The sequence below is a fragment of the Xiphophorus couchianus genome, chromosome 2 (genome assembly GCF_001444195.1).
Source record: "Xiphophorus couchianus chromosome 2, X_couchianus-1.0, whole genome shotgun sequence".
Classification (NCBI taxonomy): Eukaryota; Metazoa; Chordata; class Actinopteri; order Cyprinodontiformes; family Poeciliidae; genus Xiphophorus; species Xiphophorus couchianus.
Window position 1 is genome coordinate 19,615,919 of NC_040229.1, and position 206,204 is coordinate 19,822,122.

General features: G+C 38.3%; 9 protein-coding genes across 16 annotated transcripts; 4 read left to right on the top strand and 5 right to left on the bottom strand.

The window, feature by feature from the left end:
* Window positions 1-57,600: 57,600 nt before the first annotated feature.
* On the bottom strand, window positions 57,601-60,974 carry ascl1b (achaete-scute family bHLH transcription factor 1b). Its single transcript, XM_028003272.1, has one exon. The coding sequence runs from the start codon at window positions 58,942-58,944 to the stop codon at window positions 58,342-58,344; it is 603 nt and encodes a 200-aa protein (XP_027859073.1). The 5' UTR covers window positions 58,945-60,974; the 3' UTR covers window positions 57,601-58,341.
* A 6,958-nt stretch (window positions 60,975-67,932) lies between these two features.
* Window positions 67,933-71,491, top strand: irf7 (interferon regulatory factor 7). 2 transcript variants are annotated; one of them, XM_028003097.1, is made up of 10 exons: window positions 67,933-68,041; window positions 68,289-68,442; window positions 68,734-68,905; window positions 68,989-69,089; window positions 69,195-69,246; window positions 69,343-69,447; window positions 69,539-69,744; window positions 70,273-70,474; window positions 70,586-70,701; window positions 70,780-71,491. In XM_028003097.1, the coding sequence occupies exons 1-10, from the start codon at window positions 68,034-68,036 to the stop codon at window positions 70,984-70,986; spliced, it is 1,323 nt and encodes a 440-aa protein (XP_027858898.1). In that variant the 5' UTR covers window positions 67,933-68,033; the 3' UTR covers window positions 70,987-71,491. The 2 variants fall into 2 exon arrangements, with proteins under 2 accessions (XP_027858898.1, XP_027858907.1); XM_028003106.1 differs by having other exon boundaries at window positions 69,542-69,744.
* Window positions 71,492-72,872: 1,381 nt separating this feature from the next.
* On the bottom strand, window positions 72,873-89,180 carry phrf1 (PHD and ring finger domains 1). Of its 3 annotated transcripts, XM_028002988.1 has the most exons (20): window positions 89,069-89,135; window positions 87,818-88,001; window positions 87,622-87,743; window positions 87,400-87,519; window positions 87,022-87,218; window positions 86,849-86,932; window positions 86,619-86,752; window positions 86,424-86,515; window positions 85,395-85,573; window positions 85,010-85,142; window positions 84,755-84,876; window positions 84,435-84,628; window positions 84,136-84,258; window positions 83,342-83,499; window positions 79,897-81,778; window positions 78,207-79,378; window positions 78,011-78,087; window positions 76,088-76,228; window positions 74,729-74,857; window positions 72,873-74,613 (listed from the first exon to the last, which is right to left on the bottom strand). In XM_028002988.1, exons 3-20 carry the CDS (start codon window positions 87,707-87,709, stop codon window positions 74,449-74,451), a joined length of 5,190 nt encoding a protein of 1,729 aa, XP_027858789.1. In that variant the 5' UTR covers window positions 87,710-87,743; window positions 87,818-88,001; window positions 89,069-89,135; the 3' UTR covers window positions 72,873-74,448. The 3 variants fall into 3 exon arrangements, with proteins under 3 accessions (XP_027858789.1, XP_027858780.1, XP_027858799.1); XM_028002979.1 differs by lacking the exon at window positions 87,818-88,001 and having other exon boundaries at window positions 89,069-89,180; XM_028002998.1 differs by lacking the exon at window positions 87,818-88,001 and having other exon boundaries at window positions 87,622-87,711; window positions 89,069-89,153.
* Window positions 89,181-94,909: 5,729 nt separating this feature from the next.
* rassf7a (Ras association domain family member 7a) lies at window positions 94,910-130,010 on the bottom strand. Of its 4 annotated transcripts, XM_028003141.1 has the most exons (7): window positions 129,812-130,010; window positions 120,529-120,675; window positions 102,249-102,443; window positions 100,083-100,993; window positions 97,456-97,603; window positions 97,268-97,375; window positions 94,910-94,959 (listed from the first exon to the last, which is right to left on the bottom strand). In XM_028003141.1, exons 3-7 carry the CDS (start codon window positions 102,349-102,351, stop codon window positions 94,928-94,930), a joined length of 1,302 nt encoding a protein of 433 aa, XP_027858942.1. In that variant the 5' UTR covers window positions 102,352-102,443; window positions 120,529-120,675; window positions 129,812-130,010; the 3' UTR covers window positions 94,910-94,927. The 4 variants fall into 4 exon arrangements, with proteins under 4 accessions (XP_027858942.1, XP_027858952.1, XP_027858932.1 ...); XM_028003151.1 differs by lacking the exon at window positions 120,529-120,675; XM_028003131.1 differs by lacking the exon at window positions 129,812-130,010 and having other exon boundaries at window positions 120,529-120,877.
* Window positions 130,011-138,165: 8,155 nt separating this feature from the next.
* lrrc56 (leucine rich repeat containing 56) lies at window positions 138,166-147,861 on the bottom strand. Of its 2 annotated transcripts, none has more exons than XM_028003084.1 (13): window positions 147,782-147,861; window positions 147,480-147,657; window positions 146,785-146,872; window positions 146,314-146,374; window positions 145,214-145,310; window positions 144,229-144,426; window positions 142,402-142,570; window positions 142,109-142,300; window positions 141,839-141,906; window positions 141,540-141,682; window positions 140,298-140,509; window positions 139,875-140,187; window positions 138,166-139,083 (listed from the first exon to the last, which is right to left on the bottom strand). In XM_028003084.1, exons 2-13 carry the CDS (start codon window positions 147,642-147,644, stop codon window positions 138,918-138,920), a joined length of 1,872 nt encoding a protein of 623 aa, XP_027858885.1. In that variant the 5' UTR covers window positions 147,645-147,657; window positions 147,782-147,861; the 3' UTR covers window positions 138,166-138,917. The 2 variants fall into 2 exon arrangements, with proteins under 2 accessions (XP_027858885.1, XP_027858877.1); XM_028003076.1 differs by having other exon boundaries at window positions 146,314-146,386.
* Window positions 147,862-148,334: 473 nt separating this feature from the next.
* LOC114135737 (GTPase HRas) lies at window positions 148,335-169,002 on the top strand. The gene is made up of 6 exons (XM_028003284.1): window positions 148,335-148,642; window positions 160,249-160,387; window positions 163,197-163,375; window positions 164,750-164,909; window positions 165,544-165,668; window positions 166,356-169,002. Exons 2-5 carry the CDS (start codon window positions 160,277-160,279, stop codon window positions 165,661-165,663), a joined length of 570 nt encoding a protein of 189 aa, XP_027859085.1. The 5' UTR covers window positions 148,335-148,642; window positions 160,249-160,276; the 3' UTR covers window positions 165,664-165,668; window positions 166,356-169,002.
* A 2,380-nt stretch (window positions 169,003-171,382) lies between these two features.
* LOC114135746 (tumor susceptibility gene 101 protein) lies at window positions 171,383-173,300 on the top strand. The gene is made up of 6 exons (XM_028003296.1): window positions 171,383-171,550; window positions 171,643-171,727; window positions 171,838-171,903; window positions 172,043-172,206; window positions 172,343-172,445; window positions 172,600-173,300. The coding sequence occupies exons 1-6, from the start codon at window positions 171,509-171,511 to the stop codon at window positions 172,698-172,700; spliced, it is 561 nt and encodes a 186-aa protein (XP_027859097.1). The 5' UTR covers window positions 171,383-171,508; the 3' UTR covers window positions 172,701-173,300.
* Window positions 173,301-174,484: 1,184 nt separating this feature from the next.
* Window positions 174,485-181,556, top strand: tsg101a (tumor susceptibility 101a). The gene is made up of 10 exons (XM_028003170.1): window positions 174,485-174,886; window positions 175,680-175,767; window positions 175,864-175,929; window positions 176,125-176,288; window positions 176,944-177,070; window positions 177,644-177,701; window positions 178,730-178,824; window positions 179,687-179,889; window positions 179,967-180,206; window positions 180,295-181,556. The coding sequence occupies exons 1-10, from the start codon at window positions 174,845-174,847 to the stop codon at window positions 180,382-180,384; spliced, it is 1,173 nt and encodes a 390-aa protein (XP_027858971.1). The 5' UTR covers window positions 174,485-174,844; the 3' UTR covers window positions 180,385-181,556.
* Window positions 181,557-182,061: 505 nt separating this feature from the next.
* On the bottom strand, window positions 182,062-187,533 carry ldha (lactate dehydrogenase A4). The gene is made up of 8 exons (XM_028003248.1): window positions 187,383-187,533; window positions 186,004-186,129; window positions 185,250-185,367; window positions 184,997-185,170; window positions 184,737-184,910; window positions 183,775-183,892; window positions 183,085-183,208; window positions 182,062-182,997 (listed from the first exon to the last, which is right to left on the bottom strand). The coding sequence occupies exons 2-8, from the start codon at window positions 186,127-186,129 to the stop codon at window positions 182,833-182,835; spliced, it is 999 nt and encodes a 332-aa protein (XP_027859049.1). The 5' UTR covers window positions 187,383-187,533; the 3' UTR covers window positions 182,062-182,832.
* Window positions 187,534-206,204: the final 18,671 nt, after the last annotated feature.

Here is a 206,204-nt window from a genome sequence, read left to right on the forward strand (position 1 = left end):
CTCCTGCCTCTGACATTGAAGTGTGGCTAAATGAAATACCACTTGTGTGACTGAATCACATCATATTTACACAGTCAGAAAATAGGAGGTTTGGGATTTGTAAATAAAAACTCATGAGCAAGTGCGGTATGATGATATAGTTGCTGACATTATTGCTTGCAACTAAAAGATTCTGAGTGGACAAGCCTGCAGATCCATTCTGGTATAGATCTTTTTACGTCAGTTAAACAATTTAATTACTCAAAAACGTGTTAGATTTTAACTACTGAGTTGAAGTTTATTAACTTGTATTTTAATTATCAAATGAAATTTCAAAACATCTGCACAACCTACACTTCATGAGCAGATCAACAACATGTACATTTCACAGAATCAGATTGCCAAAATACATCTAACATCTACAAGCTCAAACTGAGCAAATTCAGATACACATTATTAATAGAGATGCAGTTTCAAAGCTTTCTATGTGCACAAGAAAAACTTTGTAGGTGCAATGAAACCCTCTTAGAACAGACTCCATATTCACCAGTACCATTATTGTTTCCTCCATGTCAGGGAGAGAGAAATGAAATGCTTTGTGACTAAAGCAGTTAAAACAGTACTGAAATGGTAGAAAACATGCTTTTATTCAGTGTAATTAGGGAGCATGTAAAATGGGATATCTGGTGAAACTAAATATCAATTTAATAGAAAGCAAATTAAGTCAAAAAGTGATTTATTTTTTTATTTTTTAACTATAGAGTGGTGTGGTTGGCTTAACCAAGGGCATGCAGTTCCAAAACTTTCCAATAGATGTCACTAGGTCACCATTCATGACAAAGTTCAGTAAAGCAGGATGTCAAAGGGAAGCCTGTCTTGGATGTTTTTGGATGTTTAGCACATGTGTTTTTGAACATTTTATCCATTGTTTGCTTTGCTTTTAAATTGACAGTATCTATTTAGCTGTTTTTTCAACCATTTGACTTCTGATGTATAACATTGAGGGTAAACATCTACTCCATGTGTCACATTCAGTTTAGAATCAAACAGCGCTTAGCAGCCGCCTCAAATTTGCATTGTAATGATCCCTTATAACCTTCCATCTCATTTTGTCATTCCCACCCTAATATCCGCATCACATTGTGACACATCAGATAACATGATACCATCTTTGACTTCCCTGCCTGTTCCCTTTGCTTGGGTTTCCCATCACTTTATCCGAACATCACTTTATTCAAACCCTTTATTTCAGCCTGCTCATCCTTCCCCCCCCCCTTCATCCAAGCACATAACTCATTTTCATCCCCTTAATACCCCCACCTCCATTTTCTAAAATTAATCAGTCTTCTCTGGACACTGCACTCTTCTTTACCTCATCTTAAACTCTGATGCTGGAGGCCCATGTTTGCTTAGCCTGAGCCCTTAACTACACAGACTTTAATTAAAAGCCTGCACACTTCTTGCTCTGCCTGTTGCACACTTTTTCTGTATGACAGCTGGTGCACAAGCAGGATGAGAATTGTGCTATAGTGCAAAGTATAGCCTATTGGTCAGCCATGCTTTATGAATGTCATGTTAAGTTACATTAGTGCAAAGAGCACTACGCAACAATAAACCAAGATAAGGTGAGAATCATCAAGATAAGAACTATTTCTATCCTTCAAACTGCAGTAGGTAATTTTCATTAAAAAAATGTTTTTTGTTTTTTTCCCATATTTGTTAAAACTGTCACTATGCCATTACAGAATAATATGAAACAGATGATCTGTAAAAACTCCTCTGCCTTTTCCCTTTGGTCCTACTGTCATCTGCAGAAATATACCACTTAGACAGACAACCAGTCAGAGCCTTGAGGGAGAAAAGGAAATAATATAAAAGGTACAATAACCTGGTTGCAAAAGTGTGCACATTGATAGTTAAATTGATCTCCTTTTGGGTCGCTTCCAGCATTCAGTCTTTTTGGCTTCCCACCTGCCATCAATTATAGTCCTGCCAATAAGGCTCAACTTTCCTAACTGGACTTTCCTGACATTAGCTCATTTTCACCTTTTATCTTAAAGCCACAGTTTTCAGATTGTCTAGAAAGGATTAAAATGATTTGGCTGTACAAATGGTATTAGATATCAGTTGGAAAAATTATTCCAAAAACCCACTCCACTATATGTGCACCATAAAGACAGTCATGCATAATTAAAGAAGCTAATGAGCAACAGTGGTGTTACAGTACGTTTATTGAAGTAGATGTATAATGTTGTCTTGAACTTCAACTCCATGGCCATAAATAAACTGCAGCAGGTCCTGAAAGGTATTTATTTGCTTACTCAGGTGGGTCAATACTAGTCTCTCCGAGACGGTCACAATGTAGTAAGTCTGGGGGACAGGTTTAAAGGAGTTGAAGACTGATGCACAAGCACTCCAAGGTACGGGATCAAGACAGCTCAAGATGTCTTCCACAGAACTGGAACCTTCTATTGGGTCAGGGTAAGGTTGAAAAGGTGGTGCAGAATGCCACATAGCTGGTTCACAGTTCTTCAGGACTCTGGGGCTGACACCATCCACATTTTATAGTCTAACCCTGACCTACTGACCATAATTCAAAGGTAAATTTGAAAACTATAGATCACCAAAACACCACCTTTCCCACATTAGATGAAAATACATCTTTAGGTATGACTGAGGTTTTTACCATGGTACATGAAGTTATGAATATTTCTAGATACTAGTTGGTTTTGATTCTAAACCATTTGGTGACTTCTAGAAGACTGAAGATCAAGACAAATTGTATTCAGTAGCATATACGTGCCTCCAAGAACACATTCAGATCAACAAACCAATGACTTCATGAGAGGAAGCTTAAAGTACAAGAACTGATGGCCAGAGTCCATAGTTAAATTCTGCAGAAAATGTTTGGGCCACCTGAAAAGGGACTGTGGACAAGAGATGACCTCACAACCTCATGGATGTGGAGAGCAAATATTACAGTCAAGATACTGGATGCTGAACAGTTCCCTTCCTAGACTGAAAGCTAAATCAGAAGGGGTTTCCACAAAGTGCTATAGTTTACGAGTCAGCAAACTTACTTCACTTATGTAACTGCACTTTTCTCTTTCATTTAACAGACTTGTTTGCTGCCAGATGAATTTTTACAGGATGAATGTCTCACTATATGTTGAAAACAAATTGAAATTATTTATTATGGTTCTGAAAACTTTTGAGAGCCACTTTATTAAATAAATTATTAATATGAATGTTGTTAATAGTCTGCATGGACATATTCCAAAAAGATACAGTAAGGAGACAAGTTTTTATCTCTTGAGAGGCTTCTGTTTTCTATCGTCAATGTCTTTAGCCTTCAGATGTGTTTCTAGTTTGATAAAGCTGTCCAATGTCCCATTAGGTTCTTGAAGTGACTGTGAAATTAATTTTTTCATGTGTTTTCTATTTAGAGTTTAGTTAGAAAAAGTAACTAAACTCAGCAAAGGCTGAAAATACATATAGTTCTGGGCACAGGACTGTTCTCCATTCACTTTCCTTATACTCACTCAGCTCTTTCAAGGCCCCTCTCTCATACATATACCAACACACACTCTAACTAGGCTGTCGAGCCATTGCTCCAGCGAGCTGGAGATAAGACCCAGGGTTTTCACATGTAAATTGTGTGAGGTTGGAGAGGAAGGAGGGTGCATTGTAAGCATGGAGCAGCTCTAAGCGGCTCCGAGGAGCTCTGCTGAGGGTTTGGCCAGTACGACCCTTATCAGATGAAGAGCAGGCCTCCGAGGGAAGGAGGGGGTCGGCGAGGGACGAGGGCCGGGTAGAGTTGAGGGGGCCAACTGGAGAATAGAACAGCTGGCGGAGTCACGCGTGCAACCCCAAAAACACACAGAACCCAGACATGCTGAGCACGGTGGGAATCTCCTCGACTAAGAGATTCATGAAATACGGCCTCTTGTGTTATTATCAGTCGCCAGCCAGCAGGGCTGAGCACATAATCACACACAGCAGTGGCAGGAAGAGATGGACGTTTCACACAATCACAGCTACACATGCTCACAACAACACAAATGAAATTTCAGGTTTCATGCATACTTTTCACATAATTGGGCTAACACATGGAAAAATAAGAACTATGGTTACCTTGGTAACTGATAACTTACATCACTGATAACTTACATCAACTTTCAGAAACACACTATAAGCATCTTCTTCCTCCATCTGCTTTCAAATTCTTTTTTTTAATCTTTAAGCAGAAATCCAAGAATGAAACATCAACTTTTAACATGTTAATCCGTTTTTGTTTCTACAAATATGTGTCCCTCTAAATTATCAGCATGCTATAGTTAACAAAAAAAATACTTTTAACCTGATATCTGGTGGTATATTTTTTTACACTATCAATGAAGCAAAGTTGGAGAATGAAGTATGGATTTCCACCATCAGTAAGCAAAAGCTAAGCTTTTTGTCAAACAGACTAAAGAAAGAAGTTAATTCTGCTACATGTGAGTAGATGACATCTCAAGAAGCAAGAATGGAGGTGTTCAGATGGCATGAAAATAGAGGATCAGTAAATTTTATTGTACTTCAACATAGGTTCTGAAGATTTACAGTTGCAAGAGATTTGACCTTTATTTGCATGAGTTTTGACTTTTTTCTCTCTCTGTATGCATACTATTTATATATTTATAGTTAGACAAACAGACAAATACAACAGCTAGTTGTACTGTATTTGTAACATTCCATCAAAATGATCATGTCAGTAGATCAAGGGAATTATAATTTCTTTATATACATGTATTTATGCATATATATGCATAAGTCAGAGAAGCATTAGCAGCTGTAACAGTAACACTTCCCTGGCTAAGAATAGGCCAGGGTGTTGGCTCTTGTCCTCTCCATTCAGGCCAGTGTTAAACACACAAACTAGAATGCTAATGGGTAATCCCTGAGGACCAGCCACCTTTGTTCCAGCCTTAAGAGGATGTCTCTCTCTGGGCACTGGGTGACAGCCACCAGCCTGCCTGCTTTGGACAAACAGCATGCTGCTAGACACTGATCCCCAGGCCTCCATAGGGATGCCAGCAGGTTGCCAGTTCATGATAGGGATGATGGGCTGAAGATTGACGTCTGGGCTGGTTTTCTCTTTATGTTTTCTAATTTTGATGGAACAGGAGGAGGTTTGGTATCTTTCTTAGAGGGAAAAAATGTGAAAGGCTGACATTGGAGAGTTTTGTCATGCCGCAGGTGGTTGGTATGGGTCAGCAAAGGGCTCCAGTTAATATAATGGACTAACGCAGGAATGGGCAGAGGTTTCTACATTTGCAGTTGGACCTGCAGTTTTTTCAGTGACCTTAACAATAAGCAAAAGAAAACCAAACAAGATTTTGAAATACTGGATTACAAAATAAAAGAGTTGCAAATGCTTATTTTGCTGGCAACAGAAAGGGGCACACTTGACACTAAAATATATTAGTGCAATAGCCTTTTAAGTAGCAAGACGTTCCCAAATAAAACCATGTCAGAAAACGGAGAAGGAGGCTTTTTCATGCAAATTGATGAAATGTCAGAGCAGCATTAGCTCTGACATTTCCTAGAGTTATGTGAACCTTTCTCTGTTTCTCTATGGATTAGGACATTCCACACTGCAAGGTGGACAGTGGGAGAAGGAAGTGACACGGGCTTTCATTGATTTCCTGAGATGACATTCCAGAGTGCAAGGTGCAGTAAAAAGACCAGTGAAGGAGTTGATTCTTCTGGGTATACTATTAAAACACAACAGCATATCTTTATATTTGTGATAAAAGAAACACCTCATATGACAAGAATACGGGAGACCATAGTTAGCTTTCAGAATTGATGACAACATCATCTGCCACATGTGTGGCATCACATGTTCTTGGGAAGAGAAAGCTGTGTGATAAATATTTTAAAGAATTTATCCAGCTCTGGTCCTATACTGTCCGTGATGAAATATTGTGACTTCCTCCCAACTCTGCACCCTCATCTGTCTTTCTCACCCCCAGAGAACTGGGCTCGCCATACAGCAACACCCACTTCTTTTACACACATCGTTTCATTAGTAGGGTAGCAGGCAATGTAACACGCAAGTATCCTTTCACTTCTATGATAAAACATCTCCCATATTACATATTTGGATGTAATTGCTAGATGTGTGCAGGTCTATATATCTATATTAAAGTGGAACTATGTGATCGACTACTTCATTGTTGTTTTCTTTTGTATCTTAAGCAGGTATGAGGATGTGGTAAATAATACCAACCAGCAGTAATTAATAATAAATCACCTCAGGCTCCTTCACTGCTACTTTTTTTTGTTGGACCCCTTTTACCTAATGTAACTGTCAGAAACAGAGCAGTATAAAAGCTATTGTAATTTAAAGGGGCAGTATTATTTGTTTTCAACTTGCATTGTGTCATTTTATTGCATAATCAAGTAACTGTGCTAACTGCAGTTAATATTAAAATGCTAGATATAGCAAATATGACTTAAAATAAATTTTACTTCCCAATTTAACGGCTTCATATTGGGCCTCTGTCTCTTTAAAAACCTCTCCTTTTTACTCTGTGTTGCACATTGGTCAAATATAACCAGAGTGAATACAATATACTATTTTCAAACAACCACATTTTAGCAACAAATATAACTTACCACTTTTTAGACCTGCACCACAAGGGCTATTAAGATATGATTATCTCATTTAGTGTAAAGGTGTTTTGGCCTTTTGGAAAGCTCCTTTTTCTGTTATATCACTAACTGCTTGCAAAAAAGTTGGCTTAAAAACTATTTATTCAAACAGAAACGCAAACCAACTTCAATGTGGCTCCCATCATTCTCTGAATGATTTACCCTTAACCTGAGCCTCGAGGCCCACCCCACGCCTCGCACGTTCCTCTCAAACAGGCAGCACGACACTGGGCCCCTCTATACGGATCTACCCTGTGGGTCCCTCCCCGCTCAGCTCATACATGCCCTCTAGTAACATCCATCATATTTGTCCCCCCCAACCGTTCATCATGCTTCCACAAAGACAGCTAAACCAAAGAATAGAGAAGGCAGAAAAAAAGGGGAGAAGAATACAGCCGCTACCATGCAGAACAGTGCTGGCCACAAGGATCGCCTTTTGTTTTCAGCCATGCCGGTCTTTGCCTGGTTTCTTTTGCTAACACACCCTTTTCTACAAGGGAACAACAGCCTTGAGGCTGGGAGGGTGGAACTGGGGTGTGGTACTATCCAAAGCAGTATAGTTAAGGCCCCCTAGATGGCCCCTTGGTCACCAGCAGACCTTGTGTGTTGAGCTGTCAAACGGGGCCACCCTGTCCCTCCCCTTACGTCCAGCGGAACTCCCTCTGCAGGGCAGTAAGAGCCCTGAACTGGTGACTTAGGGTCCAAGGCTCACAATGCTCTACTAACCTGACCACTGAGACTCTGTGAAGTGGAACCATGTAACTCAGGTGAAGCAGGACCGAGAGCACATCTGCATTGGAAAGATGAATAAAACATGGGATGTATATAAGCTGACTTTAAGGACAATTGAAGTTTGAATTTTGGCCTGGGTATTTCCAAATATACAGAAGGAAACAAAGGACCATTTTAGTAACGACAGAAGCTTTCTTTGCATTCATATCCCATGAACTTTTTCACATTTTCTGACATTACAACCATAAACATGTATTTTATTGGGATGTTAGTCAAACACAAAGTGGTGCATTATTGTGAAACTGAAGAAATATGAGACAGTGTCTTACATTGGGTTACCTTGTGTTTTTATTCAGCCCCTGCTAGGTTATAAAATTAATTCCAACCTTGGTATAACTTATGAAGCACTGTTAAATCTTTTATGAATGAAAAAATAGCACGGTACATCCACCTAATTTAGTAACCCAGGCAAAGAGAGAATTTACAAAACTAACAGAAAAGATGCTCATAGTAATTCTGGAAGTGTTGCAGCGAGCCATAGCTCAGGTGGGAGAATCTGTTAAAAATGCATCTAATTGTGATGGACTTTACTTTATGGAAGAAAATAAAAAGAAAGTAACTGTTGGGGGTGGGGAGAAACAAAACAAGTTCCACAAGCTTCCACAGTAAGCTTGTGGAAAAAGCTGCTCTGATCAATTCTTGCAAGACAACAAACAGAAAATTAGACATAGTTACCCAAACACAAACAAGAGCGGACCTCCAGCTAGCAGCATCCTAAAGGAACCGTGACTGACCATGCTTCAGCTCCTTTCACTCCTGGGACAATGGTGTGCTGAGGCTGCATAAAGCCAGTTCAGTGTGTGCTTTTACTTTTACTTTTGTGTGTGTGAGAGAGTGTGTCTGTTTCAGACCCGAGCCTCGTCATCAAGTGCACAGATTGTGATTTTCCCAGGTGATCTGCACCATACGGAGCGCTGCAACTTCAAGCTCATTAAAGGCGATTCTGAGCCATTAGAATGCATTCAGCAGGGGTGTGCATTCCCCCAGACTGCTCCGTCAGGGCACAGAGCCATACCCAAAGGCCCCAGGGTGGAGACCTACTCTTAATGGGCCAAGGGAACACACCAGAAGGAGCTGATCCCTTTTCTTCAGACATCACTGGTTGCTGCGTTGATGGATAGGAAGGTGGGGTGGGTGGTGCTGAGTTTAGCAATATTTGGGATAACAGCTTGTTGCGTTCCCTTACTGGAGGAATTCAAAACTGCTGAATACAAACAAATGTCTGAATTGATTATATAGTTTATGTAACTTCAGGCATGGAAGTTGAACATTATGAGAGCTGTACAAATGTCCTAAGGCGAAAATTAAAAACATAATCTTTTTTTATTATTATTATCTAAATCTAAAACTTTAGGACGAAATAAGACTGTGGTAAAGACAGAGAAATAATTTTGTGAACTTGCTAGACTTCAACTTTCTTGAAGTTTGGCAAGAAAAATGCAACTACTGAAGTATATGATATTAAAGTTGTCTACGTTCTTTCTAGTAAAATGAAATTTAATGTATACATGTTGGTTCATGTGTGCATACGAGAAAAAAGAAAAAAGAACCGACAGGACCAAGAAATAATGGGAGCCACCTCCACCCCTGATGGTTATAAATGATTCATGTCAGGAAAGGGACCTCAGGCCATCTGTGATACTCACACAATTTTAAATGTGTTGGACAACCAAAATTCCCTATGATTGAGACTTTTTCAAAAGCAAGGATTTTAAAGAAGTGTCTGTCAGTGAAATCAGCCACTTTGACAAATCAGATATACTCTGTAAATGCATTAAAAAAAACCCTGAAGATTAGATATCTAATTTTTGACCATCCTAGTAAAAATGTGAAAAACTTTAAGAGGTATTACTACATTTGTACGGGATTGTATTCCAAGTGAAACTATTGCATTATCTTGGTATTATTGGTTTAGTTATCATTATTATTTAACCAAAGCAGCCACACAAATTAAATCATGTGCAACTTAAAGCTCATGTAGGTTGTTAACATAAAAGAGAACTTTGAACATAAAAGAGGATTGAGCAAAAATTTACAGAGGAGAGAAAGTTTGAATTTAACCTTACCAGAATTAACTTTTGGTAAGGTTATATGAGTCTTGAATGATTTGGGACAAATCACATCATGAGACATTTTAAGAACTCATTTTGCCAGATAACCAAAATAGCAAGGTAGTTGTTGAATTAGCTTATTTATTTTGCTGATATCTTAAAAAACAAAACTCTTTGTACTTTATGCTTAAATAAGACCCACATTCAGTCTTATAGTGTTTGATAAGAATACTTAACTGACCACAGAGGAAGACACTATGAGAGAACAGATTTCAAGCATGTAGTGAGTGAAATACACAACTGCACAGGAATTCTGCAAGAAGCAGGGTCTGCAGTGCTGGTGCAATGCTTCAATGAAAAAAAAGGCACAGATTTACTGCTGAATAAGATGTTCTGCACGGTATGTAGGATGGGCCCAAACTTTTTCTAGGCCTCCTAAAAAACATGATGTATGTTCTCTTTAAGTCTATTAATCAGACGACTTGCCACCCTGTTCCCTCTGGTAAGGAGAGCAGGACTAGGCACAGCCTCCTCTCAGGGTGAGGACTAGAGGAAGGAGAGTCAAATATTTATAGAGCTGCACACCAGGATTCATTTCTCTTGCATGACATTCACCAATTTCTGTTTCATCATATAGCACCTTGGCAGCCATCTCCAGGTAGATAAATAGCTATGTGTCCGATCACATTTGAATTTATTTTAGCACTCTTAAAAGTCAAATGTAAACGTCAACAAGCTCCCACAGAAGATTGCATCATGAATCATGTTCATAGGAAGGAAATTAAAAGTCATAGTGACCTTTCGTGGAGCCACTAGAGACTACTTCAATGAGGAGAAGCTCTGCTATTCCTCCAATAGTTTAATGTAGAGTGGTAGGAGTAGCCAGGTTAACTTGTGGCACGATGATGTGGTGCAGACTGAGATAAAACACAGCATGACAGGCTTGCCACCCCAGGCTCTGAACCAGAAGAGGAACAGAAAGTACAAGAAAGAAGGAGATGAGCTGTGCTATAACTGGAGAAGATGAAATGGAGGATAAGAACACATCAAAGTGCAACACTGTGGAAAAATAAACCAACGTTTCTGAAACAGCAGCCCTCTCCGTCCTATTCATTGCTGCATCTTCACAACGGGCAAACAAAAGGGCTGTAAAATACCACAGAGTTGTAAAATACAAAGAAAATAAAAGAAAAAAGGCCTGTAAAGGTGAAGGGTCAAAGTTGCTGCAGTTTGAACTTTTAACCTGCTGACCGGGATCTGCTACCCAATTAAAACAATAGGCTCAGCACCTCCATAAGTGTAGCCCCGCGCACAGAGATACCTCCTGGTAGCTGTCTTTGAAAAACATCTCCTTCATCAATAATCATGTGTCTTATCCTCCCTCCTTCTGTATCTCTCCTCCCCCAAACCTCCTCCGTCGCGGGCGCTCTTTAGCTCAACTCAAGTGGGGCTGCCTCTTTGCCAACAAAAGACATCTTTCTCTCATCCTCCTTCTCCAAGGAGACACAGAGACGGATGAAGAGACAGAGGAGCAGCAGTTCATCTCTTTAATCCAGGGTAGACATGGACTCTTCAGCAGTGAGGTGGAGAAATCCACTGATTGGGAGCTTAAGATGCAAACCTTGCAAAACTTCTGTGGTCCCAGTTGGGCTTGTCTCATCAAGGTGGAACATCTTGCTTTATGAAACACACATACTAGCAAAGAAAAAAAAAACACAAACCTCACAAAATGCCACAAATGCCAAGTTAAAATTTATCAATATAATATTTGTGGAAATAACTTCTTGTAAAATGAGATCATCTAATTGTCCTGAGCAATAGTTAATGAGGTTTGCCCCATCACCCAGCTGAAAAAAGTTGACCAAATTTGTCCCTCTGTTATAAATATATGTTACAAAGATATAAAAATATTCATGTTGAAAATTATGCTGACAGTCGTGGTGTAGAAGCTAAAGTGGTGCTAATCATTAAAATTACAAACACTTCTGTTTGTCAATTTAGGGTAAGAAGATACTGTAGGTGTGAAGCTGCTTTGATACAACAGTTGAAAATAGAAAGTGTTGACTCTGTAAAGCATCAGACTGCAGGCTACCACAAAGTAGCCCCAGCCTCAGCAGATAGCCCAACAATTGCTGCATTTTTTGTCTGAATGCTATTTTACTGTGTAAGTCTTAATTAAGACTAACACAACAAAATAATATCATAAGTCAGTTACTTAAATACACTAAAATGATAGCACATCTTTCATAAACCTAAACCTTCGTTCATGTATATAAACATATTTTTGTGTACTTACAGATGAGCAAATGCATTAGTGTGTGAGTCATAATGTGTGTCTGTGTCATTGTTTTTTTTTTTTTCCGGTTTTTTTTTTTTGGCTTTCTTTTGCTGTGTGTGCCAAGTGCAGCGAGTGTGCGTCTGCATTCAGCCTCACCCTGTGGCTAATGAGTGGCGGACCACCTCTCCAGCAGGCCTCACGGTCCTTGGCTATGCCGCTAGAGCTGGCTGTTTTCTCATGGTAATCACACACTTTGTCCCAGGGTGGATAATCCTGCGCAGGCTTTGTCTGAGCCCCAGAGGAGAGCCCCACAAGGTCAACCTCGCCTCACAGACAGTCACAAAGACCCCGAAAGCAGCAGCAACAGCACCCTACTGCAGGCCTGTGCTCCTCAGCACACACCCCAACACGCGAACATGAACGGGACTGCATGCTTTCACACTAGCTGCTCATTAGTTAGCCTAGTTTCTGGTATCTTTGTAAGTACATTTTGATTGCCTATGCAAAACCAAAGGACTATATTTTACTGATTTATAGTAAAATAATTTTCAGTACTTTAGTTAAGAAAGTTAATTGCAAAGCAGCTAACATTCATTTTGCTTGTGATGTAACATCCAGGACAAAAAGGCATCAAATAAGATCAGCCTGTACATTATTACCTGTAATTTATGAGTTGTTTCCAGTTCAAAAAATGGATTATAAAATATATTGACTTTCTACATTAAAACTGACCCTTCAGCTATGACTGTTTTCCCACCTTTTCATAACATTTCACTTCAAAATGATTTGATCATGAATTTGTTGCTGGAGGCAACTTGGCGTGGCAGATATCGGCTCAGCTGAATATCTGGAGGGAGACAGTGAGATGATGGAGGATGTAGGGAAGGAGAGTAATAGACAGGCTCCCACAGGTATCCTTTACACTCTTCTCCCAGAATCACTAACCAGTGGACCTGGAAGAGTAGCAGCTACCCCTTCTGGAGCAATAAGATTGTTGATCCCTTTACACATAGTAAACATGCCTGTCATAGTCAACGCTCAGAACAAACAGGCCTCTTTTAAATTCTGCTTTCTGCAACTTTTTTTCTGGTTGCGAAACCAATGATTAACAAGGATGAGTGCAATGAGAATTAGAAAGAAGAGATTTCTGGGTTTTCTGGTAATCAGGGCCTGGTGTTTATTGTTCAGTACAGAGGAACTATCAGGGTCTGAGCCAAGATCTGATGTCTATTTGAAGGAATGAATGTGTCTCACTGGGTCATTAGCCAGGGGAATCGAGCACTGTGGAGCAGTGTGAAGAGGCAAAAGGAGGGTTTGTAATCCCCTACGACCAATGGGACACAGCCAAATGTCTGTCTGGGGACACACTAGGACATTTTTATTCCACAAACAAGTGAGATACACACATACACTCACGCACACACACCCCTGCATACATACATAAATACACAGACACAATTCTGGAGATCCAGTTCGGTAATCCTCATTGGGTATTCTGGCTGAGTTTTGCTGTGGACACCAAGTTGACAGACATAGCTGAGAAGTATAAGAGGAATGGAGGGAGAGGAGGAGGGAGAAAAGAGAGAGGAAAAGGCACAAAAAACATCCCTCTCTTTTCCTCCCCCAGCAGTCATTGGTTGATGGCACAGGTTCTTTATTTCCTTTTTGCTAATTGGCCACCCAGGCGTCGCCTCTAGCATGTGCATGCCTCCATCCCTTGGTGCCCCACTTCCCCCATCCACCTTCCCACAGCACCTATTCTTTGCTCACCTTGCCATTTAAATGGCACACAGGATGCAAGTGACCACAGCTGAAGGAAGTATTCCCTGGCGGTATGAATAAAATTGATAGTAAAATTGATGTCGATGTTGCAACTAAGGCTCATTTTGAATTCACAACCCTCCAACAATTGGTAAACTGAGTCATGAATGCATCAAAGAATAATTAAGCTTATGTTTAAATAAATACATTGCTTGAATATTTATCTCCAGTCTCTATCCCATAAATAAATATATTAAAATGTAACCTTGCTGTCATTTCTAAAGATTTATTTGACATAAACATTGTTTGACATACACCAATCAGCCTATTACTGGCCAATACCAATGACTTTTTGTTGTTATTGTCTTGTTTAGGATTAGGAATTTTCTACACATATAAAAATTAAATTAATGACATTTTAAAATAATAAATGCAAGAAACATCAACTGTAAAAGGAAAAGACTGTTCCTGGTCCCATAACAGAAACAGCCATTTTGAATCCAACAGAAATTGAAGGAAACAAGAAAGTTTTTTTGTTTTTAAAAGTAATTTGAAAAAACAATCATTCATTTAGTGATAGAAAAAGTGTGAGATTTTAGTACTGAAGGATGGAAAAATTAGATTGTGCCGTATTCAACTGACCAATCATGTGATTTGTGCATCACTAGTATTTTCTTTCTTAGAACTATTCAGTTCTTGATGGGCATTGAAAAATCTCATTATTTCATTAACCCATTAGGAGTGTTGGAATCTGTTCACATCAATGACATGGCCTCACTGCCCTGGGCTGGTAAATGCAAAGGTCCTCACTAATTTCTTTAAGAAAAAAAAAAGAAAAGACAAAGGGGGGAGAAGAAGATGACATGAGAGAAAAGTAATTTGATTGCTGCCAAGCTCCATATGGTTCAGTTGCTTTTAGGTTCACCCTTGCTGGCTGCTGGCAGACTGACCCCTTTCACTTTCAAAGCAATGACAAACTTCCCTATCCTCCCTTCATCCCACTTCTCAATATCATCCCTTCCCACCCCCCTCTAAAAACCACCCAAAATACCCTGAATCTGGTTAGAGGAATAATGGAAGAGGCAAACAATGAGGGCGAATGGGTGGGTGCTGGAAATAAGAAGGAGGGGGATGTCAAGTGACCCACAGAAAATATTATCAAACAAGACTGGAACTCTGAAGGGTTGACAATGAAGCGGCCTGCTCTTTTCTGTGCTACACCGCTGGTGAGGCAAGATAAGGGAATTCCTTAGTATAGCAGAAAGAGAAAAAAGGGGAGCCCTACGTTTGAAAGATTCAGTCCTCCAACCCAAACACTCCCCCCGTAGATTATAGCTTGCGTGTTTTAAAATAAAGCGGCACTTTGTTAGACAAGTTAGCCTTGTTGGTGTTGATCTGCACAGCCATTGTGAGCAACGGTTTTATGCAGTTCTGTGCAGATGACTGGAAGATTAGGAAAGCCTTGGTCTATGCAGGCCTTTAAAGTTGTGATACAGAGCTTTATCACAATTATTCAAACGGTAACACAATGGCCCCAACTGCTGCAGCTGTCTGAATTTATTGAGCTTTGAAATACAACAGAGTAAGCAACGGATTTAGCTGTTGGTCCCACATTTCTTATCAGAACCTCCGATGCACTCTGTTTGACTTACGCGCTCCAAACTAGGATGTCTGTGGTGTTTGAAAAGCCATTGCTATGGTAATCTGAAAGTCAAACAGTGGCCAAGATAGTAAAGTTGGCCTTGGGCCATATAAAGGGAAACTTTCAAGATGTGGAAAAGGCAGTATGTCAGAACCTTTCGATTTATTCTGACGTAGAGTAAAAACAGTCCACATGCAGCCCCAGGCTTTGCGGGAGCAGTTCTGCCCCGGTTTGAATAAGGTGAAACAGTTCAGGTCTGACTGTGCCAGTTTAATGTCAAACTCACAGTGTCACCATCACAACATTCAACGTGCCCTGAACACAGAAAACCTCAGTCTCTTCTTTTACATCACCAGGACTAAAAGTAAAAAAAGGCATAATTTCAACACCATAGCAAAAGGTTGTTCTCCTCTCCTCCAGAGATTGATTATGTGGACCTATCAAACCACCAGGAAACAACTAGCCAAATCTAAAGCATAAATGTGCTTTGATCTAAACCATTCCTCCAGTTGTGGGTTTAGGGTTATTGTCCTGATGAAAGGGAACCTCTCAAGTGTTTGTAGCTTGTAAGAGGGTTTCTTCCAGGATTGCTCTGTATTTACCTCCATCTATCTCCCCTTAAATACCCATCAGCTCTCTTGTCTCTGTTGTGAAGAAGCATCCCCACAGCATAACACTGCAACCAACATGTGGAAGGTTTGTTCAGGGCAAAGAGCACTATTGTTTGGCATATTGTTTTGCATGAAGCTAGTTTTTTTTGTTTGTTTGTTTTTGTCTTACCTTACAGGAGCATCATCTTCAATAAGCTTGGCACGTCACTAATATGGCGTATGGAAAATTGCAAAAGGGACAAGGGTTTTCTGCTCCACACTCCTTGATAAAGGCCAAAACTGTGAAGTGCATCATTATAAATTGTTCTGTCCACAGATAATCATATCTGAGTTGTGGGTTTCTAGAGCTCCTACAGAGTTGCCACCAGTGTCTGGTGGCAACCAGAAAAAAGTTGCAGAAAGCAGAATTTAAAAGAGGCCTGTTTGTTCTGAGCGTTGACAATTCTCATGGCCTGTCAGTTTGGGTAGCTAGCTGTGTCTTGGTAGGTTTGCAGTTGTACCATACACTTTCCTTTTTTTTTTATTTATTTTTTTTATTATGGCTCAGAAGTTCAAAGGTATTGGTAAAAAAACTAACCCAGCTTGAAAGTTCTCAACTTTATCCCTGACCTGTATGGTGTGATCCTTGGCCATGAAGATTATTAGGTGACGTCCAGGTAAAATATGTGGATTTTTCTTTTATAACGAGACAGTGTTAAAAAGTTCAAGGGACGTGAATACTTTATAAATAACTTCATAGAACATTTTAGCATCACTAATGACTGAACTTCTGCACCTTCATATTTAAATCTTTAAAACACTAAGGTCAAATTCAAAAAGGTAGAGGGGAAATATTGAGAAAAAGCAACAGGGGAAGTGGGATAAAAAAAAATAAAGAATTAAAATTTTTCTGATATTTTACATAATCTTTTACCTGCATCTCTACAGATACAAACTTATTAGCTGCACTGTCGCCAGATAAGAGTAACATAATCCATCCATCCATTTTCTTACACACTTATCCCATTGGGGTTGGGAGGGATGCTGGCACCTATCCCCAGCTGTCAACGGGCGAGAGGCAGGGTATACCCTGGACAGGTCGCCAGTCCATCACAGGAATAACATAATTCCCTAAAAGTATTAATCTATTATTATATCATTTTTTGTAGTTTTGCAGCAGCAATAAAACCTTTCATGCTCTTTACAACAGGCAGTTGAAACAGCACCTTATGAATAAAATCAGGCTTGCTTATCTCAGCGTTTGGGGCAGTAGGAGCTTTACATTGCCGTGGAGCTACTCAAACATGCACTATTTGCACAGTGTACAACTCCCCAGTTGCTGCGGATTAGGCAAACAATGCAGCTCCTCCATGGCAGCCCCCTCCACCAAAAAAAAGCCTCCACCCAAATTAGTCCTTCTTTGGCCAGTTATAAAGACCTGAGTATGAATGAGGGCCTGTGTTAGTCCAGGCAAGATAACAAACTCACAATCAGGGGGAGCTGCCAGAGTTGTATATTCCTCTCTGTCTTCTCTGATTTTCCTACAGAGAAAGTTTTTATGCCGATAAAAAATGAAGAGTCCTGATTGGTGGGTGAGCATAACTGATCCGGACAATTTGTACACCTGTCCAACAGTTAACGTTTATGATATGTGTCTATGTGTGCATGGAGCATGTCCAGACACAGTATATGTTTGAATACTTGAACATCTCTAACTGAGACAAACAGTCCTCTGGCCTCTTTAAGAAGCATCAGGGCTCAGAAGATTTTTAGATAATTTGTTTGTGTAGTTTATAAACATTGACTCTGACTAAGCTGTACAAATAACGGACAGTTGGAGGGGGGGTGGAGAGGGTGCTCTGTGGCATAACGCATGCACCGTTGGGGTGAGGTGCGGTTGAACCACAGTGACTTGATTTATGGAGTTCAGGTTGTATCTGCCATATGAGGGCGCAGATGCACCTGGAGCACATTCCTCACCGTCAAATAAAAGGCAAGACTGCCCTCCTTCAATCACTAAGTGGTGGAATAATATAACCATTTTACAACACCTGAATGTCAGAATGTTGTCACAAGAGAGCAACTTCAATGGCGTCAACTTTTAAAAACAGCACATAGCTAAATTAGGACTCTTTAACAATTTGGTTTTTCTGTTTTGGTCCTTGTATGTTAGAAGAACCTAAAACATTAAAGTTAAGCAGATGGATGCCAAAATGCATTAGTTTAGCAGACTTCTATTAGACTCTGACAGATTAGAAGATAAATAGAATATGCAATCATTTCACTGCAGTATACAATAAAGTCAGCAAATAGGATTTGATGTACATGCTTTGCAATAGTATTAATGTCCTTTAACTTTTTCATAATTTTGTCTTATAATAGATATAAACTTTATTTATTTTATTGAGATGTTATTTGATAGACCAAGATAAACTGACTGATTTATGATTTCCTGATTGTGTGTTGGATGAAAAATTATAAGTGGATACAAATCTGAAAACTGTGCTGTGAATTCACCCTGTGCCTCCTTTGCTTAGATATCCCTAAAACAAATCCAGTCCAGCCAACTGCCTTGAAATGTTACCTAATAACATAATGTCAGTAGGCTTAATAAGCAAAATAATTGTGAACAAACAGCATGATCAAGACCAGGAATATACATGATAGGTAAGATATAAAGATTTGAAGCAGTTAAAAGCAGTGTTAGATTCTAAAACAATATCTGATGATTTGCCATTTCACAGACCCCTGTTCAATTCATAGTGCAATTATGAAAAGAGTTTGGGACAGCAAACCCACCAAAACATGGCCTGGCAAGGAGTAAATTCACTCAGAACCAGTCAAGAGGTTCGTGCTAAATCTATAGGAGCTACGGGACAACCAACACACTGCACAACTTGTCTTTATGAAAAAGTGGAAAGGCTGCTGAATTGCTATTGCTAACCTTAAAGAAGGCCAGAAGAATTTGCCTCTGCAGTTTGCAACAAGCCACACAGGGGACCCAGCAAACTTAGAAGAAAGTGCTGAGATCAGATGAGACTACACTGGGACATTATGGCCTCAATGCAAAGTGGTATCTGTTGCATGAAGCCAGTCCTGAGCACACCATGCCCATCATGATAAATGGTGGTGGCAGCATCATGGTGTTACTTCAGCAGGACAAGCTGATTAGAGTTGACGAGATGGATAGAGAAGAAAGCTAGCAGTTCCTTGGAGAAACCCTGTAAAACACAGGGACATAGGCTCACATGACATGGTTTTTACTGAAGCAAAGTTTTGTGCTAGAACTTCTAAGACCTACATCTAACTGAGAATGTTTGGCAAAACTCTGATGCTCTCCAACCAGTCTGATGGAACGTAAGCTATTTTTCATTGCAGAATTAAAAAATGTCAGTGAGCTGGTAGAGCCATACTACAAGACCCACAGTAAAAGTTTGCAGCAAAAGGTCTTGGTATAAAATAACTTGCTTTCCAATTTAGTCTAGTACTTAAAACGCTCACTGAAATAACCTTAACGCTTCTGGTTGTAATGTGACGAAATGTGAAAATGTTCTAGGGATGTTTAAACTTTTGCAAAGGAATGTATGTGTTGATCACAATCTCTCACTGGTATGAGTATGGATATCCAAGCACATAAGTGTATATCTCCATTTAAAGGAAACAAAGTGCAAAGAAAGACAGCAATACAAAAAAATTTTAATTAAATTCTGGAACGGGCTCTGAGTGTTTGTGATCTAAACAGCCCTCGAGCTGAAAGGAAGGATTAACATAGAGCATGGACAGGCCTGCAGCAACTGCACGCTCATTACTGCAGAATGGAAAGATAAGTTAGAGAAAGAAGGAGGAGGGAGAGGAGAAAAAGAAGCTGACAGGTGAAATGCAAAAGGTTGGTTTCAATAAAAACTCACCATAGTGTAATGAAGATGTAGAAAACAAAAGTATGTGACAATACATTACATTAAACCAGAAATTGCAGTGATTTTTCAATAGCACTTAATTTTGATAAGAAAAAACAATATCTTAAAATGCAATATGATTCAAATATCACTTTATGTCTCAAGTTTGAAGTGCAAAAACATATGAGAAATAAAGCATTGCAAACTAAATTAAAATGAAAAAACAAAGCTAAATTGAGGCATTAGTAAAACTGCCATTTATATTCCTATTCACTTTCAGTCTCAAGTTAGAAGTACAAAAAAGCTTCTTTTTTTCAGGTCATTGATCACCCGGTACATGGAATGTTAGTTAAAATGTATTTTTGTGTAATGTATAATATGCCAGATTCTGTGCTAACAATCACAGTCTTTTGCAAAGGGAACAAACACCTCACCTGTTAGCAACCACACACGCGTTTTATGTACTGGTGAGGAAAGAAAAAAGTAAGATGAACAGGTTAATCCAACTGCAAAAGGCACAGCATGCTCTATGTCCACACAGCCACTTCCTGCTCCGCTTCTACCAATCACACATCCTAGAAGATTTGCAGAGTTTCAGTGACAATTATTGAAGAAAACTTCTGTACAAAAGGAATTTTACTCTCATTGCTGTTTGTGGCATAATGTCCTTTGGTGTAAAATAGGAGATTGAGAAGAAATGTTAAGTAAATCAAGTCGTTGCAGGGATGAAATGAAACTCAGGGAACATGATCAAAAATACATATATAAATATATATAAATAGACAAAAGTTTTTTATAAAGCAGGAAAGTCATTGGAGTAAAGTCATATCATACAAGCTAGTTTAAGGTCAAAGTTGTTCTGAGCAAATAATGGAAAACCCAAAGGTTTGGTTAGAATAACCTTTTATCTCCAAAAAGTTAATATTGACTCTCATTAGACAGACATGGTGGGCCAGAGACATCAATATGGCACGCCTCTTCCCAATCACTCCTGCTCAGTGATAGCTGTGAAGGCAAAGACATGCATGTGAAGCTCCTTATCTGTATTTATCTGGCGGCACATGAGCAGCTTCTGAATCCTACCACCGATAGTCTGGATGTGTGATTGTGAAAGCCCAGACAATCACCCTGACAGAGGAGACAGATTCCCAGAGAACCTGTGAATCCAATTCAAACATGTGTATATGTGTGCGCTCGTCTTTATGTCTGTGTGTGTGCCAAAGCCTGTAGGATTTGGACCCAAATGAGTGCAGTGTTGGTGCATTAATGAGTTACAAACAACCCTCAAGTACAACAATAAGCCCACACATATTCACACTCCTAAAAAAAACACCTCGGCCCTAATGCACATCGTGGCACTGTCGCACCTCCTCCCTCCCCTCTGACATTTCAAGGCTGTGTTGGGAGCCAGAGGAGGAACTTCTTCATTTGGACTGTGAGACAATGTGGCAGGCTGGTTGGCTTTGTGCTCCTGACATCCCGCCAAGGCACAATATGGTCCCGTCAAGGATCAGTAGGAACACACAATGCCCATTACCCACGGGGCCAAGCGGACGGCCTTAGGGGCAGGGCCGGGATGGGCCAGTTTCCAGACTACAGGGTGTCTAGGCCACACTGGAAGAGAGAGATTGAAGCTGGGAAAATGTCCAAAGAGAGATAGAGACAGAGAATTAAAGCTAAAAGACATGGGAAGAGATGAGATAAATGCAAAATATTTGTGATGAGAGACAAAAGAAAGGTTGAGGATGACGAATCCTGAAATGATAAGGTTATGAGAAAGAGTATCACTCAGAGTCTTGATAGCATATGAGGCTAAAAGATTAAGAATACCAAAGAGAGGGCGATGAAGGGAAATAAAATGGAAGCAGGTTTTCTGCCAGTGATGGAGCCAGTTAAAAAAAAGACATTGTGCCTAGGGGGGTTTTCCAGGAGCAATGGAGGGGTGGGGGTTGTTTGGTTTATCTTGGAGCTGAACTTGGTTTCTTAATCACGTCCAAAGTAATGACAGCCTTGAACAAACAGGCTTTGGGAATGGATGCGTTTTCTCCTTCACTGCTGCTCCTTTGACTGTTTGGCTCTTTGAGAGTATGGTGTGGGTGGACAGAAGCCAAAATAGGGGTGGACATCAGGGGGCAGAAGGCCAGAGGTGCTAACTAAGGGGGACAGAGGGCACCCACAAGGACAGACCGAAAGGGACGAGGAAGAGACATGGGTCAACGAGCCAGCTGAACTTAACCATCAGTCTCCCATGAGAATCTTTCCTGTCACTTTTTTCCACCTTTCAGAAACCACTAAACTGGTAAGCTGGACAAACAATCTGGAAGTCTAGAATCTTATCCTTAAATGTTCAGGAAGGGTGGGAAAGTGAAGCAAAAAGGCATGCCATGACCTTTGTGTTGAAACACTAGATTATCCTAAAGTCAACCAAACCTATTCAAATGCTACCTATGTTTTGCACATTGTTGCAATTCCACATAAAAGACCTGCAGGACACACAGGAGCTGAGCCATTCCTGCGGCTCCAGACCAAACGTTTGCTCTCACCTTAGTTAGGGGTCAGTACAAGTCTGATTAAATGGGTCAGTGCTCACCTATTTTCAGCCACTGCTGACAAGGAGATGCATTGGTAATCTGGGAGTACTTCCCTGGAAAGAAGTGGAGAAGATAAAACTGCTGTGCCTGTGAGTTTGCATGTACCCATAGGAACTCTCTCTGCATATCTCCCAAAGGTACGTACTTCAGGTGTTAAAGGTTCCCTTATCTATATTGCATTCTAGCAGAAATGATGGGAATTTTAGTCCTACTGTGGTTTGTATTCCTTTAGAATTACCCTGGGCATATTGGGGGACTGTGCACCGAATCCCTTTTTTGACTTGGCCTGCTAAAATTGACAGATGGTTCTTCATCTTTCTTTTGCTGACTTGGATTAATTGTCTCTCAGTCTGCTTCCTGAAATGCCAACCCTTTTCTTCCCGTGTCTCTCTCGCACACACATAAATCTGGAACAAATAATCTCATGAAATTGGGATAGACAAAAGGGAACAAGGGCTTAGTTCACTGAGGGTCAGAGGGGAAAGGCACTTATGGAGAATTACGGAAATGTGGCGGTGCAAAATGTACAAAATTTAACTAAGGATAAAATATTTTACAATACACACTGTGCAGGCAAAACAGCATCAGACTACTGTTGAATGTTTCCCATCAAACTCCCCTTGTTCCCAGGATGCTGCCACAGGTTTATTTAGATCTGGGGGACAAGTCCAAACTGCACAGCTTGCTTGAATGGAGGCTCACAACATGTGGCACACCCCACTCCCTCCTCACACACATAGACACACACATATTTACCATCTGGCCTGTTCCTCTCTGCAGTGTGAGTGTCCCACACAGCTCAAAGTGCACAGATGTGCAATCAAAATATTCCCATGGTCATGCACACATGGAGACTTTCCCTGTGTCATGGTAACAGTTCCAGTTTCTTCTGAGTAATTTGGATATGTAATTTCGTTACAATGTACTAAGGCTGTTACACACAAAAAATAAAAAATAAAATTGTTCAATACAGGCTATGGCTTGCATGAGATATCAACAGTATGACAACCTTGAGTAAAAATAATACTGTTTTGTGGCATCACATTTTACACACAATTATTTAAAACAAAACAAAAATTAGAGTATTTTAATTTTTCCAGTGTTTTTATTCAGTCTAAAATGTGAAAATTGTTATCAATGCAGTCATAATATGATACAGCTAGTCTGGGAGAGGTCAAAACCAAAGTAGACTTCTACAACTACTCAAGTTTAAAAAAAACCTTGAGTAGTTGTAGAACTACTCAACCCTAACCCTAACCCTAACCCCAGCGGTTTATTCCAACACGATTTATGAACGTATAAACTAGTGTCATGTTTGTTTTGAGTTGTTATTTGCACAGATTATTTACACAGGAAGTGGGTGGGCAACCAATAGGTTTCTGAAACATGTACTTAGAACAGAACATGTACAGCTTTTTGGACAAAAACATATCTGATGTGAAAATACAGTCGTATGAAAAACAGAGTATAGTCGTTTTTGTGTGCACTGTTTTATTTGTCTTTCTTTACACTGCCTTGCCTTTTATTTACCCTTTGCTTACTTCTTTACGTGTTTAGTTCTCAGTATATCTCTACTTTCTTGCTGTAACTATTCTCATCTGCTTCACTACTAATGCAAATACAGTATATTGAAAGTTTAAAAGTAAAAAAATAGCATTCCATATTTGCTAATGCCATTTGGGGGTTTGAGTTGTTTAAGATGTTAGAAGTCTGCTTTTGTCTTGACTGCTCTTGGACAAGCCATTAGCTTTGTCCTCAGATAGCAAACTAATCTGAATAATCATCAGATAATACCAAGAAACTTAGCTTCTGCAGGTTACTGATTGTCTTCTAAGAACTTTTTACAGAAAGTCTCTTCAAAATCTCAGAGCTTGCTATGTCAGTGTTTGTAATATTTTAAGCTCTTCAGTTCAGTTTGTACTGATGTTGACTTTATGTATTATATGTAAGAAATTACACAAAAGTTTCCCACAATATACAAAACTTTTTTCAACTACAGTGGGCAACAATTTTTACCATTACTCAGAGGTATGGTTGTGAATTTGTCTTGGTTTTGGCAGCAATAACCTCAGCTAAAATTTCCTCACATTTCACTGTTCTCCAACAGGCGCTCAATGCCCATAAGCATGTTGACCTTTTGGGGTCAAAAATCATTGTTTCCTCTCCTTCCACTGTGTGGTCTCTGGTGTATAATTGACATTTAATAAAGGCCTCCGTTAGCATGGGGCCATAATGGCACTGAATAAAAGAATAGAGAGAGTGGAAAAGAATAAAACAGGGGGGAACAGGACAGATTTTGGGACACATGTTGACAATGAATGTTTGCGTGAAGAGTAAAATAAAAAGAAGACAGGGCAAGTGAGAGGGGGAAAGGCAGGGCAATCTTCAGAGATGGAGGACGCTAGGGGGGAGAGTAAGGGAATGAAGCCCAGAGGATGAGGGACTGTTGTCTAGCTGCCAAGCCCATCTGTCTACTTTCACATCATTTCAATCAACCACAGAGAGTGAGAGTACTTCTGCAAGAGATAGAGAGAAAAACTGTATGGCCTTTCTTAGAAATAAAGGATGTGTTTAAAGGAGTGGCATTTTTTTTCATATGTTTTAGACCAACTGAACTTGGCCCAGTTTCAAAGTCTGCACAAGGGGAAAACCAAGTTGAATCATAATGGTTCACAAAATGTGAAAAGTAAACAACTGTGTGGGCACAGTGCGGTTTGTGACTTAATGATGCTGCAGTAAAAAGAGTTTTGCCTCAGGCCATGACTGAAGTCTCATTGAAAAGCAACTTTCAGAAGCCTGTTGTTTTCTGCAAGAGAACAACAAGCTTAAGACTACAACTTCAGAACAGAATTACAGTGTCCCTTATTCACCTATTATTTATTCACTATACAAAAAAGTTACAAAGAAGAAGGTTGGCAATAAAAGGAGACAAGAGGTAGCTCCACACTGTGTGCATGATGTTTTAAGGAATAAATGTAGACTTCTGATAATCTCTCACGGAAAGAGAAAACATTCCAATCTCATATGTGAACTACATGGTTTGACATCAGTAGAGCCAATTAATCTTTTTTAAATTCTTATTTTTAAATTGGCTTCACAACTCCCCTATGAACAAATTTATTTTGTAACATTGTTTAAATTGCTATGCAGAAAAGAAGAAAACAGTCTTGATAATAAACTGTTTAGCATAATTCCAACAAACACTTCCTGTAACGGCTTCTGGGTCTGTCCGAAGATCTGTTCCATTGAGACGTTTATAAAAACCATCTGAGAAAGAGGGCAAGAGAACGCACACTTCCTAAACAGGACCTATGCTAAATATTGCTCTTTAATTGAAGAAGAAACTTTTCTACTATAATTTAAAACAATCTTTAGAAGTCTGTGAAGTCATAGGCTCTAGGCTTTAAAAGCATCACATAACAATAGCATTATTTATTATATCTGCACCATATCACAACTGATTAAACCTCAAAGAAACAGCAGGAACGGGGCTGCCTTTGGGCAAAAGTAAATATAAGGGAGTCAACCTGGCATGTCATGAAATGCAACAAAACATAAATAAGAATGCATGACAGGCAGCATGTATCCCTGTGGTATAATTAGGCTACTTGATCACATCAGCCTGCAGGTTGGTTTCCCCTCACCGTAAAATATGCAAAGTGGTGCAGGAAGCCGCTTTCATAAAGAAAGCAGGTTCCCATATAATTAATTCAAGTCAGTTATTTCTTTTGTAATCTATAGCAATTAAAAAAGTCCCCCCTGAAGGAGGTTCCCAAAGTGGGTTCAGTAAACTACGGGAAGTCATAACTCAACAAGTGTGAGGTGCTGAGATCTTCTTCAGAAATGAAGTGGAGAAATAAAAAAAAAACGATGAAAAAACATAAAACATAAAAAGTTAAAATGATAATAACAGTAGTCACAAAAATAATGTTTTGGTTATTAAACCTGTGTGCGTTGCTAGTATATTCTTGTTTTGTTGACACCTACGTATTACGATTTTTAGTTTCAAATCTCTCTTTCATTTAATATTTGGGTTGAAAGACAAAAAATCAGAGTGCACTGACTGTAGTCTCACACCTGAAACTGATGAAAACTATTTTCAGCTTCTGCCATTTAATAGGTGCGTCTTCGTTTTTGCATTTTTGAAATTATGTTTATAGGCTTTGTTGAAATAACATATAAATGAAAATGTTGATGTTTCAAATACCTATTTAGATCATTCTCAGAGACATTCCCAGAATTACTAAACTAATATACTGGCTCTTTAACTGTTTTCAGCTTCTTGCATGTTTTTTTTTTCTTTTTCTTTTTTCTTGTTTTGCTAATCTGTTTACACAAAATCTTTGATGCTGTTACATACACAGTGCTGTACAAAAGTAGATTTCTAGTGGACAGCAGTTTGCATAAATTAAGCTAAGATGTCCAGATCAAGAAATGGGGAAAGCAGCCCAAGACCATCAACCTACCACCTCTGTGTCTGACTGTTGGTATGGTGATTTTTCTAATAAGATCCTGTGTTAGTCTATGCAAAGTTTATTTCAAGAAAAAAAATATGTAAAATGTTTGAGTCAGAACAGAAAAATATTTTCATAATTCAATTCAGCAATTGCATGATTGAGACTGAGCAGACATTTTACTGAAGGTTTAGTCAAAAGCTCTTTTATGATTTCAGGATTTGAGATGTTCATTTTGCTTTATACAACAGCTGGATAGGGGTTTTATTATATTTCCTATTCATATGGTCAAACGGACATCTTGTCATTATTTTTGCCTCTTTTTTCTCTTCCTCCTTTAGTACCTGTAACCAGAGACTTGAAGCTGTTAACGGTCACAGTGTATGCGTGCATGTGTGTGTGTAGGTGCGTGGGCGTGCGTGTGCATGTGTGAATGTTTGTTTGGAGACACGTGTTTCATATAAACAGACTTGGAGTGAAACGCCTGTCAACACCATCCCTTGTCCACAAAGAGAGGCAACCAGTGAATCATAACCACACATTTTTTTTCAATTTGTGGTGTGAGAAAGAGAGAGAATTTGCATAATTTCTTGAAGAGTAACAAGTACGATGTAAGGGTTTATTTCTGAGAATCAAGATTACAACAGCTACCAGCAGCTTTCACCTTTGCCTGTCCATCTGACAACATATTCTGCCTTTTCTGCTGTTTTTCTGTCTTTTGTGCTTCTCGGCGATTTGTTTCAAGAGAGATTTTTGGTGCTGCTGTGTTCATATTCTTTGCAGAGTTGCACGTTAGGGCTTTATGTATTCCTGACACAACTTTTAGGGTTTCATATGCGTAGTTAGAATGAAGGATGGCAAACAAACATCTCCTTAACTAGAGGTTATCTGTCAGTCAGCAAGTCAAGGTTCAAAGATGCTACACTTAATGCTGTTTCATAAAATAGGAATACGTTTTCAAAAGGTTTTAGTCAATATTAATATCAATATCAATGACTCTAATTCCTTGTAAAAGTAATCAGCATGCAGCATCATTCTTTAAAGAAGTACATTATTTTAGCACTTTTAGGCTTTAATCATCTGACTACTGCCTTTGTGTGGGTCAGTTTTTGCTTCCACATAATGAAAACAATGCTAAATCAACTTAAGTAAACAGCTCATTTGAATCATTACATTGACATTCAGTTTAGTAACACTGACAAAAATCCATGTTTTCAAAAGATATCAACATAAACCACATGATCACATGCATGAACACTGACTGCATATCAACTGTCTCCTTCCTGGGACTTTTAAACTTTTTAGCATACTTCTGAAATGACAGACAAAAATGCATCAACTCTATTAATAAGATGTTTTGATTTTTTGTTGTTTGGAATTTATTGTAACTAGTATTGTAATATAATATATTCTTCAAAACATGACAGACATCCTTGATGTGATAAACATCAATGACTTTAAGCAGACATACAAAGGCATGGAGCTGTTTGACTCCTACCTTTTACTTTATATTTTGCACTGAATTCACAAAGCAGACTGCCCAAAATACATGAAGCACTAACACAGCCTGTCATGTCTCACATTGGGAGCTTATTTGACCTGTCAGGTCACAGTAGTTCTGTCTAAACACTAATTATCTAAGATCTCCAAAGTCCTGACAGGATATTGTTTAACACTTTGAAGACATCTCAATGGAAGAATTACATTTCGAAATCATGGTTCTGAAAATGATAAAACTGAGTTATTAAAAGAATGAACAATACTTTTAACCGTTTTATTTGTGAATAATAAACATTGAAAGAATTCATGTTAATATTAATTACATATAGTGCACATGGATATACTAGTCTAATTTCTATTTGTCAATGTCAGTGTCATTTTATTCATAAAGGCATATTTAAAACTTAGAGTATTGGACTAAAGCGCCGTACTGTTCAAACTCAGAATTGACTTGCTTTAAAGCACACACCACTATTCCATCATGAAGCACTCAGGTTTTATTTTGAGCCTGTTTTTTTTTTCCTTTACATATCCCAAAAAGCTTTATTTCATGTTTTTGTTTCATACACGCTTTTAGTTGTCAGCGTTCTTTGCGTTTTAATTAGTCTTTACCTTCTTCTGCATTTTAACACCCTGATTTTCTACTCTCTTTGGTAGATCCTTCATATTCAGCAATGTAATTTGTTTGGTCACTCACAGAAATATTGTTTTTCTTGTCTAAATTTAGATTTGCTCAGAGTCTATTTGACTGAAAGCTTTGAATCTATTATGTTGCAATTGTATTTCAATACAAATACAACTTTCTAAGTGTAGCTAAGGAGTTATGGTTCCAACAATTTCTATTTTATTTGATATGATTCATATGATTCATATGACGTGTCACTCTAGTCAAAATATCCTCCTGACTACTTTCTGTTACACTTGGGTTGCGAGTCTTTGCATTTCAGTTAATGGCCTTAAGCTAAGAGGGAAGCGTTAGGTGTAGAAAGTTAAAAAGGTCAAAAATGTAAAAAAGACACCGTTGTTGCCAGTCACATTTTCACGCTGATACATGCTTCACCTTGGTGAAGGTTTAGTGAGATAATGGAGGAAAAAATGCCTGGGGGGCCAAAATATTTCCCTATAACTTCTCTTTTTCTTTTCCATATTTATCCTCCCACTCTTCTCATTTCACTTTTTAAGGTCAAGCTCAACCAAATTGCCATATTCTAATTAACTTGGAGAAAGTAAACTGAGTCCCATACCATCTTCACATGGTCTTCTGCTTCTGCTGAAAATGTCATACACACCTTTCACACAAACACAGAGCATGTCTCTTTCCTGAATGATTTGATGGGTCGACATTCCCATGGTATTTATATTTCCATTTTACTGTTTGAACAGATGAAAGTGACACCTTTTTTAAAATATTTCTTTCAGGGTGTTAAAGAAGGAAATGGCATCTTAAAATAGACTAACAAATGTACCTCACTTTAACTTAAACGGTAATAATAATCTTTTAGAAGCTTACTGCATGGATATATATCATATATACCATATATACAAATACAAATATCAATGCATATACAAAGATATATATACATATACTGTATATACATATATGGTATATATCTGCATTGATATATGCATTGATATGCAGTTTTATGTGAAAACTGCACAAACAGCTACACATTTCTAAGACTGTGAACAGGGTGGGGAGCCCAGTAGCATCAGAGTCAGCCAGCAGCCATTTCTTGTGCTTGGTGGAGCTGTCAGAATGCATTGCATTGTCCCCTTTCTTTTTGGTAGAGTGGGGCATGTAGTTGTCCGTCAAAGAGCGGAAGGATGAAGCAAAGTAGGTGTCTTCATCCTTGAGGACAAATTTTCTCACATGTAGAAAAGGTAGACTTGCAAACACACAAACCCTGACAGGGTGGATCAGCAGAGTGGAATGCAAAGTGAGGCCTGGTGATGTGACCCATCTGCTGGTCCTGCTGATTCTTTCAAGAACCTGACACAAATAGAACAGATTAAACCGAATGGTATATGTCATGTGACTTCACAGAGTAACTCCAGCCAAGGTAAAGTTATGAAGTTTGTTCTGAATTTAGTTTAGACACTGATAGTAAAAATTAAATGATTTTCCCAAGTTTGCCACCTTATTTTACTTTGACACTAATAAACATCCATACTTCCTTCGGGCTACTCTAACTCAGTGATGTGTGCAGAGACGAGAGCAGACCTGCCTGTCACATCCACAATTACAGCAGGAGAATGTAATTACTTGTCTATTTCAAATATTCAGAACTGTGCAAAAGCACGCCAACTGTTTTGAATGAAACTTTACAGGAAGAGGACTTTCATGTAAAAATTGTTTCCTCTGACTTTTTGAAAGTTTTCATTTTCTTTGCACTTCAGCATAATTTTCACAATCCAACTAGATTATGAACCAATGTTATATCTGCACAGAACCAATTTTAATGTGAGCCTTAAATCACTTTCGTAAGACTAGCTTGTCTTAAAGGCACAGTCCATTTCTTTAACTGAAGTTAAATAAAATACCAAAACTACCAGAATATGAGGAATAACAAGAAAGCCAAGTCCTGTATGCAATTTGACAAAAGCACAGACACTGTTGTTGATAGACAATGAGGGTACAAGCAACTCTTATAAATGTTTGAAAAACTGGATTGTGGTTTTCTCGTAATATAATTAAATCTAGAATATGTATCTACCGAGCCGTCCAGGAACAGCCAGAAGAAAAAGACATTCAGAAGAATTGAACTGTTAAACTGAAATAGTTTTCAAGACTACCTGGCATAAAAGCAAATATAACTTTTATTATATTCATCAAAATCAAATAATCAAAATCAGTTTTATTATTTCCTGGTTCTTTTTTGGGTTGTTTTGAAATAATGCCAAGAAAAATAAGACATCAGCCATAGGAAACTGATTTGAATTTCACTCTATTCGGTTTAGATTTTCTGATATGGAAACTGGAAATGTTAAAGTCGTTGCTGAACTCTTGTTTAGTCATCAGTCTTAAATCATCAGTTATTGCGTGTCACAACAAAACAGGCTAGTGTCTGGCTGCTTTTTCGTGGTTGGTGAAAACATAAAACAATGGATGGCTGGCTTTGCAGTTGCAGCGTTGTGAGTGTGCTTGTGAGCTTCATTGGAAGAGACCAGGCAGTTGGCCCATACTTTGATGGTCTTCTGCCAACACCATGTCTGTTTGTTTACTGTACAACAAGATAAGAAAAAACCAAAACATAGTAAATGCCACTCATGCTCGGGTACTCATAAGTTTCATTGGAATGCTGCTGTGGTTCTCAGAAGGCAACTGGATTTCCATGGAGGAGGTGGATGTTGTTTGCTGCCATTGTAAACCATTAAACACAACCATTAACTAAAGCCTGAAAAATTTGTGCCATTCTGTTGTGTATACTACTACTTTTTTTAAAAGACAAAAATACAAAACTGTGAAGCATCAACCACACAAGCCAGTGCTGCATTATAAACAAGATTAAGTCAGTTATTTGATGAAACAAATCTACTTCTGACTTTGATGATTTTTGTCTCAGGAAAACTGGTGAGTGAAGCACACATTTGTACACTTCACAAATAAAGGCCTCTGGGTACCTTTAAAAAAGATGTGCAAAAAGCCTGAAAATAAATCCAACTTTTCTTGAAACAGCATAATGTCACACTGAAAATTTTAGAAAAATTCAACGCCTAGTCTGCGTACATTTATTCAGACAGAGATATCGCTTAACTAAATGGTGTTACTATATTGCTTTGTTGTACTGTAAGTTGTATAATTTGCAACTTAGTTGAATAGTTTGAATGAGTTCACTAAAATATCTTAATGCCCTCTTAAATCATTTCTTCTATAATAATCAACAAGAAACATGTTGCTGATGTACAGAGCCTGAATGCAATGCACTTGCATAATTATCAAACATTCCTTGGGGTCAAACCAGTTTTCTGTGATACTGATACAGTTACATTCAAAAAATGAGAAGTCCCAATGTCAGATCAAATGTACCTTTTGGAAATAACCTATTTCATATACTTTTCTTTAAACTCACATTTCTGTAGTAAAAATTATTTTTGTCTGATGTAATAAGAAATAAAATTACATATTTCCACTAGCTGTAAAAAGAAATGCATCATAGTTAATAGAAACAAAAGGCTTTTAAAAATCAGTCTGTTTCAGTAATCTGTATGTGTGTTCACTTAGTCAATTGAGTTACTGAAATAAATTAACAATATTCTAATTTAATGAAAAGGACTGCCCAGTGATATTTTGTGCAAATTGAATTAGTTACAGACCAAGTACTGTGAAATGATCACACGTTTATGGCTGGAACCCTGGGTTTTGATCTCTGCTCCTTTCACCTGAATAGCAAAGTCACATCCAATTCTGCAATCGGCAGCCGCCTTTCACAATTTGTGTGAAGCCACAAAAGCAGTAAAGTGTAGTCACTGAAACACAATCTAGGCTGTAGTTTTACTGCTGAAAATCACAGTTTTTAATCGCATTGTGGAAGTGCTTCTCCAACTTTTAACCCTACGGCATTGTGAAGGGTTATCTGCTCAGCCCTGTTTTACACAACAGTGGCTAATAGTAGAAAAGGAGCCTTAACAGGTGCAAAAATTAAGAGATAATCTGTGTTAATTACACAGATTATTAAAGACAGGCTTAAACATAAATGTAAAGTACAAATTGCAAGAAAAAGTAATTTCTCACAACACACCCTTAGTTTTTATTTTTGATAGCATATTTCCTCATTTTCTCAGGTATATTTACAAAAAGTGTTGCAAGGCCACTGGAGCTTATATATATATATTAAATATATATTATATATATACATATATATATATATATATGTGGGGGGGCACGGGGGGTGCGTGTGGGCGTGTGCGCGTGGGCGTGTGTATAAAAACTTTGTCAAAGTGGAGGAATCACAGAAATATTTATCCTGTTTAAAAGTTTAAGGAGGAGAAAAAGGGCCTTGGCACTAAACCCCTTAGTGAAGCAAGAGGAATGAAAAACTGCAATGTAAAAGGACCTATTAGTCTCAGAACATGGGCATTAGCATGATAGTAGACTTATCCTCAGGGCTGAAGGGGAGGGACGCTGTCTCCGTGCTTTCAGCTTCCAGAGAAAGCGGGGGTTCCTTTACATAGACACACACATACACACAAGCTTGGGGAAATGCAAAGTGGGGGCCTACACAGGCACATGGGCAAACCCAGTAAACAAGGGGGAAAAGGAGGCGGGGAGGAGAAAGGGTGGGGCCCAGCAGTGAAGGAGAGCAATGTAGAGACTGAAGAATTAAACCTGTTCACAACAGACCAAGAAGGGGGAAACCATTAAAAGATGCAAGGAGCAATTTGTAATACTCCAAAGGATAACAATGCTCTGCAAGCTTACAAAAGAAATTCATATCTTTTTTTATATTTCTCTGTTTTCAGTCTTGTGAATTAACAAGTAAACAGTATGACTACTAAACTCTGTTTCAGCAAGAATTGGAAGCTTTGATTTTAAGAACTTTGAAAATGTGGAGGTTTTTTTTCATGAGGGCATTTGTTGATATAGTATAAAGATGGAAGTCACACAAGCAACTCATGCAGGGCGAGGGCAACAAATGTAGAGAATGAAGCTCATTGTATGGCGATTTGAAAGATGCTGAGCATGGTGCGGTGGTTGTGTAGGTGACGGGAGGGGGCTTCTAGAGCTGAACAACAGAGTTGAAAGTGCACACTGGCATTGAAGTCTGTGGTGACTAAAACAATCAGCAGGCAGAGGCAGGAGGTTGAAGGCGCTACACTGGGGAAGACACCTCCAACGAGCCTCTGGAAATATGATAAATGGGCTGTTTAATGACAGCATTGGGAGGTTTTCGACATGGCAAGACATTGAAGGATTAGGCTATGGGAGTCAATATTAGTGTTGGTGGCATTAGGGAAAGCCTGTCTGGTTTAAACAGAGCCAGGAATAAAGCGCTTCCATCTGATGTCAATGTTTGAACAATGATTCTAATCATTTGCAAAGACATGAGGTCTGTGTTGGTTTGCCTAAGATCAGCCAACGCAGCATGACACTAGAAAGAAAGGGCTGCAGAAAGTCGAGGCAGAAGAGTTTTATGAATAGTGCCGTGAGCTAAAAATTGCTGTAAATATTATAACTGAACTAGATTTGAATTTAAAAACTGATTTACAAAAGCCAAAGAAAAATAGAGTTTCTGGATTTCTTAAGCCTTTTATCATTTGTAATAAAAACACATTCTATTTTTTTTTTTTTTTGTTTGGAAGCTGGGCATCAGAAGTGACCCCTCCCAAACTGACCACTGTTCGCATGTTGAAAATCCAGCAGAGTTTCCACATTGACCAGACTTGATTGCACTGGGATGACCATCAGGTGACTAGTTACTGGGGAAAGGTCCTGCCAAGTGTTATCAATTAGATTAACACTTAATATCCAGACTTTAAATCTGCTATTCTATGACAGTAGTATACTTTGACATAAAATATTTCATTGTTTCTTTGATTGTATTTTAGTTTATGTATTTTCAGATAATGGATGGGACAGTGAAATATTCAAAGGTTGGCATATTATTCTAACAGTCTGCTTTGAACTTCTCTAACCTTATCCTGACCCTTGTGGTGTGTGCTTCTTGCTCTTTTTGATTCAGCCGGACATTAAATTACACACAGGTAAACTGTATTAGTAGACTGTAACCAACACGGGAAGTTGATTACACTGGAATTCATCTAGAGGTGTCAGAATAAACGGGACTGTATAAAAAGACTCAAAATAGAAAAGTGTTTTCTTTCTATTACACAGTTGTGCACAAGAATCTGTTAACCTGTCACAAAAAAATCCCATAAGGAATCCCTGAAGTTTGTGGTTGCAATGGGACAATATGTGAAAAGATTCAAATAAAGTTAAAACTTTGGCTTTGCATTGTTTGACATTATTGTATATGCATCACACAGAAACTTATTCAATGGAACAAGTCAGAAGATTTTTATCCAAAAGTTAACACAAAATTTATCATATACTTCTAAACATTCCTGACCATCGTTAGTGGGGGTTTTTTTGTTGTTATTTTATTTATTTATTTTTTACATATAACATGTTTTCTTATCCTACAATGATGTTATTTTTTCTGGAAATATCTGAGAAACATTGTTTATGTAACTGATGAGTCTACAAAGGCTGACATCAGCCATCAGAAGTAAATCAGAAACTAATAGAAAACAATAGAATCAAATTAAATAAAACACACGTGACTTAACACACACTGACAAGGACACGCAGTAACTTGTTTTGCAGGGGACTTTTCTTGCAAATAGTATATGATTCAAATGTTTGTTTTAATCCATATTATTTTCAGGTGAGCTTGCCCAATTTTGTCACAGGAAATTCAAAACTTCCCCACTTCCAACTGGCACTAAAGTTTCCACTGCAGCTTGGCAAGGAAATGAGGCTACATGGCACATTGTGACAGATAATAAGCAAATTTAAGTACAATCAAGATTTCACCAATACTAAATGGGAACTTCATGGAAAGTTCAACAGCTCTACAAGTGTTTGCATAAACTCAGACAATAGTGAGAAAGAACCATGGAACCTTACAGTTTTGTGAAGGGTTGTGGTATTGGTGTGTGTAGGCGTGTGTGTGGGGGTGTGTGGGGGCGTGCGCAGGGGGGTGGGTGTGTGTGCGTGTGTGTGTGTGTGCATGCATGTAGAGGTATCCCTATAAGACAGAGGGAATATGCTTGGCCCGCCTACAGCTGTGATGAATGGGTCTGAGGCTTTGTACCACAATGCCCCTCACTTCATTACTGTCACATGGAACAGATGGTGCCTTTCACCATAGCATCACATGTACGTGCACGCACGCACACACACGCACACACACACATAAATACATCTCCTTTTTGGGGATGCCGTAGTTGCAGTGTGTGAGCACACACATACGGATGAAGGGTGGGGAGGGTTTCAAGCGGGCTTAATGAATTCTACACCACATACAGCTTCTGTGCTCAGCTGAGGCCCAATTTACAGATCTGAAGAGCAACCAAATAAAAAATTAGATCACGGGAATGAAATGTTAAACAAACCAAAGAGGGGTAATTGAATGAAGCCGGGAATAAACAGAGACCCGCTTTCCATCTTCCAAATGGAAAATTGTTTTTGTTTTTTGGGAGGCTTAATTTGCCTGTGCCACAAGACAGAGACGCCTAATGTTTGAGGAAAAACAATGATGTGTTTCTGTGTGAAGATTTGCGTGTGTGGGGGTGTGGGTGCGTGGGGGTGTGTATTTGTGCCTCAGGGACATACAGGGAAGATAAAAACAGGATGAAATTCAACTGGTGTTCAGAGCAAGATAAACACTCCCACTAAGATGGAAGAGTTGTCTATTTGTTTTTCTAATGACTAAAAACACAAATACTTAAACAATCACATAAAAAAAACAGCAAGGGTATATTTTCTTTTCTCATTTTCAAAATCAAGGAGCTAAAATCTCTTTGGTTTGTTTTCCTCCTCCTCATTCAGACCCCAGTCTCCTGCTCATAGCCTCTGGTTGTGTGACATTTTTATGAAAGGGTATTGACTCTCTACCCACTATGGAGTTGCATGTTGTGTCAGAAAACTATTCATTCCTCTGGGACTTTTTCAAATGTATTCATGCTACAACTGAAAACTTCACTGGTATTTTATTTTTAGCACCAAATAGTAAATAATTTTAAAGCAAAAGAAAAATTACTTTCTCTCTTTGTATGCTTTCTTTTGCTAATTTAATTGTGAAAAGTATATTTTGTGCAGCATTCACAGAGATAATTTCTTTATATTAGTTTGTCCTTTTCAGAATTCTGCACAACTTTGTCTTCGTCTTTCCCAAAGGATGACACTAGATGCAGCATGATTACATGATTAAATGTGAACCAGTTTAAGAGGCATGAATGCATTTGCAAGCTACCATAAAAGATTTCTCTGTCACTTGTGACCGTTATTTTTCTTCCTCCACTCTGGTCACAAATTAACAAATCTCCACTCACTGAATTGCCCAGGAGTTTCCCGGGTAGAGATAATGGAGGCTGAGGCAAATCCCCTCAAGATCTTTTTTATCTTATTATCATGTCCGCTTTCCATTTTACTTCCAGTCTTCCTCGTGTGGCCTAAACAGTTCCACCTGTCTCAGAAAAAGAGATGTCTGTGTGCAGGGACAAAGTTCACAAAGAAACACACTAGGTTTTAAAAGTCACACCTGCCTATAAAATGGCCAATCCAAACACTATCTTAACTTTGTGATACACCCCCCTCTCCACACATACACACACACACACAAAAACTCAAACATTTTTATTCTGGTATCTAACTGAAAATCAGAACTGCTGATAGAGGAGCAGAGACCACACGCCATACACTGCCAGATCTGACCTCTATCTCCAAATAGAGTCCAGACAACATTGTATTATCTTGTTGGTTTAGCATTAAGCAAACTGTGGCAGCACACCGGGCCACTAGCTATCGGTTCCTCTTTTCCACTATCATATTTTTGTTTGCTATCTTGACCTTCTGCTATCTTTAAGGAGGCAATTAGGAAGGCATCTTTAAAATAAATGAATACATGAATATACTTAGATATATATATTTATGTATAGGTATAAATAAATGTATACTTATGTTAATAGGTATAAATATAAAGTAATATAGGAGGACAAGAGAGATAAATTGCTTTGGATTAATTATAGGAGAACGGGTGGAATCAAATGTTTATTCTTTTTCAGAAACTAAATTGAATTCATGTTATTCTTTGCCTCTTAAATTTTTCTGCTTTATTTTTTTTATTTGCATTATTATGACTACTTTTTTTTGTTTACAATGTTAAGAAAAAAACAATGCATAGTCAGACATTTACTACTGCTACAGAATATCCAAATAAAGTAAGACAAAGAATGTACATTGGGGTATTTTTGCAAGTTTCATAAGTTTCTGTACTCAAGTGAGGTCCATGAAAATAGGAGAGGAAGATAAAATTGGTTTTGAGAGAAGCTGAATTTTTGCATTAATGTTCTCCCCTCTGGGAAGCAAAAAAGAAGTCAATTTAGATGGCTAATTTAATTTGGATGAGCAACATGCAGCAGTGTGAATTACTCAAACAATAGTTGGTAGGACAAGCATGTGCTTTCTTTATAATTAATGTTTTGTCTGGGTCCAGTTGGCATCTTCCCACAAAATAACAAAAACCCCAAACCTGTGTTGTTCTTCCATCTGTAAGCAGTAAAGAATCTCTGCAAGAAAAGCAAACGCCATTCTTTTGTTGCCTATTGTGTTGAAATTGTCACAGGAACGGATCACCAGGAAGTTAATCAGACCTGATTTTCTGATGCCAAACCACAGAGACGCTCAGGATGGGAGTTTGATTGATCAGGAAACAAGTGGGGCAGATTCTCTCCTCCTGGCTTCCTCTGCAAAGACGAGCATTTGAATGGCAAACTTAGTTAATTTCCACACCCTGTGGCTTCATCCCTGTCAATCTTCGATAGAGTCTCTCTCTCCAATCTGTCAGAAAAGGGGGGGAGTAGGGTTGTGAGGATGCTACTGTTGTTATCGGTGTAGTTCTTATTGTCTTTCACATCAGTGAACGTGGACCCCCCAGTAGGGGTGAAAGCACATCACACATTCCTGCGTCTACAAGGAGATTAGTTATCAATGCAGTCACACTGGATACCTCCAGGTCAAACAGAGACACGTGTGTGGTTCCACCACAACAGCACAGCAGCTTTTTCGCCAACTGGATTTCCCAGCAGTCAAAACCAGGCAATGCATCGTCTCAGCACATTACGTAATCATACCTGAAGGATCTTTAATAATGTCTGAGTTGGAGCCTGTTACAGCTTGAAGAGCAGAGTGTGCTTCTGGGCTACACTAGGGTGCAGAACATTCCCACTGCATTTACCCTCTCTGCAGGTTTAATGAGCCAACACAAAACATGGCCTCATACATACAATGCAAATGTCCTCATACTCCCCAGTTTGTTAGTTTTTTTCTATCAATTTAGTAATGTGATAGCTGCAAAGCACAATGTGTTTCAAGGGGATTTTATGCAAAAGACTAATGCAAAGCAGTTTATAATATTGCAGATGAAAATAATTGCAGGGAAATTCTGGAAGAAACCCTGTTTTAGTTCTGCAGAAAACTTCAGACTGGAGCCTAGATTCACCTTCTACTAGTAGTTGGACATGCATGTCAGTTCACCAGGTAAAAACTAACTCCTTGTTTTATTCCTTGCTTTTCGGAGAGAGTCTGGACCTCAGCTATTGAAAAACAATTGCTTGTTGGAAGCATGGACTCAATTGGATGTGATTTTATCCAGTAACCAGTGTTTGACCATGACCTATGTAACGCACCAGTTCAAATGTGGAGGAAGCTACGTTATGAAGCTTACCAGAAATTGCCTGCACTATAAACAACTGTCCACCACTGGAAAGTCAAACAAGATGGCTGTTAGTAAGACCTGCCGGCTTTAGGGCACAAATTTAAAAATCAGTAGAGTCAAGGAAACAGTAAATTAATATGTGACATATTTCTTTACTTCTTGCTCTGCCATTGCCAAACTACAACCATAAGCGGACAACAATTCAAATACAGCGCAGAAACTCAATGTCATCATTCACAATTCCTCCCTATGATTGCTGATTGGCCCGGATGAAATGCATCCTGGGAAATTGAACTGAATGGGACAAATCCCAGAAGAAGCACTGAATAGATATGAGTGACCAGGATATGTGTCAGTACATGGCTGGTTCAGATAAAAGTAAATGTGCATGGTAGGATTAGGCCTGTCCCGATAAACAATAAATCAATTAATCACACGATAAATTGAAACTATCAACCTCATTTTAATGTTTGGCTTTATTGTTTCTTTGGGCCTTTTTCTCTTTCTGTTGATGACACTGAATGAAAAAAGGCTCAACTCCGGTGTTCTCCACTGACCTCTCCCTTCCTCATTTCCTTAGTGTAATGCCCAGCGCACACTAGTCAATCTTAGAGTTGTCGGCCCATTTTCAAAACCTGAGAGACCACACATTAGCCAACAGAAATCCTAGGTATAACAGTTCGATTGGGTTCGATCCTGCCATGTGGTGTCCAACAATGGGCACCAAATAATGGCTACAAGTCCAGTTAATTAATTTTAAAACCAGGCATTAATCAATGCTTTACTACAATCTACCTACAATGCATGTGGCTAGTGTCAGTCCTGACTGAATGAAAATCATTATAACCTGAAGAACAGCTGAAAAGTTACCAGGTTTATCAACTGCAGTAGCAATTTCGCTCCAACTCCTCCCCTTGTCATTTCTATGGATATTCCTCTCACAAAATGTTGAACAAACATTAATGTTGTTTCCACATATCATCTCCAATGTCCGCCGGACTTCAGGTTGCGCCTTGTCAGCTGTTTGGGATTCCTCTCCGTGCTTTTCCCTCTGAAAGGACGGAGAGAATCCGCGCTTTCTGATTGGCTACCTGTCACATTCAACAGGCTGCGTTAACGCTCCCTGTCGGGAAAAACCCCTGATTAAGATCGGAGCGGCCACGACGATCTACCGTAACACACCACACACTACAGGATGATCGGTTACGAAATCGCAAGCGACAATCTTAGAATAGCCAATGTTCTGAAAATCGGGGCAAAAAATCATGCAGTGTGAATTATTGCATCAGGTAGTCGGATGTGCCCATCTTCTCTATTTAAATCTAATTATTACTGAAGGGCAACATAATATACAGACTTCATAATCTGCCCTCTTGGTTGAATGCAGTATTTATTTCCACTTTGGCTTCACTTTGTTTAGTTTTTATTCAAGTACATTTTTTGTTAATGGAGACTGAGAATCCATTTTGTTTTTGTTTTTGGTTGTTTTGTTTAATTTGTTTATCAGTTCCAGTGTTAAGTGTTCTTTTGAAAATAAAGTGTATCTATCTTTGGCAGGAAATCGCATGCATTATTACGTCATTTCCATTAAATAAGTGTAAAAAAGTCTTCAAACAATATTATCATTTATCGCAATAATTTTTGAGACAATTAATCGCTGAGCAAAATTTGTTATCGTGACAGGCCTAGGTAGGATACCCCAGTCCTATCCAGGACATACAACTAATGGAAAATATGTGCCACAACTTCAAGGTTGCTAGTTAAACACATTCTCCATCCAACCTCCCTGAGTTTGAGCTATTTTGCAAAGAAGAATGATCGAAATGTTCAGTTTTTATAAGTTCAAAGTTGCTTTCGGCTCTCTCCCGGCGCACCTGCAACCCGTTAGCTCATCAGCCCAGGTATTCTGTTCCAGTGTTCACCCTCATAGTACTGAAACCCCTCTTCTGCTCACACTCCTTGCTGGTTCCATTTGATAAACCCTGTTATTTCCTCCATTCCCTCCCTGTTTTGCCTTCTGGCTTTTTCATTGTATTTATGGTTTTTGTTCTGCTCTGGCTCCCTGCTCTCCTTGTGGTTTTGTATTGATCATTTTCATTAAATATTTTCATCACCTACTCCATGCCTCCGATGTTCTGCATTTGGGTCCACAGTCAACCTACAACACATCATGCCACTGACCTAGAGAGTCAAATATATTAATCATGAAGAATTTTGAAAATCATGTACCTTTTCTTGTCTTCTGTATAGTTATGTTGTACTCTATGTTTGTATATCAGATAAAATCCCAGTAACATGAACTAACATTTATGGTTACACTATGACAAAATGAGAAAAAAAATGAAAGGCACTGCATTTTAGAGTCTTTACCTCCAGCTAAGTTCCTTATTTTACAAAAGGCTCCAGCATTAGCATATCAGTAAAAATTTCATTATCTGGGTCGATTTAAATATGTTGGCGTGCATGTGCTGTTAGGTAAATGCGTTGCCGTTCAGGCGTTGTTGGGTAGAGACACTGCCTGGCTTCTATCCAGGGAGCAGGAATGTGGGGTGATGGAGGAATAAAGAAAAATGCAGTTTCATTTTTTATTGCCCTGTGCAGACCCAGGAGTGGAATCACTTGTGTGCAGTAAAAACATGCTCGACACCTGCTGGCATGTTGACTTAAAATCTTTATCACTATCTGCTCTGTGAGCTTCTGCCTCTGATAAATGGGCTCATGTTGGAATTTCTCCCCTCCAACTAAAAGTCATGCAAAACGCAGGTGTGTTTGGGTGTGTGTTCTAGGTGGCAGGCATGCGTGTGTGTGTGTTTGACTTGTAGCAAGGATTGGGAAGAGCTTGTGCATTTAGTCACTCTGTGTTGACATGGTTAATGCTCCAGAAAGTGTAGGTGTTCAAAATTGATTCATGTGCATCGTCTACAACTGTGGAGACCATGAACCATGACAGGACATAAAGAGGTAAAGGCTGGAGTACAGTGGTTACCTAACAAGTAGTGATTAATGGTGAAAAAAGCAGACGTGTCGCCACATGTCTTGGAAAACGTACTGCATACGTACAAAACAGTTTATGCTTACCACGGAGAATTATTTTAACTGAATGAAAGCGGTGAGTCACGTCTTTGTGTTCCTCTCTGCCTTTGTGACTTTCCGAGCAAAGACGGGCCATCCCCTTGCAGAGTAAAAGCCAGAAAAGAAAGAGCAATGTTCAAAGCTAAAAGAAGGCGGCCAGATATCTTTAGATCGATAACAATTGTGGATTTTTTTTAAGGGGTTCCTGGATGGGATGCTAATCTCTTACACACTTCAAAGTGTTAGGATTAAACTTTTTCTCTAAAGTTAATCCCAGGAATCAAATTACAAGATCTGCCTACAACTGAAGACCCTGAAGACAGCAAAGACAGCAACATTTTCACGTGGTTCTGTCTCAGACTAAATGCTGATGATGAGGGCTACCAATAAAAACTACTTTGCTTCGCAGCTGTTTAATACAGATGTAACAGAAGAGAATTCATTTGATCATTGCTTTATAATACAGCACCCTCCACATGTACTGGGCCAAATACTATGGAAAAAATTCAAAGTTTATTCCCGTCGTTGCCTATAATCCTTCGCCAAAATTGTTGTACACAACTTTTAATTTGTGTACAATTGGAAGGTAAAAAAAAAAATTCACAGAAGAGGATACTACAATTATTGCTTATTAATTTAAGTAAAATATATATATACTGTATTTAATGGGTCATTTAACCATACTCAAATTATAGATTTTTTATTTTCAGCATGAGGTGGTACTACTGTACAAAATAAATATATTTTAAGAATGTTTACAATAAGTAAGTCAATAAGTGTGAAGACTGCTGTACATAAATATCTACTTGGCCTAATGTAAACACGTAAAGTGATTGTAAAGATGTACAACTGCAGATAACATTTCAACAACATTTGAGGAGTGAGTGTGGTGGAGATGGGTTTTGAAGAGGACCATGTGGTTCAAGGATGACTATGTGAAATCAGTTTGAATGAAAGCTATAAAGACAGAGAGCTAAAACAAAATCTAATCTATTTTTTCTTCCCATGTTGACAGAACTATTGGCAAAAAAGAATTGTCTCAGGAATTATGCTATTGCTGTCCTTTGAGATAACTAAAGTTTGTCCATGCAAAAATCTTCAGTGCATTGTATTGTAGTTTTGTGATTGAGCAACATAAAGTGGTGCATAGTTGTTAACTGGAATTAAGAGTTATTTATGTTATTTAAACAAATAAAAATTTAGAAGAGCTGTGTGTATTTGCCCCATTTCCCCAGCTTTCACTCATTTCTATTGTCTCGCTCTGCCTTCTCCACACGTTAGTCCTACACCTAACCCTTAACCCCAAAGCAACACTATCAAATACAAGGCCACACACACACATACACATATATATATAAAGTGGTCAGTAGATAGGAGCTGTCCCAGAACAATAGAGGTATGTCCCTTGTAGATGTTGCTGCTAGGATTTATAGAGGGGAGCAGCACAGCAGACCTACATGGACTGATAGTGATTGACCTGTTAGAAGATGTAAAATCAGATGAGGAGATACAGAGGATCATCTACAAACAAGGCCACACAGGATCAGACACATTTCGATCACGTTTGTGAGCCTGCGTTAACCTATGTGTCTGTTTTACCCTTCTAGCTCAGTTCAAAGATCATTTCTGTTATTTTGAACACTGAGGACACAAACTGTTGAGTCGCTTCGTGTCAGTTAATAAGGATGAAATGGGATTACACAGACTTGCCTTTTTTTCTACAAGTCCTGTGCTGGACCTGGTCTTTGGGTCTCAGGTCTTTAAAGCTGTGCTGATGAGCTTGACTGGTCCTGTCACTTTATGGGCAGCAATAATCGCTCTTTAGGAGGCTGAGAGGCTGAAGTGAGCCCTAAGAACCCTCTCTGTCAGCTTTAACCTGCCAGTAGAAAGAAAAAGTCATAATTATGGTACTCGCAGGATTTAAATAAGGCTTTCTGTTCGGGCCCTGATAGGCATACACACACACATACACACACACTTCCACTTCAATAAAAAGGCACTAATCAATCAGGGGTTCCCTCTTCCACGGCTTCATTGAAGCCCTCGTCTGAAAGAAGGACTGACAGCCCTCAACCTCCCAGCATTGTCAGACTAGACTGATTAGGCTTCTGACTGGCTACCTCAGCCACCAGCGAGCAAAGCACCAAGGTTAAAGGGTCTCCATTTGAAATCGGCAAGCTCTGAAAAGTTGGGGACACCTGCTTTTTTAAAGTGATCCTTGTCTCTGAGGTTCTCTCCTCTTTTTTGTTATCTGCAATTTAAGGGCAGCACAGGGGAAAAGGAGGGGGGCAGTTGTTTGGGAGAGTGAAAAAAGGAGTGAGAGGGGTGCTCTCTGTGCATGTGTGATTTAGTGTTGGGGTTGTCTGTGTGGTGTGTGTGGCTTAAGTTTTTGAAGGGGGAGCTTGGCTGTAGGCCCAAAACTGGAACAAAGAAGGGACACTCTTTACATGCATAGCCAGACAGGGTAAACTGGCCAGCAGAGTTGGTATCAAGGCAGGCAAAAAATAAATAAATAAATAAAAAGTACCAAAACAGACTTTGTGATTGTAAAAACAGGGAACTGAAAGCAGCACTAAGATCAGCTACATCCACTCTGGAAAACATTTTTAGCTTTCTTGTTTGGTTGTACTGAGAAACGCATTGGGTGGCATACTAGCACAAACTGCTAAGATTTTATTGTGCTTGCAATCAATATGGAGCTTGGAGGGGTGATGGGTAAACAGAAGCTATACCTTTGCAAACACTCCCAGGATGAACAAATATAGGCAATTTGAGCAGCAGTGGAGCAGGTGGACAAAAAGGAGATAAGACTTGCAATTTTCTTTTTATATCAATTGGCTGAAGTAAAAATATATCTAGATGTTACAGAAATCTAAAGGCAATGCACAAAAGCTTTTAATTACTCATTTCTAGATAATTTGCTTTCAGTGAACCCTATTTGATTAAATTTCTTGAACAGTTCTTTAAGATTCCTGAAGATCTTTCATAGTTTTCTTTTGGACTCTTTATGCTCATTTTCTCTGTTTCTTCTACCAGATCATTGCAGCATATTCAGCTGAATGTCTGTGCCCTAGGATAATTTACATATAACAACAAGACTTGGAAAATCGCCATCGTCATAGTAAATGTACAAATGAAAGTCTGTTGCAAAATGAGAACGTTTCCTTCACATTTGGAGTACACCAAGATTTGCAAATCCTTAAGAAGATTATTACAGCCGGCAGGCTACAACCATATAACTTTTAGTGAAGTTGCACGGACAGTTATCTCAGAAAATAGCAATAATAATAGCCCATCATTTCCTAATGATACAAATATATAACAACATATTCTGTCAGATTTTTTTAAATCTTTAAAACAACCACAGAGGAGATAAGAGGGTTTGTTAGCTGCCTCTAAGGATTTATTCAGTATTGTGCAAAGTTATTGGGATATGGAATACGTCTACTACAAGTTAGGTAAATGCTAATGAACGATGTCTCACAAAGCCTCATTTAAACAAAATTGAGCCATCCCTTTAAAGAGGACAATTGGAAGTCAAGGAACAGATCTGGTAAAACTATCAACAAGACATGAACAGAATGTAAAAGCAATGTAAAAACATCAATGATCTGACTCAGGACTTTAGAGATGCATTGTCCTACTGTGAATTTTCAAATAAATCACATTTTTCAGCAACTAGCTTGTTGGCAATCTTTGTCTACAGGTTCAGAAACTGAAGGTTCATCATTTCAACTTTAATAAATAAAAGTTGAGAAGTTTTTATATGAAAAAATCCTTCTAAAATAGTCACATGCAAGGCTGACAATTAGCAATAAAGAATTTCAAAGGAACGATTTCAAAGATTCCCTGGAAGTCTTAAGAAATGTTGCTGAAGACTACTTTGAAAGAGTTGGTGTTTTAAAAAATGAAAGGTGAGTGATTTTTCAATAGTTTTCAGTAACATTGTATGTTGGAATGTTAACATAAAAAATAACATTTAAGTTTGTTTCACTGAAGCTGGCCACTGCAGCCAGGTGGCAGCTTTAACTTCCATGTGGGATTTTATAAAACAAGGCATCCTATTTTTATTCAACTTTCACCTCTAAAATCAGTTTACAAAACAACTCCGCAATGGTATTCCCCTTTAAAGACGAGGGCCTCTCCATCAATGAGGAACAATAGCATATTCTGACAAAACCTCAGAGGGCATTAAGCCACCCTGCCATCACCAGGTTGCCTTCCACACAGCCTCTGCTGGTGACTGGTAAATGCCACTTTCAATCTTTCTTTCTTTCTTTTCTTGCCTCCTTCCTTTTCACCACTGCTATTCCTTGCCTTCAATGGGTGTGTTAAGTATTGTGCATCTTAATGGGGGCGGTGAGTCAGTCAGGATAATCAAAAGCAGGCCAAGCCTTTGGCCAGATCAAAATAATTAACTGGAGAGGTCACAAGCTAATGAAATGAAACGAAGGGGTGAAAGGAATCCCTAAATGGTGCTCACTAATCCTCCATCTACCTTGTTTCAGGGAGGGGGCAGGACTCTATAGGCCTGACCATAACTGCTGATAATAGTGCGTGGGGAGCTGGGAGGCCTGGGGGAACCATGGATTTGTATGTCAATTCATAGCATCTTTGTGTGTGAATGTGCGTGTGTTAGACAGACTAAATATAATGTTGATCTACAGAAGGGTTTTGTTGTTTTGTTTTGTTTTCAAAGGATATATTATAAATACTATGTGCTTATGTGTTCATCTTGATGTATCTTTATTGTCAGTGATTTAATTTAATACAGGTATGTGTGTTTTATTTTAAAATCTGTTTCTTTTTATTGTCTTTTTTTATTTTACTTTCAGTTTTCAGATTTTGGTCCACTAATATCAGATGTTCAGAAATGTAAACACAGAGCTGGGGAAACAGAGACACAAAGAAGAGCAGCTCATGTTCCTAGCACTTAAAAACATCTCCAAGGATACCATGGAAGAGTACAAATAACTCTTCAAATCAACAGCTCTCTTTCTTTTCTAATACATAAAATAAAGTTTGTATTTACGGAAAATTAAGTTATTTGTAATATTTTTATCTTGCTATGCTGTTTGACTGTCCTTTAAACTGTTTTATGGTCATAAGGAGCCATTGTCTGAAATGTAAGGATTTTGGGGGTGAAGGTTTTGGGGTTTAAGCTGGGGACACACATTGCACATTAGCTAAGGCTATAAATGTTATAGTGTTTGGGATTTTCTTCTCGTATTTCACACTTGCCGTTGAGAAATAAAAAGCGGAAGAAAGAAAGACAAAGAAATAGAGAGAAAGAAAGAATCATTAAACCTTTAAATATTTGCAAAACTATATGATGATGAAAAAGTGGCTGACATAATAACATTTGAGTGACATGGAGTCACACCTATAGATTAATTTTAGGGTAAAACTTCAAACATACTCCTTTGTGAGACATCATGGGGATATCATGTTACATCATTCCTTTGTTACATTTGTGGAAACATGGGAGCTTACAGAATACTGAAATAAACATATCTCAAAGGCAGACACTGAGCTAAAACACAAAATGGGCCATTCCTTTAATCTTGAATTGTATATACTGTATATGTATATATATATATATATATATATATATATATATATATATATATATATATATATATATAATTCTTTTATTTTTTTTGCTAAATTTATTCTGTAAGGAAATTAGGATGTCCAGACCTCTCTTAATATACAAATATTAAAGGTTACTGATGTTTATTATAGATAAAATTAATTTTACAGTGACAAAGTAGACTTTCGTTTATGCTACATTGTGATTAGGGTCCAGTGCAGCTGTTGTCACCACATCTCTGGAATCAAACTGACCCATCAAAAGCTTTACGTAACAAACTTTAAAGGCTTGCAGCTGCCTTACTTCCTCTGGTCCAATGCTATCAATTAACTGCTAGCGAATTGCACATGCAACAGTCTGCATACAGTTTCCAATTCACTATTTCAAGATATCATTCATTTTATTGATAGGGGTCCAAAATAATTTTTTTATATTAATGTTTACGATTTTTGGAAGCTGAGGGAGTGGTCAGAGGGCCTTGGAATTGTCCTAAACCTCTTGGCCCCTCAAATGGTGCCCCTGTAGTTAGATTAAAAAGAGTGCTAGAATATATCAAGGATTTAATAACAGCATAGTACATCTATTAATCCAATATGACGAAAATCAAACAGTCAAAACATAATTGCATTTAGCAACAACCAACCATCTGTTCTTCATTACTTTTATCATCTTAATCCTCTGTGTGCTTTCATGTTTGTACTTAACGTCGTCACACACACAAGTCATTCATATCCAGGGGCAAGTGTACACTGTGCTTTTACACCATACAGAAGGTGAATCCATTGTGTCATGCTGAGATATTCAGAAGATGCATAAAGGAAAATATCCAAGTGTCCTACTGTCTGTCTGAATCAGACAATAGCAGAGTGAGCCATGTGATCTAAAGCTGAGGGCAAGACGTGTCAGAGACTGATGAAGCCGTGTTTTGTCACTGCGAACAAGTTCTCCAGGGGCAGGCTGCAGCCTGTTGAGGACCCTGGGACATGACAGTGTTTGTCTGCACAGGGAGGGGACAGGACTTGTAAAGAAGAGAGTAAAAAAGTGTTTTACAAAAAAAGAGGTGCAACCTTTGACATCCAGACAATGATCGATTATGCACAGTAACCCACATGTACATAGAAACACTAAGACATGACCACAAATTGTTGAGTGAAGGAATGCACCTGATCTCAGGTGAGCCTATCGATGAAAGACTGTCCGGCATAAAGACAAAGATAGAACGTAAACGTTGTGACACTGTAAGCACCCACATTTTGTGCTTCTAGTAAACAGAGGGATGCTATTTTTCTTTGATTTTTTTCAACACCTTATGTTTTCAATGTGAACACAGAGCAGAACAGAGAGCTTATAGAAAAACTTCAAGGAGAAGATACTGACAGAGCTTCAGAAATCAACAAAATTACCACTAACTGGTGAAGTTTACATATCATAGTATTAATACACCAGGAACTTTTTCACATTTTGTAACATTACAATTGCAAACTTCAATGTCTTTTCCTTGAAATTTTTTCTTCAACCTTTACTTAACCAAGATAAAACTCCTTCATATCAAAGACCTCTTTTACAAAGCATCCTGATAAAACTTTTTGGGATATGCAATGCCAAGTCTCCTGGAAGGACAGCACATATCCACAGCTGAAGGGGGCAAATTTGCTGCCAGAAAAACCTTATGTTGCATAAATACATTTCTCACTAATAAGGACAATCAAGTGCAACCAACTGCCTTTATAGTCTACCTAAATAGTGGACTCTGAGCATAATCTAATCTCATCGTACAGTGAAGGCCTCAGGTGTTTGTTGGAAAAGACTTGTGAACAAATAGCATAAAGTCAGACATGAAGTTATGAAGAAGTTTATAGAAGATTTAGAGAATAAAATAAGTCCTCAAGCTTTGATTATCTCACAGACAATCCATTATGTGCAATGACACAACTGCATACCTTCCTAAACACGACTGTCCACTAAAACAAACAAGCCTGGATTAAGAGCATTAATCAGTGAAACACTAAAATGCTTTCCTACAAAGGTCTACAACCCGGGTACAAGAAACTGCATTCAGGAAAAAAAAAAACCTATATACTCCTCAAACCTGGCTTTCATGGAGGTGAGGCAACACTGCCGAACTATTAAGAGAAAGTTGTAATTTACAGAGTTGCATGTTACTGAATGCAAGGGACATAGCAAACATTCTTAGGAAGGTGATCTGGCCAGTTGAGAACAAATGTCAACTTTTTAGCCTACATGCAAAACTTTTTCTGTGGTCCAGAACTGATTTACATACACACTCCTTATCTGATCTTTCCCAGGTCGAGGTATGTTGCAAAAGAAGAAAAAGAAGAACGAGCAAAATGTTCACCGTCAAGATGAATAAAGGTAGTTGAGATATAGCGCAGCTCTAATTACCACAAAGATGGTCCTGCTGTTGACTCAGGGAGGCTGAAAGCAGAAACACACACACACTTCTTTGCAGATTTTTCTTTGGAAAAAAAATTGGGAAAACATTTGTGCATTTTCTTCCACTTTGTGATTATGCACTGCTTGCGCTATTGCATAAATTCCAATAAAATACATTATGTGACAAAATGTGGAAATGTTTATGGGGAGTGAAAATAAAAAGCATAACAATAAAAAGTGCTGAGGCAAAATCTAAGACTTTAACATGCAGTACCACTATCAACCACCAGAGGCCATAGACAACTTGCAGTACCAGGTCTTCTTTCCACAAATCTACACACTTGTCAGAACAAATTTGAATTTTATTCTTTTTGTGTTCTCTGTACAGAAAATGCTGCACAATTCTGATTACCTATTTGCCTCAGGTGTAAACTCGTACCTGCTTACAGGTGAAGTTTAATGACTTCAGAACATGTTTTACTCTTTCACAGAAGCTTGATGTTTGTCCTGCAGCGACAGAATTCAAATTGAGCCACTGTTAAATAATATTGCTTCTTTTATATGATGCACTATTCCTAACTAAATCCCCCCCATGAGGCCTTTCTTTGCTCTATGTTCACTAACAGCCTGCATGAGTCAAAAGGAGGGAAGGGGAAAAAAGCTCTACCTCTAAAAAGTTTTACACAAGTCACTGAGTCTGCAGGCTGCAGTCTCTCTGAACCATCATTACAGTCATTAGGCAAGAATAAGCTCTGTATCACAGGCGTCCACCAGCGTCCAGTTTAACCCAGCACAATTAGCACATCCGTTGGAGTAGAATTACCCTGTAAAATGAGAATGCTCTCGACAAAAGAGGCAGTGGAGTTGGAGCTGAAAAAAAGGGTAAGTGAGGAAAAGGGGGAGAGGAGAAATAAGGGAGCACAGGGAGAGATTAAAATTGTTTGAATTGAATCCACGCTCACCCCATTCATTTGGTATTCTGCTCAAATCAGGCCTTTTGTTCAGCCTGGCGTAAAGTAGTGTCAATCATCTCGACCCGGTTTTGTAGAATGGGGAAATTTATTATGAATTTGCTCCTGCAAATAATGAGGACTACCCCCTGCCTGCTCTCTCATTCTCCCCCAAGCTACCTCTCCTGACCCCCCTCCCAGCTCCTTGCCTCCACCCCCCATATCAATGCCACAGAATAGGCAATAGAAACTGAAGTTAGCAATCTCAGGGCCACTCGCACTCTGGACCCACATCAAAGTGACAGAGACGTCCAATCAGATTTGTCTTACAGGCATTACATGATGAATATGGTGCGGCCGTAGCACAAAAGCGCCTTTGTGTCTCCTCCAAGCAGAGACTATTCACAGCTCGCCACAGCCAGCCAGAGTGGAAGTAAATGGCCAAAAGGGCCCAAGCCAAAAAAAAGCACCCAAACTTGTGCAGCACAATAGGCCATGCAAATAACTGCCCCGCCACCTCCACCCAGCCACACATCCCCACCTCTTCCATCCTTCCATCCTTCAAGCCCAAGCTTGGTTCTTCTTCTACTGGGTCATCTGAAGTTTAAGGCCTATTCACTCACACAGAGAGGTGTCAGTTAAAAGTGCCTGGCTGCACGCATTTAGAATAGCTTTTTTTTTCTTTCTTTCTTTTTTTGGTCTTCTGTTAAAAAGGAAAAGATTTCTTCTTTATGACAGACAGAAGAAAATCTCGAGTTGACTTTTTGTCAGAATGTTAAAGTGACTTGGCGGCTGTGTGCCGTGTACTGGTTTGCTAAAAGTCAGAGTTGGTGGAACGTTTCAGACACACTGGTGTGTGACCTGATTGCTTGCATTGCGGGAATTTCTGAAATAAAATCTCATGGAATAAATTTTGCTATGGAAAATGTCTTTTGGAAAACAAATTCCACTTTTTCTTCTGACAGGTTGTGCACCAATTTAAATACCTATCCTAGAATTGTATAAAGGTACTCATATTTCATATTTGTGCAGTAGATGCAGTGGTTAGAAGAATACACATATTTATTTATTTCATTTTGTCGTGATAACCACAAGCTTCAGTTTATTTTACCGTTTTTTATGTGATAAATCAGCACAATGTATCACATAGTTATTAAATGGAAGGGAATGATGCATGGTTTTCAAATGTATTCATAAATGATAATCTGAAAAGTGCAGCATGCATTTATTTTCAGGCACCTCAGTCACACCTTGCTCAGAATTCAGGAAGAGCATCATTGTGGTAAACTGCTAATAGCACTCACATGGATTTATTTCAACAACAGCTCACATCTGGCCCACCATTTGGTGCTCAGTGATCAACATGACTTGGTAGAGTCTGAGTTGTGTCTCCAGATGTTGTTTTATTCAGCTAGTCTTGCTCCAAATTTCTCCACATTTTTATTGCTGGGGTCTGCTGTGTTCTTTCTTCTTCTGTTTGTTTCCCAAAGTTTCTAACAAGCCTCTGAGGCCTTTACAAAACAGCTTATTTATACTGAAAATACACAACATATAGAATTTCAATTTACTACTTCTAAAAACAACTGGTTGGACAGGAATATTTTAGGGGTGTTAGATTAGAGTGTGCTGAATACTTAAGCAAAGCACAGTTTACAATTTTTATTTGTAAAAATGATGTAAGACCATGTATCACTCTCCTTTGACTTCAGAATTATACTTGACCTTTGTTCAAGTAATATTGAATGCTTTTGAAAGGTATTCTATTTGCATCATCAAAATATATGAGTTTTGTTAGAAAAGCTTCAAACATCAAACATAATCTATGTTTTCAAAACCCAGAAAGACCTGCAGACTCAAGCATACAACTATTATAAATTTTAATCATAAAAAAATATCAGAGACAAATGAGGGAATGAGAGAGACAAGGCACAATCCTTGACTTCTGTATAAGAAGTTTCACGTAAGAGCAATTTACAGCGACCAGATAGTCTAGCAATTATGTTTTTGAACTTTGGGAGGAAGCCGGAGTGCCTGGAGAGAACCCACACTTGCAGGAGAACAAGGACATTCTAACTTGTCTCTTATCCAGAGTTGCTGTGTATGTATGTGTTTTGAGAGGGGGCTCGGTGTAGAAGGTAAATGGGTGGTGGTGGGATAAATGAGACAGTTACCTGACAGCATGCTCTCTGTCTGTGTTAAAGATAAACTCATGTGGAGACTCTGCTTAAACATTAACACTGCACTCAAGGCTGCACCGAACCTCATTTTTGCACAGAGTCTGGATCTGATTCACTTTCATGTTCCACCTTCAGTTTCTTTGTTTTAAAGTATAAACCAAAGACATTTATTATTTATCATATATGTTTGGATTGAAAATCTTTTTTTGCCCTGTCCTCCTAAAATAAAGACAATGTATTTGTTCAGTAGGATTCATTTCTTCTGACCGCTCCACCCCCAATATGACAAAAAAAGTGTTGTGTTGATATTTTTGTTCAATGCAGTTAAATTGGTTTGATCAAAAATCATATTTTCAGATTTTTTTCTAAAAGAAAGTATGTTATCATTTAACACTATAACAAGTAAATATACTGGATACTGGAAGATTTGTCTCTCTATAAACAGAAGTTTTAAAAGATATATTTTTAAGATGTCTAATCAAACTACGTACTGATTGAACATTACCAGTATATAGTTTTCTAAATTTATCACAAAGAAAAAATTCTGAAATGTGTGGCATGAGTTTGTTTTCTGCTTCAACTCCATTCTAAATGCTTTGTTTTGTGGAAATTGCAGTTGATTGTTTTCTGAGATATGCCAAAATCTTTTCTGTTTTTCATATTTCCAGAATCTAAACTTTAGAGCTTGGTCAGATTAGATAAAGTTTCTACAAACATCAATTTTCAAGCCTTGCCACAGATTCTCAGTTAAATTTATAGATCTGGACTTTGACTGTGTTAGTTTCTGATCCTCGGGATCCACAGTCATTCATGTTTTATGAGTTTTTCTACTGCTGAACACTTGCCTTAAATGAATGAGAGAATGGCCTTGTCAGTGCTTGGTGGCATTGCCCTTTATTTGACTCCCTCCATCCCCTTGTCACCTCTTAATGTATTGTATTTTGAATCTATAGATTCAAAATCATTGCTGAAGAAAAACCTCCCACAGCATGATGCTGTCACCTCCATGTTTAGCTCTGGGGATGATGTGTTCAAGGTAGTGTTCAGCTTTAGTTATCTTTTTTGTGTGTGTGTGTCTTTTTTTTTTGTCTGTGATGGTGCCTGTAAAAAATTGGCTTTGTTTAAAGAAGAGCACCTATTGCAGGACTTCATCTTTTAATAATGGCTTGCTGTGTTACTTTGTGTTGGTCTGGCTCATGACTTAAACTGAAGTTTGTGCTTTTAATTTTGACTAAAGGAGAAAAACTTAAAGAAAAGAACACATTTACTTAAAGAAGGATTATTAAGTGAAGCACAACTCAATAAAAATGATCCAATATTTCAGAATATTTCAGGTCTTGGCAGAGATAAACAAATTTTGATGAAAAGGATATTGAAGAGGTTTTGGTAAGTATTTGTCACATGATTTTGCCTCAAACATTACCCCAAAGAACTCACAATGAAACCCATGGAAACCCATCTCACCATTCTGATAGCTGCAACAGATGACCAATCAGGACTCCTGTTTACTCATGCATCAGCCCTATTGCGCAAGGAAACAGTCATGAGCAGCTAGTGATTGATGTTGAGCTAAAATTAAAACGGCCCTTATATATTGTGGAGGTGAAAATGACCCATGCACAAGCTGACATGGATAAATCATTTCCCCCCTCAGCTCCTCAAGGGAAGAATAGAATATCCATCCAAACGGGACGAGGGACAAGCTCTTATTTTCGCTTGGTGCGGTGGCCTCTGCCTCACACTGGACCGCGTAAGAAACCGCATTTCGAGCCAACAATAGTGGACTAGCGGGGGTTCTTCTGCGCCTCGCATTGATTCGTCTTTTTGAGCCTCTCTGGCGTTAAAGGTTATAATGGAGAGGGTAATTAATGTCATCTATCACTTGTTTGATTCTGTCGCTGCTTCCACCTGACAGGCCTCACATGCGCGAGCCGTTAGCCAATAGGAGTGCGAGAGGCGTTTTCACTTAACGCAGGGCACGTGTCTCACACCTGCAGGCTGGTGCGTTTGTCTTCCAGTCTGCTTTGGAGAAGGAGAAGAAGAACCAGAGGAAACTTTTTTTTGTTTAAGTTTATAAAAAGTTTAATTGGACCCAAAACAGACACGATGTCTGGTTCCATCTTTTCCCTCAAAAAGATCTATATGGAAGCCCATTTCCGCCCCTTAAATAAAAATACAACTGGACGTGACGTTAAAGGTAATAAATATAAGATACATCATTATGATCTGATTTTCTTAAGTTATGTTTCCGAAATACAAATTTATATTTATAAGATACCAATTATTTTAGATTTCAAACTCACAAGACTCAAATAAATAAATTTGACATTCAATGTTATAATTACGAGATGCAAAGTTACATTTAAAATTTGAACACATGATTTTGATTTTGAAATGAATCAGTATGAGTTGAAGTAAGAATTTTTAAATTAAAGGTCATAATTTTGACTTTTAAAATTATATGTATAAGACTGGAACTTGGAATTGGGAGATTTCAAGTCACAATTGTGACCCTTTACCTCACAAATATGAGGTTCAAAGTAAAATTTGTCACAATACGGGATTCAAAGTAACTATTCCGGGGTTGACTTGTGCACTCAATTACAACATTCAACTCATTTCAATTCCAAACTCATGTGTAAACTTTAGGAAACTTTGTACATTTAAAGTAACACTTTTGACTGCCACAATCATAATTATGACGTGCAAATTCCTAATTGTAGTTCCAGTCATATTTTGTCATTTCAAGCTCATAACAGATATCATCCATTATCATAACTCTGATTTTACAGTCTTCTGAGATTCTGAGTTAATGTTTTTTCATAATCATGAGATTCATTTTAACATTGAAAGTTATTCCATCAGTCCCATCGTAATTTCACCTTGAGACTGAGATATTCAGTCAGAATTATAAGTCACAAATATTACACTATCAAAATTATGAGAAAGTTCAATTTATCTCTATCGCTTTGAAAGTGGAGACTTGTCCATATCCAGGTGAAAGGAATCCTCTTTCATTCTATTTCTGCCTCCCTGAATTAAGCTTCGGGTGTTTGTTTACCACAGAAGATCTTCCATAATTCGCATAATGAGGCGCAAAAGATACGCACAATGGCGCTCACAATGGGGTGTTGTGCTCCCCATTTTGGTAGGAGACGGGCTTCTTGATTGGCTTGTGTGCTCCGTGAAAAACACAGTCGGGGATACAAGCAGCCTTACAACCCCAGGTTTTATTTAGATTGATCTCAATCGGGCAATAAGAATTTTGACCCGCCTTATTGTCTCGCTGACTTTCCCCGAGCTATATTTCAAAGTGTCTATATGCCCTTTGAGTGAAATGAATTGCAGCCCCCACCTTCGCCTCTCCATCCTCTCCCTCCGCCCCAGGCACTCTGAGCTATTATTGGTGTATGCAAAAGAAAACAATACGATGCATGAAACGTAATATTAATCTCCCCGCCTTGAATGCGGACAAAGCGCCGTGGAAGGTGCGCGTCAATAATGGTTATTGAGTGCTCACCCAGCTGCGCAATTTTCCCCGTGTGCACAACCAAGTCGGGAAAAGGTCACGCATGGGGCTTTGAATAGAGGAGAAGCTCCCTATAGTTTGCTCAATTACCGTCCAGCACACTTGTCTCCCCCTCTCTCTCCTTCACACACACACACACACACACACGCACACACACGCACACACACCCAAGATAAAGAGAATAACCAGCACAATGCAAAGACATAATATAAATAGGTTTAACTTTATTTTTTTTTAAAAACTTGTTTTACACAAAATATATCTGTTAAAATCGAATATTTACATTTTCGACTACGAGAAACAAGTGCACACATCAATAAAGGTTCTCTATCAAAAAGAAGAAAAACACTACAATCGGTCACAGGTAGTCATACGCGTCACACATGCCATACCTGACAGCTGCTTCTCAGGGCAACAACGCTGTCAGAAAAAGTGGCAGTAATAACATTTTTTTTTGTTTGGCTCATTGTACAAAAATAATGTCTCCCTGTTAAAACATTTTGTCCTATGTTACAGTGTTACGAAATGTAAGCTACTACGTCATAACTGAAAAAAGTCCGTTGACGCGTCATCTTCCAGGAGGGGGAAAAAAAGTGCAGCAGGTGAGGAAGGCAGTCCGTGTTTCCTGGAGGAATTTCAGCACCGTCTCTGCACTTATCCTGCTCCGTCGCAGCTTAATTGCACTTAATCAAACAGCGTCAACATTTTCACGCGTCAGTGTGAGTCCAGCTCCTCTCTTTCTTTCGGGGGAGGGAGAGAAGGGGAAGGTGGCCGCTATTTATCTGCGACAGGATGCTCCCTCTCTCACTTTCTCACTATTGCTTTGCCTCCTCAGAAGCTTCAAGGGATACAAATCACCTGCAAGCACAGCGCGCAGGCTGAAGAAAGCTGTGTCAGCACTTCTTGCGAGAAGTCCGATTCATGCCAAAAGAGTTTGATTGCGGCGCTGTCGGCGTCAGTATCTGTCAAACCAGGTTGTAAAGTCCAACAGTTCCTGCTCCTCTGAGCTCAGAGGCTCGTAGCCGCCTTCGTCTGACGAGTAGGTGGAGTGAGGCGACTCCGGGTCGGCGGAGTAGCTGTTGGAGAGCGTCGGGGACGGCAGCCCGCACTGGAACGCGGCTGAGACTGCGTCGTGCTCGTCGAGGAGCTGCTGCAGAGCCCTGATGTACTCCACCGCGGACCTGAGCGTCTCTACTTTGCTCATCTTCTTGTTAGCGGCGCCGTTCGGCACGTGCTGACGCAGCGTCTGGAAGCCCATGTTGACCTGCTTGACCCGGTTCCGCTCCCTCTCGTTCCGCCGGGCCACGGCCACGGGTTGCTGTTGTGGAATGGAGTAGCCGAGGCCGTTGAAGCTCAGGCGCCGCTTGCAGCGCAGAAGCTCCGGGGAGCTGGAGCGCTGTCTCTTCAGCACCTTGGTTTTGCTCTGGAAGGCGACTGTCGCGCTGGCGTTCGGGTGCTCTGCGGGTCCCGCTGCGTCCTGGGCCGGTGCGTGCAGACTGATGGTGGCGCGTCCGAAGGTGAATGCTGTCTGCGTAGTGGTGATGGTCGCAGTTTCCATCTCGCTGACAGAGCTTCTAACGTGATGAATTCAGAGAGTAAGTGAGTGGGTTGGCAGTGTTCAGCTCTCGTGTCCTTCGCGTGGGGACCGTGTGGCTAACTCTCGTCCAACTCTCTCTTGACTGCTTACACTCCACGAGCCGATCTGACCCAAACTTTGGCAGCACTCCTCTTTTTCAACACGCGCCCCAGCACGCACCCCACCCACACCCCTCTTTTTGGGGAGACGCACGCTTTTCGTGGCGATGCCCCGCCCCCGCTGTGTGATTCTCCAGCAAGCCCGACTCCCCCTCGGGCCAGGCGCGTGGCTCAGGGAGCTCAATAAACAATCCCGAGCTTTCACTGCGCCGGGAGCACGCGCTGGGCTCATTTACATTCCAATGTCTTCAACTTGAAGGCCCATTGGTCGATTCAAACGGCCTGCAACCGTGCGAAAAGAAAGAAAGGGAGAAAAATAATACAGACAGAAAGAAGAAAAAGAGTGGGGAATAAAAGGAAAAAGTGCATAGTTTGGTTCTTTGAAATGCCTTTTGAATCCAACATTGTAACTCTGGCACGTCTTCAAATTATCAGTGCCTCCACCCCCACCGCCGCCACCTCCTGAAGCTATTTACAATCGTAAATACCAAGGACGCTCACTGTCGTATCTAGGCGACAAATTTGCAAAGAGAAAATAAGTTGCAAGCGTGTCTCAAAAACGCAAAAAAAATAATAAGGTGACGAAGCTAGCATGAGGAGAAGCTCATCAAAACATCAAATTAACTGTATGTAGGTCAAATAAAGCTGTGACCTCTCTATTCAAAGCAAGTCCAGCTGAATTCAAAAAAGCTGTAAAAAGGTTTTCGAAAAAACCCAGTTCTGAAGTCCGGTGATGTGGAATTTCAGCACCACATATCACTGGACAGTGGAAGGGCAAAAAAAATCATCTGCAAGTTTTTCTCGCTTGACTTCAAAATGTGTCCATTCCCTAATTATTGTATGTTTTTGTTGTTGTTGTTGTTGTTGCTGTTGTTGGGTTTTTTTACTCTTCAAGTGTCGTCATACAACATCCAAGAAACCTGTTGTTTATGCTTAAAAGTCTCTGGCGCAAAAAATCACTGCAGGAAGTCAGCATGGAAGCGCAACAGCTCTACACTCAAAAAATAAAAATGTCTCTGACACCCTCTGGTGGATTGAAAGAGACATTACACATTATAACTCAATTCGAAGTGAAATGAATTCTAGACCCATGAATCTCAAAGGGTGGTGGTTTAACTGGACTAGAAACATATATACGAAATATTTATACCTGTTGCTCGTTGTTATTTCGTCTCCCCAGGTCTATTAATGTCAGGTGTAAAAGTGAAACCAAGACAACAGTCACTGTTCAACTTCACAATCAACCAGAATTTACTAAAACAACCAAATGGATAAAATCGGACCAACATCTCAATATGATCATCAGAACCCAAAGCCACAAAGAAGAAATTATCTTAGAAAAATGCAAAAATGCAAAGACGCGTCTACGGAGAGCGCTGTGGTGGACAAGAAAAACAGTCACACGCCAGCGATCTGACTAGCTGTTTTATCTCAATTATTTTTTTATCAAAGTACGTCAAGGCGGGTTTTTTGCTGCCTGATGCATTCTGACATACTGTGGTCTCTGCCTGTGTGCAAACAGCCCGTAATGACATGTTTGCACGCCAGAGACCATGCAGGTGCTACTAAGGTCAAGGGATGAATCTATCCACTGTCCAAGCCATCCTCCCCATGTGCTTTCCCATGGTCTGAACAATAGATGTGCTTATTTCACATCTATTGTGACAACATGGAACATTTAGAACATTTCCCATATCTGAAGTTGATCAACTATCCGTGTTTTTTCATCCTTTCAAACTGCTTCAAACTGGTTCCTGCGTCCACAACAAAGCTCCCCTGACCTCTCCTCTGACCCAGGACACTAAACAGCAGATTTTGATTGCAAAAATTACCACACGTTTCATATAAAATCTTCAAACTCATTTAAAACACACATGAGCAATTTCAATACTAAAACATTTATTACACTCAATATTTTCTGATTATTTTTTCTGCTTCTTTGGTTATAATGAACCAGAACGTTTTTCAGATGAATATATGACTTTTACACTCTTAAGAATATAATCTAATATTAAAAACTCTACTACATAGACTAATTTTAATCAAAACGTGAGATTTATATTTAAGAAAAAAATGTTCTACTGATTAAGTTATCTATTGATTAAACCATGAGTCTAAATCAAATTTAGGCCTATACTCAAAAAAATAATATTTCAATATGCGCTAAGTTAAATATCATTAAAACTAGCATAATTAAACTATTATTTCCAGCAACACACATATACATATACACACACATGTTTGCGTGGTTATCTTTGTGGGGACTTTCCATTGACTTCCATTCATTTCTACAGCCTAAACCTAGCCTTAGCCTTTCCCTAATCATTACATACCTATCCCTAACCAAAACTCAATTCACACCTTAGTCCTAAATCTAACCCCTGAATGAAAAACAGTATCTCCCCTTGTGGGGACTAGGCTTCGGTCCCCACAAGGAGCAGTGGGTCCCCACAACATAGTATGTGTCAGGAAAATGGTCCCCAGGAGGTATTACAAACAAACGCACATATACACAAAGGTATTAAAAAGCATTTTCAATGTTTCTTAAGAAAACATTAAGAAATCTCTGTGCTTTCAACTCTTTCAAAGCAATTGTAATAAAATGCTTGTTTGTCATATCTGTGGTATACCATGTATAAATCACGTGTTGAAGAAGTTTTCCCTCACCTTGTCACCACTAGGGGGCACTTAAGGAACTTTCTTGGTGTTGTTCTCTAAGATCATATCTCTTCTGACATTTATTTGAATATTCTGATCACAAGAGAGACAAATGAAACTGAATACTGATATTCCTTTGCAAGTTAAATTTTAAATGACTCTGACAAACCTTACAAATGTTATTAAGCTACCAGAAGGTGTGAATTTCTTAGTTAAAATGTTAGTTTTACTTGTAATTGAATGTTTGCTTTTCACACCTGTTCTTCGCTGTGTCTTCTTGGAGCAACATTCCAGTGTCTTAAGAAATGGTTGATCCTATCTGTTTAAACCGTAAACAGATTGGATCTGTGATGGTAAATATGTCACTATGTGACATATTTACAATAAGTACAGCTTAGTTTCACTTCTGTACAAAAATAGAATCATGAAGCCTGCCAGGCTTGAAGGTACAGGTAAAGGTGTGTCTGTTTACTGGAATTAAGCGGGTTCTATTAGGCAGTTATTGTTTTAGACTGAAGTCTTTAACGATTTGTGAAGAATGTGTTCACACACAGTTTCAGAGACTCACAGGCAGAGCGGAGATTGGCTGACTGAGAATGCGTGGCTCAGTGGGGAATCTGAACATGATAGATGAAGATAGAGCCAATATTAGAAGAGGAATGAATGAAGAATGAGTGTTTTAAAATTCCCTGCAAAAATCCCCTTAAAACTTACAACTGACTGCAGCTGCACAATGAAAGTTTGTCCTCTATGTACTAACTTCCGTGTTTGGTTTTGGCACCATGCAAGCCAGCTTATATCAACATACTTTTTAAAGGATTAGTTTATGTACATGGCACTAATTCAAATCAAATGTTATCTAAGGGTACAAGCAGTTTCAGTTCATATTCAGATACAAAATCAAATCCTGTCAATAAAATTCAAAATCATCAGCCCAATCCAAACATGGGCAGATTAAAATTGTGTTGCACAGATTACATTACACCCAAATTATAATATAATAAAGTTGGATTCAGTTGATCATTTAACACCAGCTGATATAAACTGTATAATGAAGCTCAGCTAACTGTACTGGATGAATCCATCATCCTGCACAAGCATGTGGCCAGAGTGAAACCAGTCTCACTGACTAGGAAGAGATGTCTAGGAAAATAAGGCTCAATATGAAGGACCATCTACCACGACTGGGATTACAGAAAGGGAGATAGAAAACCCCTCACAAAAGAACTGGTCCAATTGTACTTTCTATAGCAAAAGACAAACAAATGGTGCGGAGTATGTTGCAAAAATAGCCTCGACCATTAAATGCACTCTAAACTCACTAGTTTTAGAACAAATTTTAAAATAAATGGCACCATAAAGGCCAAGGAACACAGCAGGGTGGTTAGGAATAAGGTTGTGGAGATATTTGAAGCTAATCTGGATTACAAAACAACTTGTACAGTTTTGATTCTCTCTTGAAGCAATAGTCAATCATCATCTAAAAATGGAGAGGAAGGCAGTTTGCCACAAGCCACACAGAGGACACAGAAAACTTGTAAAAGAATGTGCTCTGGTCAGATGAGCACAAAGTTAAACTTTTTGACCTCCATCAGAAGGCAATGATGGTTTGATTGTACACACCATCATTGCCACAGTAAAACATAGTGGTGGTAGCATTATACTCTGGGATTCCTTTAATTCATCAGCACAAGAGAACCTGGTCAAACAGAATGGGACAATGGATGAAGTTAAAGAAAGAAAAACCCTGGAGGAAAACCTGTGAGAGTCTACAAAAGACTTGAGACTGGACAGACGTTAAACTTGAACATTAAAGTTCATGGTTTCCTTCCGAATGGAGCCAGAGCTCTCTTTAAATAAAGTAAAACAGATATAATTTTCACAATTATGCTCAATCTGGCATTGGCATTTTTGGTTATAATGTGACAAAATGTAGAAAAATTCTATACATTTGTATTCCACTGTGTTAACATTGTGTATGTAGGAAGAAATCTCCATGGGGAAATGCACAAACAGATCTGCAAGACAACTCTGCCGTAGGGTAGAACGAAAATGGCGTAAAACTCAACTTCACGTTCATTATGACGTCTATAAAGAAAGACTACGTAACTATCACTTAACACTAAAACATGCAAGGGAGGCTTTCTTTGCAGATGTCACAAACAAAAACATTAACAATGCTCGAGCTTTATTTGCAACAGTTGACAGGCTCATAAACCCTCCTGTGACGTTACCACCTGAATTTCAATCTAATGCCACCTACAACCAGTTTTCCAGCTTCTTTTCAGAGAAAATTCAAAAAAATCAGAGGATTAATCTGCACATCCACTGTAAAGCCAGTACCAATGCTGTGCCCTAACAAAACAAATACAGGAAAAATGACCCAATTTCAACTACTTAATTATAAAACCCTAGAGGAAATTATAAGTCAATTAAGCTCAAGTTCCTGCCGTCTGGATGTCCTACCCACACATTTCTTTAAGAAAGTCCTGCCTGTTATTGCTACTGATCTGATCCAAATAGTAAACTCATCGCTCTCGTCAGGAGTTTTCCCCCAGGCTTTGAAAACAGCAGTAATCAAACCACTGATAAAAAAGAACAATCTGGACAAATCACTACTGCAGAATTACAGGCCGATCTCCAACCTCCCATTCATCAGCAAAGTTATTGAAAAAGCCGTGTGTAAACAATTAAATAGCTTCCTAATGATAACCAACCGCTTTGACTTCTTCCCGTCTGGTTTTCGTGCTCACCACAGCACAGAGACCGCCCTCGTAAAAGTGTTCAATGATATTCATATAAATACGGACTGTGGGAGAACCACAGTGCTGGTTCTGTTGGACCTCAGTGCAGCTTTTGACACTGTGACCATGACATATTGCTGAATCGACTGGAGAGTTGGGTCGGACTCTCCGGTCCAGTGATTAACTGGTTTGAAACTTACATAAAGAACAGGGATTTCTTTGTTTCAATTTATAAACTTCTCATCAAAGAAGTCAAAGGTCACATGTGGGGTACCCCAAGGTTAAATCCTAGGTCCCCTCTTATTCAATATTTATATTCTCCCACTAGCTCAGGTTATAATGGGAAATAATATTAGCTACCATAACTATGCAGATGATACTCAGCTCTACTTTACGATGTCACCAGGTGACTCAGAGCCCATCCAATCACTGAACAGATGCTAAGAACAGATAAATGTGTGGATGTGCCAAAACTTTCTCCAGCTGAACAGAAACAAAACTGAAGTTATTATTTTTGGACCTAAAGAGGAACGATCTAGAGTCAATGCACAGCTTCAGTTATTAATTCAGTTAAAACTAAAAACCAGCGATCAGGCCCGAAACCTGGGAGTAGTGGTGGACTCTGATCTGAACCTCCAGAGCCACATAAAGACAGTTACAAAGTCGGCCTTCTATCACTTGAAGAACATTTCCAGGATTAAAGGACTAATGTCTCAGCCAGATCTAGAGAAACTCATCCATGCGTTCATCTTCAGTCGTATTGATTATTGCAACAGCGTCTTCACAGGTCTGTCCAACAAATCAATCAAACAGCTGCAGCTGATCCAGAATGCTGCTGCTCGCGTTCTCACTAAAACCAGGAAAATAGAGCACATAACACCAGTTTTAAAGTCCCTACACTGGCTCCCTGTAGCTCAAAGAATAGACTTTAAAATACTGTTGTTAGTTTACAAATCACTGAACGACTTAGCACCACAATACATTAAAGACCTGCTGCTGTTGTATCAACATTCCAGACCTCTCAGGTCTTCCGGTTCTGGTCTGCTCTGCATCCCCAGAACCAGAACCAAACGAGGACAAGCAGCATTCAGCATCTATGCACCACAAATTTGGAGCAAACTTCCAGAAAACTGTAAAATAACTAAAACACTGACTTCCTTTAAATCTCGACTAAAACCCCACCTGTTTAGGATTGTATTTGAAACGTAATCAATTACAAATTTATTGATGGAACCTGACGTAATGTCATGTTTTGACTGTTGATTCTATGTTGCATTGTGTTTCTGTGTTTGATATGATGTAATGCACTTTGAAACGCCTTGCTGCTGAAATGTGCTATGCAAATAAAATTTGATTTTTTTTTTAATGCATAATAAATTAGCATTATGTGGAAGCTGGATCTTATAACAATGCTCCACAACTCCACTGGGGGCTTTTCTCCGCTTGGAGGGGCTGTTTGAATATCGTGCATATTATTTCCAGTGACCAGAAAAATGGAAGTGTTCCTTTATAGAGTTTGTATCGCTTCCCTATTCCTGACACATTTCTAGGCTATTTGTACGTCTGAGAACTCTAGTTCTTACACAGTGAGGTGGAAGTATCTTCTCTTAACGCGACTTGTGGTCAGGACGCAGTGATACATGATACATAGAGGAAGGTGTTTCCCCTCGGATGCAAAATAATAAGATGAAGTGGAGTCGCAGTGGTGACTTTCAGGACATAGGAACCTGACGTCTGACCTTTTCCTCATTTTTGTGCTTGAGTTGTGGAATATAGAGCAAAAAAGAAGCAGTACTATGCTGTGATGAAATTCTAATTCTAGAAAGAGGAAGTGGTGTCCAATTTGAATGAAGGAGCAAAACCAGTTGGTTTTCATGCTGTTTGTCTAAAAACAACTCCCTCTCTCTGATTCAGTCCCATGACAAGTTCACACCTGCATGATTCAGATACTGAAAGTGTCAGGACCACATGAATGTTTAAATGTGTTGTCTGAATTCTGTAGAACTGGGTGGTTTTGTGGCACACCATTTTAGCGAGGATCTAAAGGTACACCTGGTCTATAAAGGTAAAGCTTCTCTTTAAAGCTTTCACCTGAAACTTAATTTTTTTTACTGAGGTGTCACAATCCAGCATCAAATCTGCCTTTAAATTAACATTACATAGTCCAGTTAAATGTTTTAACTTGGATTTTCACACGATTTTATTTGAGGAATCATGTCTTATAGTTGAAACTCAAAACAAATACAGAACTCGGACCTCCAATCTTAAAAATTAAAACCCTGTAAAATCCTACTGTAATTCGAGATAAAGTAAATTCCAGTGGCGCTTTAATGGTTGAAAAAGACAAAGGACAAAGAGCATACTCTGGGACGTGTGGTGATGAAAAAATAGATGACGCAAGGCAATCCCTTAACGTGATGAAACACGATCAGCAAGAAAACTTTCAGTTTCCTATGAAGCAGGGAGCTCGGGCTTTTCCGCATCCGGTGTGTACTGTCTCCACTTCTGAGCGGATGCCACGCCCTTAAAGGGGGGAGTTTATGACAGGCCGTTTTAACATAAAATCAATTTCACCGCACTCACGTTCAAGATATGTGAAGCTGGCTTATGAGTGACCATTAGTAAATTAAGTTATCTCTAACTACATTCTGACTATTATAATTGACGTCAGATTTACTGTTGATTTGTATGGAGGCTTCAATTTACTTTTAGCTTTTCAAAGCCTTTTTAAGTGCATTGTGTTTTGTCGCAAGTGACTAAACAAGAAAATCTTTGCAAATTTCTGAAGCAGTCTTCAAGTGCATGAAGGCATTTTCTGACAACTTTATATGTAGGGCACCCACAATTCTGCAGGCAACTGTTTGGACAGCTCAGTGGCAGCAGGAGGGGTCGACCTTGCAATTGTTAAAAAAAATTATGTTGGAGATAAATTGTAAATCAGTCCAATTTTGCACAACTGCACTGTGGCACACTTGCTGTACATATATTTACATATACATACTGTATCTGCATTTTTTGAATCTTTGCAAGGACTGCTCTAAGTTGCTTTTTATATTGACAGCATGTTATATTTTATTTTTATTTTGTCTACAATTGCTACTCAGTGGTGGTTGTTGTGTGTCTTGTCTCTATGCTGCTGTAACTGCGAAATAATTTCCCTGCTGGGATGAATAAAGTAATTCTATTCTAAATAAAGATGTGTGACCGTGAAATGAGCCATTTGAAATATCTCAAAAGGAATTTTGACTTGTCAAAATGTAGTTGAAAATATTAATCATTATACTCACTAGTCATAATATAAATGTAAATATCTTAACTTACTATTCAGGATAATCAAAATGTAGTTGCGTCAAGTCAAAATGCAGTTTTAGACATCTTGAATGTAATTATAGGCAGACGAAACCGATTTTATGTTAAAATGGCTTGCCATAGCCAAACCCCCTGGTCCACATCACGTCACAGATGTGGGTGTATAAAACTTGCAAAACTACCGAGACGAACTAGTACAGCTGGTAGTACCGTACAGCAATATTAATATCTCTGCGGCACAATGCAAAGGTATGGTGAAACATCTGCTTTTCTGCTCTGGGCATTTGCTATTTTATTTATTTTGAGCTGGTTTATTTATTGGGTATTTTGAACTTGTGATGTTTTCAGTGGAGTCGTTTTTTTTTTTTATGCACACAGTTCATAATAAATGTACCTGCATTATTGCTTTCTCTGCATATTCTCTCACGTCTATGTGTTGGCCCCTTTTGTTAAGTTGCTTCTCTGAACAATACAGATCTGTCGTGTTTCCTCACAGTCCACCCAAGCCTCAGTTTGCCAGTTGGCTGATCGAGCAAGTGGAGACGGGCCAGTACATGGGGCTGTGCTACGTGGATCAAAACAAATTCAGAGTGCCGTGGAAGCACAACTCCAGGAAAGACTGCAACGATGAGGACAGTAAAATATTCCGGGTATGTTTCAGCAGCTTAAGTATTTTTGACAGACAGACTGACGTGTCTGTCTGTCTATATATATATATATATATATATATATATATATATATATATATATATATATATATATATATATATATATATATATATATACAAACACACGGACAGATAGGTATATGCATATAATTAATGTGTGTAAATGAACATATTTAGCCCAGCCTTTTAAGTCCAGACTTAAAAACCTGTTTTTATCTACAATCAAGAGTATTCCTGCTCTGTGTCTGATGCTTTGGATGTGTGTGTCCACAGGCCTGGGCAGTGGCGAGTGGGAAAATCAACGAGTTCCCCAATGACAAGGCCAGATGGAAAACCAACTTCCGCTGTGCTCTTAACAACCTGTCTCAGCGCTTCAAGATGATCACAGATAATTCCAAGAATCAAGACGACCCTCATAAAATCTATGAGATTATGAACACTGACAGTGAGTAGCCATTTGACCTTAGCTGTGGAGAACCTTTGTTTAAGAGAAAATTCAGCAGGATTGTCTTTTTTCTTTAACTGCAGGCAACTATGAAGGTATGCCAATGCAAGAATCCCAGGAGGAATCTGACATGACTCCAGATATATTCAGCCCAATCACGGAGTATTTTCCCACAGGAAATGAGGTGCAGGATTAACTGAAGTGAACTTTCACTTCTGTTAACAAGTTAAATATTCGCAGACAGGCTGGTACTTAAATGGTAACCTTATATTTTGTTCTCCCCATCTAGCACAATCTGCATCAGGACTTCATGGCCCTGGATCTTGGCAACCAATCAGCAGGTAAAACTTATATGTAAAAGACAATACTACATTTGTCAGAGGTGTTTATGTTGAAGATTAAGTAAACAATCTTAAACGATCTTTCATTCTAAACAGAAGAGCAGTTGTGGACACGGCATAATAATCCTGTTCTCAGTTGTCTTACCGCAACTGAGAACCTTCCGCAATATTTACCAGCCGATCAGACGGCCTACAATCAAGGTATGCTTGATAAAAGAGACTAAAAAATGTTTATAATAGCATAAACATTTACAGTGTGACCTTTATTAATTTTATCTCTTCATATTCCAAGCAGTAAATGCTTCTCCGGTGATCAGTTCACCTCAGCCGTCCAGTCTGTACGACCTGGAGATCTCCATCCATTACAGGAAGAAGGAAATGCTGAAGACGACGCTACATACTAACCGTCTTCAGCTCCACTACCACAGCGAGGACCCCAAGTTCAACGCCTCTTATCTCTGCTTTCCTTCCACTGAGAGCCTACTGGACCATAAACAGGTACATCTTTACATTCACTGACACAGCAGTCAATTTGCCATGATTTTATATCCACACTTTACTCTTTTATACCTACAAAGAAATAAGATTAGTCCAATGTTCTTCAAACCATTGTATAAGAGTTTTGATTTCTTTTTGCTAAGCATTGGTTTGAAATGAAGGCAGACTTTTTTTTAAACAATCAAGACAAACTGAAAAGGAAATGTGTTCATTTGAAATTGGATGCCTCATTTGATGTGATTAGTTAAAAGAGAACATTTTCGTTGGCCAGCATCTGTAAATACTTTGTGTTGAGCTTATGTGTTTTAAAATGGAAATCAAGGAAATTTCAAATACAAAAAAGATTCCTGGATTTGAAAGAACTCACAAAGAGCTCCAACGGCTGAAAAACCGCAAGAGCCAGGGTTTCTTTTTATCTGTTATGTGCATGGTTTTCTCCATTATCCATGAGGGAAGGCTAGAACATGCAGTGAGGTCAAACGCAATATAAAGAATTTGTTGTTCTGATTACGTCTTTTTGTGCCTCAGATTGAGTACACCAACCGCATACTGAGCAGCATCCAGCGAGGCCTGCTCTTGGAGGTACATGAGACCGGTATCTATGCCAGGAGGCATGACAACTGCCACGTGTTTGCCAGCACCAGCGACCCCAACGTAGCTCATCCAAACCCCCAAAAATTGCCCAAAAACACAGTGGTGGAGCTCCTCAGTTTTGACAAATATGTTAATGGTTGGTCTGAACTTTCCATCCCTTTCGAATTTTGTAACGTTTCTCATTTCTGTTGGACTTCATTAAGTAAGCACTGACTTAAACCTATCTTCTTCCCATGTGTGTTTCCAGAGCTCAAACATTTCAAGGAGAACAATGGCCGCTCTCCTGAATACACCATCAACATGTGCTTTGGAGAGAAGTTTCCAGAGGGAAAACCGCTGGAAAAGAAGCTTGTCGTTGTGAAAGTAAGACTTTACTGCTTATTCTGTTCGATCCTTCTCCAGTCAGTAAAGTGATTTAACATGCATCCTCTATGCCTACAGGTGGTGCCTCTAATTTGTCGATATCTGCATGACATGGCCCAGATGGAGGGGGCTTCATCTCTTCACAGCGCCAACATCAGCCTGCAGATTTCACACAACAGCCTCTTTGACCTCATCAGCTCTGTGTTTTCTCTACCAGGAGCTGAAGAGCAACTAACCATTGGTGTGCCTTTCATCGATCAGACTGGAAACTTGATTTCTCACTGATCTCTAGTCAAAGTGATAACTGCTGAATAAGTTAAAATGCAGTAAGTTAACTAGCTATTTATAATTAAGGCACGATTAAACACAGCTCATCTCCTTTTCATTTTTTGTTTGCACTATTGAAACACTGACACTTAAACCACTACAAAAGCAGAAAGTCTCCTTAGCTAGTGAACTGTTACAAAATAAACCTATACACAATTACTGTACATCTAAGATTCTCTTTTTACATATATGCTTATTTGTTTTCCAGTGTCCAATTTCAGAAAAATGTTGTATTGGTTTATAGATAAGCTATAATCATGTCTGTTTTATTACCTCTGTAATAAATGTTTGTCTCTTAAGTGCTTGTAAATAGCAAATCATAAGCCTAACTCAATTACAATACAGTTCTACTCCAAAGAGCATATAAACTATGTAAAATGTAAATATATTAGATTATTTTCTATATTTAACAGAATATATTAATAGTTTTCAAATGGTAAAATAAAATAAACTGTCAAGAATCCGTGGTTTTCTTTGTTACTGTACATAAAGTTCAGTCAAACTTTACAATAATGATTTTCAACTCTAAATGTCAGTCTTGTCAATGCAACAAATTTTGAATCAAACATAAATGTGTGTATGTTTGCAATGATTAAATGTTGAAATGGGCAATCTTAAAATAATCATAGAAATAACTTTCATGCCCAGAAAAAAACTGGGCAATGAAATGTGTACTTCACAAGGTGAAGTATGTGCAAGTATGTTCACCTTGTGAAGTACACACCTTCACCTTGTGTGTGAAGTACACACAAGGTACTTCATAAGTCATAAATTAAAATAAAAAAACTAGTTGCATGCATTAAAAACTATAAAAACCTTAAAGCACAATGAGTTGAACAGCCTGACAGCAGAAATAAAAGTTGATTTTCAAACCGTTAGTTGTTGCTTTCACACTTCTGTAATGCCTGCCAGAAGGCAGAAGTGAGAGCAAGTACTGTGAGTTCTGGTTCTGACTTTGTTTTTAGCTCTCTTTGTCTTTGTGACCCAGGTGACATAGACGTTCTGAAGTGAGGAGAGAGAAGTTCCAGAGAGTAATTGTTCAGTTAACTAATCAAGAATCATTCATCTTTGGGTGTCAAACATAATATCCCAGAAGGAGTCTTTTACAAGGAGGCGAGATTGTGGACATAAAAAAAAGTTTATAGAAACTCTCAAAAAAACGATGTGGCCATCATAGGCCAAGAAATGACGTTCAAACTTTCAAAATTCAGTTAAGTGTTTTTTGTTTGTATCTACAATCTAATGTTAATCTATTGTAGTGTAAGGTTCCTGCAGGATTTTATGCCTCTGCTCCTGCATTTGGCAGGTCAAACACTTTTGTCTAGAGACTTGACCATCTCTGAAGTTGAGAGAGACTGAGGTGAGGAAAGCAACAGAGCAACAGGAAGACCTGTATCTGACCTAGTGAGGTCACTTTATTTTGTTCAGTTGTGGTACTGGTTCAGTTCAGGTACTGATTCTGATAGATCAAAGGTCATGCAATGTTTGGTCTTTTCCTACGTAGTTTAAATTGAATTTTAAGTTATCAAACTATATCACAGTAGTTGAATCTACACTTTACAATGGTGGTTGTGCCAGTAAATATGTGCAAACTGGATAAATATTAACCTTTATAAATTCATTTGCAAATGTAGATGTTTTTTAAGGGGCAGAAAGCCACTCTGCACCACAGAAGCATTTAGGATGCTCTACCTGTCGCTCTAAGAATGAGGAGCAAAATATGAAATGCGACAAAGTGTTGGCATCTTCTGATAGTACTGCTTCAGACCACAATAATATGACCAGCAGTATTAACATGGAATGCACTGTGAGCATAAACTTAACTTAAAATGACAAAAACTTGGTAATTTTTTAAATTACACAGTTTTATTTGTGTCCCATTTGAAAATCACACAGCCTTTTCAATCTAGTTAACTGAACAGAAATCAAAAACATTCAGATAAGGAGGAGCACCTTTTCTTTTAGCATCTTCCATATTTCAGGTCCCTGGCTTTATGAAGCCTATATACACAGGTTGTAAAACCAAAGTCCAACAATCTAGCCAGTAAATCTTTACAGTAAGCAACTAATGAACAGTAGATCCAACAATTCAAAATGTGTTTTGCTGTGAATATTTTAAACAGAAAAAGCAAAGTTAAGACTGAGACAAACTAAGTTTAGAACAAATACAGTTAAGCCTGTATCTGCTGCAGAAGGGTTAAAACCTTAATGTTGCTAGCAAAAGGCATGTTTATTTCAGTTGCACCTCTAGTGACAAATATTTACAACATGTGCGAAGGTGTATAAGCTGACCTCACCAACAAATACATCAATGCCAATAAACTTAGTCAATCATTAGTGAACACAGAGCATGAACAGCTATAAATGAAACAGATATTAAAGAAAATACAAGACATTAAAGCAGTAGGCTTGGATAAAAAGTGGACAAACATTTAGAAAGAAATGGAAGGTTGAAATAGTTAAGTTGTTCTAACTATTACATCTATATTATGCCCTGTGAAAATGCTGTCAACTAGTTAAAAACTAAAATAAATAGACAAATTAAGTATTGTTTATTCAAAGAATTGTTCAACTGATGACAAAAAAACTGACTCTAACAGCTGATTTCCTATATTTCTGTCATGAACTGAAGCAAACCGTAGACCTGGTGTTACCCCCTGTGGCCTCCAAACCCGCCAAAATAAAAAATAAACAAATGTTACAAACCTCGTATACAATTTTCCTTCATTCAACTACATTTAGTAGAGTTAGACGTGGAAGACAACACCGGCTTCCAATTACAAAACTGAAATATCCTCTATTTTTTTAAAAAAAAGCAAACATTCAAAGACGGCAATTATTCACAACAGGTAAAACGGATGAAAGAATCCCTTAGGTATTTATATCAAAACTCAATTATTTACAACTGAATCTCAAATTCATTTGAGATTTAGGTCATTTTTTTTTTCTACAAAATTGCATATCAGTGTCTTTCCGTAATGTGACAAACGTCATGAATATGCATTAGCTGCATAATTTCACCACTTGAGGATAGACATTTAGTTTTGCCACTTATAAATAACTAATTTTCTTTATAGAAAACAATAACATCCATAGACAACATGAAGCCAAAAGCACTCTGTATCCTCAGAGTGAAATGGCAGATAAAGGATAAGGCTACCTGATTTATATTTCTTGGATTCCATTTTAATGTTTCTCAGCTGGACAACACAAAACAATCACTTTCAGTCAGAGACAACCCAAAATGAAGACACAAATGGGTAATTCAAGTCACTTTTAAAGAACGTAATACATACATTAAGCAAACATTTAAGAAACTATTCCATAACTGAGTGTTCACTTCAGTTTACTCTTTTGGGGTTGCTTGAGATATAGAACACAAAACTGGGGATGTGAGTGTTCATGAGTGTTTATGATTCCTTATGGACTGTCAGATAGTTTTAATGGCTCACTCTGATCCTCAGGGACCTTTGCTGAATCGTCTCCTTTTTTATGTCTCCTTGCATGTTTGTATTTTTCCACATACGCCTTGATCAGATTTCCCACTTTCACTGGGTTGATTTCCCCACTTTTGCTGTGGCACACCTTGTGACCAGAAATAAAAGATCATCGTGTAAGAATCCCTTAAAAAACTAAAGTTAATTATATTGAATTACAAAGTATTTTTTCAAAAGGAGTTTTACATTTATTTTTGACTCACCTTTAGAACAGCTTTACGCAAAATCTCTTTGTACTCGTCTTTGTTGATGTCTCTCCTTTGGTAGAAAGGCTTGATAGCTAACTTCACTTCTTCAACAGCTCTCTCCTGCATATGCAGCTTTTTGAGATACTATTAGGAATAAATCATTGCTCATGTTACAATCTAATCCTCAGATGTTTTTATATTTATTTCAATTTACTAGGCAGCTAATATCAGCTTCTTAAACTACTGATCACAACCTAGATCAGGGGTCTCAAACTTGCGGCCCACGGGCCAACTGCGGCCCTCGGGACGATAGTTTGTGGCCCCCGCCTTAATATGAAAGTTTAATGTTAGTGCGGCCCGCGAGTTTGATATAATTGGCACTTTTCAGTGTTGTGTGCGGAGCTGAACGAACTTACCAATCACGGTGGAGGATATTGCTCTCGGGGGCGGGACATCGGCCGGGCCTATTTGCATTTTCTATTTGTCATTATTTGCATGCGGTACATGTGCAATTTCCGCGGCCGCTCCCGCTTCACGTGCTTCAGCATCCAGTCTAGACCCGGAAGTTGCTGATCAGTGTAATGTAATAACGCTTGGGTTGTGTTTAAGGGAGGAGAGAAGGCGGCAGATTCGTCAGGACGGTCAAAAACTCACAACCACACTGGTACTGGGAATTCCACAGTGTTATCCTTTAATAAATACGCTCTTCACCAACCTTACAAAGCCCGGTTGAACGGCTGCTATATTATCAGAGATGAAAATTGAGCAGCGTCCAAACAACCCGTAACATTACTAAAAAGTTAGGGAGCTAACATGTCCGTCCAGCACGTTTCTCCCACGCTCTCTACAGAGAAGCTGTGGCGCACACTTCTGATATCATTAGCAATACTAGAGTATCTTAAAGAGACACTACACAATTACGGCTGTTACAGCGCCTGACTACGGCCAAATATGGTAATAGGCAATCAGAAAGGTTCGGCTGAGGAGACCGCGTGTGTGAATGCGGCCCAGCCTCACCCAGACTCTACCTCCAGCAGCCCCCGGGTAAATTGAGTTTGAGACCCCTGATCTAGACGGTATTGTTCAATTCTTTTACTCAGTGATGTGCCTGTTGCGCCAACGGGACACATCCAGCTCTGCAGTAATCCACATCAGGAAGTAGAAATTTCTTAAATTTTTTGCTCGTTTTTGCTAGCTGGGTCAGGTGGGTTTTTGCATTTTTTAATAGAAAACAAACTTAATAAAATTATGTTGAGAAAAAAAAGTTACAAAGTAAATGTGCTTAACATGAACAAAAAATCTAAGTGAATAAAATAATGTATATCTCTTTAATAATCTTATTTGAGAGCTAAAATGAATAAATGTCATTTTTACCTTGTCTTTCCTTGACAAATCCCCTTCTTCTGCTTCTCTTTGCTCAGTGGTTGATAACTCCTCAGGGTTGAGGCCTTCCGAGCTGGAATTAGCAGTCAGTAAACCAGCAACACTTTTCTTTGAGGACTCACACACAGTGCTCTGTAAAAGTATGAATTATTAATTTAACCTAATATGCAAAATCAAAAGGGAAAGTCTTGCACAGTACCATTCAAAATTATTCCCTCTTATGCATTCCTTCTGTGGGGTTTTTTGGCAGATCTAAATGTCTCAGACCAAATGTCTTTCAGCATCAGTCAATAATAATATGTACAAAATACAAAATGGCTTTCAACTATGATTTTATTTATAGAGACAAACTGCTTTCTAAACCCTCCTGGATTAGAGTGAAAAAGGATTCCTGCCAAACTAAACACAGGAACTCCGTATGTGGCTCAATTGCTTGGTGGAAATTAGTGCTATCAAGAGTTTCTTGTAGTATTGCTTTGCCCCATTGTTCTTTACACAACTGTTTGAATTCATTCAAAGAGGAGGATTTGAGCATGAATGGCCTGTTTACAGTCATCCCACAGGATGGGAGTTTAATCACAAGAAGCACCAGGAACACATGAATGAACTTTTGGAGGGAAATGACCGTGATCTCGTAGCTAGTTTGGGCCAACAATGAAATATTTGGGTTTATTTGAGTTAATCAAAATCATAACTTGGAGATTTTCCATTGCTGTAGCCGCAAACATCATTGGAGCAACGATGGCAGCCCACGGTCCTGTCAATATTCACGCCTACAATAGCGGGAAACAGACAGTAATGGAGACATTATGGTCATTACGGCTGCATTAGAACAATTCTGCAATGGGCCAAATTTCCTCCATAGCGCTGTAAAAGACTCATTGTCAGCTATCGCAAAATACTGATATCTGTTGTTGCTGCTAATGGTGGCTCAGCAAATTATTAGGTGTTGGCTGAAATCTCTCTCGCACAGAGAGAGATAAACCCACACATGTGGGTTTACTTTTTTTTCATTTAAAAACTGCATTAATCTTTACTTGTGTTGTCTTTCACTAATATTTAAATTGGTTTTATGTTCTGAAACACTGTGACAGTGAAGTATGACAAATGTGCAAATAAATGGGAAATTAGAAAAGAGTCAAACACTTTTCACATCACTGTAGATGTTCTATTATCCATTTTGAAATGACTGACACGCAAGACTACAGACATTGTTTTATGATCTTTTATAGACTGACAGATATTACTGACTTCGTTTCTTATCACTGCTTGAATCTATTTACACTAGTGTGTATTGCTTGTGATGTTGGAAGTCATTTACGACAAGTCAGACAGGTTCTATTTAAGGGATTTATGATTCTAAAGGTCTGGCAGTAATCATGTCTGAGTTTGGCTAAGGAGCATAAGTCAAACATGTTATTATTTACAGTTACTCCATGATTTAAGTAGTTAAACAACTTTATTATTATGGCCAGAAGGTTTGCAAGCAATTTTCACTTAATTGAACATCAATATTTGTTTTAAGATAATATACCTTTGCATTGCAGGATAATTTTTGCACATGTGGTCTGAATTTGCCGTTTCTATTATTATTTCATAGTGTAAAGATATTGTGTATTTATACAAATTACTTATCATGCATGGGGACACAGTCTGATATACATTAACACACATCAAAACAAGATCATAAGAGCAGTGTTTTCAATGAGTGGTCAAAGGTTTAGTGGAGACAAAGATCTAGTTTCGTTTCATCTGAAAATGCTTCAGAATCAGTTTCAACCATGTGACTTTTTCCAGAGACAGCCTTGAGGCACACACTGCCACCTGCATGTCAGAACTAAAATTATGTTGCACGCACTTTAAGAAAATGCATGCTGAGAAGCAAACAAACACTATGAAACAGCTCTTTCTGACCTGAGTGGATGCCTGGACAGCCAAAGGGGGTTTGCGAGATCCTTCCTGCTTCAGCTTCAACTTATACAGCGCTAGCTCTGTGGAAGTAAAACAAACACAAGGCCAGAGATTGAAATGGAAAACAAATCTCTAAACTTTCACTCACATAAAAAATATGAATGAAAATGAAGTAAAACAATCTGATGACAAGACTTACTGCTTGGAGATTTCTCTGGCTGAGGTCCTTCTGGCTCCTGTATGTTCCAGGTGACACGCTTCACTTGAGTCTTGGACTTTGATCCCGCTGCAGCTGATGTCGGCTCCGCCTCTTCCTTCTCCTCCACAGCTTCTTTCTCCTCTTCAGCGCTTGCACCACTACCCTCTGCAGGCTCCGATTTGATGTGATCGAGATTGTCCAGCATTACATCCACATTAAAATCCTCATCAGACTCTGAAGGTTCCGGTTTTGTAGGGTCCGCCGCCCCCGCTGTGTTTTGTTGTTTGTCAGACTCTAATGAGCTTAGCTGAAACTGACATACTGAGTCATGGAGAGGGTCTTCGGTGGACAGGGTAGGAGGTGAGGAGACAGGCGGAGAAGGGCAGTCCTGTGTGGGACTTGCCTCAGATTTGATTATGGTTGTTTCATACAACTCTGTCTTGTTCTGATCCTCCATTATCTCATCATCGCTCTGGGACACTGACAAGGAAGGTTTATCCTTTTCTTCACTTTTAATTTCTTTACCAATGGGACAATCTTCAAACATATCCACAGGTTGCGGTTTTTCTTTTTTGATTTCCTTTCTATTTTTTAATTCTACTGGGATTTCTTTAGCCTGAATATCTCTTCTTTCAAAGTTTTTGTCTTCATCTTTTACCTGAGAAACAAAAGAACAGGAAGGCAACTCTTGTTTTTTCACTCCAGCACATTTGTTCTTCTCTCTGCTTCTTTGTGTAATTTCCTTCTCTTTTTTTCTTTCCTGTGGAAGATTTGCTCTTTTCGAGGATGAAACATGTGAAGCTGAAGTTTTGTCTGTACTACTGGTCGATCCTTCCTCTTTCCTTCGGTCTCTTGAGCCGGTATTAGTCCTTTGTCTCCCATCTTTAGCTCTTGAATCCACTTTATCTCTGGATGAGACTGTTGCATGTTGCTTGGCACAATCTTTCCTCCTTTCCCTAGATCTAGACCGAGATCTTGAACGAGATAAGCAACGCTTACGATCCTTAGACCTCGATCTGGATCTAGACCGTGACTTGGACCTTGACTTGGAACGTGATCGACCATGTCTTCTGTCCTTGGACACTCTGCTTCTCTCTGTGCATTCATTTCGCTCATTACCTTTATTCTTCTTCATCTTTGAGTGCTCTCTGCTGCTAGAGCTCGAACAAGATCTACAAAACAAAATGACAAAATCCCTATGTGATCTATAAGATTTAAAACACAAAAAGTGATCAAGCAAGCTGTCACCAGTGGCTTTCAAATATTACCTGTGCAATGTTAAAATGCCCGGTTTTTGTGATGTTAAAAATGGGAACAAGATAAATCATACCATCAAATAATTGAGCACATTTGTGTTTCTTATTTCAATAAGTGGTAAATTTTTTTGCAATCTGGATTTGATAATAATTAAAACCAACTTAACATGTATCTTATTACCTACGACTGAAGTAAAATCTAATTTCTGATTTTGTTTTTTTATTCTTAGCTGAATATGATTTTTTTTCTCCTTCAAACAAATGTATTTTTAAGTTTATTTATAATAACTGTCATATATTACATGTGGAAAGTTTCAAAATTATTTATCATGGTGTACAATTTTTTTTGCATCACAAAAGTTTGAGATTTTAACAGCAATATCTTCCCTTTTGACAGCCACTGTGCTCTACAGCTTGAACAGCTTTCCACTCACCTGGACCGCCTCTTTGTCTTGTCTTTGGACCGTGATCCGGACCGCCGCTTCTTCCTGTAAACTCTGTCTGGAGAGTTGGGCTGGGAGCTGTCAGAGGTTGAGTGTGCCCTCTTTCTTTCTCTTGACCTTGATCGCCTGGAGCTCCTGTCTTTCTCCCTACATTTTTCCCTTTCCTTCTTTTTGCCATCCTTATCCAAGGCATGAAGGTCTTCTCTTCTGCCTCTGTCTGTCTCTGAGCTACTGGGATCCTTTGACGATTTGGAGGTTTGCTTCCTATGGCCCAAATCTCCCATCAGTGTACTGGAACAGGTTGGTGAATCATCTGATTTAGTCTCTTGCATCTGTTTCTTTACGATGGAACCCGAGCAGGAAGGTGATGAATCATTCCTGTAGTTGAGAAGAGATCTACTGGAAGTTCCGGCAGAAGGTCCACTTCTGAGGGGAGTATCATCCTCTGCTTTTATGTGTTTAACATGCTGATAAGAAAGTGATGTGGTATCTGCACTCTCACCTTTTATCTCACTCTCACTTACAACCCTGTCATCAGAACTTTCATATTCATCTGAACTTGGTTCTTTTTTAATTACAGTATCAATGAATAACTTTTGCTTCTCCTGCTTAACTTCGGCTAAATCGGATTTCTTTTCAACTTTGATACAATCTTCCGGAAATATTATTTCTGGTGTTACAGTAAGCTGCGAACTCCTGGGTATTTCCTGCGAAAACTCTGTCTCCTCTGATTCAGTTTTCACCTGAATTGCATCCCAACGTCTTGGCACTGAACCCTTGTTGTTTCCTAAAGTAGAACGTTTCCCTCTGTTAGTGCCAAATTGAGAGCTGAAGTTCAGGCTTGTGGGCTCGGTTTCGTCGCTCGAGCTACTTGAATCAGATAGCGTGGGGTTAAAAGGGTCGTAAATATTGTCTTGCTCCTTGGTGACTGTACAAGATGCCAGAAGTGTTTTCTTGTCTTTGTGCATTTGCTTCTTTTTTGCTTCCTCTTCTTTTTCCCTCCACTGTTCTTTTACGTTGCTTCCAGCTGAAGTGGATGACGTTATGCTGAGCCGCCTGGCGTGCCAGGAGTTCCCACTGGAATTGATGCGAAAACTTACAGCCGAAGATGAAGAAAATGGCGCCTGCCGAGTCTGGCTTGCAGGAGTGGTGGAGGAAGAGGAAGCGAAGGAATTTGAGAATGCTGATGATGAGCCGGCTCTTTCCGGCCTGTTCTTATGGCCATCAGAGAGGCCCTTCTGCTTATCAACACTCTGTTGCCTTCCTTTGTCCCCAGAAAGGCTGTTCATGCCACTTTTAGGCAACCCAGAACCATCGCCAGCACCAGCAGAATTACTACTTCCTCTACTACTGTCAGAAATGCCACCATGACCTGTATTGTCATTTGTGACACTACTATTCTCTCTTTTTATCTTCGGTATGCGAGGAAGCACAGACACATCTACCCAAGTGGGTTTAACGGGAGCTTTCTTAGGTTGGGACAGTGACAGAGCTGTTCCTTTGTCCCTAAAGTTGGAAACCTGGATGGGGTGAGCAGATGAAGAAGGCATTTCTGTTAGGCCTCTCATGCCATTGGCTGCTACTGATCTGTTCGGATGAGGAGGCAAACTCGGATTCACTCCAGAGGTTAAGTCAGAATGTGGTCTCGATTGGTAGTGGTTGGCAGAGGAGGGCATGAAGGAGGGTAAATGAGATGAGCTTGGTGTCAACAGTCCATTCACAGAGGTAGGTGAGGATCCTGATGGATTCCCATTGTGGTGCAGAGATGCAGAGTTGTCTCCTAAATTGTACGAACACCCTGGACTGTTGAGGGCGCTGGTATCACTTGAACTACTGGTGTTCCTGCTGCTTGGAACTGGTGTAGGTTGCATCACTGCAATAGAAAATATGTACAAAAAAAACCACATGGTTTATTTTAACTCAAGACGAGGTTTCTTTGTGATGATTGAAGACAAAATTTTACGTATTTTAGGCACATCATTAAACATTGTTATGTTTGAATAAATGTGATTAAATCCTCACCAATTTTGTGCAACAGGTAAGCACAAAGGCTGTGTAATAGTTCATGTTTTGAATAATCTAAATAACACATTTTTCTCTTTCCTCTAACCCACAAAAAGAAATCAAAAGGTCAACAAAGAATGTAAACGCATCAAAACACAAAACAGCTAATAGTTATGTTTTGACTGTGGCAATAAATAAAAGAAGGCTCTTATTTTAGATTGTCAAAAATAATAAGAGTGAACTAGAAATATAGGTAATTGCTCTCGTTTTAGTCAGGAGTGACATTCCAAAGAAGAAATAATCTGTTTCTGCTTTATCCCAGTAGCTCCAGGAAATACCAAACTGAAGCCAGCAAACAATCATTTTTATTCTGTCCACAGATCAATAATCTAGTTCAGGTAAAAAGTAACAAAATGTGTCAAATAGATAAATGAAACCCACAATCCAAAGAGCTGCACAAGATGATGACACCCAAGAACATAATAAACCACTTGCAGAATTCAGACATCATCAACATGAACAAAAAAGTAGCAACTAAAGCATACAATTTTAAAAATGACATGTCCAGTACTTTGTCAATTTTAGATCCAGCATTGATGCATTGATATCATCTGCATATAATAATAGGATTGCTGCCGATGTTGCAGAACGCTGAGTGGCAAATTTATAACTGGGGTTTTATGAACTATTTTCAATGGTCAATGTAGAACACATAGCCTGGCAGCTGGTTAGAGATATAGAGGCAAGTGTTTCAGGATTTGTTTTAATCAGTTTGTTTGATCCTGGGGGTACTCAGTTTTAGGAAGACAGAGGATTCCATATACAGCAGAAAAGTTTTAAAAATATGCCTCTGTATTTCTCCCATGATTTATGAAAACCTAATCTGAACTCTGAAAACAACACATTAGTACTAAAATGTTAGCTTGTGTGTAGGCCTGACACAATAATCAATAAATCAATTAATTGCATGATTAAAACAAACTCAATAACTTCCATTTTTCTCTTTTTCTACCAAGAACTGGATGATAAAAGTCTTCAGTTTGGTGCTTTGGTCTCAACTAGCACCGAAGGACAGTTTTGTTTAGAAAGACGTCAAAATTCATTTCATTTTTTATTTATTTATCTTGGATATTTAACATGTCTTCCAGGTGTAGCGTTAAATGTTCACTAGAATTTATAGAATTTTTGTGTTCCCATGACCATTATATTACTTATAAATAGTCTTAAAACAACAATATTATCGTTTATCGCAATAACTTCTGGAGCAATTTATCATCGGGCAAAATTTGTTATCATGAATGGCCAACTTGTGTGGACAACAAAAGCTGTGAAAACCATTTTCAAATATGTTTTGATGAACATATTTTACAAAATAAACAGGTAGAGTGTATTTACATTTTGCTGTTTTTATAAATGTGCAAGCCACACTTACTTGGCTTTGAAGCTTTAAGAGAACCATCTCGACTAATGACGACATCAGAACTGTCCATCAGGAGGATGCTCTGTCCAGAAAGGATGCTTCCGAGTAGATCAGGGACAGGAGCAGCTTCCACAACACCCGCCAAGTGAGGGACATTCACACTTCTCCTACTAGAGCGCCACAAATAAGATTCAATTAGAAATTTGACACAGATAAATCCATATTGAAATCACCAACAGCCAAAAAATTGTAATAGTTACACAAATTATTTAAAAACCTTATTTTGTGTATCTCGGGTCAACCTCCTCCCACTTTACAGTGTTTCTATCAATTTTCCCATTCAAAATTTTTACCAGAAATGCTCTTACAGAAGTTTGTTTTTATCATCTACATAGTCGACAGTCATGAAATAACAAAACATTGTAGCTGGATTCTGATTTGATATTGTCGTTACAGCACTAGGCACCTGAAACTAATTCAGTTCCAGCCCAGGAAGCTTAGATTAGAATAAGATGAATCATTCTAAAACTCTGGTTTAAACTTAGGTCATGGATTAAAGATTAAAGTTAACAAAAAATGTTTTAAATGTCTTTATTTTAAATCAGTGCATATTCATTTGTGGGTTTTGTCTTGTTAAGTTTGGTGTCCTACTGCCACCTACTGACAGGTTAAGCCAAAGGAGTACATTCACAACAAGCAAAAGAAAACACATCTCAAAAGGCATAAAAAATGTGTTTTCCGAGGACCCCAGATGCAGAGTTACCTCTAAAATTCAAAGTTACTAAAGACAAAAATCTGAGTGCTACCTGGAGAGGCCTGCAGTGACTGGACGAGCCACAGGCTGATGAGAGCGAAGAGCAGACCGAGAGATCCCTCGCCTTTTTGCCTCCAATAGCGACGTAACCTGGGCTTGCTCTTCAACCTCTTCACTGGTCAAACAAAGATCATACATCAAAATTATTATGGTATACGTGTTAAACGAAAATGCCTCATCACATGTGTGCTGTGTAACAACAAATCCTAGCTCAAGCTAAAATGCTGCTGTCTGTCAAGTAAAGCAAACAGAAAGCATTTTACATGATCAAGCAGTACTATGTCTCCTTACTGGTCAACAAATGGATCCAGGTCAAATGGATCTCCATAGATGGAGAGTGATGCGGCTCCAATGTCGGCACGCATGCTACTCAAAGTGTTCTCTGACGGTCGGTATACTGTTGGAAGTGAAGAGCTCTTCTTATCCTTTACAATTCCTAGATTATTGGCAATACGGCTTCTTGGAGTGGCTACCTTTCTTTCAATCTGATGGAAAAAAAAAACATACATAACTTCAGAGAAAGACCTCACACATTGGCAACATGGCAAATAATTTTACTTATGCTTTATAAATGAAAAGAAACAAACCAATACGGATGTTGAAACACTTACAGCTTTTCTCCTAGATTTGCTCTTCCTTGCCCTTCGTTTTCTCCTTTTGACTCTTGTTTTTTCTGCTTGACAATTGTTCCCCTTAGAAGATGTCTTCTTTCTTCGCACCTTTCTACGTTTTCCTATCAAATCAAACAAGGTTCATCATTGAAAACAACCACTGACGACAACAAACTGTCCAACATCTTTTCTTCTTCAAACTTTGCCTACTTTGTCAACTTGATTGACTTGGAGAGCATTTACTGACTTACTTACCAGTTTTGCGTCTCCGACTCGATGGCGCCCGAGGAGTGATGTCCCGTACATACACAGCGGTGTTGAGTCCAGCAACCACAGCATTAATGGTTTCATCTAGCCAAGTCGACTGAATCAGATATGTTGGAGCCAACTACAAAAGGTGTGTTTGCATTACTCTGCTGGGATGCTTTCAAAGCCTGATATCGTGCAAAAACCAATTTCAGTACATGCACTAAACTTTAAATGTTTTAACTGAATCTTATCCAAACACAGAACTTACTAAGCTGGAGTTACCAGTTAGTTTCAACCAGATGAGAGCACAGCAAGTGCATTAAAGTTTAACACCACACAAATGCTTTGCATGGGTTAGGATATTTGCCAAGACAAAAGCGTCATGCCAAACCTGCGATGTGCGTGCCTGGGTTATGCGATGTCGGTTGACGTTGGCTCGAACTCTCTCACTCTGTTGCGTTCGGGCGATAGCCCTGGTGGGACCAGCGGTGTGAGTTCGAGACCTACTGGTGGCCGGACGGGGAGTAGAGAACAGGCTGTCTGTGTCACTGATCTCCTCAGCTGAACCTCCTAAAACACATTTTACAGAGACTGATGAACTCTCTTCAAGTTTATTCCTTTTTCTCAAACTCTTTGTTATGCTGTTCAACATACCAATGGAAAAACTACATGATGAAAAATCTGTTTCATTATAATTTATAATTATAATCAAATGTGGAAATTCTCTATGTAGACAGTAGATATCTGCTTTAAAGTTATATAAATGTCCTCTCCCCCAAAGTACTATATCAATTTTACAGCATCTTTCACAATCAGCAAGTTTATTCCTACCGTGAATTGAAGTGTAAAATCAGAGAACATTAAAGAGAACCCAGATTTTAAAATCTCCTGATATTTCAAACAAATCATGACACTAGGCTCATGGAATCACATATCCTCCACCAATTTCCACATATCCATCATTTTGACCCACTCATCTTTACAAAATTGTTCTAATTCAACAAATTGGTGGATTCTCGAGTATGAACGTCCTTTTTAAGGTCTTGCCACAGCATGACTTGACTAGGTCCAGATCTAGATCAAAGTCCAGATCAGGCCTTTACCTTATCTGTCAAGGTCAGGTAATTACCCCAATTGTCATTACTCCAATATCAATTGAGGAAATTGTGGTCGGCCGTCCACTGCTGGGAAGGTTCACCACTTTCCATGTTTCCACCACTGGTGGATATTGGCTCTCACTGTGGTTCTCTGAAGCACCAAAAGCCTTAGAAATTACCTTGTAACTATTCCCAGACTGATAGATATCACTTACTTTATTCCTAATAAAGTAAAGAATTATGGAAGGTGTATGTATTTCCACAAACTGCTATAATTGCTTTTTGCAAAATAAGTGACTTTGAAAGGTAACTTAAAGGCTTACTTGACTGGCGATTGTTGGCCTCACACTCAGGACAAAACCATTCCTCAACAGGAACAGAATCAAGAGGAGGCGTGAGGCACTCCATGTGATACCTAGGACACAAGTAAGGTTTCACTCTCGTAACAATTCATTTTTAAAAGGGGCAGATGAAAACCTGCTGAGAACACTCTATGCTTTGGTAAAACCTCATCTCACCCCGCATCACACCCATCGCAGAGCAAGAGTCGGTCCTCGTGGTCACTGCCCCCACACACCTCACAGTTGGTCTGCTCCAGGTCCAAGTCTACCGTTTCCTCCTGACCTGCCTTCACAGGCTTCTGAACCGTGACCTGATCACACACTTTACAGAATTAGCCCACATGATACTAAAGGAAAATCTCAGTCATTTAACTTTTCAAAGTTTGTGTACAAGGAACCATACTCACAATTTTCTTTACTTTTCCTCCATAAGATTTCCTCAGATATATGTTGTCAAAGACAATGCGGTCCACAGGACATGAGTTTGCATTCTAAATGGGGGAGTGAATTAATATTTATAATGTCATGTTCTTTAGCGTGTTTTTTTTCTATCTCTGAGTTGAAATCGTTTCAGACTCACCTTAGTCCATTCTAGGATGCAGTCAAAACAGAAGTAGTGCTCACAGTTCTCTGGTGTTGCAACAGGTTGGCTACTGAATGAGTTCAGGCAGATGGGACACTTTTCTCTGTCCTCGTCTGAGCTCATCTCTGCAAAGTCAGCAGAACCTCCTCCAAAGGTTCCTTTCCCTGACTTAGCATCTTCCTCCTCTTCATTATCTAGAAAAAAAAACAAAAAACACCATTCCTTTTTTACAGCACAGCAAAAACTGTTTTCACAGAGGATACAACGGAATAACTTCAGCAGAAAGAAAACTCCTCAAAGAACACCATGGGTGTGTATGCTGCGCCATAAAGCTCATCCATTTCCACAGAGAAGATCAAGCACTGTGTCCATTACCATCCTCTTCCTCACTATCTTCCTCCTCATCGTCTTCTCCATTTGCAGTATGTTCTTCTTCGTCATCACCACTATCAGAGTCTTCCTCTTCAGATTCCTCGTCGAGATCATCTGAGTCATCTATAATCCACATAGCGATAATTCAATTAAAGAAGTAACAATAGATATAAAACCTCAAGGAATATGAAATAGATTGAAGCTAAACTCATTTAAAGAAATCACCTGAGATGGCCCATAATGCAGCTCTTTTTCCTTTGCTGTGCGATGAACTGCGGTTAATCAGCTCATCTTGGCTGTCGTCTTCATCCATGGCTGACCATCAAAACAACAGCACAGAAACTTCTCTAAAATTAAAGAAATTATGTAAACTCACATGACTTTTTTCATTACTATGTTGATGCTAATTTGAGAAACTGACCCAATGCTACTTCGGAATTGGACAGTCAAGTGGTTTGAAGTGAGGTAGCTGGAGTTACACTCCATTTCAAGAGGAGAATCCACCAGCACATACACTTGATAACCCGCTCACATTCAGCTAGGGGAGCGGCATACACCCACCTCAGCTGTGTGGCTGATATAGTCATAGTGGGCTCATGTGGATGCTGAGATTAAAATGTTGTCTTTAGTTATTAAATTAATTCATGCAACTGGTTAAATGTTGTAAATTTCAGATATCGAACAGAATGTGAGCTCTAGCAGTTTAAATAACAATTTTACACATCTTTCATATGATTGATGAATCATATCACTGACAGCGCAACCTTACTTAGAGCGACCCCTATCTAGGCCTATCACAATAAACAATAAATCAACAAATGGCATGATAAATTGCAGCAAGCTCAATTTCTATTTGAATGCTTTATCATTTTCTCTTTCTACCAAAAACTGGAAAACAAAATTCTCCTGTCTGGCTTTTTGGTCTCAACTACACCATGTGTATATTTTACATGTTATGTTTTATTTTTATGATTACACTAGTAAAAATCTAAGAATACTCCCACTGAGAGATAAATAAAAAAGGAAAGGTTAAATTTTAATCTTAAATCGCCCTGCAAAAAGATCATGACATTTTCTTTTTTACTCTTTCATATGAAGTCTTTCCACCCATTTATGACATTTAAAAACAAAACTGTAGAAAGCTTTCAAAATCTGATTCCTCAGCCGTTCCTTTTTAACTTGTATTCCACCTTCATTAAACCTTCATTCATTAGCTAATCAAATATTGCTACCTTTTTCATTCTAAATATTATTGCCGAAGGTTACTACTTAACATTTAAGAGCTAACCAACAGCAGAATTATGCAAATGCTACATTTGTAAACAAAGAACAAAATTCATGACAAAATAGTATTTTTCAGCAGTTTTCACATAAAGTAAAAATACAACGGAAATATGCATATTGATTTTTAATGCTTATCTCATGACAAAAAAGATGCCCAAATTTCATATCAGTCTTTTTTTCCAAGAAATGACGCTAGCTAGTAAAATTAGCTTCAGTGTAGCTTGTCAGCTAGCCTCGGAGTAGCTAACATTAGCGAACATTAACCACTAGCCCGCTTACACTCTGTGCGAAAACCAGTCATTGCGTGGAGCGTTTTGCGTAACATTAAGCCTGCTTTCATACACCTATCATTTCACGCAGAAGCATTTGTTTATATTTTTAAACCTACCCTATTCAGTAGAGAAAGATATGTTCATATAGGTTTGAAGTCTCCACTGTTGGTGAGTGACACCACCGGCTGGCTAAGGACGGAAATTACCGAGTGAACTTCGACATATCGGATTCTTAAAGAGACCGTGCACGTTTAAAAAGATCCTCATTTTCTGAATCAACGTAAGAGCTGCTGCATTCACGGTTCTAAAACTGTTGGTTGAGTTAAGTGTCACAAAGTTCAAAACAAATTACGTGTGATTTAGTGAAGCTAAACAAAGCAAAGCACCGTAAATGATACCCAGAGAAAAAAACAATATGAACGTTTACTGTTACCTGGGCAGTAAAAAACCTCAAAATTACATAAATATGAAATACATGTGTACATGTGTGCTTTTAGTCATTTTTGTTAATTTATGTGCACATATCTGCTAATAAAGTTTAATAATAAGTTTTAAGAAAATCCAATTAAGGAAGGAAGGTCAGTACTACAAACCTTTCTCTGAACTTGTAACTGCAAATTGTGATTGGTATTCAATGAAGTTCATTAAACAAGGGAGCAAAGAAAACACAAACTCGGCAACAGAAAACCCTACTCTTATCTTTCATAAGTAGTTTCTTTAAACGTTCAGAAGTATATTTTACTATTATATGTAAGTTAAATTTTGAATAGGCTCTCAAAAACCTGAGACTGCTGACACAAAATATCAATAGTTGAACCCCAAACTTAATTTTGGGAATAACCAACTTTTTTAGTCAGTCTTTGAACATACTTTTTTTAAAAGAGCGGAATAAATCGCCCTCTAGTGGCTTGAAAAAAAATTACAAAAATCAACAGTTACATAACAAATCTCTATTCCTGGTTTGACATTGGGTTAATATATCTTAACAGAGATTAATAATAATAATAATAATAATAATAATAATAATAATAATAATAATAATAATAATAATAATAAAAGAAGGTTTTTTAGAATAATTGCTGGAAACTTTACTCAGTTTCTACACGTCGTCTGTCAGATATCTTAACGCTGATCTTGTGACGTTTAAGTGTAAATGACTGGAACGTTATTTTATTTGTACATTTCAAAACTATTATGATGTTGTACAATGTGCTAATGATGTTCCTGCGCTGGTTCCTTAAATAATTGAGTGTTCCCTGTCCTCCCTTCCTCTCCGTCATCATCATCAGATCAGACTGTCATGCAGCATCCTTGGTACGTGCACAGCCACACTCCGCTCATGGCAACACGGTACACAAAGTAAGCCGAGTTCAACCACTCCACACCGGAGGGGTCGGACCGCTCTCAATCAAAACGGCTTTAAACCCACGCAAACCAGCTCGAATGGCTGCTGCCGCCTAACAGGGTGTTTAATTACGGTCAAAGGAACCTTTATAGTAAAGAGCTGCTTCACTAATATGAAGCAGAGCAGGGGACTGTTAACAGAATAATGGTTTATTCCTGAAGTACGACGTGCAGAACTGAACGCGCCGCACCCCAACTACAACTCGAACAATCGAGTGAACGTGCTGTTCTTGAACATCCCGCCCATCGAGCTCCGGATATGTCAATAATTAACAAGAGGCGGGGCATGGGGCTGCGGCGCGGCCTCCGATTGGCTGAGCGGGATGCCAGTTTGCTGTACATTTGCATAACCAGGTCGGGTTGCAGATGCATGGGAGTGGGCAGAGCGGGGGTAATGCAAGTGAACTGAACTTCTGCGGCGGTATAGGCTTTAGAATATGCCTAAATGCGGCCAACTTTAATCTTGCGCTGAGATTCCATTAATAATGAAAGGAAAAAAATCATTTTGAAAATATGGATATTAAATATCACAATGATGGAGCAGGAATTAACCTTTTTTATTTTTACAAAAAAATATTCTAAAAGAAAACTTGGGATTGGTAAGTACCGCTACATTTTTAATGAACATGCAGTCATAAATGTGATACGTTAATCACCGTGTGATTTTGTTATAAATGTCTTTATTTTGTGTTTACTATAACAATGTGTGAGAATGAAACTTTCTTTTTACCGTTTAGAAGCAGTATGATGTGAACTATATGTTAATGTCCTGACTGATCCATAGATCATGAACAGGAAGTCAAATCTCATTTCACTCTGATGATGTCACTATTACATAGTTGAGAAGATAGAATTATTATTATTTTTAAATACAGACTTCTTTTGTTTTATCCAGTTGTATGACATTGCATACTAAAACGATTATTTTTGACCAGTTGATTCATCAATGAATGATGACACAGTATTCATTTATGCTCCACAGAGTGTGTGAGGCGAAACACTGTCACTATAACCTCTGAGATCTAAAAGCAGGTAAGCCACTGACTAACGCACATTGTGCCAGTTGCCAGTTCCACTGTGCGTGTGACAGCGGCTAACCTGGTTTTGAGAATACCGCTCACTCCGCCTCGCCTTCAGACCAGCTCCAGCCAGACACCTATATGTACATGCTGTTCTTTATCATGTCCTGTGCGCTGCTGGGAAAGGCCTGATCCACTCGAATGCCCTCCCAGTGGTTTCCACTTGTACTGAAGCCACTTCCTCCTGTGTTGGCATACCTTATTTAGGACCCAGGTGGCTGTTGCTTTGCCTTCCCAGATGACCTTTTGCCATCAGTTGTGGCTGTTGGCGAGTTTTGTTTCAGTTTCTTTTTCATAATTGTGGGATTGATCCGTTTTCTCCTCAGCAATGAGAAGTTCGGGGTCTCTGGGTCTCCTGAAGGCGAGGTTATTGTTACGTCAGTGGAAGGTTTTGATACGAGTTTTAGCGATATGGGTTTTTGTCCAGGGCAGGGTGGAATATGAAAAGGACAATGCCGCTAAAATAGTTGCCATTGATGTTCAATTCTTGTCTTATGATTTTGTGGCAATAAAAGGGCTATGTGAGTGTTTTTTTTAATGAATAAGGAATTTCTGGTATCATTTTTAGTACCAGAAATACAAAACATTTCTGGTACATAAAAAAGACTGTTTAGTCCAAAAATGGCTTCTCTTTTGTTTGTTTTTTTGCTCTGAACATTGATTCTATCAGGCCCAATTTGAGATTTGTGAAAACTTTACTTTTTTTTTGTTGAAAACATTTAAAAACATTGTTTTTAATACTTCCATGGCATGAGAACTCGCCTAATTTGAGACACAGTATAAATGCACAAAACTGGACTGACTCTACAGTAAGTACAGTTTCTTTAAAACAGACTTTGTGAGGGCAACACGAGATGTAGCGGTACAGCGGGCCCATGTGAAGAAGCCGTCAGGCTTCGGCACATCCATGCGGGGTTCAACTCCTGACCTCAGGAGCTTCGCTGGAAGTTTTACTCTTCTTTTGGTTCCCCATCTTATCTGAATTCTCCCAATAAAGACTACTGATGATATTTATATTGATTCATGTAAAAGAGTATCGTTTTCACAAAATATAGCTAAATCTCTTTCAAATTTATCAGTCAAGACCATCTAAGATCCAATCAATGTTCTTTAGCTCTTAATGCTCTGACAGTATAAAGGTGTTTTGTGTTTGGTTGTGTGTGGGGTTGGGGAAGTAGGAGCTTGCCCAGGGTGCCATCCATGTTTGTTCCACAAAACCGCTAAAGCTGACTTCAGAATGTAGTTATTTTCCAGACTTTTGAATTCATGTAAATAATATTCACCGAATTTCTGAGCAACGTCATATCGTTTGTGCATAAAGTGTATTTGTATGTGCATGAAGTGAGAAGTAAAGTTGTGACTTAAATCATTTGTTGCCTAATCGCTACTCAATTTGTCTTGTCATGTAGAGCATGTCTTCACAGGATTCTTTTTATTTTTTATTCCCTCCTCATCTGCACATGATGAGTCTTTGTGACACAGAGGAAAAAGACAAGAGTGTGTCTCACCACTCTTGAACTTTAGCTGCCTGTCAACGTCATCCTAATATGAGACGTGCAGACGCTCACCCTCGTCTTCATTGAGAAGATTGTTCTTCCAGATGCTCAGCTTGATCAGTCTTCAGTGAGAACGAGATAACGCAAAATGCTATGCTAAACTCCCAACACACAGAACTCTGAAAAATCTTTAGAATCTGGTTTTGTATCATTATGGGAGTTTAGCTGTCTGGGTTAAATTTAAATGAGAAATGCTGAAAAGTTCCTCTTATTAATAAAGTAAAATTCTAATCTAAGCTTCAGTTCAATAATGCATTTATCTCTAGTATCCCTCAATATCAGCAATTTGAATGAGATAGTCCGTGGGGAATGATGAATTTAACAGTTTTGTAGTAGAACTAATATCTGTGTAATATTCTCCATGTCCACGAGAGGGCGTTAGTGTACCACACGGCTTTGGGTTTGTCCAGACAGTGGGAACAAAACAAGGATTTGAAGCTTATCTAACCCTTACAAAGCCAGACAGTTCTAAATCTCCTCATTATAATCCAATTCTGCGTAGTGGATCAATGTATCAAAACTTTTGGTGTCATGTGCTGGAAACATTGAAATGGGCAGGGGGGGGGGGAATGATTTTAAGACAAGGATGAGAAGAAAGAAAGCTTGAAAAATGATGTACTTGCCCCGGGATGGCAGAGGAGGGTATTTTTAGAAGCCTACAGGGTATCAATCCGGGGTCAGCCAGAGCACACGGGGAGGCCTACGTCATTCAGAGTGTGACAAACAGCAAATTTGGTCTCCAGGGTAAACAAACGGCAACTGGGTGGAGGACTAACGTGGAGAACAGGACCTTAATGGATGTGTATTTACCATGAAGATTTATGATCACTGGAGATAAGCTGTATAGTAGGACAGATTTATTTGATTTTTAGTATACTTAGGATTATTATACAAATATAAAAACTGAATAGCGTATAGTTACAGATAGGATTTTTAGGGTATTTCTTCAGCTAAGAAGAAATATCCTAAATGGAAACTGAAACTTGTGTCCATTTGACCTTGCAAAATAACTCAAGCTGAGACAGATTGGAAAGAGTACCTGTGCACAGATTCTCAACTCAATTCTGCTGTACTGCAGACATATTCTTATACATAATTAAATTGTTGTAGCTCTGGCTTTATATTGAGGGTCGCTGTCCTCATGGAAGGTGAAGCTCTGCCACAATGTCAAATCTTCTGCAGCTTCTAACAGTTTTCCTTCCAGGGTCATCCTTTATTCGGATTAATGCGTCATTATATCATGTAGGAAAAAAAGTTACCTGACAAGAGCTCCTCCTTCTTCCTCATGTTTACTATGAAGTCTTTGTGGCAAACCTTAAACCAGACTTCCTATGGCTTTTGTTCAGACGTGATTTCCTCTTTACAACTCTTCTATACAAGACAGATTTCTGCATCATTAACAGTAATCCTGTCTCCTACCTAAATTGTGTCCCTCCACAGTTCCTCCAGAGTTACCAAGGGTCTACTGGCCTCATCTCAGAGTAAGAGTAATTTGTTCAGGGTTTTCTTAGTTTAAAAAAAAAGAGAAAGAAATTAAGGCACAAGTGCACACTTGTAAGTCAATAGCTTACTGCAAGGATTTCAAATGCACAGTTTTCAAATAAAGTTTTCTATAATTTCATATAGAAGTTTTTGTTTTAAAAAAAATCACTCAACAAAAGGATATCTAAAACATGATTCACATTTTATTATTTAAATACACATTCATAGTAATAATCTCTATTGGTCAAAGGTTCCTAAATTATTTTACATTTCATACAGATACCTTGAAATGTTTACAGTAGCAAAATGTTGTAAATATATCTTTCTTATTTATATAAAGTACTTGTAAGGTAAATTAATAATGAATGGAAATGTTAGGAAGCAAAAGGGGTTAAACAAAAGGTGACGGTGACAGAAAAGTGAACAACTTTCCCTCGGCCCTGCTGTCCGTGTTTTATCTCCATGACGACTCTCGGGATGTCAGGACTGCAAGACACAAAAACAGGTGGGGGATGATGATACCTTTTTTTTTCCTTTTTAAGGGGATGGAGGAGGGTTGGTGAAACATTTTCAGCTAGAAAACATCCTTCCCTGCAGGCACACACACACACCTCCAGGGAATACAGTCTGACACAGGATCGGTTTCTGGGTTAATTAATTTGCCCACAGATTTGGGGTATTACTTGAGATTTGCAGTCCAAAACATTAATTTGAACACAAGTGAATATAAAAAGTGTCTATTAAAAGAACTGATATAGGCATGTATCTCCTATCTCAAAGAAAAATAACACTGCATATGTGAAGGAAATGCACACAAGACACGCACAACAGTTTGACCGATCAGGATATTAGGAGGATTCGTCCCAAAGTCCTACATGCTTTGAAACAGTACATAAATCTGAATTATAGTGTATGAATTTCAATAGTATTGATTGAAACATTTTTATAATTGTTATTAGGGCACACAGTGCCTTGGAGAAGTATTCATACTCTTAGAACTTTTCCACATTTTGTCAGAGTACAACCACAAACTCCAAAAACAATGCAAAGTAGCACATAACTGCAGAGCAGAAGAAAAATGATTTTCATAAATACATAGCTGAAGATGTGGAGTGGATAGCATTCAGTCCTCTGCGTAAAATCATGTGTAGTTTGACAAGGTCTGGTCTTTCAATAGGCTTTTCAAACACGTGACTATGTGTATTCTAATATGTGCGTATGATTAAGACCGTTCCTGCGATGGACTGTCGACCCGTCCAGGGTGTACCCCGCCTCCGGCTGGACAGCTGGAGATAGGCACCAGGACCCCTGCAGACCCCAATGGGATAAGAGTGTAAGAAAATGAATGGATGGCTGGATTAAGATCGTTGTCATGCTAGAAGGTGAACCTCCATAGTCCCTGATGTTCTCTTCAGCCTCTAATTCTTTTTTCTTTAGCTGGTATTCACTTCTATTCCTCATCTCATCAACTCTAATGCCTCGTTTCCACACAGCAGTACATCACAGGTCTGTGGAGTTCAATGCGCTATTTTGTCTGTTTCCAATATAAAGGTGACCCATAACACACCATTCGCTGACTTTCTTTAGTTGTAGGACCATTTAGGACAGAGACACAGGCTCCTATGCTGGACCATAAAAAAGTGTTCAGAACTCAGTAGAAATGATCCATAAGTAATTTCCCTTTTCTTAATGAAAAAAAGCATCATCATTGAAGTTTGTGGTTGAAACCTGACAAAATGTGAAAAATCCAGTGGGTACAAATCCATTTACAATGCACTGTACATTATTTACCTTTATTCCACAGCACAATGAGGTACATTGCAAGTTCTGAAAGGTCAAACTGTGGGTGTGAAGACAGCACAATTACCAGGCACATCCGTCCCAGAGGAAGGAACACAAGAAGCATCTCAACAAACGCAGCGCCTGTGGCTCTACGTCGGAAATGTATTTTTTTTTAAACAAGGATCTTGGTAAAAATAGACAATCCTTAAAAAAGTCTTCGGTAACAGGTCCAAAAAGATATCAATACATTTCTCTGTAAGCACACAAGGCCCAATGCTTTACACAGGAGGAGAATTGTGAAAGGCTCTTGCTCTTTGAAAATCAAGCATCATCAAAGTACAAGGCATTGTGCAGATACATGCTCCCACATGTAAATTAATGGTACTCATAAAGAAAAGGTCAACTGAAATTGTTTTGGCCCAGATTTTTTTCCACATCAAAGTTAAAAACAAACCCACAATCAGAACGTCTGGCACAGTAATATGAAGTGCAATCTATAAGTTACATTGAGATACAGTGAAGAGCAGCTGCTGGGAGTTGATTTTTGACTTGAGGGAGGGGAAGGCCACTCGGAATTACAAAAGGAGAGGATTAGCAGCAAATCCCAAAATGCATTAAAGAATAACAGAAGCAGTTTTGGTTAGTCCAGAAGCAAATAGTGTGAGGCAAGGAGGACATGGAAGTGCAGAGAAGATAAACCCTGGAGAATCTAAGCATAAAAGGATGAGAGAAACACTAAAAAAAGGAAGGTGGAGGACTGCATTGAATGCAAAAGGCTACGGACAGAACTAAGAGAAAGCTGTTAAAGAGAAGCCTCTTATCCTGCAATGGTTGAGCAAAGGGAAGGTAAGAAGTGGAAGAGACCACCAGTGCACTGATGGTTTAAGAATCAAACACCGTTATTAAAAGCACCCGCTTTAAGCACAAGAAAGCTGGAGTAGATATGAGGGCGAGGGGCTCTGGGACCAGGGGATGGAGACGTGGGAAGCAGCAGGGTCTCACACATACACACCCTCAGGGTTGAGACTGGACACTAGAGGGTTTTGCAGGTTCCGCGGATGTCCTAGAAACTGCTTGGCCGTCGGACGAGATGGAAATTCCACGGGAGTCGCACTGCGACCTGAAGGGGGAGAAAAAAGGAAAAATCTTCAGTAAATGGCCAACTTGCCATATATACAGAATGTGTGGCATCCATACTACCTGCTGCCAGTTCCAGCTGTTCAAGCTGTTCCTGCAGCTCTGTGCGTGAGTGGGTATGAGCCGGCACGACGCCTGTCTGCTGGATAAACTGCTGCAGATTACACTGCCTCAGCTCCTTATTCAGATCCTCCAGCTCATTCTGCTTAGCCTGAATGGTGAAGGTGGAGAAAAATCAAATGTGACTGGGCTGTCATTGGCTGCATGTGTGTGTTAAGCGTAAAAATATATATTTTTTTCTGGGTCAGTTAGATTTCTTAACAATTGTTAAAAAATAATGCTTCCAGCGTTTACCACAAGAGGGCAGACTCTACACATCTAAACGAGTCACTGGTGCAGATTACTGCTTATCAGGTAATTATCAGTCCATTAAGCAGAGCCATATAACCGCCTAATTTTATCAGATTAACACAACATGACGCATATTTACACATCAACGTAATGTTTATCAACCAACGTTATTGAAAATATAAAGTTCTGAGCTTTTTGTTGAATAGCAACTTCATGCTTACAAAATGAACTTTAATGCACAAAAGCAAGGTGTCAATCTGCTTCAATTGACCAAAACAAAGTATGCATCTGCAGGGCATTTCTCCCTTCCACACTCACACGTGCTATCTGTGCGTGTGAGTGTGTGTGTTTGGATAATTGATGTTGGACTGAGAAAGCCTGCTGAGGCAGTTCACACCTGCAGGTCTGCCTCCATTAGCCCGATGATAGGAACGCTGTGCTCATCACGGGCAACATTTTAACGCTCTGCTGGCTGCCTCGACCCATTCCGCTGACTGATGAGTGACACAAGATCTTTTTCATCAAAATGGACTCAGCCTTCTCATACTGTTTTATGTTTAGAAGTGTTAACATTTTAAGGAAGTGAAGGCTTCCTATTTTCTCTGGCAATTACTGTACATAAGGCAATATGTTTTTTTTTGTCCTACACATGCAGTGCTGTTTGCTAGTACAATATCTGATGTTTTAACAACCTATATAAAATAAAAACTAATCTTTGTACTCTATGTCAGGTACCTTTGTAAATCAGGGGTAGAGTGCTGTGACAGTCTATGACACACAGTTCCTCTTGGTCCTTTTAACTAAGCAGTAAATATGTCAGATTTTGCCTTGAAAGGCACTCAGACTGAAAAGTCAAATGAGCTTCCCATAACATAGTGGAAAAACTTCTGCTTCAAATTTCTGACAAAGACTCAACCTAACCATTCTCATTTCTGCTAAGCTATCATGAAGATGGAATTATTTTTTTCTTTAATCCTTTGACCACCATAAATTTTGTGAAAAGCACATACAGTCAGGAGAAAATAAGAATAAAACATCTCATGAAGGGATGGTCAATTATTGTATAATTTATTGTTATCTAAAAAAAATTGTATTGTAACAAGAAGTATGACTTATTGTAAAAATGATTAACTGTAATTGATGATGTTTAAGACGAAAAACTAACAGTAAGTTTGGGGTTGTTTTTTCAGTGTTGGTTTCATGACAGCATCAATTAATGTCTTTATACTTCCAATTCAATTGTACTGAAGTAGCTTATTTGATAATATTTTTTGTAAGAGCAGTTTTTGTGAGGTTCTGATAAAATAAAAGTTTTAACTAATCTATTTTTTAAACTATTACTTCACTATTACTTTTTAAATATCTTTTCACCGTACCACATAAGGTTCATATTGTTCCCTCCCAATAACTTTTTTTCAGTAAATATGTTTCTAATGAGGCCAATAATTTAAATAATATGAACATACAGTTAAATTTTATCTATACAGACGTCTATACAGACAGAATTTATGCACATTATCTGAGGAAGACTTCACTGCAGAAGCAAAAGCACCTCAAAATCTGATGCAGAAAATTTAGACAGGGTGACAAACTGCTCAGAGAATTTAGGAATTCATTTTCCTGTGAGGCAGTTATTCTCTTCGTTATTCATAAGTTCATTTAGAAATCAAAAAGATTTGTTGTTTCTGCTCTGAGGATTACATGGTTTATAAGCAACATCTGGTGGTAATTTTATGAAAAGAGGCTCAAATATTGACATGTTCAATACATATTTTCTATGCTGAATGAATACTGGGTTGGTCCGGGGCCTGGAGAAAGCTCAATTTTGCCTTTAAGCTGGGTTAGGCTTTTATTAGGATACCTGTGCCAATGACTCAAAGTCAACAAATAAGACATTACACAACAATGTGTCAAGGTTAAGTAAATCCAATGAAAGGGGTTTTTGTAATCCAAATAAATTCCTTTTAATCCAATTTTCTACAGACAGTACAACCAAAGGCACACAAATGTAAATATAGTGTAAACAACTTGAGTAATTATGAATTTGGAACATGAACTGAATTCAATGTGATACTTGCCAAACCAGTTTAGCTTGAGTATAAATACAACACTTCAATGAACAGGAAGATATGAGTATCCCATAATCATGTCGTGATACTGATAAAACGATCAGCTTTTGTTCAGAATTCATATTTCTCTTTTTTGTCTATTCACTGCTATATGTCTGGAGCATCATGCAGGCAGGAGAGGGATACAGATTGATGTGAGGCAAAATGGGGAATATCTTAACCCCTCTGAATTTATAGTCCTTTTTCCAAAACCTTTACCTCTCTCCTTACCTGCAGCAGAGACTCTGCCTTCTCCAGGGCCTTGTCACCTTCTGACACCTGCTCCTCAAAGTCGATCCCTTTCCTCTCCTGGATCCGTAGCTCTGTCTTCACAGCATCAAGTGACTCCTTGGCCCCGCTGGCTTTGCTTGCTGCCTGGCTCTCCCTCTGGATCTCTTGCTCCAGCTGGGCAGAGCGTACAGAGAAGTCATGCAGCCGCCGCCCACAGTCGTCCAGCTTAGCGTGCAGGTCCGTCAGCTTCCTTCTCATTTCTCGCTCTTTGTCCACCTCCACCTGAAGTTCCTCATCCCAGTACTGCTCGTGGGTGAGCTCAGCATGGTTCCTTCGCATTGTTTGCTCCAAAGCATCAATCTCTTCTTGCAGTTGAGATTCTGATACTGGTGAGGGGCTTGGAGAAGGATATGGACGATATGGTGACTCCTTCTCTAGGACCTCGAGCTGGCCCTCTATGGCTCTCAGTCTCTCTTGTTGTTGAAGGATCTTTTTAAACACTTCCTCCTTAGTAGGCCCAATAGGAGGTGAGGGAGAATGTGGGGATACAGGACTAGATAAGGGGGATGGTGAGACCCTTTGCTCTGATGAGTCCTTTGGAGACCTCTGAAATTGCTTAGGTTTGGTCTTTGGGGAAGTGGATGGCCCCAAGTTAAACGTTAGTGCTTTCTTAGGTTGGTTACGTTTCAGGGGCTCTGGCTCAGGATGTTTGGGCAGTTGAAGAGGAGACTGTCTTTCTTGTTTTGAACTAGGACCATCACTGCTGCTAGGGCCAGTACGCCGCAGGAAGAACTGAACCTCGTTGCCATGTTGGCCCAACTTGGCCAAAGACTCCAGGGGTCTCTCTGTAGCCAAAAGCTGCCTTTCAGTGTCCCTCAAACGTTGAATAAGAACATATCGACCAGTCTGACCTGGAAAACAGACAAAAAGACAGAGAGTTAAGCACAGAAGCATTATTATTTTACTAAAACCCTTTTATATTAGAGGAAGATATACTCTAGATTCTTTTATCTTGTGCCAATTTTTGAGAAAGCCTAAAATTGCAAAGCTTAAGATCAGTCAGATTGGATGGAGTCTGTGAATGTGCAGTTCCAAAATGTTTTAAGTTAGATTACATTTGGACTCTGAAAAGATCATTTTATTGCATTGATATGCTTTGATCAACATCCAACATGACAAAGTCAGTCCTCCAGAGTCAGTGTCCTGCATGTTTTAGATGTGTCTCTGATCCAACACAGATAATTCAAATGGCTGAATTACTTCCTCAATAAGCCATTAAGTTCTACAGAAACCAGTTAATGAATTATTTATTTGATTATGTTGTGTTAAACGATGGAGACGTCTTAAGCATGCCGGACACAAGCCCTTGAGAGTTGAAGTTGGGTCACCTCTGATCTAATCCACTTTGTTGTAGTCCTGGTTGTACGTTTGGGTTGTTGTTCTGTAAGGTGAATCTCTGCCACAGTCACAAGTCTTTTGCAATCTCTGAAAGATTTTCTTCCAGGATTCCTCTTGTATTTTTCTCCATCCACCAACTCTTACTATCCTGTCTCTCCTCAAAAAAATATTTCTAGTAGTCCATGGTAGTTGCTACTACCATGTTTCATCACGAGTAAGATGAGCTTAAGGTAGTGAGTTGCACTAGTTTTTGAGCATTATCTGATTCATACTGCATACAGTACACTGAGAACAGTGCACTGATATACAGCTATATCTCTATCAATGTGATTTGGAAAAATGTTGGATGTATACAACTCGCACAACAAGTGAAAAAAAATTCAGATAGAGTGAAGTTTCCACAAGGATCTGGAAATTAGGGCAAACACTCCCCAATGACTTGGCAACAAGCTCACTCACAGAAGGAGGAGAGTCTAAATGCGGAGTGATGCTGTTTAATGCTGCTGCAGCGTGTGGCTAGCATTAAGCCGGAGGACACAGGGATGGACACCCTGCTGAAATCCAAGATCCAGTTAAGGACTTGATTCAGGTCAGTGAAGAGAGATAAAAAGCAAGAAAAACAGGATGTCTTCTCCCTTACTTGTTACAACAATTTCATAATGCAGATTGCTAAGGGTTTTTATACAAACTGTGAAAAAAGAGAAAAAAATATACAAATGCAATATGCTACTCTTGGAGGACAATAACTGTAGAGGCTGAAGTACTCACCAATGGCCTGTGCCAAAGCAATGACGACATCTTGGCAGGAAGTTTCTTGAGACAGGCCGCAGACCACGCGCACCACTCCATCCACCCACACTTTGAGCTCCATCTTGGACCAAGCAGGACACACTGAGCGGTTAGATTGTCCTCAAAGCAGATCAGCTCAGTTAGGCTTGTCACACTCTACCGATGCATGACCCTCTGCAAAATAATACACAGCAGAGAGAGAGAGGTGAGTTAGTGTGACTGATAATATCATATTGCAAGTTTATACACCAAACAGTACTGACGTCAAAATCTGACATGATGAACGAGATGAACATACAGTGGCTTGCAAAATTCATCCCCCTTAAACAACTAAGTCATCCATAATTTGGAAACTATATGGTAGTTAACATTTTTTACAAATACAAAGCAGAAAGTGTGGTGTGCATTTGTCCCATCAAGATTAAAAGTTTTCCAAACCACTTCACTGAAATGTTTGCTTCTTTTCGGAACATAGCACAGGATCAGAGAGAGCCACTGTAGACACCAGTTTTCTAGTCCTGTTAATTTAGTTTAGGTCTGGACCTCCCACACATAAATATGCTTTCATTTGCTTCATTGTTTTGGCTTTGGCTACACATTGCCCTAGTCTCAAGTCTTCTCCAGTCTCTCAGGTTTTCTACCAGGATTCCCCTCTATTTAGCTTCATCCACCAACTCTTACCACCACCATGTTTCACCTTCATGCTTGTTTTCTGGCACACCGTGTTTAGTGCTGTTTCTCTAATTAATGCTTTCCTAGCTCTGTCTGTCATTTAACATTGAAGTCTATTGTTTCCTATTTCTAGATGACAGATTCAGCTGTTTTGTGGAAAGCTAAAAGCTTAGAATGTGGTTTTACACACCTAGACACCTCAGTGAACTTCCAAACAACCTTATCCCATACATGTACACTGTGTTTCACTGTTTGTTCATCAATGTTCTCTTATAAACCTCTGAAGCTATCACAAGACAGCTGTATGTATACTGAGATTAAATTACGCACAGGAGGACACTGTTTACTAAATAGGTGGCTTGGGAAAGCAGCTGGTTGGGCAAAACTATGAAGACTGGTGTCGAAGTAAAGGGGGAATGCTTATCTTTTCGCATTTTTCTTTGAAAAATCTTAAAAATAATGAATCATTTATCTTTCACTTTACAATTACTTTGTGTTGGTTCATCACATAAAATCACCACAACAGTCAAGGGAGATGAATACTTTTGTGAGTCACTGTAGTTATAGGGTTGAAGACTGTTGGCAAAGTATTAGTAGAGTGAGGCCAGATTATGTTATGTCCGAGTGCTTTGTTAATAGACCTGACAGTAGCTTGTAGACCTGTGAGCAAGAATGCTGACCTGTAGCCACTTTAAATGCTCTGTTGCCTGCCTCCAAAGATTTTATAATAGCTTGGTGCCAAGAGGAACTGACAGGAAGGGCACAGTCACTCATGGCTGTTTAGGATGTGTGTTGAGAGAAGAAAACCACAGAAAGACAAGAATGTGTATGTGCATGCTGGATTCAACTAGCCTCAGCAGGACCAGAGCTGGATTCAAATTAACTTTCCAGACCTGAGCAGAAGGTTTAACCTAAAGAAATGTCATTACACTGCCTCTATCCCCTCTGTGGGTACTTTAATAGCAAAACTTCAAAACAAAGTAATAAATCCTATGAGCGCATTTAAGAAGTGAAGTGCTGCAGGCATTTGTCTCCTGAACTTGGCATGGCAAATGATTTTTTTCTGTTCAGGTAGCTCAAAGAGAGCTCCTCAGCCAGTCAGACAGATGGTGTTCTCTTTATGTCTCCCTGGTTCTCAATGGGAGGTGTTTTACTTTGAACGCCACCATTATCTTGCCCTTCATTCAAAGCGTGGCTTTGCTCCACAGGCTGCTTATTGGGAGCAGCTCCGAAGGAATGCACTGACTTCATCTTCCAGCTGGAAGAATTCCTGATTTCTTTAACAAAAGCCCTTAACCCCACCCCTGCTCCACTACTGACCTGGTTGCCCTGCGCCACCATTGCTCTCCACTGTTTAAATGCCAAACAAAAAGTCTTGTGGTGAGCAATAAACTATCTGATGTGGCAACATTGCACGGCACATCTCAATACGACAGCACAAACAGAACAAATAACAGTGTGACTCAAGAATTGAACCAGCAGAACGAGATCATTGGAAAACAAGAAGGCGACATTAGCGGGTGATCACACACCAAAGGAATTTATTTGAGGGATGTAGGGGAAGGCAATTTTATCTGGCAGGATATGTGATTTGAAAGAGGAGCGTTTATCAGATATCAAAACGTTAAAATTTCAACAGCACACGTCCACCATTTTCTTTGACAGAACAGAGTGTGAACTGCTGTAATATATAATTAACCCTATCTGCATGCCATAAAGTGGGTGTAGACAATCATTCACCTCAGTGGTGAGGCTTCTCATAAGTTCAAGAAAACAAGACAGCAGGAGGGAAACATTTGTTTTTTTAAGCCATCTGCAGTAGAATCCTCAAGTCAAAACCCTGAGCTCATTTGTCATCTTTTTAAAACATACGTTTACTGAGTTTTAAACAAGCATTTGTATTGCTTCCTTTTATTTTTGTATGTTACAAAATAAACACACTTCAATGTAGATATCAGATCTGAATTTTATGATCATCAAAGATTAGTTCATAACTGTGAAGTGGAATAAATTTGACACAAATAGATGTGGGCATGAGTCAATACTTTGCAGAACCACATTTTGCTTTAGGTACAGCTGGAAGTCTTTTGTAGAGTGATTCTACCAGCTTTGTGCATCTAGAAAATAAAATGTATATCCATTCTTTATTGTAAAATAGCTCAAGTTCAGTCAGATTGGGTGGACAATGTTTGTAAGCATCATTTTTTAAGCCATGTATTCTCACTCAGGTTAAGGTCTGGACTAGGTCATGCTAAGACATGGATTTGCTATGATCTAAACCATCTACTGTAGCAAAAATGTACCTGTACCCAGGTAAGTATTTTTCAGCCAGGATGCGGTACCAGGATTACCCGGCATTGATTCCATCTGATAAGCGCGTAGGTAAAGAAAGAAGTTTCAAATGTGCCATAATTTGTTGCAATTTTAAGCAATAGCACGGACATTAAATAATCATAAATTGCAAAAAGGGCCAACATCTCTGGACAATTAAATCGTTTTTAAAACAAGGGTATTATTTAAATATTTTAATACTATCAACCTAAGAAGCAGGTACTGTCACTTTACCTCCCAGCTCAAATTGTTATTTTCCCACAATCCTTAGCTCTTGTACCTCTGGCTATTGAAATGTGATAATCTGCACTAACAGGAAACAAACAGGTCTGTGGGTCTCAGGTTGCTGTCTGTTCCTTTTGTCACAAGTAGAACGATACTGAGAACAACACGTCTGCCTGGCTGACACAGCTCCAGAGTCTTGTGTCAGTTCCCAATGAGATATAGGCAGAAGGGGAAGCTCTTCTATGCAATATCTGAAGAATAAAGTAGTACATTGGCCTAAATTACCTACAATAGTGACAGTGGCAGGGGTAGAGTCTGGAATAATGGAGAATCCAACGTTCAATCAAAATCTCTTCTGGTATTAAATTGTATTGTGTAATACTTGATGTCAAAGTTGACAAGAAGCTAAAAATGAACAAGCACATGCTGTAGGTAGTTTGCAAGTCGTGTGAGTCATAGCACACATGTTCACTCTTATCCAAACCATGAAAAGTTATTCAAAACTCACACTGTGGAGTGACTCACATGGCAACAGTCCACACCTCCCACAACCATGCCCTAACCACAAGTTGCCCTGACCCTACAATTTCCAACGGGTAGAATACCCCCCTTAAGTCCCCACCCTGACTTTCACCCATGCCCCACCCATCCACACAACAGAAGACACAGTTTCAACTGAAACTCTTTATGCTGACCTCCCATAAATCTTCTAAAAGGGGGGTTGTGGGGGAACTGGTAACCCACAACCATGAAACAATTTACAAGTCACACTCTCCTCAGAATCAGACAAAGCGAAGAGAGAAGAAAAATGACATGCTTGAGGAACTTGCCTGTTGAATCAACAAAAGAAAGCTGACAAGTTATGCTACTTGTGTGATGAAAGGGAGAGGAAGACAATCTAAGAACCTGCATAAAAATGCTGACAGATAAAAATAATGGGGAAAAACTAAAAAAAAGAAAAAAGAAAAGAAATACATGATTGGAGCCATACGCCTTTCTCTCTTATTATCACTCATCTATCTATCTAGCTCGCTTTGTGTCTTTCATCAGCCTGACTGCGTTCAGTAAAAACTCCAGCAGCTGCTCTGTGATTCAACTCAAAGCAGAGCTTGGTGTTGTGGCCTTGCAGACACTTGAGGCATGACTCTGCTTGTCTCTGTGTCCCTCTAGGCACACCGAGGTGCTGTAAATTGATGGCCCTCAAAATATCTAGTCCCTTTTTACTAGATAGGTGAGTTATTAAAGCACACAGTTGTATTGGAATTCTGACAAAGAGTGAAGATGAATTAACATGATTTTTTTTTTTTACCATTTTCCTCGCACATTTTATTGTCCACTTTGTGCTTGTTGATCACATAAAATATCCATAAAATTTGACGTGAGGCAATCAATAGGAAAGAGATAAGAATTGGTCAATGTGACAAAACATAAGAAGAAAACATGGAGAAAATCAAATAGAATGAAAACATTTTCACACGACTATATACTGTATGTCTATACAACTTGATAAAAATACCCCACATCTTCATTGATTTGATTATTAGTTTATGTAAATATATCGTAGCATGATAGTACAATACTGTTTATACTTAGCTGTCAGATTTATATTAAGTAAATTGATGCCGGTTTCTTTAATCACAGTTAATGTGGAATAAGATCATAATTATATCATACAGCAAATATCTTCTGTCTTGATATGTAATTTTTATTAAAGACAAACATCTAGCACAAACAAGAACCTGTTAGAAAACAACAAATAAATCTTTCTTACCAACAGTTGCACCGTTGTATACACGTCAGCAAATGTGTGTTAATCCTGCATCTGGACATATCTTTACCTTTACCTTCCATTTCTAAGAAAAACACTAAGAAAAATGTGCCACGTTTATATGTTGGAGCCAGTAAGTGCCCTGCAGCTACAATGAGAGTCTGCTTACTGGGTGTGGAAAGTGGCAAAAAAACACCCAGCATTGCGTCCTGCTTGTGCTAGTGAAATGGTCAAAGGTCGGCTTGCATGTATTTAGGTTTGTATGTGCAAGGGCACATGTCATTCAGTCCTATCTTTACGAGAGGCTGTTCCAGCGCAGAGTGATTGTGGCGCTATCTCCGCAGCAACACAAGTGTGAGTAGAAATTGCAGGGAGTAAAGGGCAGAGTGTGCAACACACACAGATGGAAACAAAAACACAACAAATCAAACGCAGGCAAACAGCTATCCTTATCAAGATCTGCAGAGAAAATAAAGGCCTCGCCCAGTCTGATTTCAGTTTCTATAATAAGATAGATGACTGATGTTAAGGAACAATGGGCAGTGCTTAGAGAAGCTGTTGCCTCTGTGCCACTCTGTTCCATATTGGCAAAGACAATCACTCAAAGAGCCAGTAACACACTGGCACCAAGCAGCGTGGGCTCATTTGTACTGCACAGACATTGTTGCTCTGGTTCTACACCAGGGAGTGAGCACTGAGTCTTTTGTGACTTCTGACATTGCTGGGTCGTCTGTCATGCCAACATTTACATCTATTCAGTGGTGAACTGTACCACTGATAAAACTGGTAAAAGGAAGAGCAGATATTTTTGTTATCCTTCCTCGCCTCCTGTTTTGCATTCTTTACAGCACCTCTTTCTTCTCCACATGCCAATGCTTTGGTCCACAAGCAAGCATATTTTCATGTGGATTAGACCTCACAAGAGCAAAAATAAAGTCATTCATATTATTTATCAGCAATTTATGTAAAAAGTTATTGTGCATAGACTTTTGCAGGAACAGTAACTGCATTTTTTTCAGAAACTGTGTTAGGCATGGGGAAACTAACTAGAACAAAAAGAAAAGTCCCAATTTGTAAATATTTCCTGTTGCAAAAAAGCTAATAAAAGCATAGTCATGGCGTGCTGCCCACCATCCTTAATAAGGTAGTACAGTTTTACACTTGGGAAGGTATAAGTTGCATGTCCGATAAATAGAAGACAGTGTTTAATCAATATTTCTGCTTAGTATAAAATTCAAAATATCAATAAATAAATGGTAAAGACATCAGAACTGCAAAAATGAATATTCTATTTAATTTTAGCAGCAACAGGATTACTTACTGTTTTTAAATCAGCAATTGAATCATGTTCCAGACTTTACTTTTAAACTCTACTTTAATGCCATGATTCGTTAATATTTTTAATCAAGGTTATCATAGCATAAGAATCTTAAACCGACCAAGGCCTCTACATCATATCTATAAGCTTAAGTGATTAAAAAAATTACAAATATTCAATTTAAAAACATCAGGTGTCCTCGGAAAAGTAAAACCTGCCTGCAGCTCTAAGCCGTACTAATCCCTGTACAAAACATACAGTTGTCCTTGGTACACTCTGAAGGCATCTGGGATAAAACTCACTTTATATAACACTCTCAAACTTCGCCTAACATTGTGTATTTAGCTCTAATGATTTTGTTTTCTTCCCAACATGTCGAATGAAACATTTTCTATTCTCCAGGAGCCTCCTTTTCCTCTCAAACACCTTAACTGGCAGACAGGAGGCCGCCACCACAGTGATCTGGCACGTGCAGGTGGGGAGCAGGGAGTGGTCCATTGGGCATGTGAGGAAAGTGCGTAGATACAAGATCTCTGGGCTTCTATTGGGTGGCATTAAAACTTAATAACTTTCCATGGTACGGCCAGGCTGCGGCACGCTTTTCAGACACGCTGCTTGTTAATTAGACAGCATGGACGCTCGGCTTACACAACCTTCACTGAGGTTTCAATGCACCTGACGATTAAGGTGTTTTTCTTAATAGCATCTTTGTTTGGCAGTTACTTTTCAGAAGTAACTCCAATTGCTCGTCACTGGCAAGTTCTTTGAAAGTGTCCCCAGTGAGCTTCTGTCTCTCCTCTATTGACATGCTAATGACTCAGCATGAATGAATTTGAAATGGCTCTTGTCATCTAAAATGCATACAGGGATCTTTTTGCCTGTACAGTACTCAGTCTTTTACATTATAACAAATCCCTCATCCAAGTGTGCAATCTCAATACAAGGATCAGAAGGGGTAAATGAATGCAGGGGGCACCTTAGCTGTTAAACTAATCTGAATGGGGCAGCTGTCAGTACCAGTCATATAGATCCAAAGTAACACCAAATGTGCATTAAAATTATTTACCTTACATTAATAATCTGAGCAACTGCTGAGCAATTACATGATTATTAGACTGATGATGAGAGCTTAAGGGTTAAAGGAAAACTTTCCACTGAAGCAGGGCATTAGAGTCTGCTAATCAAATCTAGCTGTCACTACCACTGCAGTCAGAAAGTGCATAAGCACTCTGTGTGAATTTCCACTCATTATGAATGAGTAGCATTACTTTCATGGCTGGTAAGACTTAGTAAATCTTATTACCTTATCCTGAACCACAAGAGAGAAGGAAAGCAAGATTACCAATCTGACAACACTCTTCAGTTTAGAAGTAGCTACAGAGGGAAGAAGAAATGTAACTAGCTCATTCCAGAAGATATTTAAAAATTAAGTTAGAGAAAGCAAAAAAAAAAAAAAAAGTACAACAAGCTATTTAAGATAAATTGCATTTTCTACAGAGGTAAGTCAATGTTTATTTAAGGCTGAGAGCAAAATCTTCACCATATAACAGGAAGGATAACAGTATAACAACAAGTTCATTTATTTCATTGTTTTAAATATTCAACTACTTTCTGTTACGTAACATGCGTCACTTAGAAATGTTGAGTGCATTTTGAAAATCCCAAGAGTTGAAGAATGGGTCTACATTGCGTTGTTTATTAGTTATGAGGGTTACTCATGTGCTAGCCATACTTATGTGCTAGTCTGTGCTAAACTGTAAAAATAAGTGTGACATTGCTTATGCTTCTAATTCAAATTATTAGTTACTTTTTACATCAGGAAGGCAGAAAAAATACATTTAACTCTTGTTTATTACAGTTACTCAAGAGAAATCAGAATCAGTCATTCAAACTTTAAAAAAAAAAAAACCCAACAAAGTTTATAAATTACCCACAGCTCTGTGATTATTACATCACTAATGAAAATATTATACAGTTTTGCTTATTTGTGATTGCTTTAAGTGGAGCGTGTTGCTATTATTAAGCTCTGATAATAAAATGTATCTGAAGAAACATTTGTAATTTATTAAAAGTTAATTATAGATAAACTACTGTGAGCGTATAGCCACAAGAGTTTACACAGTCCTGTGAACAATGAAGTACTACTTTATTATTCATCCTGTCAGATAAAAGACTTCTATCTGGTTTGGCAGTCAGCATTCATTTCACCCCGGAAACTAAGAAAGGCGAGCACATTACAGATGAGGAATTTGTTTGCGCTGACTCATGGATCCGCCCCCAGAGCCAGTGGCTAATGGTGAACATGATAATAAAGGACTGCATGTAGCCCAGAGAGAGCCAGGCTCAGGAAAAGAGGTTTGCTTGCCCTGCAGGGTGAGCCGTGCTTGTGCAGGAGTTTACATTGATGGGTGCGCTGAGGACGATGACTTTCAGACTGCTGATAGGCGCACATGTGTAATTATATACTCCTGGATCTGACTCAGCACTGCTTGCAAGGGAAGGAGGGAACCGCTAGTTTCCCAGCCAATCTCACACTTAATAAAGAGCACATTCAAACATGCTGCACATAGACTACATATACACGTATGCACTGTGCAAACAAAGAGAGGAAGATATTCTATTAGTCATAGCCAAAATCATATGTTACAAGGGTTTAAGCACAGACCGCCAGTGGTCTGACTCAAACTAAATGATGATGGATAGTTCTGGACTAGATCTGCTTGTAACTGAAAAAGAAATTCCTCATGTTTTCAAAGGGGAGCAATTTACACAGCACATCAGTTCAACATAGGAGTCTGAAATTCAACAGCGCACATTATACATAGGTCTGGTTGTAAAGTGATAACGATTCACCTCGACCTCCTCACCCATGTGTTACTGAGCAGTCACGACTACCACGGGCTCCAGTGTCACATCTCTGAAGCGGAACTCATTAGCAATTTAGAAGCTGTTTCCACATCTGCTTATTTCAATTATTCAATTTAGTTTTCTGTTTTCCTCTTTTTTCATTTTTTTTTCCTTCAGGAAGGAAACACATCCATAAATTATAAACAAGGCAAAAACTAGACTTGTCTAGAAAAATCAAGGTTGACTTGCTAATGTAGAATTAAAGTTTAACTAACAACTAGTTCCCTTCATGTTATGCTGCTCAAACAGGTAGGGATTCATTTCAGTTATTCGTTCCACCAACACGACTTCCCTTTTAAACTGTTTGCCACAAAAATGTTGTGCACCTTGTGCACTAAAAATATTGAGCTCTGTGATAGATTCCTCAGTAATTCCTGACATGAACATCACATCTAATCCATTTGACTCAAACAATATAAAGTCACATTCCAGCAAATAACTAACATATAAGAAGAACAAATCTTTCAAATAAATCCTCCCAAAAATCTACAAGCCAAGAAATCCTAGTGTAGAGGATTATTTTGAAAGTATAACATGGCATAGGTACAGACAACAAAATTAATTCCATGACCTGTCCAAAGCTTGTAAACCTTACTTAATCCTGTGTCATTTTTATTCTTGTTTATAATAAATATCCATACAAGTGGTTGGTAGATATTTACATTTCTAGAACTTATTCCTGACAATTAAATCTATTTCGGTAGTCACTTGTTTAGTATTAGTATGAAACTCCATTCAACCTATGATGTGATACGAAATTAAATGTCTCTAGATGATAAATAAAGGCAGACGGAAGACCTTTTTTAACTTAAGGTTAGTTAGTTATAAATCCAGGGGGGGAAAACAGGTGCACATTCTTCTGTGAGCTTATAAAGGTAATATTACAACAAAAACAACCATAAAAAAGGAAACACAGGGCTCTTGACAGAATTTATGTTTTCATGGCTGAAAGTGTGGAATCCCACTCAGTTTCCTCCCAAGACATCAATCTGCCATCAAAATCATTTCACGAGTACTTCACAAACCACCACTATGACTAATCTAATCCATGCACTGCTAGTTTTTGATGCCAGTCAATCTTTGAAATGGAAAATAGGGTTCCATGAACACAACAATCTTTGAGCAAGTGTCCAAAAGTTTGAGAGGCAGCCATCAGCTGCACAGTTCGGTGCCTCTGGTATGTAAAACATCCCTTCTGGCACCTTCCTAGTATTTACCTAGGGAGTTCCAACACACCTGGCCCTTAGAGAGTGGGATACAGGCAAACACAGCCATGTAGTTGAAGAGTTGGAATGTATACCTTTCAGTAACCTGTCACAGCTGAGCCTTGTAAAAACAAATCTTGTCGAGAATTGATAAGATCTTCAATTTTGTTACCAAAATGAGCCTCATCCCATAAAAATGCTACTTGTGAATGCTTAGATAAGAACTGGGGGAGGTTTGAACAGATAACCTCAATGGTATTTATAACACATCATGAAACTAGGTGAAATAAGACCATACAGTCACATTCCAAATAAAAAACTCACTGTGCTTTAGAAATATGGCCTGTTGCTTTATTTAAACTAAGTATAAAAAGCTTAAGAGGACCAGGAACTAAACACTATTATGAGATGACAGGCAATCAGGAGATAAAATATTTTTCTGAAGTCTACATAAATATTTTGGAAGGTAGATGGATGTTAAGGTAACAATGTCAAGTGTAACATACAATACACAGAGAAATCACAAAGAACACTAAGTACATGGTTGACTAGTCGATATGGCGGAAAAACATATCACAATATAAGCATCTCATATCAGTCGATATTGATAATTGTTGATTTGGGGGTTTTTTTGTTTTAAATATCTGAAAAAGAACCAAACTATTTATGTTAACTGTGTGTTAACTGTGGATAAAACTGTGGATAAAACTTGCAAAACTGGTTTTGCCAGTGTAAGGTGGAAAAATCTTAGACTGCTGATGTGTAAGTTACTCCGCAAGTTGTTGCTAAGTAGCCAAAGTTTGGGGAAACTTGAAGCTGTTTGTTGCCCTGCAGATTGTTGCTAGGTAACCAACAAGTGAGTTAGTTAGTTGATGCCACTAATCGTTATTAGCTGGCAGTGAGAGGTTGAGTGGCTAAAGCCTTTCCTCTGCCTACATCTCCCAGAATGCTGTGTGGTTCTATTGAGTATTCTATAAGATGTATTATTTATTGCTATTGATCACGTGTCTATTGCGATATATGTATGGTTATTGATTTGTTCTCCAGCCTTAGGTTGACAATGGTCACATAATTTTTAACTTCCTTTGTTCGTTGTACATATTCTATTTAATTACTTTACTTCACTACTATTAGTTTTATTATTTTAAAACTAATACAAAACTGTCTTAAACATCCTTTAGCGGGAATAAAATAAAATAAAAAAAAGAGCAGTATGTATATGGATACTTTAGGAAAAAGATGAAAAAGATCATATATACAGTTGTAACTAAAAGAAAATTAGGAACCAAAACAAACATCTGATGAAACCTTTTCAACCAGCTTTCTCTTAAAACACAAAGTAAAGGGTGGGGTGTTTGTGTCTCATGTGGTTCATGAGGCTTGGGTGGGCCTCTCAATAGGGTCTGATTTATAGCTTGATGGGTGGGTGTCATGCACGTCTCTGTCTCCCTGTCATTACTCTAAAGAGTAACGATCATAGCTATCAGAGCTGCAGGTTGGAGGATGTCCGGAGAGTTGAGTAAGGAGAAGGTGGGAGGGCACGGTGCAGATTTATGGCACCCTCTGAGCATCTTAGAAACTAAGATAGTATATCTGTGTGAGATGTGCCCTCAGCTCTGTAAAGCTGTCTTCCATAACGCTCACACATAATCACCGAGGCAACTTGGGCATGGATACCAAGCGCGTACGTGCTGATGAGAATGCTGTTGCTGAGTTAACATGAGAGAGATAAGTTGGCTGCCCCCTGGGAATGAGAATGAGGGGAGACGGGAGAGGCTGGACGAGGCAGCATAAAGACAAGTGTTTGCTGAAGAGAGACTATTTAGCCAGCCACCAGACTGACTCTAAATGAGACATATCAAAAAGAAACTGACCACGTTTCATCCACACTTTCCCCAGAGAACTCAGAAAACCTGCAAACTGGGAAAGAGCCCAAGTCTGAATTACGCCCCATTTAAAACCACAAAGATGAGGGTAATCTGACACTGAGAAGAAGTCTTATCTGTTTTTCATCTTTATGGATGAAAAACAGTGTCCGATGTGCTTTCTGCGTCTCAGACTAAGTAGTCTAAACTGTACACATAAAAAAGATAAGTGTGTATGTGCATGCAAACTTATAGAGGACTTGTAACATATTTTTGAGAGGTTCATGTTTCTATCCTTTGTATAACATCTTTAATGTCACTGGAATATTTAGTCCAACTTTTATGTAATTTTTTAATCTGGTCTCTTGTCTTTTTCTCCAGATTTATAGGAGTTAATTCATATATTTTCTTTGGATTTTGAATTTCAGGAACAACCAATCTGCCATTTTGGAAATATTCCAGGTAGCAAAAATATCGCTACCTTAATATTGCATGAAAAATAAAGGAGCATCTGAGTAAATAATCTACCTAATATAAGCCTGTTAGACTCTCAGTGTTAATCTTCAGACAACTGAACTGCAATAATCAATTACCAAAGGTTGTTGTTCTGTTTCAGACAAAATAGAATATATTATACATTTCCCCAAAATTACTCCAAGATTGTGATAATTTACGTAAGTTTATTAAGTCATGAGAAATTTATACCAACTGGTTCACTTAGCTTAAGACTGCCTAGTCTAACTCAAATTTGGGATTTGACTATATAGAAAAACAGCAGCACCACTGAAGTCAGGTCCCTCTCACTACTTTAAATCTAGTTTATTAAACTAAACTGAAGAAAAAAAAATTAAAACTGATGTCAGAACATAGAACATCAATGGATAAACTGAGCCAGACAGATAATATCAAGTTCTCTCAGTTTTAACTCATGCTATCACAGTTTTATCAATCTAATATCATACTGTTTACCTCTTGTATGATCAACTAAAATATGATGAACCCCTCAGATCCTGTCTCAGGTATTAGTTCATTTTTTTCCATGACTTTTTAAGAACACCACTTTCAGATTACATTTATGTAGAGCTCTGTACGGCTGAGTTTCCTTCTTTTAATGACTGTCAGAGCTCCCAAAGCTGCCAAAGCAAAACTGTTATCATAAAATCTATTTTATTATGTTACTGATGTTATGAATATGTAAATTTCAGAGAGGAAAAATAGAACTTCTTTCTGCTTATTAATGTACATTTTTGTAACTATGATAAGATCAGAACGCACTCACTTTGTCTGTAAGCTACTTGATCAAACACATCTACTTTCACTGACAGCTTCGCTGTCATGCCTTTCAGCATGAGTGATGGGTCTGTCAAATCCATCTGCCCGTTTCTTTACTACCAGCTGATTGAGTGTCTCTGCCCTCTGAGTCAGACCGTTTTTTTGTGCGTCTTTCCTTCTGCTGTCTTGACCAACCCCCACCCCTTTGCGGTCCTGTCCGCGTCTTTTTGGCTGAGGTGTCATGTTATTTACAACCCAGAGAGCTCTGTGTGCTGAAAACCAACACAGTATGGCTGCCCAGAGCAACCTGCTGCTCACACACAGACACACATTTCCTCTGAGATACCAACTCAGAGTCACATGAGCATCCTGGGAGGCTGAGATGTTTACCTTCACAACAAAAACTATACGTGAGCAATTAGGAGTCAAGGAAAGAGGAACAAACAGAGAAAGGTGTTCAAAAGCCTGAGCTAGGAGCAAGTCAGTGGTCACAAAAAGTTAGAAAACACCAGAATAAGTGAAGGAAAAGACTCTGATGATGTCACGGAGAGTACAATTGAAGGCCAGGAGAAGTTCACACTGACAGAACATGACAGTATTCACTCAGGTGAACTTTACGGTTAGCTGGGTTTGACTGGGAACATGGCTCCAGGTGGAAACACTCAACATGACAATTCCAACGGTAGCTGCTTTTTCCTCTGACCTTTGACATGAATATGCAGAAAGAATGAGGGAAGATTCAAGCTATGGATACAGTGCCTTGCAAATGTATTCATATCCCTTAACAATGTTATAAACGCAAACTTCAGTGGATTTTTCTGCCTATCAGCAACATATGCATGCTACACTTAAAAAACAGATCTGTAAAAGTGCAGCATACATATGTTTCTGAAAGGCAGATATGAATAAAAATCCATGCCATGTGTTTAGCTTCTTAAAAATGGCTGAAAACAAGCTATCACTTTCCTTACTTATTCAGCACTTTGTCCTGATCTATCAAATAAATTCTCACCAAAATCTGTTTGCGGTTGCAAACTGACAAAATGGGAAAAAGATTGCAATGTATGAATACTTTTGCAATGCACCAGAAGTGTGGCACTCTATGACCTTTAATTATCTTAATATCACTCCTCAAAAAAGCATGAAAGAAAACAGAAACACAAGAACAATGCCAAACACTACACCACAAATGAAAAAAAAGGACAGCTGGGATAAGTCCAATGCACTAGTTTGCTTACTTTTACAAATTTCAGTGCATACACAAGAGACGTTTTCAGGTGTGAATGTCTGAAGATCTGAAAACCTAACTGCGGTGAAATGCCTACACTAAATCCCCTCCTTCCTCGCAGTAATTACAGACTCCCTGGTGACAAACTACAGGTCTGTTATGTTTGTTTTCGCCTTCTAGGATAAAACAGGTGAAGAAAGGCCTGTTTGTGCTGGGCTGAATGCCAGTCTTTTACTGGTTCTGCTAGCTACACAATTTTTATCTTGATGCAACAAAAACTCTGAGGGAAATGCCCCAAAAGAATTGTCCCAATTTTAAAAGAATTGCAGACCGGATATAATTTCATAATCTTTGTATCCCTGAGTATTTGTAACCCTGCAAAGTACAACATCCCACACAAGAATACGTTTTCTTCTGCTTTCAAATCTAGAGGGTCAAAGTTTGCAACTGTACACTTGGTTAGGATGATTTATTTAGAGAAGTGCCAAAGATTTGATGTATTGGAAATTGGGTTGACTTTGGGTTGAAAGAGGAGGCAGGGTGTGAGGGATGAGAATGTGATGCAAGGAGGACTGGATCAATCTTTTATCACTGCAGTGTGCTTTCATCCCTAATGGATCCGGCATGAGCAGAGCACAGCGCTGCTTTCCATCACATTGCACAGGCAGGGGAAGGACACGGGGAAAGTAGGAAAGCAAGAAGGTACAGGAGAAAAGCGGTGCAAGGCACCTTCCAAAATATTATCGCAAACTTCTTCTTCTGCAGTCTGGCTATACTGTCCTCGATTATACTCGCACCAGAGATCGTCTGCAGGAGGAGGGAAACACGGCTGATAAGAACGGCAAAAATTAAGCCACTTCTCAGCTTCTAGAGTAATTCAGGAAGTTTCCATCAAGAATCCCAAAAGATAACTTGCTCAGCTCAGGCAGACCTGCTTTCTCTGCCATCCGAGCTGAGTGACAGACAGAGCCGCTGACAGAGATAGAGACTGCTTTGGACAAGGAGGGAGTCCATCTGTGTATTCAAGCATTAAAGGAGCATTAAAAATAACACAGCAAAGAACAAGGTACGAGCTCTCTCAGAGGACATTCTGCTCTCTCCATGCTAAACAGCCTCATTCATGCGATGGGAAATAACAAGTATCAAACCAGTGAGGGGGACATAAAGGGAGGGAAGCAGAGAGAAGAGACATGCAAACTAAACAAGACTTGGGGGGTAAAAAAAGAGTTTTAAAGTTTTATGATGTATTCCAGCCACTGACAACTTCACAGTTATCACCCTGCTGGTTTACCGCTTTAGGTGAAGTGTTCGTGGTGATGCTAAAAAAGGAGAGGGTGATGCATAATAATGTTTCTGCTTTTTTAAAGAAGCAGGAACACATAATGAGGATATTGCTGCCTAATAAAATGAATTTGTGTGGTACTCTGTGGCAGTCTAGATTATTTTAGTGATCAATGGCCAGGAATAGTACATTTGGACAAGTGACTAAAAAAAAAACAATGCCCCGAAAAAGCTACCTGGTAATGGAATCCGGTTGGTTTTACCTTGATCAGTCCTGAATAAAAAAAGAAGAAAAACTAAACTAACTCCAAAACTAAAGTCAAAGGAGATTATTTCTACAGGCTATTCAGGCTACGACAGCAAGACTTACAGTAGATAACAGGAAGGCTGAACACATGACAAAAAAGTTGCTGTTTAATCTTTTTGAGCTTTCAGCCTCTCTTGGAACATGTTGGATGTGGAAATGTTGGAAGACTTTTTGAAATCGCTAATGCTAACTGATGTAATTACACTAATAACTGATAAAAGCTGTTAAAGAAAGGTTAACATGTCCACTCTATTATAATGTGGCTTTTGCTTTTAAAGTAATTGTAAAACTTGTCTTACAGTGACTTACCCAAGGGGAGTAACATCACTTTGACTCCTAATATACATTAATATTCAATAAATTAAAATATATGTTTTGATGAGACTCATTTGTTAGATTAACCATTATTTTTTAAAAAGCTTTAAGAAGGTTTTAAACTTGTCATTAAGCCCAAATTTCTGTGCAAAATTGTTTTTGTTGCTCTAATATAGTATTATAATCTTAAATCTCTGTTTGTAATTAGTCTATATAGTGATTAACATAGTGACCTGAGTTACTAAAATGAAAGAAACATTTCAATATTACAGTTTATTCAATATAACTTACTAACGAATTACATCTCACAGCAGGAAAACAAAAAATTAATAATAATAAATTGTTCAAAATGTAGCATAAAATTTATAATAATAATAATAATAATAATAATAATAATGTGTTTAAACATAATCATATGTGTTTTTTAAAAGGCCAGGAAGTTCTACAGGAAAAATCAAAATGCCCAGACATAAATGTTTTTTTTTAAATAATTATTTTAAAAAGATTTTGGAAATTTGGTTCATTGAGGTTCTTATTGGTGAGTCTCTGCTGTAGAAGAAAAAAGGCTCAAACTTAGACTTGTTTTGCATTTAAAAAATTGGAACAATTTATTCTATTTTGTAAATTGAAAATTGAAATATACTTATTAAAATTAAATGAGTAAAATAAAACTGAACTGAAGTAACACTTTAGTTATTTCATGTTTTAGTTATTTCACTTCTTACTATCATTAATAATCTCTTTGAAAACAAGTTAATTGCATGAACCGCACTGTGATAGCATGAGGTACATTTATTAAGTTCCTACTGTTGGTCAGGGAAAAAATAATCACCCCCTTGTGTGTGGGGGGTGGGGGGGGGGGGGGGCACTCGGTGGGGTTTCAATCGATGGCCTTGATTGGATAACAAGTGCAGCCTGCTAATGAGCTCCACTGACTGACACATAGCATGCTAGGAATTTATAAACAAGATCTTAAGCCATGCATAAAGACAAGCCAATGTTTAAACAGGCTGTATTGAAGTGATTTGGTGCATTGGATTAGCATGTTGTTGGCATTTAGGATGTGTTGCCTAAAACAGCACAAACCTGCCAGTGCGCACTCTCCATCTCTTCAATAAATTAATCTTTAAACCCTTATCTCTTTTCGTGTACTGTAGTTCTAGCTTAGTTTTTGTTAGTAGAAAATAGACCTACGAACAGTCCTTGTACACAGAGTAAATTCAAAAATGAGCAAAAATAATAATAAAATAAGATTTACAAAGAGTGAATATTCAACCCAAACAGGTTTGAGTTCTTTTGTTGCACAGAGGAGTACTTGGGTGGCGGGTCTAGCTTCAACAGGTGCGTACGTGCAAAGACACGGTTCGACTCAGCGAACATACGACACAAACCCAATTTTGTCTCTCTGCTCATCACAAAAATACTAAGTTAGATTTATGAATCTTAGTAACACCTCTGCCTCTGCATTTTATATGCTGAGTTCAGAGAAAGTTCTTGACATAAAGATTCAAACAGCTCAAGCCAAGAAACGGTCAAATAATCTCTCGAGAAACCCTTACACTCACCTTCTTGTTCTTGCTTCTTGGTGTTTTAAACTTCCAGTCTTCTTTTATTTTCTCCTTCCTTCCAGCTCTGTCGGGAAAATCCTAACCTTCTCACCAGCCAGTGGTGCCGGCTGTTCAGCTGGTGTGCGAGGAAGAGTGCGAGTCAGTCTGCGAGGAAGCATGCGAGTCCAGCAGAGGTCAGTTAGATGTGAATTTAAAGAGTGTCACCACTTTTCTGCTCTGTCCTCCTTGCCTTTTTATTGCTGTCTGCCTCAGGAATGCACTTCTGCTGGATGTCCTCACCACAGGCGAGATCTGAGTGTGTGCTCCAGTTCTCTCTCTGTCTGCACTGCTCCTCCTCCCTCTGTCTCTCTCACCCACACAGAAACACACCCTCCCCGTCACTCTTCTCTTTCTCTCCACCCTCTTTCTATGTGCTCTGACAGATCAGATACTTCCACTTCTTCCAGGTATCTGAAAGAACAGTTTCTTCCTCACCAAAACCAATTACCATACCTATCCTTTTTTTTAAATTATTCAACATTTTCCATTCAGATGGAGATCTGCTCATAGAAAAATCCCCACAGAAACTAGAAACTCCTTGCATATATTTACATATCTGCCTCTAATGTTTGTACGGTCAATAACCTGAGGCATCTGACATCGAAGTTCTGCCCTCCAGTTACACAATCAGCTGATAATACAAATGAGTCTGTCAGGTGATTCTCTCTTCCTTTTCCTGGAATGAGGTCATAGTACGACAGACCAGGTGGAACAGGAGAGAGAGTGTGCAACTATTAGCATTTGAACTGGACAACGCCCTGAGAACAAAAAGGACAGTTTAGCTGCTGCACTTAAACCTGACCACTCGAGTGCAGGGAGCAGACCATTAAAATATTGCTGATGCAAAAAACAAAAACAAGTACCAAGTGTTCAACAATAAATTCAAAGAAATTCCTGAACTGTGACCCTGTGATGGCTGCCCCATCACATACACAAACACACATGCAGAGCTGAGAAATGCGTGACCAATGTTCCAGGTAGACTGTGCAGGAAGCACCGCATGGAGAGACAGACCCTGCTATTTATTAACAACTTTCATTTTCCAGGGCAAGTTTAACTGTATTAACTGTGCAGCTTTATTCACAGTTAATGTAATTCAATTTACTTTATAAGAGATTTTTTTTAAAAACCCACAAAGTTTCTTATAATCTTACAACCAAAGGTGCACTCTTAGTCACTTTAGTTAAATTACTCCAAAACTTGTTACTAAAACTATTTTACATGGGAACTGGCAAAGGAGTGAGAACCTTCAAATAAAACCTTCAAAAACTCTTATTTATTATTGCTACAAATTGAGCTGATTTTAGCCAACACCAGCTATTGTTGTTGAAACAAACTGTAAGAGACAGGTTTAATAGCTATTACATGCTTTATTAAACAGTTCCAGCTCAACAAATAGAGATTTTTCAAAAGCAACCCTGATGAATAAATTATTTCAGTATAGTTAATAAATAATAAGCAGTTAGATAACAAGTAAAGCGATGTATGTATTCTACCTTAACAAAAGCTTGTGATAAAGGAATAACACTTTGTTCAAGCTAGTCATTTTGTTCCTTCACAACTTTGCACTTTTGGAGCTTTGGTCTTTTCGAATTCAGATTTTATATATAGGTAAAGAGCTGTCAATCTATAAGATGTTTTTTAACAATCATGCATCAGTTGACTGCCTTGTGATGTTTTGGACAAGCTTTGAAACCCATAATTTAAAGGACAAGTCTATAATCTACTTATCATCTAACTTGATGCATGACTATATTTAAATCATGGTGGCATTAATGTTTTGGACAACTCTTAGGGATGTGGTTTTGTACATGATAAACAAAACGTTAGCTTCTTTATGCAGAAAAGAGTGATGCCATTTACCCTTTAAGTCAAGAGCTTCGTGTCTGCTTTATTTAGTGTCTTAAATATTATGAGGTCTTCATTTCTGTTCCGTCAAAGGGAACTTTATTTTCTTCTTCAGAAATGTATTTCTTTGTAAAATTACACATAACTATTGGACTGAGTTTATTTTGCAACAATAAAGATGTGACTTTTGACCAAAAAGAAATAAATGGAGAATCTTCTCCTAAATCTGTAACATCAGTTGGATTAAGACAAATGAATTTGCTCTGAGAGATCCTTTTAGGTTAACATCCAACTGGTTCCTTTATTTATTTACTCTGTTTCTATGGTGAAGTCAAACAAATAAGAGAAGACAAAATTAACAGCCTGTCACATATTAACATATGAGTAACAAGTACTTGGAAAATGTATACCAAAGAAATTATTATTTATTATTATTATTTTCGAACTATGCTGTAAAACTATACACTGTGTTTCTGGATTCAAAATACAATAATTAAGCACCAGAGGGCCATTAAGACTAATTAGTCATTCTCCCTTTTCTTCACCTCTATCAGATGTCAGATTTTATTTTCAGCAAACTAATGAGCCCAAGCAGTCACAGCACCTAATAACCAGTGTGCTCATTGCACAAAGCAGAACTTTTCCAAAAATAGATGGCTGGCATTAATTGCATTAATTAGACGAGCTAAATCATCCAAACAAAAGTCCACACCAAAGACTGCAGCAGCTTTTAGCAGGGCTGAGTCAGAGGCCCATTGAGAGCCAGTTCGCAGTTACGTGAACTGCTTCACTGTTCTGTCTATAAAGCAAAGCTTTTGGCACGTATAAGAGCTGTGTTGTCAGACAAATCTCTTAAACAACTCTCTCAAATCATATGGGAAGGAAGAACCTCCTGAGACAGGGTTTAAGTACCAAAGGGCATTGTGAGAAAACTCTAAGGTGCCAAGCAGAAGTGACATTTTAACAGCAGGTATTGGGGAAGTAACTACACTTCACAGGCCCTGACAGGCTTATATGATTGTCCTACATCACATTCAGTTCATTTAAAGTTGAGGGAGGGGTATTATGATCCAGTGGATTATCAGTCCAAAGCCTCCCAGATTTTGCTGACACCTTCCAGGCATTCCTCAGGGCACCTCCCACTGCTGTGCCCCCCACTCACCAAACCCTCCCTTGTAAAACTCCACATATCTTCTCTCTTTTCCGTGGGACTGAAACACAAACTCTTTTCTTCCCCTCCTCCAACTCTCCCTCTGCATTCAGGATAGAAGCTAAAGAGAACAATGAAAATAATTTAAGCCTAAACTTCTTTATAATATATTCAATTTCACAAAAACGAAATCTACAATCTGTTTTTACCAAAACAGCTTAAAGTTCTGTTTTAATTCAAATATAAAGTAAATATGTCAGAAGTGCCTAAATGTCGTGAGTCAAGGTTAACTGAGTCCAAATTGATGAAATAGATGGCTCTGAGGCAGAGAAATAGTCTCCTTGAGAATGGGAGTGCTGAGTGGAACAAAGATGACTCAATTTCTAATTGTTCAAGGCTTTTACTGAGAACAATCTTCAGCAGGTGGGTAACAGGGACTAAAAGTCTAGAACAAGGGACTATAAGGCTAGAACAGTGAACAAAATATACATTTGAAACAGCAGCACTATTCAGAAAAGCATTTCAAAATCGTAAACTTTTGTTGACACTGGTTTTCAAGCGGCAAAAGGTCGTGCCAAACAAGCCTAAATAAAGCACTAATGTCTCATTATGGTCAGACCAGGGTTGTTGCTGCAGAAGTTTGGCTGTGTTGTATATCATGATGATGATAGGATGGTGTTTGCCAGCTAAGGTAATTGCCGTGTTAGGATGTAATTATAGCAAAACATAAATTAAGACCTGACTGAGTTCTGTTTTCCTCAGAAACCTAGCTCAAGAGAAAATTCATGGTTTGACAGCAAACCACCATTATTTTAGTGGAAATGGTGGAGTGACTATGCATAGTTCTAAGAAATTCTGGATATTTCTTGAACTTTTTTACATTTTGAACAATAGAAAACATGTCTTGCATCACTCTTTCCATTTCTTTATCTAAACCCATGCTTTTTCCATCCACCTTGTGGATGTTAAAGTCACTTTCTGTGAGAATTCACAGTCTCTTGAGATAACGTGGCACCATTAGTGTCACACTGTGCTGTTGCTATCTGTAAATGGAAATAGGATAAAAAGAGCTTAAGCAGAAAGCTGGGACTTTGAAGAGAGACCTAAACTTTTCGGTCAATGATGGGATGCTGATGGCAGGTCAAAGAGACTCGTTCACTTCTTCATCTCCTCTTTTTTGTGAAAGAGGTGCCCTTTCTCCAAGAACAAAAGGAAGTAGAGTCATTAAGCCTGTCCTGAGCGTCTTGGGACATGTCCCGTGTCCAAGCACAGGCTTTCTTAGAACAAGGAGGAGGATAAATATTCAATCTTTGTCTGAACAAACGAGTGTATGTCCACTGAGAGACAAATGAAACAAAGAGAAAAAAATGACTTAGGACCTGCCAGATGGGTAAGAACCAATAAATAAATGACGATCTCAAGAAAAAAAACTAGAGAAGTGGGGCTCTGTATGGAAAGAAAACCTTGCTTTATTAAGAGAAGAGCAATCATGTGGGTGGGGGTCAAAGGTGAGAAGTGAAAAAAAGATTCATTCAAGCCCACCCTGGACACACAGTCACTGACACCCTGCCGATCCAAAATTAACCAGTTCTGCTTTGTTGCTCAACATATTTCCGTAGAGACTTCCAAGTATCCTCAATGTTTACTGTTGTCCTTCCGCTTTCTAATGCAGTTTACCGTACTAATCTGTTCCTTGTCTGTGCTGAATGTCTATGGGACAGAACAATCCATCCAATGTAAACACCTGCAGGAACTACAACCTTTAAAAGCTTTCACTGTAGCAGGCCTGTCATCTCTTTCCTTCAGTGGCTTTACTGGATCAAAGCAAAGCTGTCTTTTGTACTTACAATCATGCACTCTAAGCACACACACAAAAACAGGAGAAATGAGGGCTTGCACACACAAACGCATGGTGATGCTGGCACATAATAGAGATGGATCTCTTTAATCATGGCATTCTAATAACAGGCATTTTAGTTGAAAGTGCTGGATGAATGCATAACCGATTTGCCAAAGTTTCAAGTAAAGGCACTAGAAGATGGGTTGAATTTTAACTAGGCCGGTGAGACTGCCATTACCGTCTCTATTCAGGTTCAAGTGTGCTTGAGTGTGCGCTTGAGGGGGTATGCGCATGAGACTGAATTAATGACGTGTGTGTTTGTCGACGGATATGCCAGATTATTAATCAGCGCTTAGACAAAGGCCATATGTGTGCAAGTCAGAGAATCTCTCCCACATGTCTCTTGCATATTCTGCTCCACGCTGGTATAAAACACAACCAGCAAGAATGTTAGGATTGTCGGGTCAGCAGCACTGACATCATGGCAGTCAGAGGCAAGGCCCCAGCACCAGTTCCACCTGGTTGCGTCAGTAATACAATACTAAGCTGTAGATCAATGACACAAGCTCCAACCCAACTTCCTGCTCACCCTGACTCTTTAAGCATTTAATATAAACTTAACGCAAACTGAAAATTCATATAATTAAATCCTAAGCTTTGTTCTCTCCAAACCCTACATCTTAACTGAAACTATCTTAAAATATAAAACCAAAGCTGCACTTCATTTTCAATAATTTCTTGTACAATTATTATATAAAGTAGGGAAGGCTCAAAAATTACATTTTAAAGCAGAACTTCACTAAAATGCAAAGCCTTAAAATGCACACAAAATATACCCCAACCTTTCTGTATGGTAAATATCCAAGCCACCCAATGGTAAAGTAGGTTGTAAGGGTAGACAGTATGGCCAGTATTTCGACAAATAACGAGAGCTGACAATATCTGAGTTTTAGAGTCATTTACTGACATAGTCAATACTACCCTGGATTAGCAAGATTCTGGTATGGATTCTGAAAAATATTAATCAATTCAGACAGGCTTTTAGCTTGAAGAATACAATGCCAACAGAGGAAGAGTTCTTGCTAAGAGCAGTCCAGTATGAGTCTGAATCATCAGAGTCATAAGCCAATATGGATGGTAGAGTAAAGCTGCAGCTGAATCAATTGGTGATAAGGCTAATGATTATCTCCACAACATGAAACTATTTAAGGTTTTCAGTTTGAGGCTTTTCATTTGATTGTTTTCCATGCATGTTCACCAATGTACATGTCGTATTCTTCTGGTGTCTCCTCAGTTATTGTGACACAGGAGCACAACAGTCATACAGCTGACATACAAATCCCTGGTGGAGCACAATAGTCGTACAAAGCAGTATTACTTTGTCTCCCAAGTCCCCCGTGTGGTTACATAGATACAAAACAGTAGCATAGACTTTCTGTCCAAATATGAAATTAGTGTTGTAAAGTAAAAGGTAAAAAACTAATTACTTATGGTCTTCCATTGATCTCTCAACGTTATTGCAGGTTGTTATATTTGATAAAAATCAACTAACCGTTCCTGACGTTTATAAGTGGAGAATTGCCTGGCTATTTACTTGTCAGTCTTGTCAGTGGAGTAAAGCGCCAAGAGACTGATGATAGCTTGTGTCCAGCTTCTAAGTTCAAAGAAGTCTGCAGGTCATCTGATAAAGTGCACCTGAAGGGGGTGTAGGGAGTCAGTTTCTATAGTTGCCAAGGTAACCAAACATAGTAACAGCCACCTGGTTTTTTGGAACAAGACTGGGAGCTCAAAGATACCACTTCAGGAGGGTAACTGTGCCAGAAAATCCTCTTAAAGCAACACAGTTCCAAAACAGAAGCCTCATTGTGTCCATGTCATGATGAGTGGAGCAGGGATCATGGCCAGCTGTTGAATCTTTCATAAATAAATAAATACACTGTTCAGATCTCATTTAAGACAAAATTACTTCAGCCAATTTCATTTCTGGATTTCTTAGTGTAGTTTTAGTGATTGGTTGAACATTTTTTTAACAAGTGCTGAAAGCTAACCAAAACTAACCAAACTCATTTGCTGGAAACTTTATGTTTGCAACAGACTGAAAATTTTGTGAAAAGCGTCAATATATCTGTAAAAAAAATTCAAGTAAATCAATTGTAGAGTCAAATTTATTACATTTAGTCAGGAAATTATGGAAATATGTGTCAATAAATTTGAGGGATTGGCTGCTGCTCTTTCCAGCATTTGAATTCAACTTGTCACAGATAACTTGTTTAAAAATAACACTGATTTCTTCTAGACAAGAAACTTAGTTAATGACATAAAATGATAAAACCTTGACAAGATGTTGACTAAGATTTATTTTGTTCCATTTGTACAAAGAGGACAAATGTAACAAAACATCTATTTATTGTCTGTAACCACTTTTTCCTTGTTAGTTTCGCTGAGGAGCTGTTTCCTATCTCCAGAAATTACTGGGCGAGAGGCAAGTATACACCCTGGACCAGTCACCGGTACAACAGAGGACATCTCAGAAACTGAAAGGAAAAACAACCATGCACGAACCTGTTCACTCCCAAGAGCAATTTAGAAACCATTTCAGTTAGCACGCATGTTTTCAGACTGTGGGAGAAAGCCAGAGCACACATAGAAAACCTATGAGTGCATTGAGAGAAAAAAGTCTTGGTCAGAACTTGAACCCACGAACGTCTTGCTGCAAGGCAAAAGTCCTAACACCGTGCATCCTCTTTCAGAGTTTCAAGTTGGAAAGATTACTTGTAAGCCAGTTTGAGGACAGAATTCCAAATTGGAAATTTGTAGCTCAACCCCAGGTCAAATTCAATATGGATGCTGCACATAACAAACACTGAACGTTGCAAAGGTTCACTATTTATTTGCACCTCTGCCCACATATTCTTACAGTCCTAATCCGTAAAAATTATTCCTAACTCTTTAAATGAAAACTGTATGTTGTTTTTGGCTTTCATTGCTATCCTGATCATAATAGCAAATCCCACCAGTGAGTGCAACAGGGTTAGGGCTAATATAAATATGTAATATTTACATTAATCCAATCAGTTCCATGCAATATTGATATTGACATAACACCAACTATGCTATAAATGGTCCAGCCCTAAAGCCCATTATAAAAATATATATTAGGTTGGATATGCTCACTGTTGCTCATTGTGTTGTGCACATATTAAATCCCATTTCACAATTTCCCCAGTATGATAGTCCTATCTGTATTTAGCACTCATGCAAGGAAATTTACATTTCTCAGTCTTTCTATATTCAAAGGGAATAGTGAATAATCCTGATTTTGTTTTTTGTCTACATATTTTAAAAGAAAGGCTTAAGATGAGGGTATTTTCTACAAAAGAAGGGCTTTGACTTTGCCTGTAATAACTCCTTTGACATAATTTGACGTTTCAAATTTGAAATCACTACTGGTTACCCTTAACCAGCACTTAATAGTAAAATCAGCATTGTATTCCAGTATGCCAACAGGTGCAACAGGTGCGTAAATGGAAAGTTTTATGTAATGTGCAATTTTTTTTTTTTTTTGGTGTTTGTCAACTTCCCATTTACAAAATACATTGAAAGGTGTGCCCTATAAAAATCTTTTGTTTGCAACAACACTTTGTAATGTGTATTTTAATCTATTACATTTGGTGGAATCGCTTTAAATAAAAACAAATATCAACAACAGCGAGGATGTTTAAGCTTCTTGAAATGGTGTCTTTGACATTTTGTCTACTCTCTGTCACTTTGAATCCATGCCACTAGGTATCTAGTGTCTACTAATGACACCACCGTGGAAGAACAATGAGACAAACAAAACTCAGAAAACACATTAAAAGACAATTTGACTATTTTCTAAATTAAATTGTAGCTCTATTAAAAATAAATAACTATATTACTTTATCGGTATATGCTTGTTCTAATTAAACCGCTTGATGGTAAATTAGCGGTTATTTTATCTAGAGAAGCTTATGGGAAATAACAAAGCAGGAATGTTTCAGAACAACAAAACAACAATAACACACAAAACTGACTCCACATCAATTATAATGTATCAATACTTTCTAAATTATCTTCTCATGTGTCAGACTATAGAATATCTCCATATGCTCTGCCACGAGAAAACAATCTACGTTTCCACAAAACAAGGTCCGCGTCATGACAATTAAATGATGTGGTAACAATGACTACAGAAGGAAAGACGGTTTAACTATAAAAGGTTGAAATTGCTGCTCTGTTTAAAAGCACTAACTCTAATTTGTTGTAGTTTTGACACTGAAAACAACTTCAGCCACATGTTCAGTAAGAGAAGTAAAAAATAAAAGCAAAAAGAAAGAAAAAGTTCAAAAATAACTGCAGCAAAACGCATTTGTTTAACTCACCTCCTGCAGTCTAATAGTCTTTACAAGCGCCTGTCCGATGAGAATACGGGAAGAGTAAGAGGAGGAAGAGCGAGCCAGGCTGTCTGTGTTGTTCTCACATGCTACCTGATCCACCACCACAGGCTGCAGCGTCAGGGCGACTGGCTCAGAGCAATGCAGCGGGGAGGGGGGCGGCTGCAGAGAAAAGCAAAGCGGTGCCGCCATTCCCTCCCGTCACCCTGGAAACCAACGCTCTTTCAAAGAAAACCGGCCAATGGCGAACACCGGCAATTGTGTTTTCGCACAAAAAGTCACATGACTGCCCGAATACCATTCTCTTCGTGCTTTTGAGAGAAAGAAAGATAAAAATGAAAAATAGAAAATAAGTGAGGGCTTGGTGCGCTTCAAAAGGGAAAGATAAAAATGGAAGGAAAACCATTTTTATTTTATCATCCCGTTTTCGCATATTAATGTAAAACTTTAGTGTTTTTACTATTTTGTGGTAAATCCCCGCACTTATTTGAATCAGAAGGCTTGGTATTTCTAGAGATTGCCAGATTTAAATATATCAATTCTTTAATTTTTCAAAATAATACCGTTCCAATATATATTTAAAAGACAATAACATTTGAAATTCATTGCTAGCTTTCATGTGTCAAAGAATAAACAGAATGTGGGGCTACATTACTGTTTCAACAATGATACTGAATAAACACGAGTGTGTGTGTTTCCTAATAAAATGCAATCTTCATCTGGCCGGTAGACATGTGATAAGATTCTTATTGTATGACAATCTTGTGAGAAAATACTAAAAAGTCATTATTCAATAATAATTGTATCTACTTGATTTACTTTCTGTACTTTAAGCAAAGGTAAAACTGTTTTTCTTCAGCCTAAAATGAATGGATAACTACACAAAATTAAACCTTTTGTTATTCTCTGTAGGTTAAAATAGCCAAAATGAGCTGATGTCAACTCACTGAGCAGTTGGGCAATCTGCTCGTGAAAGCAGCTCTCTATTTAAAAAACATTTATTTATGAAATAAGCAAACTGCCTTTTTGAATATAGCTCAGGTGGCTTTAAACTACCTTTCAATGTTACCATTGTTAGAAAAAACAATGCTTTCAGAGTGAGTCAGGTTGTGTTTTCTGTGACTGTCAATTACATTTAATCACTTGGAACAGCACCCTGAGATCCAGTGTGAACAAATGAGGCGTAGAAAAAGGGGCATTCTGGAAAGCTGATGCTGAAGCTGACCTTAGAGCAAAAAGCTTCATATTTGATAAACCTAAAGCAAGGCAGGGTCAAAAAAGGCCAATGGACACAAATCACCCAGTGATGCAGAAATACAATCTCAGCAGAAAACTAAAGGCAGAGAATACATTCATTTCTGATCTTCTTTTCTCTTTTCACCTTCTAAGATGTTTGTTTTTAGCTTGGTATTAAATCTTATCTTCAAAGTTAACATATTTGGTTTTACTTGCATTCCGACAAAAATGAATGCAGGGGGGAAAAAAGAATAAGTTGCACAAAACGTTTCCACCATACTGGAGAAGGAGTTCTCTGCTGCTACTATTTTAATTTCTTTTTAAGTTTGTTGAATAGACAGATATATAAACATATACTGGACGATGAAATCCTTACAAAGTACAGTTACTTGAGCTTTACAGTTGAGTCTGACATGTGCCTGGGGTACTTATATAGTAAAACTTTCTCATGTAAATTCCCGTCATAACTAAGAGACAGTGCAGTCTTCAAGCTTTAGGGGCTGGCTTTATTGCTCAGGCTGAAATCACACGTCTCACTTTCTTGGCAATACACTCAGCACTTGAACACAATGATTTTTCATGTAATACTTTGCCTCAGAGCTAGTAAATTACCCTTCCTCACCAGTGGTGGCCAGGTCTGCTTTTCAGAAAAAGCAATTAGAAGAAAGAGGGGGTCCGTATTTCAGTAAATGTGACAAGAACAGTACATAACGTGTTACCAGTAGATGAAGCTCCAACCTCTGCCACTTTCCTTTTTCTTTTTTAAAGGTGATTCAGAAAAAACACCTAAGGATCAACAATCCTACATACGCCTGCCACTGGATAATAGGCATGTTTTGGCTCCAGGCTTACAGATAATTCTTGGGATACCCTTCAACCTGGAGATTGGGTCTGCTTCCAAGACGAGACCAAACAAAGTTTCATAACTAACTATATGCCTGTTCACAAAACATGGGCTGCCAATTTATTTCTCTTAAAACAGCAAAGCACTAATAAACGAAAAAGGAAACTCAAGGGTGATTGTGTGGTATACTTGCACTTCAGTGAAGCCAAGTCAAAACACAGCATTTAAATTTAATCACAAGGCTAGATGCTGCATAAGTATAGTTCCCTTTTATGACAGTCTAGCACATTTGCGAGACGCAAAGAAACCAGGTATTTACTAACACTGTGTAAGAAACATATAATCATTTTTCTTTTTCACTTTCTAATTTTGTTGTTGGTTTAGGCTGATAAAGAATACTGAAATCATTTCTTTTTCCTAAGTGCCAAAATTTAAAATGTATTTTATTGAAATTAAGAAGTTTATAGCATATGCACCTTCGAAAAGTTTGTGATATGATCTACTATGATGATGCATCACACTCCATTCACTTCCACAGACTTTTCAAAATTTAATACGTATCATTTCAACCACTATTTACTGCATCTGGCTTCTTCTTGTGCAGAATTATGATGCATGTCTCACGGCAATGGTGTAAAAGTCAAATGAAATGTGAGGAGACTCTGAGAAACATCAGCTACGTATCTGATTTAGTGCCACATATGGAAATGACACAAAATTGGATTTTTATTTGAGTGAAAAAAAATTGGAACTGGGCCATTCAGACAGCCACAAAAAAGACAGTGATGGGTTATAGGTAAAATAATTTAGATTTTAATCACATGTCCCTGATGTATGAAGGTAGCAAAAAAGGGAACAACCAAATCAATGTTTTCAAGTCGCAAAGTTGATATTTGAAAGACCATGTGCAAGCAAGGATGTTTTCTAACTTAACACAGTTTGGAGTAAACCTGACATTGACTTAATTCTGTCTGGATGAATGGACCAAAATTCCTGTAAACTGTTATAAGGATTCATAGATGTTTGACTCAAGTCGCAAGGTTTGGCATTTCTACCAAATACCAATGAAATGCATGTAAACATCTGAATTTGAAAAGAAAAAAAAATCATTGTTACATTTAGCAAATATGTTTGGTAATCCTGACAGAAGAAACATAAATTTAGTCAGACTTACCGTAATCTAATATCAATAAATGTGTCTTTTTATACAGTATATGTAATGTCTGGTTTCAACTTTATGTGTACTCATGAAAGTCATTAAGTCAGGGGCAGTGATGGGCTAGGAAAGTAAGAGATATATAACATATATCAAATAAAGAATTTGTTTTCTAACTGATATAATAAAAATCTTCTTTATTTTCAAGTGGCTGAATTATGGAAGAGGATTAGGGCCACCGAAAAAAAAAAAAAGAATTCTGAGATTAAGGTCAGAATTCTGACTGTAATCTCAGAATTCTGACTTTGAACTCAGAATTCTAACTTTCTGACTTTAATCTCAGAATTCTGACTTTAAACTCAGAATTCTAACTTTCTGACTTTAATCTCAGAATTCTGACTTTAAACTCAGAATTCTAACTTTCTGACTGTAATCTCAGAATTCTGACTTTGAACTCAGAATTCTAACTTTCTGACTTTAATCTCAGAATTCTGACTTTAAACTCAGAATTCTAACTTTCTGACTTTAATCTCAGAATTCTGACTTTAAACTCAGAATTCTAACTTTCTGACTTTAATCTCAGAATTCTGACTTTAAACTCAGAATTCTAACTTTCTGACTTTAATCTCAGAATTCTGACTTTGAACTCAGAATTCTAACTTTCTGACTTTAATCTCAGAATTCTGAATTTGAACTCAGAATTCTAACTTTTTGACTTTAATCTCAGAATTCTAACTTTGAACTCAGAATTCTAACTTTTTGACTTTAATCTCAGAATTCTGAGTTTAATCTCATAGCTCTGACTTTAAAGTCAGAATTTTTTTTTGTTTGTTTGTTTTTTTCGGTGGCCCTTATCCTCTTCCGTACTGAATAAATAGGTCAAAGCAAAAGGTATTTGTTCTGTGGATGGTACAATGATGCAGTAAAACTCTTTATGGCTTTTTTCTTTTGATTCCAGTCTTATGACGAAAGCTCTGCTGCTTTCTGATAGGACACATTGTAGTTTTCATGCTGTGCAAGTACTACATCTATTTCAAACTTCTGTGTCACTTATCCAGTCAAATTATTTTTTTCCAGTCATGTTAGACCTCATTGCCTAAGAACAATCCTGCCATGACCTTTAAAAAAAAATGTTAACATTTTTAACTTTGTTAAGAGGTGTAAATGCAAAATAAATAAATACATAAATAGCTAAAGTTATGGAGGAGAACAACAATAATTTGTTATGATGTCAAGAAAAATAAAAAAGGAACCCATAGGGTGAAATTAAGGAAGTTGGACAGAAAAGGTAAAAACCGACAGAAGAAGTTCAGTAAAATATGAATAGGAGGAAACAAATAAGTTCCCCCAACAGATAAGACATGCTATATAGCTCTTTTGTTAATGTTTACAGTAACAATTAAAAAGAGATACAAAGGGTAAAATATATATTCTAGCATTATTTTCACAGTAAAAGTAACTATTTTATGTTTTGAACACATTCTTAGGGGAATTCACCTATTTATTTATTTACAAAACCTTGCTTTTTGTTCAATAAATAGTGACGGGGTGAAATCAGTGATGATAAAACATGCCGACTTGCGTGTTTATCTCAAAATTTCTTTTACAGGACTTGCCCTGGGAGCACCCTGTTTCCATGGAAAACAGCAAATACTCTACTGCCTTTGTATTGACAATGTTTTGATCTACTTAATGATAAAATGCTTGTCCAGCGCATTACCGGTACGTGATGTAAGCAGCTGACAGATGTTATGGCGTTCTGACATAATCTCATTCTAAAATATGAAAACAATCAACCTGGCTGGAAGGTTGTGTGAGATGACAATAGATTGCACTGCAGTTTGTGTTCCACTTGGATCGCTTTTGAAATTCCCCTGTCCTGACTAAATTCGATTTTATCTGAGGTTGTGCCAGCTGACATTTCTCCCACAGGCCATGAGGTGGCAAATATTGCACGTGTTTAAAGCACATGAGTAGTAAAGTTACATTTACCTGATTAACTCAAAAAATACTTTTAGGAGTTTTATTGCGTTGAACTTTACTTTAACTTGTGTTATATTTTTATGAAGTATCATGCTTGCTTGAGTACAACGTTACTCTATTTTCTTGTGCTTACTTTCATTCTGTCTGGGTTATTAAAACGTGTACAGGCTGATGTGGGTTTATAAACATGTGCAATGTAAATAGCGTTATTTGTGTTCAGATATCCGATTTCTGCCCCACTCCAAAAGATTTTGCCTCACTCGCTTGAAAAGAAGATAACTCCTTGTTCTCCTTGCCACTCTCTTCAACTGAGACAAATAACCCTGAAAGAGAATCATACTTCATTTTTTCCAGTATCTTAATTAGGTATAGTCAAAGAATCATTAAAATTTGTTTCACACATTGTTTCTGATCTGTTGGTATCCAGCATGAGATTTACATCTTCAACTCATATTTTACTGCATTGAAACGTTGCATGATTGCATGAAAATTGAAGCCAAGTTGGCATTTGACCTTAAATATAACTGTACTCTGATTTGGTGGTAGATAATTAACATCACCACAAGAGTTGTTCCTTAAAACTTGTGCAGCAAAAGCAGTACAAATGTTGGTTTAGCATGGAGATGGATGATGTGATCAGACAGGAAGAAGAATTCAAGTGAGTGTACAGCAGTAAATTACACTGTATTTATACCTTTCATTTGCCATTAAGTGCTCCATGTCTCCACTTGATTGTAAAGATGTCAACAGAAAATGAGTTACAAGGCTTAAATTCCTCACGGAGAATGGAATTTTTCTTCCGGCAGAATCTTTTCCTCGGCCTGTCTGAACTCACACTAAAAGTATTTTCAGTTGTAACGCTAGAGTGAAAAAAGACGGAATCATTGCAAGTCAAAACAAAATAATGATAATATAATTGGACTAGGATGAGTTCGTCTCTCCTAATTGTTCACACCCATCCCCTTGGCTGCAGTCACAAGAATGTGTAGCATTATTATTGTTTTGAGGAATACAACTAGACCTTCACTAAACATGAAGATTATTGATTCCACTTAATGTCATTTGGTAATTACATTTGGTAATCAGTACATGCTGACATCTTGTCTTTCTTTGAAAATAATAGTTGCCATAAGGGGAGCTTTGTTCCTGTTGCACAAAACATTATCTATCCATTCTTCCATCTTTTTTCACTTGTCCGAGATTAGGTTGTGGGGCAAAAAGGTCAAGGAAGGAATCCCAAAGATTCCTCTCCACAGTGACACTCTGTAATTCATCCTCAGAGATTCCAATTCAAAACACATATAAAGCCCCTCCAACGGGTTCTGAGTCTTCCCCTTCATCTCTTATAATATGACCAGACCATCCAAACTTACTTTTGATGCAGTTGTCTTTACGTTCCCTTAAGATGATGGAGCTCCTTGCCCTGTTTCTTAAAGCTGAGTCCTGTCACTCTTCTGTGGAATCCAACTTCAGCCACTTGTACCCAGGATCTTGTTCTTTTAATCATGATCTGAAATGTATGACCATAACTGCAGGTGGGTCAGACTGAGAGCAATTCTACAGTCTCACTGATGGTAGATCTCTAACTCCGTGGATTGGAGTTTTGCCTTAGGGGAGCAAACTGAGATTCCAACTGGCTGAGCCTTGGCTGCTGGGGATCTGCCCAAAGAAGCTTAGGGAGACTCAATCAATGTGGACCCACCACCTGCAGAAACATTGAGCTTGGGTGTACAAGCTCCCACTAGTGTAACCTCCCAGGCCCACTAAAAGTGGGGAAAAGTGCATGCTGTTAAGTTTTATCTGTCACAGTTACCAAATAAAATTAGCCACTCACTTCAGTGCCACCTTTGTTTTTCTTTGTATCGGATGAATGAGGAAATCTATTTTTTCAATCACCTTTTATTCAGCCAGAAAACAGCCATTTCTGGTTTGTCTCATTATCTCTAATAACTGGAGTTTTGCAAAGCTTCTCTAGGATCAGACTTGTGAATAATACCTGTCAGAGAAATTAGAAGATTACTTGAACTGGGTAAGGTGAAAAGCACTGCTAGTTTCATTCCATTCTTCTCTATCTATGTGTTGAGATGTGAGCCCAAGACTTAAAACACCTGAAAGGATCTAAGGGAGTTCAGTAATCCTCATTATGAAGAAACTGGATGACCCAATCATAGGAGATGGTACAGTTATTGAAATTCTTCGAAGATAGAAAAACAGATTACATAACCACCGCGTACCAGTTCTGTACACATGGACATGTTTGCACAGTTAATGCATTCCTATAAGCATGCCATTATCTCTTAATCCGACATGAAAACTTATGCATGAAAGACCATAATATGCTGAGTGCTTATGATGTCTGTGTCTTGGTTTGCAAATGCTCATTTCAGATACTCTGGGCAAGCTTAGTAATATCAACTTTCTGGTTAAAGCAGTTCCCCTGAAATGAAAGTAGACATAATGATGTTTGTGACATCTTCGAAACAAACTTGTCTCAACATTATATACCCTCGGGTAAAGCAAAGATATTGAATGTGTCTTGTCCTCATCTAGACAGTGGTTTTCAGTGAGTTCTTGCGAAACATTAGTCTCAGATTGTCCTTCACAGTTGAGCAGAGAGGTGATTTCCAATTACTGTAGGGAAACAGTGTGCAATAAGTCACAATAACAAGATCTGAACTTCAATTGAATTTCATTTGTTCCACTCCATTGCTTATCATGATTCAGTACATTTCTTTTTCCCTTTAAATTTCATTAGTGTGTGTTTAAAATAAGTTCTTGCAAACGTTTATGATACATTACACTCATTTTGACTAATCTGATGGGGTGAAAAGATAGAAAAAAAGGACTTGAGTTTTACAGTTTATTCCATGGATTTTCAAAAGGTTGTGAAAGCAATGTTGATTTTAAAAAAGTGTACAGCTTGTGCCCTCTAGAGGCTGTATCAGATTCTTACATCAGTTAGATTAGCCACAATCGCTCCTATAATTCGAAATGACATTTGGGAAAAAAATTTCTTTAAGTTTTGCTTTATAGTTACATTTTCATGTGTAACTGAATAGATTCATTTACTACTTCAACTGAGTAAAATATGACCGTTTTGAGGGAAAAAAACAGTTCTTAAACTGGAAGTTTATAACAAACCTTTAATTGTGCTTATTTTCCAACAGCAACAGAATCCCTCAACATGGGTATCCTGAAAGCACTCAAAATCGTTTGATAAATAAATTATTTCGAACACATCAAGGGTACAAATCTTAAAATATAAAGATTCCCTGCTTTCTCAAAACATGATCTAAAAAATTATAATCAATGGATCAAATAGAGGGATGTGTCCCATTCTGGGATATTTCACATGAGGGTTACCTTTTTTGGGGGGGTCTGTGTGTGTTTCTTTAGGTCCTCTTTCCCCAGTTCCTCTGGCTGTGACCCAAAAACCAGGGTCAACACCACCTCCAAACTTATGTCTGAATTCCTACAATATTTCCCAAAGGAAGAGTGGAAAAAAAGAGAGAACTGCTGGATAAGTATGAAGGTCTATTGATGAGATTTATGCCTGTATTTAGTGTGAAACTACAATTAAATATCCATAACGGCCCTGAATGTGGTTTTATGGAGATACCAAATACAATATGGAAGCAACTATAAAACATTGGGCATCTGTATAAGTGATTCTCCGACATTGGTTTACACTTAGATGCAAGATTGTGTCATATTTTTTGGTCTGTTTCCTCAACGCCTCTAACCTGTGGTTTTGTTTTCTGCTTTGCTCCCATCTGCACTGCGAGCAACTAGAAATTAACCAGAGCTGAATAAAGAATGTACAAACTGAACAGAAATGACAAAGCCTAATGCCTAGAAGGCAGGCCGGCCTGGTGTCAGTCCAGGTCTGAGCTCCCTCTGGACGGTTGGAGTAGATGGTGCTGGGGATGTTTCTGCAGAACTGCTCTAGCAGTGTGAGGGCGGGATATCACTGGTCTCTGGAGGATTTTTGACATCTTTTGCTTGGAGGTCAAAGGTAGACTGGACCTGTCCATAACCGCACTGAAAGATAATACAAGTAAAAGTTCTAATAATAAGAAAAAAAATATTTATATGTAAAATTGAAACATTTATGATTCACAAATCTTTTTGTCTTGTTAACTATATTGACAATTTATTTTGCTAAAGACACATATTTTAAAAATATGCTTTTTAACTGGCACTTGTTGTAATTACACCTCCTCAACTGAAGACCTAAAAGATGTGATTTTGTATTTGAGAAGTTGCAAAATCTCATTTCTGGACAAAGAAATGAAAGACTATCAAATATTCACTGGTGTTAAATAAGCACAGCGTCAGTACAAAAACACATATCTGCGCATTATTTATTTGAAAGACAGCTTGTCTTTTATTTTGGAACAAAAGTCAACTTTGACATTTTTTTTAATATATAAGTAAAACACACTAAAATCTAATATGGTTAAGATTAATTTTAAATAAATGGAATACCTAAAACGGAAGAAACATTTAAAGCACAAAACTATGAATCATAGAAAACTAAGGAAAAAATAAAAGAAATAGACAGATTTTTTGGAATCTGAATAGTAATTTCAAAGAAATCTGAGCTGATGACCAATGGTAGGGATTCATGTAATGATTTTGAACACCTAATAAAGTTGATGCCAATTGAAAAACAATTCTCCATTTGCAATAGCGTCTGGATGTTCACAGTTAATAAAGTTTTCAACAGATGCAAATTAAATAAATGGTATCCTTGTTTAAATTGGAGTTTAACAATTTAAACAAAACAATATGAAAATCAGCCTAAAAAATAACTGTTATTATTGTCATACCTTGAAATCACTGGTCCTTCACATGGATAACTTTTCAGAGGTGGATGGGGTGAGTAAGTGGCCCTTGCGAAATGTCTCTTGGACGTCAGTTCTGTTTCTGTTGCAGCTGACGTTGTTTGAGGGGCCAAGTCTTTTCTGCCGAGCTGCTCTGGATGGGGCAGGGAGAGACGAAGCTTACGGGCACGAATGCCTGGCACCTTCGTGTTCATGGGAGCTGCAGTGACATGAACAGGAGGAGAAGGACAAGGTGTGGTGACTGTAGACAGGGATAGTGGGACCATGTTGGGGAAAGATGCTTCTTGCTGATTCAGGTCTGACAACAGTAAGAAAGAAAAATCCTTTTTAACTGTTACAGTTTGAGTAATCACGTACAGAAGTGTAAAAAGTAGTTACTTTAGTTGCTTTATGGATTCAATATTTCACCTGGGGAAAGAGACTGAAATGATGAGTCTGGTGAGCCAGTAGCTAAGCCGTCACAGAGTTTGTCTTCTTCTTGATCTTCGTCACTGCTGTCGCTCTTCATACCACCAAAGTCTTCTTCTTCCTCCTCCTCCTCACTTTCGTGCTCTTTTTCATCAGAATGGTGAATAACCAGGACCCGTGGCAATCGCTCTTTCTCTATAATTGCTAGATGTCTGGAAAACAAGTTAGAAAAAATACAGCAGTAGTTCCCAAATGTTTCATGATCTCTTCCACAAAATAACATGATCAGTGAGCACAGCTACAATTAGTTGAGGTATGCAATGGGGATGCATGATATAATAAGAAATAATGTAATTGTAATATGATATAATATTTCAATGACAAATAAATCCACATTTAACACCCCTTTCTTTTTCATGTCAACTTGCCTTTTACAGAAACCATTTACAGACACAGATAGTGTTCATCTTAACGTGTATAATCTCAACAGATTTACATTGATGAGCCCAATTGTTTTGCTTTATGATATTTACAGAAAAAGATCCATTTTATGAGGAATGTCTTGAAAAGGATTTTGTGTCTCCAGATCTCATAATAATACAAATCTCATTCCTTTTTTTAAAAGTATCCTGCAATAAACGGGCTCCCAGATTAAGAAAAATAATTTACCGTTCAGACATTTATTGCCAGATTTCATACTGATGAATGGTAAATGGGTTTTACTTGTACAGCACTTTATCAAGTCCAGAGGAGCCCAAAGTGCTTCACATTACATTCAGCCATTCACACAGTGACTACACTGTAGTCACAGTTGTTCTGGGGGAGTCTGACAGAAGTAAAGCTGCCATGCACTGGTATCACCGGACCTTCTGACTGCCACCAGCAGGCAAGGCAGGTGAAATTGCAGGATGAAATCCTACCACAATCACTCCATAAGATAAGATAACTAATATATTTTGAGCCAAGTGAGAAAATATTTACATCTCAGTGTATTTATGAGCACAGGTAGTTCCTACCCCTGGGTTTCCAAGTGTGCCCTGAAAGATCTCTGTTTTCTTCTTCTTTAGCGCTTTCTCTACCTCATGGATAAAACACCCTCCCCTTGTAAAGATATGGTTAAAGGCTAAAAATGTGATTCAACCACATCTGAAATGAGACGTGAGCCAAAGACTAACACAAAAAGGCTTTTACAATATTAAGCTAAGAGCATAAATAAAAGTGAGGTTTGCAATCAATTTTTACTTGCTGTGTTGTTCCCTCCAGGCCCGCAGCTCTGCAAACACATTGACACGCTCTTCAGGATCAGGCTCCTTTAGGTCATACGTGTGTTCTGGCACATAGATGGGAAGGTCGCAAGGGATCAAAGAGGATCTGGTTGGTGCCGTCTAAGAGACAGCAGAGAGAGATAGCAGGTATTTTTGTTTTACTGTGAGCTTACTTTTTGTACTGTATCAGACCAGTAGCAATTTTCATCTGTATTGTTTTGATCAGTGATTGAGTGTATTGATTTGGGGAGTCAGATAGATGAATTTGTTTCTCACGTTCAACTTTTCTCTCCTTGCTCGAACAGCCTGCACAGGATTCCCACAAAACAGGATCTTGCCAGCTCCTCCACCAACCAGCAGATGAGAGAGAGACAGCAGGAAATTACAAATGCATCTTGCAAGGTGATACAACGAGAGCCTCTTGGTGGCACTGTTAGGCCAGGGTGGCTGCTGTTTGGATTGTTTACTGTTCATGCGTTTCAAAACAGAACAGCAGATATCACTAAAACTAAATGCATGTCAGGATTAACCAATGCTGAGCCACACCGTGCGTAAGGGCGCTGGTTTCTGCTTCTACTGATGCTACATCAGAGTCTGAAGACGTTGGTCTTGATCCCGGAGAGGAAAGAACTTTGTGCCCGGTCGCCACTATGGGCCTCATGTTTGCAGACGACGTAGGTCTGACACCCGAAGGACCAGTAATGTGTGCACAATAACGTAGATGGCTTGCTATCTTTTCTACAAATTGAGAAGTTAGATGTCAATTAAACAGAGACATTTGCAATCAAATATATTGCATAAAGATGTGCATTCAAACATTTATTTTATTTTATTTTTACCAGCAGTCTTGAAAGAGTTGGACTCTTGAAAAGACATTCCTAGAATGTCCCAGTCTTCTTGCGTGGTGCTGCAGCAGGTCAACTTGTCCTCCTCCACCTTCACATCATCAAGGTAACGCAACTGAGGGACCAACTCCCTCACTGCTGCTCTGTAATTATACTCTTCAGCCTAAGCAAAGGAGAGAAAACAATGACGAGGAGAGACGATGTAAATGTAGGGGACACATCTGTGTTTCACCTCAAAAATTATTAAGAGGAAAATATTTAAAGATCGACACATAATTGTGTCTCCAAAGGGTCCAGTCAAAGTTTAAATCTATGTCCAGTATCATTTCCTTTCTGGCTCACAATTTTTCAATGACATTGTGTTGGTCTGACACATAAAATCCCCAAATAGACAGACAGATCAGTGGCTATTATTTATGTGCAGTCATAATTAATTAATTAATATGCAAGTTCCAATGAGGCTCCTTTGTCAGACTAAAAGTACCTGTTGCAAATAAGAAACTTTAAGCAGGTATCAAATATAGTTTTAACTAGGCCCACTTTTCTCCATTAAAACCGTTTCTGTTTTTTGGTCTGATGAATATTTTTGAACATTTCCTGCGTTTAGTCTAAAAGTATCTGAATCTAATGTCTGGAACAGGTTATTATTAAATGGAAATGATGTACTGCACTCAATGTTGATTTGCAAAGGCACACCCTTGCAAATTCATTGCACAGTGAATTTCTTAGCTACCGAGAAATCAAACTGGGGCTCATCACTCCTGGCTTTCACTAAATCCCACAGATGCTGTGAATAAAAAAAGAAAGAGAGACCGGCAAGGATAAAACCAAAAAGAAAGAGGGAAGAGAAAGATCATCTAACAGAGAGGAAGTGAGCGGATGTGTGCATTTGTGTGTGTTGGAAAGAGAGACAGAGAGAGAAGTGTTGATTTGGGGGGAGAGAGAGCAAACCCAAGAATCCCACAATTACTACAAAGCACATGCCTAATGCATATTCAGCTCAGCATCTCCACTCATTGCCCTAGTTTCCTAATTAATGCTCCACTGGTGGGTGTAAATAAACACATTCACAAAGGTCCAAAAAACTCACAGCTAAATGCGGCTTGGTATCGTGCATCCAGGAAAATAACAGTGGCATAGAGAGTTGATTTATCTGCTTGACATTTAGAGTGTATTGCCCTGTTTACAGTGAGATTTTGTTCTGCAACATCACAACAAACCTGTTGTTCGCTATGATGCATCTCTGTAAAACGCTGTCAGCTATTCAACTGTTAAGTTTTGGGTTTTGATATCTTTTGTGTGACCAGAGCAGATCGCCACAAATACTTTCATGTGCCAGCACACCGACAGCCTGCGAGCACAGGAGACACTGGTGGATGATCACAGGCACGAGCTGCATTTGCAAGCAGGCTTTTACAACACCAACTGAATACAACACTTCCTGTTTAGGAGCTCTGCCCAGCTCCTTGCACAAGACTTATTCAACTCCAACCGTTCACAGGCTTCTTTTAGATTTTGCCAGACTACTGCCACTTTGATAACTTCACCCTCTTGGGGGAAATTTAACTTGAGAAATCCTAAAATACAGTAAACATACGCAGAGTACATTTTCAAATGTATATTGTCAAGTGGTTGATGCACAAAACAAAGCATTTGGACTTTTGGTCATTTACATGTTACTGATTCTAGCGAAAAGCAACAAACAAAATTACAATGTACATGATAAGCCAGGACAATTCTTATCATATGGAAAAATGCAAAGTTAAATATATACAGACTGATTTAGTTGCATGATAAAAAATACCAAAAGAAATTCCCTACCTGAGGGGAAGCAGGGTTAGGGCGTTTGCTCACAGGGTTCCCCTCTAGGGTGAGAGTTTGGAGATTGGGACACAAACCCAAATACTGAATCTGGATAAGGTCGTCCACACAGTTCCCTTCCAAATCTAAAAGCTGCAGGTTCTCCAGCATGGGAACCTGACTTAGGTCGGACACATTGTTATAGGGTAGGTAGAGCTCCTGAAGCAGGAACAAGGATCACAGAAAGTGAACACATTGAGCAAGTTTAAATATAGAACCTTGGAAATATGTAAAAAAAATATATATATATTCACATCTCGTAAAAGTTTTTACATTTGTGTCACATTACAACAATTTCAATGTATTTTATTAGAATTTTATGTGATAGACCAACACAAAGTAGAGCAAAATCCTGTAGTTAAGCAAAAAAGGTTGAATAGTAGTTAATATTTTCTGCAAATTTTAATTTGAAAACTGTGCCATTTATTCAACCCTCCGGAGTTAACACTTTGTAAAACAACCATTCACGGCAATTCAATGCAACTACAAGTGAAGGTCTTTTGGGCGGTCTCTCTCCACCAGTTCTGCATATCTAGAGATTTTCCTCATTCTTCTCTTCAAAACAGCTGAAGCTCAGTCAGAGTTGATGGAGAGCATCTGGGAACTTCTGTCTGCAAGTCTTCTCAGAGATCCTCAACTGGATTTAGACCAGGAATCCTCAAATCCAGGCCTCGAGGGCCGGTGTCCTGCAGGATTTAGATGTGTCTCTGCCTCATCATACCTGAGTCACATACAGTTTGTTATCGCTCACAAACCTCTGCTGTTTTCTGCAAATTTTACTTTGAGTTGTTCTATCACATTGAAGGTTTTTTTTGTTGTTGTTGTTGTTGTAACTGAAGAGAAGTTCCTTTGGTACAGATACTTTTGCAAGGATCTTTACTAACAACGATAAATGCTGATCACAGTATTAGTTTTTAAGCAATCTTCTATGACTGTTATAATCTACCTTAAGAGAATCAAAAGTAGAAATGCCGCTTAAGTCTTGAAGGCAACAGTGAGACATCCACAGCACCTGCAGGTGGGACAGGGTGGTTCCCAGGTCTCTAGAGAGACAGTGCAGCACAAAGTAGAGGGACAGGCAGCGTAAGGAGATGATACTGCTGTCAATAATGAGAAAGACCAGCTAAGTTTCATTTTAGAAATTGAAACAATTTTTTTTCCATTGGAAATTCTATTTTGCTTTTCTTCTACGAATCTACCCCTATTGTACATTTTAAAAGAAGTCAGCTTTAAAATATATCTAACCCTGGATCATGCTCTCTGCTACAGCTCCTTTAGCCGTGAGCAGGAAGCGCTTTCAGAGGCAGCACGTGTCCAACTGGCTCTGCTCCACTGGTCTCAGAGTGGAGCAGACAAATCTTTAACTTTTTGTTTGCTCCTTTTTTAATCTTCCAGACATTTCTCAAATTATAACCAGAAATTTCAATGGCCCAGATGCGGCCTTCTGATGTGGCAGGACAATCTAAAAAAAAAAAAAAAAGTGGACGATATTTTCCGTCCTTTTCTTTGAGTGTGAAATGAATACATTTGAAATGTGATACGAAACAAAACCCCCTCTATTGTGTCATTGTGAAACAGGTGGTGAAGCTTAAACACGTGTATCGGTAGTATCTCCAAGATTGCAGGAAACAGCACACCTCTGGTAGTCTGGTTTACAAGCTGCAAACTGCACATCCTGTATTGTGGGAGAAATGGTGGAAATGTCGGAGTAAAGTACAACAGATTATAACAGCTGCACAACAGCGCAGCATTCCAGTGAACACCAACCTTCTAGATGCCTTGTCTAACTCAGAGGACCATTTCTCATAGCTCAATAAGTGAAGCTTAGCAGTGAATCTCCAATCATTTCCCCCTTCTCTTGATTAAGTCATAGATGTCTTAAGAGAAATATATAAATGTGAAAAAGTCAAGCAGTGGGTTTTACTTTTGGCTAAAGGGTGAAATCCTTCTTGAATAGTATGGAAGCTGTAATGATGATTTACTGTAATTAATTTCCTTCACATACTACGCATAAAAAGAAGATAACATCAGTGTTTTAGTACCTACCTCAATGACATGATGAAGCTGTTGTTCATTTTCAGTTGCTCTAATCTGGGCAAGTAAGCACCTGCAAGAAAAACTGATAAGCAAAGCCATATTTCTATCACTTTTAATGACAGATGTACTGCATGTTGTATTTCAATACAGAAATTTCCCTCATTTTCAGTTCATATCTTCAAAAGTTTAGTCCTCCCCAATCCCTATGTTAAAGGAAACGTGACTAAAACATGAAACTTGGGAACTGTACACACAGTTTCCATCAATCATGAACTCATGATGAAATTTAGGATTTTTGAGAGAACAAAGATGAATGCAGTAAACATTTTCCTTTTCAGTTATCACTGTAGACATCTAAATCTGCCTGATGGAACTGTCTTTTTCTAAAGCAAACAGCTAGAACAAGTAGAGGCGCTGTTGTTTCCAAAAAGATTTGATTGAAAGGCCTATAATACAGCTTGAACGTAAGTTATTTCTCACCAAAGTCACCCAGTGTATTTTCTTGGGTGTCTACGCAGATCTCCAGATGGTTCACAAGAGAGAGGTCATGAGTACCACACAACAGTTTCTGTAGAGGGACAAAAATAGTAGACATGCCATACCAGAACAATGCAGCTAAATTATATGTCTCCAAAATCTTAATTCTCTAAATGGTACCATAAATGTGGTGTGAAGGATTTTTTGTCTGGCCACATCAACTTTAAACACCACCAACAGTTCTCTCATAATAGTGCCTTGCAATAAGTATTCACACCCCTTGAACTTTCTCACATTTGTCAGATTAAAGCCACAAACTGAACTGTACTGTGGGAAGATTTTATGTGATAAACCAGCACAAAATATTGTATAAAAGTGAAGTTCCAGAAAATGATACATGGTTTTTAAAAACATTTTTAAGAAAAAATACAAAAAAGAAATGTGCATTTCAGCATCTTGTCAGAGATTCAGTTTCAGAATTGTACTTTGTATTGGTCTATGACATGAAATCCTTGTAATTTATGTGACAAAATAGGGACAAGTTCAAAGGGTATCAATATCTTTGCAAGGCACTGTAATTCTATGCAGCAAATCCTTAAAAGAAGATGTGTTTTATAGACTGCACACAAGTAACATGAATGTTTGTCCATTAAGATGTAAAATGATTGATTTTAAGGTGTTTTTGACAGACAGCGTACCAATCTTTTTGGAGAAAGGTATGGTTCCACTGCTTTGTCTGGGTCTTGATTCGGTTTACAGGCAGGAGTTGGGTTGATGCTCCCTGAACCGCTCAGCTCAGTCACTTGAACCCGTGCTGTACCAGGCCGGACCTCCAGGACCACAGAGTCATGACACACACTCATTTCTCACGACAATCTGAAGAAAGCAGCCATGAACAATAATTATGAAGCTAACGTTTATGAAAAATTTTTCTAACAGTTAGCTGTAAACAAAGTAACAGTGCGCTGTACGCAAATTATATAAAGTTAGATATTTTTACCTGACGCAGGGAGTAGTCTTGTCAGTACCGTTTACAGATCATCTAAACAGACAAAAGTTTACTTGGCAACCGGGGTCAACTTCCTGGATACGAACCCGTGGCTCATTGGGATATGTAGTTCCCGTCCGCCATATGAAACGTTCAGGCTACCAGTCGGGGAAAACAGAAAAGTGCTCACTATTAAGTTAAATATTTATTAAAAATGTATTGTATTTTAAAATGTGAGCATAGCAAACGTTATGCATCCTGAAAATGTGACAGTTTTCGATTACCATAAATATTTGACTGTATGCTTTCTAGTTACAACTGTATATGTTTGCGAGTTTGGTTACAGGCCAATTTATGGCTGCTTTGAGAGGACAAAAACGGAACCTTCATCGCTCATTTTGGATCAAAATAGGCATTCGTTGCCTTTAAAACTCAAATACCTATTTGTAAACTTGAATTTATTTTCGTAGTACTTGGGCGTTTTCATGGAGTGGCCATGTTTCTTACAGCCCCTGAACGCGTCTGTAACAGACCAGTAACCGGGGCGGTTCTATGTTTGATAGAGCTGGGCGTGGGCTCTGTACTCCTCATCTCCTTTGCTCCGCTCTCACTGTGGAAGCACATTGTTCTACGCGGGCTCATCATACTGAAAACCAGTGATTCTTTTTTCCTGCGTATTAACCTACCGAAAGATAAATCAACCGCCACATTGGCAAATAGAGGATATTGATAAGGCGAAGAGACGTTTGGACAGATCTCAGGAACATTTTTTTTTTTTTTCCATCTAACTGTGGCAACGGAATTGAAAGATTTCTTTCTTCCTCTGCGACTGACGAAACATCGCTTTTGTCGGTAATTAGACCTCTGCTCGTTGTGAGTATATACTTCACATTCCTGGGTTAGAAATATGCTCAGAGGGGATTGTTCCCCCCCCTTGTATGTGTAGTCTTTTTTACACGCTTTCGGTGTTTTGCACACCGCATAAGATTGCGGTCCACAGTTAAAACGTGTTAGCTAGCTATCATAACATTTTTTTTTTACGAGCCTAAACCTTTTCTACACAGCTCATAACTGATATTTTTCTTTTATTTGTGCCTGAATGATTAGACGCCGGGTTGTGTCGAGTTTTGCTAAACAGTTGTGGTGTTAGAACTTGGAAATGAAGTGATAGGAGGGTCACTGGGTCTCCCCTTTTATCCGACGCTTAAGGAGAATGTGGAGGCTATTTACATCTAGGGGGGAAAAAAAGTGAACGTTCTTTTTTTGTAAACGTTCAGTAATGTTGAGAGAATCTTTAGTGTTTGCTGATATTGGCAACACGGACAAATAGGGTGACGCCCCATCTCACTCCGTAAGAATTGAACGTATCACTGCGGAAGTCAAATGTTTCTACAAGGAATCTATAGAAACGGCATGCAACAATCTATTTTCTGAAAATGTGTTAGAACCAAAGTTGGGGGAAAAAAAATGCAAATGGATCGATCAGTAATGTCTTTTCAGCAGTCGTAATAAGTATGGTTTTGAAATGCAGTTGAACTCTTTTTTTTTTTTTTTTTCCAAATCACACGAAGATAGGTGGGTAAAATAAAAACGTAAACTTAGTGTTTTTAAAAGATTGAATTTGGGATTAATCTATATATTTTTAATATCTATTCTATCCTGTCGAAAGGTATGAGTCAAAAATTGCTTAATTACTAAAAAAAAAAAAAAGGTTTTTAGATGTCATTCTGAAACATTCAACTCCTTATGAATGATCTACATAATAATTTGAATAAATGTCATCTAACTGACTTGAAACCGTCTTTATTCAGTCTGAAGGTCATATTGCATAATATAGAATGCAATTTCACCATTTAAAAACAGTGATAGAGTATTCTGAGTATGGCAGACAAACACATTCAGTTTCTGGACCAGACTTATGGGGACAGTCTGTTGCCCTAGGAAAGCTTATTAGTCCATGAGATGAAGTATAATTGTGTGGATAATCAATGTACAACTATTTAGGGGGGAAATATAGACTGACCTTTGCTACATTTGGAGTGATTTACTGTTGAAAGCAAACATGCAAATATTTTTTTTTTTTGAAGAGGGGAGAAAAGCTATTTTTATGTGAACAAGATTTTAAAACCTTGAAGCTGATGTGTACTTAACTACTGATCTCTTACAATTTGCTTGCTTTCAATATTATTTTGCCCAGCTTGTGTAATCATGCATCAAATTGGTTGACTTTTAGTATAAAGGTACTTGAATATATAAATTAACAATATGGGTGGGGTTTTTTCTTACTTTTTTTTTTTTCATTTGACTTGTCTCAAGACAAATCAAACTTTGATATTCAGCAACAAGTCACTGCAGAAAATGTAGAAAATACAAATTAGGGACAGAATTATACATCAGAAAAATAGCATCACCACAAGGAAACATGATGACGGCAGCATCCTGATCATTTTTTCTTTTCTTTTATCTATTCTGCCTGGAAACAAAAACCAATTCAGTTGACATACTTCTTCAGATAAAACAACATGGATATTTGAAATTACGATATTGATTGGTTCAAAAAATTGCGAGTGATTTGCGAATGTTCTCACTCATAAATCGGTTATCATAGAAATTTCTCAAAACTGCAACTCAAAACACAAAGGTTTTTTTCAGGGTCTCAGCCAGTAGTTGAATCTCTACTCAAGTGACTGGAGCAAAATCCACAGACTTTCCAGAAGTAAAATATCCAATACAGTGCTATTAAAACTACTTTTAGCTGCAACAATAAAAACGAAGCTGAAATACAAAATGTATCCAATCACAGTAATTATGGCAGTATCAGCATGAACGCTACAGCCGTTGCAATGGACTGTTTGGGTGCATTGTTTGTTATGGTATTATATTTCAAGTGTTATGCATCCAAGCTCTGTAACCAAGTAATATATTTGGATAGCTGGAGTGACTTTCTCTGCCCTTGATGCACCTGACTAATATAGATTTTTGCATCTGAGACGCTAAAGCTTTTGGTTGACAAAATCCCAAAAGAGTGATGAAGAGAAGATGTGGTTTACTCCAAACCATTGCCCTCATTGCCATATTCAGCAACAATAACACAATTATGAGGGTTTTTTATATATTATATATAGTTTTTTTTATATTGTATATTGTGCTGCCTTAATGTGAACATAAGGTAGTCATAAAGTCGTTTATATTGGGTTGCTTCTAAATTTCTACAGTTTTCCAGTTTTCCTTGAAAGCCAAGGAAGGAGCCAGCCGGAAAAAGTCCAGAGATAAAGGTGTGAATATAATTTGCTGTCCTGTTCTGGGCACAGATGTGGCCTTGATATTACCAAAATGCGTTCCAAAAGAAGTGAGAGTTTTCCCGAGTTATAATTTTTTAACAAAAAAAAAAAACCTTGTCAAACATTGTAAGCTTACTTCCTTTTTCAAATGTGCAGATTTGAAGCTCTGGAGTTATTTTAAGCCCAGTCATACCACAGATTTTATATATATTGTCTGCCTTCTACTGTAGATTAGTAATTCTGAAAAAGTGCAATTCTTCTGAAATATGACTGATAATTAGTGAAACCCTGTGTAGGTTTCTGTTTCTCTAAAACATCTGGGTTCAGGGTTCACCAAATCCTCCAGCTGCAAGAAGAAGAAGAAAAAAAAGAAAACAGCAAAACATCCCAAAACCTCAAAGTTTTGGGATGTTTGGGGTATGATAAGCCTTGAACTGGCTGGGTTTTGTGTCTGTGTGTGATATGAGGAGGGGGTCAGCTAGCCTTTTCATCTCTAGCCTGCCGCCTGTGTTGTCCCACCCTGCCCGACAAGCTGAAAGGATGACCCAGTAGGGAAAAGGTCACTTGGACTCGAGGGCCTTTCAAGAGCAGAGTGTTTTGGGCTCTACACACTCACACATGTAGGTGTGATCTCGAATAAGAAAATGAAAATTCAGCTTCTCTGCTCATCTCTTTAAATGAGCAGATCAGAGTTCTGCTTTCTCGTTTTAACATGCTCCTTAAACTCATATCTTCGTGTGCTTTTGTTATGTTTTGCTCAAAAAGGCGACTTGTCATTTCTTATTCGCTGGTCAGCACTTGTTTCAGTCCTGTTTAGGATGATGATGATGATGATTATGATGTCATTGGAGAACAGCGGGAGGGTGTGGCGTACTGTCGAGGTTTTAGTCCGGCTCTCGGAGTCTCACTATCTGACTGATACTTCCCAGGAGAGGGTCTCCTTACCATCATTACGCCATTAAAAATCTATTATCTCTGCAGTGGTTCTGCTTGTATGGATTCTATAACCAATTAAGCACTTTAATGGAGGGAATGTATGTTTATAGAGGATATAACGGATTCAGTTGTCTTGCTTCTTGTGCATTGAATAGATCGTGGTGATGTTGAGGTTTGTGTAAACTAAAATTTGTTTATTTTTTTTTCTGTCTGACCTATTAGTTGATATTTACACTTTTTCATTCTGCCAGTGGTATCTACACATTTTCTCTTTTCCATGTTGACCCTTCATGTGTGTGGTAGTTGTGCTCTTGGCACGCAGTGAGTCCCCTCCCACCGACCCGTTGCTTCTCTGTGCTTGCACCCTCCGTAAGCTGTCATGTAAGGTTATCCTCTTAGTCCAGGCGATGCTCTAAGGTTTCAAAACGAAATGTTAATTTCCCATGCTGGAGGTGGTGTGCTATAAATACCTTTAAACTCATAGATGCTGGGGTAGTGTTCCCTCATCAGATGGGGAGCGTCTCTGCAAAGGTTTTTTGGGACTTTGGAACAGAAATGGACGCCACTTGGCATGTTTGGTAGCTGCAGCGACGAAGTTACTCTTTCTCAGTGTACTATTGCTTCTTCCGTGTGGCACCTGAGCTGCACGGTTGTGTCAACTACATCACTTTATCTTTTTGTAGTCTTGTAGGGTGTAACTAATGAATATTTTAGTTAATGATTAGTCTGATATTTGATTAGTTGGATAGAAAATTGGCACATTCTGTCAGAATTTTTTTATTTAACCACTTAAAACGCTTTTTTTAGTATAATATTATAAATGCACATATATATAGGTGCACATACCACATAATTCAGTTTGTTTTTTTAAATAAGACAACACATATTTTGTTTAAAATGCAATAACAGCATTCCTTTAGTGTACACTTTATCATTTGTAGCAAAATATGCATCTGCAACAAAAAACAACTACTCTACCTATAGATACAGAAGAGGCCAAATATCACTAAAAAGGTTAATACTTCACACTATGCATATCACATTTATTGCTTTATGAAGGAAAGAAAAACATAGAGATGTTGGACTGCAACTTTATCAATCTGTGTTCACATCAAAGACTGCAACTACTGTGCTAATGATGCTGAAATTAGCAAAGACAATGATGAAATTAAAGGTTTGTAAACTTTAAAATTTCCAGCATCTCTAACAAAGAGCTCAGCTGCTTTCTCCTTCTGTGTGGTAGAAAAGCGGACGAGGTTTCTGCAAACACAGACGACTGTGCTTTCATGCCTCCTTTCCATCTGCACGAAGACCAGCTCGGTTTAAGCCCCCAGTGACAACAAGTGGCTTCAGGAACCAGACAGCATCCATCAATGATTCATTTTGCTCTTCATCTCCATATGTATGTGTGGATTATTAATCAGATGCTCCCATGGCCTAGTTTGTGGAAAGATGGCATGAGTGTCTGCTTTGCTTCCTCTAGTCTCTGAGAAGCAGACGCAGGCAGGTTGAATTAGCATCTTAAGGCTCTAGATTTTGATCATTTGTTGAGTTCTAGCTAATGCTATAGTATAGCATTATCTAGTATAAACTAGTATTGTTGTGTGAAATTTTAGCTTACTCTGTACTCTGTTCTCTTTTTAAAATAGAAAATAAAAATATTTTTAATTTTATATTCTATTATAAGCATGAACAATAGAGGGGAAAAATGTACGTTTTAATCCATGAGATGGGGGAAAAAAAAAAACAAAAAAACATTTTGGTCACAATAATGGTTTGTGTTTGTTAAACCAGATGCCCCTCCCTATTGGTCAGATTTTTGGTGGATTGGGTTTGGTCATAACTGGACAAGGCCACAGGATTGCACATTTTAGAGCTTCGGAAATATTCCAACACTTAAACGTTTAGTTCTACATTTAACACATATGAGCAGCAGCATAGCAACAAAATACAAATATATTTGATTCTCTCAATTCAGAGAGTACACATAGCTTATTAGTAGCTTATTAGTTTAAGATACAGATTTAATTAATTGAATTTATTTAATTGTAGAGATGTTTTGGGTCTTGATAACCCAGAAAACCTCCATCTAAAGTCAAATTGTTGTATTTCTACGGGTATGTAAAAATGGACTTGCACAAATATGACCTTTATGGAAAATTGATGGGCTCTGATGTGCTAATGCTGAAATTACAAATATCTGCGCACAATGAACAAATATGTCTCAAGGAAAGGAGTGGAATATTTTGTTAAAAAATTCAGGCTTGTATAACAGGAGTGCATCTGCCTTGCAATGGGCTTGAAGAGGGAAGAGTGTATTTAATAAAATACAACCAAACCTAAGGAAACAAGTGAAACTCTGCTTAAATGAAAAAGGTAAAAAATATATCCAATGTCTTCTATTCTTGTACGCATCTCAATTTCCACTTAAATCAGTTGATGATGCAAGCTGAAGATTTGTCAGTGGTGTTACCCTCAAGCCAGTTAGTGAAAAATCATAACATACAACTTGCGTCTGATTTATTTTTATTGCAATTAATTACATCATTGTCACATTTTAAATGTATGAAAATTGAAATCATACCGTTTAGTAATGTAGTTTTTGCTTAAAGGCACTTGGTCAATTGGCTGGACTTTCATCGTCCTTTATGCCCAATCTTGATCTTTGTGACTAAGATGCCAAAACTCAGGGAAAGTTGTGTGGTGATGATCAGAAAAAAATACCGAATGCCGGTCCATCTTTGAATATTGGAATATTATTGAAAATGACATTGCTTGCAAGAATCCTATTCAAAAAGTAAAACACAAATAGTGTAAGTACACGTTGATATATTTCAGCTGTTTATTAATTTGATGATTAGAAAACCCAAAATTCTGTTTTTCAGCTAGTTTAATTATTACATGTGACCAGTAACATATGTATCCCATAACATAAAAGAAATGTTGTGTAACTGCTGACATAGCAGTTGTCCAGTAGACGCTTTCCACACGGAGGCGAATCCGTTTAGGCCAAAGAGGCTGTCCTTTCTGTAGGGTTTTGTGTGCAAGCATTTTCGTGAAAAGTTTAGTGGAAGATAAAAGTATGGTATGAAAAGATGCATAAGCATAAATAACCACAGTGTTGAGAGCATTGTGAAGCCAAACTCATTCAAAAGTTTGGGTGAGATTCACATAACTTAGGCTACGGCTTTAGTCTGTGCTTCAACAGCTCTTATACACAGATGTATGTAGGATAGGAGTGACAACTTGGCCATCACAATATATTACTAATTTATTGTTATAGTAGTATCACTCTAAACAGCATGTGTATTGTGAAGAAGTGCCTGAGCTGCAGTAAGTGTTAGCTAATTTTTTAAAGTGCCATGCATTCAGGCTTTCTGTGTCTGCAATATATTTGGTGACACTTGTTATTTAATGCAGCATAAAAATGTAAGTGGACGAGTCATTAAGATGCTGCAACTCAGCTGTTTTATAGCCAAAACAGCAATGTTAGCCAGAAAAAACTTTTTGAATAAAATGTGTTGAGATGGAAACATTTAATGTATTTTTTTTCTCAGTAGCTGCATAGATACACAGTGTCATATGTTTATGAACCCAAAGCAGGAACACATTAGTGCTGTTTATTTATTTGTTTATTTACCACAAATCATATCATTATCACACCATTCATCAAATTTATCACATTTGCTAATATTGGGCAGCTGTCACATTCATCGTTTTTAGAATTTTATACTTCTTGTTGGTTTTTTATGTAGATTGTTTTTCAATTATTATTGACAATGCAGGATTTCGAGCTACGTTTTCCCTTTCTACTAAATTCTTTAATATCTGTAATTTTCATGCAACTTCTTGCACTTGCTTATAACAATAAATTAATGTTTATTGAATAATTCTTTTTGCCTAGTAGGGGAAAACATTAAAGATGGCATTATATGGTAGAATTATGACTTTTGGACCTCACAAGGAAGTGGGGTTGTGGATATTTGCTCTGCCTTATTTATTTATTTATTTATTTATTTTACTTACACTGAAAGCCATATGTTTCAAAATGGTGTGTGGTCCAATTCAACAGATTCTGTCTGCCACTCAATATTGCAAAACAAATCAAGTTACACTAACCTAAAAGTGACGGAGTATAAAAATCCACAGTGGAGTTTTCTGTTACTGTTCAACTTGTTTAGGTTTCCAGATGTTAAAGTTGTCATAAAATTGTGATCGTATCAAGCAGCCATCCCAAATTCTGGTGAGCTTGGTTTGCTCATCATACATACTGAGTAAATCAGTTCTCCACACACACAAAAAAAACTGATTAATAGTTGACATATATAGTGCTTGTAAATAATCTACTAACAGGAGCTGAATCATTGATCATGCTGGTTAGGTGAAAATTACTGAAGTGGTCAGGTTATTTGATCAGATTAAGTCAAGTGTGGTTTGTTATAAACAGATTAAGTCGAAAAGACTAGGGACAATTGAAGTTGAATGTGTAATACACACTACATAGCCTATGTAGTGGCTATGTATGTAACCGTATTTATCAATTACCTTTTCTTTTGCTAATAAGTATAAATATATATATATTATTTTTTTTTTTTCACTTTAAAAATGTGATTGTTTCAGCTGGTATTTTTTAATATAAATAAAATAATTTTTAAAACTCAATAAATTGAAAACTATGTTAAAAGACTTTATTGTATATTATTAAAGTCCTTTCAACTAGTTACATGCAGACATGGACCAGCGTGATATTTTCATGGTATCATACCGTAATTGCTTTTATTCAAAACAGAAACGCATCAGTTATACCTTATGTTGCTCAAATAAAACACATTAATTAAAGAAGTTTGATACAGGTATTTTTTTATATACATAAAGTAGAAGTACAAAATACTCTAAACACAGGAAAGGTTAAGTATTCCTATGAACAGCAGTGAATAGCAGATGTGGTGAAGGAACATTACTCAACAAATAACATAATAGACAATTGTAGCTTTTTTTTATTGTTTTTTTTTTTTTCAAACTTTGATGTACCTTGATGACAAGATTGCACTTTTGATACTTGCTACTGTAGTTGATTTTACAGTCCACAATGAAGTTAAAAGGTTTCTAGGTGTCTTTACAGAAGGAGCATTACGTTATACATGTTCCACCCAGGTTTGTATATTGGGGATGTTATGCTGGAACATAAAGTGTATCATTGTGATTAAATGAGAGCAGTTAATGCCCATTTTCAGTATGGAGCCCTGCTTTCCTGTCAATCATTAACATCACTCTGGTCGTTCTGTTGGCTAATATTAGTCTGCCCACACAGCACAGTGGCACAGTTTATATGCAAATAACACAGCCTTTTTGCTCTGAGGTTCTAATAATACAACACCACACCCAAAGATAACACCAAATGTGACAAGTTGTCAGTTGTTTTTCGTTTTCCACTTGATTTGCCACATGAAGGCAGTTTTTGTAATTATTCGCTTTCTTTTTGTTTCTCTGACATGTTGCTCTGTTTCAGAGAATTTGCTGCGCTTCTTTCTGAAACTACACTCCAGGGATGACGTTGGTGTATTTCTGCTCTTACTAAGGAACTGAATTTTAGCTAAAGTCATTGGTGAGCGAAGAGTTTGTCTAATGGACAGAACAGTGAATTTCAAATGGCAGAAGACTTTTCTTTGCCCACACAAGGTTCAATGGCATATGTGACCCTTGCCTGTAATAGTACCTTAATGCACTGGATACACACTGTAACAGGTGGTGTGGGTTAATGATTTTCTTTTTCAAACCTTTCACAAAACATTAGGCAAGGAAACCTTATATGCTTTTTATTTCTTTGAGTGTTTCATCAAAACAGCAAGAAATGAGAGAAACATACCACTTAGGATGAAGGATTAAGGTGCGACGTAGATATTGATATTTTTTTAAAATATGCATTGAAAAGACATTTACAAATGTCACACATTTAAAACTATGATTAAATATCAATCAGTCAAATTTGCCAAACAGGAAATCTGACACAAACACACAATTAATATAAATATAACATGATTAACATAAGATTTGTTTTATTACAAAATTGAAGTTTGAAAGTGCACAAATATGTCCTGCCACATCGAAAATGAAAATATGAAGTTCTTCAGAACCATAACGTCTTGACGTCAATAGAAATCCCCGTTATTTTCCTAATTGACGTAATGAGAGGTGACATCATGATGGCATCACCTGATGTTAATCGAGTGCCACAAGCATGAGTCATGAACCTGTTTCTGACAAAATCCTCATTTGAGGATTTAAATCTCTTTTTCTTTTTTTTTAATGGGTCCATGAATCAGTTAGGGGTTTTTTTCTCTTTTGTGGAGGGGGGTAAAGGTGAGGTTGAGATTGGGTCATTCTTAAGTTATAGGTTTAGATACCTTTTTGTGATTTTTCCATAAACTGAGTCACACTGTGCTTCAGAACATTGTGTAAAACATCCAGATGTCTACTCTTTCCACTTGCTGACACCTGGAATTTTACAGGTGAGCAGTGCAGCAGTTTGTTGACGTCATTGAATCTGTGTGACTATCTCTTCTTTCTATTAGCTTTTGTTTTCTATAAAGAGAAATACACCAATGGTATGATTTAAACTATAAATAAACAAACTCTAGGTTTGCTAATAAACATCTTTCCTACTTTATGCCATTCAACCAGAAGCAAGGAAATTCTTAAACCCCTTTACTATAAGTCAATGAGTCCATGAGAACACCATTGTCCTTATGACAGTTAAGGGTTTTTTAAAGCTCTTGTCTTTTTAGACAAAACCAGGATTTTTCATGCATGTCAGTATTTGAGTTTTAAATTCTCCCAGTTATTGGAGAAGTGTTTCAATTTGATTTGGTTTTGAAGTCCATCCAGCTATTTTGGCGCAAAGTGACAGTTTGTCAAGATTTTGTTTTCTTTTTTCCTTTTTTATTGCACTGGGTAGACTTACAACTTTATTTAATTTTATTAAACTAAAGAATTTAGATGTGGTCCTTTTATATTTTTTGTATACGTCGGCCAATCTTAAATGCACCATCTAGCAGAGGAACAGACCCTCAGCTTGATCTGCCACCACCATTGTTACAATGATCTTGTATCTGAAAGTCACACATTTACTCCTCCAAACATTCTTCTTGTAATTGCGGTCAAATACCTTGACCCTTGACTTCTAAAGTTTTCTCCAGAGGGCATTTGGCTTCTCTTTGTGGAGAGGAGCAAATTTCAGTCAAGATGGGTGGCATCCATTTTTAGAGCAGGTGCCTGTCTTGTCTGTTACCTCTGAGTCCATGGGTATGTTAAACTTATACCACTGTTAAAGGAACGATGGTGTTGAGGCTGTTTCTGGTTCTTCATGTCAAAGCCGACTTTGGAATTGATAAAGTGGGCTAACTCTTAGCCTCTGGAATGTCCACTGACCTCAAGTCTTTAAAAATGTCTGAACTATGCATAAATGCCAGTTCTGTGCCAGAAAACCAATTAATCAAATAAACTTTATCTTCTCTGATGAGGGAAAAAAAAGAAAGGAAAAAGTGTTCGAAGATCGAGAATGGATTCTGTCCAAAGAGTATTGTTTTTTTCCAAAACTATTCAACTATGTATGGAACATTTAGCCAAATAGTGACAGGTGTGTGCTTATTTAAGAGTATGCATTATTTCAACCATTCATGGATTTAAGGGGGAAAAAATTTAAACCACACTCCCCCTTAACTTCCCATAATTTGTATTTCTGCTGATGTTGACTATGGAGAAAATTTGAGGTAAAAACAAGTAAAGATTCTGTTTCATGGAATTTGTGTCTTGCTGGATCCTTGGTATTTGTCTGTGGCCTCTGTCTATCAAGGTTAAAAGACAGATTTTAGTAATCTGAAGCCCGAGTGATGAGGATCTGTCTGCCAGTGTCATTGTGTTCTTCCTTCTTTTCTCTTTCCTTCGCTGCTCCCACTCTCATGCTCTCTCTTTACTGTGGTCAAGGATGGGAACACTGAGTACCGTCAGCACATTTTTCACATTCCCCTTTTGAGGGGTTCGACTTCAAGCCCCCACTGAAAACCTACTCAAACACATTGAAAATGCCACTTTTTCTCGCTAATGGGCAGTAAGGCCGTCATCGGATGTTTTATCTGTACCTCATGTCATGAATGACCTAATGACTAGAAAACTTTTCATAGCTTGGTTCTTAATTTAAACATTCTTTTTTTAGTCTTTTCCTAGCATGTTCATTTTTAACGCCCTCTTTCTTCTCTCCGTCAGCGTCGTGTTGTGGACGGCAGCGGCAAACATGACGGAGTATAAGCTGGTGGTGGTGGGAGCTGGAGGTGTGGGCAAGAGTGCGCTCACCATCCAGCTCATCCAGAACCACTTTGTGGATGAATATGACCCTACTATAGAGGTATGACTGCATGTTCTATTATTCCTGTGAATGTCACCCAGAGCTTGAAGTGGCACTGAGTAGATCATAATGCTAAAAAAATATTAATTATTCCCTCTTGAACTGTTGTGCTTTTGTATTAGTCCTGGTTTTATTCAACATTGGATGATTTATCTCTAGTTTTAGAATCTACCTTTATACTTTGGATATTAGGCATAGAGGCTCGAATCAGATTTTCTTTGGTTCTTACTGCCTGAAAACCCTCAGGTCACTCAGGATCTTCATCTGGTATGTTATTAAATGCAGTCTAAGCTGTGGAAATGCTTTGACATGACATTTTTAGCGGCTTAGATGGCAGAAGCATAGAGTATACTGTGAACCTCGCTGACATGAAGGCTTGATCTGAGCCATGTTTCTCTCACTAAATGCCTTTTAATCTTCTGTCGATTCTCCAAAATGTTCAGACTTTGAAGAAGTTTGCTTGACCCTTATATTTTACATCATCATGGATCTCATATAGAGAAAAAGGTTGCAATGCTTGTATCAAGAAGGCAGCCAGGGAGAATATTTTCCTCCTCTCTTTTCTCTTTTTCTATCAGTCTCCCCTCTCTCCCTCACTTTCTCACCACGCCTGCCTCTGGCCAGACAATGTCCTTTTTGTGTATTTGCATTCCTGGCCCCTATGCTCGAGCAAACAAAGGGAGAGCACTCCATGTTTTTTGTGTGACTGCATGTTGGAGGCTAAACATTGGCTCTGATACTCTGCTCCTCTGATCCCCTCATTTTTCATGTGATCTGAAAATGGGCCAAGATTTAATGGGAAGTAGAGATTGATTCCCGATGACCGAAATCTAACCATGTTCATCGTTCTACTGGACATCCTTCCTCACCCTCAGTGACCCAACAGCAAGACATGTCAGCTGGAATATGCAGCAGCCTACATCAGATCCCCCTTTAACTATTTGTTTGTAATTCACATATTTAGACAATGTTTCTATTTATTATCATTTAATTTTCTTCCACTTGCAATACAGTGTATTACAAGTGGACTGAACTTATATAGCGCTTTACATTAGAGTCACATTCACCCACTCGCACTCACACACATTTATACACCGATACGCAGATCGGTAGGCAATTTGGGGTTAAGTGCCTTGCCCAGAGGCACATCGACATGTGGCTGGAATCGAACCTACAACCTTCCGATCGCAAGACAACTACTCTACCATAGAGCCACAGTCACCCTATTATTATAGATAAGTATTTTTTTTTAAATCACTAAATAACTTTAATATGGACTTCTTGAAAAAATGCTAACTGGCTTTGGTATTTTTTCTATGAGCTTGTGGGAAAAATAGTGTACATTCATGAAGGTCTTGGAAGCTAACAGGTTAGTCAGGTGTATGCTGTATAAATCTCCCTCATCAGCTGATTTGGTGAATCAGCTAAACATGATTCCTTAGGGTTCATTTTCAGCAACAACTAGAAGCCCTTGAAGGCAGAGAGGATCAGAAAACATGGTCTTTGATGTTGTAGCACAGCAGACAGAATCTAAAGGTTTACTCTTTTTTTTTTGAAAACACTAAAGCACACTGGAATATTACAGCCTATGTGGTGGATTGATAACACTGCCAGGCACAGTTTATGTAACTGTTTATGGCCGTTGTTTGGCTGGAAAAAGAGGTACCAAGTGTCTGTTGTGAAATTGTAGCCCTTTGACACAAACACTTTCATTTTGAGTTGACTTACGTTGCTAAAGTCATCAAACGTCTGAATAGCTTACTAGCCATTCACTGCCACACATATCTATTTTTGAAAAATCTCACAAAATTATGAGTTTAGTAATTTCTCAGAAGTCAAAAGGAAAAGGATTTCATGGTCTAAGATGATGAATAAACTTCACCAACACTAGATAGAAGCTTTAGTAAAACATGGAATGCCTTCCTCGAGGTCCGACTGATTACTTTTTAAACTTGGACTGAGTCTCTGGTGATCCAGTTCCAGCATCCATCTCTCTGGTTGGATGAGTCCAATGTCAACACAACAGGTGATTAATCTCTCTGTGGAAACTTCCAAGGCTGGCTGGTGGTTCTGTTCCTTCCAGCATAGACACTGGATGTTTGGATAGTCACAATGTTGTGTTACGACAGAACTGGTTTGCTAATAGAAGGAATAAACAGAAACCTGTGATCTTACAACATTTTCAGTCTAACTTCTCACAGGTTAATTACTAAGTCTATGTACAAAATGGACAAACAACATTTGGCACAGCCATACTAAAGGAACAGGTGATCAGCTAATTTCCTGATTTTTGTGGTGGTGGAACTTTGTTTTTATTGACAAAATAAAATTAACCTTTATGAATCCCTTTGTTCAATGTCTTCAAAGATTAACCTTCACATTCTGTTAGGCACTCTGATGACAATACTCAATCATCCTCATATTTTGAATATACCAGTCTGTCACCTGAGTTATTAAATTTGACTAAATCTGTAATGGTGATCTGAAAAAAGACTTTTCTGTTTAAATGCACACATTAGATGTGTGTCTTCTTAATCATAACAGCAGTTAAGCATTTTAATGTGTGTGTGTTGCAGAAAGCTAAAGGTAGCAGTGTGATGGTTCTGCTTTTGATGTTGCAGTTCCTAAACTCCAAAGACTCTCTAATGTTTGAGCTGTTGCAGAAACTGAGCAGTTTCAGTCAGAGATGACTCCCCTCACTGTCCTCTTCAGGGCCCTCTTATCTGCCAAATTTCTGTTGGAGTACTATGCTGTTTTTTGTTTGTTTTTTTGCATAAATTAAAACATTTGAGTGTCTCCTTTTCTGAAGGACTCTTACCGGAAGCAAGTGGTGATCGATGGGGAGACATGCTTGCTGGATATCCTGGACACTGCAGGTCAGGAGGAGTACAGCGCCATGAGGGATCAGTATATGAGAACAGGAGAGGGCTTCCTCTGCGTTTTTGCAATCAACAACACCAAGTCTTTTGAGGACATTCACCAGTACAGGTGTGTTGAAGACAACCGGATATATATATATATATATATATATATATATCATTGTTAGTATATCTGATACACCTACATGTGTCTAAATGTATATATGAATATGTTACAAGGGCTCCTATGGGGTCTGGATTCAGAGGGCTCTGTGTCAATGTGTGAGTGTGCCAGCTCTCTGCAGTAGTAGGGTGATGTCATGCTGTAGTGTTTAACACAAGCTAAAGAAAGCTTAGCCCCCAACAGGAGGCTTACAGTGTGATGCCAATGAAATTGATCTTGACTCAATTAGAGGAGCAGGCAGAGATAACGCTCCCAAGGACGGGGAAGGAGAAAGCCAGCGGGAAGTGGGGAATTTCTGCTGGAGATGACAGGGCTCTTTATCTTCGTCAAATTTAGTCTTTCTCATCACATTAGACTGTAATTTCAGAGCTCTGTTGAAAGTAGAGTGTGTTAGAGAACGCATAGAATCGGTGCTAGAATAGATTTAGGAAGAGTTTGAGCTTTCGAGCTATTAAAGTAGCCCTTGTCTGTTTTTATAGGCAACAGTCGAGTTTTTACTCGAGTCCTACTGGTAGCACATGACGGTGCATTAAAATAGCAGTGCTGACTGTTTGCTGGAGAGGATCATATATGTGAGGTTATAGTGTTAGGATGAAAATGGACTGAGCTGACAGTGGCAGAAGCTTCCTGCTGTACATGAGTTGATCTGATGTGACCCACTGCTCTCACTCAGTCGCCCCCCCAACCCCCAGGCTGCACAACGTTTGGCACTTGCTGCTGTAGTGATGAGGTAATGCTGTTTGCTGCCTGCCTGTTGTCTATCCCTCCACCTCCCCCCTCCTCTGTTTCTCCCCACCGTCCTCCTTCGGCAGTGCAGCACAGCCCAGCATAGACCTGCCATGGCTCTACCTCTGGGTCCTAAAGTTCCCTGGGTGATAGGTTGCTTCTCCTGTGGAGGTGCCGGACTGTGCTTGTTTATGGAATCAGGAGGATCCCATAGACGTAGACATGCTATTGTGGATTACTACTACAAGGACTGCACAATATGTCACAAGTGTATCATTAGCATTTATTGTGTGCAATATTAACATCACCACAGACTGTTTGGAATGTAATAATTGGTGGCATTTTGTATTCAAAGTTTTAGGAATTCATGCTTTGCATATCAACAATGCTTTCGTTTTCACCATAACAGATGCAACACTATGCAGGGTACAGAAAGTATGGATTTTTTTTTTTTTCACAGCTGATATTGGAATCACGTGATTTCCCAGCATTGTCTGTCCCTAATTAATCCTTAGATTACCAGTACAAAGGGATAGGGAGAGACAGTGTTTTTGTAAAATGTAATCTCGAATTCTGCAATCTTTCAATTCCCAGAGAACAGATCAAGCGTGTGAAAGACTCTGATGATGTACCCATGGTGCTTGTGGGAAACAAATGTGACCTCCCAGCACGCACAGTGGACACAAGGCAAGCCCAGGAGCTTGCTCGCTCCTACGGCATCCCGTACATTGAGACCTCAGCGAAGACACGACAAGTAGGTGTTCAAAATCTGTTTTCTATTTTTCTGTTTTGCTAAAGTAATTCAAGCTTTCAATGATATGTATTTTTTTCCATGTCCGCAAAGCTTAAAGTGATAATTAGTATTATGTATTAATTGGGCAAATATCCATTTGCATTATGCATTAAAATCAAGTTCATTACAGCCTGCAGCTCTCTAATTTGGTCTCAGCATTTTACTTTTCACATATTCAAGCACACAAAGCGGTGCACGGTCTGTGGTGTGATGTAAGTTTTGTAGCCGAGAACATTTTTATTATGCTGCAGGCAGTGAGTCATGGCTTGGCCTAAAGTAGAGCTACATCATTTATAAAGCCTTTTTAGGTTCAGTTGCAGCTGTCTGTGACTCACTGTCACACATTATTTTCTAGGTACTTATACACTTCTACATTCCGACTAGAACCTGTTGATTCTTTGTCACTCACATTTTCTACCCAAAGATTTAGCATAGATCAAAGTTTTGCTATAAAGTGGTGAAGGGGTTGCCATGGTAGTTTTATCAGGTGATGTGCACACCTGCTGCTAGTTATAAAAGATACATAAGTGGTCCCTTGGTTTTCTCATGGTAGGAGCCTCCATTTTTCTGTAATCCTGTTTGTGTGTGCTTGCAGGGAGTGGAGGATGCGTTCTACACACTGGTGAGGGAAATAAGACAGCACAAGCTGAGGAAGCTGAACCCACCTGATGAGAGTGGCCAGGACTGTATGAGTTGCAGATGTGTGGTATCGTGATGCAGGTAAAACATTATGAACTCAGTAACAATCCCTCCATTGGTCCGGTAAAAGGTTTTCATACACCATGGGCATGAATGTCATGGAAACTGTGTTTTTTCTTTCTTTTTTTTAATGATTCATATTAAAATATTCATCCATTAAACTTGCACAGCGTTGTGGGGGTTGGTGTCTATCTCCTGCAGTCAGCGAGCAAGAGCCAGAGTGCTCCCTGGGTAATTAACCCAGTACTCAAACTCCATATAATCAAGGCCTCATTCAGGATTCAGCACATAATTGTGTCATTACATTAGTGCTCTAATAATACAACAAACATTGTTTTTAGAGCAGAGCTTAACTTCTCTAGTTTATCTGTGATTTTCCCTCTAATCCACATGTGGTCAGAATTACACACACCCAATTTGGTTCAGTGTCCCTCCACAAGTTTCAGAGGATCTATGCTAAATATGAAATCCAGCACAATATGCTGGGAAGGTAAATTGCTGTTCAAGAGTGAAAAGCAAAAAAGAAATTTTCAATTGCATCATTTAAATTCCAAAATGACCATAACATTCATACCCATGTTGTGTGTGTATATAAACCGTTCAGCGGCCCTGCATGTGACTGCTAGAAGTCATTTTAATACAGAGTTCTGTTAGTTTTTCCAGAAATGCTAACATTTCAGTGCTGTCTTCTGTTGTTTTATGTTTCAGCTCTCCATTACATGTTGAGGAGAAATGCTGCAGCATAAAGTCTAAAAGTGATGGCTAAAACAACCTAAAGATGACACATGAACTTTAACTAAAGGATGATGACTGAAATGAAAGCTCATAAAGGAAACCAACACGGCTGACTTAACCATAGACTCTTATGAAAAAGAGGATTTTTTTGGACTGTTGCCTCAGTGGCTAGCTGAACTGGATCGGTCCCATCTCCTAATTTCTCCTTTTTTTTTGTTTTGATCTGCATCGACCTGTGAGCAACACCACTAACGACTTGGAACAAGCTGTGTTGCTCCATGTTTCTCTTGCTAACTTATTACTTTCAGTCTCGACACTGGTTGTGAAGAGGGGGTGTTTCCTACTCCCTCCCTCTTGCCTTGAAACCTAATCCCCCTCTCCCTACAGAGCCTCTGGAAGTACTGACTGACTTTCATTTGGGAAAACAACTGGAAAGAACTTTTACTTTTTATTGTCACACTGCATAAATAATCAGCCTCCACGCACTCACTCTACCTGTGCTGGGTTTCCTTGGGCGGCTCCTGTTATTGGACTGTTCTACTGGAGAGAAGAAAAAAACTTTTTTTTGTACTAATTAGTGTAAACTGTAAAGGAAAAGTGTGGATTTTTGTTGTGATTGGTAGATTTGAAAGCCACTGAAACAGTGCTTATTTCACACGCCACCTGCTTTGTTATTTTTATTGACCTCTCTTTGAAATGGTAGAAGGTTCTTTTGGGATAGATGTGTTGAAGGGAGATTACTGAAATGGGTTGATTTCAAGGATGCAGCTGCATTCACTAATTACAAATGTCTCGTTGTGAAATGTCTTTGCAAAATATTAATTGTGACGGCTAGCGTACGTACGTCCTGGTGCAATAGAACTCCACCCTCCCAACTGCAAGTGTTGGAAATACACCTCCATAGACTTCTTCTCTATTTCAGTTTGATTTCACAAGGAAAGTTGCGGTGCGTGCAAAACGTGCAAGTTGATGTTGGTTTTTTTTTGTTTTTTTCACATTTCATTTCAGTAACTAGTGCTTACAGCTCTTACTCATGAATGATTCCTATTCTCAGACTGCAAGATTTGCTTCTTTAAATCATAAAGGCTCAGGAACCAAGGTCCAGGAAGGGCTCATCTAACTTGTCCTGGCAGCCAAAGTAAGGTGTGTCAGAAGTTGGTGTTGCAGACTGTTGTAGCGCACAAGTCCTGCCTCAGAGTCCGTCAGTTTTTTGGGAGGTTTTTTTGCCACAAACACACACACCGTTGTATCCTCAAGTTCTTCTTTCTCTGCCACCTACAGCTCTTTTAAGAGAGCAACAGCAAGTCAGGTGCTTATTTTATGAAACCATATTTACTGTACATGTGGGACTAATGTGTGAAACAAATGATGGATGGTGGGTTACAGGAGTGTGCTGCTTGGACTTTTTTTTATGCTTTTAGGCTTATGCTCTCTGTAACTAATTCGTTTTCTGCCTAAATGAGACTTATGTGTTTATTTTGCCTTATCTTTTATCTAGTCTTTACCTCATGCTTAGCAGCAAGCTCTACCAGAGGTGATGTTTGCTATTTTCTTTGTTGATTGATCTGAAAATATATGATTGTGTTAAACAAAATCATGAGGAAAAAAAAACACTACAGGTTATTATTATGTTTTGCTCTTCTGTAATAGCATCTTTCTGGATTGGATATTTACTTGTTAAAACCATGACATATATGTCAAATGAGAAGTGAGCTGGTATTAAACCTGTTGCCAAAATGGAACTAGTTTATAAAAAAAAATACATTCAAAGAAAATGTACCGGATTGATTTATCAAATGTGGAAATATCTTGACCACTAGCAGGTTTTGAAATTTGCTTCACTTGTGGATCTTGGGCATATTTTCAGCTTTCAGTGAATGATTTCAAATTTTACTTGGCTGCAATTTATACTATGTCTGGTCTTAGCTGATTGTTGTACAGTCAAAACCAGAAATATTGACCAGTCTGGTTATCACGTGGATTCTGGTGGCCAGTTTGTTTTTAATTACTTGTTCATTTCTCCTCCAGAGAAAAGACACAAACTGTGAATGTGCTTGGGTCTTTTAGATTTGGTTTGAAAGACACTTTGTGTTAAGATTATGGAAATGATGTAGGGGATTATCATTGACCCCACCTTGGGCCGTGTTGTTTAATTAGGGGGTGGAAAAACTGGAGTTTGTAACATGGAGTTACAGTTGTGGTGAACCCCCTTCACCCCCCTTTATTTTTATTTTTGATTTTTACAACAGTTCACCTATAGTATAATCATAGTCTCACAAATCTATGCACACAACCCCTCTCACCCCCCCCATCGCATTAGAAAAAGCAGCAGCATGTTGTTGCAAAACCCGGCCACCAAATCACCTACATCATACCGACTTGTTTAAAATCTTGGCAAGCATGACAAAGACTGTATGGACCATTGAGATGGGGCAGGTGATGGTTTGCACAAATGTAATGAGCTCAAGGGCTCATTTCTCCCCTTGCAAACCGTGGAATAGAGGCGTGAAAGAATTTTGTGAAAATGTCAGCTGTGTAGCTATTTAAAATGTATTTACTCTTTTAAAAAATGTGGCAAATGTATTGCAGGACAAGAATAAAGATGTCAAGATGAATCTTTCCCACTTTTCATTTTCTTTTTTCTGCTGCCATCTACAGGCCGATGCGTGTATTGCGTGAAATGAATAAATTAAAGGCTGTGGCCTATACTCATCCCACCAAATCTATATAGGCCATTTATAGAATGGCCTATATAGATATAGATTTGTTTACTGGTCATAGCATTGTGAAGAAATTATGTAAAGAACACTACAAATCCATTCAATAGATTAGAATATTATTGAAAGGTCCATTATTTTAAGAATTGTATCACTATGTGAAACATACTCACATAGATGGCCTTTATTTCTGGCAATTGTGAGGATTTCCTGCAGACGGTTAATGAAAGCATGACATTTAAAATTAGAATATTACATCAGACCAATTTTAAAAAGAAAGATTTGTTATAAAAAGTGTGCCCTTAATAACAAGTACATGTAATATCTGCTTAAATGTAAATTCTTAAAAGATACTATTAAAAGAATGTCAGACAGACCAAACTCATAAAGAGCTTTTCTAATTCTGACTCAAGCGCTTTTCTCTAAATCCACATTCATCTAGTTACACTTACAAACATGCACACATTCATTTATAGATACACAGATTGTTGGGCAACTTAGGTTAAGTTGCATTACTTGTTGTTCACAACCTGATCTCTAAAGTTCCCGCATGATTATTTTATTTGCTTTGGGCTGCCTGAGGTTGAGACGAGACATGTTATTTAGCAATACTATCGTTTCACAATTCGGTTCTGTATTCTAAAGAGAGGATCCACAACAATGTCTGGTCTACAGGATGCTAAAGATCCAGCAGTGTACCAGGCTCAGAGTGGTATTCTTGGGCAGACAGAATACCCGTAGGAGCCAAAAATAATGGAACCTAGTGACTAAATCCAACTGGGTTCAGAGAGAGCATAAATAACTTTTCTGTGATCACATAGGTTCTGTGTAGAACTCAGACAGAAAGTTTGACAAGGGTCACATTGGGATACCCAGAAATCTAGGTCAGAGCATCTCTATAATTGCTGGTTTTGTTTTCATCAAACGTATCCAAGGACGGTGATCCAATGACAAGCCTGGCTGTGGGCTCTTTCAGCAATATAGAGTCCTGGCAAAAGGCAAAAAAAGATTCAGGACCGGTTTGAGAACCAAAACAACAATGTCATATGTTGGATGCTAAACAAACACATCCAATCAATGAGGTGCCAACTTGCAACTCACAAAAATGCATGACATTAGGGCAGTTTTCTGCTATCATTAAGCTATTCACTACTTGTTTTTCAGATATATTGTTTAAACTAGAAAACCTGTGAATTTATTTGAAAATATATAAATCATGTGAGGTGTGGACCACTGTAAGAATAGCTGTACTGCCACAGCTAAATGTGACTTAAAACATGACTTAAAAAGGTTTGCTGCTAACATCATGGTAACAGATACTAAGGCACACCCTCAGAGTTCTATCAGTCTATTAACTGGTTAGGGCAGTTTTCTGCTATCATTAAGCTATTCACTACTTGTTTTTCAGATATATTGTTTAAACTAGAAAACCTGTGAATTTATTTGAAAATATATAAATCATGTGAGGTGTGGACCACTGTAAGAATAGCTGTACTGCCACAGCTAAATGTGACTTAAAACATGACTTAAAAAGGTTTGCTGCTAACATCATGGTAACAGATACTAAGGCACACCCTCAGAGTTCTATCAGTCTATTAACTGGTTAGGGCTGTTTTTGGAACAAGAAGAGAATCAGCACAGTATTAGGCAAGTCATCATACTATTATGCCTGATTATGACTGCAAAATGTGATAATATAGTGAAGCACAGTGGGTCAAGAGCATATAAATACAGTTAAAATAAAGAGTGTTAGTCACATGTACAATCTGCATAAATGTTCTTAAACTCACGCATCGTAGATGTTGTTTATAATATAAACTTAAAACCTAAAGAAAGAGTTCATTTTAAGTGCATATTCCCTTATCAGCAAATCTTAAAGGAAGCTATAATGTTGACCTGAAAATAGGTCATCTTTGTTATTGTGTTTTATTTTATTGCTCAACCTCAACTGGAGACAATGTTTATGCAACTTAGTTGCAAGTAAAATTTGTTGTAGGCTTATAATTGGAAAGGTTGTTCAGGTAGCAGCATTTTATTGCTATCTCTAGTGATAGCTGACTGTTATGTTGCAAACTTAACAGTAGCGCTGAATTACTTACCTGAGATTATTTTCTTTAAAAAGTGTTGAAAAACAGGCAAAATCATTCATGATTGCTGCGTTGCAAACTTGATCTAAAAAGAAAAACACATTTTCTTGTTTTTCAAAGCCATGTGATGCGTATCACTCTTTGTACGTACATCAAGTCATTTGCATGTTTGTGGGTCTGTTCACTTCCTGGTTGTCCAGGGTTATAAAAGACAGGAGATTGTCCTCAAGGTAGTCGGGTTGAAAGTTGATTGCAAAGAGAGGGACTTTCTCATTCCTTTGTTCTTTTTTTAAGTGTTTTCGAAGAGAAATCTAATTTTATCATGTTATTCGATGAGGAAATGATAAGGAAAATGCTCCCTAGGGTAAGTTCTTTTTCAATTTAACTAATAGCCATGAGAATTTTTTTTTTTCAGTTTTAAAACCATATCTTGGCTCTGTTGTGTTTATTTTAAAGGCATATCTGCGAAAATATGTGGCCCATCAAATTTACGTCTCCATGTCTTACTTCAAAAACCTCGTGCCTGTGATGGATGAGTACGGTATGCAACAAAATAACGACTCAAATTTTTTGTCAGTCTTAACACTGTGAATCCATACACCAGAAGAAATTATAATTTCAGATATCTGATATTTGGTTTACTATGTACAGTTTACAAAGACGGAGCCACAAAAAGCTTGATGAACCTAACAGGAACCATTCCTGTGATGTTTTCAGGTAACTGAGTTTGCACTTTGAACCATGTATAACAGATAACCTCATTATTATTGCTTGACTAACAGTGAAAGACCATAAAGCAGTGCTCTTTTCTTTTGCCTGAGATATATGTATAACCTTTTCTCTGTTTTTATTAAAGGCACGACCTACAACATCCCCATATGTGTTTGGATTGAGCCAAACTACCCCAATTCCCCACCGATGTGTTATGTGAAGCCTACACGTGAAATGATTATTGTCAAAGGAAAGTACATATCCAGTGATGGTGAGGTCACAATACCTTACTTGAAAGATTGGAAGAAGGTAAAAAAAAAAAAAAAAGAAGCTATTTTTAATTGACTGAAACGTGACTTTTATTAAACAAATCTATATTTTTAGGTTATTGTTTGTGGTTAGTGACATTCACACTTCACCAATATGTTTTTCTTTCCTCTACCAGGGTAAATGTGATTTACCTAGCCTACTGCAGGTGATGGCTATCATGTTTGGAGAGGTTCCTCCATTAGCAATGCGTTCCTATCCAGAACCTGAGCAAGCCTCATGTAAGTAAGACTCCAACAGGGTTCAAAACAATAGCTTTGAGTCAAATACCAGCTATCTCTCCGATTCTGGCACTGGCCAACATTGATCTTTTCACTTTGAAATTATAACTGAGTGTTTGACTTGTTATTTATTGTAAACTGTTGTTTTATTTAGGTTGGCTTCAGTTCCACAAAGAAGCAGATGGGAGATATTGCATATCTATACCCAGAGGAGATGGCCAACCTTTCCAGCATGAAAATGAAACCAGTTGTTAGTCTTTTTGTATATATTTGTACAATTTGTGTAAAACAAAAAAAAAATAAAAAGGTTTTACTTTATGAAAAGATAGGCTTAAAATGCACGTATCACCCACTAACTGAAAATCCAAACCAAAACAGCACAATGTACAATGTTGTCTGCTAAAAGTTTATGTATAAACATTAAGACAGTCTTTAACTAGGTCTTGTGGAAATGACTTGTCTGTCAGTGTTCTAGTTTCTTCTATCCACCATTTTCACACTGCCTTGAATTACTTTACAACTAGCCTATAAAAAACCTTGTTTGCACTGACTGGGGATTTTACATGGACCTTTGAACAGAGAAGTCACATACAACCAAATTTACATACAGCTCATGTATGTAAATATTCGTATTTTAATTTCAAAAATGTTTTGAGAGAATAAAAAAACTAGAACTGCTCAAGCTGAGCAGGCACAAAGTCTTTGATGAAACGGTTGCTTTAAGTTGTTTTTTCATCTTTAATATGCAAGTTACTTTGCTTGAACTGTTTGGAACTTTTAACCACAACTTTTCAAAGACATAATAAGGAATATTTCTTTTCTTGGTGTAAATAAAATGCTTTAATAAAGAAATCACTGTTGTTTTGGATATATGTGTGTCAGATAAGAAGGGACGTGGTTCAACGAAGAATTGTTACTTGAGACAAAATATTAAAAACAGAAGAAAAAGGGAGATTTGTTAAAAAAAAAAAACAGTCAGAGAATTTATGGAACAGTTTCATTTTCCATTATTTCAGAGATGAAATAATGGAAAACAATAACAACATTTATTGTGAAAATGCCTGATAAAACTCTGGTTCTGCTTTAACAACATGAAATACAAATACTTCATTTTCTAGTCTTTTAAGTTTTGATCAGGTTGTTATATCAACAACAACAAAACACATCTAGAGGAGAAATATCCAAAGAAAGGTTGTGTTAGCTTTCTTGCCTAGGTAATCTCAAACTTGATTAATTTTGATTTTTAAACTTGAAAAACACTTTAAATGGAAAAGTGGATAAATATTGCCAAGTTATAATATGGGTTCTACCAAGGAGGGTGGAATGAATAAATTATCATAAGGTGCATCAGAGGTGTGTACCCTCAACTCAGTTATCACAGTTTTCTTTTAGTTTCCAAGAATGAACTCAATATTTTTCACTGAATTCATGAAATGTAATCAGACTTGTAAAGCGCTTTTCAGGACCCTCAAACCCACTTTACAATGAAATATGTTATTTCCATTCACTCACACATTCACACGCTGATGATGGCAAGCTAGTGGATTAGGATACATCATATTAACAGTGCAAGATATCCTGAAATTATCACCTTTTTAACAGGAATTTAGACTATGCTCAATTAATAATTCTGAAAACTATTTATTTTAGGTAGCATGAACAAAAACAAGATATGGCATTTCTTATTATTTGTGCTTTTTTTTAATATAAAACGCACATTTTTATTTTTATTTTTATTACTGCAAATATTTTCTTCGTGAGAAATTTTATCACTTATATATATTTATATATTTTGGCCAGCATGTTACTTGGATTTTGAAATTCAGATTTGTTTTTGCTTTTGCTGATCATTTATTTACAGTCAACTAAATTTCATTTCATTTTATGAATGAAAATCATTTTTATTTTATTTCATTTTCTTTTAATTCTAGCAACTTAATAGGTATTTTTACATAGTCATAATTTAGAGTGAAAAGTTTGTATTGAAGTTGACCTACAGCAAGCTAATTACGGAAAAAAAGACGTCACCATCAACGACAACACCTTACGTCATAGACCGGAAATAGTTGAGAAGACACCCGGACATTTCTTTTGTACACCGTCGGAATCTAGTTTTGTATAATTTTCTAGAACTCCAAATTTGCTGTTTTAGCTTTTATTAGGTGGTCTATTATTAAGCTGTAACTCAGAGATATTGCTTAAACTTACCTGGAATATTTTTAAGGAAACGCCAGGGCTGTCTGTAGTCGTCTCTGGGCTAGGCTACTATTAGCCTAGCATTTAACTCTTGCTAGCTAATAACTTCAATTTATGTTGCTTGTCAGAGCAGCTGGGATAAAATATCAACTGTTCAGACTCAAATTATTATTAAGGGCGATTTAAATACACGTTCAAGAAATATGGCGGTTGTCAACGAAAGCGCTCTGAAGAAAATGCTGAAGGTAGGCTTTGCTCTCAACGGCTATGGGTTACGTTAGCTAGATATGATCATGACTTCATGTAAATAGGCTAATTTTCCGCAGACTTACGGTCCAGGAAACAGCCTTTTTATTACAATGTAAGGTTTTGCTTTACGTGTACAATGATGTGATCCATTTTGTCGAGACACCTCACGCTAATGCGAGTTGTACTTTTAAAAATATATTTAGCCGCACGTTATACGTCAACTGCAGTTTTCATATTGTGACATGATCATATTCTTTATTTGTTAATGTCCCACCTTACAGAATGAACTTTGGTACCTTTAATAATGGAAAAAAAGTCACTAAGTAATGCTTGAGGAAAATCTGCAATGTTGAACTAATCCACCATAGTTCGCTTGATGTTTCATAGCTTTGATAAAGATAAATAACTTTAATGCAGTGTATTGTTTTACCATCACAAGATGTACAAACAATCTCTCATTTTGATCATTGCATAAATGTTTCAGCTTCGTCATGAGTGTCTTCTAGTTTTATGTAGAGGTAAAACAAAAATATTAATCACATTTTTAAATTGGTATGTATAAATCTTAATCTACAGTTTTTCTGTAGTTTTCACAATGAGTTGTATTTTATATGCTATTGAACAAAAGTAAAGATATGCAGATATTGTCTTTTATCAGCCACCAGCAAAGTAACATGATAATTCTTAGGCTCAGTTTTGTCAATGGTCAAAAGTTTTAACTGAACTAAGCTAAACTCGTATTCCTCACGTTCATTTCGCCATTTCGCCGCCTTTCTTTTTGTTGTTCAGCAATATAAATACAGAGATCTGACTGTTCGGGAGATTACCAATGTCATCTCCCAATACAAGGACCTGAAGCCGGTTATGGATGCTTATGGTAAACTAATTTATACCTACTTCTCTATTTTTGTCATATTGGTCTATTTTTTTCCCTGCATGCTCATATGAGGATTTGCATCTTCTTGTGTTCTAGTGTTTAATGACGGTTCATCGAGAGACCTAATGAGCTTGACTGGGACTGTCCCTGTGAGTTATAGAGGTAAAATAATTTTTCTCTCTTGATAATAATAAAAAACACTGCAAAAGAATATCTAGCATAATTGTACATTAAGTTTACATAACATTCCACCTGCAATTGATAAACAGCACAAAGTCACTGGTTATAGGGGAGAGGACAATATCCACGAACTAACCCCATTAATTTAATGGTACACTTTGTTTTACTTTTCTTTAGGCAATGTCTACAACATCCCAGTGTGTTTGTGGCTGCTGGACACATATCCATATAACCCACCTATATGTTTTGTAAAACCAACCAGTACCATGATGATTAAGACGGGCAAACACATTGATGCCAATGGCAAAATTTACCTCCCTTATCTACATGAGTGGAAACATGTAAGTATGGTGTTAACGGTCAATATAATAAAACAATTAGAATTATATTTTTTAGATATCTGTAGTTCTGGCTCTGTTTGTACCTGACCAGAAGAGGCGTGTGTGAAAGCTTTGAGAATATTTAGGGCTGAATGCTCAAACCACATAACATATTAGTAGCTAGTAGGGCTGTGTGATATGACTTAAAAGTAAAATTTACTACATTTTTATGCCAAATGTGAATCCAGGGTCAATCAATTTTATTTTAAAAAGGAATAAGACATTATTGAAAATATTTTCAATATTTTATGTCAATAGTCTCCTCTGGGAGTTGGCCTGAATTCAAAGTCAAAATCATAAATTGTATTTATTATAAACATTACAAAACGTAAAACATGTTTACAAAACAATATGGTAGGCCCTGGATGGGCCGATATCACTGCACATACTCTCCTGCCACACTGGAGACTGAAATTACAACCAGCCACAGTTTGAAATCAGGAACTTCAAACTTGCCAGCCAGGCCCTGCAGTGCAAAAAGCCCCGTTCTGAACCACTTTATTGTAGTATTTTTATTTTTATTTTTTACCACCACAGCGAGATTAGAAAGAAAACTAAAACAAAATTATAACTTGTTTTTGTCCTAGTTCGTAAAACAAATCTGTGTGCTTTACAGCCTCAGTCAGACCTGTATGGCCTGATTCAGGTGATGATTGTCGTATTTGGAGAGGAGCCGCCTGTGTTTTCCCGTCCCACCACACAACCCCCCTTCCCAAGCTTTCAAGCAGCTGGACCCCCGAACTGTAAGTGAACTAACGTTTCATCTTAGTAACTATCAGTATAAATAAAAGTTTTTCTAATATTTTTGACATATCAATTATGTCAATGACAGTATAATTTATTTTTGATACATTTTGTTATAAGAAGGATTACTTTTTGGGACCACATAGTAAATATTCCTTATGGTAACAAAGATGAAATAATATGCCCTATTTAGAGGATACATGCCATTAAATACATCGCTTATTTAATTAAGTCTGTTTTAAGAAAGTTGTAGGAATATTGTTCAAGTACTATTCAAAGTCCAAAACGTTGTACATAGTTTTATAATTTACAGCTGGTAATAGGTTATTTTTAGCAGTGGCTCTAATTAAGTTAGCTTTGTATCAAAATTTCTAGTCATCTTTTTTCTTTCTCTTTTCTACCATCATATTTCACACAATGCATGTATTACCTTGAGCACCAGGGGGTGCTCACATACCATGGTAGCTCATCAGGACTCAAGCTAAATCTTCCCTGAAGTTACAGGGTTTTAACTATTTAATCCTCAAAAATATATTTTTTAATTACTCTGAAATACCTTTTGTCTTCCTCAGCTTCTTATATGCCTGGAATGCCTGCAGTCTCACCCTATGGGCCAAATCCCAATCCAGGGTAAGATATTTCTACATTGTCAAAGCCTGCATAATGTGTTTTCTAACAAGCAAGTGCCATGCCACTTTGTGTTGTTTTTATTCATATGATTGTCAGACAGGTGTTTTTATTATTGATTACTTTTGTGCCTTTATATATACATATTCACAACAAAGGCCTGCACTTCAGGAAATGTAAGATGTGAAGTCAATAGAAATTAGAATTTGCTCTTTTTTGTTTGTTTATTATTTGCCTCATACTGTAATGACATAGACACAGTTTTAACAATTAGGTAAAAACCTGGAAAAAATGTAGGATTTTTAAAAATGAAAGTTAAATACTGCAGCTTTAAGGCCCATCATATATTTGCATAGAATTTCTATCAAGTATCTCGAAATACTGGCTTGAATTTTAACTTGTAACCAATACATACTTCTAGATAAATACTCACATGAAGACCTAATAAGACGAGGGTTCAAGTTTACACAGGGACAGTGGAGCTCATCTTGGGTAAACTTGGTCCAACATCTCCCTGGTTACCCAGTCTGAAGGAGCAGGACTCTGGTCCAAGTGACCCAGTGATCTGGTTTAACTTGGTCAAGGGTTCTTATGGTTACCAAGTTCTGGATCAAGAGAGTTCAGTCCAAGTGTACTTAGGGTTAATGGATTAATTATTTTGTTAACTTAGCCTATGCTCACCCTAATTACTCATTTCTGGTTCAGGAGATTTTGATCCGAGTTGATCTTTTTCTGTTGACTTTATTCTTGGTAACCTAGATCAAAAGTTACTCTGGATCTCTGGTTCCTCAATAAGGGAGTTTGGAGCACTGTTAACTGATTAGTCATTATGTTAAACAGAAATTACCTTATTTTTATCTTAGAAGGACACAGTAGAGCATTATAATGGCAAAATAGTTAAGAATAAAACATGTGAGATAAATTAAAATAAAGCAAGGTAGAGTTTGCTTCTAGTGTTTTTATGTTTAAAGTTTTGTTTTTAAATGGAAATATATAAAAAACTGTCATTTTAATAATGCAACTCTTTTCAGAGGTTACCCGGCTTACCAATACCCTCCTGGGAACTCTTATCCAGCCACAGCTGGACCTGGACACTATCCAACTCAGACTCCAGTCTCCACAGTGGGTATGTTTTTGATGTAGCCTTTTTATGCTTCTGTTAGATGTCTTCTTATACGTGCATCTAGATAGCTTGAGCAGAGTTTTTCCGAAGTTTGTGCTAATATTGGGAAAAATATGCAGATTCACAAACCGTAATCATTTGCACCTCATCTGGTTCTTCTTAATTTACTTTAAACACAGCATCTCAAGTCCTGGAATATCTTAATTTTATCCACAAAGTTCCTTAAATCTCCATGTTCCTCATCCAACCCTAAATGAAGACCCTTGACCTTTTTACTTACACTCTTTCACCCTCCTGGTGACTTCAGTGGTATGCCTAGTTGCTTCTGAAAGGCCACAGCTGTAACTGGAGTGGAGTGTATTAAAGGCCAAAGTGCTGGATGGTCTCTCCCTGCCCCCCACAAATCGTCTCACCACACACTGAGAATATCTTAAACAAAGACTGTTCTACAGTGGTGAATGCTGCTCCATCAGCAGCATGCAGGAAGAACTTTAGGCGGCTCCTTTAGTGATGGAAGAAGCTGGTTTTGCCTGCCATAAAAGTCAGCTGACATTAATGGTACTGACTTCAGACATAAGTGTCTCTTAGTTTTAGAGAAATCTGTTACATTTACAATGTATAGCCTGACATTGTTTACTTCTAAACTAGTCTGTCCAAGTATTGTTAATATAATAATAAATAAGATACAAAATATATAAATATTATATTAATAATAGTGTTAAATATACATTCTTTTAGTCTTATTAAAACACTACAATAACTAACCAATTTCAAAGTGGAGAGGTCCAAGCTTAACATTCTGGTATGGTGCAGTTATGTTTTACCACACTGTGTCACAGAGTATTTTCAATCTGTGTTTCCTAAGGGCCAACCAGAGACGGCACCATTGGCGAAGACACCATTCGCGCATCTCTGATTTCAGCCGTAAGTGACAAACTTCGCTGGAGGATGAAGGAAGAGATGGACAGAGCTCAGGCAGAGCTGGATGCCCTGAAGCGAACAGAGGAAGATCTGAAGAAAGGGCATCAGAAGCTGGAGGAGATGATCTCCAGACTTGACCAGGAAGTGGTAAGATCCTTTATCTGTTGTAGTTCTTCTATTTGATTCCTCCTCTAATGTTTTATTGTCCTCCAATTTTCCAACAGACTGATGTTGACAGGAACATTGAGCTGCTGAAGAAAAAGGATGAGGAATTAACCGAAGCCTTGGAGAAAATGGAGAACCAATCAGAGAACAATGATATAGATGATGTCATTGTACCCACAGCTCCTCTGTACAAGCAGATTCTGAATCTGTATGCAGAAGAAAATGCAATTGAAGATACAATCTTCTACCTGGGAGAGGCCCTGCGCAGAGGTGTCATAGATCTGGAAGTTTTCCTCAAGGTAGCTCAGTGAAGAACATCCCTGCTATCTGCTGACTTGAGTTCTCTGCAGTGGTTTCCACATTCACTCTTGTTTTCTTCTGTTGCAGCATGTACGCCTTCTGTCCAGGAAACAGTTCCAGCTTCGAGCTCTAATGCAGAAAGCTCGTAAGACTGCTGGACTAAGTGACCTGTACTGACCCACAATGACCGCTCAGAAACATGCGTATATTCACACTCTTACTCTTCTTCCTGCTGTTTATTTCCTTTCTACAGTCTTCTTGTATACCAACCAGCTGCCTCTTTTTAACAAAAAACTAGAAAAAGCATTTATGAAGAATTCTGTAATGTCTGAATGTGGCCTCTTTTATATTTGACACCATGTTAGATCACAAACTCAACCCAGATGATCAGCAATTACTTTGATTTCATAAAAAACTGGTACCTTTGTGAATTTCATTGTGTGGTTGATTTAGGAAGCTGTTTGACACACATGAGCGATTGGTGTAATATGCAGCTTCTACGACAGTAATGTCGATGCTGCAGTTGACATTTTTTTCCACTAAGGCTGGTGATTTGTATACAGCATCCTGCACTCCATCCATTAATAAATTTTGTCATTTTGGTGAACTAGATATTTTGTCTGGTTAGCATCGATAATATTAGGGACAGATTGCTTGAACAGGTTTTGGAGTTCTGTTCCTTTCCTCACACGAATATATATGTTTTTAAACCAGAAACACCCACAGAGGGTCCCCTAAATGACATGGGGTTAGGCCTCAAGTTGTGGGTCATGTTTTGTAATCTTGGAATCATAGGGATAATTTTTACACAGTTAAGATCATAACCTACACGGACTTTCTGTCACATATGGGTCAGTTACTGAGCTTCAGTTTTAGCTACACACTGTCTGATCCTCTACATTTTCCCCTTCTGATAGTACAAAGGTTTTAGATTATGCCTCACAAACCCAGGCTTGCACATCAGTTTGAGTGCATTGAAAAGTCTTTTAAGTTAAGTAGTTGTTTCACTTTGTACAGCCTTGGCATTTGTAATATTAAGGTATTACTTCTCTCTTTATGTTTACTTTTTGGTTGCTATCCACTTACGCTCAGACCTGCTGAGAGCATTTGGTTTTCACTAAAAGGTTGTGAATAACATTGAGGGCTAAAGGGTACAAAAAGAACTATTAAACTAATCAATATATTATGTTATGTAAAGTTTTGTCTTTTAAATTAGCCTTTTACTAAATGCACTTTGAATTGTATCATAGAATCTTATTTTTCTTGTTTTCAATTCAACCATAGACCACCTGTTCTTTTATATCTGTAGATTTATGTAAAGCATTCAAAATTAAAGTTGATTTAATGAATTGTCTGAATTTATTATGCAGTAATATTTATAAACCCACAAAACTTTTGGAAGTCAGTACTTATTCATAAATAAAAGAACATGAAAAGTACTGGAAAGCGGTAGTTATGGAAAACAAGCATAAGACATGTTTGTGGTCTTCCTTTAAACAGCCACAAAACCTTTTTACCCAAATAGGAAGGTCCAGTGCTTCGAGTTTGTGCTAGTTGGGTCTGGTTTGGCACCACTGATTTTGTGACTTTAAATGACATGAATAATCCCATTTATCAGCATTCTTTGACATTTACTAAATATGCCATGTAGTGATGCTCTACCAGCTGGAAATAAATAAAAGACAGACATCTGTTACTATTCTGGCAGGTTTACTTGATGTTACAGCAAATAAAAATATCCAGCTGCCATGACAGAAACAGTTCCTCTTCAAGTGATACAGTATATCTGAACGCAGCAGCATTTAATTATTTTCTGTATTATAGCCTTAGGTAATAATATAATCTATATTTGGAGTTGAATATAAAACCTCTGGGCATTTCTGTGGGCAAACGGTCTCAGAACTGTAGCTCTTTTTTTTAAACCTAATCTAAAGGTAAATATGCTGGTTGACTAGTCTCCACTGGCTCTCTGGGTAAATTAGCTCTGTTCCACCAGTAATCTCACCTACATCTCAGTGCACTTGTGGTTAGGTTTGCTTCAGTGGACTGCAGTTTTTGAAATAATAAAGGTACTTTGGTATCACAGGATTTTGGCCCAGTGATAATATGTGGCAGTGTTATGACTGTAAGTTGGTAATGGTCACTCCTTATAGAGAATGGAATGTCTCTGTTATGCTTAAAAAACAGAGATTACCAAGTGGAAAAATTGACTAGTTACAACCACAGAATTAACAAATACAGTGCACAGAGAACGCAGCAACCAACAGTACACAAATTACATCCAACTAAAATGCAACGGTCTGAAGTTCTTTTAGTAGAGAGTAGTAAACAGATATCCACTCTACTCAAAACAGATTGACCTTAAATACAGGGGGTAAACGTTTCTTGGCCACAGATGGACGAGGACAGGTGGGGGGGGGTTGGAAAAGCAAAATGATATCAGTGTGCGAGCATATAAGTGTTACACCTATCTTTGAATGGCATAGCTTTAGACACTTTGACTTTTATTATACTCAGAAGTCTTGTTGCTCTGGGAAAGACATGAGAGGTAAGATAGGAGGGGATCAACCGCAGCGTATTTGCTGGGATTTTTCAGGAGTGTTTAAGGTTTTAAAGGAGAGCTCTTCACAGAGTGAGCTCCTTCTGCACGCCCCAAAGGGTCTCGGCGCTCTTCACCAGCTGCGTTTCCTCCTCAGGTTTCAGCGTCATGTGAATGACATCGGTCAGGCCACTGTTACCCAGAACACACGGGATGCTCAGGAAAACCTCATCCTTCACACCATGCATTCCCTATCCAAGAGAAAGTAGAAGGAGTCAGCTGTTAGAACAATTCCATTTTACTGACAATTGAAATGAACTTCTTGGTTTCGTTCATACCTGGACAAGTGTGGACACAGGGTGAACTTTGTGCAGGTTCTTCATAATGCTCTCCACTAAATCAGCCACAGACATGCCAATAGCCCAGGAGGTGTAGCCCTTCAGCTTGATGACCTCATAGGCTCTGCAATGTACAGATACAAAGATTATGACAACAACTTCAAACATCCTGAACTGATCAAGATTCAGGCACTCTGTCATCTTCCACCTTTTTCTCCTGGAATATAAATCCCTGCAGAAACCCAGTTTTGAAAATTCAGGATTACTAGTACCACATGCTGGCTGGTCTTTCCCAACTGGTACCTCTTGTTGAGAAACATTGGGAAAATTTACCCTTCTTTGTTCCAAGACTCGAGTCTTTTAATACATCCGATACCTTGACATTTATGATAAGGTAACCTATTGTGTTCTACATGGCTACTCCAAGATAAGTCACATTCAGTGTTTGACAAAATAATGGCACGATGTCAAATGGAGCAATAGAGTAAACTTCTGCATCATGGACCAGCCAGAAAAGTGGCACTGCAAAGTCATGAAACACAATATAGATTGTTGGGCCTTCATAGGTTGGTTAAATTGATTTAAAAGTTTAAGCTGGCACCAATCTTTACCATTACATTATTTAAAAGCTCTAAAAACAATTTAAATCCAATGAATAACAGTCTGTGAGTAGGACTGCATCACACTTACCCATCAACCACCTTCTTATGCACGTCCTTCCAGTTCTCGCTGTCACCATCTGCACCCATCTTTGGGTTGAGACTTTGCAGAGAAACTCCAGCAATATTCACACCACTCCACACAGCCACTGTGGAAGCAACATTTAGACTGTTACATTCTGGCAGATATGTCCTAAAACACAGTAAAATATATATAGACAGAAGGGTCAGTGCTCCTTAAACTGTCTCACACAGTCTAAAACTACAATTACAAGCTTGAATGCTACTTATTGTGGCCTTTTCAGAAAGAATAACATTTTTTGTGCAAATGAAAACATGAGTGTGCGTTACATCTTTGTTCACATCCCTCCCCTCCCATTTCTGATATCCCAATTAAATCCAGTGCCTTTGTCTTCACAAGTCACCCAATTAGTAATCAGGTCTACCGGTAGGTAATTTAAGATCGGTCTAACTACAGCTGTTCTTCAAAGGCCTCGTGATTCTCATGGACAGAGTTGATGGGAAAATGGATGAAGGTAAATACAGAGGAATTCTGGAAGAAAGGCCCAGTCAAAGTACAAACCTAAATGCAATTGAGTAATAAGACTTGAAAAATTGCACATACACTCTTCATTCAATATGACTGATCTTGAGTTGTTTTCTTGAAAAAGGCCTCAGTCTTAACCTGGAAATCTGGTAGAGATACTCCAAAATACATGAAGCTGTAATGCACAGTTTTCAAATTTGCATTTCTTCTAAAGTGTGAAAACCATGTGTCCCTTTCCTTCCACTTTACAATTATGTGCACAGTTTTTTCCCCCCTACAAAACAAGGTCCCATCACACTGATTGTTGATGTCATAAGCTGTTAAATGTAAAATAGTTAAATGGGTGCTGTTGTTAGTGTGTCAATGTCTGAACTCTAGATATATTAAAAAAAAAAAAAAACTACAGAGGACACTTGGATGATTTATTTTTAGAAAGACTTGCATACCACTGGAATCTCCATGCTCTCCGATAATCCAGCCGTGGCAGCTTGCAGGGTGGAGGTGGAACTTCTCTCCCATGAGGTGGCGGAATCGGGCGCTGTCCAGGTTAGTGCCAGAGCCAATGACACGGTGACGTGGGAAACCACTCAGCTTCCATGCCACGTAGGTTAGGATGTCGACTGCAAAAGTACAAAATACATGATGAGCACATAAGCCAGTATTTTACCAGAGAGGATACACCTAATCTCATGATCATCTGACTAACCTGGGTTTGAGACCACCAGCAGGATGCAGTTGGGGCTGTATTTCACAATGTTGGGGATGATGAATTTAAAAATGTTAACGTTACGCTGCACCAGATTAAGGCGGCTCTCGCCCTCCTGCTGGCGGGCCCCGGCAGTCACCACCACCACCTTGGAGTTGGCGGTCACACTGTAGTCTGGCAAAATGACAGAAAGAGCATCATGTAGTTTGTTGTTTAGCGCTCTCCTGGCAGACTTAACATTAATGTCTCTCACCTTTGTCAGCCACAATCTTGTGCGTCTTGAGGAAGAGGGCTCCATGCTGGAGGTCCATGGCTTCACCCTTCAACTTGTCCTCCATTACGTCAACCAGGGCCAGCTCATCACACAGATCCTGAGTTTACACATGCGGGTCAAACTTTTGTTCTGTCACAGCTACAAAAAGCTTGCTCAAATTGACCAATTTGTGATCGTATAATTGTTTGTGTGTTGTTCATAAACTTAAGACATTTTTCCACCTCTAGATACGTTACAGTCGCAATCCTCACTGTAATCTAATTTTAGGTTTCTTCTTGTCACTCTACGAGCTTCAAAGACCATGCAATCAATAGTTCTCCTGTTGACTGTTTCCTCTACCTAAGCTGTGGATGTCTGCAGCTTTACGTACTTAAAATACACATGTATTTACGATTATCTAAACAAAGGGGACTAAATAAAAATGCACACCACACTTTTCAGATTTTCAAATTACATTGAACAGACAATGGATGACTAATGACAGGCTTTTTCTGTCATCCACTTAATTATTCTCCTCATTGTATGCTCTGTTGCAAAAAATACAGATGAAATGAAATACCTCTGCAGCTGCAATGTCACAAAATGTACCACACTGGTTCTAGTTTTCAGCCTGCACCAATTTATGACAGTAGTATTTTCTTTACAGTGCAAGCTGCTACTTTCTTGGTGTGTTTTTAACGTTCTGTGTTTGCAAAACTCCTATAAAATTTCATCTGGAGCTGCTCATACACACCTTGAGCAGTATGCTGATGGCGGATGCCATGCCCACCATGCCGACTCCGACCACTGTCACCTTGTTCCTGCAGCCAATAGGCTCCTCCTTCATCACATGGCTGATGAGCTTTTCCTGAGTGGACATCTGTGGAAATAAATTACACATAGGGAAGGAAGTTGGCAGATGAAAGGCAGCTGAAGCAGAGTCTGAGGCTTTTACCAGTGGAGTTACACCACAGAATACATGACTTATTTCACATCCCCTCCCCAGCAGGCTGAGTGAAACCAGGATTTCACTATTAGGTCATCACTACCAAAAGTGTGCCATTTCTGTAAGCACAAACCCTCTCGTGTCTCATCCCCATACCATGATACAGGTGGGGCTCTTCAGAACCTCTGTTCTCAGTGATCGCCAATGCCCAGGGAATTCACTGCAGCAGGGACCATCCCCTCCCCACGTCACACACGGCTTCTTGCTTCCTGGTTGGGCAGGCATGGCTGAGTGTTCAGACTAGCAGATGTTTACGTCACTGCCATGACAAGGCTGGTTTTCCGCTGTAGTGTGGAGGCAAGCACGTAGTGGGGGGTCCTGGCAGGCTCACCCCTGCTAAGGATTTTTAGTTCTAGGTGTTGTGATTCTTCACATTATTGAACACTGCAATAAACATCATGGATGTATTTTAATTATTATTCTATTATTGTTTCCTCAACAAATGAGAGGTCTTGCCCCTCATGAGGAGACTCTTTGGGCTTACAGGATTACTCTGCATGTGCTATACAGGGTGGAGGTCAGAATGGCTCAAATTTCCCCTGCAGCAGGCAGCATTTAAATGAAAATTAGTTAGAATGTAGAAAATGACAAAAAAATGTTTTTATCGTGAATACATGTTTTTATCAAGTCCTTTTAAGCATCACAGCTACAGACATGTCTCTCTCCTCATGCTGCTTGATGATTAGCACATGTTGAGCTCTTCAGGTCTTCATCCAAATCGAAGCAACTGTGAAGCTCCGTCTTCATTGTAATGGAGAAAATTCATATCCAGGAGCAATTTTAGTTCAGCTTTTCTTTCTAGAAGAATCGGTCTAGTATGACCAAGAATCATGTCAGGACGCTGGTCACCTCTATGTGAACATAGAGGTCGTACCCACTGCGTAAACCACAACAAATGGCTGCAGCCATTGAGACACTGCAAAACCGCTATATTGTCTTATAGTGGTTTAATTTGAAGGCGAAGCACCGGGAAATAGTGGAGCTACTGCATCAGCAAAGTGACGCCCAAACCTTCTGATCATCAGGTTGTTTTTAAAAATGCAACAAATGGTACACAAAGAGGCAGTGAATAATAAATAATATGTTTCTCTGCATCGTTGGTAAATGTTAAAACACAGATGCCTTACCTTTACGGTTTAAGTTAATCAGGTGAGAACACGAGGTGGAATGTCACGGCTCCTTCTCTCTTTCCGCACAAGTGCAGCCGCTTTTATGGAAAGGCTGTGAGTATTTAAAGGCAGCCACCGTTTGGGGGCGGTGGCATGCGCGCTGATGATGATGATGATTAAGAGGACGTCGGGTGGGATGATGATGCTGCGGCCGTCTGGCGTGTGGAGAGTCACGTTTGCTGCAGGATGAGCCACAGATTGGGGCAATTATGGAAAGATGGTCGTTTTGAAAAGAAAGAAAAAAAAAAAATTTTTACAATTTTATCATAATTTGATTCATGAAAAGGGTAAAATTGAAAAGAAAAAAGCAAAATACCCCGTTCTCACGTAGCCTATGTATGTGGTGGAAACACTGAGCTGGTGAACACGACGCGAATTTCCTGCCACGAGTTTATGACTCATTCTGCTCAGCCGCTTGGGTATGGGTAAAATTTCTTAATAATAAATGGGTGTATTTTAGCTATACAGAAAAAAAAAATACTGTTATAATGTCTTTAAATTGCATGTGAAGTAACATTTATTCAGAGTTGATATGAAACCAATTTAAGCATGTTTTGATTGCCTTTTTGGTAAGAACAGCATTCTTGCGCCATCTTGTGTCCACTCAGAATTAATGCAAGACAATGTTGCATTTTTCTGTAGCCTCTTCAGTGTACATACAACTTTACATCTCAAAAGAAAGTCAGCCAGAGTAATACCATATTTGATGTTGTAATTATTTTTATATATATATAACTTTAAAAATACGTGAAATTTGGAGCAGAGGATAGTGATTTCACATAATTCAGCTCGACACTGCTCCAAAAAACAAACAAAAAATAGAAGAAAATGTTGCCTGAACAAAGTAGGCTGCTCCAAATTTCACATATTTTTAAAGTTGGGATGATAATACATGCAGCTACTATTTTTAACAGCAAATTATAAAACATCCACGTTCTGGATTCATTGATTTTCCTCCTTCAATAAAACAAATTAACAGTCTCCAAAGGCTGACTGGGGTGCCTTACATGTCATGAACTCTAGGACTTTGGTCTTGGGTTTTGCATTACTTTGTGATTTGTCAGTCTTTTCATATTCAGTTCGGATTTAAGATTCCTTGCAGTTTTTTTCTAGAATACATAAATATGTGTTTTCTTCTGTTTGTTCTTTGTTAGCTCTTGGTTCACATTCTATAACATTCAAGTCTGTGTATTGTTTGCTTGTGTCAGCGTCTGTGTTCCAGATCTATTTCATAGCTGCCCTCAGTGTCTCAGCTGCCTGCACTCCCAAGCTGTTTCCCATCTGTCTGGCATTCCAGTAATCAAGCTGCCCAGTCTAAGTACTACTTGATTTTCCCATTCTGTTAGTTTTCTCCTTTAATGCCACAAGCCTGTGTCTTTGTGGTTCTGTCATACTGCATTAGTTTGGATTTGCCACTAGAATTTAGTTTTTGTACATTTTTTTGTTATTATTTTACAGTAAACTGTTTTATTTTTCACCTGTTTGGCTCCTCCCTGCTGTGTTTTATTGTTTTATGGCACAATATATTTCTTGTACTGTAGTTAGGGTTGTGTAATATTATTCCCTTTTATGTGTGTTAGGAATAGTTTTATGTATGTTAGTTATAAATTATGTTGATACTGCTTAAATTTTCTGAATATTTAATTTATTAATTGATTAGTCATGTCAGGTAGGCTTGTACTGTATTGATTTGTATTATACTGAAGAATATAGTATCCCCATGTGTATTTGGTGTAATTTTGATGTAACAAAAAACATTCTAGCAACGTTACAATTTACTACAGTGTTCTGTTGTCTTGAGTTATCGTTAATTTTTTTCTAATAGGATTCCCAAAAGTTGGATTTTTAAAATTTATTCTTTTTAACAAAATGTTTTTTTAGTATTTTGATTCTGATTTGAATGTGACTTGAGACTATTTTTCATTCTGTTATGTTCTAAAGATAACATAACAAACTGATTAATTGGCAGGTCTTTGATGTATGCGTGGATTTTAGATATTACCAAATTGTTGTCTGGAGTGGAATTGTTTTTCAAAGTGTTTTTTAATATTTTTGAAAAAACTCAGTCTTTATATATAAAGTAAACAAACTGGACAAGCCAAAGAGCTGCAGATAAAGGCCACTTCAAATGATTACATGAAAGTCTGGTTATATGAAAGCAAAGCTGAAAAAAAAAATAAAATTGGTGTTCATTATTTGAAATTTAATGTGAAAAAAGCATGTTAAGTAGTAAATGTTCTTTCTTGAAAATACAACATATCCTATGACATTTCAATATATGATCAGTCTTTTTTCAGTTTGTCCTTTTTTCAGTCTTTTATCAGTTTTAATTGATGGAACCTGGTTCCATCAATTAATCTATTAAATGATGGAACCAATTAATAATAGAGTGCTTCCATCTTCACATAGAAGAAATACGTCTTCACATATGTAAAGGAATACGTGAAGACAAATATGTCTTAGACATATTTCTGAAAGATAAGAAATGCTCAGTCCAAATGAAAAGTTAATGACTCATGCACTCATGATAAGTTCTTTATCGGTTTCAATTTCAAACCAATTTCTTACAGGTTTTGTCACATTTGCTATTGCCATAACAAAAAAGCCGCCTTTTAGAAGTCCTTGTTTTTAGTTATCATCAGCCGCTGTCTCAGTACAAGTTCTCCAGCAGGGGGTGCTGTTATACAGGAAACTGTATGGCTTCCAGTAACCATGAAACATGAGGTCTCCAGTATTGTGGAAACAGACAGTGTAGGATAACGGCATCCTTTTTTACAATTCAAGATAAAATTACAAAAACAGATTTTGTAATTGCCAAAATCATGTGGCAAACACATGGACTATACTTTATTTTTTAAAATGTGTTTACGGTTTCAATAAAATGGCTAATTACCCCCTTCAAGATGTATTTTTACAGATTAGGTAGTACTTAAAGTTCTAAGGAAAAATGTTCTGATTCTGCAGTTGAAAGAATATCTCTAAGGCATGCTCTTAGATTAAACCTCATCTGGTTTCTTTCGGCAAGATCTAAAAGTCTGCTCAGCAATAAAGAAAGACTTAGGTGCTGTGGTGTCAGTATAAGGTGCAGCAGAAGATAGATGAAGTTTCATTAGACCTGTTTGGGATCAAACTCTGTGTCCTGCTGTTTAATGTTCTCATTTAGCCCACTGAGATTCACCCAAACAGCTTCTCGCTGCCCTTACTGTTGTTTGGCTTGTCTTTGTCTCCAGTTTGCTTCCAGTGTAGTCTCTGGAGTGTGTGCCAACACAATCACTGCGAACAGCCCAGTGGAATAAAGAAACATCAGTTTGCCATGTTAGCTCACCTTCTTACACCACAGGGGTCAGTTTCCAACATGTTGTTATTGCACAGGGCATTGGGACCGAGGGGTTTCCTGCTTTGAGTGATACCTGTTTCAAGCTGCCATGGTAATAGAGAGCAATCTAATCACCTTGTTGCAGCCACCTCTTCCTCCCGCAGCCCGTGTTTAGAAATAGAACTGTGGCAGAGGAACAAGGCCTCATCAATCACCAAGGGATTCTCCTGGGATGAAAATCATGCTCGCAACTCTGACAGAACACCATCCAGCTCGCTGAACTGTCCTCATTTTCCTGCTCAAACAGAAACAACCTGAACATGAGTAACTTAACTGGCATCATTCCAGATTTCTGTCGTGTCTTATGCTCTGATCTGTGTTTTTATTTTAGCGCTTCACAAACATTTTCCTTCTATTCCTATCTTAAAAAAATCACTTGAAGCTCATGTTTTCCCCCTTTTCTCCTCTCTTTTCTTGGAACGTCGTTCCATGGACACCTTCTGTTGAAGACTGATAACATCCCTGATGGAGTTCCTTTATTAGCCACCCACAAGCAGATTAACCAGAGCAATAATACACCAATCAACAGCAATTACACACTGTTAAGCCCAGGGAGATCTCTACAGGATCCTGTATTTGTATGATGATTGGAAGCATTTTAGTACAGCAAAAAATGATGTGTGTCTATGTATGCGTTTACATGTGTCACACAAGTACATTCAATTAGGACTACTTAGGTTTGTGCCAAAGTCTTAATCTTCTCATAATACGGACTATCATGCTCTGAAGTGAGATGAGTTGAGATATTCAAAAGGAAAACTTCGAGTTGAGTGTAAACATGATTGCGACGGCTGTGAGCCAGATTAACAAAATCTGGTATAAAGCCAATTTCCCGTCATTACAGCACATTAAAAAACTTGCATGAAGTGTTGGCATTTGCTACATTTTTGCACATCAAATCTAAAACAGCCAACTGGCATTCCTACTGAGCAGCTACATGATAATGAAAACGAGGGAAATCATAGTTTTCCCGCCTGCAGGCATTCATACACCAGCCAAGTGTGATTTCAAGAACAGCTGTATGAATTTACCCTCTCCCCTCCCATATTGCTTTTGCATCCACAAATCCTTGTGTACATGGATGAATACACAAATGAGGGTAGATAATACAAAAAACAAAACACCGGACCAACAGGTTCTTCTGAGATACATGCTGGAGCAGCAAGAGGGTTCACGAACTGATTGGGTTGCTTTTATTTTTGTCATTTTCTCAGTGAACTAGTATAACTTCATTTTGATTAAATCATTTGGCTCTTTAAAGAGTGTTGTTGAGTGGAGGACAAAATATATTATATTTTTCGGAATCAAAACTTTTCAATAAATCATAAAAAATGAGAACGGTATTAATAGCCATAATGACCAGATGTGAATTTCTGACCATCTATCCCTGCCTGGAGATACAGTATATCATCCCATGTCGTCCAAACATTAATCCTGCAGTAGAAAATAAAACCCAAATTCAGCATTTCAATTGGGCACAAAATTAAATACCTTTTCTTTTTCGTTCCCAGCTCTAATTACTTTAGAGGATTTATGTCCCTAACATGGTTATTTGTTTAAGGGCAATGCATGCTCATGTATATTGCATTGCTGTATGTAGCCTCGCCATTTTTTTCCATGTCAGTAGAGGAGCAACCAGAGGCTTCTGTCTCCCAGCCCAGTGACCTTAACGCCAGTGATTGATATGGGAGGAGTGTTGTGCCAGTGAACGCATCGTCTGCACATTGCACATGTGCGTGTCGGTGTGCCGACCTGTGCCCACGGATGTGTGTGTATGAAAGGGTAAGGTTAATTGAAGTTGTTAGAGTGAAAACTATTCCCTCCGGGGACGTAGCAGGTGGAGACAGTGTGTGGGGTGCAGCAATGGGTGTAGGAAAAGAGAGAGTGAGATCAGGGAAGACCGAGGACAGCGAAGCGTACAGCGAAGGGTGGAAGGTTGATCTACGGGATTGTTTCTGCCGTCCTGTGCTTAGAGGTAGTGATACACGAGGGCAAAAAGATGAAATGGTTCATGTAAAGGTCACATGTGTCTGTCTGACCCTCTATGTGAACCCTAAGATCTTCCATCTTTTGCCTTTAATCTCCTTGTCTCTTTTTCTTCCTGTTAAATATGAACAAACTGGGTTTTTCTTAAAAAGTTTACACAGCAAAACTAAACTAAATCCACACATTCCCTCCTCTTACTGTCTACCTCATCACCTTCCTATCTCTCGTTCTGTCTATCCCATAGCCTGCTGTGGTCTCTCTTCTCTGCTCCCGTGCTGGCCTTCATTTCACAGATGACAGGTTGGCTGACTGTAATCCAACAGATGCCGGGGCGGGGAGGCCTGACCAACTGTTTTAACTCCAATCAGCTTTTATTGCTCTCCAGAGGAACCTCAGACAACCCCCTGCCAGCCTGACATTTCAGAGAGAAGCGGAGGCTACAGAAGGAGAAAAGAACCTAGAGTGTATACATACATATATGTAACTCTATGAATGTGTGTGTGTGTGTGTGGTTTAAGGTAGGGGGGTGATGGAGAAAAAGGGTGACAGTCAATTCTTGCTGTGCCTGGTGTGGAGCCGAGCCGCTGGCTTCAATCAACTGAGACACATGTTTTTGTGTGTGTGCGTGTCTGTGTCTGTGTGAGGCAGAGAGAGTCCGTTGTCAGCAGGGATGGAGATGTCGCCGGTAATTCATCTGCCAGTGCTGCCCGCTCCCAACAGCTTGAGCCACCCCTGCACGGTCCACGTCTGTCGCCTCCCTCCTCTTCTCCATCCATCTCACTCGCTGCTCCCCACATCCATCCACAACCCTCAACCTCACGCCATCCCTCCCACTGAGACAGAGACAAAGAGCACTAAGAGTGACCATACACAAGCGCAATTTTGAAGCTGTTGTCATTACTGTAAACTTTCTCCAAATGGTCTCCAGTCTTTTGTTATGTTTAGGCCTTTTTATGTTGGAGTTTTTCCCTAAAAGTTAAACTGTGAAGGTAGGTTTCGCTTTTATAAAGTTAATTTATTTCAGTCAATCAAATCAAAAAGTGAAACACATTTATATTCACATCGAGTGGTATTTTTAAAGTTTTATTTACATTAATTTTGATAGCTACGAATTTCAACTATATGTCAACTGAAAATCATTCGTTTTTTAATGAGCCAAGCAATGATGGGAAAGACTGCTGACTTGACAGATGTTCTGCTGACTATCTTTGAAACTGTTCAAAAGAAGTGTAAACCACAAAGGTAACCTCCAAACATGCTGGATGTTCACCGAATGCTGTACGCAAGCATAGTAATTGAAAGTTGAGTGGAAGAAAAAAGGGCACACAAGAACATTGTCAGCCTTGAGAGTATTGTAACAAAGCTCATTAAAGACTCTGGGAGAGATTTAGTTTTTCCAGGACCTCCACACAGAGGCATTCTCTGGGCAAAGCCAACAACTGTTACATTTCTTGTGATTAGCTACTCTTCAACCTTTTTGTAAAATGCTAATTCTCTTTTTAAAAAATCCACTACTACGCAAAATTCACATTTTGCATGTTTCAGTATTAGCATATAGATATCTCCTGCTTCTAGAAACAGTGAAAAAAAATTGAGGGAATAAGTAAATGCTCCGCTGGTGTCTACAAAATGACCTGTTTCCAAATTGTTGAGTCACAATTTATTTATTTGGTTATTTATTTATTTTACCTAGTAATCCCAGGCCAAGCCCAGCCCCTCACCTGGCCACCCAAGTTGAGCTCCACCCACCTCATTACAGGAGACGCCAAGTTTATTCTGCTGGATATGCAGTGTAATGACTGCTGGAAATTGAAAATATTTTGCTGTCGGCTGCAATACAGAGCATGTGTCCATTCATTCTCTCCCAGTCACATAGAACAGAGCTGCGTGGCTTCATTTTATTTTTGTTTGTGATGTCCTTGACGCCAAAGGAAGTTTTTGCACAAGTCATTTTAGGAAAACTAGCAACACATTCGGCAGGATTTACCAAAAGACTTGGACTGAAGGAACGTTCTGTCACTGTTCATCACAAATCTGCAGATGGTGGCGATGTAAGTACATAATTATATCTTGTGTGTTTTTCTGCATGCCCATGATTTGTTTGTTTGTTAGCATAAGCTAAGGCTGAATGATAGCCTCTGCTAGTCCTGTGTCTGACGTCACATTACTCACAACATTTACTGTCGGAACTGAAAGTAGTCTGCATTGAGAAGATGGGCTGTCTGTGAAAACACGACCGACACTCGCACAGCACCGACATTGTCAGATTTTTTTTTGCTTGTACAGAGAAAAAAAAAAAAGCAAGCATCCACAATGTATATTAAGCTCATTTGCATAATTGTGACGTAGCCCTTAAACTGTGCATTCCTTAATAAGATCAAAACTGGCAGAACTGATCGGGTGAAATCTCAATATCTGAGAATAATTTTGTGTATTAAATGTAATGACCATATTTTGTGTAGCCCACAGAGCTATCCTACAGCTTGTTCAAGGAAGCATAATAGTAAAATTTTAAATTTTACATTCAAAACTTTTATTTAAAAAATTAATGGATTCAACCTGCTACTGAGGAAAAGCAAAAATTCATCCTTTACAAAAAACGACTGCAACTATGATTGTTTTTAGATATTTACTTTCCATGTGAAGTTCATTGCTGTTTGGGGCTAACCACTGGCCTGCTGGGCCTTAGCAGTGGCTTACTTTGCCTTTGCCTTAGGCTAACTATGGAAGATGACTAAACAGTGTGCTGCCCTGTTGGTAATAGGGAGGTGTGCAAACTATTAATAGCTGCTATATTAATAACTGTGCCACTTGTTAACAATTTTTTTCGTAACTTGTAATCAACATGCATATAAATTAAAGACAGGATTTTAAAGCCATTTTACAGTGTGAGATTTTGCTGCTGCTGCAACATCAAAGAAATCTATTGAAAGGTTTTTTTTAGCAGATCGTTACTAAAGAATGCCAATAAATGTGACTAGAAATGTAGGCATTTTGTGAAAAACGGATCTAGTGACGAATAAAAAAAATGCAGATGTTTTGATGCTGTTATTCTATCAGTTTTATTTGCTAAGTCTCATGTAAATCCTCCAAGAAACTGTGAGTTGTTTGATAAATTCTACTTCTTATTCCTTGATGCCCTGCTGATGGAGTTGGTGTGGTGATGAGCACAGTTTTTTACAACGGGAAGTTTTCTGGAAAGAATCTTAGCTAAGTTTATGGATGGGTTTCCTAGCTCATTAGATGCATTTATCTAGGTGCTCTGATTCTATCCCATTGTCAACAAACTTGTACGTTTGATTAATTGGAGACCCCAAAATAACCCTAGGTATGAATGTACAGTAAATGTTTGTGTGTCATAACCTTGAAGATGAGCTGGAACCTTGTCAAGGGTGCAGCTCGCCTCTCGTGACATATAGGAAATTCTCCTTCTCTGCTGCATGTACACACAGACAGCAGATGGATGAATTTCTTAAGTCGGTGTAGAATGGGACATCTTCAACTCGGCAGGCAATTCAGATCAATATTAATAATACATTTTTTTACTGGTGCTGCCATAAAAAAAGCAATGCGACTTTGGCCATGAACAGGATGTTTATTCAGCCCTTACTAACAACTAACTTGCAAATGTTCAAAAATGTGCTTGTTTATGCAAAGAGAAAATGCATTTTTCAGTCATTTTTGTTTTGTAATACTTATTAAACAACCTGCACAAAAAGGTAAGGAAGTTTACTGTTTCTTGAAATATATTTCATGTTTTAAATTTTTTTTTTTTTTTTTTTACAATGTTTGACCGTAACATTCAGATGTCATGGAAAATTTAAAGCTGATCACCTTATAATCGTTATATTCTATCTTCAGCTAACATAATGCAACTTCCTGTGTAAAAGTTTGAGGTTTAAAACAAATAGATTGGTGCTAAACCTGGCAGAGCAGAATGGAAATCGCTGCCAACATCATTACATTGTGACGCTGCTGGGGAATAAGTTGTAGCACCACTGTAGTCAGCAGGCTGCTCATCAGAAACCAGTACCAGCTGCCTTTTCCTGAAGCTGTTTTCCTAGATGGGTCCTGGGAAACATTTTGGATCAGCTCTCAAAATTCTTCTTCTCTACTTTCCTGTTCATTTTTGGTTAACATTTTTATGATACTTGCAAATTCTACCATTTTTCTTTTAATATCTTTGAACTAATTCTTCTCCAATTATCAACTTAAAATTTATCTTAAATTATTGAATTTAAATGTAACCAAAAATAAAAGCAGTTCACTGTCTCATGCATCACCCCACTTCTTTGATATGTGCGTGCTGGTAATTATTCCTCAAAAATAGGACAGAAAACTCATGGGGGACCATGAAGGGAGTTGACTGTGGAAAGGTTAGTGGTTGCGCTTGGGGAGTGATGAATAATCAGGTGTCACGCCACCACAATGTACATGATACATGATGTAGTTTATGTGTTCGCTTTAAATAAGCCCATTAGATCATGTAGCTGGCACATATGCTGTAATCAGGTTTTAAAAGCAGTGGTGACATTGCCAGGAGCAGATTCCAAATTGGCAGGAGACGAAAGCTTGTTCCAGTGTGTAACTGAATCCTTTTCAAGGGTACAATGGCAATGTACAACAGGGAAAAGGTGACCTGTGCAACCAATTCTAAAACAAATGCTCTTAATAGCACAAAATGAAGTTAATTCTGCATAACAAGTGAAAAGTATTCATACCCATTTCACTTTTTACTTTTTGTTTCATTACAACCACACACCTCAGTGCATTTTGTTGGGATTTTATGTGATAAACCAACACAAAATGGTTGATAGTTGTGAATTTTAAGAACAACCAGGCATAGTTTTTTTTAGAATTATTAGAATTAAAAATCCCAAAAGTTATGTTCTTAACACTTCCTGAAAGTGTTAGCTTTTGGTGCGATTGCATCTGCAACACTTTTGAGTTGTGTGTATACCTGCTACACATCAATAAACTGACATTTTGTCCAGTCTTCTTTCCAAAAGATGCTAGGCTCATTAAATGTAAGGCATCCATTTCAAATCTTACCACTGATTCTTAATCAGATTTAGTTTCTGAACATTGACTGGGCCATCCTAGCACATTAATCTGCTTGAAACCATCATTGAATCCCTGGTTGTGTATTTAGGATTGATGTCTAACTGGAACCTTTATCTAAAGCAGGGGTCTCCAACTCCAGTTTTAGAGAGCCACTGCCCTTCAACTTTTAAGAACATCCTGACTCCAACACAGGTGATTCAGTTGGCTGAATCCCCAGCATGCCATCGAGTTTGGCAGATGCCTGGTAACGAGCCAGGTATGTTGGAGCAGGGAGAGTCTAAATGCCCCAGGTCAGAAGGTCTCGAGGACTGGAACTGGAGTCCCTAGTCTAAAGGGTTTTGCAGGACCAAACAGGCTGATCAGGAACATCAAATTAACGGGAGAAGGACACAAATGCACAACATATTTTTTTTTCCATATGTTCATCACATCAAATCTTGATTTAATACATTGAAGACTGTGGTTGAAAACTATATGCCGTAAATGTCAAGGGGTCTGAACAATCTGTAAATACTCTTATTCTTTCAAATGAAGAAATGGCACATTTGTGGAAGCCTAAGCAGAAACATGTAATGAACACCTGGTGATTATTGCTAATCACAGCACCCTTTATCGCTGATTTCTCCTAATAAACCCTGGCACGCTCACAGCGAGGGGATTGTTATATTCCCGATGTCCATATGTGTTGTGTTTCTCTAAGCTCAAACTTGATAATGAGTGAACAGGCCAATAGGGACCGTGCATGCTGACTGAGTGATCAGTGAATTTATCACAGCTAAATGCAGTTGTTTTAGTCCTTCGCTCTACGCTCCCATTAAATGTCCATGTGATTAGTGAGGCGCACACAGCAAACCTAATTATCCAGTGCCACAGCCAAACCCTTTACATGATTACCAACAGTGTGCTCCTTATACTGCAATTAAGGTTCTTCGTAATTGCAAAAAGGCTATGATTAAAGAGGAACTGCTTGATTTGAATGAGTGTGTATGTGGGTATTGTGGATGTAGAAGAATCTTGGCGGATGCGTCTGTGGATATTAAGTAATAAACATGTTTTGTGTTTTTATCAGCACTAATTCATAGCACCTTTGTGAATCCTCTTCTAGCATTAACCGTAATAGAATCCAAGTTATTGGATTTCCACCGGTTTTCTTGAGCATGTTTTGCTGCATGGGGGATGAAGTGCCAGGGTTTTTCAGCACTTAAAAGCTGCAGCGCGCAGAGGAGAAACAGAAGCAAACTGGGTCAAATGACTGTGGTTGGGATTTCACAATGAGGAGTTGTGTGATGCAAGAAATTCTGAAGCTAGATTTTTTTTCCTGGCATTGCCCGATGTTCTGTCTGACAAGACTGAATGATCTTAAATATGAGAGAGAATTTATTGTTTTTATGAATGTTGTGAAGCGGTGAAAGAAGTCCCTGCTGGCAGTTTTTAGGAGTGTGAGAATGTGGTTTTCACCAGTCAGCAGGGGGCAGTGCAGCTGCAGAGGAGTGTCCCTGCAGCTGCGTGTGCAAGTGTGCACTCCCTGTGCATGGGAGGGGGAAAGAGAGGCTTACTCCCTGCAGTGAATTTTTCCTCCACAGCCTCACTTATGGGCATGTCAGTATACAGCTACCATTCAGTAGTGACATTTAAAATGAACACCAGCTGGCCACTGATCATGCTACATGAACATGGGGGATGAAGTCCACTTCTGTGTCTTGATGATGGTTTGTTCCAGCACTTACACATTAACATGCATGTGGCATGAGAGGGTAAGTGTCCCATTTTTCAAAATCCTCTAAAACATATATGAGTTCATAAGCATCTTTGTAAATGGTTCAATTAAAGTTTTCATGTGTTATTCCTTTTAGTTTTACCTTTAGAGCGGTATCTGTTGACACCATGTAGGTTTGGTTACCCTTCACCTTTTATCCTGCCTGAACCTCAGCAGGAAAACCTGTATTTACTCCTGCATTATCCTGCACATCACGGATGAACATGATAGCATATACATATGTGTTATGGCCTGAGGGAAAGGATTTTGTGAGAAAACAAAAATTCTGAAATATTATCTACCCTGCATTCTTACCTTGTGGCCCCCTTAAGATGTTTTGGTTTATAATGAAAGGGCCTCTTATCTGTGTCACAACGGCATACTGTGATTGGATAGGTCATGTTGCTCTGCTATATTTTCTGTTACATTTTAGAGTGAAAGCACATCTTTTGTTTTGTTTTAGTTTCTCAACATCTTTGCTTTCTGATATTGTAAATCTGAAAAGCCAACAAGTAATAATATACTGATTTGCAGTTTTTTGTTATATGAATACAACAAACCATAATATAGCATATGACATATAACATATGAACTAACTGATTTAAGTTAGAAAGGAAATGGCATGGCAGCAGTTTTACTTACTTTTGCAGAAATTATAAAATATGCCAGCAAAAAAACTGTTTGGACATAGAGTGACACTGGTATCTGAAAAAGTTGAGTAGTTACTCAGGCTATCTGCTGCTATAGCCAGTCTGTTGTTGGATTTCTTACCTCTCACAGAATTTCCACTTTAGCTTCATAGTAAACTATAGCGTTGTGATGTTCACGAACAAACTGAATCTATTGTCCTTCTCTTTAGCACACAGCATTGGAACCAAATTACAGTTACAAGCTGTTTCTTTTCTTTGCAGTTTTACAGAAATGTGCATGCTAGCTCTTCCTTCACAATTCCACTGAGTGAGATGGAGAACAGGCGCAAGGGGAGGTGCGCAGCAGAATACACATACTCCTTGGATATGCCAATATTGCAGGATATCATCCAAGTTGTCAACACTGCCTTCAAGAAACTGGTTAAGTTACTTTATGACACAAAGTTTGTAGGTAATAGTTACATTTGTGTTACCTGAGGATGATTTCTTAAAAATAAGTAAGTGTAAAAGGGTACAGTTTTTGAATGACTGTTCATATAAATTAATCTACAATACCTGTACAAGCCTTCTTCAGAAGCAGTGGTGCTTATTTGTTCAACTGAAAATATTTCCAACCATTTGCAGCTCTCTTCTTTGTAACAGAATAAAAGTATAGCAGCCTGCGTCCAGTCAGCTGACAAGTCATCTAATGTAGTGCAAAGGGTGGAGCTGCAAAACTTTGCATAGAGTAGAAAAATAATTTTACTCTACCATTTTTTTTCTCTAGCATCTAAATAAAGGGAGATGATTAAGTCACAGGTATGGCAGAATGTTTTTGCATATTTTAAACTGCAAATCCCCCTGAAACAAACGCTCGTTCCCATTTCATTCCTTCTCCCTTATGCTGCTCTCTTGTATTTGTAAATATTTGCAGATGAACACTGGTAGTCTCCTCTGTATATTGATGACAAGCTAATTTGTCAAACACTAGGGCTGCCCAGTTCAGCCAGTAGCTTCCAGCAAACCGCTTGCCAGCAATAACCCATTTGTACAACTCTGAAGGGCTTTGAGTTCACCTGTGGTGAATGTTGCTGTATGTGTAACAATTGCTGCAGCTCAGGAAAAAAAAATGCAGCACTACAAGATGAATGGTTTATGTGCAGAAATTTAATGTAAGAATGTGTTTGTGACTATTTGTTGAACTGGTTAGACTCTGAAATAAACCTCTACATCCCATGGCAGTGGTTAAGCTCATAATTTTGTGCCACTCACCAGATACAAGGCAGTGAAAAAGTATTTGCTCTCTTATGGGTTGTCCGTGTTTTAGCCTTTTTGTCCAGATCAGAATGTCTTATATTGAAAATGCATTTTCAATATAAGATAAAAAAAACAACTAAACACACACACATAAAAAAAAAACTCAGAATAAACACAGTTTTCAAATTGTGATTTTATTATTAAGAGTAAAGAGAAAATTCCTTGTAGAGAGCCTGTCTGACAACAGCATGTAGGATAAAAATTCTCAAAAACCTGAACATCATGCCTTAATCTAAAGAAATGTAAGAACAGGAGAAACTTTGGGTCCATTGCAATCAGAGGTATAATTGACAAATGAGGGAAACTTGGAATAGCCTTTCAAAGCATTATTCCATATCAATAACTCGTCCAGGAGCTCACAGAAGAACGTAGAACAATATCTAAAGCACTGCTGGCCTCGTTTGCCTCTGTGGAGGTCAATATTCATGATTCAACTGGACAAATGTAATCGATGAGAGAGTTTCTTGGTAAAAACCATTGCTGACCAAACAGAACACAAAGCCACAACTTACATATGTCAAAAGCATCTCGATGATCCAGAAAATCTCTGTAGGCTGACTAGACAAAAGTGGAACGTTTTGGAAAGTGTCGATCCTGTCATATTATGATGTAAAGCTAGCACAGCATTTCAGCAAAGGAACACCGTACAGACAGTGAAAAACGATGATGCTGGTGTGATGGGCTGCGCCGACTATGCTGCTACTGGATCTGGATGAATTCTCATAAATTTTGCTCTACAGCTGAAAATCTTGATGAAAAATCTCTCTTTTTGAGAGCTTAGGCCGACATTATAGTCACAGGTCCTCAGAGCGGCTCATAAAAACAAAATTAAGGCTTAGCTGTGGCCTTATCAAAGTCAGGATAAAACCTTAACTGGGCCCTTTATGCTGAAGTTCTTCCAGTGCGGTTGAATTGAAACAATTTTGGAAAAATGACTGTGGTAAAATTCCTTTACCAATGGTGGTAAAACCTTATATTTTGGTGAAAATATTTTCTCTCATGGGGCCAGGTGAGTTTGTACAGTTTGTCTTCTTAATAAAGAAAACCATCATTTAAAAACTGGACTTTATGTTTACTTTGTTTGTTATTGCCTGATATTTAACGTTGACTAATGATCTGAAATATTTATGACAGGAAAAAGGACGCATGAAATGTGAAAACACTTTTTTTCACAGCAGTGGTTGCTGATGTAAACCTCACTGTGTCAACATCTTCCTCTGTTTTTTTCCTTCTGGTGAGTCTCTTTTTCATTTCTTTGTTTCAAGCAAACACAGAAAGGTGAAATGATCTGAAATGCAAACAATTATTCATTGTATAGACCGCTCACAGATTAAATCCCTTTTCAATATTTACACAATGTTTTTATTGCAAAATTGTTGAATCTGATCGTTGGTAGAAAAATATGACATATGTATTAATTTACCTTCCACTGTAGCTGACACTGTACTGCTTACTACAAACAACTGCTTGGTAATTTCTACCCTGCATAATATTTAATAAACGTCCAGAAGACAAAAGGCATTTTTGTATTTTACTCTTGTTTAAATTTAGCAGTTTTATGTCCACATTGGTAAACAAGCATAAATACATATTTAAAAGCAAATCCGCACACACAGTTTAGTCTTCCCATTCATTTGCTTAGGAGGCAGCCTTAGGATGTAGGAGGCCACGAAGCAGAGGAGACGGATTGATAAGAAGCATTGGGGTAATAGAGAAGGTGATTAAAAGCTCAGGCTGCAGATGTTTCTGGAACACTTCAAAGTGTAACACCTGCCAGCGCCAGTGCTGAGCGTGATGCATTATTGAGATGGTGCCCACCTGGCACCTGGCTCTGACATCACACGCCCTGTCCACCTGGCTTGGCGGCATGCACAGGAGTGGCATTTTGGGTCACACTTACAGAAAGCTGGCTCTCGGTGCGATGAAGGGCATCTGGGGGATACAGCGCACATTCCTAGGGCAGACCTCAAAGGCACTAAACTGGGGCATGTAAACTTAGTGTCACGCAAGAAAGTGAAGAGTGTGGGGAAAAGCTTTTCTAGTTAGGAACATGTTCTTGCTTGAATGCATTATTTATAAAACAAATGGAGTTTTAATTTTTTATTTGAGTTGTGTCTGCTTGTTTCAGTTAAATATAGAGAGATTATATGTAGGGGAAGAATCAGGAAGATTAAGTGTAATGAGCAAAGCAAACCGGGAAAGTTTTGAGTCATATCTCATTTCTTTATTTAAATTCTGAAATCTTCAAAATTATGCAGAAAATATTTCTTTAGATTATGTATTCTATTGTTTTGTCTTTTTAGCCTAGCATCAAAAAGAAATTAGGACTTTTAAAAATCTTTATGCGTCATATTTTATGCATGAAGAGGTCAGCAAATAGTTATTTACATGACATACAAACAGGATTCAATGTAAAATATGACAAAGAAAAACAGAAAAGAAAACTAAATATGGGCTAAACCTGGGAAACAAAGAGATGCAGAGAACAAAGGAAAAGCTAAATGCTAATTAACCACAGCAAATATATATATATATATATATATATATATTTACCAGTACGTGTAAATGGTAAAATAATCCAAAATCTGTATTAATTCTAACTGAAAATGCAATAAAACTACAAATAAATTCTGTTAAAGTTAAATTAAGAATTGATATTGTTATTTATTAAAAATGAATTAAAGGCAAACAAAAGAGATAAGTCCTACGTTTGCTTTTTAAAATTTCAATAGTCCTCAAGGTCTTTGGGAAGTTGTTCCACATGCAAGAGCTGAGATAGGAAAAGTTAGTCTTTTTGTGATTCTTTCTTTATTTGAGCATTATACAAAGACTTTACGAAAGACTGATTCAGATCTGACCTGGATTCCTTGTACAACAAAAGTAAATCTGATAAGTATGTGGAACGCGGATCATGGAAGATTTTGAAAGTCATTTGAGGCACTCTTCAAATGACTTTTAAAAATCAATTCAGTTCTAAAATGAACAGACTTCAAAAGTACAGCGAACTCTCATATGCTCTTTGTCAGTATTTGACTTTTGTGGAGGTTCTTTCTTTTTAGGAAAAGAAAGTGTTGGTGTTAAAATGTTCTGCATGTGTTAAAAGTGCATGTTAAAGTCTCTCCATCGGACTGAGAAAGAAACAGTCAAACTTTAGGATTGTGTTTCAGTTTATAAAATATACTCTTAGTAAGTTTAATGTGAGATCAGAAAGTCAGAATAAACCACAACACAACAAATACAACGCAGATTTCTAATTTGATCTGAAAAGTTAATTCTCTGAATTTTATTTTTACTGTCATTTTATTTTTCTGAAGGTCATTTCACATTATTAAACTTTTAAATCAACTGAATGAAAACAATTCCCAAACTCCAAGGATATTTTATTAAGTTTTTCTTAAAGATCTTATTTTTACACACATAGGAAGTTTATTTAATCTGGCACATATCTGATGCTTAAATTATTGACATTCTCTCTCCTTTTAAACACATGTAGCAAAATATGCACTTTTTTGTTAAAGGTGCAGTTTGTAACTTTTATAAAGAATATATATTTTTTACATATTTGTTAAAACTGACAGAATGTTATGAGACTGGTAATCTGTGAAAAAGAGTGATCTCCCCCACCTCCTCCATGAGCTACTACTGCTGTCTGAAGAAACGTGCCTCTCCTGACCAAAAACAACAGACCAGAACCAGGAGGAAGGTCTTAGCGCTGTCAATCAATGTTGCTCAATGTGCTAATGGTGGAGAAACAACGTACTATTACAGAAAAACTGCTTATCCGCCGTCATTGGCGGTCATGCTAGCTAGTCTGAACATTTTTTTTCACAGATTATCGGTCTCATACCATACAGCCACAACATAGCAAGTATGTAAAAGTATATTTTTCATAAAAGTTGCATACTGCAGCTTTAAGTACAAGAACATAGAGAAAGTTTAGAAGCAGCAAAATTCTTAAGAGAAATGTAAACACAAAACCATTGATCAAGATCAAAGCTTAAAAAAGACTGACTCCGAAATGAAAGAATACACACACACACGCCCACAGAGTGTGTATATACTGTATATATATATATATATATATATATAAACTCTTTTGTTTCTACATATTTCTCTGTTTAATATTTCAGTAGCCCCCTTCAATACAAATATTTTAGAGGTCACTTAGTGTGCTTTTGTGTGTGTGTGTGTTTCTCCTGCACGTGTCCCCTGACACCTGTACTCTCGCAGGGTGTGAGGAACAGACAGAGGCCAGAGCTGCAGTCACAGGTCTCAGACCAGTGGGGTGTGAAATGAATCGCAGAGCCAACATACTCTGCCCCTGCTGCACACACTTGAAATAACCGCAAGGCCGTGTTTGTGGGCCCTGCGAGAGTGAGGGGAATAAAGGATAGCGCAGAGGAAGGACACAGGAAAGAGGAGGGATGAGAAACTGTCATGCACTGTGGTTTTTCAGCAGCATTAAAACCACCCTCAGTAAATGGAGCTTGTGTAAATATTCATGAAGGCTGGAACACTTTCTTGTGCACAGTGCTGTTTGGAGTAATTGTCGTTTTGTTTCAGTGATGCACTTTGGTTCAAGACCTTAAAGCTACATAGCTGTAGAACACTGCCCACAGCAAACATAGCCCTAAGAGTTCCAGGCTTGCTGT

Excerpts from the sequence above, each read along its gene's own strand:
- ascl1b (XM_028003272.1), bottom strand. The coding sequence starts at position 58,944 with ATGGAAACTGCGACCATCACCACTACGCAGACAGCATTCACCTTCGGA.
- LOC114135746 (XM_028003296.1), top strand. The coding sequence starts at position 171,509 with ATGTTATTCGATGAGGAAATGATAAGGAAAATGCTCCCTAGG. Across the intron at positions 171,904-172,042 it reads CATTCCTGTGATGTTTTCAG|GCACGACCTACAACATCCCC; the intron begins GTAACTGAGTTT and ends TTTTTATTAAAG. Across the intron at positions 172,207-172,342 it reads ACTTGAAAGATTGGAAGAAG|GGTAAATGTGATTTACCTAG; the intron begins GTAAAAAAAAAA and ends TTCCTCTACCAG.
- ldha (XM_028003248.1), bottom strand. The coding sequence starts at position 186,129 with ATGTCCACTCAGGAAAAGCTCATCAGCCATGTGATGAAGGAGGAGCCT. Across the intron at positions 184,911-184,996 it reads GCTGGTGGTCTCAAACCCAG|TCGACATCCTAACCTACGTG; the intron begins GTTAGTCAGATG and ends GTACTTTTGCAG. Across the intron at positions 182,998-183,084 it reads CTGTGTCCACACTTGTCCAG|GGAATGCATGGTGTGAAGGA; the intron begins GTATGAACGAAA and ends TCTCTTGGATAG.
- tsg101a (XM_028003170.1), top strand. The coding sequence starts at position 174,845 with ATGGCGGTTGTCAACGAAAGCGCTCTGAAGAAAATGCTGAAG. Across the intron at positions 177,702-178,729 it reads GGGCCAAATCCCAATCCAGG|AGGTTACCCGGCTTACCAAT; the intron begins GTAAGATATTTC and ends AACTCTTTTCAG. Across the intron at positions 179,890-179,966 it reads CCAGACTTGACCAGGAAGTG|ACTGATGTTGACAGGAACAT; the intron begins GTAAGATCCTTT and ends ATTTTCCAACAG.
- irf7 (XM_028003097.1), top strand. Across the intron at positions 69,745-70,272 it reads GCCTACTGGACCATAAACAG|ATTGAGTACACCAACCGCAT; the intron begins GTACATCTTTAC and ends TTTGTGCCTCAG. Across the intron at positions 70,475-70,585 it reads TTTTGACAAATATGTTAATG|AGCTCAAACATTTCAAGGAG; the intron begins GTTGGTCTGAAC and ends GTGTGTTTCCAG.
- phrf1 (XM_028002979.1), bottom strand. The coding sequence starts at position 87,709 with ATGGATGAAGACGACAGCCAAGATGAGCTGATTAACCGCAGTTCATCG. Across the intron at positions 84,877-85,009 it reads GAGTCGGAGACGCAAAACTG|GAAAACGTAGAAAGGTGCGA; the intron begins GTAAGTAAGTCA and ends TTGATTTGATAG. Across the intron at positions 79,379-79,896 it reads AAGACAAAGAGGCGGTCCAG|ATCTTGTTCGAGCTCTAGCA; the intron begins GTGAGTGGAAAG and ends TTTGTTTTGTAG.
- LOC114135737 (XM_028003284.1), top strand. The coding sequence starts at position 160,277 with ATGACGGAGTATAAGCTGGTGGTGGTGGGAGCTGGAGGTGTGGGCAAG. Across the intron at positions 160,388-163,196 it reads AATATGACCCTACTATAGAG|GACTCTTACCGGAAGCAAGT; the intron begins GTATGACTGCAT and ends CCTTTTCTGAAG. Across the intron at positions 164,910-165,543 it reads CCTCAGCGAAGACACGACAA|GGAGTGGAGGATGCGTTCTA; the intron begins GTAGGTGTTCAA and ends GTGTGCTTGCAG.
- lrrc56 (XM_028003076.1), bottom strand. The coding sequence starts at position 147,644 with ATGAGTGTGTGTCATGACTCTGTGGTCCTGGAGGTCCGGCCTGGTACA. Across the intron at positions 146,873-147,479 it reads ACCTTTCTCCAAAAAGATTG|AAACTGTTGTGTGGTACTCA; the intron begins GTACGCTGTCTG and ends GTCCCTCTACAG. Across the intron at positions 142,571-144,228 it reads CTAACCCTGCTTCCCCTCAG|GCTGAAGAGTATAATTACAG; the intron begins GTAGGGAATTTC and ends TCCTTTGCTTAG.
- rassf7a (XM_028003151.1), bottom strand. The coding sequence starts at position 102,351 with ATGGAGCTCAAAGTGTGGGTGGATGGAGTGGTGCGCGTGGTCTGCGGC. Across the intron at positions 100,994-102,248 it reads TGCTTTGGCACAGGCCATTG|GTCAGACTGGTCGATATGTT; the intron begins GTGAGTACTTCA and ends TCTGTTTTCCAG. Across the intron at positions 94,960-97,267 it reads GTCCAGTCTCAACCCTGAGG|TCCTGACATCCCGAGAGTCG; the intron begins GTGTGTATGTGT and ends TGTGTCTTGCAG.